Source organism: Mytilus galloprovincialis, chromosome 7 (assembly GCF_965363235.1).
Source record: "Mytilus galloprovincialis chromosome 7, xbMytGall1.hap1.1, whole genome shotgun sequence".
Classification (NCBI taxonomy): domain Eukaryota; kingdom Metazoa; phylum Mollusca; class Bivalvia; order Mytilida; family Mytilidae; genus Mytilus; species Mytilus galloprovincialis.
The window spans coordinates 87,691,468-87,931,811 of NC_134844.1; the positions used below are offsets into that span (position 1 = coordinate 87,691,468).

The 240,344-nt window shown below is 31.6% G+C and overlaps 8 protein-coding genes and 2 long non-coding RNA genes across 13 annotated transcripts; 6 read left to right on the forward strand and 4 right to left on the reverse strand.

The window, feature by feature from the left end:
• Positions 1-451: 451 nt before the first annotated feature.
• On the reverse strand, positions 452-19,387 carry LOC143083930 (uncharacterized). Of its 2 annotated transcripts, none has more exons than XM_076260335.1 (6): positions 19,216-19,387; positions 5,956-6,012; positions 5,364-5,660; positions 3,560-3,910; positions 2,452-2,532; positions 452-694 (listed from the first exon to the last, which is right to left on the reverse strand). In XM_076260335.1, exons 1-6 carry the CDS (start codon positions 19,253-19,255, stop codon positions 636-638), a joined length of 885 nt encoding a protein of 294 aa, XP_076116450.1. In that variant the 5' UTR covers positions 19,256-19,387; the 3' UTR covers positions 452-635. The 2 variants fall into 2 exon arrangements, with proteins under 2 accessions (XP_076116450.1, XP_076116451.1); XM_076260336.1 differs by having other exon boundaries at positions 5,952-6,012; positions 19,216-19,352.
• LOC143083932 (uncharacterized) lies at positions 14,597-17,116 on the reverse strand. Its single transcript, XR_012980948.1, has 4 exons — positions 17,055-17,116; positions 16,526-16,592; positions 16,097-16,168; positions 14,597-15,120 (listed from the first exon to the last, which is right to left on the reverse strand). It is a non-coding gene; the product is annotated as an uncharacterized LOC143083932 (long non-coding RNA).
• A 77-nt stretch (positions 19,388-19,464) lies between the features above and the next one.
• LOC143083931 (uncharacterized) lies at positions 19,465-65,511 on the forward strand. Of its 2 annotated transcripts, XR_012980946.1 has the most exons (5): positions 19,465-19,614; positions 57,658-57,726; positions 61,275-61,619; positions 62,707-62,733; positions 65,385-65,511. It is a non-coding gene; the product is annotated as an uncharacterized LOC143083931 (long non-coding RNA). The 2 variants fall into 2 exon arrangements; XR_012980947.1 differs by lacking the exon at positions 62,707-62,733.
• A 17,112-nt stretch (positions 65,512-82,623) lies between these two features.
• LOC143083933 (uncharacterized) lies at positions 82,624-98,331 on the forward strand. Its single transcript, XM_076260338.1, has 10 exons — positions 82,624-82,783; positions 83,249-83,401; positions 86,988-88,379; positions 89,046-89,240; positions 90,647-90,835; positions 91,209-91,364; positions 91,633-91,991; positions 94,763-94,853; positions 95,330-95,409; positions 96,590-98,331. The coding sequence occupies exons 2-10, from the start codon at positions 83,257-83,259 to the stop codon at positions 97,754-97,756; spliced, it is 3,774 nt and encodes a 1,257-aa protein (XP_076116453.1). The 5' UTR covers positions 82,624-82,783; positions 83,249-83,256; the 3' UTR covers positions 97,757-98,331.
• Positions 98,332-103,988: 5,657 nt separating this feature from the next.
• LOC143084301 (uncharacterized) lies at positions 103,989-121,913 on the forward strand. Its single transcript, XM_076260712.1, has 12 exons — positions 103,989-104,278; positions 105,894-106,124; positions 107,059-107,133; positions 108,122-108,226; positions 109,064-109,219; positions 110,792-110,949; positions 112,081-112,126; positions 113,140-113,370; positions 114,056-114,130; positions 115,562-115,636; positions 120,837-121,126; positions 121,883-121,913. The coding sequence occupies exons 1-12, from the start codon at positions 104,204-104,206 to the stop codon at positions 121,911-121,913; spliced, it is 1,548 nt and encodes a 515-aa protein (XP_076116827.1). The 5' UTR covers positions 103,989-104,203.
• A 1,563-nt stretch (positions 121,914-123,476) lies between these two features.
• LOC143083934 (uncharacterized) lies at positions 123,477-148,646 on the forward strand. The gene is made up of 25 exons (XM_076260339.1): positions 123,477-123,598; positions 124,034-124,079; positions 124,634-124,831; positions 128,897-128,971; positions 129,260-129,301; positions 130,231-130,305; positions 130,868-130,995; positions 132,052-132,124; positions 132,898-133,128; positions 133,608-133,682; positions 134,573-134,599; positions 135,639-135,710; positions 136,701-136,831; positions 137,201-137,270; positions 137,746-137,976; positions 138,375-138,449; positions 140,227-140,271; positions 140,740-140,808; positions 141,923-142,059; positions 142,935-143,007; positions 143,633-143,866; positions 144,600-144,674; positions 145,554-145,592; positions 146,760-146,828; positions 147,986-148,646. Exons 1-25 carry the CDS (start codon positions 123,549-123,551, stop codon positions 148,151-148,153), a joined length of 2,508 nt encoding a protein of 835 aa, XP_076116454.1. The 5' UTR covers positions 123,477-123,548; the 3' UTR covers positions 148,154-148,646.
• Positions 148,647-155,928: 7,282 nt separating this feature from the next.
• LOC143083935 (uncharacterized) lies at positions 155,929-184,447 on the forward strand. The gene is made up of 20 exons (XM_076260340.1): positions 155,929-156,075; positions 157,610-157,840; positions 158,762-158,836; positions 159,887-159,991; positions 160,743-160,853; positions 161,101-161,255; positions 162,117-162,162; positions 163,016-163,246; positions 164,676-164,750; positions 165,177-165,281; positions 166,273-166,443; positions 166,818-166,901; positions 167,762-167,904; positions 170,490-170,535; positions 173,759-174,001; positions 174,783-174,857; positions 176,068-176,178; positions 181,472-181,663; positions 182,671-182,754; positions 183,949-184,447. The coding sequence occupies exons 1-20, from the start codon at positions 155,995-155,997 to the stop codon at positions 184,219-184,221; spliced, it is 2,637 nt and encodes an 878-aa protein (XP_076116455.1). The 5' UTR covers positions 155,929-155,994; the 3' UTR covers positions 184,222-184,447.
• An 8,132-nt stretch (positions 184,448-192,579) lies between these two features.
• Positions 192,580-199,478, reverse strand: LOC143083937 (RING finger protein 145-like). Of its 2 annotated transcripts, none has more exons than XM_076260345.1 (3): positions 197,706-197,832; positions 196,817-196,942; positions 192,580-195,890 (listed from the first exon to the last, which is right to left on the reverse strand). In XM_076260345.1, the coding sequence occupies exons 1-3, from the start codon at positions 197,710-197,712 to the stop codon at positions 194,224-194,226; spliced, it is 1,800 nt and encodes a 599-aa protein (XP_076116460.1). In that variant the 5' UTR covers positions 197,713-197,832; the 3' UTR covers positions 192,580-194,223. The 2 variants fall into 2 exon arrangements, 1 of the variants encoding a protein (XP_076116460.1); XR_012980949.1 differs by lacking the exon at positions 197,706-197,832 and adding an exon at positions 199,341-199,478 and having other exon boundaries at positions 194,798-195,890.
• Positions 199,479-203,343: 3,865 nt separating this feature from the next.
• On the forward strand, positions 203,344-208,094 carry LOC143082032 (uncharacterized). The gene is made up of 4 exons (XM_076257613.1): positions 203,344-203,469; positions 205,465-205,788; positions 206,612-206,771; positions 207,806-208,094. Exons 1-4 carry the CDS (start codon positions 203,467-203,469, stop codon positions 207,889-207,891), a joined length of 573 nt encoding a protein of 190 aa, XP_076113728.1. The 5' UTR covers positions 203,344-203,466; the 3' UTR covers positions 207,892-208,094.
• A 12,940-nt stretch (positions 208,095-221,034) lies between these two features.
• On the reverse strand, positions 221,035-236,168 carry LOC143082033 (uncharacterized). The gene is made up of 5 exons (XM_076257614.1): positions 236,037-236,168; positions 233,770-233,967; positions 232,479-233,158; positions 222,872-223,227; positions 221,035-221,817 (listed from the first exon to the last, which is right to left on the reverse strand). Exons 1-5 carry the CDS (start codon positions 236,046-236,048, stop codon positions 221,594-221,596), a joined length of 1,470 nt encoding a protein of 489 aa, XP_076113729.1. The 5' UTR covers positions 236,049-236,168; the 3' UTR covers positions 221,035-221,593.
• Between the last annotated feature and the right edge of the window lie 4,176 nt (positions 236,169-240,344).

A 240,344-nucleotide genomic window follows, 5' to 3' on the forward strand; every position in this document is an offset into this window, starting at 1 on the left:
TTCATTAGAATTTTTGAGAAACCACATATTGTTAATAACACTACGCGAGTTAAATAGTTTTGTAGTTCAAAGTATTTTCAAAATTATAATAGAACAATAACATAACTGGATCTTTAAAAATATAGAGCCATCTGATATGTACAAAAGAAACACACAAAGTCACACGTACAGAACACACCAGTAAAAATGAGAGGTAATACAAACTCATTGACGGGATGTATAAATACCTAGTCACGTCAAATGGATATCACAAAAATCAAACCAAACACTAAAAGTTATAATAATAATAATAATAATAAAACAAGGACAAAAAAAAAAGAACAGTATGACATGTTATTAAGATAATTAACAACGTCAGTACGCAGAATTTATATATCAAAACCATCTATATTTGATATAGGAAAGTCAATTTGTTATATATACAACTATATTAGACGTGAAAAAATATGTCAGTATTAAAAACGTTGCACGTTATACTAATTTAAAATGTTCAACATGATATATAATAATGGAAATCTTTTGTTAAACTAAAAACAAAATGATTTAATGATCATGAATAACAAAAGATGACACAAAAATGTTCAGATATTATTATTTTTTTCATTTCTGCTTATTACGTTTTCTCTAACATATAGTTATAGTATCCCAGATATAATCAGACAAAAAATTCCAAGTATCCAATATCCAATGAGTCCTGAAACAAATTAAATTATTCAAAATTTTGTATATTCCATTGTTTATCGACTTACATAATATATTTCATTAAATATATGTGTGCAGTACCTTTAAATTGGTATCATGTTGCTATAAAATGCAATAATACAATCTTTGAAAAATACGTACACTTATATATTTTTTCTTATATTTTGAATACTGATATGATTATTTTAATTTCATTGACTGTGACATAAATTGTTCTGTGTTATACTTTTGGAATCGATCTAGACAAAAAGTTATCAATTATTATTTATTAGTATGTAAACAAATAAGGATCTCAACTGTAAGTTATGTGTTGTAAGATCAAATTAACTGAAGAAAATAAGTGTTTGCGTATGTTTTCGATGTTTTCTCTCACAAAAAAAGTGAAAAGACCTATTGTATTTGTTCTGATTACTATTTGGTCTTATCTGTAATTTGTGGTAAAACCTTTTCAATGTGTTCTGATTATTATTATTAAGTCTTTTCATTTTTTTTGGCCGCTAAAACCATTTTATGGCATAGAGCCATATGATCTTTTGCCAAATGTTGGTGACATATGACTTTGAAAATAACCAACCGGAGTCACCTTTAAGGAACCAGAAGTAGTAATGTTTGCACCTATTAAAAGGAAAAATACCTTGAAACTTATATGTTTTGAATTGCCATACATTAAGCTATAATATGTTTGTCTGAAAGTGACATTTTAAAAGTCTAAAGTAGCATTAAATAATATCTCATTTATTTCTGGACTTTGTATATACAAATTGTATATTTTGGGAATCAGTGTGTAAAAAGCTATTACATGAAACGGAAGTAGCCAAGCATGTCCCTTTTAATAAGCAAACGTCTATGTAAACCATTTTTTTAATCGCTGTAAATAACTATCAGATGAGACCGGAAGCAAATTTTCTTAACCGGTAACTGGTATGTATTTCCTTTCTTTCACGAAAATATATTCACAAAGTTATATAATATAAAAATACTAAACTCCGAAAAAAATTCAGAAAGGAAAGTCCCTAATAAAACAATTTATTAAATAAATTAGATCAAAGTTACTTTGAGTAAACCAGAAGTAGCTACTTTTCAATAAATAAGAAAATTAATGTTGAAAGTCCTTCAATGGTTCACTGAACAATCGGTTTTTATTTTATTTTAGGTGTTTGTTTAAAAATACGTGTACCCGTTTTTTTCAAACACTTGTTTGACTTAAATGTAAACATCAACGTTACCTTTTTATTTTCGAAATTAAATAATTGTATTGACTGAACTTCAAATCTTTTAAATTGTTTCATACCTTATGATGTTGCAGGTGAAATTGTTTTTAAACTATAAGGTGCATGTCGTGTCAATTGATTTCGTGTAAAATACATATGATTATGCCTTCCTACCAGGTAATCAAACTATGTTCGTGTCATGAGATTTTGACCTCAAATTTTCATAATATATACCAACAAGCTTTTTTCCGGCATGTTAAAGGGAGGAATATACGTAGACAAAAATAAGTACGATCATCTGAATATCTCGTTGTTTGTGAAGTTATCATAAAATATTTCCGCCCGATCCAATTTTGTTATGGATTGCTCTGTGCATAGTTATACTGCATTATTATATTTCACAACAATAATGTGTATTAGAGCCGATAAAGGTTATCAAGTATTTATCACATGCTAAATTAGGTACTAATACTTCTAGTATTGATTGCTGTCTGCATTCATTTAGAGCTATCACTTTCTTTACACTATACTTTCATACCTGAATAAGTTCCACCTTTGCCCGAGTTGATATTATCATCATCTGACTCTTTGTCTGAGGTAGAACTGTGCTTTATGAATACTAGAATTACAAAATTCAAGATGGAATAAGTATATTAATATTGATAACTTTGTTTTCCATCTAGAGGTTCGTAACTGCATATTAAGCGAAAATATGTCAAAAGGAAAAGTCCCAAAAAGTGTTGATAACTTGAACATGTTGAACATTTGGCTTTACAAAAGTACCTAAAGTATATATACACCTTCTTGTGTTATCTTTTTAAATTCAGACTTAGCTTATCAATTATATGACAATCATTTAGCAAACATCCTTTGAACTTACGTTCATTTAACTCATTTTGAATATTGAAATTATATTAGAGACAAAAGCATCAAATGTTGAAGAACAGTGGAACTAGAATATTAAAGAAACCAAAAAAAAAAAGCACAAAGAATGTCACCAATTTGATGGTCTTGTAGCTATCCAAATTATAATGGTATGAAAGCTTTACCACTCGACACATATTATTATCTAATTTATAACAAATTTTGTCTTTTAAACATCTATAATTTTTGTGATGGATTATTTAGATATTATTGTGTTCTTAACAAAGTAGATAAAAGTAAAAACAAAAATCTTGTTTATAAAGTACTACAAGCTACACGAATCATGTCCTCTTTTTAAAGAATTGCTAACGCATTTATTTCACTGTGCATTAAATGACAGATACGTTTTAAATAAGTTCTGTAAACCAACTAATTTTTGCGAGCGATTTATTTTCGCGACATTAATTCGCGAGTAGAAAAATAAGGCGAATTTAAATCGTCGCGAATATGTATAACGTGGATCTTTCCTTATTAACCTACATTAAATTAACAAGAAAATCGCGAAATTAAATCGCCGCGAATAGGTCTTGAAAGGGCTAAACGCGAAATAAAGTATCCACGAAAATAAGTTGGTTTACAGTATGTGTAACTGTTTACAACATGATAATCCAAAAACAAATATGTATTTTTTTTACTTGATTGTTTTAATACGTTTGCGTTTTTTATTCTATTTCATATAGTCTATGATATTGACAGAAGAGGAAAATATATATAGAAATTACCTGTTCCGTTAAACGTTAAGTCTGCTTTTTGATGGACAAACATAGCTTTTACTTCGTCCTTGAATCTCATTGCACATGTAAACGTAATATTTGACAAATCACTTATGTAAGCCCAAGTAAAATTTCGTCCTCCGGCTGAGCATGTGCAGATTTTTGGTGAACATTCATTAAGTTTGTGATAGCATTGACCATCGACGTAGCGAATGCTGTCTTCTAAGACATTATTCACAAAAATATCAACACCTTTCGTATGAGGTACCCAACAGGAAAAGCATGCTAGTATGAACCTGTTTCCTTCATCTATTTTCATATTCTCAGCAGATATGTCAATATCAATCAACGGACCAATACCTAAATTAAGATCAATACCATTGAACAGCTAGAAATGCATAACATTTTATGATTAACCAACCCCCATCCCCCTGTCCAAAAAAAAATTGTTGTCGATAGACGCTTGTATCGTTTCTTTCATATATATATAAAAAAAACATCGTCAATCCTATGTTTCACCATCTTAATTAGTATTTGGTAAAAACTTACGGATATTATAACAGCAATAAAAGTGTTGTTCATTTTTTAAAGGTTATGTCAAGGTCATGTATCGATTCCAAAACAAAATGTATCAATACAGCAACTTATATAAACGATGAAATGAAATTTGTTAAAAATTAAATGTAAAAAAAAAAATCAAAAACAAAAAACAATAAGAATGTATCCCAAGTATCCGGTTGCCCGATCCGCACTATCAATTTCCATGTTCAGTGGACCGTGAAAATTGTTTAAAAACTCTAATTTGGATTTGCAATTAGAAAGAAACTAACATAGGGAACATGTGTACTAAGTTTCAAGTTAATTGGACTTCAACTTCATCAAAATCTACTTCGACCAAAAACTTTAACTGCCCTCGACCAAAAACTTTTACCTGAAGCAGGACAGACGGACGTACGATCAAACAGACGAACGAACGAACGAAAAGACGGACGCACAGACCAGAAAACATAATTCCCATTAATGGGGCATAAAATCAAAAACAAACAATTCAGTTGATACACTTGTTTCTGTACCTATTTTTGGCCATACGATTCGTTCAATTTTTGATTTATTAAACTGTATATCCCTCTTATATAAATCGATACTGGTTTATCAAACGTAATAATCTTATAAATATTACTCACATACACAGAAGTCTTAGTCTTTCACATATAACATTTTTAAAACACAACATCACCTAATTGTCCGAATATAAAAGTTTTGAATCTATTTATAAATTCTATGCTCTAGGAGTATTTTTTTCCTGCACTTTTGTAAGCGCGAATTTTATTTTCTTGCATATTATTCAGAAATCTTACAGATAAATCATAATTCAAAATCAAGCATTTGTTTAGAACAGTTATCATGGTTACTAATAATTTAACAAACAAAGTTTATTGAAATAACTAAATGTTACAACAACAAAAAACAGGCTGGAAACAACCTGCCGTAGATGTTTTTTGCATTAGTTGTAGGGGCACGAATCCCGGCTATGGCATCCGACATTTACCTGACTACTCGTGCAGAAAAACTATCCGGCAACGATTGTTTCCGGCCTATTTCTTTGTTACCTTTGTATTGTTTTTAATACTAATTACAGATTTAAGAAATACGACCTATATCAGTTCCGTAATTCATGGTCAATTTAGACAAAGAACGACATTTCGGTAAAAAAAAAACATATGAACTATGGAAGAATCATTCTATTGTTATTAGTCGGAATATAAATTCTGAATTTGGAATCAGTGTTTCAAATCAACTTATAAAAAATAACCTTTTGTAAAAGAGACCTGCGATGCTTTTTCCTCGTTCCTGTGTCGACATTTCCACTCCCCTTCAGCCATGTCCTTGACGGTGGTAAACGGATGGGTTGTTGAATTTTCGAGTTTATCTACATCGTATATGAAACGCTGCTGCTCTTGCAAAACAGATTGTGTATGAACTTTACCAGCAGGATCAACAATTAAAATATCATGAGACGCAGACGGTACTGAACATTTAACGGTAAGATGTGTGTTCGAAGTGTTCCATGTCAAGCAAATGGGCATTGCTGTACCTATGAATAGTACATCTGAAATTTAAGCCTTACAATTAAAACATTTTACAGTTTACTTGCATGACTAGATAAATATTGTGAAAATATAGCATGATACTTTGTTAACATATTACACTTTCCTTGTTTAACACTTTCATTTTACATCAATTGATACAAAGTTGACTTTGATTTATTTACAGATAATTATTCGACACACAATGCCTTCTTGTGATGGAATGTCAAGGATATTTGAACTCTACTCTAATAAGCAAATCAAAATAATAAGTAAACCATACCTTTTCTTAGTATGGCGTAAAGAGTACTTACTTACTAGGTAGCAGGATACTAATACTGAATGATGTGGTTTCATCACAAACTTTTATTAGAGCTATTCAAAAGAAAATGATGCAAGAATTACTTGAACATCATGTAACTGCGAACCAAACTTTACGAATTCAACCACAGAATGTAATATAAAAAAGTGTTTAAAATGATGCATGCCATGCAAAAAATACATTGGTTTTGTTCAATCATCCAAAATCATCCAAAATAAAATATATTTGACAGTTCTATTACGCTTAGAATTCTTAAAATATATACTCTATTTATTGAATTAAAAATGATTGAGAATATCACTCTTCTCTGTAAAACATCCTAGTAGTTTTATAAGAATACAGTTTATTTGTTCAATTTTCAACTTATATTTATTTCTTTTGTTTTTGCGAATACATTATCATAAGTATAAAAACTATTAAATTTGACACACTAATAATTTCATGCACATAATTAAAAAAAAACATTTGTATTGTAAAAATCTTTCTAATACGTAAAACACTTGTCATTCAAAAAAATGTAATATTTGTTTCGTGAATTCATTCTCACTGATTAAGGAGTTGATTAAAAACATTTTGAATCCACTTTTCCTTTCATTCTACAAGCATGACTAGACGTCAAGTCTGGCAAAACAGGGGACATACGACAACAATCTACACATTTTTAGATCATACATATAGCCTTAGCTGATTTGTTTGTCAGCTGATGACCTCTTTTAAAATTTGTATTCATATTCGTTCTTCTTTTTATCATCTCAAAATAAATTTAGATTTTTTGTGGCTGGGTTCATGCATATCTTAAATATAAGTTAGACCATATACAAATAAGGAGATGTGGTGAGATTGCCAATGATACAACTATCCATTAAACTCATCTGTATGATAGCTATTATAGGCAACCTTATGACATTCAAAAACAACAAATACATACCGCACAGTCGGATGTTGAAGGCATACAAAATCTAAAACAATTCAATTAAGAAAAACTAAGGGCCTCATTAAGAATACAAAAAATTAAGAATAAAAAAATATGATAGTCATGAACCAGCTTAAAAGTATAATCACAAAAATACTGAACTCCGAGGAACATTTAATCGTAAAGTTCCTAATCAAATGACAAAATCAAATGATAAAATTCATCAAACGAATGGACAACAATTGTCATATTCCTGACTTGGTATAGGCATTTTCATTTGTAGAAAATGGTGGATCGAAACTGGTTTAATAGTGATAAATATCTCACTTATACGACAGTTGCATCAAATTTAATAATAACATTTATAATAATGCGAGAATCAAACAAACAGACACAATAGGTAAACATGTCACAAATAGGGGTAAAAAGTCTAATTCGGTAGGTCACATTCGTGAAATGGGAACGGGATTGTAGTTACGACATAAGGAACATATCAGATATCATCTAAATAACAGCTATTTTATTACGGTCAACCAACTCGTGATGGCGTCCGTAACATTTCCGAAGTAATGATTTCAACTTTACCATTTGTAGCTGAAATCAAAACTTTTGTCGTAAATTTTGTTTTCAACCGACCCTCATGGTCAATTTCTAAATATAAGTCATTATCAAGTGACAAAATCAAGAGCTCAAAAATCAAACGAAGGGATAACAACTGTCATATTCCTGCCTTGGTACAGGCATTTCCTATATAGAAAATGGTGGATTGAACCTGGTGTTATAGCGCTAAACTTCTTAATTATATGAAAGTTGCATCAAATTCAGTTATATTTACAACGATGCGTGCACAAAACAGACATAATAAATGAAAGTCAAAATATAGTACAGCAATCATCACAGTGTTACAATCTCAAAACAAACAATCGTCTATAAAAAAGCACAACATCTGTCAAATTAAAAAAACACATTCAATCCTTCGAGTGCTTGCCGTCAGAAAATGTAAACGTCACATTAGAAGAAATTTTGTCGTTCAATGTTTATTTAAAACAATTATAATTTCACATTAGAAATGGTGGTATACAGGATTAAAACATCAAAAGTTACATGTATGTTATATTAATTTCAGAAATAGACCGGTACTTAAAATTGTTCAGAAGATATTTGGAATTTTTAAGAGTCCACATATGGTTAATACCATTACGCGAGTAAAATAATTTTGTCGTGGAAGGTATTTTCAAACTAATGATAAAACTACAACATAATGACACATAATGGAACAATAACATAATGACGGGATCTTTTAAGGTCACGTTATAAGAACAAAAAAAAAACAAGACAAAAAGTCACATATACAAAACACACCAACCAAAATGAAAGATAATACAAACACATTTACGGGATGTACAATGTATAAACCAAGCCACGTCAAATGGATATCACAAAAAAACTGACCAGACAGTACAAGTAATATTAATAATAGAACAAAGACAAACGAAAGAAAAATATAACTCTTGGTAAGATGATAAACAACGTCAGTACGCAGACTATATAGACCGACACCATCATGTATTATTTGTGAAGTTGATACATAATATTTATAAACAAGGTCTTGGTACCTTGAAACCACTGAACTACAGGCTAATGACTTGGGACTGGCACATACAACTGCTGAGGTTAAACACATGTTTTAGTGTTCAACTATATCGTAACCTATTACAGTAGTGTAATAGCACAACTAATCAGTAAAATATTGAAGTTCATGTTTGTATCAATCCCTATAATTCCTTATAATAGAAAGACACTAAGTATAGATCTCATAGTACCCACAGTTACTTGCAGCTAGTTCAAAGTTTATAATAACTCATGGCGCAGGATCTGATTACCCTTACGGAGTACCTGATATCACCCAAAGTTGGGTTCGTGTTCCTTAGTTTTTAGTTTTCTATATTGTGTCATCTATACTATTTTTTGTCTGTTTATCTTTATGTTGTAGCAATGGCGTTTTCAGTTTATTTTCTATCTATGAGTTTGACTATTGTAAATTTCGTCTTTTTTCATGAACAAATCAAGTAATAAAGCATAATATAATTAAATCAGTGCACGTCTCATATTTAAAGGCTGTGTATCAAATCAGTAATTGAATGAATTTAGGGCTTCAACGGAAGCACGACAATAACATTGCAAGTGATATTTACAGATTATGATTATTTTAGATTCTAAGTAAAAAGATTAGTTTTTTAATCTGTTACACAAACATGACATTTTTAAAGATCTATACAGTTTGAAATCTTAAAACATAAAAAAACATGAAGACGATGAGCTGCTTAAAACCTTTAACTTTTTTTTCTAAATACATTTTGTTTTATCATGTATATTGCAGAGTAGCAAACACCATGATTACTCTAGAATCTCAATCTGAGCAACACTTGAACAGAATAGTTTTCAGTTGTTACATTGTTTTGTTTGTTTTCGTGCGTTGTTTATGTTTCGTGTTTAACCTTTTGACAATTTGCTATACTATACAGTATGGGTTTGCTAATGTCATCTGTGTAGGCTGTACACTGACTATTAGTTGCAACAAGTAACATATATTTAACGTGGTCGTTGGTTAAAAGTCATCTAACTGGCAAACATACATCATTTATTTACAAAAAGAAATGATACCCAGTTTTTATAAAAACAAAATAGTATTTTATGTTTTAACAATGATATTTTAGTTTTTTATTTTATGGAAAAATAACATAAAAAAGTACAAAATAATAGATAAAAATGATAAAAGCGGTGACTAACTACAAAATAAAAACGATTAGATAACCGAAACCAGCATATAAAAATGCACAGCCGCGTAAGCCAAATCGATAAACGCACCAATTAAAGTGACGTCACATTTGAATTTCTAAAAATGTCCCAAAAAAATAGGATAGAATAAGGATAGAATTCAAGGTTAGGTTGGTAATTACAATGAAAATTACAATACTATTTGATATCGAATTTTGGTAGTAATTAGATAATTAATTTATTATCTAGCTATGTCGGTATTTTTTTTTTTATTCTAACTGTAAACCAAATATATCGTATGAATTTAGTTGGACCAAAAAAATCTAATAAATGAATTTGATGAGTAATTATCTCTACCATAACACACGAATACAACAAGAACAAATAAGATTTACAACTACAAACGATAAGACATTTGACAAAATCCAATGAAAATAACAAATATTACTTAAAAAAACTAAATACATGAATGTCGGATAGACAAATTCCGTTAACCGTCTAATAGCAATGCAAATTCACACTCAGCAAAACAGTCACATCGGAAAAAAGTCACGTTCGGTAATTAAAAGATCAGACGATGTAATGGCAAACCACAATCTAACACGCTGTAAAAATGTCCTTAGTTAGTTTGGACAAATACTCATCGTATGGATCAACCAATTCGATATGGTATGCGCGAAATTTACGGAGTTTCATTTTTAATCTGTCCTCCTAATAACTTTGTTGTAGCAGTTTGTGCGTTAGAAGGTCACTCCTGCATATGAAGTCCTTATAGTGTGAACATGGACGAGCATAAGGTATCAATTGAGATATGTAGACACCATACGAAGGGGCATTGGGTATGTTACTGATGAGAAATGGGAAATTGATAATTGGGAAGTTGAAATCGTCTCGTTTATCATATATTTTCTTGAGAAGTCGTCCATATGTGTCAATATTGAGGAAGAGATCAAGGTATGAAGCAAATTTAACAAATCACAATTGATTTCTCTTATTGAATAGACTGTGTCGAAACCAAAAGTAGAAGAGTTAATATCATGTATGACCATCTCTTGCGTTGCGAACATCAATCAATCTCCGACGCATTGGTCCTATTGATCGCTTAATAAATGCTTGAAGGATGTTACCCTACTATTCCAGCCAGATGGCTCGTAGCTGGTTGACTGACTCTGGTTGCTGATGACGTCTTTGTACACGTTGTTCTAGTTCATCCCATTAATGTTAAATGGGTGATATATTTGGCGATAAAGCTGGCCATGGAAGATTGTCTATATTTTATATGCCAAAGATATTGTGTGCATACACGTGCCACATAGCATTTTCTTGTTGGGAAGTATGCCGATGCTCGTGCTTTCCAATGAATCGTTATTCAATTGGAGAGAGAATTTCGTGACGATAACGAATTCCATAGATTTCTCGTTTAATTGTTTTACATTGTCATTTTGAGGCCATTTATAGCTGACTATGCGGTACGGTCTTTGCTCATTGTTGAAGGCCGTACGGTGGCCTATAGTTGCTTATTTCAGTGTCATTTTGCTCTTTTGTGGAAATTTGTTTCATTGGTATTCATTCCACATCTTCCTTTTCTATATCCGGTAAGACTTCCATTTATGAACTTCAAGTCAGTGCGTTCACAATTCGTGATTCCTGCCCAAAACATCACACCACTACCATCAAAATGATCACATTCATGCATAAATACATCTGAATAACGTTCATTTTGGCGTCTGTATACTCTCATACTGCCATCACACCTACGTAACTAAAATCGTAACTCATCACTTAAATACATTTTGCCGCCTAAAACGGTTTTAATACAAACGTGCATTTGCCAAACGTATAAAAAATATAATTATTTATCAATATGTCTGAGAGGTTTACAATGCCAGACTGGTATCCGATACATGTAGTATATGTGAAACGGATATTCCATAAATGTCCAAAATCTTGCGACAGCGTCCGTTACACAATTTCAAAACACAGCAATTGAAATACGGATCATAAACTCAATTTTGTTCAGTGGTCTCTAAAATGCAGGTGACACACATGTAGACGTTGCAAAGAACCCATACATAAGAAACCCATAAAAAGTCACTATAAACCATGTAAGTGAGGTCAAGAAAAATGAGTATAAGACTTCATGGAACATAGTATCATAATGATTCTATGTACAAAATATAAAAGTGTGTATACGTTGTAGTTTTCAACTTCCATTTAAAGAACAGCTGAATTTGGATCTTTAAATTAAGCTTGTCAGAGGGCTTTTAACTTACCTAAAGACAATAAATATGATGTTTCGATCTGATTAAAGATCTAATTTCTTTTAAATTGTATAATATAAGCTCATGTGAAAATGACGAAATCAGATATCTACATAAGATTGATGTTGTTACAATTATTTGTGTTTATCGAAGAGTGAGTGATTAACCTGTATATACTGTTGCTTTGATTTCTCAACTCTAACATAGACCTTACCTTCTTCATAGTGTTCTTATTTCTATAGTGCAAAGATGAACCAAGACAAGCTAACTCAATCCATTCTGCGTTAGCATTACATAATTTTTAATGATCAATAAATGTGTATGTGCTTTTATATACACCTTAAAAAGAGGTACAATTACCCAGAAAGTCATGACGAACACCTTCTATCAAAAGACGAGAAAATAGCATCTTGAGTGGGCAATTTATAAATGTTAATTTGCATGAAAAAAACCACCAGCAAGCATTTATATCGAATCTTATGGAAAAAGTACGAATTAGAAAGGATTGATAGGTAAAGGTACAGTTGTAACTGTTAAAGTTAAGGTCTGTTAAGGGTATGTGTTTGCCTAAAAGTTGAAATAGATTTGATGTAAGTGTTTTCTGTAGTTGATTTAGTTTGAGTGTTCAAAGGATTTAAAATTATATGGTCATAAAAGACCCCTTTTATCTGTGGGAAAGTATATGTTACTTTCGAATGACAATAGTATTGTGTTTTGAAATGTTAAAATATTGACATGAAATAGATCTATCTGAAACCGTTGGTATTGTTCTCAATGGATATTGCAAATTCTCAAATTCATAATATTAAATTGAAAGATTCGGATGAAAAAAGTAAACATAACAATAATTTCTGAATCAGAACAAAATTTGGTATATATATTTTAGAGAAAATACATATATCATTTTTGTGAAAGAAAAACCAAAATTTACGACACTATTTATAATTAATTTGCTGACATCAAATGTTTTATATGAAAGAATTTTGGTCTTAGATAAGTGTGTATGTCTACACTGTATCGATTACATAATCAAGTCACGAAATTGAATTAAGAGAGTCACGAGAAAAAGTTTATATTAAGGTGGATCCCTACAGATATAGCAATTTTTTTTCCACCATTGAATTTTTCTTAAAATTTGCATACATATACTATGCAATGGCCTCTATAAAAATTTGGGTTGAAAATAGTATGTCACCAGACTCGTTTCCATGGTAACGGTCACCAAAATTGGTACATCACGTATATGCATAAATACATACCTGATGTAGAAACTCATTTTATTTTCATTTTCATTTTATTTTCATTTTATTTTCATTTTATTTTCATTTTATTTTCATTTTCATTTTATTTTCATTTTATTTTCATTTTATTTTCATTTTCATTTTCATTTTCATTTTCATTTTATTTTCATTTTATTTTCATTTTATTTCCATTTTTATTTTCATTTTATTTTCATTTTATTTTCATTTTATTTTCATTTTATTTTCATTTTATTTTCATTTTCATTTTCATTTTATTTTCATTTCATTTCATTTTTTTTGAAGCCTTTGAAAGTATTTTGAAAGGTTTGTTCTTCATTTATTACAAAATTATTATTTAAAATGTAAATAAAACACAAATAATGGCAGTTTTCTTCATATTCATTGATTTAGGCTCCAATTTCATCAACACTGCTACACACAAAAAACACAGATTTTGTTAAAAATTTCTATTTTTCTTAAATTTCCAAAAAAATGGTCCAATGAATATTTTTTTTTAATTTGACATAAGATGGTCAAAACAATGAGCTTTAAAAGAAATTAAAAAATAATATGGGTCACCAGACTTTTTTTTGCCCGAAAAACGTTTTTGTGACCCCTAAAGAAACAGTGATCAACAGCAGTTTTTTGTATATCTTTCATCATCGGTGAACAAAGTGTGACATATGTTGTCATATCCTTTCTTTAACTAACACAGAATAATACAGTTTCACAAGGCAATCAAATGAAAGCAATTTTTTGGTTTCTACGAACAACGGTTACCATGGCAACAGGACATGAAGTTGGAAAATCCAAGTTTTTGCATTGTTCTGATGTGCAAGAGTTACAACCTAACAGACAATAAGAGATCAAATACCATGATTTCAGAGCAACAATACATGGCTTCTATGTCAATGTAAACAAATATTATGATACATTGTAATGCAGTTTATATTTGCATTACTGTGGTCTTAAATGAGCTAAATAAATTACTCAGAAGTTAGCGAAAATCACCATTTTTTTTTAAATTATCGATTCATACATAACAGTCATGCAAGTAAATGGATTAAAAAAATGTCAAGACTTTGTCACCCTTTCCTCAATTAATGATTTAAGTTTGATGAAGCATAATGATAATACATTATATATTTCAGTTGTCATAGTTACATAACCAAAAAATGATGAAATAATAACTTTTTCAAAGGTTTTCAACTTTCTTTATTTTGAATGCCTCAATAATCAAGCAAACATATAACTGTTATATTTACAAATATGTAAATAGTTTACTCCTCTGATTCAGTCAAGTACTGATTGATAGTCATAGCATTATTCGAGTTCACTTTGTTCTCAGTCAAAATTGTCAATCCTTCCATATTGAATAGTACATGTTGCTCCCAGTCAGATATATCATATTACTATTAGTGGCATTACGGAAAGAAAATACCAGTTATTTTACTTGCTTTATTTAAAATGTCACGTCTTTACATATTACATCCCTGGAATAGGTTTGATCCACTGACAGATGCTACCTGAGTGATGTTACAAAATTTTGAAGGACGTCTTGTTTGAAAATCAAAATCGTAAGCATTGATCTATTTATATATATATATATATATATATAGAGAGTCTATAAGAATCTACCAACCAGTAAACTTGATAGATATTGGATCATCAAAATTGTTACACAATCTTTCAGACTCATATATATATATATTATAAAGAATATGAGAAGGAATTTGCTAAATGTCACAAGCACTAAAGCATTGTCATTTACTTCAATTTCTATTACATATGTTGTTCCTTCTTTAACATTTGAACTACGTGGGGCCTCTTTCTATTCTTTTTATTTCAATTCTTTACTTTTAAAATCTTTGTTTTCTGGTTATCTGTTTGCCTCTCCAATTTCTTATTCATACTTTCCCAAACTTTCGGCGTAAATTTTCCTGGGGAACGTTCTGATGCTGCATTTACCTGAAAGTTTAATTTATTTATTTGTAATGAAAAGGTGTAATATATACTAATAAACTACTAAATCTATATAATATTTCAGTGAGTGCAAAATTAATCTAATCATGCATTATAACTTCAATTTAAAAAGATTATATTATACCTGACTAACAAAGGCACTCATTAAGCATTTTATAATATGATATATGGCCAGGTTTTTGAAGTGATTGCAATAATTAGGTCACCTGATGGGTATGCATTTTATATTGCTTCTGCATATGATGGACATCCTTTTTAGTGGTTTTTGTTTTGTGTACAATGGCAATTTTGAATGCAATAATTGACAATATATATGATATAGGGAGCATTATAGTGTCCAATGCAAATTCAAGGTATACATGTATATTTAATAGGTGTGACCTTTACCATTTACCTTAAATCAATACAGTTGAACTGTTCTTTTTGGTATAAATTTACATATACAGCATGTGACCAAGTTTGTGATAAACATAAGTAATCTTCATCACATAGTTAGCTTCATTGTCATAATTGTGGCACATAAGAACCAGTGGCAGTCTTGATAATATACTGTATATGTAAATTATAAAATAAAGTACAAATCAATAGTGTAAAATGTGGATCACTGTGACCTTCTTTTGCCTGGAAGCTGAGTTACTAACTGAGACTCTGAGAGTGTATATATATAAGTTTGCATGATCTGACACCGTATAGTTGCTGAGATATACATTTGTTGTATATGAAATTGGATGTTTAATGTAACCAAAGTCAGTGAAGTGCAAAATGTAGGTCAGTGACATCTGTGTACAAGTTCACATGATCCTACATTTTATAGTTGAGTCTACTAAATATATTGTCCAAAAAGAAATCATGGTTATGCCTGCAACACACCATTATCAGATTAAAAAGTCTCAAAAAAAAAACCTCAAGTTTTTTTCTCAAAGGTAACTACATGTAATTATCCTAAAATGTATGTATTTACCATTGACAGCCATCCTTCATTTTTCTGTAAAACTGCTGCTAGTAACCTACTGTTAAATGATGACCATGAGACCTACAATTGATGAGAAATATAACAAAAATTAAATAAGTAAATTTATATAATATAGGATCTAATAAGTGAAACTTTTATATTACATGTTATCAATTTTGGTTGCTCAAGATCAAAATAATGATAAAAAAATCCATTTCTTTTAATAAAATAACTATAAATCCACTCACATTGAAACTGAGAAAAAAATCATATTCCATATAATAACAAGAGCATTGCTATTATAAATTATGGCATCCTCTCACCATAGAAGACTGTTGCTTTCACATAGGTGTTTAGAATCTACAATGTCCACTTTCCTTGACATTTGGGAATATCTTTTCTATTAATAAAGTTAAAGCCTAAATTCTTCAAATTTACCTGTATTACTTTCCTAGTTTCAACCAGTACCAAACATTTGCCAATCTGCAACAAAACTAGCTTCAACCTAATGAAAAAAAGTAGTAACAAATATATATAAATGAAAGTGCATGCAGTGTTCAAATACTATAGCTAAAACATATTACATTTAAAATTATCTGGAAACTCAGTCTGTTAACAATGAAATTTGTAATAATAATGTATAAAAGCTTTCAAAACCAAATAGGTTTTATTAAATTTGTTGAAATTATCCATTAATATAGATTTCATTTAATAAACACAAATGTAACTAATTCTAGTTCAATATTTTTGTTGAAACAAATTCTGTCATGTTCTATACATGAAAGTCTTCAAGTATATATAACAATGCTTTACCACAAAATTGATTTGAAATATTGACCCTAAACTTGAAATTATTACCAATATCTGTTAATTCATTTTTATGACTGCTTAAGGGCAAATATGAATATAACTATGGTCCACATTATAATTTATATCTTTGAAATTATATAACTAAAGGTTTAATTACCTTCCAATTACTCATTAAATTAACCATGTTTAAAACTGTTTCTTCTTTTAAATTTATTTACATACTTTGAAATTATATAACTAAAGGTTTAATTACCTTCCAATTACTCATTAAATTAACCATGTTTAAAACTGTTTCTTCTTTTAAATTTATTTACAGGATTCTTTGCAACTGCAAATATTTTCTTCCCAGTTTCATTCTTCTTTTACTTTAAGTATGGTTGATGAATTCACAGAAAGTACATTCAATCCATTAAGGAAATTGTTGAAATTTGTGGCACAAATTCCTGCATGTATCATTCCTAAAAAATATGATATGAAATGTCAGTCTGCACATGTATTGGTTAATTAGATAAACTATAAACTATTTAGACTTGAGTTCATAATTTTATTTGGAATATACAATTGATTTTTTCAATTTATATTTATACAATATGATTGTGAATTCATGTTTACCTTTATTCTTATAGATCACAGACTCATATTAATTTTCTATAATGTGGAATGAGGGTGGGTGCCCCTTCTTAATTTTCTTTTTTTGCCTGCATGCATTATCCTGCATTCTACACATCATTTTATGTGTTTTTAAATGACTAAATATGTAAGGTATCACACCGCTTGGTCTCTGATCACATACAAAAGACGACTTAATATGGAAATTCTGATTATAAAATAAAGAAAACTAACAACGCCATGGCTAAAAATGAAAAAGACAAACAGAAAAACAATAATACACATAACACATCATAGAAAACTAAAGAATAAACAACACGAACTCCACCAAAAAAACTAGGGGTGATCTCAGGTTCTCCGGAAGGGTAAGCAGATCCTGCTCCATGTGTGGCACCCGTCGTGTTGCTTATGTGATTACAAAACTGGTAAATAGTCTAATTCGGTAGGTCACATTCATGAAAGGGAAGGGGATTGTAGTTACGACGTGAGGAACATATCCGATATCATTTGTGAAATGGTTATTCCATAACGGTCAACCAACTCGTGATGGCATCCGCAAAATTTACGAAGGGATGTATCATGTATTTGTTTACTTTTTCAATTCTAATTTCATTTATGGTTAATTGCTACCAAATAAGTATTTACAAAATAATCCTCCCTTTTTGGATGCAAAACCAAAAAGCCCCTTATGTATAAAAATGATAAATTAACTTCCAGGGGCAAATTTCCAGAAAAATTACTTAGTCCAGCTTCATAAAAAATTTGGGCAGCACTTCCCCTCAAAATAAAGCTTTTTACCCTCAAACCACATAAACCCCAGACCATAATAGAGGGGATTTAAGAAAGAAAAAGAGAGGTGTGGGGCAGGTTCATTTATACAAGACATGAAACCATACACCTTCTCCACCCAGTAAAATGTGTAAAGAGAATATATAATAAAGAGAAAATTGAACCCTCTTACCATTTGCAGCTTTTGAATTGATAACACATTCACCAGTCCCATTTCTTTTCCTCGTTTCTACACTGTTACACATTTATGATATGCAGGTTACATGCACTGCAGCTACTACGATATGGTATGGACAAAATGCTCCGCGGCCTCAACCTCCTGGTCCAAGCCTTGAAGGTCGTATTTCCGTTCACAGACAGTATCCGCAGTGGACAGTCATACATCTAAACGAAAATAGTATGCGCTAGGTGATCGGCCAGAGCTAGCCGTCGACCTTCTTTCCAGGTTTCGTCAAACGAAAGGTCACTGTCTGCGATCGGACGCCGAATTTCTCCAACTAATATATCTCATTTAAGACTGTGAGAACTTTCATGCTGAAGCTATTCATATTCTTTATTTTAAAATAACGCATGTATTTATCCTTTATGGTAAACCTTTCTTTCTTCTGAGCGATGAGCTGTAACATAGAAGTTGTTTACACACGTTGTCAACAGACGACATCGGAACTGTTACCGTGACCTAGATATACAGGCGATATATCCTAATTTTTTTAAAAGGGAACCAGTTTTATATCAGTAATATGTTGTTATCTCCCTTAGTATCGGAAGTCACCTTAAGAAACAGGCTTATATTTGTAATATTTTCAAATTTTTTTTCATTTGCAAACTTATGAAATTATATGCAAGTATAATTTTAGCATTACAATTTTAAATATGAAAAAAAAAACATCAAAATTATGTAATGAAAACTGTATACTCACTCGACAAATTACAAAAAATAGCATTCACTCTCTGTTGCATGTAATGATTGAATGTGTAATTACAAGACTGGTATTGTGCATGTATATATCATTCACTAGTCTAAGATTGAGTGTCGTGATGTGTTTAAGCATGAATACAAACTGTTTAAATGCAGTGTATGTACAGTATAAGAAAGTTTTGTATTACTCGGTCACCTTGTAAAGTGTTATTGAAATTGCTCAGGTGTAACACAGTTTAAAAATCGCAATTCCAAAGAATATGTGTCAGTTTGTCTTTAAGTAACTATACGTGTGTGGGAAAGTATATGTTTTTGTGAATGACAAGCGTATTGTGTATTTTAAATGTTCGAATATTGACATGAAGTAGAACTTGAAGAAATATTTCAACAGCATTATCCGGTAAGTAAACTAAACAGTATTTAACTTCTGTCAGTGTTATTTCTTTTACAATTTTAACATACATACCATTGTACATGTAACGGGCTGTTCAATGAGATTTAGATAATTGGGCTAATGGTGGGGAAGAAAACAATAGAACTAGAAAGATAAATGATATCACAGGATTATTTGTACTGATATAATGTCATTGCCAAAATTTAAAAGGATTGAAAAACAATCAATGGTACACAATACACAATATAAAATCACCGCGATCCCTTAAAAAAGTAAACCGCATGTGATCTGCCAGGATTAGCACATGCTACTCCATATAAAAGATGGACGAAAGATACCAAAGGGACAGTCAAACTTATAAATCTAAAACAAACTGACAACATATGTATGTGACACTCGTGTTTATTTCTAATTATCTTTTTATCATATAGCTCTGTACATGATTCAACGTATACACCAATTGTCTTTGAAATATCAAGTGAGCACATACTTGCTATTTTGACGAATGTAATCTATTGTGTGTTTGATCAATCAGTTTTACATATAATGATATTAATTAAACATCTAATTCATATGTTGTATGGCGCAAACACATAGCGCGTACGTAACGTTCGTCATGTATTATATCGTAAAGACTTTGTCACGTTTAATGGTAAATTTGAGCATTCGAGATAGATTATTTATATTTATATACTCTCGGCAGCACACATAAGAGTACAATGAATGTTTTGTAGATAATAACTATTTTAAACTTGTACACTACCAACAATTTGACTAGCAATTACATGTACATTAAATGCCGCTATATAAACAGTACTTTTAGGAAACATCACTAATCAGTACATTAAATGCCACTATATAAACAGTACTTTTAGAAAACATCACTAATCAGTACATTAAATGCCGCTATATAAACAGTACTTTTAGAAAACATCACTATTCAGTACATTAATTTTTATATCATTTTCAGTAATGTTGGGAAAAAGTTGTTTACAATACTGAAAATTTCAGTCTTTTTTCAGTACTGAAAATTTCAGTCATTTTTCAGTACTGAAAATTTCAGTCATTTTTCAGTACTGAAAATTTCAGTCATTTTTCAGTACTGAAAATTTCAGTCATTTTTCAGTACTAAAAGTTTTAGTACTTTTTCAGTACTGTATATTTCAGTCATTTTACAGTACTGAAAATTTCAGTCATTTTACAGTATTGAAAATTTCAGTCATTTCACAGTATTGAAAATTCAATCATTTTTAAGTACAGAAAGTTGTAATCAAGTTCAAGACCTGAGAATAAAAACTCGGTTATGCTTTCACAAACATCATAAGCCCCAAGGGGGAGTTGGGAATAGAAATATGGTCATTTGGTCCTGTTCCGACCAGCAGTAAAAAGCTTCTCAAAGTGGAGCGTCCGTCTGGCTGTGCAAGATGTATCAAGTTTGCAGCTACGTCCTGTCAGAATGCATATGGGGAGGTTAAATCCAATGCCTCGTGTAAGGAGAGTGACAAGATCTCTGCATGCTAAGAACCCTTGCAACAACTCTTCCTGTTGCATGGCAAAATTTCTGTCCCTATCTAATATACCTTTATTTTCCAGTGGAAGTCGAAATTCCTCCCGATCATCATCCCGGTGGGCCTCTATTATTACAAGACCTACTAGTACCTGTTGTATTTATTGTTAACTTGTTCTCGTCCTGAACCTTCGTGAAATGTTTGCCACTGGACATAAAGCCATCAACAATCAATCAATCATCAACAAATATCATAAGTTGGTTTGGGATAAAAACAAGTATTTTATTTTAAAACTCCATGGCTATATGTATTCTTTCATATCAACACATTAATACATTGAAGAGGATTCTTTTGATGAACTTTATGACAACATTCTTTATGTGCCTGTTTCAAGCCACGACTTCTCATTTTTGATTGTCGTTATGTGTTGTATGTCATAATTTGTGTTATTCAATGTTTTTGGCGTAGATCAGTGCGTTTTTTTTTTCTTACGATTAGTTTCACTAGTTATCAAGTAGACTTTTACAGCTTTCCATGAGCAATGATGTTTTTTTTTGTTGATTCATGTGAAAGACGGAAAAGGAGCTGTCATATAGACAGTAAAATTCAATCACATAAGCAACAAATACAAAACCATCAGACAGAGGTCACCAATACAGCTCTTCAATATTAAGCAGTCAACACCATACAAGAAGTTCTGAATAGCTCCGACAAAAAAAATAGATGTCATCTAGATGTACAGCACAATGTCAGAATATCGTTCATCAAACTAAATGTATAACTGCACAAAGACATATCTATAACATGACTTTGTCCGTCTTGGGGCAGAGGTGCATATAAATGTGGCGGGTTGAACCGATTTTGTCGACGGCTGACGTTGAACATTATGGTTATATATATATGGTATCCTTGTTATGTTGTTGTTAGTTGGGAGGCATACCACATCTCCTTGTTTTATTAATAGAACTAAATATGTAGATTAGATATATAGATTATATATGCAGTCGTCTATATTAAAACTGTTGCTCTTTCACACTTTCTTGTAGCACTTGAATTGCAATGAAGTCTTTAATATAGTTCACGTTTCTCCTATAGAAAGAAAAGATCCTTCTGATACCATGACAGTTTATTATCAGTAATAATTTAAAAGTAATTTAAAAGAATAAGCACACGTTTCAAGATATTTTTATAACATGAACCTTGGACCAAGTCAGGAACCTGTGGTCTAGTGGTTGTGGTTGGTTCATTTCGGTCATATTTGTTGTTTGTAAATTGTTTTGTTTAACATTAGGCAGTTAAAATTCTCATATGAATTGTTTCATATTCATATTTCACATGTTTAAACCTTTTATTGCGACTTTTACTCACTTTATCAAGGCCGTACAATTGACTACAATTGCGTATATCTAACTAAAACTTTGGTGAATTAAAGTTGCGTTGAAAATTATAACCACATTTCTTATTTTGACCAACATTGATATTTTCTATTCAACGGTTAGAAAATAGAACTTTGCTTCTTATTGTTCTTTGTGTGGTTTTAATATATATAGCATAAAAATTTTGAAAGCAGTAGATTTTGAATGAAAAGCTGGACTAATTTTTAGGGTAGTATGGCAGAATCCAATTAAAATACATATTCTAAATATAAAAAGAAATATTAGTTAAATTCTCACGAAACAGTAACCCTTCTACCAAAGATATTTCAGTCTATTACTATATGGAGTCTAATTCGGTTTTCTTCATCTTTTACATTACAAGTAAAAGAGTGTTCAATTGCAAAAAACTGCATTTTTTTGTCCTTGACCTAAAGCACTTTCAAAATCACGGTTAGTGTAAAAGAATTATCTAAACTACAGACAAATTGTCTACCTATGAAATTAAAGTGAATCGAGCTATCACATGATTATTTTTTTTTTATGGGAAATGAACACGAATCGAGCCTTCACATGAATTTAACAGTAACATATTTTAGATAATATTATAGAAAGTAAATATGTTTTCTTTTTGGTAGTGAGCATGTTTTATACAACCTTTCTTTATTTCTTTCTTGTTGTTCAAATTTCTTGGTCCTCAACAATCAGTCAGTCTTGTAAGCTCTAACCAATAATGTCTCACTTATAACTTATAACATAAGATGTAACAAGAATGCTCAAGCTGAATCGTCTCGCCTGCTTTTCTATTCACGAGTTATTTTATGCTGATAGTCCATTGATAGAGTTTTAGTACAAGTGTCACATACACCACACATTGTCAAAGATCCATGAAAATGAAGTCAATGTGAGATAAACCACAGTCGTTTGAATTTTAGTGATAAATAAACCAAAAAAATAGAAAAACGTCGCCCATATCTTAAACAAGAAACAGACAAAACCATGAAAATTACATATTGACCAATGAACCATAAATTTAACATTGACCAATGACCTGTGCAAATTAAACAAATAATAGTACACAAGACACATAAAAAACTAATGACGAAGCAACACGAACCCCACCATGGGTTTGATCTCGGGTGCTCCTGAAGGGTATGCAGATCCTGCTCCACATATAAATGTAGTACCCATCCTGTTACCCGTGTTATTACAAACCCGGTGAATAGTCCAATTCGGTAGTTCACTAATAGGTAAGTGAGAAATTAACATAACAAAAATAGAAATTTGTTTTCAAGCAGTTGCTTGACAATGAAAATGAGGTCAAGGCCAACAGACACAATACAGACTTTCGTTATACATGCCATCTGTACACAAGGTATGAAGCCTCCAGTTCAAGTCAATTACCATATAAAATATCAGGCTCAATACAAATAGCTAACACCGTAGAATAGTTAGCTGGATCTTTCGCATGTCACAGGCGCGACAATACAGCAAGAAGACAAGCAATGTCATGTACATCGATGACTCGCATCCTGGATTTTAGTTATATTTGTTGATCAACTTTGAAACAAATTACTCAGGGAAAAGAGTCTAACTTGCAAAAGACAGAACGAAAGATGTTCATTCTTTCATGATTTTTTTTCTAATCCATTTATCAACTTAATATTCTAAAAATAATTTATTCAAACGCCTGCACCAAGGTAGGAACCTTATCATGTTAAAAAAAACATAAAAAAAATCTGTGTTGATTTAGCTTTGATTCACAATGGAGAGCATGCTATATGTATCAAGTGTACGAATGGCATGTTTCCCTTTAGATTTTTGTTTGGTGTTTTTTTATCGATTGATTGCTGTCGGATTCGAAGGCGTTTTCTTTTAGGGGGCAGGGATCCAGTCCCCTATATGGAGCTACATAAATGGTTAAAGCATAAACTTTCTACATGTCCGACAACATGGAAAGGACTAAAAGTTTGTAAAAGTTATTTTTATTTCAATGTTTTGTACTTTAACGTTTCATTTAAAACTAAATTAAATTTTGCTCTTTTGAGACTTTATCTGTAATGTTCATACAATAATTTTAATTTAAATTGTATATTATTATCAACGAGCTTCTGGTTGGGAAAATATACTCATGGCAAGTTATTACAGGTTCTTTCGGTCTCTTTAAAAATACACCACTGTATGTCTCTTACATTAAAGTATTGTTTAAATGTTCTCCCCTGCACAAAATTACTATTAGTACCCATGGATTCTTTCATTTATTTGTATATTATATTCTTGTAGGATGTTGATTCAATGATAAAATCCTGTTAAATTAACCGTATTAGACTCTAGGAATTCTTCATTCTGTTGCTGCAATCTAAAAATAAAATTCAGGGTACAATTTTTTCGTAAAATAATCAAATACTACGGTAACCTTACCAATCAATCAGGGTTATTACTAAGGAATTTTAAAGATGAGTCCACATATTTCGCATTTCTGACATGTGCAATGGTGAGATTAAGGATTTTTTGTAATTTATAATTAGGGAGCTACCATTTGATTTTTATTGGGGGGGGGGGGGGGGGGGGGAGAGGGGAGCTAGGATGGAAAATTTTGTCCTGCCTTTTTTTTAGCTGTAATCTCTGTCCAGCCTTTTTATTTTTTTCACTCTGTTCGGTCCTGCCTTTTTTTTTTTAGTTTATTCTGACTTTTTTTTTCCTAAATTGTCGTCCTGACTTTTTTTTGCAAGTGTCTCATCCTGCCTTTTTTTTTTACTCAAAACTCCTGTCCTGCCTATTTTTTTCAAATTTCATCCTAGCCCCTTTTTTGGACACCTACCTTCTTGCAACAGGTCATACAGGTTTATCTTATAAAATGTACTAGTGTAATGTTTTAAATTAAAAAAAAGTATACTTCAACCTAACATTTAGTGCTATTCTCATTGTCTTCAAACAGGAAATGAGGATACCAGAATGGTTTAAATTCTAATTTTATTTTTGTCCTTATACAATATTCATATCCATACAAAATCTTTGTGTGGTCTTATAATGTTATTGCATCAATGCTCAGTATTAGACTGTATCATGAAGTTGCGAAAATATGACAGAAATATCGAAAGCAAAAGATTGTGTGCTCGCATCATCCATTTTTGTTCAGCAGGTCATTGAACACTGATAACTTGTACAAAAATTCTGTACAAATTATAATTTGTACAACATTACAACTTGTACACAACATATATTTTTGTTATTGGTATAACATTGATTTTATTATCAGTATATAAAAACCGTAGTTTATATACGAGTATTTTATACACATATATATATTCTTTTAATTCTGTATTTTACTGATAAATATACTCACTTTTTAAGTCAACATCACACTTTTACATTACACTAACAGCAGCAACTGCAGATGAGACACAGAGTTCTGTGGATCCCCTTAGAAAATGTCCAATCTAGATATCCCTTTGAAGATTTCTTGTGCCCTAGTTTGGTAAAATAATTAAGCTCATAAGAATATTAAAGGAGAAACAGTTTTTACAATTTTAGATATTAAGTTAACAGATAATGATTACGTGGATAAGTGGGGGTCCACTGACTGCCTAAGACGGGGCCCGTTCCAGTCGAGCTTCAGTGATTCCCTATTTAAGCAACCAATTTTTTTCCCAAAAAGGGGGGTCCCTCAACAACAACCAAGTGCTCCGCGGGTGTGCAACTTTATACGACCGCAGTGGTTAGGGCAAATTTGGTCACAATATTCAAGCTTGATACTGTCTGAATTTGGATTGTGATCGAATTTTTGACAAAATAAAGGTTTTTGTCACAAAATAAATGTGGTCAAAGATCCAACAAATCTACTGCACAATACTGTGCAATTGAAGATTTCTTCTGAAACTTTTCAAAATTCGAAAGTTGAAAAATTTTGAAAAAAAAAGAATCCCTTAAAAAAAAACCCTTCCCCAACTTGTTGCCCCCCCCCCCTTTAAGCAATAACCCTTCAATTCAATCTCATCTTTTCCTTTGTAATATGGAACCTTGTAGTACAATTTCAGAGATATCCATTCACTTAAACACAAGTTATTGTTTGGAAACTAGAAACATGCTTCTTTTTGGTCCTTTTTTGTTCCCTAATTCCTACATATTTTGGGCAATTAATCCAAAACCTAATACCAGCCTCCCCCATGTTATATGGAACATTGTGGTACAATTTTAGAGAGTTCCATACAATTACACACTTGTAAGTTATTGTCTTGATTGTTTTTACCCCTTTTTGGCCCTTAATTCCTAAACTTTGGACCCATTACCCCACAAATGAATCTAAACCTTCTACTTGTGGTTTTGAACATTGTGATACAATTTCAGAGCAATTGAAATACTTATACACAAGTTATTATCCTTAAACTAGAAAAATGCTTGCTTTGGGCACCTTTTCAGGCTGGTACAGGATTGGGGAAATGTTCGTAAATGTCGCCAACGTCGCCAACATTCTGAACAGTACCCGGTTCGCCAACGTCGCCAACGTCGCCAACATTTTGAACAGTACCCCTGTTCGCCAACGTCGCCAACGTCGCCAACATTCTAACCTGTTCACCAATTCGTCGCCAACATTCTAACCAGTACCCCTGTTCGCCAACGTCGCCAACATTCTAACCAGAACCCCTGTTCGCCAACGTCGCCAACATTCTAACCAGTACCCCTGTTCGCTAACGTCGCCAACGTCGCCAACATTCTAACCAGTACCCCTGTTCGCCAACGTCGCCAACATTCTAACCAGAACCGATGTTCGCCAACGTCGCCAACATTTTAACCAGTACCCCTGTTCGCCAACGTCGCCAACATTCTTACCAGTATCCCTGTTCGCCAACGTCGCCAACGTCGCCAACATTCTAACCAGTACCCCTGTTCGCCAACATCGCCAACGTCGCCAACATTCTAACCAGTACCCCTGTTCGCCAACGTCGCTAACGTCGCCAACATTCTAACCAGAACCCCTGTTCGCCAACGTCGCCAACGTCGCCAACATTTTAACCAGTACCCCTGTTCGCCAACATTCTTACCAGTATCCCTGTTCGCCAACGTCGCCAACGTCGCCAACATTCTAACCAGTACCCCTGTTCGCCAACGTCGCCAACGTCGCCAACATTCTAACCAGTACCCCTGTTTGGCAACGTCGCTAACATTCTGAACAGTACCCCTGTTTGCCAACATTCTAACCCATACCCCTGTCGCCAACATTCTTAACAGTACCCCTGTAACAGGGGTATTGGTATTAAAACCTTTAATCAAGTTGAACAATTGCAACCTATCCAGAAACTAAATAGTGCTACATTTTTTATAATTAAATAGCTATAGCCCATAAATAGTTTCCAAAAAGGAATACAAAAATCTTCAAAAAAGACTTACCAGCCTGCTAACAGCCATTTAAACATCATTATAAAATGTAACAAGTGCTTTTAAAATAAAAAGCAGTAACTCAACAGTGAAAATCAGGTCAATGACATGTACATATGACAGACATTTAAAACTTCGTAACATTATATATCTGCATAAATTTTTTTTTAAAAAGCATTCAATTCTTTAACTTTAAAATAACTATAGGCTCTAAAGAGCCTGTGTTGTTGACCTTAGTCTAAGTGCATATTCTACAGAGGACACATACTCTCCAAAATTGCTCTTGTCAGATTATCTCAATTCATTACAGTTAATAACTAAATAATAGACAAAATTGCATTTTACACTGTGTTATTTTTTTTACCATGTCTGCCATCTTCATTGGCGGGCGGACAGGGTCAGAGTACATATTTTACAAAAAAAATACATACTCCAATTATTATTGTAGCCATGTCTGGTAAAATTTTACCTACAAGTTTCAGATTATATTTTTGTTAAAGTAAACCATGTAAATAGACAATTTTAAATGAACATTGTATAAATTCAATTTATATTCAACTAAAGATTTCTTGCTGTTGTGCAATACACTGTGCTGTTGCGCAATACTAAGTATGCTGTTGGGCAATACTTAGTATGCTGTTGGGCAATTAGTGACTTAGTAAATCTTTTGTCAGTTTGACACATTCCCCATTTCCTTTCTCAATTTTATTCAATAACTTCTCAATGTTTCATCAAAAATTTATAAAAAAAACTAAAGGGAGGTTATCTTAATAAATAAAAATAAGTCATCAAATCTTAATAAAAACTGCTTTAAGCACTTTAAGGATATTGTCCAAACTCGGAAACGTAAAATCTTCAATTTATAAAAACCAAAAGAAAGCTTACAACAATATAGATATAAACAATTTAAATTGACATTTTTAAGTTACTGTCCGAAAACTGGAAAATCCCCCTTTTTGTATAGAATTAAACCCCATAAATCAAAAAAGGTATAGTATAAAATTTATAAAAATCAAAAGGAAGCTCATGAAAATAGAATTTAACAATTCACCACAGTTTCTTGCAAGTTGGTGAAATTATTTTTAAGGTTATTGTCTGTAAACTGGAGAATCTCCCCTTTTTTAATAAATAAAAGTAGGAAACGGTAAATCCAGTATATCATTATAAAAAAGAAAAGCAACTCACGTCAATAGATATAAACAATTTACCAAAGTTTTATGCATATTAGTTAAAGCGTTTTTCAGTTAATGTCCAACATGTTAAAAACGAACGAACACACAGACGGACAAACTTTCAATGATAAACCATAATACGTCAGTCAGGAGTATTACTTGTACAAGTTATTTTTAATTACTTGCAGAAGTAATATTAATTTAAATATATTTTTAAAATAATATTGGCTGAGTTATGTCCCTTAAACATTCAGATTTTTTTACTTTTGAAAGTAAAAAAGTCATCCTATCTTCTTTTATTAAATTTTTATAATTTCTTTGCTGTAATAGAATTTTAAATTATCTGCCCTTTGCAGATGTCTTTACTAATCATTTAAGTGTAATTTAATAGACAATGAAAATCTCATTTGTCTGTTATCTTCAGAACACTGCTCATTTACATGCTCCCAAGGAGCAATTTTTGAAGGCCTTGCGCAATTACTTAATTACTCTAATAAAAAAAAATCAGTAAACCAGGGAAAAATCATGAAAGGCATAAATTTACATCTCAAAACTTAATGACTTTTGTGGGATTGTAAGAAAAATTTACTTATACAAGTAAATTTTAAAGAAAATTAAGGGGAGATTATTCAAAAATTATTTATTTACTTATTTTTTTTACTTCAAGTAAATAAAAATAAATTGTACAAGTAGTACCTCTGACTGTAAACGGGCGTACAACAAACATTCTGTGAGTATTGCATGGCAATGCAAAATCCCCTACAAATTAAAAAAATTCATTGTATTGGAACAAAATTGTAACTTGATTTATAACTTGTCATTGTAAACATTAAAACAAATATCAAGTCAATGTATTTAAGCATGACAAAAAAAGTGTTTAAAACTGATTATTTCAGATAATTTTCTAATCCCAACAACCATTACTCTGCACAAAATTATCAGACCAAATAAAAAATTTAAACTTGAACTGTTACTTGTTATGATAAATTTATATACTAATTATCAAATCCATATATTCAAAAATGACAAAAAAGGTGAGGAAAACCTGGGAACAGTATATCTAATGTTAATATATATGTTCCTGGGAAAACTGATTATTTTAGTGAATTTTCAAAAGTAAAGGGACCATAACTCTGCCCAAAATCATTACACTGCAACAAAATTCAAACTTCTTTGTAACTTGCAATGATAAAATAAAAAACCAAACATCAAATTAATATCTTCAAAAAAAATGCTTATTTGGACCCCTTTTTAGGACCTTAATTCCTAAACTGTTTGGAACATAACCCCCAAAATCAATCCCAACTTTACTTTTCAAGTTTCCATCCTTGAGTTTAAATTTCATACAGATCCATTCACTTAAACTAAAGTTATGTACGGAAATTAACTATTCCTACTCATAATTTTTCTTTATTAAAGTTTTTATCTATGTACATGTTGTACATTTATGACAAATGTTAAGGTACATTGTAATACATTAAAAGGTAACAAGAATTAAGTTGTAAAATTTAATTAACATCAAATTGGGTTTCGCGTTTTCAGGCATTTATAACCATCAACATTCTATGCCTACTTTCATATTTATAAAGTACCATAATTCTTAAACAGAAAAATAAATATATTACAAATATTTAAATTGATCACTATTTTGTAATGCAGTAACAATGGTTAAAGCATATCAATAAACATAATAAAGCATTGGCTTATAAGTTCATTAGTAAATTGCATAAAAACAACATAAAGTGCAAATTTCCAATCTATAGAGAACTATAAGTCAAAAATAAAAATTGTCAAAATTTCAATGCATATATTTAACTTTACCATGTTTACTATTGTATTATTATTGAATTAATACCACCATTGTTTTCCTATATATTTATGATATCAGTCTTTGTAAAAAAAAAAATTTTTAAAGTGTGCATAATTTATTTGTGTCAACATATTCAAATAAAAAAATACTTGATATGAATAAAGTTTTATCCTGTCCAGTAAATCAGCAAAATTTCACATAAGATTTCATTGTATTTAACAAAAAATAACCATCACTGCACAAAGCTGGAAGAGTGGAGGTAAACAAATTTTCTCCTGTTTACAAGCTTTTAAAATTAATTTAACCATGTATCCACAAATTTCAAAAACATTTTATAATTTTATAAAAAAACTTAATAAAAATAAAATAGTGCTATAAAACTCCCAAGATATATGTTAAAAAAAAATCTTAAATGAAAAGCAGGTTTATCTTGACATCATATGCATATATAACTGTCAAATTCAAGAAAACATAAATTTCTATCCTTTTTTTTAACTTTATATCAAACAGGATGTCATAGACATGATAGATAGAAGATGTGGTATCAGTTACAATGACACAACTTTCCATCCAAGTCACAATTCATAAAAGTAAACCATTATAGGTAAAAGTACGGTTGTCAACACGGAGCCTTGGCTCACACTAAACAGCAAGCTATAAAGGGCCCCAAGAATTACTAGTGAAAAAAACAATCAAACAGGAAAACTAATGGTCTAATCTACATAAAAAACGAGAAACACTTATGAACCACATAAACAAACGACAATTACTAAACATCAGATTAAAAGAAAAATCAAAATCATGCGGATAATGATAAAAATTAAAATATAGTGTAGACCAATGAATACACATGTAATCAAATATTTGTTTTATAATTTCATCTCCATTAAAACACCATAACATGATACAATTAAAAACCAATTGTTCAGAGAACAATTGAAGGTCTTTCCACCAGTAAGAATCTATTTAAAAATGAAAATATTAAAATTTGATTTTAAATGTCAGTTTCAGTATCAAATGACAGCTTATTCTACGCTGACTCCAAAAATATATGGTTTCTATATAGAAAAATATATAAACTAGAGGCTCTCAAGAGCCTGTGTCGCTCACCTGTTAATGTGTTTACTGATGTCGGCCATCTTTGTTGGTAGACGGGGTCATTAGACACTCTTTTTAAAAATAGATACCCTAGTATTATGATTGTGGCCAAGTTTGGTTAAATTGGCCAAGTAGTTTTAGAAAAGATTTTTATACAAGTTACAAAAATGAGGAAAAGTTGTTTAATATTGACTCTAAAGGGCAATAACTCCTTAGGGGGTTCTCTAACAATTTTGATCATGCTGACTTATTTGTAGATCTTACTTTGCTGAACATTATTGCTGTTTACAGTTTATCTCTATCTATAATAGTATTCAAGATAATAGGTTGTCCGATTCAACTGAAAATTTGTGAGGGGATATATCTTATTCTGATGGACATTAAAATCTTGAAAGATTTGCCCTAAATGTCTTGGTTTCAAAGATATAAAGCAAAAACTGCATTTTACCACTATGTTCTAATTTTAGCCATGTCGGCCATTTTGTTTGGTAGGCTGGGTCATCGGACACATTTTTTAAACTATAAACCACAATGATAATTGTCGCCTAGTTTGATTAAATTTGGCAAAGTAGTTTTAGAGAAGAAGATTTTTAGAAAAGTTACAAAAAATTATGAAAAGTTGTTAAAAATTGACTATAAAGGGCAATAACTCCTTAAGGGGTCGACTGGCAATTTTGGTCATGTTGAATTATTTGTAGGTCTTACTCTGCTGAACATTATTGCTGTTTACAGTTTATCTCTATCTATAATAGTATTCAAGATAATAACCAAAAACTGCAAAATTTCCTTAAAATAACCATTTCAGGGGCAGCAACCCAACAACAGGTTATCCGATTCGTCTGAAAATTTCAGGGCAGATAGATCTTCACCTGATAAACAATTTAACCCCCATGTCAGATTTGCTCTAAATGCTTTGGTTTTTTGAGTTATAAGCCAAAAACTGCATTTTACCCCTATGTTCTATTTTTAGCCATGGCGGCCATCTTGGTTGGTTTGACGGGTCACGCCACACATTTTTTAAACTAGATATCCCAAGGATGATTGTGGCCAAGTTTGGTAGAATTTGGCCCAGTAGTTTCAGAGGAGAAGATTTTTGTAAAAGTTTACGGACGACGGACGACGGACGCCAAGTGATGAGAAAAACTCACTTGACCTTCCAGGTCAGGTGAGCTAAAAAGGGAGATAATCTTTTACTTCCGGTTTAAAAAGTTTTCTTCTGGTATTGTTTGATAGTTTACTTGATACTGATTCCAAAAATATATGGTTCTATATACTTTTACATTGATTTAGTACAAAAAATAGCTACTTCCGGTTGACAAAATGTCACTTCCGGTTGTTTTTTTAAAGGTCACATTGCTTACAACCTAATGCAAAAAGTCCCATGGCTTTATCATGCGTACATATGAGGTAAAAGCAAAGGTCAAAATCTAGAGCGTTAAATAAGCATATGACCTTGAGCTCAATTTTAAGGTCATAAACCAAGGACCTCAAATAAAAAGACTCTAGTCCTCTACTTTATATTGTTAATGAGTTATATTGCCATACATATGATATTAGATATAACTAGAGGCTCTAAAGAGCCTGTGTTGCTCACCTTGGTCTATGTGCATATTAAACAAAGGGCACAAATGGATTCATGACAAAATTGTATTTTGGTGATGGTGATGTGTTTGAAGTTCTTACTTTACTGAACATTCTTGCTTCTTACAATTATATCTATAATGAACTTTGCCCATTAGTAACAGAGAAAAATATTTGGTAAAAATTTACATAAATTTACCAAATTAATGAAAATTGTTAAAAATTGACTATAAAGGGCAATAACTCCTTAAGGGGTCAATTGACCATTTAGGTCATGTGGACTTATTTGTAGATCTTACTTTGATGAACATTATCGCTGTTTACAGTTTATCGCTATCTATAATAGTATTCAAGATAATAACCAAAAACAGCAAAATTTCTTTAAAAATTACCAATTGGAGGGCAGCAACCCAACAACCGGTTGTCCAATTCATTTGAATATTTAAGGGCAGATATATATTGACTTGATTAACAATTTAACTCCTTGTCAGATTTCCTCTAAATGATTTGGTTTCAGAGTTATAAGCAAAAAACTACATTTTATCCCTGTTCTATTTTTAGCCATGGTGGCCATCTTGGTTGGATGGCCAGGTCATCGGACACATTTTACAAACAAGGTACCTCAAAGATGATTGTGGTTAAGTTTGAATTAATTTGGCCCAGTAGTTTCAGAGAAGATTTTTGTAAAAGATAACTAAGATTTACGAAAAATGGTTAAAAATTGACTATAAAGGGCAATAACTCCTAAAGGGGTCAACTGAACATTTCGGTCATGTTGACTTATTTGTAAATCTTACTTTGATGAACATTATTGCTGTTTACAGTTTATCTCTATCTATAATAATATTCAAGATAATAACCAAAAACAGCAAAATTTCCTCAAAATGAACAATTCAGGGGCAGCAACCCAACAACGGGTTGACCGATTCATCTGAAAATTTCAGGGCAGATAGATCTTGACCTGATAAACATATTCACCCCATGTCAGATTTCCTCTAAATGCTTTGGTTTTTGAGTTATAAGCCAAAAACTGCATTTTACCACTATGTTCTATTTTTAGCTGTGGCGGCCATCTTGGTTGGTTGACCGGGTCACGCCACACATTTTTTAAACTAGATACCCCAAAGATGATTGTGGCCAACTTTGGATTAATTTGGCCCAGTAGTTTCAGAGGAGAAGATTTTTGTAAAAGATTACTTAGATTTATGAAAAATGGTTAAAAATTGACTATAAAGGGCAATAACTCCTTAAGGGGTCAACTGACCATTTCGGTCATGTTGACTTATTTGTAAATCTAACTTTGCTGAACATTATTGCTGTTTACAGTTTATCTCTATCTATAATAATATTCAAGATAATAACCAAAAACGGCAAAATTTCCTCAAAATTACCAATTCAGGGTCAGCAACCCAACAACAGGTTGACTGATTCATCTGAAAATTTCAGGGCAGATAGATCTTGACCTGATAAACATTTTTACCCCACGTCAGATTTCCTCTAAATGCTTTGGTTTTTGAGTTATAAGCCAAAAACTGCATTTTACCCCTATGTTCTATTTTTAGCCGTGGCCGCCATCTTGGTTGGTTGACCGGGTCACGCCACACATTTTTTAAACTAGATACCCCAAAAATGATTGTGGCCAAGTTTGGATTAATTTGGCCCAGTAGTTTCAGAGGAGAAGATTTTTGTAAAAGATTACTTAGATTTATGAAAAATGGTTAAAAATTGACTATAAAGGGCAATAACTCCTAAAGGGGTCAACTGACCATTTCGGTCATGTTGCCTTATTTGTAAATCTAACTTTGCCGAACATTATTGCTGTTTACAGTTTATCTCTATCTATAATAATATTCAAGATAATAACCAAAAACAGCAAAATTTCCTCAAAATGACCAATTCAGGGGCAGCAACCCAACAACGGGTTGACTGATTCATCTGAAAATTTCAGGGCAGATAGATCTTGACCTGATAAACATATTTACCCTTTGTCAGATTTCCCTTAAATGCTTTGGTTTTTGAGTTATAAGCCAAAAACTGCATTTTACCCCTATGTTCTATTTTTAGCCGTGGCGGCCATCTTGGTTGGTTGATCGGGTCACGCCACACATTTTTTAAACTAGATACCCCAATGATGATTGTGGCCAAGTTTGGTTCAATTTGGCCCAGTAGTTTCAGAGGAGAAGATTTTTGTAAAAGTTAACGACGACGGACGACGACGACGACGGACGCCGGACGCAAAGTGATGGGAAAAGCTCACTTGGCCCTTCGGGCCAGGTGAGCTAAAAAGGAGGAAAACTCGCGCCAAATGTCTACGTACCCTTTCGACTAAGATTTATGTGTTAGGACATGTCGTAACTAACAATTTTGTGAAAATATTTTGTCGATATCCATATGATTTCTGAAAATAAGAGATAACAAGCCAAAATCAAAATTTTAATCATGACCTTGACCTTTGACCTTTACCTCATTTTCATTTTTTGGGACCAAGGACCTCAAATCAAAAGACCCTAGGCCTTTAACACTTATGGTTTTCCAGTTAAAAATGCATATCACTAATATCAAATATAAAAGGGGAAATAACTCTCATATGGAGTCTCCGGATAGCTTCGGTCAAAATTAATCAAATCATCCTGAGGATATAACGAACAATTTGGTAAAATAAATATGGTTGCGAATATTAAGCGATAACAAGAAAAACAGTGTTTGGGGAGATAACTCTTATATGAGAAAGTGTTCGGTTAAGCAGGGTCAGTTTCAAAAGCGTATAAACTGTTCGATATGATATTCCAAAAATCTAAGCGACATCTTGCGAAACAAAAAAACAGCAAGGAAAAAAATTAGCCAGAAAAAAATAATAATAATCAGAAGAAAACCAATAGGTCTTTCCACGGAAAAGTGGAAAGACCTAATAAATGTGTTTAAAATTATAAACACCATTTATGTTTCTATATATGCCTTCATTTTAACTTATAAGTTCTCTAAGTTTCAATCCTTCAAAACTATAACTTTTACCCTATAAATCATGCTAAAAAATATAAGTTTTAGTGTAAATGTAACGGTTTATTTCTTCCTCTGTGATATTTTATCCTTAGGATAATTTGTCCGGGTAATTTTTTTCCAGGCATAGTATTTCACTGGTTGATTTTTTCCAGAGGAGTGAAAATCTATCTGTGTTATGCGGATAGTATGTACCGGTATATATTTGCCTTACTATATTTCACAGAACCGTGTAAAATAGAGTTCCATTAACTACTATGTAAGTTATTCACAATCAATATATACCCGACTATAATTATAAAATGTTTCACAAAGGTAGACCAAATTTGCATAATTTATCAAAGGGAGGTAATTGTGAGCTATTTAAATTTTAAAGATATTAATATAATATATTTCTAAATCTATTTTATAGTGAAATTTTTCATTGAATCTTATTTTTTATATATTCATTTATATAAAAAGATAACTTAAAACTTGATTTAATAAGACAGATAACATTTCACAGGTAAAAACTATCCAGCTGTTAAACATGCTTTTGTTCCAATATATTGTTCTGCTATGATTTATCTGATTTCCATATAATCAACAACTACATCTCTGTCCCCAGACAAAACTATTTATATAGTTAAAAATATCATCATAAGCAAATTCTCCTATTACTGTTTACAGTAGTAATGCAACTATATTTCTACCTTACTTTTAAATTTATATTTGTACTAAGATCTGAAAACAACTCACTTTTACATGTATTTCACTAACCTTATTTAATCATGATATTATTTTCACAATTACGATCTTTGAAATAACTTCTGGTTTTCTTCCTTATGTTCATGAAATTTTTTCAAGGATAATTTGTGAAATTATTTCCCATTATAACACATTTTTTTTTAACAATTTCGCTTTATTTCAAATACACTATTATTATTTCATAGTATTTTTAAAGGAAAAGTTTTTTCTAATAACTATTCTATAAGTTAACTACCCAGATAGAATTAAAAAGGAAAAAATATCCCAGGAAAATATTTTCCTCCGGATAAAAAAATAAGAACAACTACTGTGACATTTTTTTCCACCGGATCAAATTTCACCCGAATATAATTTTGCTTTACATAAATATCATTTACCCTTAAAAAGAGTAATATATCACAATTCTTTAACTGTTTCCCCCATTTTACTAAACTTAGTCTTAATCCTAATGTATATTGAGTTGTTATACTTAGTAGCTCTGACACTATCAGTAACTACACCTGTCCACTGTGAATCATTCCCTTTTGTGGGAAAAATTAGGTTGATTATATAGGGAATCATTGAAGCATGACTGGAGCAGGCCCCCCCCCCCCCCCCCTTTAGGAAAAGTTCTGGATCCGCCACTGAAGATTAAAGATTAAACCTCATGTTTCTAGGCTAGTTTAAAAGCCAAAAAATACTAGCAAAATAAGAAAAGGAATAAATAATAATTTTAAAACAAAAACATTAATTTATTTTATATTAACCAGTTTACTGGCGTCAAGGGGGGTGGGGGTTTTAAATTTACAAACTATGCATTAAAATGGGAACATTTAGTTGGACCCTCCCCCTTTTATCCTAGGTTGGCATCCCCAGTCTTCAAGCTTAACCACAAGTCCTACGGCATTGGTTGTAAAATTGCTCTCGGGCTTGTAAAATTCTCTCTACAAGCCAACAGAATCCAACTAAAATTTTCAAAAAATTGAGTGTCTGGCTTGTGGACTCAAAAGTTAAGCGTGAACAGGTGAAGGCTGGAACTCCTCTTTTAAAAATGTCTCATTTGTTCCTGAGTGGTCTGACAGTAATAGAAGTAAAAAGGAATATTCTTATAAGTTAAAACATGCTAAAAACACTAACTTCATGTTTTTGACCATACAGTTAAATCAGTCTTATTGTATGGCAGTGAAATATGGGGTGACATTAACTTTCACAAACTAAACACTCAAGGGGATAACTATTTCAAAAAACTATGTGGAGACCTGGCAGTAGAGAACGCTCATTTAAGCTTTTGTAAATTTATACTTGGAGTAAGTAAAAAAGCAACAATATTGCAGTTATGGGTGAACTGGGCAGATATATACTCTATTTTTGAAGGTTTTATTAAATATGTTTAAATACTATATACGCTTAAAAAAATCCGATGATTTATTATTAAAAGAGGGTTTCAACCTCTCAATATCTCTACATAATGAGCAGAAAAAGAGCTGGTATACCAGTATTCAAACTTTTTTTAAATACTTTAGATTAGCATCAATGAAAATAATACACTTCATTTAAAGACGAAGTTAAAAAAACTATTTATGCAAAAAGATGCAATCAAAATATGATATAATATGGCAAACTGAGCTTAATAATGATTTCAGAGGCAATAAATTATATGGTAACAAGCTTAGAACTTATAGACTTTTTAAAAGCAGATTTTGCTTAGAAAATTATACCTTTTGCAGGAAAATTTTAGATATAGACATTATTTAACGAAATTCCGTATCAGTGCTCACGATTTAGAAATTGAGAGGGGAAGGTACAAAAATCTAACAGTGTCAGAACGTATCTGTAAATTGTGTGGTACTGAGGTTGAGGATGAAATTCATTTTCTTCTTCAGTGCCAAAAACATTCAAATATTCGTTTCAACTTTTAAATAAAATAAAACTACGGTTTAAAAATTTTATTGGTTTTAATAGATATTAAATCACAATTTATTTTGCTAATGTCCTCTGAAGATATTTTCATACTCCAGAAACTCAGAGAATTATTGGAAAATTTATCCTCATATAGGAAAGTTTCCTTAAATGATATATATATATAGTAATGTCCAGTGACCCCCCTTTTTTAACCTAATTATATTATTAAACACTGTGCTTGTTGTATTCTTCTACTTGTCTTAATAATTTTTTTTTTTATTTTTTTTTATAACATTGTGTCTTAATCATATTGAATCACTTGTAATCATTTGTATGTAATTAATGTTGATTGTTCTGCTCCTTGTGGGCGCTTTGATTAGCAATAAAATATATTTGAATTTGAATTTGCTGGTCATGGATATTCGCAAATAATTTAAATTAAAAATACAGTATGTGTCAATGTGATCACCTTTGTACTAAAATTTAATTCAATTTTTTAGTAGGTATTTAATGTTTGAAACTTACAAAAATAACTTAAGGGACATACTGTATACCAATTCACAGCATTATAATGTTCTATAGCACCAACATGACCAAGTAATACTCATTAAAAAGTTAGCGGTCAATTTCCAGGGAAAGTTAGAGAAAACGGATGTTGACAACTTGTGTATTTCCAGAGACAAGGACGGATACATAAGGCCAAAATCCGAATTTAATTTTTCGCCATAAAGTTATAATAATATATTTATATCTACAGTAAATTTAATGTTTTCAAACATGCTAAACAAAACATAAAAAATATTTTTTGCAAACTGTGCAAACAGTAAATAAAGAATAATGTTGGAAATGTTGGTGAATATAAAAAGATACAAAAATAAATGTTGGCGAACTTGGCTAAGTTGGCAAACTTCAGTAAGTTGGCCAACATTACATTTAAAACAATGTTGGCGAACTTGGTAAACAATAATTATTATGTTAAGGTTGGCGAACAATGAAGTTGACGCACACTTGGCGAACAGTAAATGTTAGTGAACAGTACACTCAGCTCCCGTATGAGACTATTAGGAGGATTCCGCTTAAAAATAGCAGGAACCCAGGCGGAATCCACCTAAAAATTAAGACTTATAGACGGAATTAAGGCGGACATGGAATATTGAAAAAAATCCGCCTGAAGTATCAAAGACCTTAGGCGAAATATTTACTACTTTCCTGTTGAGTTAACAGGATTTCTTTAGTAAAAGAAATATCATAGACGGAATGCTGGACTTAGTATATTTGTTCAAGTTTGTTAGGAGGAAATTGGACTTAAAAGATTTTGTTCAAATTTATCAGGCGGGAATTGTACTTAGAAATTTTTTCTAACTTTTGAGGCAGAATTGTTCTTTTAATTTTTTTTTCAAATGAAAATGTATTATTACTGATGAGAGAGTGCATGCATGGTGATTATTTGGGCCATAAAGCCAGTATTTGTACCCCCCTGAAATCCAACATATTTAATATTTTTATATTTAAAGAGTCTTAAAGATGGCATATTAAATTCAATTAAATTCAAATTGTGATAGCATTGTTAGGTAATTTATAACTTTATGTTATGTGTTGCTATTTATATACATTTAAACATATAAAAAGTGACTAGAATATATATACTTATTTCACTAACAGTGATAACAATATTAAACTTGTTTTTGAATTTTCCAACATAGGAATTGCAGGTTAAATTAATTTATTTTCAAGTACAATTAATTATTAAGTGTATCTCTATTTAATTAAGTAATAATCATGATAATACACAAATAGTATTTCCATGCAGTCTCTTTCTTATCAGTTAGTGATAGAAATGTTATGTAGGTCCCCCATGTGTTTTCCATTTGCCTCTGTGAAATGGACAGGAAATGATATGTACACACTCAAGAGTTGGGGCCTTATGAAGGAGACCACATTGCTTTGTACATTTCTCTTAAATTGCTACAGTCCAAAATATAAAAATAATAGATAAAAATTGGTGAATATTATTTATTTATTATTATAAATCAAATATTTAAGATTTAGGTAATTAATAGTATAATGATTAGGGAAACATTTCAAGGAATCAAACAACTCCCAAAATAACCCCAACACTCAGGTCAAATTCAAAATTTGAACTTGCAGACATTACAAGAAAAGATGTCTTAAATATTTATCTTGACCAAAATATGAATTTTACCATGGATGTAGAGTTGTGGACTAAAAAGAGCCAAAGTATTCTATTAACATTAAAAAGTGCAGATGTATATATTCTTCTGATGACATGACTATTGGATTTGTGAAGATTGATGTTTTCATATATTTTGGATTGAATCTTCTGGTAAGTTGAAATTATGAATATAAGTATTTCAACCTTTTTGAATATTATGAAACTGCTATTTCCTTCAAATAACTTGTGACATATATATATATATATAAGTACCATGTAGGATCAAGAAAATAACTATATAAGACCATTCAATTTTTGCATAATTACATCATGTTCATAATTACTGTGGTATTTGTGTATGACACAAGACTTATATCTTTAAGACAATCTCTTTCATATGATATTATTTGATAGTTAAGTTTTGGCAAAATTGGAGATCTGTTGTATGACTGTAATAATTAAATATATATAATAGACATCTATTCCGAAAAATCATAAAGTGTTATCTTTTAAAATTTAGTACATATGTACTCAATTATCATGATTATGGATCAAATTTAAGATTTTTAAAATGGCAAGACAAACATTTTGTACATGTAAATGCGGGCCTATGATGTTAAAGTAAAATAAAAGACCAATACTACATGTACTAATCAAAGTAAAGAATAACCTATACACTTCATGCACAGTATATAATAATTATTTTGTTTAATTGTAATAAGACAATTTTTTTTTATATTTCAGAACTGATGAAACAAAAGAAAATTGTTTTCTGATAGGACTGAAGAATGGACACATTCAATCAGACTTGGAGTAAGTAGTTTTATATGAAAGAAATCCTTATGAATGCTTTTTAAGTAACTTTTGCACATATTGGACTTTTAACAAATTTGAAAAAAATCAAAAGTTGTAAAACCATCTGTAATATTTTTTCGATATAAACATGATATATATCTTTAAAATTAGCAAATTGAAAACAGGGGTTACAGCCCACAGGTCTTATTTTATTGAGAAAATCCCCAAAACAGGTCATAGTAAATTCATTATAATTATCTGCCCTTGATTTTACAAGGATTTTTTTTCTTAAAATATAATTACTCTTTAAAACATGCTTAACATCTTATTTTTCATAGTTTAATCTTATAATTTCAAGTTTTAGATGTTTCTGTTGTAATATGTATATTGAATGATATATGGTAAAAATAGTAAAAAGTAAAAACACAAAAATACTGAACTCCGAGGAAAATTCAAAAAGGAAAATCAAAAATCAAAAGGCAAAATCAAAAGTCCAAGCACATCAAACGAATGGATAACAACTGTCATATTCCTGACTTGGTACAGGCATTTTCTAATGTAGAAAATGGTGGATTGAACCTGGTTTTATAGCTAGCTAAACCTCTCACTTGTATGACAGTCGCATCAAATTCCATTACATTGTCAACGATGCATGAACAAAACAAACATACTCAAAGAGTAAAAATGTCAAAAATAGGGGTACAACAGTCAATATTGTGTTATCATCTTAATATCACTACATAAACAACAAATGTAACAAAGTAGCACAAAAAGGCATACATCAAATTCAACATTCTCAATTTGCTTTTCCTATACGGCTGAATTTATCTATGTAAAGTCTACCCATAAATGAAAGAAGGTTTTCATTACTGGTGTAAAATTGCGCGTTTGAAATTCGCACAGGTAGACATAAAAATAATTTTGTCGTATGACGGCATACATAAATGCAGACTCACGTAAAGTAGATATAACAAAAAACAGACTTACAGTAAAAATAATAAATAAAATAATGGTGTGGTTCAAAGTATGACGGGATACATAAGTACAGTTTCACGTCAAATACGGCTGAATTTATAAATTCAGGTCAATATGTCAAAATGAAGGAAAACCCCACCTACTTAGGCAGCTCACAATTTACCTGTATAACATAGAGAAATTTGTCAAATTCCTTTTAGTTAAACCAATAATGCATGGTAATTTTAATTTATGTCCTCTTTTTTTTCAGGTTATGTTACTGCTTGGTGCACAAAACACAACAGATCCATGCAAGATGGTCATATCAATGATGCTGTTACAGAGCAAATCAGTTATGCACGAAATAAATTCAGGAACTTGTGATAATAATTTATATTCAAAGAACACTGAAAAACCCTTAAAAATATGACTAATAACTGAAAATGAAGAAATTGTGAAGAACTAAAAATGTCAAAATTATACATACACGTATAGTAATTTGTAGTTGCTTAAATAAATTCGATCAAGTTTGATAACATTTTTTGCATTTTATTGTATGAAGGCCTAGTTTTTCTTCGCAAGAAGGCATGGCAGTGGTAAAAACCTGAATCTTTGGAATGAAAAAATTCTTTCATTGAAGACAGAATTTTTTCATATTCTTAAGGCGGATTTTTTTTCATATTCTAAGGCAGATTTTTTTTCGAAGGCGGATATATTTTCCGTTTCATTAGGCGGATATATTTTCCGTCTCTTTAGGCGGATATATTTTTGAGAAAAACATTTTTCCTTTTAATTAGACGGAAATTTTTCCTCCTAAGACAGGCGGATAAATTTGCATATTTCGGCTCTATTCCGCCCGTAACCCGCCTGGAATCCATGTAAGAAAGATTCTTCGTGTAAAAGTGGACTTTAAACGGATTCCCTCTAAAATATCCACCTGGAATCCATGTAAAAGACGCCTGGATTTTTTCGTACAGGTGGTTTCGTAAAGGTTGGCAATGATAGCGACACTGGTGAACAGTAATGTTTTCCTGAATGTTGGCGACATTGGCGAACAGTCATTAGTAATGATTTCGTAAATGTTAACGACGTTTGCGACAATAACGAACAGTAATGAGTTTGTAAATGTTGGCGACGTTGGCGATGTTGGCGAACAGTGTTGATTTCATAAATGTTGGTAACGTTGGCGACATTGACGAACAGTAATGAGTTTGTAAATGTTGGCGACATTGGCGACCTTGGCGAACAGTATTGATTTCATAAATGTTGGCGACGTTGGAGACGTTGGCGAACAGTAATGAGTTCGTAAATGTTGTCGACGTCGGCGAACAGTAATGAGTTTGTAAATGTTGGCGACGTTGGCGAACAGTAATGAGTTTGTAAATGTTGGCGACGTTGGCGACGTTGGGGAACAGTATTGATTTCATAAATGTTGGCGACGTTGGCGAACAGTAATGAGCTTGTAAATGTTGGCGACGTTGGCGACGTTGGCGAACAGTATTGATTTCATAAATGTTGGCGACGTTGGCGACGTTGGCGAACAGTAATGAGTTTGTAAATGTTGGCGACGTTGGCGACGTTGGCGAACAGTATTGATTTCATAAATGTTGGCGACGTTGGCGAACAGTAATGATTTCGTAAATGTTGGCGACGTTGGCGACGTTAGCGAACATTTACACAATGCTGTACCAGAATGCACCTTTTGGGCCTCTAATTCCTAAACGGTTGGGACCACAATCCCCAAAGTCGAACCCAACCTTCCTTTTGTGGTATTGAACCTTCTAAAAAATTTTTTATAAAGATCTATTTTCCTTTACATACCTGAACAACGTGAATGGAAACGCCATTTTACAATCTTTCAAGAACCAACCATAACTCCTGAACGGTAAAAGTCAAAATCGTCATTATTGAACTTGACCTCTATTTTGTCATCAGTAACAACATATAAAAATTTTAAAAGCTTTGGTTGAATAGTTCATGAGAAAATGCACGGACACGACTGGAAACACCATTTTTCAATCTTTCAAGAACCATAACTCCTGAACGGTAAAAGTCAAATTCGTCATTATTGAACTTGACCTCTATTTTGTCATCAGTAACAACATATTAAAATTAGGGAAGCTTTGGTAGAACAGTTCATGCGTAAATGCACGGACACGACTGGAAACTCCATTTTTCAATCTTTCAAGAACCATAACTCCTGAACGGTAAAAGTCAAAATCGTCATTATTGAACTTGACCTCCATTTTGTCATCAGTAACAACATATTAAAATTAGGGAAGCTTTGGTAGAACAGTTCATGCGTAAATGCACGGACACGACTGGGAACTCCATTTTTCAATCTTTCAAGAACCATAACTCCTGAACGGTAAAAGTCAAAATCGACATTATTGAACTTGACCTTCATTTAGTTGTCAGTAACAACATATTAAAATTTTAAAAGCTTTGGTTGAACGGTTCATGAGTTATTGCACGGACAACATTTGATTGCCGCCCGCCCGCCCGCCCGCCCGCCCGCCGTACATCCCCAATTCAATAACCGACATTTTTGTCACAAAAATCCGGTTAAAAATGATAGAATCTGAAGCGAGATGATACATAGTACTGCAACTGACATCGAAAAAGACGCTTAGTTAACGAGTTTAATGGTCCGGAATAACACACGGCTGCTAATTGTTTTAAATGATAGAATAATATCTACATTTTAATTTCCGTCGGGTCGTAAAAAGTTTCTATGGTCAGATTTTTGTATTTTATCCCTTTAATGGGGGTACCCCTCAATTTACGGTTTTGGGTAGTTACCTTAAAATCCAAAAATATATTTTTTGGTTAAATTTCCCGCTATTTTCGTAAATATTTTCTATGCACATATCATCAAGGATCATCGGAATGATGAAGACATAAATATAATACCATCTTCAAGTAAAACTTTCAAACTTAAAGTTAGCTGTTTTTTAGGTAGAAATTTAACGCGTTTTTCTTTGAAAACGAGAAAACATATGATTCAAAAATAGTATTTGACATTTGAGGACAAAACATATTATTGCGATACTGCATGCAAATTTTGTTGAGCAAATTCCAAACAATTTTGTCAAAAACTCAAAAATAAAAACATCATTTGTACCTTTTTTAATTACGAAAATTTCCTATCCGTCAATCAGCTCCACCATTTATTTTTTCCTTCACCATCAATTTGATAGTTTCGATGTGATTATGTAGATTTTGTAGGAGAAGTTAATTTATTTTTGAGTGATTTGAATATATATAGTAGTTCTTTCGTGTATTTTCTGTAAATAAGTTATATTTTTGTTAATAAAATTTTGACTTTATATAAAAGTTAACCAAATCCTTCGGATAAGAGGTTTTTCCGGATAGTGACTATAGTTGACATTGTGTGAAAATACATTGTATGTCAATGTTTAACCTCAGTCAGAGCAATTAATATGCATGCAAGTGGTCGGGGGGAAAGTACTATTGAAGATTCGCAGAGATTTGGTGTGTGACAAGGTGATGCTAAAACCAACTTCTCTTAATATTCTGCTTTCCGTGGGCGAATCATCAGTGATGTTATGAGACTTGCACCAGAAGGCAAAATTGGTGCGTCTTTAAATTAGATTGATTGATTGATTGTTATTTGCTTAACGTCCAGTGACAAATATTTCATGCATGTTCATGACGAGAACAAGTTAACAATAAAAACAATAGGTAGGTTTTGTCATAATAGAGGCCATTCGGGATGATGATCGGGAAAATTTCTGACCAGACGTGACTGCGAACTTGATACATCCAGCACAGCCAAACGGACGCCCCACTTCGTTATACTGCCGGTCGGGAGAAGACCAAGTGACCATATTTCGTTTCCCCAGTCACCCTTGGGGAACTGTAAATTAGAAACAACAGAAATCCATACATGTGATCAAACTGATCGACATGTATCCAAACAACCTGACACTTTTATACGATCTCGCGCTCAGTTTCTTCCTTGTAGTTTGGATATGAAAACAGGGTTTTTGTGTAAAAGACAAACCTTTAAAAAAAAAACAGAAAACTACGCAAAACTGAGTCCTCTAAACGTGTTGATAGTCTTTTAAGTTAGCTTATTAATGTGAGTAATCATTTATCCATGCATAACCAAGTACTTATTGAAGTCAACACCTGTGCAATTAAGTAAAACAGTTACTGAAAAAATAGAATTTGAACTTGCTGTCAGTTCATTAATAACGATTGTTAGTGATGCGATTTGTTCTTCCATAAAAAAAAGCCTTTCTCATGTAGCACATCCTCTATATATACCGATCAATTTTACCCAAGATTGTCTCTGATGCTTACCAAACTGCCAAACTCCAGAACTAACTAGATGTTGTGGCACCTTGCAATTCAGACACAGTGGGGCCAAGGGATATGAAATAAAGAGTTTAGCTCTGAACTCAATGTGGGGATGCCATATCTTCTGCAGGAAAATTGAAGTCTATGTTAAGACTTTCAGAATTACACCAAGGTGTGTCTGGAAATATTAAGGATACATAAAAAGAAGAACAATTACTTCACCCTGCCACCAGTGCTCTTACGAGCTATGTCCTCGTTTTGGTATTTCTATGGAAATGCATAGCTTGTTAATAGATTTAGGAAGATGTGGTATGAGTGCCAACGATACAACACACCATCCAAGTCACAATTTATTAAAGTAAACCATTATAGGTCACGGTCCGGTCTTCAACACGGAGCCTAGGCTCAAAAGTTCATTTGTTAGTTAATTGATAAAAATAACACAAAGGCGCTTCTGAATCGTATATTGTCCCTAAAGATTACGAAAATTCGCAAATGGATGGCTATTACAAAATCAATCGTTTCTGTAGCAACATTCGCCCCATTACATTTTGGATTGGCAGTGCAGATACATCATGCATATGCATATGGGAATATGGGTCACTAACATTGATCGAAACTTTGTACTCGCAATTCTTTTGTGTTTCCTATGCAAAGGTAAGACTATATCTGACGAGTTTGACCGAATCATGACGGTATTTACGCTCCAGATAGCATTTGTACTCAAAAACTGTGTTTGCTTTGAACAAACTCTGTCCTACGCCGAACTTGTTCTTATGAAAAAGGGAAGTGTCTTGTAATGCTAATACGCGTACTGAATCCGCATATGATGACTAAGAGATTGATTCATGTCCCTATTTTATGAGTACTTGAGCTATTGTGTGTCACTTTTAAAAGTTATATAAGGATCATGACTGATTTTGAATTACAACATTAGAAAATTGGCATTGTATTGTATAATTTTTCATCCTTCCCTTAAAAAATTAATGAGTTAACTTTTTTACCAGGATTATCCCACTAAAAAAATGTTCATGCACCAAACTGACTTTGTTTTACACTCATTTTTTTTAAACCTCGCATTCGCCTCGTGTGACTATAGAATATTTTGTGTTATAACTGCTCTGTCTAGACTTTGCAAATACACAATATGTATTTATCTATAACTAGATACTAATTTTCACAAAATACACAACCTTTAAGATGCAAAATTAAAAACACTGTTTCAGCGCTTGAATTTTGTTTTTTTCAAAGATAGAAAACATATTGAAATAATTTGATAAACTGGTGTTTTATACTTTAGAAAATAATTCTGTAATATACTATAGTGAAATACTATACACAATATGAAAGTTTATGGATGTGAAAAGGTCAAGGCCACTTCTTCTTTTGCTATGTCTTAAATGGAAAAAAATCAGAAGGTTCCAAATCAACGCCATTTTTTAATGGCAGCTTTTCATTTAAGTAGTCAAATTTGTCGTTTTAACATCGTTTATACCATATGCTTATGATTGAATCGTTTTTGTAGCATTCTATTGAATAAATATCAGAATATGTCTCCTTTTTGTCCTTGTGGTTGAAATGTTGATATTTTTAGGTCTGACCTTTGACCTCAATTTCACAAAATTGTGACCACTCTGGATTTTTACGACCCAACTTTTCTTATAATACACGTTTTCCTCTTTCCATCGATATATAATATAGGTGTGTGTTCTTCCGGACCATTAAAGTTTTAAAAAATGAACTCTGGTTGCAGTACTAATATCAAATACTCTTGCTTTGTGCGTTTCAAAGACAAAATATACTCCTAAAACACGACTTAACATAAAAAGGTGCACTCGATTTTCTCTTTTCAATACATTTGTTAACCATTTTTTTTATTTTTTTCTTGAGCCACATAATGGAAGGGCAGGCATGAAAATTACTGAACTAATAGATTGATACATATGTTCTCCGTGCGTGGTAAAATTAAAAAAAAAATCTGAGGTTATGCATTTTCTACATCCAATGGATACATTGATGGATACCCATGACGTCGACTTGATATTAATAGATAAATTGAAAACTTATGCAAATGGTGTTTTTAAAATAAAACACTCCGTATTCGGAGAAAAATGTCGTTTTATTCATTTCTATTTACATTTTAAAATGTTGTTACTATAGTAATTACAGTAAGCACTTATCGCCTTCTCTAACAAAGAGCTTCGATTCTTTTGTTCTATTTCAACTGGCTTTCCGACTGGTAGGAGTATTTGAAAGCAGATAAACTTTTTTACTTTTTTTTTTCACTGGATAATGAATTCCACACTTGGACCAGTAAAAGAAAAACTTGATTTGTATAATTCTGTATTTGATTTAGTGACAATACAATTACAATGTATCCGATGATGAAAGTCGAGTATTGTGCGATTGTTTACTATTTGTAGGCACAATAAGAGTTAAGAAAGTTGAGTTGCGAGTTAAGAACGAGTTAAGAAAGTCGATTTGCGAATTACTAAAGTCGAGTTGCGAGTTACAAAATTCGAGTTGCGAGTTACAAAAGTCGAGTTGCGAGTTAAGAATGCCGAGTTGCGAGTTGCGAGTTAAGAAAGTCGAGTTGCGAGTTAAGAAAGTCCAGTTCCGACTTGAGAAAGTCGAGTTGCGAGTTACAAAAGTCGAATTGCGTAAAACTGTGGAAACGAAACTATTTTTTTTTGGTGTAACTGTTTAACATTTTGGAATGATGATTGCTTATAGAATTGTATACAGTATTGTTGATTATTTTTGTTGTTTATATCTCTTCGTAAAAATAAAATGGATTGATAATCACTACTATCGGATTTTCTGAAGAAGCAGCTAGCCTTTTGAGATACAGCGGATAGCTTGCAGTTTAATCATAATTAAATTTCATAGCTAGAACCGTCATATTAAACGTAAAGGAAGATATAGCAACCAAGCTATGGTACATATGTAAAAGACCCCTTCTGCAAGTTTCGTTTAGAGTGGGCAATTTAGGGAAGCTGTAGAGCCGGGTAATATTCGTTAGGGACCTCAAAATTTATTCTTTGACAATGACACTCACAATTGTGGACGTTAAAATTATATATGTCTACATAGGCTAGAGTTGAAGGGGAAATGATGGGCATGTATAAAACCAGTTTAAACCAGCCGCCTTTTTGTGTCTGACCGCAGTCGGGACCTTTAGCCTGTGTTAATGGTCTTGTATATCTTTTACAATTGGAAAACTTATAAACAATGCTAAATACAACAAATCAAAGAGCAGATTGCTCTGAGGGATACGATTGCCGTTGTTTCATTGAACCATGTATACATGTAGCTGGATAATATTATTTTCAAAACTAATTCACCTGCACATTTAAAGTAGTTACAAAATAGCCAATCACGGATAAAAGTGTATGAACAATGTAATCAGGCCTATGTTCTATTTTTGTACTATCAATTCCAAGTTTACTTTCCACAGCAGTCACTGAGACTCAGACTGAGAGAAGGTATTTCACTTCGTATCTAATCACATATTTTCCTACGTTAATTCTAGGAGGAACCCCATTCCTAACTCTTTAAATATTTAATTTCCTTTGGGTCAGTGATCATGACTCCTTTTCGTACACATTTATCGGTTTAAAATGCAATCGTTTTTAATATAATACGACGTTTATTGACAGAACGAGCTAATACTCGACGTGTTGTTATTCAGAATTCACGGAAGGAGTCAAGACTCTATTTCGCCTGAAGGGGTGATGTACGATAAGGATTCCTTTTTTTTAATTTAAATGATGCATGATTTAAAATTATGCAACAACAACCTTCAATAGCAGACATACATAGAAAAAATCCCATGAGTTATAAATTAATTAACTGAGTGGAGAATCCAGAGCAACCATTCAATCTAAAACCCCTTGAAGTCAAGAAAACTATACGCATGCGCATAATTTCCAAAACAAACCCTGGAGCAAGAACGTATATTAAATGTTTATTAAACGACCTACATGGTTCTCTATTTCTTTATGGAAGTACAATCTCAAATATCAGTTTCATAACGGTAACATATAAGAAAAACTCCACTTCAGTTCTTAAATGACAGAAATAGATTTATCGGAATTCAGAGAACTCTCGCATTTTATCAAAACTGGGAATTCCCTCTGACGTGTTTCTAAATTTATAAAAATACTAAATATAAATACTGCTTAATTCTGATTTTCCGTGTTGTTTAAAACACAAGGGAATTATCAAACATGAAGATTATGAAAAGAACATTATAGGAAAGTTGTTTAAGTTCAATCCCTTTGTTTGTTTTTACCTTTTAAAGCAAGACAATCATAAGAATCTGAGATGTTCCTTAATGTTTAGAATAAAACGATTGACGTGAGGGCAATGCTCTGAGCCACTGGTATAAGTCTACAGATTGCTTGAAAGCAATCGTATCCCAAAAACGGATCAAGTTTGAATTTTAGTGTCGTCATTCTACCCATTTTAGAGTTATGCCCCTATACAAATGAAAAAATGATAATTTTTTTGTTTCTATTTTTAACTTTAGTCTAAATTGCCTAAACCAAATGTTGTGTAACTTATAAACAATACTTATTACGACAAAACTCGGTTCACGTACAAATTGAATTTAGGTAGTATCACTTTTATTGTTCCTCAGTGATGTCCTTTTATAACTTTATATGATATGCAAGCGGGGCTGTGTCCAATGGACTCATTACCTATTTATCTAAATTCTTTAAAGTAACAGATATAATTTATAGAACAGACAAGGGGTAGTTGCAAATATTTCATGTATATTTTGAACATATGCAGAGAAGATTACTTAGGAACCCTTTGCCAAAAAATAAAACCTTCTTTTCTTCTATGTGCCCGCCTTCAGATGTTATGTTTTGAATTTTAGTTTCACTTTCCATATTCAGTATTTATCCTTAGGTAAGCTCCTTGTGGCAAAAATCACGTGATGCAAGAATTTATTATCCTGGAGTTAGGCTATTTATTTCTTTTTGTGGCGGGTATCCAAGCAGACAACGTGCATGTGTTTAACGGCAATGCAGATTTTCTCTTATGAAATAAAATTAAAAAGTTGCCGATCCGGCACATAATAAAGATCGGTTAGAAAGCAAGGTTTTCATTTTAATTTAGATCGAAAATCTTAATTCGAGGGTTGAAAAATTAGAGCACAAAAAAGGAGGTGTTCCTCAGGGAATCTTTTTATCTTATGCACTCTCATTCAGGGCCGTAACTAGCTTCTTTTAAAAGTGAGGCAAAATATATTCGCCGAGCGAAGCGAGGCGGAGGGTCTGGAGGCCGCTCAAGGCCCCCAGAAGCTCTGAAAAAATGACGCAAAATCGTGCATTCTGACCGTTTCCCGGACTCTTTCTTACTCTGAAACGCAATTAATTTTTAGCTATTTTTTCGACAATATTCTGGTCTCAAGCAAAATATATAGATTCATTGTAAATAAAAACTTTTAGGTTTAAGGGACAACATCAAAAGACCGATATGTAGGATAAAGCAAAAATCGTAATTCTCATAATCATTTTAATACCAGATCTGTCTGTTCTTGTCTTGTATTGTGTTTAGACTTTGGAGAATTTTTTTTATGACTGAATTTATATATAGTGATAGTGCAGTATTATACTTTAAGTACCGCTTAAGTCAACATTAGGGACCATCTTGACTTTGTTTTATGGTATTAATGATTCTTTCATTGCTGAAGACTCTCAGGCCAGCGACTATATCAAGATGAAGAACAGGGATAAAAACCCGGATCATAGATAATTTGTATTTTTTTCTATGTATTGACTTTGTGTGCGATTAAGTCCCGTGCACGTTTACTCCATATTCCTTTATTTTGTATTAAAGGGTCTGAACACGACTTAATTGCAAGCGCTTCAATGTAAAAGGTCATATATGGCAATACATTGTTTTTTTTTCAAATGATTTGATACCGCGAGATTGGTGGTCTCACTTTAATTTAACCCATGTCAGCTATCTAGTTTTATCTACAAAAAAGAGAGCCAGTTTTGTATTCTTTAATATTAAATCAATTCTCCATGAAGAAACGACCAGTAACGTGTCCAGTAGCATCGTATCTTCTTAAAATATTTTCTCGCACAATGTCTGGACATCGGTGGACATGCAACATTGCCAAAAACCACACAACCGTTCACCCGTCATCGTAGATCTAATTTCAAATATTCTTACAATTGAATGTAGTTTTTTCAATTAGACAAAAGGTCCTTCAGTATAAGAAAACTCAAGTTTTAAACAAAATTACTAGATTTACAAAAAAAAAATCAACACTGAGACTATAGTCATAAAGTAGGACAATAAATGAACAAAAGACAAACCCGGGTACAGATAAGACACATAACTACAAACAATAGACCATCAACACTGAAAACTAAAAGTAAATTAGAAACATAGATCACGAAAAACATGCAGGGGCGACATCAGAGAGTGAAGAGAACTTGCTTCTTGCAAGACACTCGCCGTGAAAACAATTTGATATGAAGACAAGCTTTTGTTTCAATTTTTTTTTTCTTCAAATTTCCAACATGAGGCATTTTGCCTCCATGTAGTTACGGCCCTGCCCTTATGAACATTTCTTGATCCGCCAGTGGTTGATACTTTAGTCTGGAAGAGCATGATTTATATGCTGGTTTTAATTGGCTTTAAATAGACAAGTGTGCTAGTACTAGTAGTTTCAGTTACTACAAATACTCTTATTTTCGTGCTTCGCGTTTATAATCTTTAGTAAATGTTAGTTGTTTTTGTGTCTCGTATCGATCTTTTGGGTCAATCCAATTGCAACGGACTTTTAAACGTTGTTTTTATGTTATACTATTACAACACTGACTGTTTAAGTTTAGGGGTTGAACGCTCACACACATGTTGAATCCTACCACATTATCATGAGCATGTATAGTTGAGTGGTTATTGTTTGTTCATATCTGTCGACTCATATTTGAAGTTTTTAGAATGGGTTTGTTATATATCGATAGGCCGTTACTTTATTTCGTCTTAATTGTTTCACATTTTTGTCGTTGCCTTTTATAACTGATATACAGTATGGATATTTGTACTTTTTTAAGGCCGCACGGTTGGTTATAATTGATAATACTACTTCATTGAACTTCAGTTGATAGTTGCCAAATTAGCAATCATACCACATCTTCTTACTTGTTATGATATTGTATACATGACTTTTAGTTTCGGGTCTTGTCTAAACATTTATGAAATATTAGTCGCTTGACGTTAAAAACAAACAACTAACAATCAATCAATTTAAAATCGTGTTCAATAAGGAGAAAATCATTTGATTTGTTGGGTTAAAAGGGGGAGGTGGCAGGAGTATTTTGAATATGAATATGGTGGGCTGGTAAGAGCTGGGAAAAAAAGGCATGATTAGCGACAAGTTAAATCTTTAACATGAATAAAAAATTTCGCAAAAGATCCTCCTGCCGGCCCCATTCCCATCCTTAGAATAACAAAAGGTCGTACCCTTACTGTAATTGTCCGTGTGTGTTAATTTTTTATCCAGCTAGTTGTCCTTATAGTGTCCTACTAAGGGGACGACTATTTGATATTCTGGGGGAGGAGGATTTTGAAAATAAATAACTAAGCCTTGATAATCACAAAAATCAAAGGTTTGTTCTGTGGTAGTTTGAAAATAAATAACCTGACACACAATTTATTGAAAAAATAGGTCTATTCGAAAGTATTAGATGGCACCAGATATTCATAAAAATCGGGAAACACTTCCGTAAACTTTACATAATGAATTATAAATATTATTTAAATATACTTGAAATGTGTGAAAATGGGTTTCATTTTTAAAAGTTGAGATATATTGTGGTAGAAATACGCGTTGGTAAATATTGGGTACGAGTTTGCGAAGGTACGAGTTGACATGGCTCCACAGCTATTTTATTCTAGATTTTGTAAAACTTTTGACCTGTCAAACTTCTTGATTTGTAACTTGTAAAATTTTTTCTTTAGAAACGCAACTTCTCTTTGGCTTGCAACGGTAACTATTACACAGACGCGATCTCACAAAACGTGACTAAAACAAAGTGACTACATTTAAAAAATAAAAAAACGTAGAAATTCATGAAACTAATGGAGAAAATACGTTTACAATTTAAGAAATTGTGTTTACACATACATGTATCAAGAAATTACATTTCACAAATCAAAAAATGTAGAAATTCGTGTAACGGATGGAAAAAATACATGTTACAAATTAAGAAATTGCATATGTTATACGAATAAGAAATTGCATGCCATTTCACAAATTAAGAATTGTATAATTTAGGCGGATATTCCCTTCCATAGTTTTGCACCCACCTAAATTCCCCAAGTTTCAGAGTTTGAACACCTTATTTGATTTCAGGACCACCATACTCAAATGTGAAATACTTTTATGTATTTCGTAACTTTTTACCTTAAAGAATCCTGGTCTTGAGTAGATTTAGAAGTTGTCGTCAGCAAAAGATTAAAACACCGTTCATTGCGGGCTTCCATTGTCGTTGATTTCTATATTTTGTGCAATGTCAATTTCATCATGGAAAACTTTCTCGACCATCAGAGGTTCATCAAGGGATAATACTAAATTTGATATTTATGCTATTAATATATGATAGTTACGATTTAAAAATCAATGTTTTAATTTAAGTTGCAGTATAAAAACAATATTAGGTCAATGTCATAAAGATATAAACTTTTTGGTATTCCGAATAAAACTGGGGAAGGGAAGGGCGCAGTAAAATCTCGTCCTTCCCCAGTTTCTCAGTCTCAGTAATATTTTTTGTATGAGGCTGAGAAACTGGGGGAGGACGAAGTTCTACTGAGCCCTTCCCCATTTTTGCGCCGACTACAAACAAAAATATTTTTTCTGACATTGACTTAATATTGTTTTTAAACCAACTTAAATTAATAAATTGATAGCTATTCAAATCGTAACACAAATGTCAAACTTATTTTCATCCCTTAATGGACCCCTGATTGTGGAGAAAGTGTTCCATGATGAAATTGACATCGTACACAATATAGCTGTGTTACTATATTTTATATGAAATAAACAGAACTATTTGCAGTATAAAAAAACATTATATATTTTTCTGACATTTGACCTGATATTGTATGTTTAGAAGTACTTAAAGATGACAAAAATTTTAGTATTGAAAATGACTAAAATTTTCAGTACTGAAAAATGACTGAAATTTTCAGTACTGAAAAATGACTGAAATTTTCAGTACTGTAAAATGACTGAGATTTTCAGTACTGAAAAATGACTGAAATTTTCAGTACTGAAAAATGACTGAAATTTTTAGTACTGAAAAATGACTGAAATTTTTAGTACTGTAAAATGACTGAAATTTTCAGTACTGTAAAATGACTGAAATTTTCAGTAATGTAAACAACGTTTTCCCAACATTACTGAAAATGATATAAAAATTAATGTACTGAATAGTGATGTTTCCTAAAAGTACTGTTTATATAGCGGCATTTAATGTACTGTTTAGTGATGTTTCCTCAAAGTACTGTTTATATAGCGGCATTTAATGTACTGATTAGTGATGTTTTCTAAAAGTACTGTTTATATAGTGGCATTTAATGTACTGATTAGTGATGTTTCCTAAAAGTGCTGTTTATATAGCGGCATTTAATGTACATGTAAATGCTAGTCAAATTGTTGGTAGTGTATCTGCTAAACTGATACAGCCGACAAAAATACCAAAAAGTCAATCATTTAGGATTAAGAACAGTAAAAATGTAGTTATGAAATTAAATGCGGAATGAACTCCAAATAAACAATTTAAACGACTGCATATATGTTAAAACTAAACACCCCTGCTATAGAAACATGTTAAACATTAAATATGTAGAACTAGTACTATGTTCAAATCATAAGGCGTGTTCCACGCGATGTTAATTATACAAACAATTTCTATAGCAGGGGTGTATAGTTTTAACATATATGCAGTCGTTTAAATTGTTTATTTGGAGTTCATTCCGCATTGAATTTCATAACTACCTTTTTCCTGTTCTTAATCCTAAATGATTGACTTTTTGGTATTTTTGTTAGTTAAAGTCTGATTTGCTTTTTGTTGTTGTTAAAGGAAATGTGTAATCAATGCAACATTTTCAAGTGAACATATGTAAAAACTTATTTATTCAAATACCCTCAATGAATTTATTACCCCCCCCCTCCCCCATTTTCATATCAGGATTAACCTAACGCTGTTTTTAATATTTCTTTTAAAAGAACAAATGAAGACATCAACTAAACAAGAAAAAGGATTGTTTGTATTGCTGCTTATTTTCATAATACAAGGTAATTATGTCAATATCGTTTCTAGACAATTATAATATAAAACCCTACTACGAAAGGGAAAGTATATTAGTTTATGTCTGCAGTCTTTCTGTCGGTATTACAGCCAGTTAGTTCGTCAGTCTGTTCCTGCAACAAGAAGCGGGATTAGAATGTTCCATTCCACATATGGAACCTGTCGTGTTGTTCATTGTGTTCGCGTGAAAACTAATTCAGTAATTGGTATAGTACTGCAGGTCACTTTTTCGAAAATAGGACAGAAATATTGTTCCTACAATTTAAGTATATTCAACTCGTGCTTAGTCCGTAAAAAATATAAGTTATACAAAAAGTAATATTACAAAAGTACTGAACTCCGAGGAAAATTTAAAACGGAAAATCTCAAATCAAATGGCAAAATTAAATTATAAAACATATCAATCGAAAGGACAAAAATGTCTTATTACTGACTTGATACAGGCATTTTTAATGTAGAAAATAATGGATTGAACCTGGTTTTATAAATGTTGACGATTCAATAAACTGTTATATTTAGAAGAAACATAGACAAGAATCGTGCAAATTTATGTTGTCGTCTTAGTTGTATTATTAATGCTATCTATGGGAAAGTGAAACAGTGAAACCAGGTTAAACCAGACTATATGTTCTTAACATCGGCCAGGTTTGAAAGATGGCAGTTGTTATACAAATGTTCATTTATATGTACTTGTGTGTTGCTTTGGGGTTTGTTTTTGTTGCATTTTAGTGTTGATGTTTCTCCGTTGTTTTCCTGTTTGTAGTTTGTGGGCTTCCTTCGGTTTTGGTTTGTAACCCGTATTTATTTTCTCTCAATTGATTTATGTCTTTTGAATAGCGGTATACTATTAGTTATCATCGCCATTACTCAAGCAAATTTTGAAATAGAAATGCATTATGGAATTAAGTTAGATTCAAACTTATATGTTTTAAATATCCAAATTAGGAGTGTCGTTAATGTCCGCAGAAAATCAACAATCAACAACATTAAGAATAAAGTGAATGTGAATAAGTGTATGCAACTGAGTAGCCTTCATAAGTGAGACAAAACAGATATCGTAAAATCGTCAACAAAGGCTCCTTTGATAAATATTTATTCCACTGCTGGTGGACTTTTCGTTGCAACATTTATCACCAGCTAAATAGTCAGCACTTCTGTGCTGACACGCATATCAATTAAATTGTCATTTTAATAAATTTACTATTTGCAAAAAATATGATTTTTTACGAAAAACTAACGATTGTCTTATCCCAGGCATAGGTAAATTTAGTCTTTAGCATATCTTGAGATAATTGACCCTAAAATATAGTTATTAAGTCATTCGTAAGTGGACTTAATTATTTCAAACTGTATAAAAACAGTTTTTACTCACAATTCACGTCTATTAAATATATGACAGTATTAAAAAATATATTTAATAAAACAGAAAACACATTTAGAATTATCTCTATTTTAGGCATTATTTCGTGTTATCTCTTTTGTGGGAATTATTTCATGTTGTTTATATAGTGGGAATAATTTAATATTGTCTCTATTGTGGGAATTTTTGCTTGTTGTCTCTATTGTGGGAATTTGTGCATAGTGTCTCAATTGTAGAAATTATCTCAAGTTGTCCCTATTGTTGGAATCATTTCATGCTGTCTCTATTGTTGGAATTATTTCATGCTGTCTCTATTATGGGAATTATTTCATGTTGTCTCTATTGTTGGAATTATTTCATGTTGTCTCTATTGTGGGAATTATTTCATGTTGTCTCTATTGTTGAAATTATTTCATGTTGTCTCTATTGTGGCAATTATTTTATGGTGTATCTATTGTGGGAATTATTTTATGCTGTATCTATTGTGGGAATTATTTCATGGTGTATCTATTGTGGTATTTTTTTATACTGTATCTATAATGGTAATTATTTCATGCTGTATCTATTGTGGGAATTATTTCATGTTGTATATATATTGTGGGAATTATTTCATATAAAAAAGAAGATGTGGTATGATTGCCAATGAGACAACTATCCACAAAAGACCAAACTGACACAGAAATTAACAACTATAGGTCACCGTACGGCCTTCAACACTGAGCAAATCCCATACCGCATAGTCAGCTATCAGTCTCTATTGTTGGAATTATTTCATGTTGTCTCTATTTTGGGAACTATTTTATGCTGCTGTATCTATTGTTGGAATTATTTCATGTGGTCTCTATTGCGGGAACTTTTTTATGCTGTATCTATTGTTGGAATTATTTCATGTTGTCTCTATTGTGGGAATTATTTTTTGATGTCTCTGTTGTGGGAATTATATTATGCTGTATTTATTGTTAGAATTATTTATGCTGTATCTTTTGTGGAAATTATGTTATGCTGTATCTATTGTGGAAATTATGTTATGCCGTATCTATTGGGAAAATAATTTTATGCTATATATATTGTAGAAATTAATTTCATGTTGTCTCTATTGTGGGAATTATTTCATGCTGTGTCTATTGTGGGAATTATTTCATGTTGTCTCTATTGTGGTATTTTTTTATGCTGTATCTATTGTTGGAATTATTTCATGCTGTATCTATTTTTCGAATTATTTTTTGATGTCTCTGTTGTGGGAATTATATTAAGCTGTATTTATTGTTAGAATTATTTTATGCTGTATCTTTTGTGGGAATTATGTTATGCTGTATCTATTGTGGAAATTATGTTATGCCGATCTATTGGGGAAATTATTTTATGCTGTATATATTGTAGAAATTAATTTCATGTTGTCTCTATTGTGGGAATTATTTCATGCTGTGTCTATTGTGGGAATTATTTCATGCTGTATCTATTGTTGGAATTATTTTATGGTGTATCTATTGTGGGAATTATTTTATGCTGTATCTATTGTGGGAATTATTTCATGTTGTATATATTGTGGGAATTATTTCATATTAAAAAGAAGATGTGGTATGATTGCCAATGAGACAACTATCCACAAAAGACCAAAACGACACAGAAATTAACAATTATAGGTCACCGTACGGCTTTCAACACTGAGCAAATCCCATACCGCATAGTCAGCTATCAGTCTCTATTGTTGGAATTATTTCATGTTGTCTCTATTGTGGGAACTATTTTATGCTGTATCTATTGTGGGAATTATTTTATGCTGTATCTATTGTGGGAATCATTTCATGCTGTTTCTATTGTAGGAATCATTTTATGCTGTCTCTATTGTGGGAATTATTTTATTCTGTATCTATTGTGGGAATTATTTTATGCAGTATCTATTGTGAGAATTATTTCATGCTGTATCAATTGTGGGAATTATTTCATGCTGTATCTATTGTGGGAATTATTTTATGCTGTATTTATTGTAAGAATTATTTTATGCTGTCTCTATTGTAGAAATTATGTCATGCTGTAACTTATGTGGGAATTATTTCATGTTGTTTCTATTGTTGGAATTATTTTATGCTGTATTTATTGTTGGAATTAGTTCATGCTGTGTCTATTATGGGAATTATTTCTATATTGTGGGAATTATTCTGTTTTCTATTGTAGAAAATATTTCGTCACCATCCTGCTCAATAAAAATGTGCCTGAATTGTACATTAGGACCAGGCATTTTAAAACTAACTTGTAAGATTGATAAACTCCATCTGCCAGTTTCTTTCCACAACAATTTCGGAAAGGAAATTGCATTCTGTAGTCTTCCTTTCCCGTCTCCGTTATGCATATCAGGTTATAAAAATACAACTGTACGACAAAACATTCACACAAATGAAACTGTGGTTACAATCAGAGAAATAATAGATCAAAGAATAAATGGTAACTGGTCATGTTTGCATGGATATGGAAGAGATATGTATGAAGCAGATCTTGAAATCAACATTCCAATATTAGAAGGTATTTTTTAATTCATTTTTCATATATACTTTGAACAAACGGCTTCATTGTAATATGTTTGTTAAAGTTGTCTACATAAAAAACAATGCATACATGTATTGATCAAGCTTGTTACGAGTATACAATGTATGATGAATACTATACAAACAGGTTTGATATATCTTTATTCTCATGGAACCAATCCATGACATCGGTACATAGATAACAAGTACTGTACAACAATACATATTTACAATATGCACTCAACAAATGAAAGTAGTAACATTAGTTACAAGCCAGGATACAAACATGTTTTTATATTTTTCATACTTAAGCAAAGCTTATTCAGATATGGTTGTCTTGTACTTGACATACCTGTATGATATTGGCCCTGAAACATCCATTAACCTGAATACAATGTGAACCCTATTGATAATAAGTTCCATTCTTAATTTTACTACATGCGCTAGCACACATACTACTAGATATTCTTATTGGAGGTGTGATATGATTGAAGCTGTAAGGGTTGTCCTTGATAATTGTTTTTTTCGTTTCGACAACATAGTTTATCGAGGTTGTATGTTTTCCTATGATCACATGATGCACCCCTTTATTAGAAGGTTTGTTTTTGTACTGAAATGCATCACAGTTTTTGACCAAACTCCGTGAAAACCCGTTTAAGTTGCATTTACTTTGGATTCGTTTATTTTCGTGGGAACCAATTTTCGTGCAGTGAGAAAAACTTAAATGTTCGTGGATATTTGAATTTGTGCTTTTGGCAAATTTCTGCATACATTCCTTTAGAAAATTTGTTATTCGTAAGGTGGTTTCGAAAAGACCGAAAAAATATTATAGTCCTACTTATGATATAATGTCGACCTGATTGTGACAAAACTTAATATTATTGACGTATTACATTATACAGAATGTTTTAGGTAACGTTAGAGCATTTTTATCGTAAATGAAACTAAGAAGAACATTTCTGAACATATTTATTAAAATACATAAAGTTCTAGTTGTTCTGATAATTATCGTTGGTAGGAATATATGATTTTAGTACTTTTTTGTTCTATTTGTGTAAATCCATAACTACCATGGTATTTTTCAGGACAACACAACAGAGAACAAACTGATGGTAAGATAATAGTAAAACATTCCGTATCAAATTTAATTCTGTATTGGTTTTTTTTGTTCACAAATTGTTCTGAACTTCAAATTTTTGGGTCATACAAAGTCGAAATGGGAAATTAATAATGATATATGACTACACATGCATGGTAGTCATTAACATTGATCTGAAACTAGTATCAATAATGAACTTTATAATCCAGAATGTAAAGTATATCCCCACATATAATATTCCAAAGTGATCACTCGATCTCATTTGTTGGCCCCATATATTTGAATTACATGTAGAAGATAACGTCAGGATCGATGCACAAAGTGTGTGTGCCAAGGATCTTTGACCTATAACGATTTTTCTATTGCAAGTTGTGACTTTGATTGAGAGTTATTTCTCTGTCATTCATGACACACAATCTTATAATATTGTATTCGTTCCTTGTAAACGTTAAATGGTAACATACGATGTATATTTTACCTGTTGACATCTCAGACCTTGTTTGTGAATAGGTACAATGTATTCCATTGTTGTTTGAATAGTTCAAATGGAAATTTTAAAATGTCAATTAACACTATATTAGGAAGGTCTTTCTCTTCAAATTTAAATTGAACACCAACTAATTGTAAGGTATATTATAGGTTGCACTTCTTTAAATATTGACAATGCAATTTCCCATAGGAACTCCTTTTATGGCTAAAACTGTATCAATTTTTCTATGAAGTTTTGAAAAAAATCTTATCCTAGGATTGAAAGTTCACATGCACTACAATTTTTTTTTTTCAAAGGTCAAAATGTAGGGTTGTGCGGCATATATTCAACCTTTATATACCCTGAACTTGTCAGAGTTTAAACTAACACTAATTTTCTTAACTACCCTACCTCGATTGAAAGGTTACCACAGATTTCAATGAAAACAATATGCATATGTTTATTTACTGGTAACATTCCCAAGTTATGTCTCTGTGAGATGGAACACAGAGAGCATAACTGGGAACCAGTATGTAAACAAAATTAATTTCCTATGAATATTCTAGATCTCCCCAAAAGAGGCGTGGTTTGAGAAACAGCTGTATTTACAAAGTGCAACCTATACAAACATTTATTCAAATAGACAACTCTCTAAGATCAGTTTTTAGCCTTATAGAAATCACTATGTGTACTCTGAGTTTTTCTTAACTGAACATTTTAAACCCCCTCCCCTGTTTCAATTTTTTTAAGAATTTGAAAAGAAGACTTTAATTATTAGCCTATTTGAATATTTTCTGATATAAAATGCCTAGAATCTGTGTAAAACTGTTTTGATAACATATTGAAAGCATATCAGAATACTATAAATGTAATGTTTAGCAGTCAATCATTATAACACACAAGATTATATAAAGTATCCAATCCTGTCTCTGTCTCCAGCCCACATCTTACAGTATGCCTATTTGTCAATTAAATACATATTTTCTGCAACTATATATCTGACACAGTTTAGCTAATATATATACTAGAAGTGTTCAAACAAATCCATATTTGCAATAGTTGTATGTATGTAGATACCAGTCTGAGGTATAAATTCACTTAAAAATGTTATAGAGATGACTGTTAACATCTGATTTTTGCATATCTCCCAAGCATAGTTATTGTTTTCTATATTAAGAACTTGAAAATCATAAAATCATAGCATTTACAAGTGAAATTATTGTTTTACGACCCAGGGGGTTGGCAATGTTCTATGTTTTTTTTCCCTGAGGCCTTAAATTTCCTAAATCATTCTGCTGTTTCTAGCAATTTGGAATATTTAGTACATATTCAGGATAGAACACACTATTGTTAGTTTTGTTGAGATATTTTTGCATTTCTAGCTTGTATTTAATATGCTGTGGTGAAAAAAAAGCAGATTTAGGTGTTACGGCTAACTTTTGAGTTCTCGACAGCACACAAACACCCCATAAATAATATTCAGGAAGGATCTATGAGTTTCAATGACTGCCAAAATGATAAGCACTTTTTAAAAATTTTACTTACAAATATGCAAATATTATGAATAAATTTTGTATTCAGGACTTTATGCAAGTAAACTATGCATACTGTAAACTGTGCATTTATGCTGAGTCATCATAGTGAAGGCCCAGGATTCTATTAATCTTCATAAAATATTTATAAAACTTCATATTTGAGTTAGTTTCTTTGAAATCTTTGAAATAAAGCAAATTTGATATTATACTGAATGTTCTTTTTTTCACCCAATATAGGTTGCATTTCGGTAAATATTGACAATGCAATTTCCCATAGGAACTCCTTTTACGGCTAAAACTGTACCACTTTTACTATGAAGTTTTGAAAAAAATCTTATCCTAGGATCGAAAGTTCATATGCACTACAATTTTTTTCAAAGGTCAAAATGTAGGGCTCCGCGGCATATTTTCAACGTGTATATGCCCTGAACTTGTCAGAGTTTAAACTAACTCTAATTTTCTTAACTACCCCTACCTCGAATGAAAGGTTACCACAGATTTTAATGTAAACAGTATGCACATGTTTATTTACTTGTAGCATTCCCAATAAAAGAGGCGTGGTTTGAGAAACAGCTGTATTTACAAAGTGCAACCTATAATGGCCTTTTATTTACCAGACAATGTGCAATCTTAAATCATATTTGAATCTATTTATTACAGACTTACTTTCCCCGAAGGAAATATCGTGGTATACCATAGCAGGAATCAGTATTTCAGTTATAACTTTGACCATTGTGAGTGGTGTGTTAGGAATATGGATATATAGAAAATGTTCTTCTAGATCAGGTATGTTTTTAGTGTCAAGGTTGATGTAGATATTGGTAGTTTAAATGTTTCGACGTAGACTTCATCCCGATATCACTCCCGTTTTATACCAGCTTTATTTAAACTTCTGTAGCAGTCATACACACAATCAAAGGACTAGCGTCATTGTTTACTCATGATTATTTTTTTATACATTTTTATTTGTTCTATTTGCCGGTTCCAGGTTCTATAATGCTCCTACAAGTGACATATGTGCATTGCGTTGAGACACATGATTTAAAAAGAGGCTAAAGATACTCAAATTAAATATAAACTCATAAGTCTTGAACAAAGTGACAATGGCACTGCAAATTACAAAAAAAAACGTGAACAGTGGGTATGTCCGGAAAGGTATGAAAGAGGGGCGAAATATGCCAGAGGGACAGTCAAACTCATAGATAAAAAATAAACTGACAACGCCATTTTATTAAATCTTAAAAGATCAGCTGTACGTTGATAGTGTTTATTTCTAATTTGTTGATAACATTTCAGTTTAAATATATTTTTGTCACCACTTTTTTTAAATTAATATTTCAAAAGAGATGGCCGATATGCTGTGTGAATTTTTTTCTTATATATTTTTGTTTTATCTATTTTTTATTTGATGGCTATCTTTATAACTATTACAATTTATAATATAGTTTCAAATCTTCCTTGTAATTTTTATAGGAAAAAAGAAGGGAGGTAAGTAGATTTGACAGCATTGTGATTTCGTAAGATTAGATACGAAATAGTATGCTAATCCACATTGAAGCCCACCTGTAACCAAAAGTTCTACTTTAGAACCTAAAGAAAGTTATTCACCAAGCAAGTAGTTTGTAAAAAATGCCGCAAACATCACACTTTTTGTATTTTTTGCATGTTGTCAAAGTATAAGTTATATCCAGCAATATTTAATTCTACTTTCATGAGAAAGTTTAGTGTGAATGCAACAGACAAATAAAAACAAATCTTATAGCCTATTTTTGGTGTTCTGTTTGATTTTCATTTATTGTAATTGTATTGCTAGTTTGTATTCTACTAAGCATGGGTTATAATCATCTTCTTCTCTCAAAGATCAGTTTTGTGAATTTAACAAAGTTAATAATCTCTATGCATCATTAACTGTAAGGAATGTTAACGACAAAAAAGATTTAAAAAAACGACTAGAAATTACTCATCATTGGAATATTCGTAAATAACAAAAAGAAAACAATGACACATACAAAGCTAACCCTAAGCCATTTATGACAGATATAAAGTACCTCAAATGAGTGGATAACAATTTTATTACTGTATTTGGATGATTTTTTTTTATCAAAAGCTTGTTGTGGCGTATAGGCATTATAAAATCGACAATCTCGGAATTCGTATTTCACATTATTTGAAAATTTTATGAAATCGACAGATGACATTTAAATCATTTTCCATACCTAGACTTAATAAATAACCCAATGAAACACAAAATGTAGAAACTGTTCCCTTCCCCGGTATGCATTCATTCGTATTAATTGTTTATACTGCAAACGAAGGTATAACAAATGTTATAAAATAAATGAAATAATTATGTGTTCCTTCTTCTCGATCCTATATGTTGTTCTTACAAGTCACGTGTTGACGTTGCAATAAGATACATAATTTAAAAGGAAGCGAAAGATACCAAAAGGATATCCAAACTTAGAAGTCGAACACAAAGTGACAATTGCATAGCCGAATAAAGACTGATCAACATGAATCTCACTAATAACTAGGGGTGTGGCATGTGCTCTTCAATGGTATAGTTATTGTACTCCCCACATGAGACATCCGTTGTGTAGCTAAATTAAGTAACAAAACTGGTCAATTTGTTTACAAAAAGGTAACAATCGAGTAAAATAGGAATGGTTACCACAATTGGAACACATTTGATGTCATCTCTGAAACAGACATTCTACAACGGTAAACCAACTTGTGATGGCGTACGTGACAACGTAAATATATAATCTAGATAAAGGACGGAGAGTTTTTCAAGTGAAGTTTTTTTATTCTGTAAAAAGTTATATTTCAAAAATTACCAGTACATTAATATTTTATTAATCAAGTTGACAACTTTTCAGTTTGAAAATATTTATGTCATTACTGTTTTTTAAATTGATTTTTCAAAATTGATGGTAGATATGATGTGCGGTTAATACCTAATTAGCAGTTTTTCTTTGTTATTTTTTTCTTTTATGGTTATCATTATTACTTTTACAATTTATAATGTAGTTTTCATATCTTTTTAGAACGCTTGCTAAAAAATAAGGAACCGGGTGATAATGGTAAGTTAATTTGACAGCATTTTGATTTTAATAGAAAATAGTTATCGCAATAATTAAGACATATCATGCTTGAAAGGGCATTAGCTGTCAAATTCATGTTCACCAATTTTAATCAAATTCTCATATTTGATTTATAACAATATAAAACATGTATTCAAACTATTAAAGGTATAAAATAAAAAAAATAACCAGGCACGGCCATGAAAAAAACGTAGCTTCGTTTCGTGTGTAATTTAGTCAAGACGCCATCTAATCATTTATCGAGTTGACCTCTAATTTTATCCGATGACCATATAAGCGATGTTAACATCAATAAAGATATAATAGATTAAGCAAACTCGTGCTGTTGGATTATTTTAGGTCTATTAATTTCATATTATAGATGAAAAATAAATGTTTATCATCGTTTTCACTTGTATAAGAATGATATTTTGTACATCGAATCAGTCAATTAAATGATGTTGACATTCATTTGCTTTAGATAACTTTACACATACAACGCTCGTGTTATTCATCTCAAGTAAAGGGGTTATATTGAAGTTCACATGAATACGGATCTAATGAAGTCGAATTATTCACTTGTAAGTGAATAATTTATAATCAATGTTTTAGCATATTTTGACGAAATTGAACCATACTGGCTGCTAAATGCGAATTATTATTTCACTATTTGCATTTAATTAATGATTGAGCAAAACAAATAACAGATTTGTTATCATATATATATCGTAGCTAGTGCCCCTTTAACAAGTCATATTCCATTTTTATATGCCACGTAATATTCATAACATTGGAAACAATGACATACGAAACTGTGGACGATTTTTTGGGGCTTTGATGCGTCTATATGCGAATGATACAGTAAATGAAAACAGCAATCACATGACAAAAATTGTCAAGAATATCCTTTTTAAATACTTATACAAAGGCCAATAGTATTAATCTTTCTTTGTTCATACAAAGTCAGATTAATTTAGCAGTAACCAAACAAATATATTTGACCAATGTAAACTAAGGAGGCTCAAATTTTTCAATTTATATTGATCTATTGATGAGCAAAACATGCAAAACATGCGTCTTAGGTGTTTGTTTATCCTTCCATTTAAATGATATGCACATGCACATGTATAATCGTCATGACTTCTTTATGTCATTGTTAGTTCTTTTTTAAACAAAACAGGAAGTACTACCCAATAAGGACACACTAAATTATTTTGACTATTTGATCCATAATTTACTCCGTATATTTTTACCCACTTCGTCTCTCATTCGACAGTTGTTATACAATGTACATTCGTGTGATGTGTTTGATCTTTTGATATTGCTATTTGATTTGATACTTTTTTTTTTTTGAATTTTCAAGTTAAAATGGAAACCCCACAGCATAATTGTTTATATCTGACACTGATTTCAATGTTATGCAAGAGGAAGCATCAACAGAAGACAAATACAGAAGAAGAAATATCTACTTAATTTGGTTTTTCCGATTTATAAATTTTCAATATGAAAACAAATATCTTACATGGTATTCTCTTTCTTTGTTCTAAATTTATGTTGACACTTATGATTGTAATCTTGTACACTCATATGTATATATCATGTATTTTTTATTCAATTTAACATGATTATATTCATTTTTTTTTTAATGCCATGTAATGTTTTCAACAGATACACATGTAAGTGCTGAGAGAAACCATTACCGCATTTCATTAGGTGCAAAAAGTCAATTGCATTTTTTGAATTGAGATACCAAAAATGTAACAAAAAGAAGGAACAGAAAACTCAAGTTGCATATAAATTTCATTTGAAGAAACGGTAATATAACCCTCAAAACATGTGTTATTAGATAAACGGTACCAATCACTTCTGCACTAAAAACTAACTGTCATACCTGGTAGTAATTGTCAGAATTGTAACAGTTGTTACATTTCACTGTGGAAGTAATTTTGTAACTGTTTATACTTTTAAAGAGGGATGTAGTTACCAAATCGACTGAAACAACGCTAAAATTGGTTGTCAAAGTAAAAAAAGTGTACAAATTAGAAACAAAAACCCTTAATAGTCTCTGTTAGACTAGCATTTAAAAAAATTGTAGAATTTATCTTTGTTTCAAATAAAGACATACTTGGCGTGACTAAAGTTGTATCCTGTCCAGTAGTATAGAAAAACATTCTTATGAAATTTTATTCCATCTCTAGACGTTAACCTATCAAATGTTCACCTCTTTTTTTATTTGTGTACAAGCTTTAGTAACCATGTAAATAAACTTATCATAGACACCAGGATTATTATTTTTTTCCGCCAGACGCGCGGTTCGTATACTAAAGACTCATCAACGTATGTTAAAGTCCAATGAAAGTACTATATTTTGTATATACACCAGACGCGCGTTTCGTCTACAAAAGACTCATCAGTGACGCTCGAATCCAAAAAAGTTAAAAAGGCCAAATAAAGTATGAAGTTAAAGAGCATTGAGGACCAAAATTCCTAAAAGTTTTGCCAAATACAGCTAAGGTAATCTATGCCTGAGGTAGAAAAGCCTTATTATTTCAAAAATTCTAAAATTTGTAAGCAGTTAATTTATACATATAACCATATCAATGATAATTCACATCAGCACAAAAGTGCTGACTACTAGGCTGGTGATACCCTCGGAAAAATAAATCTCCACCAGCAATGGCATCGACCCAGTGGTTGTAAATAAACTCATCATAGATACCAGGACTAAATTTTGTATATACGCCAGACGTGCGTGTCGTCTCCAAAAGACTCGTATCAAATATAAGAGAACTACGACACAACAGAGACACAACAGCGAAATGTAACACACCCAAAAACAAACCTCCCGCATTTATGGCAGTGTTAATTATAACATTAAAATGACAGCATGACACGACAGTGTTACAATAAATAATCATATACATAGGAGTAAATATAGGACAGTGAAACAAACGAATAATAGCCATCAAACGGTAACAGGTTAAAAAACAATATTTGTATACCCCAGACGCGCGGTTCGTCCACAGAAAACTTTGTTCAGATGTAAAAAAGTGACGTCACATTTAAATTTCTAAAACGTGTACCGAAAATTAAGAAAGAATTTGGATGAAATTAAATATTAGATGTGTATGACTTAACTAACTATTATTGATAACAGTAAAAAATATAAAAGTATATAATATTTAATTGTAGTAGTAATTAGATAATTAATTGTATTATATAGCTTTGTGTGGGCTTCTTCTGATCAAACTGCAAACCAAATATATAGTGTCAATTTCGTTGATCCAAAATTAAATCTACCAAATGAACTGGATGAGTACTTATTCCCAAAACAACACGAAAACAACAGAAAAAAATACGATTTACAACTAAAAACGTTAAGACATTTGACAAAATCCGATGACAACAACAAACACAACATCAAAACCCAATAAATTAATTAATGATGGAAAAATAACGTGCCACGTCTTAAAGCAATACGAATTCACACTCAGCAAAACAGTCACATTCGGAGTAATTCACGTTCTGTAATAAAAATATCAGACGACGTAATGGCAAACCACAGTCTAACACGTGGTAAAAATGTCCATAGTTAGTTTGGACAAAGATACATCGTATGGATCAACCAATTCGTGAAGGTGTCCGTAAAATTTACGGAGTTTTATTTTTAATCTGTCCTCCTCATAACTTTGTTGGAGCAGTTTCTGCGTTAGGAGCACACTCCTGTATATGAAGTCCGAAAAGTGTGAACATGCACGAGAATAACGTATTAATTGAGATATGTAAACACCACACGAAGGGACAGAGTGTATGTTACTGCTGAGAAATGAGAAATTGATAATTGGGAAGTTGAAATCGTCCCGTTTATCATAGATTTTCGTGTGAAGTCATCCATCTGTGTCAATATTTAGGAAAAGATCAAGGTATGAAGCAGTCCTTCTAGTATCAATACTATCCTTATTAAAAGTTCACTGGAATGTATGAGATGCAAGTATTGGCTGAAATATGGGTTATTCAGTGATAGGACATCATCAATATATCGGAAAGTGAAATTAAAGAATTTCGCAGGGTGCTTTTTCTGTTTGTCTTTTGGAGGGTTTGCATGCATTCTGCTTCATGCTAATACAAAAACAAATCGGTTAGTAGGCCATTGTAGGCGTACACAATAAAAACCCATTGAAATACCGATTGTCTGTTAAAATATGAATCCTCCAAACTCAACAAATATATTGTCGATGAAAAAGTCCAGCATGTTTTTAATATTATCTTCAGTAAATTTTCTTGAAGATTCAGTGTGGTTCTTAAAAAATATGAATTATTTAATAATAATAATTACAGATGTTTAAATTCATAAAAACGATTTGACGACACCTCAAGATAGCTGTCAACAATTGAGGGAATCGCATGGAATCCTAACGAAGCGAGACCCGGTGTTTCAACATGGTAAGTGTCTCCTGCTATAAATGTGTTACCCGCCATCAAATGTATCTGATCAAATGTCCCACGTAGAAATAGGACACGACCGTAACATAGCAACTTAAATTCCACTCTTGTATTTGAAGATATAAGATTCTGCATACATGCACTACAAAAGTCAAAAAGTCTGAAAAGACTACTTTTTGTCTGAATTTGCTTGAATTTTTACTCGACATTCTTAATTTATATGAATATTTTTTTTAAATTCTTGTCATAGTATTAATTTGTCTAATAAGGTTCTTGATTTTTCTTGACATGTTTCTTGACAGCATGAACACTGTCTTAAAATTTCCTCGAAACTTCCTGTATTATCTGATAAGAGTATGGATTCGTCTCGATCTGTCTTGACATATTCTTGACATTCTTTATAATGTCTGAATGTGTTTTGACATATTCTTGACATTCTAAATAATGTCTGAATATGTCTCAACACGTACATTATTGACAGTCTTAAATATGTCTTGAAACTATTTCAACAGTATAAATTTCGCCTGAAATATGTACAGACGTGTTCTGCACTGTTTATGACATTCTATTGCTGTTATATACTCCTTTTTAGCTCACCTGGCCCGAAGGGCCAAGTGAGCTTTTCTCACCACTTGGCGTCCGTCGTCCGTCGTCGTCGTCCGTCGTCCGTCGTCGTCGTCGTTAACAATTTACATTTTGAACTTCTTCTAGAGAACCACTGAATGGAATGGAACCAAACATGGCATGAATGTTCCTTATGAGGTGCTGACCAAGTGTTGTTACTTTGTAGCCGATCCATCATCCAAGATGGCCGCCAGCAGGGGACTTAGTTTAACATAGGACCCTATGGGAAATGCATACAAATGACTTCTTTTAGAGAACCACTGAATGGAATGAAACCAAACATGGCATGAATGTTCCTTATGAGGTACTGACCAAGTGTTGTTACTTTGTTGCCGATCCATCATCCAAGATGGCTGCTAGCCGGGGACTTAGTTTAACATAGGACCCTATGGGAAATGCATACAAATGACTTCTTTTAGAGAACCACTGAATTGAATGAAACCAAACATGGCATGAATGTTCCTTATGAGGTGCTGACCAAGTGTTGTTACTTTGTTGCCGATCCATCATCCAAGATGGCCGCCAGCCGGGAACTTAGTTTAACATAGGACCCTATGGGAAATGCATACAAATGACTTCTTTTAGAGAACCACTGAATGGAATAAAACCAAACATAGCATGAATGTTCCTTATGGGGTGCTGACCAAGTGTTGTTACTTTGTAGCCGATCCATCATCCAAGATGGCCGCCAGCGGGGGACTTAGTTTAACATAGGACCCTATGGGAAATGCATACAAATGACTTCTTCTAGAGAACCACTAAATGGAATGAAACCAAACATAGCATGAATGTTCCTTATGGAGTGCTGACCAAGCGTTGTTACTTTGTAGCCGATCCATCATCCAAGATGGCCGCCAGCGGGGGACTTAGTTTAACATAGGACCCTATGGGAAATGCATACAAATGACTTCTTCCAGAGAACCACTAAATGGAATGAAACCAAACATAGCATGAATGTTCCTTATGGAGTGCTGACCAAGTGTTGTTACTTTGTAGCCAATCCATCATCCAAGATGGCCGCCAGTGGGGGACTTAGTTTAACATAGGACCCTATGGGAAATGCATACAAATGACTTCTTTTAGAGAACCACTGAATGGAATGAAATCAAACATGGCATGAATGTTCCTAATGTGGTGCTGACCAAGTGTTGTTACTTTGTAGCCGATCCATTATCCAAGATGGACGCCAGCGGGGGACTTAGTTTAACATAGGACCCTATGGGAAATGCATACAAATGACTTCTTTTAGAGAACAACTGAATGGAATGAAACCAAACATTGCATGAATGTTCCTTATGCCGTGCTGACCATGTGTTGTTACTTTGTAGCCCATCCATCATCCAAGATGGCCGCCAGCATGGGACTTAGTTTAACATAGGACCCTATGGGAAATGCATACAAATGACTTCTTTTAGAGAACCACTGAATGGAATGAAATCAAACATGGCATGAATGTTCCTAATGTGGTGCTGACCAAGTGTTGTTACTTTGTAGCCGATCCATTATCCAAGATGGCCGCCAGCAGGGACTTAGTTTAACATAGGACCCTATTGGAAATGCATACAAATGACTTCTTTTAGAGAACTACTGAATGGAATAAAACTAAACATTGCATGAATGTTCCTTATGAGGTGCTGACCAAGTGTTGTTACTTTGTAGCTGATCCATCATCCAAGATGGCCGCCAGCAGGGGACTTAGTTTAACATAGGACCCTATGGGAAATGCATACAAATGACTTCTTTTAGAGAACCACTGAATGGAATAAAACCAAACATGGCATGATTGCTCCTTATGAGGTGCTGACCAAGTTTTGTTACTTTGTAGCCGATCCGCCATCCAAGATGGCCGCCAGTGGGGGACTTTTGAATGAAATTAAACATGTTCCTTTCCTTATCAATGAGGTTGTGTTGTCACTTTTAGCCAAATTTTATATTTTTTCATATGATTTCAAAAACCCAAGTAGAATCAGGTGAGCGATACAGGCTCTTGAGAGCCTCTAGTTATTATAGCTAAACTAAACTTTGTAGGATTAATTTGGTAAAGTAAGATACCTTGTTTGTGCACCTAAGTTGGAATACCGTGAATAATCCCCCCCCCCCCCCCATGTAGTTTAATTTTGATATTTTTTTATTAAACGTTTAATCAATTGTTTTCACTTGGAATATTAGTCGAGGTAACTGACAAACAGCATTTAGATTTTTGCCATTCGCAAAACTGCCAGTTAAATTTGCTTTACTTCAGGTGTCTTGAAGGCAGTTTTAAATTGTGACCATGTGTCTCTTTTTGACCCCACAATTCGTCTTTTGGGTTTGTGTGGCTACAAAAAAGAGGAGGAGGGTGCTTTGGTGTAGGTCAAAGAATTCATTCTCATATTGATTCAAAAACCTTATTCATTTTTTTTAGAACAACCCAAAAACATTTTTTATTCAAATTTGTGTGTTGAATTTTATAAATTTTATAATTTTTTTTTGTGATAACTCCTTTCTGAGAAGCATGTCTGTTTGACATCCATTCCATAAGACCGATGATTTCTATAGAAATCATTGGTCTTATAGAAATCATTGGTCCTATAGAAATCGTTGATCATTATGAATACATTTTTTTATTATTCCTGGAGTAGATAATAATTTTCTTTTAATCTTTAAAATGGTCAATTGATAAGTTGTATGGCTGCTTACAGGTAAATCAGTAATTTCTATTTGACAGTTGCGTGTATTCTGGGGTGTGGAATACCTTAATTTTATGAGAAACATCCTGTCCATGTGATTCCAACAGATGACATTACACAAATTGTTCTTCTGTTAAATGAATGATTTGTATATCATCATAATTTGCTATTTAAATAAACCACATTTTTGTACAATAATAATTTTACCATATTAACATTGAATATTATGAATGTAGAATGTCTACAGTATGATTGGTTTTAATCATTTAATTAATAAGATTTACAGATCAAAATTTGTTATCTTTTAAAAACCCACATTTTAATTGTTGTATATCAATACACCCACATTTAAATTAGTTTATACATTAGATTTCATAGCCATATTTGCATTTGAAAAAATATTTAGATACCCAAATTTTCAATTATTTTACATGCCTAAGTTTCATATTTGTTGTAAACAGTATTTTATCATGTAGAGAGAAATAAAGATAAAAGTTATATCATGAATTAATATTGGTCATGATTTGTAAAACTCAGAACTTTCAAGTAAGTTTAAGACACAATTCAAAATGTTCAGAATATGTCAAGCCATAATTAAAAAAATAAGAATGTCGAAAATATGTCGAAAAATTTCAAGACAGTATTCAAATGTCAAGAGTTTGTCAGGAAATTTTAAGACCATATTCAGAATGTCGAGAATACATGTATGTCTAGTAAATTTCATACAAATTTGATATAAATGAGAATGTGTCAAGAAAAATTAAGACACAAGTCATACTTTTGGAGAATGACAAGTAAAATTTCATTCAAATCAAGACAAAAACTCGTCTTTTCAGGCTTTTTGACTTTTGCAGTGATGTCGCTTGTGAGTTGAGAAATATTGTTTATTTTATGGATAAGAAGTGTTTCGTTAATAATGTCTTTTAAACGATCCAACGTTTATCCATTGTGTCTATTTCTTCAACTATTGTTTGGTTCTTTGAATAATTAGAACTAATTAGAAGTTACTTCCGATAACCGCCTAAGTATCCTGGATGATTTTCAAGACAACAACAAAAGTTAGAAGTATACAGGTCTTGGATTTGAATAATGAAATAATATTTGTTTCAAAATCGCATGTACTTTCAGTATCCTCTGCTGAAAAGTGAATTGAGGTATTAAGAACAAATCAGCCGTAATATATCAAATCAGCATGTGCAATACTGATGACGTTGTCCTGCCGATATAAAATTAGGAGTTAATATTGCTTTTTAAACAATGTCAAAAAAATTGTGCAGAATTTATCTTTGTTTCAAGTAAAGTAATATCTGACATGCGTGAAGTTTAAACATCGGTTTTCAACAGCTAGTCTTGTATTATTTTAATTTTAGTTTCTTGTGTACAATTTAGAAATTAATATGGCGTTCATTATCACTGGACTAGTATATATCTGTTTAGGGGCCAGCTGAAGGACGCCTCCGGGTGCGGGAATTTCTCGCTACATTGAAGACCTGTTTGTGACCCTCTGCTGTTGTTTTTTATTTGGTCGGGTTGTTGTCTCTTTGACACATTCCCCATTTCCATTCTCAATTTTATCTTCGAGAATTGGGAGCATTCATGCCATTCAATTAGGTTTAATTTGATTTATGTATGAATTTTGTTGCATGTTTATACCTAAATGATCATTATTTGTTTCGGTTAATAATGACAAATGGGTAACCATAAAAAAAGTTTATTTTGATTTTTTGATAAATGAGAATATCCACTTTATAAATTTAAATGACATAGATAAAATAGCATAATATACTAAACCCAATTTCACACATTCAGGTAAATAAGCTAGGATTATTTTTTAAACAGTCTATTGAAAATATTTACTTTTATTGTGTATATTAATGATCTTGTAGTTATTTTTTATTTTCATTTTGTTATGTTGTGTCACAACTATAAATATGTAGTTTTATGACAATAAAGGTTTTTTTATTGATTTGATTTGGTAACAAATGGTTTGAAGGGTCTTGTTAAACATCTACATGTTCTTAATATTTGCTGCAAGACTATTACCATGTTTATAAATTTATATGCTAGACGAACATTTTGTCAGCATTAGTTGAGAAGGAATCACAGCATGTTCGATTTGAAGGCCGAATAAATTTTGAAGTTGGAGAGCATTATTAATGTGTCACAGTTTTTCAAAAGGTTTGGCAGACTTATCAGTTCAAGGGGATAGCAAAAAAATCAATGCTTTGATTAACTGTTAATAAAAATGGAACATGTTTTTGAATCTGTTACATTGTCAAAATTGGTTGGCTTCAACTAGCTGATATGTTACAATCATATTGCAATTAGGAGCTTCTGATATCAAAACAAAACATCCTCAGGGGATCAGATGTTATAGATGTACTATTCTTCTTATGAAGTACTTCGAGTATATTTATTTTTGTAGATTGAGCTCACTGTAAACCTTGTGTTAAGATTGCACTTAATGCTTAAGAAATTGAAAAATTATTCCATTATTGCAAAACTATTGTCCGCCATTCACAGTTCTCCTGCAATAGGTGAAAAATAGAAAATACAAAAGAGAACCATTTCAACAATTAATTTTATAATACAAGAAAGATAACTCATACTCTAATGTAAACTAAATGTGAACCACAATTGAATGAACATTTCAATTGAACAGTGGTCAGTGTATCATATAGATATAATATATACGCATGTAAGACACAAATATGTGTTACTACGTTATTATATTTGGAGTTAAGATATTTTTTTCTATGATTTCCTGTTTTTGATAGAAATATAAACTTATGTAAAAATAATGTATTTTACTTCTACATTGGTAGAGAGAATAACAACTAAATATGTTAATATATATATATATATATATTGTATGAGAATCAGATGACGAAATTCAAAATAAAGAATTGTATAAAACTTGCATGAACAACACGAGGGATGCCATAAGTGGTGAAGGATCTGCACATCCTTTTAGAGAACCTGAGACCATGTCAAGACTCAGTGGGGTTAGTTTTATTCGGGCTTGAGTTACCTATGTTGTGTGTTGCGTACTGTAACAGAAGTTTATAATGACATTGCGTGTGAAAAGAGTCAGCAATATTTCGCCATTAGCTCTGATGTTCTTATATATATTAATGGTGTACGGAATAATATAACTTTGCACTTCTGACTGTTTGATGATGACACTTCAATTCGATGTGCTAGCAGAAATCCACGGTTAAATTTTATTTGCATCCAATAAAGACATAGATTAGATATCTGAAACACTGTCAACGCTCAGAAAACGTTTTATTTGGACTTACTACTCAAAACTTTCGATAATACCTAGCCTTGAAGTCATACAACTTTCGAGTTTATTGTTTGTACGCATACTCCAAAATTTACAAATCAAAATGCTTTATAATTTTATGACTTTAACACCTCATCGTTAATGTTTTGAGATTATATTTAGAAATGTGTTTATAAATGGAACTATCTTGTTAAAACAATGAGAAGGTCTTGATTTTTGTTAAGATTAGAGAATAATATACTAAAATTTTGCAAAATAAATGGCTGAAATTAAGATGACTAAAACATGGTAAATAAAATGCTTCGCTGATACGACCGCAGAAGTGGAACCCTGAACAGTTGGGACAAGTTTTGACACAATATTCAAGCTTCATATTGTCTGAATCAGGGTTGTGATAAAAAAAAAAACATGATATGGTTTCTGACACATAATAATTTTATGGTCAAAGATCTATAAAAACTCGTTTACGCATAACTGTGGAATTGAGGATTTCTTCTTGAAACTTAAAAAAAAAATGAAATTTCAAAAAAATTTGAAGAATAAAAAATGAATAACCCTTTGAAATAATTATCCCCAAACTCAAATCCAGCATTCCTTTTGTGGTATGGAACCTTTTACTACAATTATAGTTTATAGAGAGATCCATACACTTAAACACGTCAAGTCTGGAATCTAGAAAAATGCTTCTTTTTGGCCCCTAATTCTTAAACTGTTAATACAAATTGAATCCCGGGCCTTACATTAAAGAACAAATTAAAGAAATGAACTATTACCTTACCGACAGCTTTATTTCATTCTCATATAAATTTAAGTTAATCTAGCGTGTGTAAGCTTTGTGGTGATATAATTGATTATCTCTCGATTGGACAATGTAAGTTTTGAGTTATTAATATAGCTACATCGATTTCATGCCATTGCCTTAATGTATTCCAAATTTCAAATATCACGTCTAACGCCCTTTTCCAGATTAACCTTCTCCAGTAACATTTGGAACCAAGGGATGTATAAATACGTGAAAACATGGAGGCATAAAATAAATGGCAAAACTTCTCTAAATTAATAATAATATGCATCGCCGTATTGTTGGTGATTTTTCAGGACCATGGTGGTACGTATATAACCGAATCTCTTTGGAAGCATTTAAGAAAAAAAAATGTATGGAGGTACCATTAAACATGGCTGTTGTATGCAGAAGTTTGGACAACTACTAACGTATAAAAAGTTTTTGTTCATTATATTGAAAAAAAAGTACTGCTTTGGTCTCCTGTGGAGAGTTATTTCATTGGCAAACACGCTACATTTTATTTGTATACCCATTTAGTAGGTACACAAATGTATTCGGTATGGGCTTTGTTCATTGTTGAAGGCCGTACAGTGACCTATAGTTTCTGTGTCATCTTGGTCTCTTGTGGACAGTTGCCTCATTGGCAATCATATCACATCTTCTTTTTATATGTATTTATTATATCTGAAAAATATTTAATCAAACTTGTATCGTATCAACTGTTTACTGACTGCAAGATTAGGATTCTGGTAGCAGATTAAACAGTTTTTAATCACAGTTTTTCAAATATTTTTTTTTATAATTATTATTTTCTTTTTAACTGTATTTCGTTGTTTTCTAGCAATGTGCAGTTTAATCTCCATATCCCAAATCCGTAACATATAATGGAAACCTCATAATGGGATCTAATACACTTTAGAATTGAAATGGGGAATGTGTCAAAGTGATAACAACGTACCCGCCCAAAGAGCGGAAAACAGCCGAAGGCCTCCAATGGGTCTTCAATACAGCGAGAAAATCCCGCACCTGGAGGAGTGCTTCAGCTGATTCAAAGTCGCCACTTCATATTTTTATTGTACTTTTCTTTAATGAAAAACTGTAAACACAATATTTCTTTGCGACTGTACAGTCCTAACACATAACCAAATGAGATAAGCATCAACACTGGACAATATGACCTAAATCTTCACATATACATATACATGTACACTGTGTCAGTTAATAATGATGTACGTTTAACTTAACATTACACAAATACACTAGTTAGAATGCAATAAAAATACATTTTTTTTGTACGTCAGTTTAAGTGACTAATTAGCATGTATAAGTGTCAACAACATAATTAGAATACTTTCACAAATTTTAGGAAGTTGCATGTTTACATAATTAATAATCGGCAAACTTCGTCATTATACGAAATTAACCGAATCGTAAACTTGTACCGGAGTTTCAACAAAATATGTATGACAATCATACTTAAATATTTGATTTGACTACGCATATGCATGATAAGTTACGAAGCGTAGGTTGGCACTTCCAAAATAGATGAACCCACTACATCAAATTAAGAACATTTATTTGATAATATTCTTTAGCCTCTGGTAATAGAGAGCTCAGAGATAACTGTTAGAACACACAGGGTACTCCGTTGGTTTTCCCGTTTGAATGGTTTTGCACAAGTAATTTGTGGGGCCTTCTATAATAGCTTGCTGTTCGTGGTGAGCCAAAGCTCCGTGTTGAAGGCCGTTCCGTAACCTATAAAGGTTTACTTTTATAAATTGTTACTTGGATTGAGAGCTGTCTCATTGGCACTCATATCACATCTTTCTATATCTATTAATAATAAAAACATAAGTAGAATTGTTAACCTTAATTCAAAGATGTCAAGATTAATCTCTCCCTTTTCACCAGAGTTTAATTCTTAATTTACCGGCTTATTAGCTGGACCCTGCTCTTTTTTCCAGATTTCTACCACTGGAATCCCATTAAGGTCATATCATAAGCTGCACTTGAAATTATGTTCTTGTACTTCAGCCTCTTTGGTGAAATATATCTATATATAATTAAACACTTCAATTTTGGTAAATTATGAGTGATTAAAAAGGCATTCTTAGCCAAACAAAACAGTAACAGTGAAATTATTTGTGTAAATCGTCTATCGGTTAAAAATAATTCATTTATGGTAATGATGTCTTTTGATAGCAAATTTTACAAAAAAGAGTCAAATGCACAACAAATATAAAGATGTTATGTGATTGCCAAGGAGACCACTCTACAACAAAAACCAAGATAACACAGAATTTTAAAACAAGTGTAGGTCACAGTAAATTTTTAATAAGTTTTCCAAACTAAATATTCAAACGAAACCCTGGTTGACTAGCGTATAACATGTTTCCATTAGCTTGTATACATACATGTGCTAGTTAAGTTGAGACATCTAATCGTAGTTCTGATTAATCGTAGAACATGTAGAAAAGTCAGTGCTTTCGGAATAAACCTCAAATTAAGTAGCTTTATGACTGATCAATTGGTTGTTGGTGCTTTAACACCACTTTCAAGCGCACTTTTTGTGGCTATTTCGTGGCGGTCTGTTTTTATGCGTGGAGGAAGCCGGAGTTCCCGGAGAAATCCACGGACCTTCGATAGGAAAACATAGCTTTATTTAATGCAGGCCCTGAACGCGTAATGTAATTTCAACATGTTCGCTTATCATAATCGAAATATTAGCAATTATTATAATTGTTGTTATTACATTTTTCATAAATAATCAAACTGTTATCATTACAGGCTCAGTAGGGATCGTTGATAATTGTCTGTTACATTTTTTCTGTAAAAATTGAAATAAAACTGACCATAATCATTGGATAGAAGTAGGACAACAATGCAAGTAGGGAACAAATATATACTTTATTTCTTTTTTATCAGCTGATTTGTCAAAAACATGCGGTTTGCCTCGTAAAACTAACATCTTTTACCTGTGTGTATTGGAGCACACCTGCGGTTTTATTAAAAGGGTGATAGAGTAAACGATGTCGAGATTTATTAATTCCTTTTTTAGACAGCAGGTAAACTAAAGAAAAGACGTCAAACATGTGGATAAGGGATCGGAGATCATTTTATATAAATTAAAATGCATGTTTACAAATTAAAAATTTAAAACATAACAGGTAAGTGTGCATCTAATTATCATATTTTATTAAAATGAATTTTTGATTCACAATAGAATACCATAATTTGTTGTTTTCGCTAATACTAGAAAAGAAGACGAAGAAAATTTGATAATTTCAGAATTGAATTGTACAGTACTTAGAAAAAAACAACTAATTTTAATTGGAAATATTTGAAAATAGATATTTAATAGTCAACCTAGTTTATATTTGAAAACAAGTTCATAATTGAAAATACTCTTTCTTATGTTTTTTTATGTTTTACTACACCAAACTTAAAAATGTAATTCTAAATAAACTATTTTTTGTTCAAATTCTTCCAATTTAGTAGCATGTTGACAAAAGCATTTCTATAAAACGATTTATGTTGAAACCATTTCTGTTTTTCTTTTTAACAAGTCATTAAGAAAGTACTTTAGATAAACAATATATTATTTCACTTAGCTTTTCATTTTTTATTCGTAGACATTACAATGAATCCAGTCCTGAGTCTTATCATCATTATAGTAAACATCAACATGATTTATGGAATTCCGGATTTTAATCTTTTCCCTTTCGAAATAGACGAGGATTTACTTTTCGCTCTTAGATTCCAAAGATGGCATCGAAACAATCATGGTAAGAATTTACATAGTGATCTAGAGGAAGTGGGTCCTTAATTTCTGTATTCTCTAGAATTATTTTTTTTTTTAATTTTTTGTCATCATTAAAAATAACGCTTATTCTGTAAAATTCTTACGAAATTATTTGATTTTTAATTCTTTAATTGCATGATTTCTTTATTTTTACCTCTACAGAATACATGTTTTTTTATTACAAATAATAACTTTTTTCCTACAGTTATTCTCCACTATTCTCTATTCCGTTAGTTTTATTCATGTTTCTCAAATATTCATTTTTTGCCGTTATTAAATTTTCTATTCTGTAAGTCGCAACCGGATCCTCTTACATAACAATAGTTTGATTGGGGTTTGTTCATATCATCCATTTACACGGATAAGGGATGTGGAGCAATCTTTTGAAGCATTCTCGTTACCTACAAGATACTGAATGTACTGCTATTGGCATGATATTTCTTTTCTCCGAACACTCTCATGAAGAAAACATAAGAAAGTAACAAGGTTTTGTTTACAATAGTTTTTGCTATCGTCAACTTAATTCACACTTGCGGTTAATGGATACCATCGTAAATCAAAACAATTCATTGGTGTAGGTTTTCCTTACTTTTTCTTTTAAGACATTTCGTTTCTGCTAATGGTTATGAATGTTTTGTAACTTGTCTATTTGTCTGTTTGTCACTTCTTATTCTCATGATGTTATCTTCGTCTTATTTCAAAGTTGTGTTATTTTATTTTATTTTTTTTAAATTTCTGTGGTACCTTCTCATTTTAATGCCAAAATATATATTCTGTGCTAAACAAACATATGACTTTGGAATGAAATTAATTGTAAATTTTTGATGCGTAAAGTGGCACATCGAGATTCCTTATCATGCTTATGGATAAGAGATGAAAATTAATAGAATAATCGAGAGTAAAGAATACGCAATGTAAGAATTGAAATATTTTCTTGAACATTAAGATTACTAGTAGTTATAATATACCATTGATTACAGCGACTTCGTAAATCGGTACCATAGGGGTACAGTGTACGCATATAGCAGAGTAAACATAACATAATATAAAAGTAGGACATGAATTAATTGAGATGTGGTTTAAATGTCAGTTTATTGGTAACACGATAACACGTTTGTATAGCTCTAATTCCTTTCCGAGTCATACGAATGGGATTTATTAGACTGAGATTTAAACATTTACCATCAGCACTTGATATCAATATGTTTACCCCCCCCCCCCCCCCCCGGAACTCTTAGTTCTATCAAAAGTAACAAAAATGTTTATTCTTCCGGCATTTTAAGCACATTTTTGCTCTATCCTTTATATTTTTGCCTATTATTTCTTTTCTTTATGTTTTAGTATCCTATTTTTATCTAATCTTTACTTTTAGACCCTTGATTCTGCACTTTCCCCCTTAAACATCAGGGGCGGATGCAGGAATTTTCGAAAGGGGGGTGCTAACCCAGGGCAAAGGGGGGTGCAGGGGGGGTGCAAAACATATGTCCCGATACAAATGCATTGGTCGGCAAAAATAAAGGGGGGGTGCGCACCCCCGGAACCCCCCCCCCCCCCCTGGATCCGCCACTGAACATTCTCAATTCTTGAAACAACCCTCTCTAATGTTGAAAGATACTCTTTAGTTCGGACAAATTACAAAGCAAAAAATCACATGCACTTAAAATCTTTTTTTCTCCCAAATTGAATGTAGTTAAACTCTTGCTCCTTTACGATGATTGACATATGTAATTACTCCTTTTTAAATTATGCTGATGATGCATTAGTGACAAATTTCGTTTTATCATTTTTCGTTGTAATTTTGGATAAAATATGAAGTTAACAGAAATGCTAGTTTTTGACAGATCATGATATGGCCTGGTGACCAGAGGTCAAACCAAATATTAATTTCAAATGGCAAGCAAACCTTTAAACTCGTAGTAATTTATACCAATGTCGAATTTCAACACGAAATCGACACTTTGTCTTCATCATCGTAAACTACAGACAGGTGTACAGAATTAATAACAAGAGTTTCGTGTTGTGAAATGGTCGCATTTTTTGTTTGTTTTAAAATATGTAATTGTTAAAAAGCGCATTCATCCAGAATTAATGTAAATCGTGAAATTTTTTAACATAGACCAATGGAAGATGTCATAATGAGAACATTTACTTGAAAAACTAAATTTTAAAGTATGTCTCATATAATTTAAACTATTTTTGTCTATGTATACTATAAATAAATGTGTATCTGTCTCCTTAAGTCGTCGTAAGTTTGTGTTTTGGCCCATCGAAAATCCTACAATATCGCCTAGCTTATATTTATGTAAATCTTAATACGGAAAAGATTGTAAACAAATAAAATTAACATTTATTATAAGGTTTATGCTAGGATCCTAAGTCCTGTCGATTGAAACTAAATATCATTATTTTTTTACAAATAGTTGCATAGTTGGAGGCCACTCGGCTTCATTTTTTTACATACATAAGGCCGTTAGTTTTCTCGTTTGTATTGTTTTACATTGTCTTATTGGGGCCTTTTATAGCTGACTATGTGGTATGAGCTTTGCTCATTGTTGAAGGCCGTACGGTGACCTATAATTGTTAATGTCTGTGTCATTTTGGTCTTTTGTGGATAGTTGTCTCTTGACAACCATACCACATCTTCTTTTTTATATTTAGAGGCAAGGTCGGGTGTTCAGGGAGTGGGGGTGATAAATCACAGTGAACTACACAACCCTCTTTCTTAAACTTTGTATTTTAATCATTTTCGAATAAATCATCCATTTCCTAGGACTCCTGATCCGCCTAATGAAACGGATGATTTTATTTGGATTTTTATCCATAGTAAGAGTCATAGCAATATTATGCTAGTAGGTCGAACCTTTGTAGGTATTTTGTTTAGACCATGTACTTGTAGTTTTTGGCCACAAATATGTAGGACACAAAGTCAAAGATATTTTACGAGCGTGTTATTAATTCAAACAAACATGGTCTGCTAGTTCAACTGTCCCTCGCTCTAATCATTAAGAAATCATTTATGTTGAAAGACATATTTATAATGAATTTATCGTTCATGTCAAATTAACCAAAATATGGTAATACACCACTCTTACATTGTAGCGTTGACTTTTATCTATACATAGGGATACAATAGACAAACAATATATTATTAGCATAATTTGTTTATACATTTCTATAGCTATTATAATATCTTGTTAGCAATCGTTTAAGAGGGTACCCAACACTTTGACCAAAATACATTTGCCTCGTTTAAATTCATAATTTTTTTACAAAATGTTTGCTTGGACCTGTTTACAAAAACGTAAAAATTTCTTAGAAATTTGAACCACACAATTTACAGGAATAAATTGGTTGTCTTTTAAGCAGTTTGACAGACACTAATTTTAATCGCTGAAAAGCTTGATTTCTCCTCTCTTATGTGAGTAAAACGTTCAGCTGATTTTAAAGAGTTAACTCCCTTAGGTGTTCTGTACCCCCTGAAATAGATTTTGAAATTGTAGTTTAAAAGATTCGAGTTTATTGACCAACCTAGGTTTCTTCGATTTTAAAATAGTTTAAATTTTTTGTAGGCCTAAATAATAACTGGTTTCAGAGAAATACTTTTCCAAATCACAACGTTGCAAACATATTAAAACCAAGACAATCCTTAAAAGGTTGGCTTCTGCAGCAGATTGATAAGTCGAAGATTCAAACATTTAGGACGTCATCTGCCTCGACATCAACGCGGCAGAATGAAGTCTCAACACCATCGCTTCTGAAATTACTTTCTACGCAGACGCAACAGGAAGTGGAAAATATAAACTATTCAAATGACGATGATTCGCATAAAAACGTTTACAATAAAAATTCAGATTTAAGCTTTGAAAAATCAAAGGACAATTTGAATGCTGAAATAATAGATCTTCCGGTGAATAAGTTCGATCCTATTCCACAATTCGACTCACATCAAAGTGCTTTAAAGGAACAGTTCGACTCACATCATAGTGCTTTAAAGGAACAGGACAGCTATCCTTCAATAGACAAGAGTAACACTGTTTCACCTTATATTACTACTAGAACACATGCAAGTACCATTTCGGAAACTACTGTTTCAGAATCACCAACTACTAGAAAAACATCTGTTGAATCCAATCTGGATAAAAAAAGACATAAAACAAAAAATGTTGAGAGAAATGTTGCTATGGTGATATCTACGACAACGGCGGTGCCTAGTACTATAACCGTTGTAAAAATGTCACCAGAGCCATCAACGATTGCGCTTCTGAAAGATGTTCGTAAAACCCTTAGCAATGGGAAAACGCTAGAATCTGGTGGCTTGACTATTTTTGGTGAAGAGAAAAATAAAGATACTGTACAATATTTACAACCGATGAAAAACACCGAGGAGATATTTCGTAACGACTTGAAAAAAATCTTTAAACACTTGACAACAACTCCTGGCTCAAGTATGCTTGACCCACAATACACAATCACCAAAGAATACAAGCCTGCAACTGTCGAATTCAGACCTTTATCTGAAATCTATAAAATTGTTACACCTGCATATAGAGACATTATAAGTAGAAATAGTTCTAAGAATACAATTTCTGTCCGATCAAGACAAAATGGAGAGATCTTTTTAAAAGTGCAAAATGATTCTCCATTCAGTAAACAATCTATAGATAGAACACACGAGGAAAGCAGAATATTGCATGTGCCTTCTGCAACCGCAACAACACAATGGCCTTTTCTAAATGGATTAACAGTGAACTCATTTGATTCTACTTTCAAATCACCCGTTGAAAGTCATGAACCTTTGGTGGCAGCTCCGACAAAATCTACCCCAACTAAAAGATCTTCTGCAGTTGGGGTACCAGTACAGCTACCTGTCATTTCATCAGATATGGTACAAGAAAATTATCTTGCTAATATAGCCATGAATAATGGGAACATTATGGCTTTAGAAAGGATTGCTGCTCAAGGTATGAATTTGTTTATTCTTATTTCGTTTTCTTCTTCCTTGTTGTTTTATTATTTAATCGTGTGTGCCTTAAACTGCATGCCCACGTTATCAAGCTCTAAAATGTAGGAAATGTTCACAATTTTACAACAAAGCATTACGAAAAAAAATACGTTAAGAAGGTCCAAAAACAAAGCTACTAATTTGAAATTTAAAATCATGTCCAGTAGCCAATATATCAGAAATAGCGAGTTCAGTATTGGCAAAATGAAACAATGCTTTACAATGTATCAATCTATCGAAGGATAAGACACAGCCGTTACGTCCAACCGTACAGTTCGTGTAAAATATTAACTTTAAGCATCCGGACGTACAATGCATATTAAATTCAAGGGTAAAGGAAACAAATACATAATGATTGACCTTCTATATGAATTCCGACAAAGAAAATAATTATATTTTATAAACTAATTATAGAAGTTTAACAAGACTTTTATAGATTACTTTATGGTATGGTTTTTCTCATTTAAAAGACCGAACGGTTGCCTATATACATGAAATTACTTACAATTAACCATATAATTTCAACTTTGTAGAATATATCTGTCTCATTGGCAATCGTACCACATCTTCTTATCTTTATATATCTGTGTTATATAATGCATGGTATTCAATTTGTTCATTTAAGGAGCATGTACTGGTTGTAAAATGGAGAATGGAGCCGGATATAACAGCCACCCGACAGAATGTGATAAATATACTCAGTGTTTGTTCGATAAAGAAGGTTTGGTGACAGCATTCTACAGAGACTGTCCGTGGGGACAATATTGGAACCAGGAAATTCTCTCCTGTCAACCTCCAAAACATGCAATGTGTAAAAATGGTATGTATCTTAAAAACCGTCCTCAAAATATAGCAGAGTTTTAAAAGCTATACTATTTTATACTATTTTAGGGGCCTCGAGGAATAAAAATTTGCATAAATTAAAAAATAATTCCTTATTATTTATTTTGTTTTGTAAAAAAATGAATTACAAAAGATAAAATTTTATTAAAACAAATTTGGTGTGTTAGAACCGTTTTTATAGATTAACCTTAAGCAGAAAGGTACAACCAAAAATAATATTAGTCAGGGATGTATATGTATTTATCTTACCTCCTATACATGTCTAGGAATTTGATTGGTTAAAAGCGTCCGCATGAAGACCGTGTATATTTAATATTAGGTCAGTAGGGAGGCGGGGCTTATTTCATAAACGATTAGTAGTGGAGTAACATCCCTTTATATTCCATATTAGGTAGTAAGGAGGCGGGGCTTATTTCATAAACGATTAGTAGTGGAGTAACATCCCTTTATATTCTATATTAGGTAGTGAGGAGGCGGGGCTTATTTCATACACGGTTAGTAGCAACTGTTAGTAGTGGTGTTACGTCCCTTTATAAAAACAAAACGTCACTGAGAAAAAAATCGTAAAGGTTTCGCCGAACGAAGAAATTGATGATTAAGATTGAAATAAATTTATAAAACACATTTAAATTAACAAGTTGTTTTTGTTGGCATCTGTTTTTGTAAGATCAATGGAAGTAGTTTCTTAATACAAAGAGTATTGAAGACTTGCTCATTTTGATAAATCACTATAGTCTAGATTTCACACGCTGAGATAGTCGGTAAGATAAATTCGTTACATAGTGTGCTAGTGACGTAATACGGTATAAATATGGGTCAGTAAATTCCATATGGGGTGAGAGCGTCTTTACTGACCCAATATATACCGTATTAGGTCACTAGCACACTATGAAACTAATAGTATCGTAACACATTGAAGGTGTACGTATTAATGAAATATGAAGAACGAGAATAGGGTGTAATCATATGCAATAACCCAACGTCACATACAATCAAGATACGACTTAAAGGTCTCCAATGATAGACACATGTTTATGCAATAGTTCAAACTAACATTAATCACTTACTCCTACTATATAATATTTCCATATTTTAACATTTACATGATTTAAAATAGTTTGAAAGTCATAAATCTTTTTTATTTCTTTTTCATTTAAAACTATTATTCAAATTGTTTGAAAATACAAGTACTAGGATGTAGACATTGTTTACTAAGAAAATAAACTTTCCGAAACGTGCATATCCGGGTTTAACTTACTTGGAATTGTGCGTTTTAGCTAAGAAGAAAAACAAAGTTTACGCTGATAAATTAACCAAATCATCATATATATCAAATACTTTCCCATGGAATATTTTTAATATTTAGAACTTTTCTGTTTGCAGATCCATGCTTGAATGTCCGGTTTGAAACCTACGCAACTAAATCATCTTGTAGAGCTTATTGGGAATGTCAAGGTCATTCTGTACCGATGTGTTGTCCTCAAGGTCAAGCTTATCTGTCCAATGTCGGATGTGTTCCAGATACCAGTTGTCATGATGAATGCCAGTCAGATAATGTTTCAACATATTCAGGTAAACCCCCAATGTACATTTGTACATGTTTTTACCTCCTCGCATGCCAGGGTGAAAGCCAATTAGACAATGTTCCGAAATATTCAGGTACATAAAATCAACCTTGACCTTACAATACATATGTACTTTAAAACTTTATTGGTAATGGTAAACATAAATTATCACTCTCATCCGATATTAACTGAACCTGAACAGAAATACAATCAGATTGAATGCTCAGCAATATATAACCTAGTTTCTATTATTGTGATGAAAATATTGCATACACAAACCTTTGGAATTATTTGGAGAAGTGGAACCGCTACCGTTGATCTGAAATCTAACGATTACTTTTAACAGTTTATTTAAACGCAATGTATATTTGTATTTGTAGGTTGCGATAAGCGTATCCACTCGCGTGATCCCGCCATGTTTGAACAACTGGTACCTGGTCACGGCTGGGTCAAGATGCATTGTGCCGCTGGAACACAGTTCAGTCCTGCAGAATGTTCCTGCTCGTTGACTACGTCCAGTAAATATCTCCCACAAGGTAAATGGATAGTGATTTATTGTTTGTTGTTGTTTTACGTCTCATAAATGATTAGCAGAAAAGTACATTTTAGTTTTAAAGCTCACGCAAAATAATTGTACACATGTAAACTTTTACAGGATACAAAAGATGAACAAAGAATAGTTAATTGCTTCCACAAAACTGAAATTTATTGAGGAACAACGTCTTTCTTCTTTAACAAATAACCGCAGACTTGCATTACTATAAAAGTATTCTTTGTGATGTATGTTTTCTTGTATCTTTACAGAATGCAAGTCCCTGATGTTTTTAGAGTTTACAAATCACATCAGTGACAGTTCCGGAAATGACGTATTTGTCAACAATGAAAATGTTCAAGTCAGAGACGGAGTAGCTTATTTCAACGGAAGTGCTCGACTGGTAATTCCCCAATTTACAAACGCTGAACTTGGAAATAATTTTGGATTTCGGATTAGATTTAAAGAGACCAAGGCATTTCTTAGCAGTGGTTTGAGGCAGAGTTTAATTAACAATGGCGACTGTGGTGATCTTGGATCTGTTCGATTGACTATAAACGACAACAATGTGGAGTTTGGTCTCGAGACTGATGGTGAAGAAAGACCTAAGGAACTGAGTATACAAAAACCAGTAAGTTTATACAACACATTATGTAGTTGTGTCGTAAAGAACACACCTTGCCGACCCAAACGCGTCCATGCAAGTTTGGTATCTTCAAGATTACACATGACGTTCTAAGTCACTTTGGAAAGGTCTTGATAAGAGTCACGAGCGCGACGCATTTAAAATCTGTACATATCCCAGTAACAACTTTTTTTTTAATTCTAAAGAGCAATTTTATGTTCAATGATAATACCATATGAAAAAAAATCATGTTTTAAATTTTACAAAAAAAAAACATTCATTAGTAAATTCCAATGTACAGGATAATTTAGTAACCACAACACAGGGCATATCAAATACGTCACATTGACTGACGTAAGGTTAATTCCATTTAAGTAAGTGTCAAAAAGGAGGACGTGAACTTATGTCATTTTATTTTTCTCCGAAGATGACACTAATTAATGAATCCTGAGTGTGTTTGGGTACTATACTAGAGAGAATTTACAACTTAGAAAATGTCAGATATTTCTATTGGAACACGTTTCATAATTGAATAGTTTAATATGCAGATTAGGGTCAGTAAGTAGGCTAATGAGTAATTAATTTACACTAAAAAATGGCATTCTACTGACACATTTTTGTAATTTGAATGCCACATTTATTTCTTTCATTGCGAACTCAATTTTGGTCAAGTCATTGAGTCCCGAGAACCTCGGACGAAACTGCAAACATCAGTTTTATAAACGCATACGCCCGCTTCCAAATTCCCTTTTGCTAAATTAAATACAATGAAAAGGCAGAGTCAAAGAATGTCAATGCTATGCGTGTACATTTGCCCAAACATCATGCGGATTAAAACATGGATTATTATAAGATCTACACAATAGATTTTGATGTTAAGGATTTTGTAACTCTGCTTAGATAAGTTGCTGCTCAGATACAGAATGCCTCCTCTTAATTTCCATTAATGTGCATAGGATTGAAAACTTTATTTTTTGGGTGTGTGTGGGGGTGGATATGTGCATGACTTGTGTGATGCTACAGTACGGGTAACAAAAAACAATACAAACAAGTGGTACACAAAGCCTATAGATACTATGAAGCTTCTTTTGACATGTCAATATAATATAAGAGGGGACCACCTAAAACTAAATGAAAAAAATAAATCTTTCAATTTCTTTAAGCAATACACAAGACAATATTTAATAACGGTTAATTAATAATAACTAATTCTGATTAATATTTTTTTAAGTGTTAGTATATAATAACAAAAATTCTTAGTCCTTAATCCCAGGTATATAACATTCACAAGCTAGATAAACTACAGTAAGTCTGTGTCAAAATGCCAAGAAGTCAATTAAAAACAATCATACATTTATAAATCACATTTTAGTTACGTCGATATTTAGTACACAAATTCGTAAAATTGCAGAAAAAATCAGCCAGTTATAAGAACTTTGTTAAATCAAGCTATCTTCAAGATCCATTTTAACTATAATACGAAAACAATGTCATGTTCGCGCTACAATTGTCAAGATAGTAGACATTTATGGTAAAATTTATTGGTTACATGTCGTCCCAACTGTGAAAAATGACAATTAAAGAATACAACGTTTTATTTGTGTTAATGTCAAATAAAGCAAAATCTATTACGCGGTCAGTCATCATGGACCTTAACAGCTATGATAAATTTTAAATTCAAAGCAAAATAATATTGTTTATTTTTTTGCATCAGTTTGAATTGCTGTTACACTTCGTTCCTTTGGTTGATAAAGTCTAATTACGTTGAAATTTGAAAGTTTTTTTTAATATATCCCGTTTTTTTTTATTTTACCTATTTGTTTACATATTTTTTTTACAATGAACATTCTAAATTCAATGTTTGTAAAAAAAACTCTTAATTTGTAATATAATTAAAACATGAGTGTACAAAGCAGGATTTGTTGTTAATATCCAGTCACAAATATTACAAAATTTGAATGCGATGATATTATCTAGACAATTGATATCACATTATGAAAACTTGAATAGCTATTTGATATGCATTTTGTTAAATATATTTCCCGTTTGAATGGTTCTACACTAGTAATTTTTTGGGGCCCTTTATACCTTGTTGTTTGGTGTGAGCCAAGGCTCCATACATTGACCTTTAATGGTTTACTTTAATTTATAAATTCTGACTTGCAGAGTTGTTTCATTAGTACTCATACCACATCTTCTTATATCTATAAATATAATATTTCCATTGTTTTTGTCTTATTTTAATGATTGTTTAATGAATAGATGATATCAACCCTTAGGGAATAAAAGTACATAGCCAATAAAAGTACACACTACAATGTTTGTAAGTTCGACCGTACGTATTTGAATATGTTTCGTATACATGTACGTGTATGTCATTGTTTTCCTTGTCTTATGTGTAGGAAATAAATTACAAAGCATATGTTTTCCATTACTGTTGATTCATTATCATTTGTTGAAAAATAAGTACAAGTAAAAAACGAATTCAAATATTCAACTGACGAATTACACATTTCATAGGTTTTGTATACAGAGATTGGCATAACTACATGTAATAAATCAAATTCGCAAACATTGATTTACCCAAAAATCTTATAATCACAGAAAATATGTGTCCTGGTTATATTTTAGAGATACGAAATGATGGAATTCAATCGCCTATGGGACAAGCACATGTCTATTTTAAGTCTTGTTTAAAAATATAAAGATTGGTATATTACAGTGAGTTGACGCTAATGTGTTTTATTCCTGTTAAAACTTTAATTTTTAATTTGTAGTCCGTTGAATGGACAGAAGTGGTGTACTACGTGACTGACAATAAATTGAATGGATGGGTCAATGGAGAGGCAGGCTCAGTTACAGCTTCAGGTAAAATACTTTATTTTAAATGTTGGTACTGGATACCGAAGGAGGGTAATCACCTACAAGTCGAGGACAAACCGAAAACATCAAAAAAAATAACGGCAAAGCATTACACAATGCCCAATATAAGAGATACCGAAGGGTACCGAATGGAGTTAAATTAAGTCGAGAAAAAAAAACCCCAGAGAAAACCACTAGTGATAAGGAGAATTATAACACAATGATTTAATACTAACCAAAAAAAACCAAAAAAACAACAAGAACAACAAACAACAACAAAAAATAAAAAAAAATAAATATTATAATCGATTTACAGAAGCACATCAAATGAATTAGATATAGGTTGACATTCATTTTAGAGGCAAGAAAAAATGAACTTCAACAAACTAATTGATTGGTAAGAAAGTTTTGATAGTGAGCTAACGAGTGAGCTTATATTTTTGTTAACAAAAGTATATAATAATTCATTTTAATATTTCTAGGTCAGATTGAGAAGAGAAAATGCGCACTTCAAATAGGTCATGGTGAAGGATTCAGTAACTTTGTCGGTTATATAGATGAGGTATTTATTTGTCAATAATTACATTACAAAAAAGACCTAAATGACACAGCTATTAACAACTATATGTCACCGTACGGCTTTCAACAATGAGCAAAGCCCATACCGCATAGTAAGCTTTGAAATGCCCCGAAACGACAAATGAAAAACAAGCCAAACGAGGAAAATAACGGCCTAAATTATATACAAAAACTTGAGCGAAACACATCAACAAACGACACCTACTGAATTACAGGCTCTTTACTAAGGACAGGCACATACATATATAATCTGGTGGAGTTAAACGTGCTGGCGGGATCGCAACCCTCCCCCTAACCGGAGACAGTGATGTAACAGTAAAACATAATAGCGAAACTATAATTCCAAATCAGTCAAAAAAGACTTTACTCATCAGATGGAAACAAATCCATCTAAGGAATAGAGTGGACGTGACCTAGTACTTGTTTATCCCAACAACAAAAAGACTCTAAGTACTGTTTTGAAAGTACTCGCAGTTAATGACATCTAGTTTAAAGTTTTTCACCAAGAGTTAAACAGGGTTAGACACTGGTTAAGACACAAATGTGACATTGTATCGTTTTTAAACAAATGGCTTTGCTTATAATGTAAAATCAATTTAAAAGATATAGATTAGAATGAAAAACAACAATTGACATAAATGTCTGGATTTTTTTTCTTCGAATCTTTAACTTTGTAGCTTTTTAAATCTTTTATGTAAACTAGTATACATATTATACAAATGTAGCACGTAGTCATGTTATTGTTGTCGTCCTTTTTTTTCTCTATTTAGTATATGTTGGCTCATATTTCGTAAGTAGTTGACCATTCTTTTCAATTCTGTAACCCCACCCAGACTTTATTATTTCTGACAACAGTCCTCATAGAATCACACTGTGTGTGTGTGTGTACATGTGTGTGTGTGGAGCTATTATACATAGCCAAGAACCTGAAATTATGTGAATGAATAAAACATTTACATTTCTACCAAAGATGTGTAATACACAACTTCAACGTTGTTCGGTCCTTATATATATCCTCTGATTTTAAATATTCGGCTTTGGGCGTTACTGGTGAAGGTAAATTTAGAAAATCGCTTCGAACACATGAATGGTGTGTGTCATTTATTTTCATTTTTTTAAGCTTGTCAATTCCCTTTATGTTAATCTCGATTTTTATATTTCAGGTGGAATTTTTTAGATGTGATTCGGGTGACTGGAAACGTTATTCATCCGTGAATCCTATATTACCGATCTTCACACCAACTAAATCGATTACAAAATCTACAACAAAAAGCCCCATAACCTCGACGAAAAGTTCAACCGAACAAAGTACCATGTCAAACAATGGAATTGTTGTTACCATACCAACAGAACCAGCTACCATTCCACAGACAACAAGACATTGGATTGACAAAACACTTCCGCCGATTGATTTTCAAACGCTTCCTACATTCACAACACCTCCAACAACAGAACAACCTACTGTATGGTTGCCTCACATAACAACAACACCGTTCAACCAAGCAACTACAACACACTACAAGGACCTAACTACCACAAAGGTTCGTTCTACGACACCATCACCGTGGGAATGGAGAACAATGCCACCTATAATACCAGTTACTTGGCAATATCCAGTTACCTCCACAACACCAACAACGCCATATGTAAGCTCTACGGCAACACTAACTATTCCGTCAACCACCGTTGTTGAAACTACACCAGCCACAACAAGTCTGAGCAAGCCATCAACTACGACATACACTAGCAAGACTACTACACAAACGACTCCATCAACACCAACTAGTAAAACGACTTCGATTACAACTCGGTATCCATCATCAACTGAGGTACATGCTTGTACAACTACAGCACAAACTGTTCCGTCAACTGCTACCACCCAAACAACTACTGAATCTACATCTACGAGCACACCAACGACTACCTCATATGTTGACACTTCGACAACGCAAAATACTCAATCAACAACTTCATCTACAACAACTATACGCACACCTTCAACTACCTCATATGTTGACACGACAACAACACCTACTACTCCTTCAACTACCACAAGTGAAATAACTACAGTGACAACGGCATCGAGTACACCTTCAACTACCTCATATGTTGACACGACAACAACATCTACTACTCCGTCAACTACCACGTCATCACGTAAGACAACAGAAACAACACCATCTAGTACGACAACAGAAACAACATCTGCTCCAATCAAAACTACAACATTATTAACAACAACTGTTGAATCAACAACTGTGCCGACCACGACATTAAGAAAAACAACTTTGACATTACCCACAAGAGGGGCCGCCCCTGATCCAGCATGATGAAAATGATATCATTTGTTTCATTGTTTAAGTCTCATTCACGATGAATTCCTAAGGGATGCATTTTAAAGCTAGAGAAATGCATTTCACCGTTCACCGTATACAGTGACAAACTTGTAACTATATTATCCATGTGTTAGTGAGATAATGAAAGGCACATATCCAAAAACTACGGAGTAGTGAAATTAGAAATCCATCAAAATATTTTGTGTACAGATTATTTACCTTATAAATGATTTGTTAATACGAAGTGCGATTCTTGAAATTGTTCAGCTTTTAAACAATACACCTTTTGTTTTCGTACTAACATGTTATCAAAGATAGACTGGATTCCGGTTGCAAAGACAACTGGCTGCCCTTACTCTTGAAAAAAAAGGGGTACCAGTTTATTGAAAAATAATGTTGACATCCTTGTGAAAGGTGGCATTGCTGCCAAGACTGCTATATAGTGCTGACATATTGATATTCGACTCGAGTTGTAAATATGTGTTTTATTTATTCTGTATTTTGTGGTTACTATGTATCAAAGTTCCTTTTTATAATTGCAACATAAAACAGAATGTTATTAGACTATTTATATAATTGTCATTTTTTTTTCGAAGAACACAAAGGAAAATATATTTACTAAAAACATAAAATTATGCGTATGCGGTATGTAGGAAACGTCAAATCGAAAAAATAATGAAAACTTGTGAGGTTTTTAATTGGCCACATATGGAGCAGGATCTGCTTACCCTTCCGGTGCACCAGATATCATCCCCAGTTTTTTTTATGAGTTTCGTATTGCTCAGTCTTCGGTTTTCTGTGTTGTGTTTTGTATACTGCTGTTAAAAAGACAGTTTATAAAAAAAAAAAATGACATGATTACCAATCATTCAACTCTCCAAAAGAGACCACCAAATTAGACCGTAACAAACAGCTATAATAGATCATCGTACAGCCTTCAACAATGAGTAAGGCCTAGTCAGCTACAAAAGGCCCTGAAAGCACATAATGTAAAACAATTCAAACGAGAAAATGAACGGCCCAATTAATGTACAAAAATGAACTATTGGCTATTTTTAAGCCATTACGTTGTCCGTCTATTTTCGATTGAATAGTTTGAATGTTCGTTTAGTATTTTTCGCCTTTCTTATTGTAATTGTACCGTGAGTCCAAGAAAATTGTAAACAAATTCTTATTGCTGTGCTGGTGACCAATTGGTGACTTTTGGCTTTTTTTCTGTCCATGACCGGATTGTTGTCTCTTTGGCAAATTCTCTATTTCCATTCTAAATTTTATCAAGTTGAACATGAAAACCAAAGCTGTTAGTAGAATTTATTTGATGTAAATGAAGAACATGTATACTGTGAAAATAAACCGATACATGTGTCAAATGAAGCACCCCTACAGTGACAATAACAGAACTGATCAGTATTCGACAGTAAGCACGTACTGCATAAAGAAAGATCAAGTTGAACATGAAAACCAAAGCTGTTAGTAGGAGTTAATACTAATTTTTCTATTCAATGTCGAACATAATTATATTGAAAATGAAAAATGAAATTTGTGTAAAAATATGAATGCTCTTTATCATTCTTACTGCACCAAATGCGCATTTCGACGATTACGTGTGTGTCAAGTCCAAAATATTTTCAAAGTTAAAATCATATTAAGTGCCAATCTGTCTCAAACTCAGGCAGTGGTGAAAACATGGCTATAAAAAAACACTCAAATTTATATTAACATAATTACAATGTATGTTCAAAATTTATAATGATGTACGGATGTAGCATTAGTTTCCCTTTCCTGTTCTGGCAACTCAAGTTATAATTAATTTTGTTTGAAATGCACCAAAAAAAATGAAAATGAAGGGTAGCTAACTCCGTAATTCCCTATAATCATTCTAATCAAAAGTTATCTCCGGAATTACCAGACAGTGTCACGTACAATAGAAAGAACTACCATTTCTAACTGAGGGGAAAAAATACCATGATCATGTGTATTGCGCTTTCATGTTGATCCGGTCCCAAGTCAATACGACCCAAGTCGATCCGGTCCAACGTTAATCCAGCCCCACGTCGACCAGGCCCCATATTTACAGTCGATATGGTCCAAATAAAAAAATATATTCCGGATGGATCGACTTTGGGCCAGATCGGTTTGGGGCTTGAACGACCGGATACCTGTACTGTTATAAATCAGTATTGCGTAGAACAAAGATGAAATTGTGCAATCATTAGAAAGAAAAAAAATATAAAAACTGAAACAAACTTAAACATTCTTTCCGATATACAATTATTTATCAAAATGTTCCCGTTCTTGTTAAGTCATTAGAACAAAGACCGGGGCCACGAGGCCCCGATGTAAGCTAGTTTTGTCCTTTCATTATTACTAGAACACACCCGCGAAATCGCGGGCATTCAGAGCGGAGTTAAAAGTATGTAAAGTGTTGTTAGAAATTTTATACCTCCTCCTTCATTTCCAAAATTCCCAATTTTTGGTTTTCTATCAATTTCAATATGAACATACATTTAGTATGTTATGAACATTTAAGTAAGAATCCTGTAGTTCAGTGGTTGTCGTTTGTTTGTGTGTTACATATTTGTTTTTCGTTCCTTTTTTGTACATAAATAAGGCCGCTAGTTTTCTCGTTTGAATTTTTTTAAATCGTCATTGCGGGGCATTTTAAAGCTGAGTATGCAGTATGGGCTTTGCTCGTTTTTGAAGGCCGTACGGTGACCTATAGTCGTAAATTTCTGTGTCATTGTGGTCTCTTGTGGAGAGTTGTCTCAACATGACAATCATACCACATCTTTTTTTTTGTAATCAATGAATTTTGTAAAATATTTAATGAATGGAGAATTTCAGAAAAGGTATCAAAAGTTCACATGAATAATTTTAGCGCTTATCTGTATATTACTATATAAATCAAGTGTATTTACTTTCAATTCTTAGTTTAGTAATCGATCCATGGTGGTCAATTGACATAGTATACAGACCCTCTCCATTTAATAAACTCTGAACAGAATTAAAATACACGTTATTCGTACTATTTGTTTGTTCAAAGTATACAGAAAAACGCAAACCGGAAGTATAATCTGACTTAAAATTTCGTCCAATGACGGGACAATATCTGGATGCCTTTTTTCTCGTTTTTCTTCCAAAATAACTCAATCTGAATAATCATATGAATGGATGACAAATGCGACTATGCACTGTACATATAGGACACAGAGTCGTGTTGATTAATTTATTGTGGAAAGAAGAGAAGCGACACCAAAAATTAGGTCTTCTCGTTTAATAGTATAGATTCTTATAACATTGTTAACATGTGCTATTATATCTTAACTGACATTTAGTGTTACTTGTAGGGAGATGATAGGTACATGTATGAGTATGAGTTTATACCTGAAAAACAGTAATTAAATTTTGAGAATAAAACATTTTTAACAATTGACTTTGTTCACTCCGTCGTTAGTTCTTTTCTCGTGTAGTCAGTGTTTATTACAGATGACCACTTGTGCCATACGAGTATGAATTCTATTTTTTTATAATACCAAATGTGACCGAACAGTTGTGTGTTAAGAACGATCATTTCTCTCTTTCAAAATAACACATTTTTAAAAGTCTGTTTTAAACAAAAGTGATAGCATATTGAAAAAAAAAGGAACTAGACAAATTGAAGGTTAAAAAAAATAAGGGTCCGTGTGCTTGTTTTTCAGATATAAGCGACTGAGAAAAAAAAAATAGAAACAGGAGTAGCGAACATCCGTAAGAAAAAATGTTGATTGTAATATAAAAAAAAGTAAGACCATAGAGAGATGATAATAGGCGTTTTTTTGGGGAGTTTATATAAAAGCGTAGTCTACTTTAAAAAAATGTTAAAAGTTTCAAAAATCATTTATTTATTTATTTGTCTATTTAAATACATGTATATGTTTAGATTTGTTTAGACCAAAAGAAGTCATTGTATACTTTTGTATACAATCAAAGTAATGTAAACTACTTATTAATACAACTACCTTTATGTGTGCTCGAAGATAAATATACTTAGATTGAACAATATTTAAATAGCAAAGACAATACAAAATTGTATGCATGCAAAATAGCAGAAATAGTGATGTTATCTTGAAATATGCATATTGAACTATAATAGAACTAGTTTAAATACACCAGGTCCACTTATAAATCGACTTCTGAAATTGTCAACTGTTATAATACAACTCATAGGGAACGACTTGTGAATGTTAAAAGACATGCAATGAAATATACAATAACAAACAGTTTAAATTCAGAAATCGGCCACGAATATTTAAGAATTGTCCCAATGGAACTGAGAAAGAACGACACGTGTTAATGTAAAATTTGTTGCTCTATAATATTCATTTTTAAGAATACTTGTGTGACAGACAGTGATGTTGTTACATGTATCCGTAGTGAAAGGTTGTTTTAAAATGTTGTAACGTTCAGTGGCAAATATGTGATGTATAAAAAAAAAAGGCGAACAGTTTAGTAAATGAGAAAAACGAACACTTTACAATCAGTAAGAATACACTCAAAATGCACCATCTGCTCAGAGTTCATCGGATATGTATTATTACTACAATGAACCACACACAACATCGCCTCGTGCAAATATGTAAAGCTCATTTTGCATTCACAGAAATAGGTCTTTATAGAAGGCTCTACACAGTTGGTCAACAGGAATGAAGGACGAAAACTTACGGCAGCCACTGGAAGATGATGGTAAAATACTAAAAGAAAAGCAAGATTACCAAAAAAAACTAAACATAAAATCACAGCATTCACAAACATCCGACTCTCACGAGAAGATAAACTTTCAAAGATAAACTACAACAAACGACACGCAGTGAACCTAAAACCTGACGTATATAGTACCAGCACAGAAAGGAACGAGGTTGAAACAATTCGACGTGCACTCCTACATGTAGCCCCTAATAACATATCTAATTGTCGTTGATTAATATGAAACATATAGAACACACCATAAAAAAACTGCACAGCCCTGTTTCAATCGTATGACCACTCACTTGATTTTTGGAATTTGAAAACAGAACAAAAGAAGTTCTAAGTCAGGACTCTGTTCTTTAGTGGTTGTCGTTTGTTGATGTGGTTCATACGTGTATCTCGTTTCTAGTTTTTTATACGATATAGTTCAGAACGTTGGTTTTCCTGTTTGAATGGTTTTACACGAAACCTTTATAGCTTGCTTGCCGGTGTGGCCCTTTGTTCCGTGTTGACAGCCGTACTTTGACCTATATTTGTAAACTTTTTACAAACTAAGACTTGGATGAGACTTTACACTAGTAAATATTGATTGGGTATTAATTGAGAAATAAAAAAGCAAAAAAAATATAGGGGTCAATGTGCTTTTTTTTAAAGATATTAGCTATTGGAATTTTGGCGGGAAAATGTTCTCTCTTGATTTTTCATAGCTTTATCATTAACCAGTTAAAGTTCTCAAAAACTAGTAAAAAATGAATAAAATGCTATAAAGATTTTTCAAATGATTTATAATTATACAAAAAGATATTATATAAAAGAAAAATGGAGGTCCATGGGCAAATTTGTTAAGACATTCAAATGGATAAAATAAGAGGATTTCGAAAATCTGATAAGAATTCCAAAACATGATAAGCAAACATCCTTAAGAACATGTACAGACTGAAAGTGTCCAGTTATCTTTTTATTACTTCACTATTGTTCTTATTTAAAATAGAGAATACGGTATTGTTTTTTTTCTCTTTCTCATTGTTGAAGGCCGTACAGTTCTCTTAAATAGCTTCAGACACTTCATTTGAAATTTGTTGATAGTTGTCTTATTCGTAATCATGCCACATCTTCTTATTTTCATATATCAAGACTTTATTAAATATAATATGATAAAGTTATAAACGCTTGTTTTTTTTTTTGTTCCTATTTTTACATGTAAATTGAGTGTAATATAGTCCTCTGTCAGGTAACATTGCATTCCCCGGTTATATTTTCTTTATATAAAACTCAGTAATGAATAAAACGTAAATTATCAGATGTTTGTAGTTTAAATTGTTTGTATAAAAATTGCATTCCCCGGTTATATTTTCTTTATATAAAACTCAGGAATGAATAAAACGTAAATTATCAGATGTTTGTAGTTTAAATTGTTTGTATAAAAGTTGCATCTATATAAAATTTATTTTAATTTAAAATGCAGTTTGACAACGTGACACGTGCCAATATGGTATCAGTTTTATACAAACAGTTTTGAATCAAGATTTAAAAGGTCCATTGATTCAAATGTAGTTTAGTTACTTGTTTGAGATAAGAATTAGTTTTAAATTCAATGTAGGAAGTATAGTACCATATCTAAATACATTTGAACGATATAAATGTGATGTGTATGTGCATGTAAAGTGCACACATATTTAGGTATGTGCATATTTGGATAAACATTGCAACACGAGAATGCTGGAGAAGGTGTTTAATGGGAGGTTATCGGTGTCTGTTACTGTTTTTATGCTGTCCTCTGTAATTGTTAGGGTAAGTTAACTTCATTGCATTATTTTCGTATTTTCAATTAAAAAAAAAATGGGGGGGGGGGGGGGGGTGTAAAAAAATACAATAGTTGTCGGAAAACGGGCTGTTCTTTTGTAAAGAATTAATATGCATTGTTCAGTTTTGCCTACGATTCGTGTTGAAATTCACGTGTCAAATAATCACAGGTACGATAATTTATCATAAATGTTTTTGGTAAACATTCTGTAGATTGTTCATTAGGCGGAAAACCACCCGACTGGTATTCGTTCTCCCCATTAGTTCGTCCCATGTACATATTGGGACGTATTTATAACAGTCGTCTAGTGTAAACCTCCGACTAAGATTAAGAGAAGATTTTCATTATTCCATTTAAAAGGTCCTTGAACATGTTGAAGAGAAAATTAATGTATTGCAATGATTCATTTAAAATTATGAGACACCTAAACATTTTAGAAAAACTTAATTAATTGCTTAGTAATAACACAAAAAGAGTATTGGAATTTAGTCTCATCATTGCGAGAACATAATAATGATTATGATAACCTTCAGAATTTCATAGAAAGGAACTTGGCATTTCAACTTTATCTAAAACCCTATAAAGGAAGAATACAGGAAATAGAAAGTAAAATTAAACAAATAGTTAATAATTGAGAATATACTAGTTTTACCAATCTAGATTTTAAAATATCACAGTCAGAATTGCAGAAAGCAATAGCTAGTTTAAAATCGGATAAAAGTCCTGGGTTAGATAAAATAAATAATGAAATGCTTAAAGCTGCACAGTTATATATATATATAAACCAATGCTTGTTAAAGCTATTTAACTCGGTTTTTACATCAGATCTTATTATTTGTAATGAAATGTTTAATAGATAAATATGTTAACACAGGAAACAAACGATATAATTATGCATGTTTTGTTTTTGTCATAAAGCATTTGACACAGTGATCCACGAAGGGATAACATTGACATTATTGCAATGTAATATAAATGGTTTGTTTTATAATATATTATGTAGTACGTATAGACATAGTAAAATAGTAGTAAAAATTGGAAATAAGCCACGAGATTCAGGGGTAGATCCAGCCATCTCAAAGGGGGTCCCAACCCATAGTAAAAGGGGAGGGGTGTTTCAACCATATGTCCATATTCAAATGCACTTTGATCCGCTACTGGGATTATATCACATACTATTGTTGGTTACACATAAAAGAATCTCAACCCTTAATTTTTGAGGGGTTTGTATGATGTGAGTTGTTTTTATCATAATCACCAAGCCTTCATAATCAATTCGCATTTGAAATTTGCAAAATATTTATAATGTAAATATACTGTTCTCCTGAATATACATCAACTATTAGCCACTGGACATGTATATTAGGGAGAGAGCGATGCAGATGGGTATTTATAAGATGGTCATCGGACAGTTTCACTATACCGCGGTCAACTATACGATTTGAAAATGATATGTTCAAAGTAAGGTTTTGGTTGTCTTCGAAAAGGGTTAGGTAAGGTATTTGTAGGGTAATTAAGGCTTAAGGTAAAGGAAAGTTTATAATAGCTCTAATGATGGTGGTTTCCCTACAGTAAAATAATCAAAGTGTCAATCTTTTTCAGTTCTTTGGATTAGGATGCATAGGTCTTGCGTTTTACATGAAGTATGGTGACCGCCTCATAGACGATGACGTACTTCCTGCCCTCAACAGTTTAGAGATCTATGGCATGGAGCTGGGGACATTTATCCAGGGAGTAGTTTTTTCTACTGTTGTTTTTTTCGGATTTGAATTTGTTAATGGTATATTTGGTATATATGCTGGTTTAAATAAAAGAAAGAACTTTTTGATCGCTGTAAGTATATGTAATATTTCTTTTGTTCTCTGAATTCCGGAATCGACGATTAAAGAAAAGAGAAGAAACAGATTTTTGTAAACATACATGTAGTAACATAGACGTGCACTTTAAACAACAGTCCAATTGTCACATATTTATTTATATTTACCATGAAAGAACTGCGTTGCAGGGAATATTTTAGACAAGAAGGGAAGTCATCCTTTAAAAATTAGTTAGTTCACCAATACCAAATAAAATGCTATATTAAAAAAAATTAGAGAACTTGGGTACGTACATTGCATTTTTTTGAGAACATATTATCCAAAGAATCGATATACTGCATGTGTTTGCGTGTTTATCAAGAAAAACAGACATGTGTATCCGAGTCTAGTGGTAACAAGAATTTGAAGGATTGATTGAAAAGGAAACCTACAAAAATAAACATTACAAATGATAAACAATATAAACACAAAAATTAACAATTAGCTTTAAGCAACAAATTAGTAGTTGTGGAATATACAATATCAATATAAAAAAAGAAGATGTGGTATGATTGCCAATGAGTCAACTATCCATAAAAGACCAAAATGACACAGGCATTAACAACTATAGGTCACCGTACGGCCTTCAACATTGAGCAAAGCCCATACCGCATAGTCAGCTACAAAAGGCCCGATAAGACAATGTAAAACAATTCAAACGAGAAAACTAACGGCCCTATTTTATGTAAAAACCAATGAACGAAAAACAATTATGTAACACATAAACAAACGACAACCACTGAATTACAGGCTCCTCAAGTATGGCTTATTTTATTTGTTAATCATTGCATCCAACAACAGTCTGAAATTTGCTCAATTGAAAAACATAAAATGCAATAACAATAAATACATTGGGATATGTTTTGAATCAAGACTGACATAAGGTTTATTGTATCAATATGTATTTGTAGTACATCTGTATATGCCTGTGTTTCATATTAGTGTGTATAGTGGAAATAGTTCTCTGGTCACTAATGTACTATTGGGTAGGTATTGTATTATTTGACAACATATCTAATTGTGCAAGTATCGTATTTTTTTTATTTGATTAGTATTTCTATTCCATCATACATGATTTGGGAGAAAATTAAAGCAAACATATAAAACACTTAATATGCAGGGAAAAAATGCGCTATCAAAACAAAAACATTGATTCACGATACGACATTTTTCATACCGGGGTATTTTTGTTTCCTTGTATGTTTGATTATTATGTTTACTCTGATATAGGATATATCATAACACAGATTTTAAGCCGAAGCTACGTACACATTGTGGTCACATAGTATACCTACATGTAGCTTATTGCACGCCTTTAATTGTTGCATGTGATCATCGCTGTGTTCTCTTAAAGGACAAACTGATTTACTGAGACTCAGACAACCAGCTTATGGGCATACATTTACGAGAAATATCAGAAACTCGATTACCGTATGTTTGCAATGCCCTTCAATTTTGTACTTGTTTGGTTTCATAACTGTTTTGATCTAAGTGTCACTGGTGAGTCTTATGTAGACGAAACGCGCGCCTGACGTATTATAAGTCTGGTATTTTTGATAACTATTTGCAATCATTGTAAATATTTTACGTATTTCTGGTCTTTTAAATTATCAACACTGTAATTAACGTACCAACCGAGAAGTTTCAGAATTACATGTTAATTTCCCATAAAATCTATGTTGTTGAAAAAAGACAAGTGTGTCAGTCACGCTGCTTTTGCTGTGAAAAAAGCTAGTTTAATAGCTCAAGATCCAAACACTGGGTCGTACGAGCTGACCGAAGGACTTTTGACAGTACACGTGCAAACAAGCCGGGTAGCAATCTTGTATATGAATTTGAATTTCTTACGTAGGAGAATTACTACACGAAAAAACATCGTCGTTATACATACGTCAGTATTAGGTCCTTACCATGCATCATGTTTTGAAGGAATAAAATATATGAAAATGTGACCAATGATTGTATACATTGTAGATAAACAATGCATTGGAAGAAAATATTGACACGTTTCATAAAAGATATTCCGGGAGCTATCTGAAGAACGGTTATCATGAAAAATGGAAAGCATTGTATGATTGTGTAAGTTGGTTTTAGAGAACCGTCTAATATTTAAGTGAAAATATACATATGGAGAAGTTGTATGAGGGCTAATGAGACAACTCTCTATCCAATCACAATAAATGAAAATTAAAGATCATAGTACGGTTTTCAACAAACAGCCTTCAATATAGGGGCCCTTTATAGTTTGTTGTTCGGTGTGAGCCAACGAAGGCTCCGTGTTGATGGCCGTACATTGACCTGTAATGGTTTACTTTTTCAAATTGTTATTTGGATGGAGAGTTGTCTCATTGGCACTCACACCACATCTTCCTATATCTATTTAAGTGGCTCACACGAATCATCATGCTACAAAGGATACAAAAAGTGTAAAAACATTCAAACAGAAAAAAACAACAGTATAATCTCTTTAAATAAACGGGATACGAGAAACACCCATATGTACATGTATGAATCACAACAACTTGAAAAGTCAACATCCGAACAACAGTTTTGAATAAGATATAACGGAAAAGTTCAAATGTATTACAACAATATAATAAAAGAAACCAAACTATACTGTTTGACGAGCGAAATATACCAGAGGGACATTCAAACTCATAGATAAAAATTAAACCGACATCGCCATGGCTAAAAAAAAAAAAAAAAAAAAAAAAAAAAAAAAGAATTAGAGTACACAAAACACAACATAGAAAAATAAAGACTAAGCAACTCCAACCTCACCAAAACTGGGGGTGATCTCAGGTGCTCAGGAAGGCTAACTAGAGATAATTACCTTTTAATCAGATTTGGTACTCTTACTTCGACAATTTATGCCTGAACATTCAATAGCGATGTTGTTTTTGTTTTGTATTTTAGTTGGAATGTTGTGGCACCAACGGAACTGGTAATACATGCTCTGGAGTTAATGGCAATGGTGTGAACTTTCCTGGATGTTTTGACCTCTATTCAGAGAAAATGAATTTGTATATTCAGGTTTATCTTGGAATAATAATAGTGTGTTTTCTTTGTCAGGTATGTTAATGAAATACTCAAAGGTGGCAAAGGTTTCATGTGTAACATAATTAAATAATAAATACCCTTTCAAAGGGGACGTAATTCCTGTCAGTATTCACCTTTTTTGTTTGTTGGCCATTGAATTTGTTCTCTATTATCTACACTATTAAATGAGAATGCATGTACCTGATTTTGTGTGTCGCTTCTCTTCCTTCCACAATACCTTAATCAACAAACCTTTGTGTCCTAAAGGTACCATGCATAGTCCTGGCACATGGCTTGTTTCCGTTTGGGTCATTTTTGGAGGAGAACGAAAACAAAGGCGTCCGTATACTGTTTCCGTCATCGGACGGTTTTTTAAGTTATAGATAAAACCTCAGTTAAGAACTGTTTGAAAATACACATAAGTGTCATAGGTACTTGGGGACAGAATTATTATTTCGCTTATTCTGTAAACTATGAACATACATACATGTATACTATAAATAAAATGAATTTGCTATATATTTTCAATTCCAAGTTCACTATCAACGGCGGTCATATATTATATTGAGATAATATAGTATTGTAGATGTCCATAGTATACAAAAAAAAAAAACGCAATAAATAAATGAAATTAATAGAAAAAAATAAATAAAAAAAGATTTTGAAAAAAAGGGGGAGGCCTTAAAAAATTGTTCTGCCCCCAAGTACTAACTAAAAGACTTTTGATACCTTTCCTGAAATTACCCAGTCATAAAATATTTTACAAAAAATCATCCTTCACTGATGAGTCTTATGTAGACGAAACGCGCGTCTGGCGTATAAAATTATAATCCTGGTACTTTTGATAACTATTTACAAAAAACCATCCTACAACAGTTTACACATTCAACCACGCTCTAAATGGACGCGACTTCGCGGGTGTATTTTTGTTATATTTAAGTACCTCAGTATTCTCTAATGTGTATATTAACCCCAAGGGTGACTGGGCTATAGAAATATGGTCACTTGGTCTTCTCCCGACCGGCAGTAAAACGCTTGCCGAAGTGGGGTGTCCGTTTGGCTTTGCGGGATGTATCAAGTTCGAAGTCACGTCCTGTCAGAAGGGGGACGTTAAATCCGATGCCTCGTGTAAAGTGAGTGCCACGCTCTTTGCACGTTACCCTTACAACAACTCTTTGAGGGATCCGTAGGTGGCCTGTTGCAAGGCAAAATTTCAGTTTCTATCCAATATACCCTCATTTTCCAGTGGCAGTCCAAATTTCCCCGACCATCATCCTCTATTATAAAAACCTACCTATTGTATTTATTGCTTACTTGTTTTCGCCCTGAATATGCATGCAATATTTGCCACTGGACGTTAAGCAACCAACAATCAATCAATCAACCAATCTTATGTTTATTGAATTGTTTCATTTTTTAATATCCTTTGTATTTGTAATACGCTTGTTTGTGGCGCTTTTTAAGTGATGTTGAAACAATTGTTTTTAATACGAATATAGCTTTGTTTTTCTCATCGGTTAACACTTCTTGGTAATAAAACAACCTATTGCTGCATACTTTAGTAATACAACAAACAAAAGAGTATCATTTTTGATTTTATTGTAGATAATTGGTATTGGCGCTGCAGATTATACAGTAATAAAGCAACAAATGAAAAATGAAGGTGTCAAAAAGCTGTCTTCAGAACGGAGATATCTTCTCTGTATGAAGGAATATGGAGTTTTTCGTACGCTCTTAAAATTCCTGAAAGAAACTTGGAACAGGTAACTTTATTGTACATTGTTTGAATCCCATAATTGCTGTCCATATAATATGGGTAATTTTCGGTTAATAAGCTTTTCAACGTTTAACTTTGTATAGTTTTTCTTTTTAAATAAAATGGCATAGATCATCACAAAAGAATGTTGTTTTTTTTTTTGGTTTTTGGTTTGTTACCCCGATTTTGTTTTTTTTTGTCCATAGATTTACGAGTTTTGAACAGCGGTATACTACTGTTGCCTTTATTTTTCCTTATCAAAATGCGCATCTAGTTGAGTTAAATTGGTGTCGTTATTCATGTTATTGTTATTAGAGATAAATGAATTGAAATAGTTATCTCTTGACATTTTTGGTCATAAGTGTTGTATGTTAATTTGATTATATAACATCTCAAATAACAAAGAATATTTATATGTTTTGGGCCTTCTTGAGGAATGTAAATGTAAATGCTGGAAAGTGCCTTGGACGCAGAACATTTATAACGTTATTATTTACAGCACTTGGTCATTACCTCTGCTGCATGGTAACTTAGTCCATGGTGATATCTACAGCTCAATAGTCAGTACTTTGGTATTGGTGTGATTTATAAGAATTATTTCTTATATTGTCCGTGGATAAGTTTTGAAATCATAAAGAAACTAAGATTTAAACTCCATCAGGCAATGTTAACCTTAGATTGAATTGACATTGTTTTAGGTCCTTTTTCTTCAAATGTTTCGATTCTTATACAATCTTGACTTTTAAGGAGGTAGACCTAGGTTAAGGGAAATAACTCTTAAAATCATCCATACGTTTGTGTCAACCATTTTCAAAAATATATTCTAAGCTTCTAGGTTACATAGACTAGTTTTAATCTGTTTCAGGTAAATGCTTAAAATACATTGACGAACTTGACTTTTACAAACGCTCAACTGATTTAAAGAGTTATTACCCTGAACCAAGGTCTACCCCCTTAAATATTCGGCGTTTAGAGTTCTTGTTGCAAGTTAGTCCAGAAAAGCGCGTCGAACGCGGTTGAAATTTATAACGTGCTGATTTCATTTAGTGTTGCTGTCAATATCTTAAGCGTGAGCGTTCCTAATATATATTAAATGAAAACAATTTAAACAATGCTATTTTTGTTGTCTTTTTTTCAGAACACCCCTACGCATTATATCAGTAATAGTGAAATCGATAAACATGGTAGGTGGTAATTTTATAGGTTACTAAAACAAAACATTCCTATTCGATTATTTTATGTTTTTTAATCAGTTTTTTAGTAAAATTATTTCATTGACAAATGGTTGCATATATTAGATACGAAACAGTTTTATAGCCATATACAACTGTTGCCTATTTTTATTATACATAATGTGTTTTTCTTCATTTCTCCGAACAGAAATTTACTTTGTGGTTAATAATACTTTTACCGTTATACATCTTGTTTAAAAAGAGCTAGCTATTTACAGTTTGTTACGGGTTATTACGATTAATTTTCTTTAATTTTCTGCAAAATTTGTCGATACTTATGCTTTGTCACGGATACCGAAGAGCACTTGATGGGCAATTTATGAGTTTTTTTCACGATATGATACCATTATCTAAGGGATTATACATAAATCATCAAATAAGATATGGTTTGAAGTTTTATGTATAACGCATAATGGTAATTCTGTTTTTAGTAGATATCGGCCCTACATGTAACTACAATTAACTACCGTCGCACTATCTTCGTGCCCTGCTCTATCATGGTGTTCGGATCAAATTCTCACTTGAATCAACCACAGACATAATAAATAAATGTGATTTATTATACTTTACGTTAAAGTGCCAGATTTTGATTGGTTCATAGGAAGGAAACAATTTACACTATCACATAGCTCAGCGGGAGATATATCTTTTTAATGTAATCTTCTCGTGGGGACCAATCATCAATCGATAATTCAAAATCGATGCATTTACATCAATGACACTAAAGACATAGCTAAAGTTATAGTTCTTTCATTGAGAGTCACTTTAAGAATAGAATACTTTTGTTATTTTGATTCAACATTAGTTTGTAAACGACTTCATGGGGTAATGATAACTCTCTCAGCTATGTGTTATTTATATATTGTTCCCTCACTTAACACTCGATTGTCTCAAAATATGCACTTTTTTATCAATAACACTTCAACTTAGATAATATTATCTTCATATGTTTTTTTGGTTAATAGGTATCCAGTATAGCACTCATAATAACCAGTCTATGGTTTATAAGAAGTGATTTAATAACCAATCAAGAGTTTATATACTACTTCCGGCGAATGGATGTATACGGTTACAGTTATCACAACGTGTTTACAGGTTTTGCTTGTTGTACACTTGCAATAGGAACGTTTGGTATCGTGATTGGAGTTATAGGCTTAGTTGGTTCAACAAAACAATCGACAGCACTGCACACAGTTGTAAGTATTACACCAGCATAACAAGGGTGGGGTTGTACACACCAGTTAAGGACGTACATCGTTACGTTCGGTCTGTTTTCCCCGATAACATAATGAACTGAAAGTAAATATCGTTGAATAATCATGCAGTAACAGTTAAGATATTGTACATATTCCCTTTGCAATGTGGCGATCTACATATTTGAGAAACGATTTAAAACAAACTTCTAGTTTATTCTCAAAATATGGAACATTTTATGTTTGGGGAGGTGAAAGGTCTTGAAATTTGGTAAATAGCTTAGGAAGCTTTAGGAGTACCCATGTCTGACTTTACAAAAAAAAATCTCATCCCCTTCTTTTTATTTTATGAAGAAACCTACGCGAAATAAATTGGGAAGGCATCTTAAAACATTTGCAAGTAATAGTTTGTTTTCTTGTTTTGTGTCATTTAATTTAAAAAGGATTTGTGAGTTTTGAACATCGGTACAGAGTACTTTCGACACTGAAGAAAAATAAACACGTGATAAAATAATATAGAAGTCTTGTCAATAACACACAATTAGACTTATCGAAAGTTAAAAACGTAAACATACTTTGCATAAAACCGTTGTTCTTGATAGCTAATAAAACTATAGAATTTTCTTGATGATGTAATGTTTAGTTGCATATGGTATATAGAAACACCGAATTTAATTCATTATTTCAGACATTTGTTTCATCAATTGCATTTGGAGGATTGAAAATAATGGCATCAATATTCTGGGTTATTATGCTAAACGAGGTTTGTCTAATAATCAGTGAAGAATAGTCACGAGCTTGGAAATTTTTACCTTATATTATTTAAAGTTTAAATGCGATATTGAGTAAGGGAAAACATAATTATCTATAATACCAAAATTACGAGGTCCAATTTGTAAGACTTTCTAAGATAACAATACGAATACTAAAAATCTGGACTAAAAATAAGGCCATAGGTACAGTTTTCAATATATTAGTTGTCATTTAATTATTTTGTTTGTTTGTTTGACATCTTAGGTATTTGAAGACTTTTTTCGTCAAATAATCGATCACAGATATCATTTGTTTCAAAACGTTTAACGATATCATGAAATTCATTACATGACGTCACAAAGTAAATCGGTTTTTAGATATTCTAAAAATAACCGTGCAATATGCTCTGTGCAATATGCTTTTTGCTATCCGCCGTTTTCTCTCTACCTTCGAAAATATAGTTTGACATGTGACTATCCCTAAACGAATCAAATTTGTTAAAATATACGAATTAATGATATACTTTAATTCAGTCACGGACTCGCGATATCACGGGTGTGTTCTAGTATGATTGAATTTTAGAGAACTTAACATATTTTGTGTACGTGTACGCCTGAGGCCTTACAAAATACAAACAAACAAGAAGAAGAAACGAATTAACAATCATAGCAAATGAACAAAGCAGAACCTCAGAATACTTTAAGACGTATTAACTTTTCCGTTCTCTAGACATAATTGCGGGAACATACCATCGTGACATTAAAACACCATAAGTAAGAAACGTTGCTATATATAATTATCATTTCAAAACAAATAAAAGATATTTAGAGATTAATATGACAATCTCTCAATCATTATGAGTTTCGAAAAGTAGTGGAAGAATTCAACAAAAAATAACTAAAATTTTGCATTCAACATATATTTTGTTAAAGACACTTTCGTGGTCCTTGGCTCATGGTGTGGTTGTTGTCTCTTTTACATATTTCCAGTTTCCATTCTCTTATTTATCGACAAAATACAAAATACAATAAGAACACAAATAAACCACATTCAGATATGTCAAAAGACATAAAAGCTATAATCATATTGCGTGTTTAAACATATTCGTAACTAGCATCCATCAGTAAATTAAATAAACAAATACAATGGTTTAGCGATAGCACAAGGCATACTACTATTGAATTGCATGCTTAAAAAAACTAGTAAAGAATATTGCATTCGTTTGTAGTGTTTGAGCTTTTGATTTTGCGATTTGATTATGAACTTTCCTTTTTTAAATTTTCTTTGGATTCAGTTTTTTTCAATTTTTTACTTTTTGCAGGTACATGTACATGTACATATATAAATTCAAATTCTCAATATTAAAGTATATATTATTCTGATAATATTTCGTAACACATTGTATGTTTTCATTTAATCATAAAACTCATCTTCTTACAAGATAACAAGACATGTCGATGCTGAGCTGACTGAGTTAAGTGGAACTGATATATTTTACACGACACTTATGTTGAAGGTAAGTAAATATTAGGTTCACAAAAGAAGAAGTGTCGATTTTGGTGTGTTTGTAACACAAAAGATTTCAACAACATTACGGTAATATAACTTTTCATGCCTTATGATTTTAGGTTGGAAATGATTACAATTGATATTTGTAATGCATGTAGTTCGTTCTTAAATCAAATATAGCAAACTTTATATCTGAATAGTGTATATGGTGTTTTGGATTGTGAAAATGTATTTGACGCAGGAGGTGAGAACTTTACGTAAAACATTAAAGGCACAATCATTATAACAAAAACGAAAAGAAACCGATAATACACTGGCCAAAAAAAACTTAGAGGAAAACTAAACTTTTAGCAGCAGGAAGCCAACAAACAAAACAAGAGTGCTTTTAGTGCTGCAAAAGGCTACACAGATACTTCCATTTATTTGACCACTACCTTACTGATACAGTTGAATTTTAGGGAATAATCAATTAGTTTTATATTTTGTCACATGGTTTCGTTGTGCTAGATTGTAAGGTGGTGACTCATATGGGCGTTTTTCAATAAAAACGTATTTTCTTGTCCCAGCCACTTTAAAAAAATATGCTTGATCTTTTTGCAAGTAATTTTTTGTGCAGTAATTACATTGAATTAGATTTAACATTTTTAAGCAAAGAAACAGTTTATTTTTTAGAGGGATTGATAAGATATTGACTCCTGAATGGTCCAGAACAACCAAAATGGCATGTCCCTAGACCACCTGTTCAACATTCATACTCTGAAATATCGTAAAAAAATGAAGAAATAAATGTTATTTTTACTTTACATAAGTTCATTAATAATTCAAAAGTATGGTCAGAGCCAACATATTTTAATAAACAGCTTTCAATATAGGATTTTTAATTTCAGAAGGTGTGTCCATCACAAAATGTCCACTACGAAACGAAGTCATTAAAATTTGCCAATAAACAGTTTTATAAAATCAATGTAATTTTTGTTTGCAAGAGATATAAACATTAGGGTCTTATAAAAGAAGTGATGCTTTTATAATGGCAATTAAATTGTTGGTAAGAAAAATTGAGCACATCAAATGGACCAGAGTGATACCGTATTTTTGTTAATTACCACTACGAAACGGGTCAAATCTCCTTCATTATCTGGTTTTAAAATTATGAAAAAAATATCAGTGTACAGCTTAATAAATGCTTTGATGAATACAATCAGTCTTGTTACTATTGCAATATAGGGATTGTGGGGGGGGGGAATAAAACATGCGAATATGTCCCCTACGAAACGGTCCCCTACGAAACAAGTATGGGAGAAAAACGTTTCGTAGTGGACACTACCACTACCATGCAGTCTTTTTTTAATCTTTTGTCAATTATATTCGTGCAAAACTAATAACAAGGGTTAGTTTCATGTTATTTTCATTATGTTTTTATTAACATAAAATATGGTCGATGTCAACTACGAAACTTTTTGTCCACTACGAAACGGTTTTGTCCACTTCGTAACGCATCAAAATGTCCACTACGTAACATGAGTTTTACCTTCATATGTGAAGTACTGTCTAATCTTTAACGATAAAAATGGTTTTCCAATTCAGAAAAAAATGAGATTTTTCTAGTATTTATGGTAAACAAACTTGAATGTCTATAGGAAACATTTAAAATTGCAAAAAATATGTGTGTTTAGAAGAAGTTTCGTAGGGGACAAAAGTCCCCTACGAAACAGTACACAAATTATGAAAATAATATCATTTAAGGAGGGTCGAGGGTATAAAAATTTCAGAAAAAAATCAAACATTTGTTTTTCATTACAAATTTTATTTACTTCCTTTTGTAGTTGTTACTTTATCATATGGTACAAAAATCATTCAAAACAATCAATTCGTGTTGGCCCCAGATGACTTTCAAAATGTATACATCATTGAAAAAGTTCCAAATTATCTCCCTTTGGTGGAAAAATGCCATTTTTTGCTCTAAAATTGAAATATCTTTTTCAACTCATCGGTGACCTATCTTTTTTAATATAATTTCCATATAAGCTGTACTTAAACTAAATCATTGTAAAATTTTAGCGATTTCTGTAATAAATTTCTTTTTTTTATTTTGATATTACCTTTATTTCTCCTATTACTTCAACAGAAAAAAACCGCCTTTACAAAAATGCATGCTTCTTTCGAAGGCAGATTGTGAGCGCAAATGAACGGTGACCCCACTTTTTTATTTTATTTTTCTATTAGCTATAAGATAAAGTTCATTTATAGAAAAATATAGGGAAATCCTATATAAATGATTTATACCCGCGAACCCCCTTAAAAGAATATTTAAGATTGCACTTTTTGTTTATAAAATTGCACTTTTTGTTTACAAACAGGTCTATAATAGAGGTATTCAAAGTAACTCTTGAAATGATATTTTAAACAAGTTGATTTTCATTTTTTTTTTAGGTCTGAAAGTTACGCTTTTACTGAAAAACGCCCATATAGAAGAATACATGTCACATTTGTTTCCCACAAGTTCCCCATTGAATTTTATCTTGGTATATAAATAATTGCAACAGTAGTATACCGATGTTCGAAAGTCATAAATCGATAGAGAAAAAAAAACAAAATCCGAGTTACAAACTTAAATCGAGGAAAACACATCAACTATATATAAGAGTTAAACAACGATACAACAGAAACACTAAAATGCAACAAAAAGCAAAACGAAAATGTAACACACACAGAGTTATCTGATATAAAATGATCAGGAGGGGAAGCACTCAAAGGACCTGAAAACATGTGTTTTAAGCTCACCTGGCCCGAAGGGCCAAGTGAGCATTTCTCATCACTTGGCGTTCGTCGTCTGTCGTCCGTCGTCGTTAACTTTTACAAAAATCTTCTACTCTGAAACGATTGGGCCGAATTAAACCAAACTTGGCCACAATCATCATTGGGGTATCTAGTTTAAAAAATGTGTGGCGTGACCCGGCCAACTAACCAAGATGGCCGCCATGGCTAAAAATAGAACATAGGGGTAAAATGCAGTTTTTGGCTTATAACTCAAAAACCAAATCATTTAGAGCAAATCTGACATGGTTAAAATTGTTCATCAGGTCAAGATCTATCTGCCCTGAAATTTTCAGATGAATCGGACATTCCGTTGTTGGGTTGCTGCCCCTGAAATGGTAATTTTAAGGAAATTTTGCTGTTTTTGGTTATTATCTTGAATATTATTATAGATAGATAAACTGTAAACAGCAATAATGTTCAGCAAAGTAAGATCTACAAATAAGTCAACATGACCAAAATGGTCAGTTGACCACTTTAGGAGTTATTGCCCGTTATAGTCAATTTTTAACCATTTTTCGTAAATCTTAGTAATCTTTTAGAAAAATCTTCTCCTCTGAAACTACTGGGGCTAAATTTAACCAAACTTAGCCATAATCATCATTGGGGTATTTATTTAAAACAATGTGTCCGGTAACTCGGCCAACAAACCAAGATGGCCGCCATGGCTAAAAATAGAACATGGGGGTAAAATGCAGTTTTTGGCTTATAATTCAAAAACCAAAGCATTAAGAGCAAATCTGACAAGAAGTAAAATTGTTGATCAGGTCACGATCTATCTGCCCTGGAATTTTAAGATGAATCGGATAATCGGTTGTTAGGTTGCTGTCCCTGAATTGGTAATTTTGAGGAAATTTTGCTGTTTTTTTGTTATTATCTTGAATATTATTATAGATAGAGATAAACTGTAAGCAGCAATAATGTACAGCAAAGTAAGAACTAAAAATAAGTCAGTATGACCAAAATAGTCAATTGACCCCCTAAGGAGTTATTGCCCTTCATAGTCAATTTTTAACAATTTTCTTAAAATTTGAAGATTTTCAATAACATTTTCCACAGAAAGCAATGTTATAGATAGAGATAATTGTAAGCAGCAAGAATGTTTAGTAAGGTAAGATCTACAAACACATCACCATCATCAAAACACAATTTTGTCATGAATCCATTTGTGTCCATTGTTTAATATTCACATAGACAAAGATGAGCGACACAGGCTCTTTAGAGCCTCTAGTTTATATATATACAGACTCCACCTGGATAACTGATATCTTTTATACTAAAATAACGAAGTCTAATTTGTTCGCTGATATGACGTAAAAATGACGAATCAAACAAGTCAACTATACATTTAACTTAGACAAGAGCAAAGTGCTGATAAACAGTTACACCATTCCAGGACCTTTTGTTTTTGCAGATAATCAATATAACCAATAACTAAAACACATGTAAAAAGTCCTGGGTTAAATCCGATACCGGTTCCAAATTTGTATAAAGCCAGATGTCAAGTGCATAAATCAATTTTGTTTTCTTTAAACTATCAAGTGAAAATCAGAGAACATGAATACAGCTTCCTTACCGATGTTAGGAACCTTTAAATCAGTGGTTTTTCGTTCATTGTTTTGTACATAAATCTGACCTTTTTTTTAGTGATTTTTTCTGAATTGTTCATTTCGGGGACTTTTATAGCTGTCTATATGGAATGGGTTTGGCTAATTGTTGTGGCCGTACCAAATGACATAGTAATTAACCTCTATGTCATTTGGTACATGTATGTGGTCTACCACATCTTTTTATTTTTATATTACAGAAAAAAAACAGTATACCTTGTCACGTGTTTTGGTACTTATTTGTCCCTGGCTTTCAAATATTTGACTTAATTTGTGTAGAAAAATAAACTCATCATAGATACTAGGATTGAAATCCTATATTTACATCAGACGCGCGTTTCGTCTACAAAAGACCCATCAGTGACGCTCGAATCAAAACATGTTAAAAGGCAAAATAAAGTACTAAGTTGAAGAGCATTGAGGACCAAACATTCCTAAAAGTTTGGCCAAACGCAGCCAAGGCAATCCCTTCCCGAGGTAGAAAAGCCTTAGTATTTCGAAAATTCAAAATATTGTTTACAGTTAATTTATAGTTATTAGAAAAGCACTCAAACGCAAATTCAATTTTTGAAGTGCAGTTTTCATTTGTTTAAGCAAATCTCATAATAACCATAGCTATAGTGCAATAGTTACTTATAATTAAAAAAAACGTAGAATTTATCATTGAAATATTAGATTGCTTTTGTTCAGAAAGAAAGTTGACGGTGCTAATAAATGAAATTGATATCCGTTCCAGTGAAAATATAAATTGATATGTATTAATTGCAGGAATTTTCTTTTTTTCAGTTTCAATGCTGTGTAATAAAGACACAGTCGCAAGCCTTTTTCTGTTATTCCAATATGCATGAAAGCATAGTTAATTACGGTAGTGGATGGAATAGTCATGGTTTGTATATAGGAAGTGGTCTATATGGAACCAACGAAGGAGAAAAGGTCAGTGTATTTTTTATTTCAACTTCTTCTTTATGTCTGTCATCTAAGCTAGTCAATGTCTCATCTTCGTTAGCCAGGGATTATGATTGTAGTCCCCTCCTCTCCGACCTTTGCCTATTACGACAGAATTCAAGGTCCAGGAGGTAATAATTTCAGTTGGTTGCAGTTGTAAATGATTGCGTCCAATCAAAAATGATATAGAGATGATCTCGTATAAATATATAATATGTAAATAAACAATTGCAACGTGCTGATAGTAAACTAAGTCTTTATCCCCATAGCCAAGGACGATATTAAAGGATATTAAAATAATTGATCAACTAATTGAGGTTCCTGGGTATGTTTCTCGTAAACACGTTTGAATGTAAAAGTATATTTACGTCTCTTTCTTCACGAAATTCGTAAACACTAGCCACTACCATTTTACACCTCCACAAGAAAGAAAGTATAAGTGCAGCCATTGGTCAAAATTGACGTGACTTTTTTCCGGTAAATGGCTCAGCGTTGTAATCACAAATGTTGGCTTAGACTTCCAAGGGTTGAGAAAAAGGGGCTGGATCATTAACTTTGCTTACGAAGATAGTCAATGTCTATGCTGTAACCAAAAGCGTTAATTCTACAGCAATAAGTACCGATTTGCTTATTTTAATTGTTCAATCACATCTATATACATAAATGCATTGATATCCTAATTATATACATATATGCATTGATATCCTGATTATATACATCTTGCATTGATTTCCTTATTATATACATATATGCATTGATATCCTGATTATATACATCTTGCATTGATTTCCTTATTATATACATATATGCATTGATATCCTGATATCTACACAATAATGACGACATTGTTAATCATTTGTATATAACGTTTGTTTGTTTTTTTTCAGTATTGTTCTGAAGCAATTTCAGGACGCTTAGTAGTTATATCAGGATATTATTTCGCCTTTTTAATACTAGGAATAATTTGCGATGTAAGTTTATTCAAAGTGCCTTCAATAGACCTATTGCAAACAAAAGAACATTTATTCGATTGAGACTTACGTACTTTGAACCATTAATATTACGATATAATAATACAACATGTACCTACGATCCGTGATATATTAGGAATTGAGCTAGTGTCATTTACAGAGTTTCGATATTCGTTAAGTTCTAGCGATCGGGAAAAGGTTGTAATTAATAATATATGAACAATCTTAAAAAAATAATGATACGTATGTTTTTTGCATGGCAAATACGAGTACTCGCCGTATGTTGTGTTGTGTATATTTTAATCTTTTTTTTTTTAATTTTTCCTCGACATGCGGACAACAGCTTTAGCCCAAAAGATCATGTCTTTTTTATGTTATGGTTTCTGGTTATGTCTACGTGGTTTTCATTCTGAAATTGAAATACCATCATTTGATAAAATTAAGACTGGAAATGAGGAATATGTCAAAGAGACAACAACCCGACCAAAGAGTAAATTACAGCCGAAGGCCACTAATTAGTCTTCAATGCAGCGACAAAATCGAGCACCCGTTAGTGGTCATCAGCTTACATGTACCCTTAAATAAAATATGTACTAGTTCAGGGATAACTGACGTTACCCGTAACTCCAAACATATAAATGAACTGAAAAATATACATAACTCACTAAAGCCAGAGGCTCCTAGATTTGAACAGGCTGCAATTTAAGTCTTTTAATCGAAAAGACGTTCATTTCCCCAAAAGAGTTCTTCAAACCTACCCTCATGAAAATAGTAAAACAAATCGTCACATGTACCAGGTTTGAATTGTGTACGTCGTAAACAAAAGAATCAACAATGACTCTGGAAGTACTACATTTTAAAACATTAAGGACATGACATGCATAATTCTAAAAAGGTTTTACCAAATAATTATAAGGAAACTAATTCATGGGACAGATACATTTTTATGAATTACCTACACGGCAAACAGTATAAACTAACAGGACGGTTCACTATTGATTTTTTTAAATTATTGAAATACGCCTCCATTATGAACAAGCACAAAACAATTAACTAAGATTCTCTGGTGAGTGTACATTGTAATTTTTTTTAAATCCTACAAATCTGATGAATAGCTATAAACCATAACATACAAAAAAGATTTTAAAATGCGTATTACACTCAAACATCTCACTTTAGTGAGACAAAAGGGGTTACACATTAAACAAGATAGCGGCCATTCTAATTTTACTTACAAAATACCTCAAAGTTCAAAGGTCTATCAGTATGTTTTTTCTAAATAAAAACGTTTTTCAATATCAAAATTGTCAATTTCATAAAAATGGTACTTCATTAAGCTTGAAAATATAGTTATGAAGAACACTTCGAAAATGTCTTGTGACATTAGCGATTGCACAGTTCTCTTTGCACATTTTTATAGACATTATCATAAGTGACCAGTATAATGGAACTGCCTATGCAATATATCAATTTAAAAGTCAACTCAACCATGTCTAAATTGCAGATCGTAGCACCTATTTTTATCAGCAAAGAATTTAAGGAAAGTCAACGAGTAAACGTCGAGAGAGAGACAAAGGAAACGATGCATTTGGTTCCTTGGTTAAATCATTTAGTTAGACGTGATAAGCCAAGGTATATTGTACATATACATATGAATATCGTAATCATGATTGAATGGCTTTGAAATTTATTATTTCCCGAATCTATGTGTTTAATAGTATTAGTTTTATTAAAAGAGCTTACCAACTGTAGGCCAATCGACTGCAATGATTCCAGTTAACATTTACTTTCCGGATACGAGTGTTCGCAAGATATGCTAACGGTTACTGACATATTTCAATAACAAAGTTACATCTTGACACGAAATGGAATATTCTTTTTAAAAAGATGTTCATTATTAAAAAAAATAGGCTCATTGAAGGATCTGCAACAAACAAACACCAATCGAAATTTAACTATCTTCATTAACATGATTAAGTTTATAAAATTTTATTGTTTGAATATATATATGTAGATTTATTCAAATAGGACTTTTCTTTTTAAACACGACAATTAATCTATTTTTAGGAGTGTCTTATTATCGTTATACATCTGTTTGGCAGTTTTTATGATGGTTTGTATGATTATTTATCTCTATCATAATTTTCAATATTTCATTGTATTTGTGTGATTCTTGTTTGTTTTCCCATTTACTTCCGTTAATATACCTATATTTACTACACATTTTTGAACATTTTCAATGCTATTTAGCTGTTTTGATTTGAGCGCCATTGGTAAATATAATGCAGACGACCCATGTGTCTAGCGCACTAAACAACACATTTGGTATATTTGATTTCATCTAGGGAGTAAAACTAAATTGCAATTGGTTTTTTTTCACCTAGTTTTATCCGTTTGCTTTTTTTATATGTACCAAACACCGAAAACGTCTTATGCAAAGTATATGTTTTTTAAGTTTCATAACCAATATTCTCTAACCCCCCACCCCCCAAAAAATGATTAAAAAACGGAATGAGCAAATGAATGACTACATTGATAAATTCTGATAATGCATTTATCAAATCAGAAAGCAATATATTTTCAACTTAGATATTGGTTTTGCTTAACTTTATGCTTTAACAAAAATATGTATTTCCAATTCTTTGGTTTTGATAAATTCGTTTTCAGTTACTTGAGATGGCATACATAGTGTTAGCGGCCGTATTTAGTATTTCAAACCACGTCAACAGAGATTATATAGATCATATAGGGGATTTGTATGTATTCTTGGCTATAGGAAGCATTGTCCTGGTGTCATGCTTCATGATCGTTAGATTTGCTGGTTTGATTGTTGTTCTTAAAAAATGGAAGAGGAGCCTGTATGTGGTAAGCTATTTAAACTTGAGAACTGAAAAATTGAAAAACAGCGGCTTCATTTCATATAAAATATTGTTATACTGTATTCGTATTTTATTTGCAAATTCTCTTTGAATCGTTAGGTTATATAAAAGAGATACGAAAGATACCAGATGGACAGTCAAACTCATAAATCGAAAACAAACTGACAACGCCATGGCTAAAAATGAAAAAGACGAACAGACAAACAATAGCACCTGGGATCACCCCTAGTTTTTGGAGGGGTTCGTGTTGCTTATTCTTTAGTTTTCTATGTAGTGTCATGTGTTCTATTGTTTGTCTGTTTCTCTTCTTTCATTTTTTGTCAGACGTTGTCAGTCTATTTTCGATATATGAGTTTGACTGTCCCTCTGGTATCTTTCGCCCCTCTTTTAAGATTATACAGAGGTTACTTATGGTTTTTACCCGTTTAGTGGAACAATTATATGAAGAAGGCTTAAAACTCTTAGTACTGTAACTAATATGGATAAGTGCTTTACAGTGCTTTGACGCCAATTGGGACACATTTAGTGTTTATTCTAATCTTATTGTCTGAAGACATGTTGAAACGATTGAGAACAGATTTTTGTCTACACCCTTACGAAAATTTCAACAGGAGTTCAACTGGACTTCAGCTGGACTTGAGACGTATTCCAGTCTGACTAAGTAAAGTCCAGTCTGACATGAGCCGTACACTTACTTTTTTTTATACTTCGGTTATTTGCCAGCCGGTATTTTTTTAAAAGTCCAACTGTACTTTTTGTAATTCTGACAAGAAAATAAACCTGGCTGGACTTTTGGGGGAAATTATTCTTTCTGTAGAATGATCAACAGGATTTTTGTCTTAGAACATTTTACAGTGATTTATGAGCAGGAATTAGGAAATTTTCATCAGCCAAATCTGCCCTTACAGAAATAAAAAGTTTGTCACTAGGATTCTGTTTTTGAAAGGAACAATTTCTTTCAAAATGGAAAAGAGTTATAAATGAAAATTTGCAAGTTATAATAATGATGTATTTTTTTACAATTTACTTTAAGATCAAACTATAAGATGTGATCTTTTCCCCTAATTTTTTTATTTCCATTATAAAATATTTAGAATAGACTGTAAATGGAAAGTTGAAATTTAATATAGATGATATAATTTTGATTGAATTATATCCCAGTTAATATGTTTTCAACAATTATTTTAATTTAACATTTTTACTTTTTCATGAAATAAAACCCCTAGCAAAATTACATCTATTAATAGGTTAAATTTACACATTTTCCAGTATATTTATATTTAATAAGATGAATGCATAAAATAAATAATTATCATCATTCTTTAACATCAATTAGAAACTTGAGCTATAACAGGGATTTAATAGCAGTAGTCTTGTAGAGAGTGCCATCTGAGGTTGATCATGAGACCATTTGAAGGATAACACATTTCTAAATACATATATCTGCAATAACTATCACTTTTATTAAACATTTAATAATTGAACAAATTAATAATTGATTTCCTTTTTTTTAATATATCACATATTCAAAATTAAGACATATGCAAGAAGTCATAAGAAGAAAAAAATTCACAGCTCTTCAAACAACCTCATGTATTGCAATACAACACAATTTGAATTTGGAATAAACAGGAAGATGTGTCTTCTTTCTTAAACAAAATGAGAAATTTACATTGGATGTAAAGCAAGTGTTTGGAAGTAGGTCTTTTCACATCATATAAGAGAAGATGGATCTTTCTGACTAGCATCAATTTCAAGTTAGGAAGATTGTTGTTTGCATGTATTTTGGATTGCATATTCTGGTAAGTACAATCTGATTTGCTCTTTTTTCTTCACCATATTGATAAAATGATTACAACATTATAAATAGCTTAATTTTTATTTTTGAAGAGTAAAAAGAATTAAAAAAAACTACATAAAATACTTTATTATGCAAAATATTTCAGTTTGAGTGATTTTCAAAGCTTTACTTTATTTTATGCACTTTAAATTTATTTAGTCTTAATATATAATCATGATAATTATAACCACACATTTTTAGGAGTATAGGCATTTAGCTTCACAATTCCCATTTTCTTGATTTTGCCAGTAAAACAGTAGAAAAAAGAAAAAAGAAATAAGCAGTATATGCATAATGCCATCTGTTTTTTTTTTCTTTTTCAGATTATAACAAGGGATGCATATCAAATCAGAAGAATCCACCATAAGCAGTAGTAATCAAGAGGGAGGGTTCTGCGAGGGTGGAACCCCCCTCATTTTTTGTGGATCAGCCCCTGCTGAGATCATCTTTGAAGGTCAAACAGAACTTTTTGAAGTCCAGCTGAACTTTTATGAGTTCAGCTGGACTTCTTCAAGTTCAGCCAGACTTTGTAAAATCCAGCTGAACTTTATAGAGGCCATATTGTTGCCAGAAATGCCGGCTGGAATTTTTTCAGACGTACTTTTATGAAAGTTAAGCTGGACTTTCTGAACCGGACACCTGCTAATTTAAATATTTCGAGCCGGTTTACGGCTAATTTCGCTGATAGTCCAGCCGGGTTATCAATTATAAGACATTCAGAGAAAAGTCCAAATGATTATTATAAGTACGGTTCTCAGTACGGCTACTGTCCAGCTGGAGTACGTGTCATGTTTTTCGTACGGGCATCATATTAGTGTGAAATTATTCCAACATGCCAAGGCAAAAAAATAAAACTTAACACAATTTGATTATGCAAAACATGAATTGCTCTTTAACAAGACATACTCATGTTATTCGCTCTCATTATTATTTATACATTTATATATTTATATTGATTGATATACCACTGTTTTTCCGTTAGTAAGTCCTATATTCATTTGACCAAATTTCCGTCATATTTTTCTTATTGCTTCATAAATTGATATCCGTCTTCATGTCAGCTAACGATACCGTGCCACGAGGGTTTGGTGCGAATTTAACTCGAAAATTCAAGGCGTTTTGCCCATGTTTGGCTCTTCATTGCTTTTTCCTAGGGAACCTCGCTAAATAGCTTTCAGAAGTTTCATGTCATTTTAATCAAAGTAAATTGTTATGTTATCCTGGTAAAATATATATTTCATTTTATTGTAATTATGGTCACATATATTTCTTGTATTGTAATCAGGTCCGAGACCACAATTGTCGTCCCTTGATTTTCGTTGTTCACAAATTTAGTCCCAAGTGTTTTGCCATTAATTGTTATACCCCGTCCAAATTGTTTTTTGCAAAATTTATTAAATGGTTTTTTTTTTAAATTGCAAGAACGGGGGTGAAATTACACTAAAAAAAATTGGGTCCCGAATTGTGTAGGAAAGTAGTGATTTGGTCCAGCTGAAAAAGGTGAAAAAATTAGCACTTCGGGAGCTGTCAAAAGATTTCAAGACGCCCTTAACATAAAATTGTCCATATTTTGAGTTAGAGCCGATGAAGTTTTCTATAATTTTGATTTAATTTGTCCCAAAAAGTAGTACAACACACTGTAAAATTTCATTGAGAAATCGCAGGTGGGATTTTTTTTTATTTTCATTTATGTTCTAAAAGAAATGCACTACGAAACAATTGTGGTATCGGACCATCATGGTAAAATAAATGAATCAACTATGAGGAGTTTATTTGCAATCACTGGGTCGATGCCACTGCTGGTGGAGATTTATTTCCCCGAGGGTATTACAAGCCCAGTAGTCAGCACTTCGGTGTTGACGTGAGTTGTCATTGATATGTTCATAATTATAAATTAGCTGTTCACAAAACTTTGAATTTTTGAAAAACTAAGGCTTTTCTACCTCAGGAATAGATTACCTTAGCGGTATTTATTAATTTTTGGTGCCCAATGCTCTTCAACCTTGTACTTTATTTGGCATATTAAACATTTTTTGATTCGAGCGTCACTGATGAGTCTTTTGTAGACGAAACGAGCGTCTGGCGTAAATAAGAAATTTTATCCTGATATCTATTAGGAGTTTATATACATATTAGTTTATACGCGCGTCTGGTTTACTAAATTATAATCCTGGTACCTTTGATAACTATTATGATTCTATCAAATTTCAGATTACAACCATTGTAACACTAAATACCTTGCTGACACTGACATTCGTAATAATGGGATCTGTTATGAGAAATGATGTAAGTAACAGTGTATAAATTAGATTTTGCCAAAAAATAGTCTTCTTCGACGTAGCAAATAGGTGTTTAAAATAATTTAGAGGAGTGTCGTTTAAACACAGGCGCGAGCTTCGGCATTTTTTTTAAGAGTTTCTACATATTGATTCTTAAAGTAAACATATGTTTTTTTGTCAAATATGTTTTAGGATAGGGATTTCCTGTTATGTTTGTAGTGTATATTTTTTTAATTTTGATTATATTTGATATTATGATTATTTTTTTTTTCGATTCTTAATCTATCTATTTCAGGAATATCCATGTAGCTATTACGATTGGACAGTTCACCGTTTTGTAAGAAATTAAAGTTACACATTTTTATATCTGTTATATCTATTTAAGTATAAAAAAAAGATTCAGTATAATTGCCAAAAAACTCTCCTTAAGAGACCAAAAGGACACAGAAATTAACATCTCTAGGTCACCATACGGCATTCAACAATTAAAAAAAATCCCAAACCGCAGCCATCTATAAAAGGTCTCCGAGTGTTTATATAAGTTATTAACCTTTCAAAAAAACATCGAAGTATTAATTTGGGAAGACATATTAATTTAATATGATAACAAAGTGACTATCGAACATGTAAGTCACACAAATCTGGCGATACAAAAATAAGAAGAAAAAAAACGACGAATATGAAGACCGAAGAATATGTTCTTATGGGGCACTACATAAGAAATGTCTCTGAAAGAAGCAATGTGAGGCTGTGATGCAACGGTGATATATGTACAAATTGTATTTCTAATTAAAAAAATACGTTATGTATTCTCAATAGAAAAAAGGTTAACCATCAAAAAGACGAGGTATATTGCTAATGAATGAATTAACAGTTTGGTTTGTATACGATTTCCTCTGAGTACGATGCGTTTGTAATAAAAATATTTAAGTATAATAAGGAAAATCATGCAAAATTAGAAGCTATTTATAGAGAAAATTGAATGTAAGGTATTATTTCGAATTATTGTTTAATCTTCTGTTTGTCAAAAAAAACCCAACGAAAGGCGATAACTCAGGGATAAAATTACTTGAAAATTTATAGGCATTAGTGGGACTGGATTTTTTGATGGGGCAACCGATATTTCTTGACTTCACGCGTGAATTATTAAATAACTATTTCATGTTGACATACTACATTACTGTTTGTGGTTTTCTGTCTCAATTGAACATTCAATTTTCTTCTAATTTGTATCAATCACTGTATCTTGTTAATTTTCTTTTGAAGATCAACTGCTCGTCAAATTTAGAATCAACATCAGGAGTTGCCATTGGAATGTTTGTTATCGAACTGATTTCGCAGGTAAACGCGTTGTATCTTTAGTCATCACTGGTTTCATTTCTCAAGCATCTATTTAAATTTATTTATGCATGTAATAAACAAGGGATTATGTACCAAAATAAGTTTAGTTCCTTTTTGATGCGTATTTTTCTATTTATAACCAACTGTAATGATTTTCCTTTTTAAGTGTCCTTTTCTCTTCATAACCATATGCACTTATGCTACTTTCTTTCAATTGATCATCACATGATCTTTTCTGTATGCATAATTTGCTTGATACATATACGTATATTTTCTAGGAAACTTTGCACATGTTACATGACTTTAATCATTTTTGGATATTGTTGTAGGCATCTATATCTACTTAACATGCTTAATAATATTTATTTTTCTACATACAAACAAAATAATTATTTACACAACTACACCAAATATGCCAAAGGCAATGCTGCAGAACAAGAATGCCTATAGTATATACAATTGGTTAAAAAAAACTACATACAGCAATGAGAAAAAATGCATTGACTGAAACAGGTCATTTAAGTTGAACTACTTCATCTTTGTCTTTCTTTTTCCTTTGAAGATATGTGCGTTGATCATACATGATAGGATTCATCAGTATACAGACATAACAGACGAGCTATCTCAATCAGATGAGAAGAAACAACCAGGACTCCTCAGAACAGTTTACGCATTTTTGTTTGTTGAAAGGTAAATAAAATAAAGTTAATCTAGCCTATAACTATCACAATATTGTTATTTGAGTCGATAAGTTTTCTTGGACACCATGTTGTTATGATTATTAGTTGACGTTTCCATAAGACTTACAAAGTCCAGACATGCCGAACAAACATGTCGGATAAAAGATCCTTACTAGATCATAATGATGGCTCAATGAATGCTCATTATAACATGTTGACCTTGTCTGATTAATAAGGAATTCGTGTTCTGGAATTTCTATTGCTCAAATGCTGTCAATTGAACCTAGCTATTGTAGAGACTTTTTCAAAATGATAAACCCTCATATGAAACACTCAAAAATAAACACAATTAAGGATGTTCGCTTGTCATGTTTTGAAATTTTTGTAAGATTATCGAAATCCTCTGGTTTTATCCATGTGAATGCCTTAAAAAGTTTTGCCAGTTGACCAATATTTTTCTTTTTATAAATCTTTTACATGTATAATTATTAGCCATTGGTTAAAGTCTTATAAAACTTATTAACTTTTTGACAGTTTTTAAGAACTTTAACTTGTCAATGATAAAGCTATGAAAAATCAAGAAAGAACATGTTCCCGCCTCAATTTCAATGGCTTATATCTCGAAAACAAGTACATTGACCTCTATATTTTTTTGCTTTTTTCAATTAATCCCCTATCAATATATACTAGTGTTATTAAAAGCTATTTATCTTGAAAATGAGAATACTAACTTCCTTAAAGACAAAGACCATCATTTGATTTCACACATATTTCACTGTTATTTATTGTGATATATGTACATGACATAACTTAATCAATATGACCTTTTGATCCAAATCCTTAACTTCTTACTTTTCATGTTCTTTTTTTTAATTGTTTTTACCTTCGAAACGCCAGTTTGACGTACAAAATAATATACAAATTATCATTCATAAGAAGTATTTGAAAGAAATATTTATAAAACAACAAGAAACAATTCAAAACACAAAACCAACACCATGGCTTCAACGTAAGGTACGACATAAGTATTTACATTTGAAAAGAAGGCGGTGTTTGTACATTTCAGACAGTTATTTAAGAATAACCGGAAACTTGAGATCCCTGTCGCAGTGTATGTCGGGGCTAGCATAGTGATGACGGTAGGTAAACGTTATAAAATAACGATCTAAATATTGACCACGAAATGTATATGTTATATCTTATATCTTAATGTTACATTTTAAAACCTGTTCAATTGAGTAACTGGATAATAAATATAATCGAAAATGAAAATTGCAAATTGCAAATTAATAAGGAATTTGGATTTTTAGAAGGAATTAGTTTTAAAATAATGTTTGACATTTAGATAAACCTTATAAAAATGTAAACTACGAATTCAAAACAGGTACACGAGGTAGTGAGACGTATACGTTTCAATGTCGCAATGGTATATTTCACCTCTATTTCACCCCTAACGTTGTAGGTACGTTTGATTTGAACTAACACGAAATACCAGTTTCCACGTCAGTTGTTTCTGTACGGACATTCCGTGTACCTTTACAAAATATAGCTTGCCGTCGTAAATACAAGTGGGGCCTCGGTGGCCGAGTGGTTTGAACAGTAACTACTGTTATCAATAGCCAGTCAACCCTGAATTTGTGGATTCGAACCCCACTCGTGTGGGTGCACTCGACTTCAATCTAAATTGACTAGGATTGTCAGTTTTCCTATCGAAGTTCGGTGGTTTTCTACGGGCACTCCGGCTTCCTTCACCGATAAAAACTTGCCGCCACGAAATAGCCTAAATGCGGTGCTTAAAAATGGCGTTAAAACACCAAAAATCAAAAATCATTTATACATGCAACAATGATAACAGGAGTTTTAAGCACTTTTTAACGCACTAACAACACTCATCGTAATAATTATTTTCCAGTTACTCGAAACAACGTTCATTGTTTTAGTATGCTTTTATGGATTTTCATGGTTACTGGACCGGAGATGGATAACAACAGGTTTATACATACTCGATGAAGAAACTGTGAATATTGGAGTTTTGTTCGATTTTCTCAAGATTTCACTTTTAGCTCTGATTCCTATAATAAGTATAAATAGAATATGTGGAGTGGTTTCTGTATTGACAAGACGTAAAATCTTTCTTTATGTGGTAAGTGAAAAAAATACAAAAAATCTACATCATATATAATGTAATGTTTATTCAAATTTAAAGAAAAATACATTAAGACAACATTACAAAAGTAAAACATATACAGGATCGATTTCAGGGGCAAAATACTTCGTTAGAATATTTTTCTTCGTAATAAACACTTACAATGGAGTCGGTTGAGCTACACAATACTATTGCTAAATATATAAGAACAGTAAAAGACCGGAAAGGAGATTCATGAATGTTAAAATTTTACAGTTGGAAATTAGAAAGCAGAAATTTTTATGTTTTCGCATTAAGTTTGTTAGAAGTTGTGCATATATTTCAATATCGATGAAGATATCAATGATGTGATAGTTGTACAATGTAATTTATAAATGTTGTTGAATACAAATATCATATGATACATTTTACTCTTTTAACTGGTGAGCGCTATGAGTTTAACTATTTCAAAATGCATTGATATTATATTTTTGTAGGTGTCGGGTGTACATGCATTCACATTACTGATTTCAATAATATTTCTGATACTTTCATCAATAGTATTGCGTGCGGTAAGTATACATTGTTTTGAAAACAAACAAATAAAACAAACACACAAAAGGTTGACAGCGATATGCAAATCTAGAGACATTTTTTTACTTGCCCTTACAACGTTTAAATTCAACAATTAAAATTCTTTTTATGGCGTTCATTATCACTGAACAAGTATATATTTGTTTAGGGGCCAGTTGAAGGACGCCTCCGGGTGCGGGAATTTCTCGCTACATTGAAGACCTGTTGGTGACCTTCTGCTGTTGTTTTTTTCTATGGTCGGGTTGTTGTCTCTTTGGCACATTCCCCATTTCCATTCTCAATTTTATTTTTGTATACATTTAAATCAATGCCCCTGTTTCCAATCTGAATGTTATAACTAATACTAGGTACACCTTATTACATCACTTGTGTTAAATTTGTGACATTTAAATCAGGTATTTACTGGAATTATATGTCGATTAAAATCATGGAAATAAAAAGGTTTTTTTCGAAAAAAAATGTGGTGGTATATGGCTAAACGGTGTATATATGTTTGTTGGATTCGTTCTGAAACTGCATATATTTTTTCAAGACATAAATTTTAATAAATAATCACAAAAAAAGAGATATGACATGATTATCAAATGTAAAATTGATGCAACAGGAATCTAATTCATGTAATTGTTGACTAGGATATCAACTAAAAGAATGGTCAGCATATATCTGGCATATAAACATTACATATGAAATTTGATTTTTGGTGCTGGTTCTATAAATTAATATACTTTGACGGTGATCCGATATTTTCATCAGTTGTTTTGTTAGCTTCTTATCTTAAGGACAATATGTAATTGATTCGTGTGTAATAAACAGTCTCAATTATTCATGTTTGAATTCCATTGTCTGTATTTGGGTTTCTGTTTCACAGGTGAGCAGGTGTACCTTAGACAGCGAGGTAACTATACATATGAAACGTCGCTGTGGTAGAAGTTTTGATACTTCTGTGTACCTATTTGTTCTGTTTGACTATAAATATCGCAACATGTAACACATCACAACAAGAAATGGAAGTGTTTAACGACCTTGACTGGCTATACAGCCCTCGCACGGTCGGCTTCGTAACACATCTACAGTACTGTAGTAATACATTATTAACGATAAATATGTTTTAAAAAAAGATGTTATGATGATTTGTGCTGTTTATCTAGACCAGACATTTGTATAATGCAGATTATTGTCATGCTTCCATATCACGTCAGGATAACATAGGTTGAAATAATTGCCATATCGACGCATAGCAAGCGACGCAACTGACATTGTGTCTCTAGGAGATCGTGCTATAAATTTAGTGTGTCACATTGATAAAGCGTCGAATGGAATTATCATATTTAAACAACGGCAAATACTAATGCCTTAATTTGACACTCAAGACCCTTATTATTAACAACATCCAACTTATCTGTCAACTGATCATTATACAAATCTAATTTATAACGGCAAAAAGAGGACAAGAAACGTCGGGTTTTTATTCTGCGTTTGATAAATTGATATAAAATTAATCATGTACGTTATAAAAAGATTTTTTGAATGAATACAATTGCATTTTTACGATCATTTTTAAAACATCTTTGATAGTGTGTTGCATTTATTGATAGCTCTTGAACATTACCTCTGCCAATATACTTGAAATGACATGATGTAAAATAAACCTTTACAAACTTATTTATTCATAGAATTTGAAATTCCATCAGTCAAAATTGACATAAGATTAATTTTGGCCTTTCGTTTGTGTCTTTTGTTAGTCAGATAGATATGCCACTTATCCGGTTCTTTAACTTATTGTCTTTAAAGTACTTCGCTTTGAAAGATTCAGCCCGTCAATCGCCGGAAATTTATAAAATGTTATTTTTTTTTAAAATAAGAAATACTTCAATTGCACATACTACATGTACTAGTACATGTAGTATACATATTGATATTGTGTTTGCTTTTAGTCTTGTCCTTCACGACGATATGTTATAGTTGGTGTAGCAGTTGCCATGCTTATTCTTGAAATCTTAATACAGGTAATTACAAGCTTATAAGTAATGCGATTGTTTCATATCTTTACTATTATCTTAACTCTTGTACAGTCAAATTATATTTACATTCAGGTTAGCTCTGTATTGTTTTCTGGATATCATTATCACGGTTGACCTCAATTAATTATCTCCAAATTAATCAACATCATCCCGATAAATAGAAAAAAGGGTTTCCATATCACATCTCTTTGATTCAAAATTCATGACTAATTTCTATCATTTTAAAACCTTTCTTAATTGATTTGTTTTAATTTTAATTTAGAAATATTTATTTTTCGTGGATTGAGAAACAAGTTTTGCTTCTTATAGTAATTCCTATCCTCTTTGCGGTTGCGAGTTCTGCCTTGTCTTGGCATTATCCTGTTTTTTTTTCGAAACCTATGAGGTGTTTTTCACGTGCAAGAGATGTATAATTGATGGATTATTAGGAAAATCACGCTCTTTTTATCTCAATTAAACCCTGACCTTAGATGAACTCTTTTCAATAAATCTTTGCCTTCAACTGGTTTCGTTTGGATGTACCTGCTAAAGCATTTCAGACCTTTTCGTTTATAAAGTGTCATTGTTGGCCATTAGAAAAAATCATATCTATTTTTGTTGGTGATATTTTTAAACTACCCACGCAGTGACGGGACAGACACAGCATTTTTAATACTGTCTCCTGCTTGAAATAATTGTTTTTGACTGAGAGTCCAGATTAAAAATGAAAAGATATTTGGTAGTTATTCCGTCGTCAATTCATAAGTTGTAATAATTGTGGAATTATGTCAATCATATTAATAATTTTCATATAACTTAAATGTTTGATATGTTTAAACATGATATGTTCTAAAAACTCAGTTGTTTTTAGCTTAATTCTATTGATTTGATCTTATCTGGTCGAAGACAACTAACATGTTGATTATTTAGGAAATGGTTTCAAGAAAATTGCGTTTGATAAATTTTGTGTGAATGTAAGGCTTATTTTTATTTTAGGTGATTTCACTCCTTGTTCACGACAGATGCTATAAATATTTTCTTCCTGATGAGGTTACGGAATCCTTGGTTGGTCCAGATCAACAAAAAGGAATGTTTTTAATGATGTATGACAAATTCTTTCGACGAAGGTATTTACTTTACTTTACATTCTTCACGTTATATTGATTCATATTTGGGATGTTTGTCTATATGTTCGTGTTTTCGTCGTCTTTGAAATGTATAAGATACATAAAGTATTAAATTACTTATGTTCTTATTTATTTTATGCACTAGACGTATACAAACAATAACAAGAATTACATAATAATTAATTGCTGTTTTAAAGTAAAAGCATTGAACGCCTCACATAAACTATACATACCATTAGATATTGAACAACAAAACAAAAAGGCTGGCCAAATACTTGAAATTTCGGAAAAAAACGCAGGTCGTATTTAAAAACAAATTTGTGATATATATGCTACAAGATATATTTACTATTTATTTTTACTTTGCAGGAAAAAATTCAGCAGTGGAAAGATAGAAGTGTTAATTGCCGTTCATTTCGTTTTAGCTGTATTTTTTCTTGTATGTTGGCTTTTGTATTTTGTTATTTTTAAACTAAATTTTAAGCTCTGTTTTATAATTTTCCAATGCCTAATACATGTTACAGATGTATCTGTATTTCGTAAAAAATCCGGTATTATATTATTTCTGTACTCCCAAAATGTTTGATGCTCTAAAATCCTGATATTATGATTTTCATTTACACGTTTCTATAAATTGTTGATCTACGATAGCTAGCACTGCTTCTATTATTATGAGGGACTTTTTAAGCCATGATATTATTTTTTTACTACAAAAGGTATATTATCTATAGACAATTGCTTTTTCCTGTGTCGAGCTACTTTTTATTACAAGAATTGTCAATTGCGTTGACATTTTTTGCCATATACACTGATGCTGCTAGGTTTCTATTTATTTGACAGTGTCGTTATTATCAATCAGAACAACACAAAACGACTCTTTTTCAATAATTGCTACTTTTTTTTTATTTCTTTAGATAATTGAATTAATCTTTATTGCATTGGTCTCTGTGTATGGATTATCATCGGTTCTGGACAGGCAATGGATAACATCCGGACTCAGTAGCATGTATAAGATTTCAATGAATCTTGAAGTTGTCTTCAAATTCTTGTCAATTGGATGCCTAGTGTTGCTTCCATTAATCAGTATAAATAGAATCATCGGCATAATAGCAGTATCGAACACCTGGATCAAAGTCGTATATGTTGTAAGCAAAGCATTTTGTAATTTATTGAGGTTAAATTTTACACTAGATCTTAATTTTTCATATAGAAAATACCGATTCAGATGTTCAGATATTATCAACTTTATTTATTATATCTTTGTACACACTAGCAGTGAAATAGAAAACAAAATTAAAACACAAAGCTATATGGTATAACCTATAACCCGACTGTTATATGCATTTATTTAACATGTAACAGTGGATAAGAAAAGTACTAATAAAAAAACTCCGCGATATGAATTTGAAAACCTAGAACTTGTCAAACCATTGATGTAAAATACGTTTCCCTTATAAACTTTTGGTTTACGTAACTATGTTTGATATCTAGACATTTATTCTTAGTACAGTTTTAATGTAAAAGTAAGTATTTTGTTTTACAGAATTCTGTTATCATGGCGTTTACACTATCAATCAATATAGTCTTCATTTGTCTTGGTGCAATCTTATTACACGAAGTGAGTACCTTAAATAATCTTGAAATCTTTATGCTTACTGTTGAAGTGAACACCTTAAATAACCTTGAAATCTATATGCTTACTGTTAAAGATACATCAACACAGCTTTAGTAACACTGTCCTTTGGACAAAATCTCTTGATCTTTACAGAGTTTAACACCCTGGTTTTAGGTGGGTTTGTATTTGTCAATTTCTTATATCCGCCTTAAAACTAATACTGTACTTTATTATATAGATTTAAACATGTCCAAACTGCCTAAACTTATAATCTGTTCTGTTGTCAGACATTTGCATTGCTGAAATTGTTCTGGTCTGCCAAAGGTAATTATGAAGGAACACCTAAAAAGTTACCAAAGCAAAATTCAAACTCATTACTCGATAACATATCGACAATCCCGTAGAATAACGAATAACAATCAAAAAACAAATAACATTATCCAAATCACAACATAAAAAACTGAATATAATGGCTCAGTTTAGCGTAATTTGAATCCCCGTATTATGTTTTATAACAACTCCTGATTTTCAACTACTGTGGATTCATTTATTTTCGTGGGTACCAATTTTCGTGGTTTGAGGAAAACTTGCATATTTATGGATATTTAGTTTCGTGGTTTTGGCAAAGTATACATACATTCCTTGAAGAAACTTGTAATTCGTTGAATATTGAAATTCGTGGTTCCCCTGTGCCACGAAAGCCACGAAAATTGGTATCCAACGAATATTAATGAATCCACAGTATGAGTTTGACGGAATGAGGATTGTCATGGCAGGTGATGATGCCTGCATAGTAGGTGACGGTTAAAATGTTTTAAAATTGGGAAAAATCCCTTAGATTGTACTTTATTATTCTACTTCTTAATTAACTTATGAGATTTGAACTTGAGTCAAATTCATACTGTTGCCTTAATTTTCATGCAAAAGGTATATTTGAATGACATAATCCGCTTACGAAAAATGGCAGAAGATTTGCAGTTTTACTTTAAAACATTGCAGTTCACTACTCATCGTTTATCAAAATGGTAATATGGACTAGTGCAGTAAAATTGGTATCGTTTATATTATTTTTATAACAACTGTTGTTGAATTGATATGCGAGACCTAAAAATAAGAAATGTTAAGCATATATTTCCAATTGTGAACTTTCCATTTCTAAGTAGCAACATTCAAGCAGCACCTGCATACGGGGTATGTATCTCTCAATTGATACGATATTCCCGGGCCCGTGCTTGCATTTCCTATCATGATTTTTTTTATAGAGGGTTGCTGCTTACAAGGAAGCTATTAAACCAAGAGTTCCAAATGGTGAAGTTGAAATCATCCCTTCGTAAATTTTACGGACGCCATCACGAGTTGGTTGACCGTTATGGAATAACCGTTTCACAAATGATATCGGATATGTTCCTACAATCCCCTTCCCTTTCATGAATGTGACCTACCGAATTAGATTATTTACCGGATTTAATATCACATAAGAAACAAGACGGGTGCCACATGTGGAGCAGGATCTGCTTACCCTTCCGGAGCACCTGAGATCACCCCTTATTTTTGGTGGGGTTCGTGTTGTTTATTCTTTAGTTTTCTATGTTGTGTCACGTGTACTATTGTTTTTCTGTTTGTCTTTTTCATTTTTAGCCATGGCGTTGTCAGTTTGTTTAAGATTTATGAGTTTGACTGTCCCTTTGGTATCTTTCGTCCCTCTTTTAGATAATATTTCAATGAATATGTTTCCTAAGCAGTACACATAAATGTTTTCTGCACTGTGTAATTATTTCAGGAATCTGAATGTCAGTACATTGACGCATTAAACTCTAGTACAAAGGTAGGTGTAACTCAATGTTTAAGAATCTGATTCATTCTTGGTTAATTTTTGAAACATACATCAACACGTTGTGATCAGCTGACAACTTTATAAATATTTGCATGTCAACAAACGACGTAACGTTTTTGTCATCTTAACATAAAACGATATAATTACAAATCGTTCGTTTGATTCTAATGCGGCGAATAACTTATAGATTTGTTTCATAATACTGAAATTTAAGTGCAAAGTTTTTTTAAAGCATGTTTAAATGTGACATGTGTTTAACGTGTATTGTGCATCACATATTTTTGTCACGCCACTCATTAATAAGTGGTCAATAATCTAAAAAGAAAATAGTTAAAAAAACAAATTGAACATTAAGGAACTTCACTATAATCAAATTATGCACACACCCGTTGGAAGTTGCTACTCATAAACGGAAAACATATGAGTTTATATGTATGTCTTACAAAACTATTTTTGCAGACGTGTCCAAAAATGAAGGCAACAGTTGGAATAGGACTTGCTATATTTTGTTCTGAATTCGTAATGCAGGTATCTTTATTTTTGCACTGTTACATTATATACTTATATAGCTATATAGGTCGTATTCAAAAGATTTGTTTTTATTACAACACAACAAGCACGTTACTTCTTTAGTGTTCCCAGTTAGAGGAAAACATTACATAATCTAAATTATTATTGTGTTTGCTCGGTGATACCTATGGTAAGGAAAAGTGAAATAAACCAATTTCTGTATAAGAAAATGCCGGTACCCAGTCAGGAATGTGATAGTTGTTGTCCATTCGTTTGGTTTATTTTCCTTTTGAATTTTCTTCGGAATTATTGACGGAATTAAACGCTTTGCATATGCAGACTGGTAAACTGAACTGGTTTTCAATGCATTTAGTCCTGTCAAAAAGCTACACCGGTAAAAGTCTTCTTAGGTACCGACATTCTACTTATAAAATTAGGAGATGGGATATGAATGCTCAGTGATCATAGTTAAATCGTTAAACTACCTATCGTTAGTAACTCATAATTTGTTTTTTTCTGCTTAAAATATATATGCCTGGTTCTGTAAATAAAGGCAACCGTAGTATTGTTACTGTACAGGACCAAACTTTACTCAGTTCAAGAGTTACTTTATATGAAATAAAAATACATTCTGCACATGTTCTTGAAAAGTGAAAAAATAACAAAGTCTAATAGGTACAAATAATGGTGGTTTTACACATTTAGATGATGAATTACATCATGCCGTTGGACCAAAAACCCTGCATACAACAGGTTACACGTAACAACATAAATATATAGATATCTATTTTCATTTTGAATAAGTAAGCTTGGTATGTACCGAACTAAACGAAAGACAAGCATTTGAACAACAATATTACACACATGCTTTGTTTTATTTTCTATTTGGTTATGTATCAGCGCCAGTTAAAGAGAATCAAATCTTATTTATCTTTTGTGTGATATTTTTTTTTTAGTCTAAGGAAAACATATTACTTCTTTGAATTATTGTAATGATCCTTCTTATTTTCTCTTTGCTAAACCATCTACGGGATAATGGTTGAGCTATTTTAACCTTCTATAAACACCTTTCTTTTTTACGCAACGTGACATTAATAAAAAGTAGAGTATAACACGTAGTCACTTTTTTCAGGTTTTATCTATAGCTGTTAATGATAGAAGTTATAAGTACATTGAAAATATAAAGCCGAATGAACAGGACGACTCGGCGACTACGGATACAGGACAAGGACTATTTCTCATGATTTATGATAAAACATTCAGAAGAAGGTAACCATTGATTTTGTGGCCATAATTCTCCTTATGTCGTAAAAAGTGTCCTGTTTACAAAACTATGAATTGTCGAAAATTAAGGATTTTCTTATCCCAGGCATAGATTAAATAAGCCGTATTTGGCACATTTTTTTGGAATTTTAGGTGGTGAATGCTCTTCAACTTTTTTTTTTATCTGACCGTCACTAATGAGTCTAATGTAGCATTGTAGATGAAACGCCCGTCTAGCTTATTAAATTATAATACTGGTACCTTTGTACCCAATTGGTAAAAATTCACAGAATAACGACACACATAAATAATGTCTTTTTTTGTTAAAAGTTGTCTTTTTGTCAATCATAAACAAAAATGCTTGTTCTTATTCCCTACACTTTGGGTTTGTATCTTGCGTTTGTCCTTGCATATCTCTTATAGAATATCAATAAACTTCTGAGTATTACAATGATTCATCATTTAATCTGTTTAAATGAAATGTATAAGCAATGTTCCAACTTAGCAATCAGTAAATACCTAGTTCAGGTTATTTAAGGATTTTTCAATTCAACAGGGATCTGTTTGATTACACATTTCTCAGATTTTGTGTACAGGTGATATACTAGTTGTCTTCTGGAACTTTATCATGTTTAAAATAATGTGTTTTTTTTAAATGCTTCGATATTTGATGTAGTACTTTATACTAATTAGATGTAGGTCGAAATATATGTCATCAAGGCCATTATTTGTAGAGGAAACATTTATTTCTATTTTGTTGTTGTGGATTTTAGCATGTCCTTTGACTTTCAATCGAATATTGACTGGGTTGTATATTTCATGTTCTTAAAAACACGTTATTGAAAATGTTTTACGCTAAAAATCAATTTTGTTTTCTTCAGAAAACCTTTTCTAAATGCAGTAAAGATAGAAGTTATGAGTGCTGTTTATTCTGTGATAGCAGTCATTGTACTTGTAAGTATACAATAACTCAAGTAATGTAAATTTTGAACGAGAAGTATTACAAATCACTTGGTCTCTTGTGGACAGTTGTCTCATTGGCAATCATACCACATCTTCTTTTTTATATGGCATATTCCTATTAATAAGAATAATATAACTTTTTCAGATATATGTCATCGTTTGTTTTTGACCAATACAAAAAAAACTTCACTCTTTCTTTAAAAATAACGCTTATATAAAAAAAAACAATTGTATTTACTGATTGCTAAGTTGGAACATTGCTTATACATTTCATTTAAACAGATTAATTTTGTAAAACTGAGAACATACAGTACGAGTTGTATAATACAAACAAAAACATAAATTGGAACATACTTCATTGTCCAGAAGAGAAAATTACACAAAAGGGATTGAAAAATGTTAACTAAAGTTGTATCCAAAACTACTGAAATCTGAGGAAAATTCAAAACGGAAAATCAGGGTACAATAACCACTAACCACATTTTGCTCTGACAATTCTGCGGTAATTCCATACGCAAAATCCAATGTTTTCTTAACAAATATGGGAGAATTAAGGCCATGGATAGTCTAACTGTTTTCAAATGAAAGATTACAAGTATTCTCTTATGCTTTTTAGATGATTGAAATAACATTTATTGTACTGAACGCAGTGTATGGGCTTTCACACGTGATAGACAGAAAATGGATAACAGAAGGTCTAAGTAACCAGTACATAACGTCTTCAATAGACTTTGAAGAGTTCTATAAATTCCTGTCTATAGGTTCAATTGTGATCATACCTATTATTTCTATAAACAGATTCGTTGGACTAATGGCAATCTCAACAAAAAAGACGAAAATACTTTATATCGTAAGTTATAGACAGGAAATACGTTTTGAACATACTTAGACTCATGCAATATGGCTTCTAATTCAAACAAGTACACTGTTAATCATCAAAACAATTGTTTTATTTTTTATATTAGCGTTATTCTTAAAGAAAGGAGGATTTTTTTTCTACTGGTAAAAAACAAACGATGACATATATCGGACAAAGATATATTATTCTTATTAATTGGAATATGCTATATAAAAAGAAGATGTGGTATGATTGCCAATGATTCAACTGTCCACAAGAGACCAAATTGACAAAAAAATAAACAACTATAGGTCACTTCAACAATGAGCAAATCCCTTACCGCATAGTCAGTTATAAAAGACCCCGATATGAGAATGTAAAACAATTCAAACGAGAAAACTAACGGCCTTATTTAAATAAAACAATGAACGAAAAACGAATATGGAACACATAAACAAACGACAACCACTAAATAACAGGCTCTTGAATTGGGACGGGCAAATGTTTATTCCATCAATTTTTTTAATTTTTTTTGGTATGTTTCTTATTTCTTTTCTGATAGAAGTATGGTGTTAAAAAAGCAACAACAAAAAACAAAATATTGGATTTAAAAAATGACGACTACACTTTCTTAGTTTTGTTGTTAAACTTTACTTTATCAACGAAAAGAAATCGATATACTATTTTCCTTAAATGTATAAGATTAAAGTCATAGATGAACGTTAATAAGTTAGTCATTTTTCAGACTTTTATACTGACGATAGTAGCTTCAGTTGTGACCTTCATATTTGTAATACTGACCTCGATCCTCCTCGCTGTTGTAAGTAATAAATTAAAAGCTTTGCTTCATTTTAATTCACCGTTTCAGAATGTAATACATTCGAGACAAAATTATAAAAAAACCAAAACGTTTTGACTGGTTGAAAAAGTTTAATACAATTCCAATTCAGCCAATTACGAAACGTTACATTTATGTATATGAACATTGATCCTGTATATCTGAGAACGTGCATTTCACTATCAACATTAAGTTTCGAGGCAAACAAATGAACATAACTGGTTTGCAAAACAAGAATTATTTTAATATTCTTAAACATGTTTTAATTGCATTGAAAGTATAGTCACTGTGGTTTAAATCGAATTTAAAATTGTGTTGGAAAATTGTCTGATCAAGATGGAAATAATGAAAATAGAATAATGTATATCATCAATTATGGAAATGAATCACACTCAACTTAGTTTAAAAAAAATCCTACGAATACATAGGGCACAACTTTTTATTTTTTTTATAAACAGTGAAAAAACAAAATACAAATAAACATTTTAGTTTCTTGTGTACAATTTGGAGTTTTTGTATGGCGTTCATTATCAATGAACTTGTGTATATATTTGTTGAGGGGGCAGCTGAAGGACACCTCTGGGTGCGGCAACTTCTCGCTGCATTGAACACCTGTTGGTGACCTTCTGTTGTTTTCTGCTCTATGGTCGGGTAGTTCTCTCTTTGACACATTACCAATTTCTATTCTCAATTTAAATCTAAATTTGTAAACAAAGATATTAACAAATACAGTACAAATATATTGCAATATCATTTTGATGATTATACATTAAATTAATAGACAAATGATCACATTCAGTGGTGTGATTGCACCAGCACAAAACTTTCAATTGAATTTTATCATATTTTTTTGTATTTTAGGAAAACAGTTGTACCTATACTATCAATAGTAGTATTCATGTATGTATCATATTTTTTTGTTTAAATCCAGTCACAAAATCAAATCATGGCGAATAAAGACTTGTTTTTCATTGATATTCTGTGTTAACCAAATGGCTAAAAATTCGAAAATGAAATAGTTTGTTCAATATTGTTGCAATGGATAATGTAAAAAAGAAGATGTAGTATGATTGCCAATGAGACAACTGTCCATAAGAGACCAAAATGACACATTAACAAATATAGGTCACCGTACAGCCTTCAACAATGAGCAAAGCCCATACCCGCATAGTCAGCTTATATTTTTAAATGGTTTACGTCATATATTTCGTCTTCAAAATATTTGAGCTTTCCTGATGAAGGTAAATTCACAAAATCTCAAGTGACTCAGTGTTGTTTTCTTATTTTTGAATAACTTTCAAGATGTTGGTAAAAGGAATGTTGAAATGGACATCTTTAATAGATTTCAGGAACTTTTAGAAACTATTCTAAAATAAATTTAATGTGAACGCAAAAGAATAAAAACACGCGAAAGAAAGAAAACACAAAGTATGTCAATCAAAGTAACAACACAAACTATATATACTTAATGCATCGAATATTTTCAAAGCGATAGTGCGGCCTCCAAATTATGACATCACGTAATATTTCCGCGTAGAAAACACTCATACCTTGAACACTTATTGCGTGCTGATGCTTTAAAACATTTAAATATAGTATGGGTTCATTTCTTCAAATGTATGTAAACTATTTAAAAGTTAAAACTCTTCTCAGGGCAAATAACGCATGGTTGGTCAAAACAAAAGCCACATGTGTTTTCATGAATCATAGAAAACTATATGGAAACACCTATTTATATAACAATAATAAAATGTGGTAAATGATTCTTACCCTAAATCAAGGATCAAATTACGTTGAAGTTTACAACTGTATTTTATCGTAGAACCTTAACAAAAAACAAAAACATCAACTCATAGAAAAATATGGACGTTTTTCCATATATTTTTTATTTTCTATTTGTCCAATTTCATAAATATCATGTTAATAAAATGAGTTCTATCCTATGATATGAAAAAAAAAGAAACAAGGAAATCTATGTTCTGTTTGATTGTTTTAACTCAAAACAACTTATACCTAAATTAAACGTTTGTGTCTTTTTTGTAATTTATTTTTCGATAATCATTTCAGTCGTGCCCTGAAATGAATTACATAGTAGGAGTACTACTCTGTGTACTGATTGTTGAACTGTTAATGCAGGTAGGTGCTTACTCAATATATACGTACATGTTGTACAACCTTAATTTGAATAACAATTTGTTTTTGAATACAGATTTAACAAAACTTCGGTGTTGACATGAATATCAATAATGTGGTCATTTTTATAAATTTCCTGTTAACAAAATTTGGAATTTTTCGAAGAACTAAGGAATTTCTTATCCCAGGCATAGATTACCTTAGCCGTATTTTACACAAATTTTTTGAATTTTGGATCCTCAATGCTCTTCAACTTTGTTTATGTTTGGCTTTATAAATATTTTGATATGAGCGTCACTGATGAGTCTTATGTAGACGAAACGCGCGTCTGGCGTACTAAATTATAATCATGGTACCTTTGATAACTATTTATGATGATGTTTTCTACTCACCCTTTGAAAAATATGCAAATAGACTTTTATTTCCTTAATAGTCCATACTTTGCAATTAAGATAAATCACTTTGATGATGAAGATAATTACAACCGGAACTACGTCATTTAGGTGCTTTACTTCATCTGTACCCACAGTATTCTTCAATTTCTTTTTTGTAAAATTATTTTCGCTATAGAAATTCTATTGTGGGGAGGCAGGGCTGAGAAACATCTGAGACTAAAAAGAAATTTTGAAGTTCATATTGTTAATTTTCTAGAAATTGTATGTTTCTATGGCTCTGCAACTTTTAAACTTTACTTCATATCACTTGTTCATCATAAAAACAATCCATATTTTTTTAACAATGGCTTTTTTTCATTTGAACTGCATATCACAGCCAAAAAGATTTGTTTAAGGTATACTTGAATAACACTGTAACATCCATCTTTTGACAAACAAATCTTGATAAAAGTTGTATCTGTATACCAGACAGCTGGCTCTAAAATATTAATTTTGGCACCCTTATGTAGAGCCCGTGTAGGTTCAATCGGTCTTGTTTTGTGATCTTGATATTTCATATCGGTATTTTCATAATATGCTCTTTCGATTACATTAACTTACAGCTTAAAACTATTTGTGGAGTTATTGTATCTAAATTTTCATGCTTCAACTTTGGCATAAAATTGCATCAGGGTTTGAAAATGGACAGATATTTGTTTTTTAAACATGGGTTTAAGTAATATTATTGTTCTTATTTTCTATGCGACTATTTGTCTTATCTTATAGATAACTCATGCAGTATTGTCAGCAAAAGTCAAAGATCAACTTAAAGCAAGAATAATGGATAGTTCAAACCCTTTACCTGAATCAAGAAAAGTATTCCATCGGCCAAGCCATGTCCCGGACTCAGACACTAACATTGTTCAAGATGACACAGAAACGATAAAAAGTTAAGAGACATACTAGGCTGAGTTTTATTGTTTTATTATTCGTTTGTGCAGATTTTTGATTATAGATTTTGTATATTATAAAAAATGCTGGTATGTTGTCGATCTTTTATTGGTCTGAATTCAGCTTACTCGTTTTCAGTAATATATATGTATTTCAGCGTTTTGATTTTCAGTACTGTTGATATCAGAGAGAAATAGGGATTTGTTCTTCGACTTCTTCTTAACTTTGTGTTGCATTTAAATTGTTTGTAGCTATTCAATATGATTCAACATGACAAATTGAATTTGAGAAATAATTTTTCGTGAGTACATTTTCCAAATGATGTTAATCAACTGCTTATAAGAAGTCTGTAATTCTTGAATCCATTTCTTTCGAATCTACATGACTACTAGTACCTGAAATTTTATTGTTTGTACCCCAAAAAGGAATATGATTTTAATAAATTGGTTGTAAATATATTGTTTAAGAAGCATTAAACAAATAAAAAAGTGTTAAATTGTACTTTATTGAAAATAGCACCAAGAATGCAGTAAATTCTAAAACGGCTTATTCTTTTGATGTTTGGTATCTCTATCTTTAATAGATATTGCAATAACTTAAGTTTTGTTCTTGGCTAGCACAATGTATCACTTGATCCCTTAACAGAAGGGGTCGATTACTTCTACTCCCTTGGTTAAAAAGGAAAATATTTCAAAACACTTTCATAAACGGATGAATCTTCAAGAGTGGATTTGAATAAGCGTATAGCGGGTTATGTTCGCGGGTATTAAATTTCGCGATTTTCATAGAATGAAGTATACGAAATATTTTGGCGGTTATAATTTTGGCGGATTCTAAACTCTTCACAACAGCCCAAAACGACGTTGGAGTTAACAACCATAAGTCAACACAGAGCCTGCAACAATGAGCAAAACACTAATCGCATAGTCAGCTATAACAGTTTCAGAAATGACAAATGTTAAAAATTAACAACAATCCAATAAACTAAAGGCCTAATTTATGTAAAAAAAATTAACAAACATCAACTACAATACATAGAAAATATACAACAGAAATGATTCGTAGACTCGGAGTTCAGTATTTTTGAAATGTTTCTTTATACAACCATAACTTAAGAAAATCAGGAACTTATTAAAGGCTTGACGAACAAGTAAATGAAACTTCTGCAAAACCAAAATAGGAAATATAATATAAATAATACCACATCTTCTATTTTATATGTATGCCAAAACTACACTAGGCACAATCATGTTTGCTAGTGATAGAACAGACGAATGCGAAACATACAAATGTATTTGTATAGTTTTTGTTACAACGGGATGTGCTTTACATCTGGTTTAGTCGAAAGTCAATGTGTTGCATTAGATTTGTAACTGGATTATTGCGATTAAAAGAAAGCAACTTTCGACGATCAGTAATACAAAAGGCATTTGAAATTCCAGAGTGATTAATTATTTAACCAAGCAAAACACAACTCGTAAATGCTGTTCTAATTAGGAACCTTCATGTGCTTCATGAAACCTTTTTCTAAATCATTAACATCTATTTGATCAGCAATCGAAGACGGGCTCCAACTTTATTATGATATTATGAGACTGCCTATTCAAGAGATGGCGTGAACCAGGTGTGGATACCTCAAAATTCCAAAGATCTTTGAGAGTACATACAATCTAACTATCTTTAATCTTGCAATAGTATTAAAACATTTGACTTTTCTACACTTTACACAAGTATTCCACATTCGAAACTAAAAGACAAATTGAAAGAGTTGGTACTACTTGGTTTCATAAAAATGAAATGGCAAACGAAGGTACAGTATCTTGTCTACGGGAGTGATAAATCCTACTTTGTAAAGGATCACTCTGATTCTAACAAAACATTCTCTGAAACTAAATTGATCAAGATGCTTGGTTAATTGATTGACAACATATTTGTTACGTTCGGAGGACGTGTTTTCAACAGTCTGTCGACATTCAAATGGGAACCAATTATGCCCTCTTCTTGTCGACTTGTTTCTTTAGTATTATGAGGCTGACTTCATAAAGAAACTTTTAAGGAAGAAAGATAAGAAGTTTACAATATCCTTTAGCTCTACTTTCTGCTATATAGATGATGTTCTTTCACTAACTAATTAAAATGTTGGTGACTATGTTGAACGCATCTATCCCATTGAAATAGAGCTAATTGATACAACGGATACAGTTAAGTCGGTCTCATATCTTGACTTACATCTAGAAATTGACAATGATGGTCAGTTGAAAACAGAACTTTACGACAAAAGAGATGATTTCAGTTTTCAAATTGTGAACTTTCCATTTCTAAGTATCAACATTCAAGCAGCACCTGCAGACTGGATATATAGGTCCCAATTGATACGATACTTCCGTGCTTGCATTTCTTACCATGATTTTCTTGATAGAGGGTTGCTGCTCACAAGGACGCTATTAAACCAAGAGTTCCAAATGGTGAAGTTGAAATCATTCCTTCGTACATTTTACAGACGCCATCACGAGTTGGTTGACCGTTATGGTATAACCGTTTCACAAATGATATCGGATATGTTCCTTACGTCGTAACTACAATCCCCTTCCCTTTCAATAATGTTTCCTACCGATTAAGACTATTTGCCGGATTTGTTATGATATGAGCAACACCACGGGTGTAAGATGTGGAGCAGGATCTGCTCACCCTTCCGGAGTACCTGAGATCACCCCTAGATTTTTGTAGGGTTCGTGTTAAACGTTGCTTATCCTTTAGTTTTCTATGTTGTGTCATGTGTACTATTGTTTGTCTGTTTGTCTTTTTTGCATTTTTAACCATGGTGTTGTCAATTTATTTTCGATTTATGAGTTTGACTGTCCATTTGGTATCTTTCGTAACTCTTTCACACATAAACGAACAATTCTATTCTGATACAAAAAGTTGTGGATGTATTGCTTGCTCCCGTTTGTATGGTAATATTAAGTAATTTTTGTTTTTGTTTATGTACACCAACAGGTTTTTGAATATCTAGTCTTTATATGGCACCTGTCTTTTTGTAGAGATTCACTGGTTGTATTGGTCTTGCGTATATCACTTCTGTGAACATTATTCCTAGATCTTCTTCTTTGTTTCGACCTGCCAATGGAGTCAACTACTATATGTGGGTCAATTGATAGTTTTTATAATCTTTTTGATTATTTTTCTTGCTACATTTTAGTTTTTTTTAAAGAATGACTGTAATATTTTTTCTGTCCATGAAGAAATAACATAAAAAAATGCGGTGCACACTGAATAACGCGAGTAGCGGGTTATTTCACAGTGTGTACCACATTTGTATGTTATTTCGAATAGAGAGAAAGCGTATTACAGTCATTTCATATAATTTAATTCTAAATTCCATTTTAAACCGTAGAAAACCATGAAAAAGACGTTTGTGACCTCACAGTCAATTGACTAAATTATGTCTATGGGCTGATAACAAAATAACGTCAGCCATTCAGAAGACGTGTTACATCCAAAATTAAATTATGGTAAAATGTAAAGAATCTGTCCTTTACAATTTTGTGATCTAATATGACTGTATTTGTATAATGTTATTCGCTATTCATTTGGAAGCCTAATAATGCGATGTGTAGGTGATCAATTTATCATTAACAGTAACATTTTTTCCAACTTTTTTTTTCTCGACAGGACTCAAAATTAAGCTTATTTATCGTCGCGCATATATATAGTACTATTTTTTTTTTTAAATTGAAAATACTCTATTTGATATAAACTTAACTGTCAATAATTGAATTTTAAAGACCAAATAGAATGATCCCGTATACTTTTTTCTTTTATCATTTCATAAACTTTCAAATGGATGAAGGGTGTAACTTACTTTGGATAAATAGTAGAAAAGTAGAACATCAATTCCAAACAATAGCGCCAATCGTTGTAACGTTCCAGCAATGGCACTTCTGTGATCTTTCATAATATTTTTCGAAAAATTGATTGAAATAAAGGTAAGAAGATGTAGTGTGATTAGCAAAAGAACAACAAATCATTAAAGACATGAGAGGGGCAAACACAGGTTCACGTTATAATGATCAAATCCAACACTGTATAGCTACATATGTATTACCGGAATACCAGAACCAAAAATAACAAAAAACTAATCAGATAACCCCGTAACAATAGAATTATAGACTGGCACACTTAAAACAAGGTTTTGAGTTTTTATTCCTCTCCTTAACTGAAACAGTTCAACAATAGAATAAATTATAAAAAAAAATTATGTTAAGCACAGTAAAGCAATTCCAAATAACAAAATGACAAAAAAATCACAGTACCGCTCTACCCGGAGTACTGGAAGTAACTGAATGCTAGTTCAAAAGTTCAAATTTGAACTAACAAGTTGTTCATGTGCTGTTAGACTGAAATGTATATATTAAACAATAAAAACATCTTTCGAATGGTATGTGCATAAAATTGAGAATGGAAATGGGGGAATGTCAAAAGGACAACAACCCGAACAAAGAGCAGATAACAACTAAAGGCCACCATTGGGTCTTCAACGCAACGAGAATATCCCGTTGCATACTTATTTATCATTTTGAGAGACCATTATTCTACAAAAATCAAAATTAAGTGTGGCAATCTTTTAACTTTTGATCTTTCGATGAAAGCATGATAATGGAAATTTCTATACTGCGCATTTTCTTATTAAAAAAAACGTGTCCAAAATAAGGACAATGATAACGTTATGGTCTATACAACTAGGTGTAGTTAAGGTTGTGCACTGTGAATAGCATGTAAAAATGAAATCCTTATGTAAATGTACTTAAAAGAGGGACGAAAGATACCAAAGGGACAGTTTTTAAGTATCCACATCTGATTCACGCCACCTTTAGAATAGGCAATCTCACAATTACGTTGGAGCCCGTCTTCGATTGCTGATCAAATAGATGTTAATGATTTAGAAAGAGGTTTCGTGAAGCACTTGGAAGACCCAGCATTATATATGGTTCTTAGTTAGAACAGCATTTACAAGTTGTGTTTTGCTGGATTAAATAATTAATCACTCTGGAATTTTACTTAAACTACGCCCGGTGAATGTAACTTATTTATCGTAAAGATTTAAACAATATAACAAAGTTGCAGGATTAGATTTGTTTGAGTTTTTATGCGTGATTAATTATAATGAGTCTATGAGACTTAAACACAATAATGATATAGAATTTTTCGATATTTTAACACCGTTACAACAGCAAACCTGTCATATTGGATGCATGTATTAAGTTATTACCATAATAATATGGTGTTCCAAATCGTCAACATCTGCAGAATTAAAAACAAAATGTCTAAATACAGGTTTTAAGTTCGGAATATTGATGTTTTTCTTTGGTATTTGATTTATGTTCAGGTGGATTTTTTTATTATTATTTTTTATTATTATCAAGAACTTTTGTTTTAAAGTGTTAGCCATTCGTGTGTTTAATCTACAGTTCTATTTAGACTTAATATTATGATATAAACACAAATAATTTAACATAAATACATATCGGATAATTTCCCAAAGATTTAAAGAAAATTATTAACTTCTCCGGGCATAACGGAAAACTGTATTTATAAAGGGCCCCTTCAATGATTTCTATAGAAATCATTGGTCTTATGAAATGGATCTCACACAGACATGCATAATTAAGATCTAAACACTTTTTTTGTTCCATGATTTCTTGACAAAAAAAAAAAAAAAAACAGGAGGGAAATATAACAACTATTTAGTTTTGATATAAAATTATGAAATACAACACTTAATTTTTAATAAAAAAGTGTCTGGATGTTCTAAAAAAAATTAATTAGTATTTGAATCAAGATGGCAACAAATTCTGTGTCCCAAACAAAAAAAAATCAAGGTCTCCCCCTCTTTAGCCACACACACAAACAAGAGAAATTATGGGATTCAGAAAAGACACACATTCACAATTTAAAACTGCCTCAGGTCACCCATTTTAGTAAAGCAAATTTGACTGGCAGTTGTTCGACTGGCAAAAATCTGAAATGCTGTTCGTCAGTAAACATATACTCCAAATGAAAACAATTTAATTAAACATTTAATAAAACATAGACCCAAATAAAATTATAATAGGGGTCATACGGAGTACTCCCACCCAGGGGCACCCAAAGGGTATCTTACTATACAAATCTTTGATTCTTTTAAGTTTAGTTTAGCGATAATTAGTATATGAGTATATAAAAGCAAAAGAAAGTGTTTAAACAGTACAGAATGTGTCTGTCCACAATTCAGGGGAATTTTATACTGTTGAGATAGTGTCAAGACATCTTTAAAACCGTCAATAATGTGTCGAGATATATTCAGACAGCTCCAAGACTGTCAAAAACGTGTCCAGACTTATCGAAACAAATTTAAGACAGTACAGAATTGGTCGAGACTTACCAAGACTCTTATCATATGATACAGAAAGGGGCGAGACATTTTTAGACAATGTATATACTGTCAAGACACTTGTCAAAAAAATCAAGAAACTTATTAGACAAATTCATACTATGTTAAGCATTTTTAAAAATAATTCAGACAAAGAAAGAATGTCGAGTTAAAATTCATACAAATTAAGATTGTCACAAAAATTTATCTTTTCAGACTTTTCGACTTTTCAAAATTTCTAATTTGCCAGAAATGTTTAGCATTATATATAGACTAAAAGTAGTTTTGAATATAATTTACGACCCCCAGGGTATCACCAGCCCAGTAGTCAGCACTTCGGTGTTGACATGAATATCAATTATATGGTCATTTGAATAAATTTCCTGTTGTCAAAATTTAGAATGTTTCGAAAAACTAAGGATTTTCTTATCACATGAATAGATTACCTTGGCCGTATTTGGCACAACATTTTGGAATTTCGGGTCTTCAATACTCTTCAACTTTGTACTAGTTTGGCTTCATCGATGAGACAACTCTCCATCCAAATAACAATTTAAAATGTACGGCCTTCAACACGGAGCGTTGGCTCACACTGAACAACAAGCTATAAAGGGCCCCAAAATTACTAGTGTAAAACCATTCAAACGGGAAAACTAACAGTCTAATCTATATAAGAAAACGAGAAACGAGAAACACGTATAAATTACATAAACACACGACAACTACTGTATATCAGATTCCTGACTAAGGACAGGTGCAAACATTTGCAGCGAGATTAAACGTTTTTATGGTACCAAACCTTCTCCCGTTTTCTGAAACAATAGCATATTGTCACAACATAGAAAAACACCGGATAAAATATCAATTGGCAGGCTTACTCAATAAAAAAACGTAAATTAATATATATTTGATCTGAGAGTCATTGATGAGTCTTATGTAGACGAAACGCGCGTCAGTGTCATTGATGAGTCTTCTGTAGACGAAACGCGCGTCTGGCGTATTAAGTTATAATCCTGGTACCTTTGATAACTATTTACAGGTATTTCAAATTGGCACTAATAATCAAATAAAATCTCTTAAAAAATCTGACTAATTGGTACCAAACCTTCTCCCGTTTGATAGTTTGTCAAAGGAATGACATTGTGATTTCTCCAAAAGATTTTGTTTTTAATCATCGATATGTAATACGTATTATTAAATACCGAGCGTACGTTTATAGTATGTGAACAATAATCAACTATTATGTCATCTTTAAAATACCTATGTAGTGCACATAATTCATGTTTGAGCGAATAACATACATAAAGACATTTAATATTCATTATTCAAATCAACAGCAATCGTGTTTACTAAATTCAAATCAAATACGCTAGTATTAATCATTTTTCAGTTCAGTTTCAAGTGTTCATAGGGACAATTTAAAAGATAGTTGAATATGCTTAAATCACAAGGAATTAGAAGGGGACGCATAACTATATCGGCTAATATTATCTTGACAGCTTCCTTAATTGCAAGAGTAAGTATAAGTTAAAAATGTATAAAGAACATTGCACTTTTTTTTTAAAGGTAAACATAACTAATCAGAAATATATAAGAAACCACGAACATAACTTAAGAAATAAATATAAATACAGTGATTAACGCTAATAACACAACAATAATAAAATTGAGAATGGAAACGGGGAATGTGTCAAAGAGACAACAACCCGACCATAGAGCAGACAACAACAGAAGGTCACCAACAGGTCTTCAATGTAACGAGAAATTCTCGCACCCGGAGGCGCCCTTCAGCTGGCCCCTAAACAAATATATACTGGTTCAGTGATAATGATCACCATACTAAAATCTAAATTGTACACAAAAAACTAAAAGTTAAAATAAGACTACTTTAAACAGAGAGAAAAAAACCTCGTCAACAGGAAAAAAGACTCTCCAACAAGATAAGAGTATTGATGCTTTAATTTATGTGGCCTTAATTTAGATACCTCATTCAAAATCCTGTACTTTATTAATTGCCATACGTCTTCATATAACCTTTGGCGTTTTATATAGTAAATATTCCATTGCATTTGTACAAGGAGAACAGATAATCGGCATTCCAATAGACGTACAGTGTGGCCCTCTTCTTGCGAACTGTTATTATATTTATTATTATTATAATGTGAATTCATACATGAAGTTAAATTTGCCTCAACTATTTTAAGATCGGTACTAAAATAAACTTAACAAAAACAGAGATTATTTTTTTTTCGCTGAGATCTTTCCGTTCCAGCAGCGCACGCATATAGACTATATATCAATTTATTATACGATATTGAAGGACTAGCAATTATGATTTCTTTAGAAAGAGGTTACTGTTTGTCTGAAGTAATTGCATTAATGGCTTCAAGGTGTAAAGTTGAAGTCCTATCAAATAGTTTAGGCACGCAATTATGATTTGGTTGACCACTTTGAAAGATACGAGGTATACGATAATTTCTGTTTGTGAAGCTCGTCGATATAAGAAGATGTGGTATGAGTGCCAATTAGACAACTCTCCATCTTAGTCATAATGTGTAAAAGTTAACCATTATTGTTCAAAGTACGGCCATTTACATGGACCCTTGGGACACACAGACCAGCCCCCGAAAATACCAGTGTAAAACTATTCAAACGGGAAAACCAACGGTCTAATCTAAAAAAAAAAAAAAAAAAAACAAAAAAACGAAAAACGAGAAACACACCGACAAACGACAACCACTAAACATCAGGGTCCTGACTTAGGACAGGTACAAACCAATGCAGCAGGTTTAAATGTTTTAAAAGGCGTCAACCTTCACTCTCAAATGAAACAATAGTGTAACACCACAACATAGAAAGACACGCTATAAAATATCAATTGAAATGCTTAACTCAATCAAAAGACATATTAGAAAAACAAGTGAACATACACTGAACGAATAAATGTTTAATAAATCGGCAACGGCAAAAAATTACATTGGTCATGTGTAGTTCTCATTTTTTTCTAAATGTATTTTTAACCTCAAACATAACAATTTCTTTGTTTACAGACGTTTGGCCTTGGTTTTGTAGCTATTTCAATTTACATTAAGATAGCAAAAAGTGTTCTAGATGAAAATGTCATAAAAATCGTGAATATTTATGATATTTATGGAATGCCCATTGGGACAATTACGAAATGGATAGTATTTTCCTTGATAGGTGCGTTTGTTCTGGATACAATATCTGGCGTGTTTGGTTTTTGTGGAGCTTTTTACAAGAAGCCCCACTTCCTTGTTGTGGTAAGATGTTTACTTATATATTTTGTTTAATTTCAATTATAGTATTGTAAGTTGCCGATATCATTTAAATTCTTCTGTTAATATTGATTTTTGTTAAAGACATACCTGAGTTGGCATACAGATTTATAATCATTGATCATATTAAATAAACCAAATATTTAATTTTGTAATTTAGTTTTATAAAGCATATTGTATTTGTGTACTTCAACACCTTTTTACTATTCACTGACGAAGGTAATTTTTTTGCACGATTTACATAGTCTTTTCTTACGATATATTTCTTTATAATTGCCTATAAGACATTTTAAACACCGGACCGTATTGACTGTGATAAGTTAATATGAATACAACCTAGTATATTCGAATGAAAAATAACATTGTTCTCTTTAATGTTTTCACAATAGTTTGAAATTTTTCACGAATGTTCATTATGAAGTAAGTTTTAAAATGTATATCAAATTAGATTTTGACTTCTATTTGGTGGTTCAATTAAATTAGAAACCTGATATTGTTAGAGGGACTTGACGTCCTACGAGGTAGAACTGCATACCCTCAAGTTGTGTTATTTTCCATCTTAAAAAAGATGACTTGTCTAACAATCCTGTGTGGTACATGTATGTAAGCCTGTCGTATGACTTCTGTTAAATCATGTCCTAGTAATTATAATCACATAATACAATTTGAACATCATTATATTGCCATGATAAATTGGCTGACTTTTTTCTGTTTTTCAAAAGACTGGCAAAAGATACCGAAATGACACTAAAAATATAATAAATATATTCAAAATTGTGATATTTAAACTGAAATCGATTTCGCATAGTGATATATATTTTTTTCTCCCCACCCGTTTACACATTTTCTACTGAAAGATAGATATATAGTTGCATTATACATGTTATATAATACTTTCTATTTCAGAATATTGTATTGAGTTCTCTCATGATAGTCATATATGCTGGATACATCACGCTAATTTCAATTGTATACTATAAGGTAACGATTTAAATCAATCTTCATGGGTATTAAACCATATCACAAGAAACAAGCCAATGCAAAAAAAAGTAAAATCACAAATATACTGAACTTAGATAAAAATCAATTTAGAAAGTCCATAATCAGATGGCAATTTCAAATAACAAAACGCATCAAAAACGAATGGACAAGAACTGTCATATTCCTGACTTGGTACAGGCATTTTCAAATGTAGAAAATGGTGGATTACACCTGGTTTTATAGCGCTAACCCTCTCACTTTGATGACAGTCTCATCAAATTCCGTTATATATACATTGATGCGTTAACTAAACAGACACAATAAATAAAGAGTCAAAATATTGGTATATCAGTCATCATCGTATAACAATTTTAAAAGGGACAATTTAACAGAATACAAAAAACATCTATCTACAAACACATTCATTGATTAGAAATATAAGTTTTACATCATATGGGTTACAACTGGCATACTATGGTATATTTTTCATTAGGAATGATGTACATATACAACTATAAGTTTAGACCGATCCATGTTGCTTCTTTTCTTCAAACACATCAGTCGATATTGCTTGAATACGAATTTTAAAGTACATTAGAATATATAGCATCGGTGTTCTTAAATGAGCAAGAATAAGTCAACATGTATGTTTTACATTTAAAAACGACACCGACCGTTTATCTTAAAATCATATATGCAAAGTTGAGAATAAAATAGAAAATAATCGAAAATATAATTTCCGCAGTATTCTTTTTCTCTTTCTAATCGAAAACAGAATTTGCATTTTCAGAACCACTGATTTAAAGGAGGGAGGAATGATCCAATATCAAAAATCCAATTGTTGTTTTAAACATTGTTTTGTTTATTTTTTACTTTCCCTTTTTATATTGAAAACATTGCAAATATCTCTTAAACAGACGTCTTTAAAGGTATCTGTTTTAATGATTTAAACATTCTTTTTATCAAATATAACCTCAACAGTATGAATCAATATCAAATTCTGAAGACTTAATCTTTGTTTTAAACGCTTAAGTGATTTTTTTGTTACAGAAGTCAACATTAAGTGAAGTACTTTATTCTTATGGTGAAACATACACCCATATTCTTCTTCAGAGTAATTACCAATATGATTACTTTCCGAGTTTTATGTGGAAGGTATGTTTTTTTCATACATTTCTTGTATACATGTTAACCTTCTTTATCAATGCTTCTTTTTGTAGTTCGATTGAAAGAATTAATGTTACAATACGATAACAAAATACCAAAAAGAAAAAGAAAAAGAAATATTTAATATTTTTTATTGCATGCTCATGTTTTCCATTTGTTTTTTTTTTCATTGCATATGATGGTGAAATGTTCATGTAGATGACATCAGTCATACATTTTTTTGGACTAGAAAATTATTTTTGAAAAAGCCCGTTCATTATGTTCATAACTAATATAATACTGGGGAAACACGTATGTTATGGTCCTCATAAATGAACATTTTCGCGTTGTATCTTTTGAGATTTGATGACTTGATTTGCGCCGTTTTGAATTCGTACTTTCAGATGTGTACTTGCATTTAAACATCAATATATAAGCAAACACAGTTTCCTGACTCGTATGCTTTCGAAGTTGCCAAAATATATTATTGAAACTTGACTACATGATTTTGTTGTTGTAAATGGTCTTATCAGTCTTTCCTTGCAGGTATTTAATGTCCCTCTCTTCGTTAGTGATTACAAAATGTATATAAGAAATGTAACGTAACTGTGTTACGCGTTACGAATTTATATTTCCTGACCTCAACTTTGAGTTTACATCCGCACAGGCTGTCGTAATCCCAATATATTGAAAGTAGTATAAATCATTTTGATATTTTACCTGAAGTTTGTACCATTATTTTTACCTGTTTTACCTGTAGCTGGGATGTACAATAAATCATGGAACAAGCTGTTACGAGCAATATAACGAACAGTTATCAACATTTCTAGAGGCCTACTTAGGAATCATTTCAAGCTGTCTTATGTGTCAGGTATACAACAATTTATTTATGAGTCTCGATAATAGTGAGATATATTTTATAAAGGTTTTCCATCTCTAGGTGTTACAAATTTGAATGATAATTTACGATAAAGACCACGAATTAAATGCATATTGTCTAGGTAATTATAACACAACATGCATTCTAGAAATGAAATGCGACTTCGCAATGTAAGCTCAGCACAGTTTTTTCTTTTTAAATTATTAACCTAACTTACCAATATTAAAATATATTTTAGATTATAGTAGTTGTCGCATCAGAATACACATACAGGAAATTTGAAGTAAAGGCCTCAAAAGAAAAGATTTCACAAAAACCTTATTATTTGCTACTGACAACTCAACATGGTATATGTCGGTCTTTGTGTATCTTTGCAAGGAGAAGTTTTCAAAAGTAAGAACACGATTATCTAACCATCAGACTTTGCAGACAGATTATTGAACATTTATTCATATTATTATGCCAAACAATTTGGACAGAAAGCTAATAAAATGAAAGCACTCTATTATGCTAATATTTCGGAAATTTTTAAGAGATTAAATCTATAATTGCTAAAAAAAATGAAAATGTTTCTGATGACAATGCAGCACTTTTTAGATTATATGCGCATTTAATTTTAGATCCATCATTCTAAAGTAAAGATAGTTTTGATTTTAAAGAATTTCAAAATAATAGGGAGTGTCTACCACAGAAGTAGATTAGTATAAATGTATTTAGCAAAACCTTCCGAAAATTTTGGTTTTCAGTGCTCTTGAACGTCGTATTTTAATTGGCTCTTTCACATTTCATAACAAATGATTTTTTTAGACGAAAATCGCGACTGGCGTATACAGTTTTAATACTGGTTTCTGTGATCAGAAAATTAAAAAAATACCGAACTACAAGGAAAATTCAAAACGGAAAGTCCCTAATCAAATGGCAAAATCAGAAGCTCAAACACATTAAACGAATGGAAAACAACTGTCATATTCCTGATTTGGTACAGGCATTTCCTGTTGTAAAAAACATGAAAAATGGTGGATTAAACCTGGTTATATGTCTTATCAGATAATGTTTCTGTACGGTACCAAAATATATCGATTTTTCCCCATTTTATTTTTGTAAATACAAAACCAAATAAATGTTTTCTTCTAATGTCAAAGGTATTAAGAATTAGATGTATTGTTGTCCCTGCTGTTTGGATTGATACCTTTTAAAATAAACAACTAAACATCTTGATCATTATCAAATAACAGTATTTTACATTCAATTTAGGTCAGTTGCTACGTCAGTTGCCGTTGTTATCAAGATCTGTCTTTTGGTAGGTAGATATATCTTATTTCGGTATAACTGATAAATGTTAGCTGTAATCACAATTTTGAAATCAAACTGAGCCCTGGAAAACATAGGCCTATATTAATTAACCTCTTATGAACCATTATTTATGTCCCGATTTGAATTAACAAAAAAACGCGTAATAAACATAATAAATGAAACAGCAAAGCTATACCAGATGAACAGAAAACACATTTAACAGTCAACAGATTAACAAGTATATACACCATATATCAACGTATCCTCTCGACACAATAATTAATTGCTGCAATAAATAGCGCTTTATATTAAAAGGTATACTGACAATAATATACATAACTCATTCATATTTCTGACAAGTTCCTTAGACATGCACATATACATTTTGCACCCTTAAAATATTCAGAGTTTTTTTTATCGTTTTTGTCATTAAAAATACAAAAATTAAAAACAAAATGTATGAAAATAAATAAGAACAAAGAAGCAGTGGAGTAAATTCCTTTAAGAAATTAACCAAATGACACGAAAAGATAACCAAATATCTATAAGAATATATATTGACCGTTGAAAAAGTAAATCATACACATGCACTAATGAAAATGGTTAAAATATATGTTGTCAAATTCAGATAATGTTTTGTTTTAATTATTTGATAAAGTTTAATCTCAACCATATCTACCTTGTATTTGTATTTGCGCTTACCGTTCTAATTTTGTGAAATACATATTTGTAATTGTGTACAGCAATTGCAAATAGAAAGATTTAACTGGATATCTTTTTGTTGATTTCGTTTCAAACGTTTTGAAATTATGATCAGTAATAAACATTAATTGTATTATGACAATGTGTTCTTTTCACAGTTATCTGGAGCTGTAATGTTAATTTTGGGAGTATACATTGTTCAGAATGATTTTATAACTAACAGCAAACTAAAAAATATCTTCTACAAATTGCAATTCTACAATTATTATTTCTATGATATAATAATTGGTCTGACGACTGCCTGCATTGTCATAGGAACGTGTTCAATCTTGATTGGGGTCACTGGATTGGTTTCATCATGGAAAAAGTCGAGGACATTGTTAATTACTGTAAGTTAATTGTCTGTATAGCTTATAAATAACTCTGTGTTGCTTTCTTTTTCTATATATGTCTACAAAAAATTAAAACATATCATTAACATGTGGACAAAGAGGTTTGAAATTGAATTGTTTTCATGAATCTAAATTCATCAAAAGTACTAGGCTTATAATGTAATTCGACAGACGTACGTTATATATGTTGTGTCGACTATTACATAATGTGTTTGTGCGTTTCTCTGTAATTAATGTTCTTGCGTGTGTTTGTGCTGCATTTCCGTCACGTAGTGTTGTCATTTTGGCGATATTTTTTAACATTGCCATAAAAGCGGGAGGTTTGGCTAGCAATAAAACAAGGTTCAACCCACCATTTGTTTCTTAAAATGTTCTGTACCAAGTCAGGAATATGGTAGTTGTTATTAAATAGTTCGTTTCTGTGTATGTTGGCGTTTGATTTTGTTGCACTTCAGTTTTCCTCTTATAGTTGATTTGTTTCCCTCGGTTTAAGTTGTAAACCGGATTTGTTTTCTCTCAATCCATTTATGACTTTTGAACACCGGTATACTACTGTTGCCTTTATTTATCCACATACGACTCATTAGTGGCGTTCACATCATAGCAAAATGGTAGCCAATTCAATAAGAGAATGTCGGTAAACATTCAAAACATTTAATATCTAAAACGGGTTTGTTGTATTCAATTTGTTTTTATCTTTGGGAATGAACATTGGTAATCATATTAAATTATCTAACATGGATTGATCTTTGTGTCTATAGTCTTTTTGTAAGTTGAATTTTTTCTGTGTATCAATCTGATGAGTCAAGTCCTTTTGAACTGATTTTTATAGTTTGAAATTTTTTTGCGTGTTACACCACTCTCCTAGGTTAGGGAAGAATTCACTAATATGTTTAACTCCCGCCATATTATGCATGTGCCTGTCCCAAATATTTTACAGTTGTTTGTTGCTGTATATGATATTTGTTTGTCGTTTATATTTTATTGCATGAATGCAGTCGTTGATTTTCTTGTTCGGATTGTTTTAAATCTTGTAATGTCGGGACCCTTTCTAGCTTGCGCTGCTGTATACGTTGTGCTTATTATTGAAGATTCTGTGGTGACCTACAGTGGCTAACATTATTTTCGTCTTGGTGTTGGATAGTTGTCACCTTTGAAATCATGTCACATCATTTTTTTTTATTATATTTACCAGATACTATGTTGGTCCTTAAAATGAGAGGGTTAGCGCTATAGAACCAGGTTTAATCCACCATTTTCTACATTTGAAAATGCCTGTACCAAATCAGGAATATGACAGTTTGTGTCCATTTGTTTTTGATGCGTTTTGTTATTTGATTTTGCCATGTGATTATAGACTTTCCCAATTGATTTTCCTCTAAGTTCAGTATTTTTGTGATTTTACTTTTTAATCTATTTTTTTCAGAATGTTGTCATGTCAGCAGTATTGCAAGTTGCCAGAGTTTTGACATTCGTTTTAGGACTGGTTATCTTTTTAAAGGTGAAAATATTTCCAAATCATTTTAGTTTAAGCGTTCAATTATAATTATCAATATTATTCAGGTTAGAGAATGATGGCTTTGAAATGCGAAAAAAAAGTTGTCGAAAATAAATTTTAAATTACTTTTTAGTATCTGACATTTTCAATCAAAAGAAGACATAAATGAATAACCAAACAGATGATGACTCTCTTAAAAATGTAACAAAGGGAAATAAGACAAAAAAGCAGACGACTATTAACGGTATTTCAGTACTAAAATATAGCGATTACACCAATTTATTTTATGCTTGTTTTCGGACACCATTGGTAAGTAACGTATATAGTTATTCCCAATCAACAATTTTTACAATAGGATTTGCTTCCTCGGTATTTTGATGGATATTAAGTTTGTCGTAGTGTTGAAAGGTATTTTTCTTTAAATCTTAGATAATGAGTAGCTTGGAGTATGAGTTGTCTATCCAGCAAGCTGGATACTATTACTCACTCAGCGTAAACGAAATAACAGAAGCATGGAATACGATGTTGCTTACGGTATGTGTTTAGTACCCATACTACAAAATAACAAGTCAATACGTCATAATTATATGAAACCCTTTCTTTCATATATTTATTGGGAAAAGTAGAAACATTTTATTATGATTTGTTAACCAATATTGGAGAATTTCTATGTATGTATGTACGCATCACTTTCTTCGGAATGAATTGCTTTATCAAGACTTGAAGCTGTCGGTTGATATTAATTCTTACACTAAATGCATATTAATTTAGTTGCAAATGGCGGTGTGGGTAATCAATGGATACCAAACGAAAATTATTCATTAGTCGGCGATAGAAAACAAAGAATGAATCCAAAGAAACACAAAAAAAAAGAGAAACTTTTACAGTAGTTTGATAATATCATATAAGGTATAAAGTCGAAATGCAAAGCCAAAAACGAAAAAAAGACCAAAAGATACACAACAGCTAACAAAACACACCATAAAAAAAACTAAAAACTGAGCAACACGAACATTAACCAAAAATCAGGGATGATCCCAGGTGCTCCAGAAGAGTACGCAGATCCTGATCCACACGGGGCACCCATCGTATTGTCGTGCAAGTACAAACCCGGTTATACGTCTACATTGTAGTTAAGAGGGTCTTAAAAAGTTCATACGTGTTCCACGCAGTAATTATTCTGTATAGCCGTATTTTTTAACTTATGCAGAACTACGAAATCAAGTATACCTAAATACAAATTTTTGCTGATCTACGAAAAATTCTTACAAACAAACAAATAAATGAAATCTTAGATAATAGCTAAACGTTAAGTTAAAAGATGTGTATTGCTACTTTTCATTTTTGTAGAAGTCTATACTATCAGAACGAGAAGATTTGTAAAGTTGGCTTCCGTCATAAATTTTTTTTTTATCAAAACAAAACACTAATCGAATATGTCGAGCATACATTTAAGCATATTGATAATGTCAGTTTTCACTGGCTCTTTGTTTGGTTTAGAATGTTTTTTTGTAATTATTTCCAGTTGGAGTGTTGTGGTGTCAAAAGCTTTGCAGACACATACGGAAACAGTTATGGAAAACCTTTCTGTTGCAAAAATGCGAACGAACAAATTCTTTATCCTGGAGGACTGTATTCGAGTATAAATTTCAACAATTTTGCGTACATTGGTGGATGTACTGGTTTTAAGACAACTGTATGTATTCGCTCCATTAATACATTAGAGGTTTCAGCTAAGTTTTTTTTCTTGGATTTAATCATTAATTTTTAGCTCAAATCTGCATTTGATTTCATATCGCTTTTGTAAAGACTGTATTATGAAACATAAAAAGAGAGAAGATTGATTAAAGACAAAAAACATGCCAAAATGATTTTACCAGCTAAACATGATTGAAATGGAATCTGGGGGAGAAAAGTTCGTAAGTAGTCTTGTCAATTTGTAACAAAAATCGTTATGTATTAAGATTATGTTGTTTATCAAGGTAATACAAAAAACATGGACGCGAGGTAGCGTGTTCACAAATTTGAAATATAAGAAATATTTTGTTATTTTTGATTTTCTTCTTGCAGACTTGCAGTTTTGTCATTGAATATCGTATAAAAGTATTTATGGTAATGTTTCTGACAACGGTCATGACACAGATAGTACTTGAGGTATGAGAAACAACATTTTTTTCAGCGTAAAACATGCATTATTCATTCAGAAATTGAATTTTTAAATTATTAATGTAGAATAACGGCAAATAGTATTATCTTAAATATAACAAAATTGTTATAACATCGACGGTTAGTGCCTTTTTATTTTCATTGGTATACTTTATATCTTTTCATAATAATTCCTATATCAATTACAAAAGTAAGGCGACTGTTGGTTATCGATTTTTAAATATCACACAATCGATTAAAGAGAGACAATCACCGTTACAAACAAAGCGCGAGGCAGTTGCGTGGACTCCAAAAGGAACACCAACGTGTACTTCTAGAGCATAATTATCCCCTGTTTGCATGAGTCAAAGGTCATACGAATCCTGTCAGTAAACAAAAACTCAATCGGGAAAAGAACAAAATCGCCAAAATTCAGATCAGACAGCCATACCATAGAAAGGTTGTAGTAGGAACAGCTTTTAACATCCCTAGTATACCATAATTGCAATAACATTAACGGTCCCATTTTTTCTGCACCAGATGCGCATTTCGACAAATAATGTCTCTTCAGTGATGCTCGAAGCCAAAATATGTAAAATCCAAAGCTTATATAAAAGATGTAGAGCTAAGATCCAAACGTTCCAAAAAGTATAGCCAAATCTGTGAAAGGAATCAGAGCTTTGCATGAGGGAGATACATTATGTTTGTTTACTTATGTTTCATACTGCTGATACTGAGCTACTAGCGTTTGGTGTTGTTTCATACTGCATTGTCTGAAAAGCTATTGCACATTATTAACAAGGCTGCTAGCGAGTTTGAGTAGATATTTTTATTAGTCTGTACAATCCTTTTACTCTATACATTTTCAGTGTTTGGGGTTTGCTTTTGTAAACAAGGAATTCCAAAAGTTTCTACCTTCAGAGACAACATTAGAGAACAGGGTAACTGATAATAACATATTCAAAGTAATTTTCTGCAGCTCAGGATCAGCTATTAAGAATAACTGGAGAAGGTAATAAACAATGTATCAAAAGGACACTATATAATACCATACCAGCTTCCAACACCTAACCGTTCATGAGAATCATGCGTACAGCCAAAGACGAACAACACATGGTCCATATAATTGAGTTGACCTTTGCCTAATAAAGCAAAACAAATATGTTTTGTTAAACTTGTTTTATGTAATGAAATTCCTAACCCACTGCCTCACCCGGAGACTACCTATATTGTATGTCGTTAAAATAGAATGACAGCTAACTTGACCTTGGAAATAAAAGGCGGTATAAACTTCGAAAAGAATGTTCACACGTGTTACACCTTGATTAAAAAACAAAACAACAGAGTATATCATATGATCTTTTGTTTATACCAAACCAGAATCAATCCGAAACATTTATACAGGCTAGGTATAAAACCAGGTTTAATCCACCATTTGCTACATAAGGACCCAGTCAGGAATATGACAGTTGTTTTCCATTCGTCTGGTCTGTTTTTGATAAGGGAATTTCTGTTTTTAATTTTCCTTGGAGTTCGTTATTTTTTGTTGTTTAATTTTTTTAACAAAACATATCATAAACATTTTATTTGTCAAAGCTTGGCAACAATAACTGATGTCGATGACATAAACTATTCAAGATAAAGAGTCTGATCAAGCCTTTCAACAGTAACTGGTATCGATATCATTAAGGATGGCTGATACAGCACGATGAGATTTAATTGTTATTCACATACTATTAAGCATGTAATAAAATAAAATTTTAGAATCCTTCAAAACTCCTCATAATTGAAATAACATGAATAAGAAAAAAAAGAAAGAAACAAAGAATATTGGGATTCATCCATGACACATACCCATTAAATGCACAGCAAAACTTAAAAACAAAGACAGCGCTTTTATTGCTGTTCGCAATTTAAAAGTCATAGTCTGTAAGTGGGCGTGGCTCAGTATTTATACATCCCGCCATTGTGTTATTTTGTTAATGTCATTTATTGTATTCTTGTCTTTTATTTTTACCTATGTACTTTGTCTAAAGAATGTCTATAAGCCAATTTGTTTTTCTTTGTTGAAATGGATATTTGTTTTATAGTGAATAATATTAGATCACAATGTTGACCGTTGTACCCTTTTTTTTGACAATTTCACCTATCATATCTTTTTGTGTTGCTCCCAAATTGTTGTCAATAAAATGGAACTATCAGCGGCGGTCATACAAGTGATATGCTTAGCTAGCTTTAAAACCAGGTTTAGTCCACCAGGTTCTACAAATGAAATGTCTGTACCAAGTCAGGAATAAAACAAGTTTTTTTTTTCCATTCGTTTGATGTGTTTGAGTTTTTGATTTTGTCATTCGATAAAGGATTTCCCGTTTTGAATTTTCTTCGGAACTTAGTATTTTTACTTTTTCACTGTTTGTTTCTAAAAGATATCAATATCCTTTTAAAGAATCTTACACATGCGACGACATAAGGACATAATAAAAACAATGTAGTTTAAATATCCATAGTGTTGTTCCTTAAATTTCTTTAATTCAGAATAATTTTGAAAACTTTGAAAATTTTTACTCAAAAGAGACTTTGTAAAATACATTTTGTAGCAAAATTTCTTTTTGGGGTAAATCCTAGACACATATTAAAACATCACAAAATGCAAAAAGTACCAATCTGATTAAGAGTATTCAATGAACTGAAGGCTAGTTCAATATTGAATTTGAACTAATCATTACCAAGTTTTCACATACATGCCCATAAAAGACGTTCTGGAAAAAAAAAGTTTCGTGTATGGCAATAAATTAATGTATACTGTTTACAATTGAGATAAAAGAAAACAAGTGTTAAACTTTGATATTAAATCAGTTAAAACAAAATGATGTATATTGTAATAAATATAACACCACTTACCAAAATACTGAGATCATAGAAACGAATAAATTAAGAGCCTTTATTTTGCCACTGAAAATGAAGAAAAAGTTAACTAACTCAAACCTTGCATATCTGTTAATTGTATTGATAAATAATCAGGAAAATATTATCTTGACACTTTTACAAATTCATATCTTGGTACAAAAAAAAAATGATAGCATCTTATCTTAGTGTGTAAAGCTGTTGCTCATATCTAAGTATAAATGATAGATTTCAAAAGGAATATGGGAGTTTTTCAATGAAATTAAGAAGCTTCGATGCCAATATGCTAGACAAATATGAATACCGATATTCAATAGACTAGATAAAAGGCCTGGTGGTAGAGTAAGCATACCTCCTCCTTTAAAAATAAAAAAAATATATATTTAAAAATCGTAGAATCCATGAAATATAAAAATAGTTTAAAAGCAATGTAATTGATATAGTTCTATATATGCATGCGTTATATTTTTAAAATTTTATCGTCAGTAGTAATTGAAATATATTTGCATATTAAAAGTTAGAGCACTAATTTCATGCTAATGAATATGCTTAAACCATCAAGGAAATCATCAAATGAATTTAACTGATTTAACATCTATTTATATAGTTAATATTTGTGATAAAAGAAAAACAAAACACAACACAAAGTCTAGTTTTTGCATAGCAACCTCCGTGCTTTAATTTACTTTTCAGATCAAAGAGTAGCCGTGTGGTATTTATTTCTGGTGTGATCTGTTTTGTAAGTATACAACAAAATATACAAAAATGATTACAAATTACTACATTAGTAAATTTCCATTAGCACCATTGATAAAAAGCGCGCAAAGATAAACAAGAAATCGTGCAAACACATAAAACACATGGTACCCGTCATTACAGTACACTTAATATGAATAATTGATTGTTGATGAATGAACGTTGATGTTTATCGCCGCTTTCATAATTATTGATAATTGATGAATGGACGTTGATGTTTATTGCCGCTTTCATTATAATTGATGATTGATAAATGAATGTTGATGATGTATATCGCCACTTTCATGATAATTGGCTATATCGTAACGGTAAATTTGTATACGCATAGGTACCCGGAGTACATGTTACGTGTGTAGTTTCTAAATTACAACCTTGGTGTTGACTGGGTAGTAGATGAACTGCTCAGAGAACTCGAACAACGCGGCTCCTTTAAATATAGAAATACAAAAAATAAACAAGAACGCACGTTGTACTAATCAGGTTTAATATTGCCAATTTTAGAAACACATTTCTCTAACAAGATTTTCAATTGAAATGCAAAGTCAATAAAATTGAAACACTATTTTCTTCATGAGATTTTACAGTGTTACAATTTAATTTCTACATGATCATATTTTACAATATTACAAAACGCTGTAGCTGATGTCTGATGCCCGTTTATGAGACGTATTATAGCATATCGTTATCTGTCTGACCGTCCGTCCGTCGTCAACAAGTCGGACAATAACTTAAAAACGCTTTAACCAATTTTGAAGTAAGCTCCCTTTCGATTTTTATAAATTCAAATTTTACGTTTCCGAGTTTTGGGATTCTATTCATAAAATGAGGGAAAGAGGTGCTACAGTTTTTGGATATCAACTAAAAAATGCATTTAGCAGTTTTTATAAAACTTTGATGAATGATTTGTATCTATTGAAATATCCTCTCTTTGTTATTTAAAAAAAAAAACAATTCCGATATGACCTTACGAAGAAATGAAACTTTTTTGGTTGGAAAAGCGACGGGCGTATCATGTGCTAAAGGCGCAGCTCCCTATTGTATTGCTGTCTTTCAATTTTGCGTTTGTCTGTTTGTTCTGCTAACACATTATAGACAATATAGTGGTGTTTTATTCGACTGTCATACAAGTGAGAAATTTAGCTACCGATAAACCCAGTTTAAGGTAGCACAATACAAAGATTTTTTTACTTCCAATCACTAACCTTTAAAATGCTGCAACTTTCTTATGAATGCATAGAAAATAATAAAAAAACGTATATATAGATAGATAAAAGATTAATCTTTTAAATGGTTGCAATATTTTTATTATGCAATCATTATGTAATCAATTGTTATGCGATTAGTGGCAAAATCTGGGTCAGTTTACTTGAATGAATTACGCTCTATCATCTCTTTAACTATACAGAAAAGGAGTAGGTCCGGTAAGAGCCGATTTCGGCCTCAATTTCCAAATTCATCAAACAAAAAAGTTTAGACACTTTTTAAACACTTAAGTGTCTATTTCAATTGATTCAATTAGTTTATGTGAAAGATTTTAACTGATTAAGTCATTGAAAACGTTCCAACTCAAGCTTAAATATGAAAAATCTATCAAATATGCCAAAAATCGTCACTTTTCAGATGTGTTTTGTCAAAAATGAAAGTGGCCGCATCCGTGTTCATCCTAAACCTGTATAGATATTATGTATTACCATTAAATACAACTACTATTTCAATATTATGGATGAATTCGAATGCGGCCACTTTCATTAAAGACGTAAACCGTCTGAAATTTAACTAAAATGCTAAAATTGTGAAGATTTCAGTAATTTAGCACGACTTAATGATGCTAGTACCCGATATATGTGCATTGTATTGTAAAAAACAGCCCATATTTATGTAGCAGAAGCATTCTACTTTTGCATAAATATCTTAACGATTACATTTTCACAATTTTCTAAAACTGCTATATTTTGGGGCCAAAAAGGGGTCTTACTGAACCTACTCCTTTTAACGAAATCTTAATCAACACATCACGGGCTTCAGAAGGGTGTCTCAAATTGTCCTTATGTTATTCCATTCTCTCATCAATCTCTAATATACTAATTAGTGTAAACATCCTAATCACAAAAAAGAAAATAATGTTAGATAAGTTATAAAATTTGTTCTATACATTCTATCTGAAATCTGAGACACCCTTTTGTAAATAATTGCCATAGAAACAACATGTAATAAAATTCAACCCTCTAAGGATACCTCTGCAGAAGCTAATTTCATTTAAAAGTGGAAATTTGGTGAAAATATTTTAGACACAGTTAACATTATAATTGGTTACATAATTGTTGCATAATACTAACATTGCTTTACTTTGAAGGAGTAATCTGTTAGGTATACAAAACTACCACTTTTATAAATTTTCAAGCATTATTAAGAAAGTTGCAACATTTTAAAACTTGGGACTTAAAGTTATAAAATCTTTGTATTGTTTGTGCTACCTTAATCCTCAATTCTCTACGTAAATAAATGCCTGTTCCGAGTCAGGAATATGAGAGTTATTTTTCATTCGTATGATGTTTTTGAGCTTTTGACTCTTGCCGTTCACAATGTTTGATAAGGAATTTTCCGTTTTCTACATAAGGAAATGCCTGTACCGAGTCAGAAATATGAGAGTTATTTTCCATTATAATTTCGCAAATGTAAGTAACGGACATTTGGATAAATTTTGAATCGTTGTTGTTGTGTTGCTGCCTTATTAATGAACACAAAATAATTCATGTTATTCATACTTGATTCTTTGTTTAAAGGATTAGGCGATACATATAAAAAAGAAGATGTGGTATGATTGCCAATGAGACAACTGTCCACAAGAGACCAAAATGACACAGACATTAACAACTATAAGTCACCGACGGCCTTCATCAATTAGCAAAGCCCATACCGCATAGTCAGCTATAAAAGGCCCCGATAAGACAATGTAAAACAATTCAAACGAGAAAACTAACGGCCTTATTTAAATAAAAATAAAATTAAAGAAAAACAAATATATAACACATAAACAAACGAGAACCATTGAATTACAGGCTCCTGACTTGGGACATGCACACACATAAATAATTTGGCGGGATTAAACATGTTAGCGGGATATACGGTTGATTAATACACTTGTAGTTCTTTCTCTTTCTCTTTCATAGTTAAGCTTATATAACAATATGTAGTCTATTTTACAGGTTAGTAGCTTATTGATGCTGATACTGATAGTATGCCTTCGATACGATGCTGTGTTCGGTAACAAAGACATAAATGATCATCTTTTTGAAGATGTTTATTTTGGGAATATGTCTTTAAAGGATATTTTGTATTACTTTATTATAATAACCACCACGTATTCAGTCGCATTGGGGTGTATGTCGACTTTTGGACTGGTAATTATATTGACAGAGAATAAACGACGTTTTAAGCTTTTGATATCGGTAAGATCATTGTGTGATATAAGAAAAACAAACACATACATACAACTAAAAGTATCAGTTCAACGAATGCATTTTATTGATACATATTATGAAAGGTTATAGGAAAAGGCTGCTGACGCTGATCTAAAACACTGAACATGTGTAAGAGTATATCCAACTATAAATAACTGCATTAATTCAAGATTTATACAACAATATACATATTGTACTGTGTTACAAATTCTACAGATATTCAAATCTGAACGTTTCATCAAAAGCAATGTCAGATAAAGCTGCAATACACAATAGGATATGGTTGTCTAGATAGGCATTTAAACCCGCTGCATTTGTTTGCACCTGTCCTAAGTCAGGAATCTGATGTTCAGTGGTTGTCGTTTGTTGATGTGGTTCATAAGTGTTTCTTGTTTCTCTTTTATATATATATATATTATACCGTTTGTTTTCCCGTTTGAATGGTTTTACACTTGTCATTTTTGGGACCCTTTATAGCTTGCTTTCGATTTGAGCCAAGGCTCCATGTTGCATACCGTACTTTGACCTATAATGGTTTACTTTTACAAGTTGTGACTTGGATTGAGAGTTGTCTCATTGGCACTCATACCACATCTTCTTATATATATATAAAATGACAAACAATATGCATCAAATTTTTACTATGATACAATAACGTTGATTTTTCTTTTTCTTTTATAACATTTTAGGATATATTTTTAGCATCAATTCTGATATATTTTCTTTTACTAAAAATATTTATCATTTTTTTGTATAATCTACTTTTCAGTTTGTAGTATCCATAATACTTCTTACCTTATGCAGTATTGCCATATTAGTCGTCAGTGGACTTTGGACATCATGGGTAATGATCATATTTTGAACTTTAATTTAAATGCTGATGTGGTTTGCACAATTTTAGTTGATATTTCAATACGTTACACTGCGGTTCAATGGCCCTCAAGCAAATGTGACTGTAGATGGAGTAAGCGTTTTCGTATATACAGTTCATAAAATCAACATTTTCAGATACTTATACAACCTTGTCTTTCGATATTTTCGAGTTTGAGTGTTTCTGATGAAAGTAAACCCAGAACAATTATTACAAGACTGACACTCGATTGAGTATATGTACACTTTCTTCAGAAGCACTTACACTTTGATATATTGTTATTTTCATTTAAAAGCAGTCGATTAATATCACTCTGGACGATTGTGAGTCTTGGATGGTATCATCATCTTTGTGGTGGATTTTCGATACTGACATGATTAATATGTTATTTTTCTTAAATTCTCCGTTTAATAATTAAGAAAAGATCAATTAAATATGGTTGGAACTCCTTCATGCAAAGTTGACCTTAGATTGATTTGGTTAATGCTTTTGGTTTTGGTCGAGGCGCGTTACGTAATCAAGCGCTGAAGTTAACATTGAAATTGGCATTGATTTTCGTTTAAATGCATTAAAGGTGTTTGGACCGATCACGTGTATATATTGTTGTTTCAGATAAAAGTAGAAAAAGTTTCCCTCACTCCATAAAGAAAATATCCATCAACTTACGACGCATTAAATTAATTTATATAGTGTTATTTTCATTTGATAGCACTTGGTGAATATTTAGTGTATTTGTTGTATTTTGTATATCATATTTTTGCAATATATTTAAGAAATATACAAAATGTGCTCGGGTTGTTGTATCTTTGACAAATTCACCATTTCCATTCTCAATTTTATTTGGTCAACACTTTTGTAATTTTATTTGGGTGTAAAAGTGTTGACCAAAGCAATTTTGTATTCTAAAAATGTGTGCATGATCAACACTTTTACATCAAATAAAATTACGAAAATTTATTATAATTGCATGTTTAGGCTGATAAGAACATGAACAAATTGTTGTATTAAGTTTTTATTTTACTTTTTTGTAAAAGCACGTGTCATCACGAATGTAACATTTCATTTTGATATAAAGGTTAATTTTTGCATGATGCGCGATTATTGTTAGCCAATGAAACTAACGAATACTCGTGAAGCCTACATGTCATGTAATTATTAATTACAAATATTCTTTCTGTTTTAGATAATATCATCAGCATCAGAAAAACTATCTAATGACATGGTATACTATTATAAATCAGATACTTCTTGGGATGATGGTAAATCTCTGGCGTGGAACACACTTTATGTTAAGGTATGTACTAACATTAAAAGTTCCAGTCGTACTGGACCAGATGCTTATTTAGACAATTAGTGTCCATTGACTGATGCCGAGATCAAAATATTTGTAAATCAAAGCCTAAAGAAACAAAAAGGTTTTACTTTTTGTCCAATCCATATCAATATTATCTAAGTACTTAATACTGGGTTGGTAATACCTTTTGTGTTTTATATTTAACACACACAAAATAACATAATCTGTATCAGTTTTACTGCATCAAGTGCGCACGTAGAAGCATTTCATGTAATATAAAAGAAACGTAACTTATTTATAAGATATAAAAGCATTACGTAGTGGTAAATTATTTATTATATTGCATGTTACACTACAAACTGCCCAGTGTCTGAAAAGACCATATTATGTGCTGGACACATAAGCTCGAGCACAAATTTTATTTGACCAGATTCGACATAATCTTGACAGTACTTAACTGTACTAAACTGTACTCGACTTTGCTCTCGACTTTACTTAATAAATTCGGTTTGAGTACTTGATAATCTTGGTATATAGATATAGGAAGGGGTGGTGTGAATGCCAATGAGACAACTCTCCATCCAAATAACAATTTTAAAAAAGTAAACCATTATAGGTCAATGTACGGCCTTCAATACGGAGCCTTGGCTCATACCGAGCAACAAGCTATCAAGGGCCCCAAAATTACTAGCCGTGTAAAACCATTCAAACGGGAAAACCAACGGTATTATCTATATAAAAAAAATTGAGAAAAGAGAAACACGTATTAACTACATAAACAAATGACAACTACTGTATATCAGATTCATGACTTAGGACAGGTGCAAACATTTGCAGCGGGATTAAACGTTTTAATGGATCCAAACCTTCTCCCTTTTTCTAAAACAATAGCATAACATCAAAACACAGAAAAACACACGATAAAATATCAATTGGCAGGCTAAACTCAATCAAAGAACGTAAATTTATACACTATGAACGAATAAATTTGATCTGCAATATCTGAATGGAAATGCACAGTTAATAAAATATAAGGGACACACATTCAAGGCCAAAAAGCAAACAAACAAGTCCAAACAAAGCCATAGTCTGAATATGGTATCGACCAGTCTCATTACAGTCTCTACCAGTCTCGACCAGTCTCGACCTGTCTAAACTCGTTCTTAACCTTTCAATTTACATGATTTAGTCTACACTGGCCTGAATCAGCCCATCTAACTCATTTATATATTGATCTTACAAAATTCTAGGTTATTTTGTAGTTGGTTCGTTGCTGTCAAATTAAGGGATTTAATTAATACGTCAAAAAATGTAGAACTTTCAGTTCTGATTTAATTCAGATAGTCACCTTTAATGACTTCTATAACTTTTTTCAAATCAACTTAGATTTTAATTAAAGTTTGCAGATATCTCAATTATATATAGACCTTAAATAATGTCAGTTGTTTGGTAGTTTGTAATTATATTGCTGTCAAATTTAAGGATTTAGTTAATAGGTCAAAAAGGATGAATTTTCAGTTTGGACTAAATTCAGATAGTAACCTTTAAATATTTTTTATAATTTTTCCGAATCGACTTTGATTTTCATAAAACTATACAGCTATCTCAATTATATATTGATCTTACAGAATGCCACGTTGTTTGGTAGGTGGGTGTATTGCTGTCAAATTTAAAAATTTAATTAATAGTTAAAAAAATAAAAGAATTTTCAGTTTGGACTGTAGGATACGACTGTACGTATAAGAACAGACAACAAATTAATAGATTTATTTTCAAATCATTCTCATACTCTTTTATTTTTAAATCTTAAATCTACAACCAATATAATTAATCATTCATTTAAAAGTACGATTGTTATCGGAATCAAAAATGAACCGATTTGCACAACTAATTATTATTAAAATGATTCAGCTATTCTGACATGCGTGCTTCTAAATGGTCTTGTATAAATAAAACGTACGCATTTCCTACTTTTTTTAAAGTCTGGTATGTTTGATTTGTATTAACTACAACTGGGACAATGTCAATGCTAGTAAAAGTTACAATCCCATCTGCCTAATGGCCGAGTTGTCAGCACTTTTCTGGTTTAGTTATATATATGTAGAACATACTACATCCTCTCAATTTCAAATCTCTTGTCATAAGATAAGACCCCTTGCTGAATATTTATAAGTTAATAAACTGTTGTTTTCTTTAAAATAGAATAAAGAAAAAAAAAGAATAATAAATATATATATATAGGGATTCTAATGCTTTTACCTACAAAACTGAATTGACAGCGAGGTATAGTCAAGTAATAGTTATTTTTTTTTTTTATTTTTGTTGTCGATGATTTATTGATGATACGTGAAATTATACAACTCAGTCTAGGGCTTGCTGAATGCTGTAATCATCATCCAATCCTTTATCAAGCTTCAAATTTAGCAATGTAATGTTTATCAAATTAAATTTCTTGTTTTTACTTTCAATCTTGATTTAGGAATACTTTTTTGTCATATTTGGCAAAAAGGCGGAAAATAACAACAGGCTATTAAAACTCAAAAGGCAAAACAAACTGACACAACGCCATGGCAAAAAACGAGAAAAGCCCAAAAGACTAACAAAAGTCATATTTTATTTATAGTTAAAACCTAACCATGAATTTATGAAAAAAGGGCATCAGAAAGCTTGATTTGATATACAAGAATTTCCCCTCAAGTCAATTATAATTACTGTTTGTGAAATGTCTTTCTGAAGTTTTCAACTATAGACATGTTACGTATTATGTGTGTATTTTTATATAAATATATATACATATTTAGAGTATTAGGATGCAATGGTAATTATGGCACCCTCAACGGAGTTGGGGTGACATATTGTTATTGTTCGTTTCTTTTTTTCTTCTTATTACTATTTTTATTCTTCCAAACTTTTTTGTCCATACTATTTCTCAGAATTGGCTTGAACAATATTGATGGAACTATACCATAATGTTGACCACCACATTAAATAGTGCAGTGGGGTATGGCCAGGGGCGGATCCAGGATTTTAGAAAGGTTGGGCGAAGTTTTTAAAGTTCGGCGAGCGGAGCGAGGCGAAAAATTTTTGGGACCTTTTTTGGGGTAAAAACATAAAATATAAAGTGTAATATGCACTTTTTAAACGGGTCCTGGTGTGGGGCATGTATATTTTGTAGTTGCTGTAAAGTGTAAGGGTTGGATATTTTCGATGCTGTATTCTCCCTATTATTGTCTATCATTAAATGATACCAGTAGTATGGATCCAAAGTCTATGTTCTGATAAATTTGATGTGCATGGGACTTATCAGTAAAAAATAGACATGGAAAATTCTCGCCGGTTTGTTGCAAGTAATAAGTTTATCATAACCTCACAAATTTCGTGTTGTAAACAAGATGTACGCCGGGCTATATGATTAAATTTAAAATACGACAGTCACGAGTTAAAAAAGACAAACAAGCAATTGGTATCCAAATGTTTGGTTGATATATTTCACCCAACAAAAATAAAGGAAATGAGGGTTTTCAAATCAACCAATCGCTAATAATGAGTCTGAAATGACAACGAAGTTATGATTGACGGCCGACAAATTGAAACATAAAGGCCACACCCAGCAGGCAGGTTGCAGTCTGGTCTTGAAAAAAAAAATCAATATATCAGTTCGGCGAAACAGATATGTCGGCCAGACATGCAAACTCTTGCCACAAAATAAAATATGCCCGTTTTTATTCATCATGTTCATTGAATGTTTAATAATTCTGTTGGAAATTTTCGTTTCTAATAGCAAAAATGTGGACAAGATTATTGTTTTCAATCCAGATACGATTAGAATTTTTGTTTAAGGCAAAAATCAGAGTCAATTTTTTTCTCTCAAATATCCAAGACTGTCTCCTCAAATGAAATTGTTCGTACATTAGACTTTAAATGTATATAGAGCTCATACTGGACTGGGGATCATTATTCAGCTATGTAATTTTAAAATAGGCTGGGGCGTTTGGGGTTAAACATGTTTTCGTATGTGTTTAATATTGATGCGGAACTTTTTTGTCATGAGAGTGTAATAGTCTATATCTATAGAGTATTACTTTCTGTTTGGTGGAATAATGAAATAGAAGTCAATACGTTCTTGCTCAATCCTGTGTTGCTTTGAAAGTGTCATTATTGTCATCCTCAGCAAAAGCAATGTGTTATTGTAATTTAAATATTAAAATGACTGAGCGACAGTTGTTTCGATACACTGGTCAACTCCACCATAGCGAATCACAGACACACGACTTTGATTACAGCTAAAACTATTATAATTAAAGAATTTTCGCATAAAAATAAAATAAAGAGTACACGGGAAATGGCAAAGTTCACGAAGTGTAGTCTGATTAATCATTTTACAAAAAAAAAAAAAAAAGTCCGAGCAAAGGGGGAACGTACGCCCTCTACGCCCCCCTCTGAATCCGCCACTGATGGCATCATCAAGATGGCTGTCGTTGCCATGGAAACGAAACAATTGTGAAAAAATCCAGTTTTTTGTTTTGGTGAACTGTTTGGATATGCTTGAACTCAGAACCATTATATTTTAATACAATGTAGGTGCCCACTATATACAGGTGTTGGATGATTTTGGCACTCATTGGAACTACTATGTTGCCATGGAAACTACACCAAAAATTTCAAAAATATCAAAATGCTCCAAACTTCATGAAACTTCACAGTAACGATGAGCAACATTGGAAGATGTGGAATTTGGAGTTGGAATTTCCAAAATATCTGTTGTTACCATGGAAACAATGCAAAAAGGTCAAAATTTTCATAAAAACATAAAAATGCTGCAAACTGGATGAAACTTTACAGGGATGGTCACTAGCATAAGCAGAGTTGACTTTTGAAGTTGGAATTTTCAAAATGGCCGCCGTAACCATGGAAACAGCAAAAATGTAAAAAAAATTGCAAAATGCTCCAAACTTAATAAAACTTAACAAAAATGAGAATTTGAATCTGTAGATGCACACTTTGACTTTGGAATCTTCTAGATTGCTGCCGCTTGCCTGGCAATAGGGGAAGGGTGCCATCCGCTATTGCTTGCAATGGCAAATCTAGTTTTTTTTACTTATGTAAAAAAAAACCTGAACATTCTTGTAAATTGTGTGTTCCTAATATATTGAGTAAAATGTATAAATCAAAATTACGGTATTTCCCCCTCTGAGCTTGAACCTATGGTTTACAATATCCTTAAACTATGTTATTGATTGTTAATTTTTTTTAGCATTTTTTGTTTCTATCAGAGCTAAACATTATGTTCTAGAATAAATGTTGTGGAGTTGGAGCTGCTGGTTGGAGTTCCTTTCAGTCGACCACATGGTGGTCTTCGCCTAACCGGAATGGCAAATCAATTCCAGATTACTGTTGTATAAGCGAAACAAGAGTGCATCCATACGAATCAAAGACTACCAACGCTTGTACAACTTTATTAACAAATAATTTGCACCACTCCGAAGTAAGTGTGTTTAATGTTTATATGTAAGAATAAGACAGCAATACATTAAACAGGAATAATCATCTCATCATGAGTATCTGTGTTTTTGTAGGGACATGGTGTAAAAACTAATATTGTTACGGTAACTTTATTCACGTGTCATTATTGTTCTGTTTGCTGAAGGGGATAACCGTCCTTCTTGTCCTATTACTTTTAATTGGCCGGACTGCTCCTTCTAAATGTAACGATTGAACACTCTTTCATAATTATTAAACTAGTAACTTAATAAATATCAGAACAGATCCCTTTATTTAATCAAAATTGTAGCTTTCGGTGTTTTGAATAGAATACTTCTTATCGGAAACAACTTTATTGGGTTTGCCAAGAGAATCGTACTTAGTGTCATTACTAATTTGATTCAGAAGATGAAGCCGTGAGGTAATAAAATTATGAACAAAGTTCCCAAATCAATGGTGTTATATTATTACAACAACAAAAAATAGAGCTGGAAATGATGAATCGATACTATGACACTGAACATCCGTCATTCGTATTTTAGTGATTAGTATTATATGAAAATAACATTGGCCATATGCTAGTAATCAAAGACAGTAAATGGTTAAGTGTTGCACCAAATTGCTGTAAAATCTAACGGAACATTTTAGAAATTTAAACCGTAATAACTAAAAGAGTCTTTCTTAGATAAACTGTGGACTCATTTTTTTCCCGAAGATACCAATGTTCGTGGATTTGGTGGGTCAGGAATATGAATATTCAATATTTATTAGTACAATGAATCCACAGTAACTGTGCGATAGTTTTGTGAATCTTAAGTGCGAGACATGCAATCACATTTGCATTATGAAATTTTAAACATAGAGTCAGTTAATTATATTTTCTTCAAGATTTTTCTTGGTCTAGTTTATACATTAGTTCAAGATATAAATCTGTAAATACCTAAGAACTATACAGCTATTTATCTTCGGGAGGTTTAGTTCTATAAATTTTACACTTTTTTATTTGTTTAGGGTTGTGACACAGCCTTGAAAACTCGACTGAGCGCGTACATGATTGTATTCTTTGTGGCCATTTCAACTGTTATCATTATGCAGGTAAGTATAATGCATGTTCAAATGCGTGTTTATGTATTTGCTTCTGGTACTACAACCATTTGATATTAACACTTATATGACATTTGTTTATAAATTGTCAATTCTGCTAGTTCATAGATGAACATATGTGAAAGGGATCATGGTAAGATATATTGCAAAATTTCAAAACTGAAATACATTTAATAAGGGATTACAGTTCTAGTCACTGCTTTACAAATGTGTGCAAATAATACCATCAAATTCTTTGGCATATTTTATTCGAACAAAAGAACAAGAGGGAATTGACTTTGATGTATTGCATTGAATGGTTACTCTAAAGTTATACATTTGAAGGTTTGTCAATGTCAGAAAGACATGGAAACTGCAAAGTCTGTTGAATGAAATCAGACTAGGGCAATATGTCTCTGAAACAACTACAAAAACAGCCAGATGTACTAACATCACTTTCAGCAAAAGACAAATTTCTAAACGGTAAACCAAGCATACAATGAACAATTGAACATATGCAACAAACAAATTTAACATCAGCACAAAGTTCTTCAAGCCACAAGAAAAATTATTATAAACGACAACCAATGTTGAAATTACTAATTTTGAACAGGCGTATTGATGTGTTGCCGAAACATATTTTGTATGATTTTAACCCTACACTTATTCTCACTATTTGTTGACAAACAAAAGTTTGCATGCATTTGTAGGTCACATGAATTACAAAATGAGCGTTACTGGTTGGGTCGATAAATTAAGCGTCTTCTGCTTTACAACTGAGGCGTGGTTTGATTGCTAATTATACTAGTGGGAAAGACAATAACAAGAGAGTAAAGAAGACCTATTTGTCACTAAGCATGTTGTGTATTTCTTCAGAAAATTTTTACATATGTAAATTATGTCTATGTATGATCTTTTTGATCGGAAATGACAAAATACTGATAAAAATATACCAAGGTCTTGAAAGAAATTATGTTTTATTTTGAACCAGTTAAACACAATTATATTAAAGTGTATCAAACCAACAGAAGTTGGCTATCAATTGTTAGAAATATATCATCATATTATCAAATACATGTACGCCATTTTGATGATTAAGCAAGACTACTGTTGCTTCCATATCCAGTATGTTTAGAATCGTTAGAATTAGCTTTGTTCAAAATTCCATGCTTTAAATACAAAATGCACAAATAATATTTTTTTCAGCTTTTGAGCATTACCTCTACTTTACTGGAATTAGTTAGAGAATACCGACTAATAGATGCATTACACGAAACAACAGGGAACCAGCTCTTTGAAACTGTACATCGTGAAACACGTCACCCTAAACAACGTAAAAATCTGAGTGATTTGGAAATGCGTAAGAACAGACTGAAGTTTGCAATGCGTCGTATGACAAATCAATCTGACAGACTCAATCTTGTGACGGAACACGACGATATTCTAGATGTTGAAAGCGTTGCAGATTATGAAATCTAATCATAACGGAATTGTTTGAGATTTAAATAATTGACATTTGCTCTGTTTTATTTTTCTGACATTGTTGAAATAATTGTAGCAGAAATTTATTTTATCAAATTAGATTATACTTTTAAAGACTTATCTGGATGCATATTTTCTTATTTCGTTTCGTTTTGAAAGATTGAAATATTTAACTCGTAACAAAGATATGAAAAACAGTAAAATAATAAAAATACCGAACTCATAAGAACTCAAAAACAGAATGTTTTTTTTATAGAATGGCAAAATCAATAGCTCAAACACATCAAACGAATGGAAATCAACTGTCATATTGCTGAAGTGGTAAACGCATTTACTAATGTAGAGAATGGTTGATTAAACCTGGTTTTATAACTAACTAAATTTCTCACTGGTATGACAGTCATAAACAAATATTTTATATTGACAACAATGCGTGAGCAAAACAAACAGACATAATAGGTAAAACTAGCATTGCTGTTCTTAAACCGTCAAAATCGTAATGGCTGTATTTCAACGGACAACTTTATTCAGGTGTATTTATAAATTTCGCACTTTAATGTTGCGTTAGTTTTGCTGAACTAGTTTTCAATATTTTAGGACCCCGCCACCATGTGTGCGATTGTCTCGCTACGTTAAGGAGCCATTGGTTGCCTTGTGTTTTTCGTTGTTTTTTTTTTTTACCTCTTGGTTGGATTGCTGTTTCATTGACATTTTCCCCGTTCCCATTCTAAATTCTATTATGTTTATGACTTTTTCAACAATTAAATAATAACTAAATCGAGAATTAAAATGATGAAAAAATTAAACCAACTACAATTTCAGTTTACTAGCACATTCACCATCTAAACAACAAATTTCACCGACTACAACTCAATTTACGTAGCACATTGTTGAAATAAGCACCAACTGAACAACAAAGAATAGCACATTTGTGAACCAACTGAACAACACAGTTAACCTTAAGTTCACAATGAATAAGTCTTGTTTGATTGGGTGATACTGTCGATAATTTAAAGGCATGTCGATTTTGATCACCACAATCATTTTGTCCAACACATACGTATTGAATAGCATGGCGTGAAAAATGATTATGGAAACTTGTATATTAACAAAACTGACACCTTTGAAAACTGATATGCAGTTTGTCATACGCCAATCAAACCTGCAACTCATTTCACAAAAAAATCTTTCCGGGAAAATTGTCTTAAATTGCAAATATTTTAGTATAACTGACGATCAATTTTTGACGTAGGATTTGTCTATGAAAAGTACCCGGGCTACAAATATTTTTTCAATCCTTTCACTATATAAAAAGAAAGATTCGATTTAAATAATATACTAAATTAATTTTAATTTTTTTAATAATTTATATGCTTCTCAGTAATTAACTACACAGTTAAATGGTTGTTGATCACTTGTCTATTAATCGAGACCTATTATGACCTTATGATTTACAAACCGAGATTGTGGATAAATTTGTATACGAATAGCGACGTAATTTGGTTGATTACATGACAACAAGACATCCCTGATATCAATTTAAACAGACATACTATTTTATTTAATTGCAGCTGTTAATGACATATTGAAGTAATGATAAGAGTGTTGGTTTCTAGTCAGTCAAACAATGTATATCAATATTTATCTTTTTATGACATTACACTGAGTTGCTCCCTTGTATTATCAGCTTTCTGTATTTTTGCCAAAAATGAGGAAACCACCTTAACTGGAAGTTTGACGGCATATTTTTCTATCTATTCGATCATATCAATACAGAGTAGGTAAAATGATATTAGTATCCCAGCATGAACCATCTCAAATTAAATGAATAATGATGTAGTACTGTATTGTTCACAATCAAGTTGACAATTCAAGATCAATGTCAGATCATCAAACCCGACTACTTCTTGAACCTATCGTTATTTAAGGAACATTCTAGCACTATAAACTTAAATGTATTCAATACAACATATCTTTAAACAACTGGGTTGCAGATAGGAGATTTAGTTAGCTTCAATACCAGTATAAACCAACTATTCATAAGAGAATAAAAAAAAAATGTGCCAAGTAAGGAATATGTACCGTCGATTGATTACTTTTGATTTTGTTAGATTTTTTAGGCTTATTTATTTTGGTCAATTTGTTGTTTCTACATTTCATTATCCCTGCACAGAAAGGTTACAGAGAGCATTGCAACGAGTTTGTTCGTCCGTCGGTAACATACTAACGTACGTGCAATCAATGCATAATGTGTTTTGTTTTCCAACTTATCAAACAACAATTGGCGTATGTTCTAAGTTTAGTGAGCCCTTATTGATTTTAAAGGTGAAATATTAAGATTACATTACAATTATTACTTAAAAGGAATATTCTGCTTTCTGGAAGTATTCTCTTACTGTTGAGATTATTCCTTACTGGATTGATAACAACTGATAATTAACTTCACGTGGATATGTAGATATAGCAGTATTTTAACAGGACCAACTGAGTTTCGAGTTAAAATTTTTCAACTCAAACTTTGCAACAGACGATGCGCCATTTCAAAATGCTAAAATCTTAAAAGATTTTAATTGATTCATAAAAACAATGTGTTACAAGAAATTATTTCTAATAACATAACAAAATGAATATCTAATTTGCAACAAATCGGTATGACGCTATAAATGTATACTTTTGTGTGACAAACACCAACAGGTAATTCGATTTTGTTTTATATGATAGATTCTTACATAGTTAAGAATTTCAAATTGATAATTATGTCTTTTAATTATTGTTTTTATACTTGTTTCTTACTTCTAATTTATTAAATCCACTGTTTCGTGTTGAATTTTTTTTAATACCTATCACTACAAACTCCTCAGAGTCTGAATTGACCAGTTTTTGTGCTCGACCAGTAAAATCGAGCACATATTTTACTCGACTAGTCTCGACATTGTCTCGACTGTACTTAACTGTACTTGAGTGTACTCGACTAGGTCTCGACTAGGTCTCGACTTTACTTAATTAGTCTGATTCAGTACTTGATGATCTTTGTGTAGTCTGAAATGGTCTTGACCAAGGCTCGACCTGTCTCGACCTGTCTTGACTAGTCTCGACCTGTCTCGACTAGTCTCGACTCAGTCTCAACCAGTCTCGACCTGTCTCGACTAGTCTTGACCTTCAAATTTAGTTTTGACTGGTGTAAATCAGCCCATCTAACTAAATTAAATATTGATCTTAAAAAATTCAAGCTTATTAGGTAGTTTGATTTATTACTGTGAAATGAAAGAATTCAATTTTACAATATGTAAAAAAAAAATTATTATATAAAAATTCAGATAGGCATCTTTAATTTTTTTTATAACTTTTTCAAATCAACTTGGATTTTCATCAAACTATGCAGATATCTTACATATATATCAAGCTTACTGAATCCCATTTCATTTAGTTTTTTGTTGTATTGCTGTAAAATTTAAGAATTAAAGTAATCTTGGTATACATGGTATAAAAAACTAGGATTTGCAATTCGGACAAAATAGAGATAGCACACTTTAATTTTTTTAATAACTTTTTCAAATCAACTTGGATTTGCATCAAACTATGCAGCTATCTTACATATATATCAAGTTTACTGAATCCCATTTCATTTAGTTTTTTGTTGTATTGCTGTAAAATTTAAGAATTAAAGTAATCTTGGTATAAAAAGCTAGGATTTGCAATTTGGACAAAATAGAGATAGTACACTTTAATTTTTTTTAAAACTTTTTCAAATCAACTTGGATTTGCATCAAACTATGCAGCTATCTTACATATATATCAAGCTTACTGAATCCCATTTCATTTAATTTTTTGTTGCATTGCTGTAAAATTTAAGAATTAAAGTAATCTTGGTAAAAAAAGCTAGGATTTGCAATTCGGACAAAATAGAGATAGTACACTTTAATTTTTTTAATAACTTTTTCAAATCAACTTGGATTTTCATCAAACTATGCAGCTATCTTAAATGTATACTAAGCTTACTAAATCCCAGGTCATTTTGTTTTTTGTTGTAATGCTGTCAAATTTAAGAATTAAATTAATCTAGGTCAAAAAAGCTAGAATTTGCAGTTCGAACAAAATAGAGATAGTACACTTTAATTTGTTTTATAACTTTTTAAATTCAACTTGGATTTTATTGAAACTATATAGCTACCTTGGTGATGTATTCTTCTTACTGAATCCCAGGTTGTTATAAAGTTTGTTGTATTGCTGTCAAATTTAAGAATAATTTAATCTAGGTAAAAAAAGCTAGGATTTGCAGTTTTCACAAAATAAAGATGGTACACTTTAATTTTTTTCATAACTTTTTCAAATCAACTTAGATTTTCATCAAACTCTACAAATATCTTAGCAATATATTGATCTTACTGAATCATAGGTTGTTATTTTGTTTGGTGTATTTCTGTCAAATTTAAGAATTTAATTAATTTACCTAGGTCAAAAAGCTACGATATTAGAAATATATCTTTTCTCATAATTTGGGAAAAAGTATACATAAAATATTAATATAATTCCTTTAATGTTTTATTCCTTTTGATATACACTATATAAATATATCAAAAAGGGATGAAACATTAGAAATTATTAAAATAGTTCTTCTGATTTGTGGTGATTTATAAAGCAATACCTTCTGCTTGGGGCAAACTTATTAAAAAGATCACATCTACCAGAGTTTTAAATTCTAAATAACATTTATTCAAAGTTGCAACATCCTGTTAAATCTAAATCGCAGGGCTTTAATTCACTAGATAAGTAATACACGAGTTTAAGAAAAGTAGGGCTTTTTTTTACCTGTAAAACTCACGTGTACTGATGTAATTAAATCATGTATAGTGTCATATCATTAAATTTGAAAAAAATATATTTTAAAACTTCATAACAACCTGGGATTTAGTAAGATCACCAAGGTAGCTATATAGTTTTAATAAAATCCAAGTTGATTTGAAAAAGTTATTAAAAAGCTTAAAGTGTACTATCTCTATTTTGTTCGAACTGCAAATTCTAGCTATTTTGACCTAGATTAATTTAATTCTTAAATTTTACAGCAATACAACAAAAAACTAAATGAAATGAGATTCAGTAAGCTTGATATATATGTAAGATAGCTGCATAGTTTGATGCTAATCCAAGTTGATTTGAAAAAGTTATTAAAAAAATTAAAGTGTGCTATCTCTATTTTGTCCGAATTGCAAATCCTAGCTTTTAATACCAAGATTACTTTAATTCTTAAATTTTACAGCAATACAACAAAAAACTAAATGAAATGGGATTCAGTAAGCTTGATATATATGTAAGATAGCTGCATAGTTTGATGCAAATCCAAGTTGATTTGAAAAAGTTATTAAAAAAATTAAAGTGTGCTATCTCTATTTTGTCCGAATTGCAAATCCTAGCTTTTAATACCAAGATTACTTTAATTCTTAAATTTTACAGCAATACAACAAAAAACTAAATGAAATGGGATTCAGTAAGCTCGATATATATGTAAGATAGCTGCATAGTTTGATGCAAATCCAAGTTGATTTGAAAAAGTTATTAAAAAAATTAAAGTGTACTATCTCTATTTTGTCCGAATTGCAAATCCTAGCTTTTTATACCAAGATTACTTTAATTCTTAAATTTTACAGCAATACAACAGAAAACTAAATGAAATGGGATTCAGTAAGCTTGATATATATGTAAGATAGCTGCATAGTTTGATGCTAATCCAAGTTGATTTGAAAAAGTTATTAAAAAAATTAAAGTGTACTATCTCTATTTTGTCCGAATTGCAAATCCTAGCTTTTTATACCAAGATTACTTTAATTCTTAAATTTTACAGCAATACAACAAAAAACTAAATGAAATGGGATTCAGTAAGCTTGATATATATGTAAGATAGCTGCATAGTTTGATGAAAATCCAAGTTGATTTGAAAAAGTTATAAAAAAAATTAAACATGCCTATCTGAATTTTTATATAATAATTTTTTTTTTACATATTGTAAAATTAAATTCTTTCATTTCACAGCAATAAATCAAACTACCTAATAAGCTTGAATTTTTCAAGATCAATATTTAATTTAGTTAGATGGGCTGATTTACACCAGTCAAAACTAAATTTGAAGGTCAAGACTAGTCGAGACAGGTCGAGACTGGTTGAAACTGAGTCGAGACTAGTCGAGACAGGTCGAGACTAGTCGAGACTAGTCAAGACAGGTCGAGACAGGTCGAGCCTTGGTCAAGACCATTTCAGACTACACAAAGATCATCAAGTACTGAATCAGACTAATTAAGTAAAGTCGAGACCTAGTCGAGACCTAGTCGAGACCTAGTCGAGTACACTTAAGTACAGTTAAGTACAGTCGAGACAATGTCGAGACTAGTCGAGTAAAATGTGTGCTCGATTTTACTGGTCGAGCACAAAAACTGGTCAATTCAGACTCTGAGGAGTTTGTAGTGTATTCTTATAAAACGTAAATAATTACAGCCCTAAAGGTTAAAGTAAGATTTTGTAAAATTGAAAATATAAAATTCAACTAAATTTAGACTAAGAAAACACATATCGCAGGCCTCGACAAAACAAATATCTAAAACAGATAGGTAAAACGTCATAACACACATTTGATTACAAAACATTTATATACGTACGTGAAATATGTTTCCAGCCTAAAAAGCAAAAGAAATATACCGGTTTTTATATATATATTCGCGAACATTCAAAAGAAAAAAGAAAACATATATATGTGAAGTTATGAAAAGTGTCGTAGTGTGTACGTTTTCTACAAAAAGAAATCTATCTTATATAGTCATTGTCAAGCTATAAATCATTGTGTATTTGTAAAACTAATGTATTTTGGATTTATGAGTTTGATAGTTCTTCTGGTATCTTTCGTTACTCTTATATCTTTACAATTGTATCGATGACAAACATACTATTGATAATTGTTTAAACATTTCAGAGTATGAAATTGTCAATGAAATGTTCGGAAGCAAGTGATATCCACGGAGAAAGTGTCATGCATCAGTTCGACCCATCTAAGATGACCTAACACGACAATTTTTTGATCAAAACAATCGTTCGTGTTTATTTCAAATATTTGTTTTTACGATATTCGATGCTGAATTGTATAAACATTGAAATATAAATAGCCTGTTAACTATTCAGCAAGATTCTGTTACTGCTATTATTTGATTTCAAATATTTAGATTTGTTAGTCTTTTACTAAACATGTTAAATACCTCATCACCTGCTAACAGCTTTTACCTCGTTTTTCTAATATCATTTATTTTTCAATATTTCCCTATCTCCTCCCATAGAGGTTGCAAAGATGATATTGCGACGGGTTCGTTCGTCCGTTGCTAACAAAATTGTAGAAAATACACAGTATGTATGTACTTTTCATCTCATTTCCCCACCTTTATATACAAATCAAATTTATTGAACCCATATTATTTTTTTTAAATCAAAGAACGGGATTGTTAAGATTATTCTTTACTGGTTTGGCAACGATTGAGATTCAACCCACCTTCTGAATGTACATGTAGTAATATTCCCACTGTACCTTTGTTTTGAGTTTATATTTCTCAACTCGAACTTTACTAGAGACGTTGCTGCTCTTTGAACATGTACTTAAGATATTTATTAGACGATGTTGTAAGAGTGCCAATGAGACAATTCTCCATCGAAGTCATAATAAGTTAAAGTCAACAATTATAGTACGGTTTTCAAAACGAAGCCTTGTTTTCAAAGATTTATTTAATATGACATACAATGCAAAACAAGAGTTTAAAAAAACCATACGTATACACTTAATAATACATAAAAATGAACATCATGAACGGTGATTTGTAACAAATATAAATTTACTCATTTATGGAGGCTCGCGGGTATAAGATTTTCAGAAAAAAAATATACATTAATTCTTCATTACACATTTTATTTATTACCATTAGTAGTTGTTATTTTATCACATGGTACAAAAATCATTCCAAAAAATCAATTTGTATTGGCCCCAAGTGACCTTAAAAATGTAGATATCATTGAAAATGCTCCAAATTATCTTCCTTTGGTGCAAAAATGCCATTTTTTGGCATTGAATTTGAACTATCTTTTTTAACTCATCGGTGACATATATTTTGTATTGTTGTTTTCGAAAAAGCTGTACATACACTAAATAATTGTAAAATTTAAGCGATTTCTGTAATTTAGTTCTCCTTTTATTTAGATATTACCGCTATTTCTTCTATAACATCAACAGAAAAAAAAGGACATTAAATTCTCCCTCGCCCTGCTCGTCCGAATTTAAAGCATTTAATCTCTAAATTCAATAGGCTGTAAACAAGACAAACACAGATATAGGATTAGTTGCTCGCAGTAACATTATTTTCTCTTGCGATACAATATTTTATTTTACTTCATTGTACATATTTCTTCGATTGAAACAATATATAACCAAATGACATATAACATTGTTCCTCTTTTGCATCGTTTCTTTCCCCCCGGCTAATACCTCCAACGCCTGTACGTACAATAAACATAGCAGCAACTGCACATACACCTATGTGACCAACTTCAATTCGACGTAACTGCGAGCACCTTCGATACTAATACATTTAAATCCCAAACTTTATATAGTACCTTTAAACCCCACCCATAAAAACCGCCAAAACTTTCCTCGTGCCTCCTGCACCTAACATCAAACTTATAATTAGTACATACTGTTACAAAAGCAGTATCCGAACTAGTTATACTAGTTCCCATCTATAAATAATACTACAAATAGCAAACGGGAAAAACCCTATTTCAAACGAAATAAAATACATTTAACAAAAATGTATGCTTCTTTCGAAGGCAGATTGTGAGCGTAAATGAACGGTGACCCCATTGTTATTTCATTTTTCTATTAAAAAGAAAGTTCATTTATAGAAAAATATAGAGAAATCCTATATTAAATTAAAAAAATGATTTAGACCCGCGATCCCCCTTAAGGTAAAAAGGAAAAGAGAAAGAAGCATTTTTTTCTAATAGATATTGACAAATTCTTACATAATTGGGCATGTCAAATTGACAAAGATATTGTATTTTGGCATGCGTGGGGATTAATTCGGTGAAATACTGTGTAAATATTCGTTTCTAAATGTAATGCTATGTGTATTTTTGTCAACTGGATGTGACAAACACCTTCAAATATTTTTTTTTCTAAATTTACATGCATTACGTACAAGTGTTTGATTGTTATCTTACTGACATTTTTTTATTTTTTACTTTTGCGTTTTAACCATAAAATGGCCAATAGTCAATTAGATCCTGAAACCAAGTTAATAAATGATTTCAATGTTTTCCATTGAAACCTGGAAAAGTAAATAATATAAGATTCGTAGTAATCTAATCCAGACAATTGAATTCAACACTAAGACAGTATCAAGTTTGAAAACAAAACTTTATTTTGTACACCATTTCTTATAAAGCGTAAACAAATACCATCTTAAAAGGTTTAGTAAAATTTTGTAAAACTGAATTGACTTTCACCAAATTAAGACCTAGGAAAACTTTGAGCACAGGCTACATCAAAAAAAAAAAATAATAATATAACACATAAAGTTGAAATGTCATAAAACATATTACATTCAAAAAATTTAATGTCGACGCAAGTTATCGATGTCTTTAGGATGAAAAGCAACAGCAATGTATCTATCTTCATTAATCAGCGAAATTAAAAAAAAAGAAGAAAGAAAATTAATATTTTTTCGAAGTCAAGAAAAGAGCATCAAGACGGACTTTTCCATCAATAGACATATTTCCTGAATAGTCTTTATCAATCATTTTGTATTGATCAAGATAAATGTAATATAATCTTAATTTGTTTCACACATTGAAATAATATAAAAAGAAAAACAGTTTTCAAAAATCAATCTCATTGGTTCTTCATCAAGTGTTGACAGGCATACGAACGTTATGCCGTTGTACATTCAACAAAGTTCTTAACAACCTTTGAACAAACTAATCAGTATTAATGATGGCATTGCACATTGGACACGTTTCTTTAATGTACGACCACTTTTTCAAACATGATTCGTGAAAGAAATGATTACAGGGAGTAATCTTGGCTGATGTCATATCACGAAGGCAGATGGCACAGACATCGTTGAAAACAAGTAGCTGTTCTTGTGTTGCATTTGGTAGAAATGACAGTCTATGAACTGCAGTTCGACGCCTTTGAAATTCGTTCCATCCGTTGGTTACTCGCTCATAAGTAGTGTAAACAAGAATGGCTAGTATAATACAACTAAACCAGCTCCATTGAATCGTGGTTATATTCCACGTGAGAAAGCATATTTGAAGAAGTCCAAACCCTATATGCACTATTCCGATGGCAGCACGAATGCCATACATTATTTCATCTAAATGTTCAATTGGTTCCGATTTAAAGCTATCTAAAACCAACAAGAGGTAAACTGACAGAGACCCTACTGAATCAATGCACACAGATATCCAGGATGAAGTAGCTACAAGAAACCATATTATCCCTAAATCAAATCCAATTTCATAAAATTTCATAACCACCCAAATTGGACATATTATCAATGCAATGATAATTGTTACCGCTTTGCATGTCTTTGTAATTCCACCTCCCGATGCTCCAAGTTCCAGCAAAAACGAATCAACAATCTTGTGTACTTCTTCTAGAACAGTACTAGCAACAAGAAAAATGCCAAAACACATCATCATACCATGAGATTTTACATCACTGTGAAATGACTGGATTGCTAAGATACCCAAGACAAAGGCAGGTGTTAAGAGCTCCGAGGTATTAATTCCGTACTTACGCCCACGTAGAAACCAAATAGTTATTTTCGGAAAAATAAAACAGAAGTGAGTAATTATTGTTATAAAGGCAACCGTTCCTATATTGGTCGTACACATTATGGTGATTGTTGTCATAAAAATAGTCCCAGCTTGGATAATGTTATTGCTGTATAACAATATTGGGATAGAAATTGTCAACACAATTGCATAAGGAAGGAGAACGTAAACAATTCTGTTTTTCATTATGCTCACATAATCTTGTTGGATTTCAGTTATTCTATTTTTTAGCAAACACAGTACTCGTTCTTTATCAATTTTACCCATAACAGAAAAAATAATAAGGTTAATAACAAAATACTGTGTGTTCGGCCAGTAAATCCTGTAGTATATTTGCAGTAAAATTAGATAAATACTCATGTTTATGTTAAATAAGTGATACGTCAAAATGATTAAAGCAACATGATACAAACTGACCCAAACATGATTAAGAAATTCCGGTGCGAATACGCCAGTCATTGTATCACCTAAGATATACACTACTTTTAAACAAATTCCAATTATCGCTAGTCTTCTGGGAAAATACACGCACAATTTTGATATCAAACTCATCATTTTTAAGCAAGTAGCAATGGACAAAAACGCCATTCCAAGGAGGTAATACAACAGTATTTGCGGTGATTCCTTCGTCATTGTCAAAAACGTTTGATATTTTGCTGTCAATCTAGTAAGGGTGTTCCATATGTGGTTTTCCGAAGAAGCAGGCCACATCGATATTATGAAAAGAAAGCAAACCAAACTCTTGTATATTTTTCCGAGTTGTTCTTTGGTCAGCAGAAGTAAAAAGACAGCAATTGCCAAATCTACAAAAGTGAAATATACTAAAGCTATAAAACCAGTTTCAATCCACCATTTTCTACATAAGAAAATGCCTGTACCAAGACAGGAACATAACAGTTGTTATCCATTCGTTTGATGTGTTTGAACTATTGATTTTGCCATTTTATTTGGGACTTTCCTTTTTGAATTTTCCTCGGAGTTCAGAATTTTTGTGTTTTTACTTTATACTATAGATGTATTCTACGTTTTATGAACAGTTAGTACTTTACTTTAACCAAGCACAATTGCTGTCTAGCTAGCATTTCGTAACAGATGTTTATTAAATGTGAATGCAAATGGCAGTTTTTATTTATTTTCGCATTGTTTAGGAATAGCTATATTGTTAGTGTAGCAGTATTTATGTAGGTTTAACTATTTGCAGGTCATACACGTCTATCAACGGTGAATAAGGTGTATTGTATCATCAGCTATAGAAGGCACATTATGACAAAATGTTAAATTATTAAAACATGGGCATATATACCATCAATACGTTGTTGACCAATTGGTTTCTGTATCTGAAGACCTGTTGGTGACCTTCTGCTATTGTCGGTTCTATGATTGGGTTGTCGTCTGTTTGACACATTCCCCATTTCCATTCTCAATAGTTTGTTGACAAGTTGGTATCAAACAACACTTCCAAAATGAGAACGTTTTCATTTTCTCTTTTGTCAGTTTTTAATCTTAGATTAAAAAAGTGTGTGCGTTATTCATACATTAGTATGATTTTCATTGTATGTGAGTAGTATACAGTCGTACATTCCTTTTTTTCATTAAACTAGTATTTAAGTATTTGGTTGTATTAGTCTTTTTGACACATTTTACATTCCTTAATACTTATTGCATTTGTGTATTTGTGTATGTGTTTATTGAAATAACAAAAAGTACCGTCATTTATAATTTTACGTACACATGTATAAAACGGATGTTGATATCATTTGAGTTGCATACATGCTTAGTAGAGCATCCATCAAGAACAGTAACGGCAATCGTTGTAACGTTCCAACAATGGTACTTCCGTGATCTCTCATTTTACCTAGATTTACAAAAAAAGAAATAAGTATTTAAATACGCGTTTGATAATGACATTTTAATAATTTGAGAACTTTAAATAGGGAACGAAAACCCGAGGGTAACGTGCAGCTTTCAACCTCAATAAGTAGACTACATGTGCCTTACTAGGACGGCGTCAAAGGAAAAGACACTTTTAATGATACAAATAAATCAAAACATGACAGAAAGCAATGAAAGACAATACCGTAACACAAGAAACCTAGTTTTGTACTTCCACACATAGGTCGTGTTTTTTTTACGTTTAATTTTCCCCTAAAGTCGAAATAAGAAAAGAAAAAAATATAAAAATCAGATGTAAGGCGCAAACAGAAAAAAAGAAATCCAAATAACAAAATTACTAATGGCCTATCGATCTACTCGGAGTACTCGGAGTGACTGACATTAAAGTCCAATTTTAACTAAACACTTGACTATTTACTCTTAGACTGAACGGTATACATTTATCACCAGCTCAGTAGTCAGCACTTTTTGTGCTGACATGAATTATCATTATGGTTATATTTATAAATTAACTGTTAACAAAATTTAGAATTTTTGAAATACTAAGGCTTTTCTACCTCAAGCATAGTTTACCTTAGCTGGATTCGAGTGTCGCTGATGAGTCTTTTGTAGACGAAACGCGCGTCTGGCGTATATACAAAATTTTGTCCTGATACCTATGATGAGTGTATTTAGCAATAATCAAAATACGAAAACATTTGTTTGAACAGCAGGTGCAATCTTACCTATCATTTTGAGCGACTTCTGCTAATCAACAATAACCAAACATAAATGTGGCAATCTTTCAATATTTTTACTTTCGGTTTAAACATGAAAATTGGAATTTCTACCCTTCGCCATTAATGATTTTTTTAAAACTGTCCAACATTTTAATTTTAGGTTTAACGTAATGGTCTATACATCTATGTTTAGAATAGTGTGTTTACTGTGAATACAATCTAAAAATAAACTATCTTTTTAAATGTACTTAAATTACGTCTGTAAATATAACTGATTAACCGTAAGATATAAACAATATAACAGAGTTGAAGGGGTATATTTATTTAAGCTTATCGTGTTGTTGATTTTGTTACTTGATTATATATATATAAAGTCAACGAGATTAAAACACATTAATGATATAGAGTTGTCGTGGTTTTAAATACTAGTATTAACTGTATTGAGGTTATTTGTATTGTAGTCCTGTCATGTAATGCTGTCATTTTAATGTTATAATTAACATTGCCATTTAAGTGGGAGTTTTGGCATGCCACAAAACCAGGTTCAACCCACCATTTTTTTCTTAAAATGCCCTGTACCAAGTCAGGAAAATGGCCATTAATATATTATAGTTCGTTTATTTGTGTGTAACATTTTAATGGTGTGTTTCTGTTGTGTCGTAGTTCTCTTATTTTTGATGCGTTTCCCTCAGTTTTAGTTTGTTACCCGGATTTGTTTTTTCTCTATCGATTTATGAATTTCAAACAGCGATATACAAATGTTGTCTTTATTTACGAAAAAAGAAAGATTTTTACTCTGTTCATTTGCAGTCGATTATACAGCATTTACAGTGGGATGCATAACATTCGAAATCTTATGTTGTGTTGTCACTTCAGGTTGATGTTGTCATGGGAGATTAACAAAAACAACAAAATTCCTCTATCTGTACCGTTTGATTAGGGATGTAAGACAATATTCTGCTGTGAATTTGTCTGGCAATAGAACGCTGATGTACAAAGGCAACAGTAGTATAACCGCTTTTCGCAAATCATAAATCGATGATAAAAACAAATCTGGGTATGAATGTTGAAAAAAATGTATGACCTTAATTAGATGTGTATGGATAATTCCGTTTGTATAAAAAAAAACGTTTGCTTAAATAAAACTAATTTGAGCTACCAATGCATTTTCTCCACTGATCCTAAAAATTGGTTTCGTTTAAAAAAAACTATTTCGAAAATCAGTAGCTAGGTTAAGTATATTTTATTTCTTTTTTACATACTTTTCAAGATGCTGTTTATAAATTAAGTCAGAGGACACCAGTCAATCAAAGTGATTGATTAAAAAATGATATTTACTGTTTACTAAATAATAACAATTGCCAATGATACAAATATCGATCAAAGGACGTGAAAGTTATCCAATATAGGTACACTATAACATTTGACTGTCACCAAAGGCACAAAAGACAACTATATTTAACAAAATCACAAATGACATATACCACCGATCTACTCAGAATACTCGAAATTTCAATTTAAACTAAATCGTGACTATGAACTCTATGATTCAGAGGTATACATTAAAGAATAATCTCAGTGTAAACATTACGGAATAATCTTATTATAAAAACATGTTCTGAACAGTATGTGCTATCTTACCTATAATTTTGAACGACCTTCACTCGACAAAAGCTAAATTCAATTTTGTCAATTGTTTTTAACATTTGATGTTTCGATTAAGGTGTAAAAACGGAAATTTCCATACTGTGCTGTTGCCAAATTACAAACAACGTTGTGAAAAATGTTAAATTTAGACTTAGTGTAATGGTTTGTATATTTGTGTATGGAAAACTTAAAGTAATGTGAATAAGATATTAAAATAAGTGTGATTTAATTTAAATGTCTTCATACCACGTATGATAGATATAAGTATATCGTATGAAGTTAACCGTAAAGATTGAAACGAGATGAAATTAAAGGGATATCCTTGTATTTGTTGAGTATGTGTTTCGATAAAATATTTTACACGGTAATACATTCTGTCTGGAGATTTGAATACCACCAGGACTCCTTCCCCATCTGAGGTATTACGTTATCACTTTAATAATACAATGTACGATGTTTCCAAATACGCAAAAAATCAGTATAGATCGACATGTTTAAAGTTGCGAGTTATACAGAATATGTATGCCATTCCTTCACATTTGATTCATCGTCAAAAGGGTTTTCTTAACAAATAGTAACGTCCATGATGAGTGTTTTGGGTATGTTTTTTTCATTTGTCTCCAAATTTCTCGAACTTTTTTTCCTGATTCTATATTGGTTTCTATTCCTCTGTTTATTTCCCCTTTTAATAAAAAAAATAGTATTAAGTGTTTAGTATAAGATGTTAAAGATAATTAAATAATTGTGATTTCCTTCTAAGAATATGTTTTTAAAATATGTCTGATATATATTGCTGTCGTCTGATCTTTTTATTACCGAAACTGACTTATCCTCGATTTTGACTGTTTTCCTGAGTGAGAATTCGCATTGCTATAAGAAGTGCCACGGTACTTTTTTTTTTTTTTTTTTTTATCAAAAATGCATGTATTTAGTTTTGATGTCATATTGTTTATTCCCATCGGATTTTGTCAAAAGTCTTATCGTTTGTTGTTGTAAATCTGATGTTTTTCTTTTGTATTCGTGTTTTATGGTAAAGATAATTAATCATCAAGTTCATTTATTAGACTTAAATTTGGGTCAACTAAATTTATACGATATATTTGTTTTAAAGTTTGGTTAAGAACAAACACCGACATAGCTAGATAATGCAATTAATTATCCACAATCTGATATTTATTAGTATTGAAATTTCATTGTTTTTAATAAATGTTATATAAATATAACGAACCTAATCTTGAAATCCATCTTAAATTCTATCCTATTTTTGGGATAGTTTAAGAAATTCTAATATGACGTTACTTTGTGTGATTGCCGCTTTTGTTGACTCGGCTATGAACTTTTGTGTGCTTTTTGGGGTTGTTTAATTTGTCTGTTTTTATTCTATAGTTAGTCACCGCTTCGATTTTATCATGCATATCTATTACATAGTCTTTTTATAAAAAAAAAAACACCAAACGCAAAAGTATGAATTATTCTAAATTATAAGGATATGTCCTTATCCCCGGCAAAAAACCCAAGCCGTATTAGGAACAACTTTTTGAACTTTTGTTCATTAATGCTTTTCAGTTTTGTACTTGTTTTGGCTTTCCAACTTTTTCCATCTGAGCGTCACTGGTTAGTCTTGTGTGGACGAAACACGCGTCTGTATATTATATTTTAAACATGGTACCTTTTGTTAGCTATTATTCGTTTGTTTCTCTGTACTATATGTTCTCTCATTTATTTGTATTGTGTGCCAGTCATGTTATAGTTGTCATTTAAATGTTATATTTATCATTTCCATAAAAGCAGGAAGTTGCGTTAAACCAGGTTCAACAGACCATTTTTTTTAATTGTCCTTTTACCAAGTTAGGAAAATGGTCATTGTTATAATATTGTTCGTTTCTGTGTGTGTTACATTTTAATGTTGTCTTTCTAATGTTTCGGAGTTCTTCTCTTTTATTTGATTTATGAATTTCGAACAACGGGATACTACTGTTGCCTTTATTTAGGTCTTTATACATATGTTTGGTTGTTTTCCTCTTATATTTGATATGTTTTCCTCAGTTAAATTTTGTATGCCGGATTTTTTTTTCTCAATCGATTAATGACTTTTAAACAGCAGTATACCTCTGTTGCTTTTATTCACATACGTACTACATGCATATGTTTACACTTCAACTGTTCTGTTTTTCATGTATCCTTGCTTTTCATATATTCAACTTTCGTCGATTCTGATGGAGGTAAATCAAGAAAAGCGTCCGAACATTAGCAAACTATGAATATCATAAAGTATTTTCTGACATTTTGAAAGACATTGACGATATATTTAAAATAACGGAAACAATATTTTATTATTTTATAGCGTAAAGACGTTTCAAGTTGCAAACAACTATTACTCTGTTTTAAATTTGAAGAAAGTCGAATTTAATCATAATAAAGTGTAAAGTAATGAATGGGCCATTCCAGTTAATTTAAATGTATCTAAGTTGGTTTCATCTATACTAACACGATGATCTTACATTTGTTTCAGTCTTTGTCGTTTGGTTTCTATCTCTCATATTGTTTTAGGTAAATTTCCTGTTTGAATTGTTTCTATCTTCTAATGTTGGTTCCTGTTATAGATGAATATTAGTCAATGTCTTCTCCGAGGGTATCACCAGCCCAGTAGTCAACTCTTTGTTGTTGACATGAATATCAATAATGTGGTCATTTTTATAAATTTCTTGTTTACAAAACCTTGAATTTTTCGAAATACTAAGGAATTTCTTATTTGGAATTTTGGATTATCAATGCTCTTCAACTTTGTACTAGTTTGGCTTTATAAATTTTTGATATGATCGTCACTGATGAGTCTTATGTAGACGAAACGTACTGGCGTACTAAATTATAATCCTGGTATATTTGATAACAATTAACACCACTGGGTCGATGCCACTGCTGGTGGACGTTTCGTCCACGAGGGTATCACCAGCCCAGTAGTCAACACTTCGGTGTTGACATGAATATCAATAATGTAGTCATTTTTATAAATTTCCTGTTTACAAAAATTAGAATTTTTCTAAAAACTAAGGATTTCCTTACCCCCGAAATAGATTACCTCAGCTGTATGAAGCACAATATCTTGAAATTTTGGTCCTCAATGATCTTCAACTTTGTAATTGTTTGGCTTTATAACTATATTGATCCAAGCGTCACTGATGAATCCAATGTAGACGTAACGCGCGTCTGACATATTAAATTATAATTCTGGTACCTTTAATAAGCAACGCTCAGAATAAAAAAAAATATATTGACATACAACTGCTGAGATATCTAATGGAAAGTATAATATAGATTTCAGCCAAGAAAAAATATAAAAACAAGTTGTAACGCAAGGTAGGACTTTAGACTTGATCACAAAACAAATTCAATTTCCTTTTTCTTTTCCGTCGTAGCCGTTGTCATGCTCTTCGCGGCACAAGCCATGACCAATATAAGTATCAGGTAAAAACCGCAGTGTAACAAAATATATATATTCATTCCTCATCCTATGAAGTTTTTAAAACATCTAATTTTACCACATACAAAAAAGAGATACATGTGGCAAAGTCAATAAAATGCTGTTTCTTAGAACAATATTTTTCAGACATGTCGGATCTCATGTTTACATGTTGTTATCTTTTTGAAGACATAATAAAACTAGAAGATCCGGTTTGAGGACAATGTCATAAATTTACATAATTAGATTATTGTACGACATTACATTGATATTATAAGCACGTAATTTGCTACACATTTTTTTGATACACAACATGTTTTTGTATGCATTTGTGATACATAATACATTGAACATTGATATGTTTGTACTGAAAGACTTGTTTGTACTAGTATGACATTTTTTAACATTGACATTGTGAAATTTCTCTTCTTAGTATGTGGTCGAATTTTTTTTTGTATTATATAATCTTTAAATTAACGGATTTGGTTTTGTTTTTGTTATCTAGGTATGACGTTCATGAACCAAATGGAGACATTGACCGCAATAGTTTGTATGCAGAGCTGCAGAATAAGATCGGATTTCCCAATTATTACACTATATAATAAAATAGATTCGAATTAAATTATCAGTTTAACTTTCTAGCGAAAACTACACAGTAATATGGTAGGTATTTTTTACATGATGAAGTTATACATTGTTACACATTGCCATCGCGTTGTCAGTTAATTTTTCAGATTAATTTTGACTGACGAGACTGAATGTCTTTTTTGGTATCTTTTGTCTTTTTTGTACATTGTCGATTGTTTTTTGGTTATTCTATGTAAGTTAATGTTGATAAAATAAATAGTTTGACACATTTATGATGAAGTAAAATCCAGAAAAGAGGCTACAAATGGACAGATGAAACGGCTGATAAAAACATAGAATTTTCCAGAGTACAACATGTCTAATACAGGTATTTGTGTGTTAGTTTTGTCTCGTGTTCTAATTTAACAGCATCAATTTTGGGAAAATTTATCATACATGTAAAGAGCATGAACTGAAAACAAAAACACATCATTTTGCAACAATTTTATACACATCTAAACATCAACTTAAAACCTATTTAAAAATACATTGATTATTTCCTACTTTTCAAAAATCTGTTAGTAAAGTATCTGTGTTGGGTAAAACGAGGCAGTTTACTAATTTACTAATACCTGTTGTCAATTATGTCAAATTGATTATTTAGTAAAAGAGTTCTAAAGAATGAAAAATGTATCATAAGTTACAAAGTGTACTATTAACCTAAAACGATATATATGGGGTCAATAAATTCCATATAAGGCGAGATCGATTGCGATGGATCAAAGAGGCCTTATCTAACGTAATAAACTCAACTGCAAACAAAGCGGTAGAAAAAAATTACCATATCACAATTAGTGGGTAATTAATTTTGTATTATTTAAATGTTCAACTTGTTGCCTTTTGTTGGCTGTTGTTCGTGTTTTTCTTTGTCAATTGTATTCTCCAATTTATTTATATTGTAGTCCTGTAGTGTTGAGTTGTCATCTTAATGTTATATTTCACATGACTAAAAAATGGGAGGTTTGGCATGCCACAAAACCAGGTTCAACCCGCCATTTTTTTCTTTAAAAATGTCCTGTACCAAGTCAGTAATATGGACATTGTTATATTATAGTTCGTTTCTGTATGTGTTACATTTTAACGTTGCGTCGTTTGTTTTCTCTTATTTTTGAGTGTAAATTCAAATTGCGATAATGAGTGTCACGGTACTTGTCTATCCCAAATTCATGTATTTGGGTTTGATGTTATATTTGTTATTCTCGTGGAATTTTGTCTGATGCTTGGTCCGTTTCTGTGTGTGTTACATTGTAGTTTTGTGTCGTTGTTCTCCTCTGATATTTAATGCGTTTCCCTCAGTTTTAGTTTGTTACCCCGATTTTGTTTTTTGTCCATAGATTTATGAGTTTGAACATCGGTATACTACTGTTGCCGTTATTGTATTTGTATTTTATTTGTATTTTGTTTTGTTTTTTTTATGGCTGCTTTCTATTCGTTGTGATATTATTTGTTTTCTAGTTATGATAAAAATGATTTTTTTTAGTGGGTATATATTTAGCTGGTATATAATTTGTCTGAAGCAGTACGATCTTTATGAACGTATTGTAGCAGCTACATGCATTTTAGTTCAAAATGATAACCTTTTAACGACAATACACTCTGTATGATTTAAGTTTATAGAACATTTTTTTGATATGTTTAAGCACTTATCTAGCATTAATGCGAGAGAAAGGAAACAATAATTTAACAATTATTTCGGTATAATTCAGGTTTGCCTACTGCAAGCATATATAGGATTTTTAGGATCAGCAATTCATATTATGAATGATATAAAGTTGGGTGATTGTCTATTATACTACACCTATGTTGATCTTATATCAACAAAAAAGATGTTTGGTAAAAGTCGATAAGAAACGCCATCGGATCTTTCATGTTATGCCTATAATGATTGAATGAGTGAATTGATATTGTCATATCATTTGAAATATTTATATGATTGCAATTAAAATGTTTCACTGAGTGTATTATTAAAAAATGGAGAAAACACAACTAATCTTGCTTTTGTCAAACAATGATCATAGATATTTTTTTTAGGACTTGAAACTGAGTTGCGTCCTGGTAGTATTAGCTTTTTGTTCAAGTCTTACTATAGCTCAAAGAAAGACCACAATTACTGGGGATTTGACTAAGGACAAAGATTTAACAAGAGTAGATCTAGGAATTTCCCATCAACGGGGAAAATGGGGTTTTAACGGATCAGGCTTCGGTACCTCTAGAGGACACAGAGGAGGAAGTTTGGGGATATCGCACAAACGTAAAAACTTTGAATTCGGAGGATCAGTTTTCGGGGATAATCAGGGAAATCGAGGTGCAAAATTAGGCTTCAAATGGAAGTTTGGAAAAAGATCTACAGCATGGGTTTGTATATTTTCTTTTTACTTATGTTATTAGTTACATGTACACGGTGTTATAGTTACCTAATACGAGATATATGGGGTCAGTAAATTCCATATGGGGTGAGAGCGAAATATTACCCCTAATATCTCGTATATCCCGACTATCTACACATGTGGTATTTTTACTAGAACCCTGTCAAAGTGATCAAGTCTTCAATATTTTGTATTAAGATCCTATACTTCCATTTGGCTATACAAAAAAAAATGCCACCTATTACAACTGTTTAGCTTTAAATTTATTATATAAATTTATTTCAATCGTGTATTACATGTATTTATTTCTTCGTCTGTTGAATCTTTTCAGATTTCTTTTTGTTTTGTTTTGAAAGGGAAGCTAGTATCTCCGTTATGCCAACAGTATTTCCAAAACTTCTACTGTTTATAACCTTTTATTCTGCAGTTTATATATATATTTTGCCGTTGTTACAGTTTCGTGAAAATAGATACGCTATGGTATAAATGCAAGTCATTGGTAAACACTTTTAATTCACATATATCATGTTAATGAATGATTTACCTACATGTATGATTACCTGAGATATGTTCAAATACATCTGTAAGACGCCATATTTGTATTCTGTGTCATGTAATACCAAGTAAACCTACCAATAACTTCCTTTATAATTAATACACATTATAATTTATTATTACATTCATTGTAACATGTGTAATGTTGATGTTAAACACAAACATCAGATTGCAATTTAAACAGATATATATCGTAGTCTTATATTGCTATACTTATAAGAATACTTGTCTAGCTATTGTTTTTATATTTTTCTTAGAACGGTGAACATTTTGAAGTTCGAGTTATCGTAAACCATTGTGACTTCAATGTTTATGATATAAATGAAGACAGTGTTATCACAGTTGAAGAGATTTATGAATTATTTCCTCAAAGAACTGATGCACATAGGTTATTCAAGGCGCTGGATTCCACATCAGGTTAGTTTAGCTCTTTTATGATTTTGCAGGGGAGGGGGAGGTAAGTTACTATTGTTTATAAATGTCAACATCTTTATCAAATTATGTATATGTTATACCATTAATCTATAGTTTTGAAACCATTCAATTTTTTCAATCCGCATTTTTGCGCCTGTCCCAAGTCAGGAGCCTCTGGCCTTTGTTAGTCTTGTATTTTTTTATTTTAGTTTCTTGTGTACAATTTGGAAATTAGTATGGCGTTCATTATCACTGGACTAGTATATATTTGTTTAGGGGCCAGCTGAGGGACGCCTCCGGGTGCGGGATTTTCTCGCTACATTGAAGACCTGTTGGTGACCCTCTGCTGTTGTTTTTTATTTGGTCGGGGTGTTGTCTCTTTGACACATTCCCCATTTCCATTCTCAATTTTAATTCCCCTCATCATAATAAAAGAATTACATTCAACAACTGCATATATATTCAAGGACAGAGAGCACATTAGTATCATAATGATATTGTTTTCACTAGTCTAATATATTTTTGTAGTGTGTATTTCATGTATTGGCTTGTAAGATATTAGTCTTCCACTAAACATCTTAAATATTTTCAATACACGTAAGGACATTCCGAGGACAATTTTTATTTTCTTTAACATTAGAATGTAGTATGTGTACCTATGATATTGAACACTAACAGTCTTTACAGATTATTACCAGTCTATTTTAACATGACTATTATAACTGGGTTTGTTATCTATGCTTTTCTTTTAATAGTCTCATAATAATAGATGTGTTGATACGTTTAATGAAATCTTGTTTACGTTAAAAAGGTATGAATGGATTTTATAATTATAAATATTATGATTGTCAATGATTCAAATATCCAGTGAAAATTGCCACGTATGAGACTATCCCCCATACATTAAAGTAGCCTGTAAAAAGTCCCGATGTGTCAATATGACATAACTGAGATAACTAATGACCTTAATTATAAAAGAAATTACAAAAAAAAAAAAAACAGTTATTTTGATTTTAAGAATGTTTCTAAATTTTCAGTTGATGGTAAAGTGACCATTGACGAATTCAAGATGATGGCTCCACAAGTTATAAAGAAATGTGGATATATCAAGTATACGTATTAATGATGGTTCTTGTTAAATAGATATCAATAAAGCGATAGTCATAGTCATACATGTAAATAAAAGATTCCTTTTTTATAATTTATTATAAAGCCAATGACATATGTCGTACAGGCATTGTATTTTTGTATACATTTACAAAGAAAATTTTATTTGTGTACACTTGTATTGGGATGGATAATTTTTAATAAAGTTTTACTACATGATACTACCAGTTATTTATTATACATGTTATAAGCGGTATGTATTTTGCTCGTTCTTAATCTTTACAGTATGTCAAATACAAATAAGGAGATGTGGTATGATTGCCAATGATACAAATATACAGTGAATAACGACATGAATAAGACTAACTAATACATTATAGAGTGCTGTAAAAGGTCTCGACATGAAAATATATATAACAGCTGATATAACTAACGGCCTCAATAATAACAAAACAATTTACGAATAACAAACATGACAGACATAAAACGAATGCAACGACTGCAGGCTTCTTACTTGGAACAGGCACATAGGGAATATTGCATTGAAACTGCTTTAACTTTGAACTGTGGAAATACAGCACAACATAAAACAGAACCTTTGAAAATTAGTTCAAAAGTACTTAAGTCATTAGATCGATACAAAACATCTAACAAAATTACAGACCGGACTTGTCTTGAAAGTGAACTGAGATTTGACTACAATTTTGATGCGAACATCTGGAAAATTTCACCGCTGAATATTTTTGGTACTTTGTCTTTACATTACTCAGCTAAGTATAACGTGGTCATCACGAGGAATGAAGTTTACACGCAATAACCCTTTCTGATTTCTAAGGGATTTTTTTGAAGAACCTTCATCTGGAAAACCATACATCAACAATTGTACAAGTCTAAGATCTGAATTTTATTTTCTCATAACAAACTCTGCTGACAGTGTCTCATTACTTTTGATGAGGAAAAGTTTGGCTGTTAGGCCCTAAACAATGCTGAGTGGCAATATCTTTGATTTATGTTTGATATAAAAAAATCAAGTGATGATACGATCAAATGTGAAAATTGTCTTTGAAAATCATAGATACAAAGCACACGAACAGTTATACTTTCATAAAACGTACTAAGTACCTGACAGTGGAATATAGACATTAAGTAGAATCAAACTAAATATTTTAACATCATCGTAAAATTAACAAAAATAGTTGTTTAACTGCAAAATTGTTGTCAGTTCCTTTTTAGCAAAGCGTGGAGACATGATACATATTCTTATCAGATTATGTATCTTATCCTAGAACGTTTACATCCATAGAAGTTTACAATATTAAAAAAGTACATTATTGTTTAATTAGGTGCCAGCTGAACCCCACATCCGAAATTTTCTTTCTGTGTTGTAGACCCGGCTGTTATCTGTCATTTTTTGCTGTTGTGATTTGTAAATGCGACTTTTTGTATTTTTTTTTTTCTTATAACGTGACTCTGTACTTTAAAAGATACCTTCAATATGATATTCTTCTTTTATATGTCATTATGATATATTTCTATTATGAATTAGAAAATACGTTGAACCACAAACGTCAAAATTATTCGCGTAGTGGAATGAACTATTTGTGGATTCTTATAAATTCTATATAACTTTGAACTATTTTCAGTTTCGGTCTATTTTTGAAATTAATTCTTACATACTTTGAATTTCTAACCCTGTATGCTAACATTGCGCATGTGAAATTTTTAAATTGTTAGTATATTAATTGAACGACAAAAGTATGTGACATTTAAAAGTTTCTGACGTCAAACACACGAATCAATGAATGTGTTTGTAAATAGATGTGTTTTGTGTTCTGTTGAATTGTTCCTTTTAAAATTGTTACACGATGATGACTGCTGTACCCATATTTTGACTATTTTATTTATTATGTCTGTTTAGTTCACGTATCATTGTAAATATAACAGAATTTGATGAGACTGTCATCAAAGTTAGAAGTTTAGCGCTTTAAACCCAGGTTTAATCCACCATTTTCTACATTTGAAAATTCCTGTACCAAGTCAGGAATATGACAGTTCTTGTCCATTCGTTTTTGATGTGTTTTGTCATTTGATTTTGCCATGTGATTATGGACTTTCCGATCTTCTTCTCCTATGAGTTTCGTATTTTTGTGATTTTTACTATCCGCTCTATGCATGGTCTGATTGTTGTCTCTTTGACACATTCCCGATTTCTATTCCATATGGTATCGTTATTTTTTTATGTGTACAAAAGGAAAAGCAGTACGGTTGTGTCTGAGTTACAGCAAACATGCGTGGTTTAAAACATAAAATCAGAGGAGTTGTTTTTGATCATTAAGTAAAAGATTTATTATAACATTTAATTCTTGGTTTGTATGTGGTCATCCACGATTAACATCATGCACAAATGTACAGAAAAAACTTGTAGAATAGGGTTGCAACGGGTTCAACATCCTATTGGTAGTCCCAAAAAAATGTATACAATTTTAAACCTTAGTCTTAGTGTCTTTTTATGAATGTCGTGAAGCGTTTCACAAATAAAAGAAATCCACGTGGCAGAAATCTTTTTAATGCATTTTTTATGTGTATTTCGATGACAGAGTTGCATTTATAGAGTACATTTCGGATGATCCTTTTCTTTAAAAGTTAAATTCTAAAAATGGAGGTGAAGAAACCAAAGATATATTAAAACATTTTGGTTCAAGGAAAAAAGTCGTTCTATTTAATATTGACAACTACAAAATGACATAAATACTTTGGTTTTTGTTCAATACTAATTACATATTTCATGCACGTACATGATATTATACATGTACATTAATGATAATTAACATATTTTTTGCTATGCATTTGATGTATGAAGTTCCATGAAATTTTGTATCGAATAAAACAATTATTTTTTATGATTAGGTTATATTACACATTGACATCATAAACAATCTTAATGCGGTAAGAAGTATTATGGAAAGTACCACAATTGCAGTTTAAATTATAGTTTGTATTGTTTACACTGATTTAGTCGTTTCTATAAACCAGAATTTTGACCGCAAGTGTTTAATATTAGGCCACACACGGAAGATTTTTTTAATGTCAACATTATATAAATAGACCTATTAGAGGAAACATAATACAGACAAATTGAGAAAGCATACGAACATGGTAGGCATTCTAATCATAATTGTATATGTTTTATGGAAGACGATTCAGCAAACTAGTATCACAATATACTTGTTAAATGTCTAAAATATTGCATTGAAAAATACATTTCTTTGGTACATCAAAAGTACATCGAGGTGGAAGTCTTGGGGTGTCAAACACACGTACAAATGATCTGAAATTAGGTTTGTCAGTTTTTGGTGAACGAGGTGCCCTTGTGGGTTTTAAGTGGAACTCTAGAAGAAAGAAAACACTCCCTGCTCCGTTATTTTAATGTTATTTTTCTTGTGATTTACCTGACTTTTAAAATGTTTAAAAGACACACATTAAAGATGTTCTAACTGTCAATATATAAGTTTCATTCTGAGATGTGTGTTCATAAGTCAATCAATTCGCTACATTTTTAATATGATTATTATGAAGAGGCACAATTCTGTTTTTAATGAATGTTTTTTTTATCATGTATTGTGCCTTAAAATATCGGAGTTAAAATGAGTACAAACATATTCAAATGAATTTTCGTTTGCAATACTATGATGACAAAGACAATTGCCAAATTTATCACATTTTTCCTTTCATTTTACCACAATTGTGTGCATGCGAGTGTACGATACAATACAATACAATACAGTATGCTTTATTTTAAAAACACTCCGTCATATTGACATATGAAACAAGAGGTAAATTACAAAATACGATCACACACAATTAAAGAGATAAATAAAACAACTTAAAAATGTAAATATATGCTATGAACAAAGAGCTACCAAAAATACAGTAAATATAAAATCGATAAAAGACAAAATAACAGTCATCAGAACACATTCGCAACTTGCAAACATGCCTGATAAATAGCAGAGCGCGTACGACGTACACAGTTGTAATCCTGGTCTCTAGGATAGATTTTGGACAACCATCATTGTTGATGCTACTGCTGGTGTTGGTTTTCCTCTTTAACGATACACACGCCCCGTAGTCACCACTTATGTGCTAACATGACATCATTGTTATGGTTATTGTAATAAATAAAATGTTTGAAAACTTACAAATTCCCTACAAATTAGTAGAATATCAGAGCCGCATTTGGCGAAATCTTAAGGAATTTTGCTCCTCGATGCATTCGACTTTGTAATCTTTTGTGCCTTCTCAACTTTTTCTATTTTAACGTCACTGATGAGTTTTTCGTTTTTATTATTGATAAATATGGCGGTTGAGTTTCTTGTTTGAATTATTTCATATTCGGTCACATTGAACCAGTAATGGAAAACTAAATAGTACGAGCTTGCTTACTGTTGAAAACTGTACAATGTTCACTCTGTTCACACTTCATTGACAGGGTTTTCTCTGTCACATAAACTGCTGAACAATTTATAAAAGAAAAGGAATATAATCAACGCTCAATACGTCTTACGAGCAACCTTAAGATTGATGATTGATATTTGTTTCCGTAACATTGAGAGGTAAATATTTCTTAAATGTTCGGAACGAGAACAAATAAACAAAACATATGTGATACATGTTTAGGTATTGTAATAGAGCACGTCTGAGTGGAAAGTGATGAACATTTAGACTGGTACTTAAAAATAAAAGTATATTGGAAACAAAACCTTTACGAGTTGATTCAAGGCTTTTTGTCGTGTAATATTTTAAGAAGAATTGGGCTTGTGTCCTAATGCAAAACTTCAAATATTAACACAAAAAACATCAATTTTTGATCGTATTACTATGATGACAGCAATAAAAAGTTAGTTTTATTAGCACTAAATGATGATATGTAAAATAAATATCCTATCAACAAAAAAATTATCTTAAAGACTTATGATGTCTTATTAAAACTAAAGGGATCATTATAAGACTATAATATATATTTTTTTCGAATTAAAGGTGCGACACATTGACTTACAACTCAAAATGGAAATAGATAACAACATTAATTCAGCTCATAACATTAAACAAAACAACTTTTATAGCAACTTGCAACCAACCACAACCAATGGACAACCGGTTCCGAGTTTAGCTGAATACAGATGTTTGAAACACATCTTCCTATCCATTAAACGATGGTGTAACAAAATACTGTCATAATCATTTATAATCCAATCAACACACACACACACACACACATATTACAACATCACAAAATGCAAAAAGTACCAATCTAATCTAAGAGTATTCGATGAACTGAAGGCTAGTTTAATATTGAGTGTGAACTGATCATGCTGATCATTACCAAGTTTTGATATATCTGTCTATAATATTTATCAAAGGTACCAGGATTATAATTTAGACGCGCGTTTCGTCTACATAAGACTCATCAGTGACACATCAACATATTTATAAAGCCAAACAAGTACAAAGGTGACGAACAAAGGTTAAGGTTATCTATGCCTGGGATAAGAAAATCCTTAGTTTTTCGTAAAATTCAAAGTTTTGTAAACAGGAAATATATAAAAATGACCACATTAAAAAAGACGTTCTGGAAGAAAAGTTTCGTGTATCGCAATAAATTAATGTATATTGTATATTGTGTACAACTTAATCAAAGAAAACAAGTGTTAAACTTTGGTATTAAGTCAATTAAAACAAAATCATGTATACTGTAAAAAATATAACATCACTAACCAAAATAGTGTGATCACAGAAAAGAATAAAATAAGAGCCTTTATTTTGCCACTGAAAATGAAAAAAAGTTAATTAATTCAAACCTTTCATGTTAATTGTATTGGTAAATAATCAGGAAAATATTATCTTGACACTTTAACACATTCAAATCTTCGTAAAAATGTTGGTAGCATCTTATCATATTGTGTAAAGCAGTTGCTCAAAACTAAATATGAAAGAGATATTTCAAAAGAGGATAGTATGGGAGTTTTTAAATGGAATTAAGACGTTGAAAGCTTCGATGACAGTATGCAAGACACAATTCGAAAATATGAATACCGATGTTCAATAGACTTATTCAAAGGTTAGCATACCTCCTCCTTTAAAAATGTAAAAAAACAAATATTAAGAAATCGTAGAATCCATGTAGTATAAAGAAAGTTAACAATGTAATTGAAATAGCTCAAAACATGCATGCGTTATATTTTGAAACGCATGAAATATTTATCGTCAGTAGTAATCGAAATAAAAATATTTGCATATTAAAAGTAAGAGAATTAATTTCATACTAATAAAGATGCTCAAACCATCAAGGAAATCTACTGCATTTGGAAACCAGCAAATGTATTTAACTGATTTAACATCTATTTATATAGTTAGTATTTTTGATAAAAGAAAAAACACAACACAAAGTCTATTTGTTTTTTGCATACCAACCTCCATGACTTTATTTCCTTTTCAGATCAAAGAGTAGATGTGTGGTATTTATTTCTGTTGTAGTCTGTTTTGCAAGTATACCATATACAAAAATGATTACAAATTATTACATAAGTAAATTTCAATAAGCACCATTAATACAAAGCGCACAAAGATAAACCAGAAATCGTGAAAACAAAGATAACAAAGAAAGCACATGTTGTGTACCCGTCATCACCATACATTATGAATAATTGATGATTGATGAATGGATGTTTATCGCCACTTTCATGATAATTGGCTATATCGTAGCGGTAAATTTTTATTGGCAGAGGTACCCGGAGGACCCTGAGAGAACCATTTAACTTCGGCAGGAAAACTGACATTCCAAGTCAACTGAAATTAGAGTCGAACGTACCTGTTACGTGTGTAGTTTCTAACTTACAACCTCCGACTGGGTAGAAGATGAACTTTTCAGACCACTCGGCCAACGCGGCTCCTTCAAATATAGAAATACAAAAAATAAAAAAGAACGCACATAGTACCAATCAGATTTATTATTGCCGATTGCAGAAACATATTTCTCTAACAAGAATTTCAATTATATTGAAACACTATTTTCTTCACGATATTTTACAATGTTAAAATTTATTTCTTCATAATATTTTACAATATTAAAATCTATTTCTTCATGAGATTTTACAAAGTTGCAATGCATTTCTTCAAGATATTTTTGAAATTTTACAAAACGCTTTATCTGATGTCTGATGCTCGTTGACGGGACGTATTAAAGCATATCGTTGTCCGTCTATCCATCCGTCTGTCGTCAACATGTCGGACAATAACTAAAAAATGTTTTAACCATTGTTCATGAAACTTTGGTGAATTGTTTATATCTATTGACGTAAGCTCCCTTTCGATTTTTATAAAGTTTGATTTAACGTTTCGGAGTTTTGGGATTCTATTCATAAAATGAGGGGGGGGGGGAGTTTACAGTTTTCGGATATTAACTCAAAAATGCATTAAGCAGTTTTCGTAAAACATTGATGACTGATTTGTATCAATTAGAATAACCTCTCTCAATTTTTTATTTAATAAATTTCTGTTATGACATTGCGGAGTAATACAACTTAATTCGTTGAAAAAGCGACGGGCGTATCATGCGGTCATGGCGCAGCTGTCTGTCGTATTCCTGTCCTTCAATTTTGCATGTGTGCTTTGTCTATAAAGTGTATGCAATTTTGTGTTCTATGTTGGCTTAGTTGTTTGTTTTTTTATAATAATTAAAATTATAGCACACTGTTGATTGCAGTACCCAAATTTTGACATGTTTACCTATTATGTCTGTTTGTTTTCCTTACACATTATGGACAATATAATGGCATTTTATTCGACTGTCATGCAAGAGAGAGGTTTAGCTACCTATAAACCCAGTTTAATTCTTCATTTTCTACACAAGGAAATGCCTGTACCAAGTCAGGAATATGAGAGTTATTTTCCATTCGTTTGATGTTTTTGAGCTTTTGACTCTTGCCATTTGACAATGTTTGATAAGGCATTTTCCGTTTTCAATTTTCCGTGGAGTTCGGTATTTTTGTTATTTTACTTTTTACTTTACTCGATGTAGGTGTCGATTTGAAAATCCCGACACTTTTTGGAGAGATTTTAAATTGAAAAATTCAACCACTTGTAATGTCTTAAATTCCGAAAATGTAAGTAACAAACATTTAGATAAATTTTGAATCGATTGTCGTTGTGTTGCTGTCTTATTGAGGAACACAAGATAATTCATTTTATTCATACTTGATACTTTGTTTTAAGGATTATGTGATACATATACGGTTGATTCATACACTTGTAGCTCTTTCTCTTTCATGAATCAGCTTATATAACAATATTTAGTCTATTTTACATGTTAGCAGCTTATTGATGCTGATACTGATAGTATGCCTTCGATACGATGCTTTGTTCAGTAACAAAGACATAAATGATCATCTTTTTAAAGATGTTTGTTTTGAGAATTGTCTTTAACAGTCAGGGTCGTTACTTAAAAACAAGTAACTTTTAAAATTACCTATATAAGTAATGTTGAAAACGAGGCTATTTTAAAAAATTACTTATATAAGTAACTTTTCTAAATATTATTTTTATAGTTGACCAATTATACAAATTTTACTAGTTTTAACAAATTTTTACAGTCATCTGGTTATTTTTCCCATGAAATATAAAATCTAATCCTTCTGAATCACTTATTGCTTTTCTGACTCACTTATCTTTGATATCGACGTTTCTTGGTCAAAGCTTGGACTCTTGGGACTATTAAAATATCGTGTTCCTTCAAAATTTTGAAGGTAGACAGATATAAATAGATAGAAACTGATTAATTAATTAAGACTTGAAGTTATTTATAATTTGTAACCCAAAACAATTACATATGTTCCTTAAATATGTATTTATACTAATTCTTTCACATATGTACAAAATAACTTATTCAGGTAACATATTTGTCATTATCTTAAAATAACCCTTTATGTCTATTCTCCTCTCAAATCGTACAAATTCTTAAATTTATGATATAAAATGATGTAAAATTTCATGAAAACTACATTTTCATGAATTGTTACATTTAGTCCCTAATTCTATTGAAATTAAAAATAACTCTATTGAGTAATTTTATATTTTTTAAAAACAAAAATTACCTATATAAGTAACTAAAAAAGTTACTTGTTTAAGTAACGCCCCTGACTGTTTAAAGGACGTTTTGTATTACTTTATTATAATAACCACCACGTATTCAGTCGCATTGGGGTGTATGTTCACTTTTGGACTGGCAGATATGTTTACATCGAATAAACGACGTTTTAGCTTTTGATATCGGTAAGATCATTGTGTGATATAATAAAAACAAACACATACATACAACTAAAAGTATCAGTTCAACGAATGCATTTTATTGATACATATGATAAAAGGTTACAGGAAAGGGCTACTGACACTGATCTAAAACACTGAACATGTGTAACAGTATATCAACCTATAAAACAACTGTATTAATTCATGATTTATACACCAATATACATATTGTACTGTGTTACAAATTCTACAGATATTCAAAGCTAAACGTTTCATCAAAAACAATGTTACATAAAGCTGCATTACATAATACGACATTGTTGATAATGACATACAATATGCATCAAATGGTTCACAAGACAAACTCATACATTTCAGATGATTTAAAGGTACGAATGCAACAGTTATTTTCAAGTGGAATTGATAAAATCGAATAAATTATATAAACAGAAATGGGGGTTTACGTCATGGATGATTCAAACCTAGACCAAACAACATCTATAATTCAATATAGAGCCTAAAACAATGCATAAACTTCGCCGAAAACTGTTTTGTCCAGAGGTATACAAGCATTATGAAGTTTACAAAGAGAATTTGTACTATGATACAACACCGTTTATAACGTTCATTTTTTTATATAACATTTTAGGATATATTTTTAGCATCAATTCTGATTCATTTTGTTCTTCACAAAAAAAATTGAGTAAGTCGTCAGTGGACTTTGGACATCATGGGTAATGATAAGAGTTTGTAATTTAATTTAAATGCTGATGTGGTTGATATTGCAATACGTTGTTAAAAAAACACTGAGGTTCAATCACCCTCAAACAAAGTTGCTTGTAGATCGAGTAAGCTTTTCAAATAAGGCTCATTTTCGTATATACAGTTCTTCATAAATTCGTACTGTGACCTTTACTTGTTCACATCCTTGTCCTTTGGTCTTTGGTTGATAGTTGTTTTATTGGAGGTCATACAACACCTATCTATTTTTAAATGCTTAAATAAATTTAAACAAAAAAAGATGTACATGGCTACATTTGTAATAACATGAACTTTATAAGGGATATATTTAATAGCAATCAGTTATAGGCTGTCATGAACATTATGCGGGATGTATTTAATAACTATCAGTAACTTTTCTTGGCTGTCATGAACACTATGCGGAATCTATTCAATAGCAATCAGTTCTAGGATGGACTGTCATTATCATTTCTATTTATTAAAGTTATCATCTTATTTGGTTTTTTTTAAATTTCAGGAAATTTAGGTGGCAGATGGGACTGTTTCTATGAGCCAGTATACTGACTGTCACGGAACAGGGAATATTCCTCATATTAGTAATAATGTCCATTTTGAGGAAAAAACAACGACAGGAACAGTTCAAACCAATTAGAACAAAAGAATGTAAATGAAACTCGACCGGCTGTTTCGGACTAACAATATTTATAAAATGTTAATTATGTTTAATTTATTAATTCATATTCAAGTGGTATGTATCCATTTTCCTAACTACCACGTGTTTCTTAGTCGCCTTAGTTTATCAGGATGTCATCTTGCCAGTATATGTAATCTTATGATCAAAATTAAAAGCAACTAATAACGCATCCTGTCCGGGCTATTATCTAAATCTTATTGAATTCAGCAGCATTCAGGACATCATACATTTGACGTAAAGCAAAGGATTGTTCAATATTTTCTGAACATTACAGTGAGGAAAAACCTAACTTTCAATGGGAATTTGTTTTCCATTAAATTTTCTAAATTATTTGAAACATACAGTTGCAGAATGGCTCATATATTGCCACTTTATTTGTAATAATCTGAATCTATATTGGTCTTTTGATTTAGGAAAATTATATTGTTAATGACACGTTTTTTCAAAAACTATTTACATGAACACAAACCTATGATATGTGCATGAATAGCATAATTTTACTCATTTACGAGAGATTAAAAGAAGATAAATGTAAACAAAATAAGTAACTAGCTGTAGTGAGGCCTAATACAAATTCGATGAAAAAATCATTCACATATAGCTCCTCAATACTTTAGAATTAACTACCAAACGAAATAAATCTATATGAACATTTTTGTACTTTTAAAAGAAAATGTTTAGATTTTTTAAACTGTAAGTGATATATAACAACTCTCTCATGTCTTTTAAATGTTTGTATATTATGTATAAATTTGTTGATTTACAGAAAATAATTTATCGTGAAAGTTAAATTATTAGTTAAAAAAATTGTAATGTTTGTAATACTTGTTCTGTATGTTTTTTTGTGAGGGCTTCAAGGTAGATTAGTGAATGCTAATTGAGTCACTCTCTTTAAATAAAGTCATTATTATTATTATTAAAAACAAATTGCTTGAAAAATAAAAAAGCAATGCGTAAACCCCATATCGCTGACCAAAACATTGTTGCTGAACTTTTTTGATTTTGATATTACATAATGTATCTTGATGCATTTATTTTATCTTTCATACCTTCAAATTTTGTTTCCTGTTTGCCTTCAACATTTTGCCCCTTCAGTGTTGGACTTATACTCATTATTGAAGATGTCTGTGATTAACATACCTAATTTATTTGTAAACGTAAGTCCTGTTAAATATGGGATATAAGGACAGTGTTAGTGTTAAAGTCTGTACAAGTCACATTGGACACTAAAATGTGAATTTTCGAATTACCTAATAAATTGAGGACAAGTAAGAGCTTGACATGTGAAGATGGTCACCATTAAAATATATTAACCTCTAGTTGTTTCTTTTTTTTTTTTTTTTGTTACTGTCCTTTTGACTTTTACCCAACATATCCTTTTATATAAATTGTTCATTTGAGAGTATGTTCAGGTTTCATAAAACGTTTGAAACCAAGATATTCTTCAAAACCAATTTCTTCCTGTAGAGTATTTGGATTGATTTAAGGTTGTACCCAACACTTTCACTAAAATTAATTTGGCTCGTTTAATTTTCATAAAATTTTGTCAAAGTATTTACTTTGACACTTTAACAAAAATATAAAAAATTAAATATTTTTTTTAACCAACCGTTTTGTCAGAAAAGTTACACTGGTTATATAGCAATTTGACAACCACCAATTTTGATCATTGAGAAGCTTAATATTCCTTTTACAACACAACGTTATTAAAACGTTTAGCTGACTTTACAGAGTTATCTCCCTTTAGTGTTAGGTACCACCTTAAGTAACTTCAGGAAATCCTTAAATTTGAGATGTGTTATGAAACCAAAATAATTTTCAAAATAATGAAGCTTGTGTGTTACTTACTCTCAAGAACAACAAACGAAACCTTCTTACAAGTTACATCCTACAGAGTAACACGTAACAAGGAAGTTCAGTGGACTTTTAATTTATCTATACCTCTTCTACGATGACCAGTAGGTCATTATAGATAAGCCTTCCAAACCTTATGAATTTTATTCCTTAAGGGATGTACAGTTTCCAACTGTTTAAGAAACTAGAACTATTGAAATAAGTTTCAAAGCATATCAATTTATCAAATCATGGAAATGGGAGCAATAAGATGTCATAGCAGAAACAACTTAAAATCCATGTTTCAAGATACCGTGCAACTATTTTTTGTCTTCATTACAGTTTAGATTTTAAATACTAATTTATTTATGTACATGCCTGATGACATAATATAACATTATTTATGATATATTTAGCCTCAGTTAAAACCTAATATTTTAATGGATATTTCCTTAGTTTTTACTGTCAAATGACAGTAATGAAATTAAATGTTTTTGTCAGATATATCGTTTTGTTTAATTATATGTTTGCTTTCCGATTTAAGAGTATAATAGAAACACACAATAACATGGTAAAAGAATAACAATATTATAATTGATTAAAACTAGTGAATGTTATATTTATTGTTTTGTATTACGTGTGTATTCATAGTTGTATTTCCTATTTCGTAAACATTTCATAAACATGATGTTTCAAAATATTTCTAGTAGCTACAGATAAACTCATCATAGATACCAGGACTAAATTTTGTATATACGCCAGACGCGCGTTTCGTCTACAAAAGACTCATCAGTGACGCTCGAATCAAAAAAAGTTTAAAAGGCCAAATAAAGTACGAAGTTGAAGAGCATTGAGGACCAAAATTCCTAAAAGTTTTGACAAATACAGCTAAGGTAATATGTCCTTAAATTTTTAATTTACTTAATATTTCTATAACATCAGCATTAAATTGATTCGTGTGTGGCATGGCTTTCTACAGTAAATTCATTGGCTAAACAAATATATTGTTATCGAACTCGTAGTCATGACATAACATTTTTCTTTAAAATAAACCGAATCCCATCAAAAAATAAAAAAACCTTTAAAACTGAACAAAAATTATTACTGTAAAAGTAGTTTTCAAATAACTCGAAGTTTTATCAGCAACTCATTCCATGGTTTCTGTATGACTTCGGGGCAGTTGGGGAGTCCCGTCGGATGGTAATAACGTCTGAAGTGCTGTCCAGAATCGTTTGAAATATTCCAAAAAATTATGAGATGACCCCGGGTATATGTTAATCCAAACATTACGATTCATGGTAAAACCAGGGATCTTTGATATCTGAATTGCAGCTTCAACAGTGGACTGTGTAAGTTTGTTTTCTTCACTCCCTACAATAGACCTTTTATTATTGTTGAGGTTGAAGCTTTTTATATTTTTGTTTACATGTATGTCCTGAAAATTTAACTATTCCGTTGGCTATATCTTAATGGATACTAGTAGTCTTTTCTATTTTAAGCATATAACTAGTTTTGTAAAGTGTAATATTTCATGTGTTGTTTTTGAACATTTTTTACATTAATTTCATTTAATTTATTAGTCACCTTATGTAAATTTAGATGTGGGAATAATAGTTTGCCAATTGAGACGGGAAGGTGGCACAATATACAAAGAGCTGATAGATTGTGTCACCTTTGCGACTCAGCTGACATCGGTGACAAATACCATTATATCATTTATATATTTTTTTAAAGATGAAAGAAACAAATACTTACCACAATATTGTAATTATAATGTAAATAGTATTGAATTCAATCAAGTAATCAAGTATATTCAACACGAAATTGTGTTGAACTGGAGAAACTCTGTAGACTTTGAACGTCTATCCTCTTGGTTAAAAAACAACTGTATGTGTATATATATATACATTCTTAGACACTTATATATATATATAAATATATGTCTTTTGTCCAATATTAACTATATATTATTTGTTAGTCATGTATATCACACATGCTATATTCAATATATATTTGTTATCATTGTCTTATTATCTTCTCTGTAACTATGTATATGGTTTATGAGAAAAAGATAATTGATTTCATTCATTCATTGTTGACCGTATGGTGACATATAGTTGCTAAAATCTACGTCATTCGTTCCCTGGTTGATAGTTGTTTCACTTGCAATCATACCACATCTCTTTATTTTGTATTGTGTATTTAACATGTTTAAGTATACATTTATTTTAAGTTTAGTTCATATGTTAGGATTCCCAATTGTTATTATGTAGCTTCTCATATATTTAATTAACTTGAATGTTCATACGTTTGTTTGGGGCATCTGCGTGATAGTTAATCAAGAAGTATATGTATGCATCAAACGTGGCCTTTAATATTTGTTAATACTTTGATAGAAAAACAAATTTCTGGTAGTTTCAGTTACCTGCATCTAATAATATCTTCTGTGAGAACCTGCTTTGTTGAAGAGATTGGTTTCTGAGTGTGTGATTTATGAAATGAAAATCGCCATCTGTTAAAGTTGTATTATTTAGCGGCCACCATAATGACGGGCTTTGGCAAGCGGCTAATCCAAAAATTGATGATCGTGTCCATGCAGCATAACATGACATCAAGCCACCAAGAGAATACCCCATCACTCCTGTATTGGGTTGATCTATCAAGATACGGTCATTCGTAAGTTCTCGTACTTTAGGGTAAACCCTGTTTATGAGGAAGTTAAGTAAACGGTCACCAGATCCTTCGATGTTTTCACGTTTTCCGCATTTTTCTTTCATCAGCCTGTACATTAATAAGAACATTATTACATTAAAACTTCAATCGAATGAATCAAATACATCATGTGACAAAAACTTTGCAATAGAAAATAAAATTAAGGAATATTATACAAATACGACTGAATCTGCAAACATTAGATCACGGACGAAATGGGCTGAAGACGGTGAAAAGTCAACTAAATACTTTTCAATTTGGAAAAGAAAAATGGGCAAATTAGGGCAACGTGTAAAACAGAAAACGGTGAGTATAAATGTGACATTGATTCTATCATTAATGAACAAGTAAAATGTTATACTAAATATTTGCCACAGAAGCTGGGATAAAACATCGGGGAGGGAGGGGACATAATAAATAAGGTAAGCATAGAAGACAAAGAAATTTTAGATAGAGATAGATATAAATATTTGCAAAGTAGAAAGAAATACTTAAATTACTTAAACAGAAGACAGAACAAATCATTTGGCGAAGATGGTATAGTTTCATAATTTTATATTTTATACGTAATAAAAGACGATTTCTTTACTTTACTACAAGAAATCTTTAATGATACGTTATTGAGTATTCTCAACATAAGGGGGTCTTAACCTTATTACATAAAGGAAGAGAAAGGGGGAAAAAATCGGAGACCACTTTCTTTACTAAATTGTGGTTATAGAATTATTGCAAAGATTTTATCTGAAAGGCTAAAAATAGTATTACCCAAATTATTCATACAGATCAGAAAGGGTTTGTTAAAGAAAGAAATATAAGCGAGGTTAACCGAATGTTTCAGGACATTATAGAATATATTGACAATGAAGATGAAGAAGGATTTATTTTATTTCTGGATCAACAAAAAGCATTTGATAGGGTTGCATGGGATTGAATTGATTTTGTACTGGAGAATTCTGAATTGGGGGGGGGGGGGGAATATAGAGCGAGGATCAAAATGCTATTATTTTATGCTTCGTGTATTTAAACCAATGGATTTGTATCAAGATACTTTTCGATTACTCGCTCAGCTAGGCAAGGATGTCCAATAGCGCCTCTTTTGTATAAAGGCAACAGTAGTATACCGCTGTTCAATAGTCATAAATCGATTAAGCGAAAACAAATCTGGGTTACAAACTTAAACCGAGGGCTATCAACTATCAGAGGAAAACAACGGAATAACAAAAATAATGAACAGCAACAAAAACAAACGCCAACATACATAGAAACCGACTATTAGATAGCAACTGCCATATTCCTGACTTGGTACAGGACATTTTAAGAAAAAAAAATGGTGGGTTGAACCTGGTTTTATGGCTAGCCAAACCTCCCGCTTTTATTGGAATGTTAAAAATAACGCTGAAATGACAACACTACGTGACAAGAATACAGTACAAACAAACGCAAGAACACTCAGAACAGAGAAATACATAATATAATAGTACATTACAACAGGTAAACCGCAGGATAACAACGGATACCTATATCATACAGGCTGAACCCATAGCATGTCCGATTAGGCGTAATATTGAAATAGAGGTTTAAAAATACCAGGAGAAAGGGGGAGTTTATAGAAACTAAAGTATGTATGTTTGCAGTTGACACCCAGGTATCTAATTAGAACGAACAATCTATAGAAAATTCATTTGATATTTTGTCTTTATATTTAAAAGCTTCGGGCTCTAGAATAAATTATGACAAAACAAAAGGCTAACTTTTAGGGCTTCTTAAACATGTGAAAGAAACAGACCTAAATTTGATAAAATCAAATGGATCACAAGTAATGTTAAAACTTTAGGTGTGTACCATGGTTATGAAATAGAAGACGATGATATATGGAGAACAATAATTGATAAAGTTAAAAATTGTGTACACGTATGGAAAAGTAGGAAAGTTACATTTACAGGTAAAACACTTATAGTTAAAATATGATACTTTCTCTCTGTTCTTACGAGATTGAAATACGAGGAATTCCGGATAAATATAATAAAGAGCAAAATGATATAATTTTAAATTTTAAATGGGACGGAAAAGTTAAACAGGTAAACATGCTGCTTGCATGAAATAAAAGAAGTGATGGGCATAGATATGTTCATTAAAAGTAAACAAATAAAGCTTTTATATCGCTGGCACCATTGGAAAGCTGGAATGCCATTGATAAGTATTGGCTACGAAATTTTGAGGAAAAATATAATGATACCTTTTTTGTATGTGAATGTTTAAATTTGAATGGTTTAGATATGAACCCATTACCACATTTTTATTAGAAAAATATAAATACATGATCCGGTCGTCTCATAAAAAATATTGATTTTGTAGAATTAAACAGGCAACTCCTAAAGATTTCATGCAAATTTTGAAATCTTGCGGAAACAAGAATTTGCATAATGAAAAGAAATTAAAGTTATCAAATGACCATGAGATTATGAACTTAAAACCACCAACTTATTACATTATCAAAGTTAAAACTTAAATATATTCGTACGTTATTAAAGAAAGACGTATCTTCAAAATGTCAAATTAAATAGGTTGAAATATTTGGAAACAATTTACATTGGGGAAATTTGTGGTCGGGATTAAAATAAATGAGCATTGCAAGTAAAGGAATTTCAATGGAGATCCGTGCACAATATTTTATATACAGGAGGTAGACTGAACAAATGAAACTATCAAAATTGGAAAATGCTATATTTGTCAAAATGACAACAACAAAGAAACTCCGCAACACTTATTTTAAAGTAGTAGTACATCAAAGTTAATTGTAAACAAGCTGCAAAAGCTACTTACCAAATCAAACATAGGAATAAATAATCCGATTGTTGAAAAGGACATGCTGTTTGGAATAAAGTTTAACACAGGAATATTCAAATATCAAAATGTTCTATAAACAATTATAATATATTCTAAATGGACTCTATGGAAAATTAGGAATTCAATAAAATACAACAAAACGCCTCTAGCACCACAAGCTATTATAGTATGTGGAAATATAACCTTAAAATTAATCAAAAATGTTCTTCAATTAAAAGGCATTGATGTATCGATAAGACAAAATTGAAGTCAGTGATAATGAAAATTTAGAATAAAAATATAACTTTAACTTTAAATGAAGTTTTAAGTATAATAGCATTATTATTAACTTACATTGTTGAAGTTCATGTATAGAGTTAGATGCTTCTAACATCATGTGGTTATATTTTTAAAACTAATTGTAAATCCAAGGTAAAAAGTGGACTTCATTTTAGCCCTCTATTACCCCTGGATAGATGGCTCATTTTTGCAAACAGGGACCCTTAGTCTGTTGACAAAGGTAATTATATACAGGAAATAATTAGGAATAAAACGTTTATAAATGTTAAAAAAAATAATAAAAAATTAAAATGTCAATTGTTCGTGTTCGTGAACATTTGATAGGTCTTTCCTTTTCATAATGTAAAATGTATGTTAAAATAGACATAGAACGCATTGAAAAGCTTTAAAACACACAAAAAACCCTTAAAGTAGTGTCAAAACACAAAATTCGCTATCTAGCACATGACCTTGACCTTTGACTCTATGACCTGTTTCAAGGTCATTGGTCCGCAATGTCATTGCAAAAGACCCTGTTGGTCTAGGACCTTTGGTTAAGGAGTTTAAGCTAATTTTGTCTTTTCAGAAACCGTTAATGGGGGTTATGTCCCTTACGGAAAGGTCAGATCTCTTCGGTCAACTGTAACAAAAAGTAAAATCACAAAAATACTGAACTTAGAGGAAAATCAATTCGGAAAGTCCATAATCACATGGCAAAAACAAGTAAAAAAACGCATCAAAAACGAATGGACAAGAACTGTCATATTCCTGACTTGGTACAGGCATTTTCAAATGTAGAAAATGGTGGATTAAACCTGGTTTTATAGCGCTAACCCTCTCACTTTGATGACAGTTCCATCAAATTCCGTTATATTTACATTGACGCGTTAACTAAACAGACACAATAAATAAAATAGTTAGAATATGGGTACCTCAGTCATCATCGTATAACAATTGTAAAAGGAATAATTTAACAGAACACAAAAACATCTATCTACAAAGACATTCATTGATTTGTGTGTCTGACGATAGAAAATTGTATACGTCACATAGATTTGTCGTTCAATGTGCATACAAACAATGTTAAAATTAACCTAGGCAATGTTAGCATACAGGGTTAAAAAATCAAAAGTATGTCAGAATAAATTTCAGAAATAGAAAAGTTATATATAGAATTTATAAGAATCCACAACTAGTTAATTCCACTACGCGATTGAATGATTTTGACGTTTGTGGTTCAAGGTATATTGTAATTCATAATAGAAATGTATCATAATGACATAAATAGAACAATATCATACTGAAGGGATCTTTTAAAGTACAGAGTGACGTTATAAGAACCAAAGAAATACAAAAAGTCGCATATACAAAACACACCACCAAAAAATGAAAGACAATACAAACACATTGACGAGATGTTTAAGTACCGAGTCACGTCAAACGGATATCACATAAAACCATTCAACAGTCAAAGTAATATTAATAATAGAACAAAGACAAATGAAAGAACTATAAAACACGTTGTTAAGATGCTAAACAACATCAGTACGCAGAATCTATACATCAAGACCAGCGTGTATTATTTGTGAAGTTGATACGGAATATTTATCAACAAGGTCTTGGTACCTTCCGATGAACTTTTTTTAGAAAAAGGACGAGACGTTCTTTAACATACCCCTGGTTCATCAACTTTCTACTCAGACACTGATGACGTTTTATAAAGTCTGAGTAGTTGGTATACTGCTACTAAGGTGGGAGAAATTTATAATTTCAAAATCAAAATCGTCTCATTTGTCATAGATTCTAGTACTGAGCAGACTGTGTAAGTCAAATTCGAGATATAAGTCTAAAAATGAAGCGGAGGAAACCGTGTCTGAGGTTTCTTTTATCTCTAGTTCTGGGGGATATATTAATAGAACCCAATCAGAAAAGTTGCGCATTAATGACCCAAACATTTTTCACTATTGAAGACTTCTGTAAGTATAATGGTTTCTGATATATCCCGTAATAAGGTGTAAGGTCAAAGTTCAAGGTCAACGTTAACATTTGACCTTGAGGCATTTTCAAGGTCACACGAATTGATGATCATTGCTGTATATCCAAGCTGTCTACTTCTGACGGTTTCTGAGTTGAAGTGGCCAACCGACATCCGTTAACTTTCAAAGGGGCATAACACTACCGATGAGTCGTTGAATCTTTTCGATCCAAATATAACGAAGAACCAGGGTCCGGTCTTGAACACATCACACCCTTTGGTTTTTTTCTACCTATTACGGTTACGGTGTTTGAATGATAACAAGTTTTTTGGTTTCAGGCAGATAACTCTGGACCGACAAAATTTTACGACCCACCCGGATAGGTATTTATGACATCGATACAAAATGTGAATCTGAAAGGGACATGTCTTTTGAAAAAGGAAAGACCTTAATAATAATTAAAATGTCAATTGTTCGTGAACAATTGAGAGGTGTTTCCTTTTCATAGTTTAAAGTATATTAAAAGCTTTAAAACACACATAAAACCCTTAAAATAGTGTCAAACACACATAATTCGCTATCTAGAGCATGACCTTGACCTTTGACCCTATAACCTTTGTCAACGTCATTGGTCTTCAATGCCATTGAAAAAGACCCCTTGGAACTATGACCTTTGGTTTAAGAGTTGAAGATTTATGTAAGTTAATTGTTTCTGAGATACCCTGAGATAGACTGAAATTCTAATAAGTTGCAAGGTCAAAGGTCAAGGTCAACCTAAAAAAGCTTAACACAGACACATAAAGCCCTAAATATGTGGTCAAAAACACAAAATTAGCTATCTAGGACATTACCTTGACCTTTGATCTTGTGACCTTTTCTACCTATTACGGTTACGTTGTTTGAATGATAACAAAGTTTTTAGGTTCCGAGCAGATAACTCCGGACCGACAAATTTTTACGACTCACAGGGTGAGTTCCGGATAGGTATTTGTGACACCGATACAAAGTGTGAACCTGAAAGCGACATGGCTTACGGTTACGGAGGGAAATTTTGTCAAAGTTTGGCGGAACAAAAAAAATAATAATAATTATAATAACTAGTATCTCAATTGTTTGTAAAATAATTGAAAGGTTTCCCTATAAAATCTGATATATGTAATGCACTCTTTACGACCTTTCATTTGATATGCGACAAGCATACCCTCTAAAACCTTTCACTTTTCGCACTTAATGACCCTATCCACCTAAATTTTCCAGATCGGAAGTATGATGTTTGTAATGTAGACTTGATGACCTTTCATTTGCTATGCGACAACACCATCTTCTAAAAGTTTTTATTTTTGCACTTAATAACCCAATCCAACTTATTTTTGGAGGACAGGAATTTGATATTTGAAATGTAAACATTATGACCTTTCAATTGATATACGATAACCTTAGAAGACAGTTTACTTTTTGCACTCAATGACCCCACCCAACCCATTTTTGGGGGACGTAAATTTGATATTTGAAATGAACGCTTTATGGACTTTCATTTGATATGCGACAACCTAACCATCTGAGAAGTTTGAATTTTTTGTACGAAATGACCCCATCCTTCCCACTGGGATGAAAAAGGGGTTTAAAATTTTCATTTTTGAGTAGAGCTCATTAAGACGTTCAATTTGATATACCAAATGACCCCATTTGGCATTTGGCAAAGTGCCAAAAATGATGCAATATCAATTGTATAAATAGAATTTATGAAACATACAAAGTCAATGCAAAACATGAAAATTTCAAATTGATTTTTGGTTTTTAATTGATTTTTTTTGGTAATTTGTCAAACATATAATTGTGTTAAACTCTTCAATTTCTGAAAATTTCAGGTTGATTCAGAAATACATGCCTCCGCTCGAAAACTTTCAAACTGCATTATCTCTTAAACGACAACAGATATCTCAAATCTGCTAGTTGAAGTACAACATTGTAAAAAAAAAATTGGACAACTCCAAAGTTCATCAAGGTCACAATGAATAATCAAATATATGATGCAATACCAAACTTGAGAACCGGAAGTCGTAGAAACATGGGACTACCACCAATTCAACTCAGGACCACTTGACCTTTTAAATTTCACAAGGTCAAGGGCATAGTACACTTTGAAGGTCAAGGTAAAATTTCTTCATAACCTTGACATTGACCTCAAATTGAAGGTATTGAAATACTGATTAAGAATGCAATTCATAGTATTTGAATATCTGTTAACCTTTCAGAGATATACACAAAATACTTTACTTTTAAGAATTAGATCGTAGTTTCTTTTGAACGGATTGTCGGACAGTTTTTTAATGTATAAAATGTAGAGCTCGTTGAGAGGAACATTTTATACACTAAATGTATGCAGCAATCTTTTTTTGTTTTCTTAATATGTAAGCTTGAAATTGCAGCGTAAATTTTGTGGCACTCGGTGACCTTTGACTTTGGGTGCAAATAAAAGGTCACATGAACTTAAGATTATTGATGAAGGTCCCATGTCTCCAAGACTTCCGATTCTCGAAATGAATATTTTTCAAAAATTATGTATAATTTTTCAAGGGAAATAACTCTTATAAGGGTTGATAACAAATAATTGTTTATGTTTATTAACATTATCATCTGTTCCTCGATATAGGAAGATGTGTTGTGAGTGCCAATGAGACAACTCTCCATCCAAATAACAATTTTAAAAAAGTAAACCAATATATGTCAATGTACGGCCTTCAACACGGAGCCTTGGCTCACATTGAACAACAAGCTATAAAGGGTCCCAAAATTACTAGTGTAAAACCATTCAAACGGGAAAACCAACGGTCTAATCTATATAAAATTTAAAAAAACGAGAAACAAGAAACACGTATAAATTACATAAACAAACGACAACGACTGTACATCAGATTCCTGACTTAGGACAGGCGCAAACATTTGCAGCGGGATAAAACGTTTTAATGGATCCAAACAATTTCGCGCTTTTTCTGAAACAATGGCATAACATCACAACATAGAAAAACACACGATAAAATATCAATTGGCAGGCTTAACTCAATCAAAAAACGTACATTAATACAATATGAACGAATAAATTTGATCTGCGATATCTGAATGCAAATGCACAGTTAATAAAATATTAGGAACAACTATTCAAGGCAAAAAAGCAAACAAACAAGTCCAAACAAAGCCATGTCAAGACACCACTGCGAAATATTTAACCCTTCGAAAATATTTACTTTAGAAAAAAAAACGGTTTTAAAAAAATACAGGTAAATCTTGAAGTTGATGAGATTTACCTTTTGTCCAAATAAGGTCAGGATAACTTCAAAAACAACGAGGGGAGGGAGCCATGTCGAAAAAAACATTAAAAGGGACATAACTGCTGACGGGGATGATGAAATCTTTCACAGCCTCATCTGGTAATACTTCATGATGAGGTTTATACATTTTAGATGGTCCATATTTGGTCCTGATAACTTCAATAGAAACGAGAGGAGGGCATGTCAAAAAAATGTTGGAAGAAAAACAGAAAAAAACAGACGAAAGCCAATAAGGTCTTTCCAGACCTTAATACTAATAATACTAATAATCAGAAAAAATACAGTAAGGTCTTTCCCTTTTTGAAAAGGAAAAACCTTAATAATTAATAATCAGAAGAAATACAGTAAGGTCTTTCCCTTTGGGAAAAGGAAAGACCTTAATAAGAACATTATTACAGATAACCTTTACCCAGGAATACTTTTAATATATTTGGTAATCAAATCTAACCAGCATGTAATATTCTTAAGCCGATTGTTATGTCAAACATAGTACTCCAATATGACAAATTTTCTTTTTTAAAGATTCGAAAGTGTTCACAATTCACATTAAAATAACATAATAGTAGCCGTTGTTAAATACAATGAATTTTAATCTAAGTCAATAAACGGAGAACGATTACACTGTTTGATAATGTATATATGCTAACATTGCTTAGTGCATTTTAAATCTAATTTATGATGTGCTTACTTCTTTCTAAATGCTATTTAGTGGTCGACTGCTTTGTAGTGCTGGTTTTTTCTTAGTGTGCGTTTAACTTTACCTCGTTTGGTTATCAATATGTGTGCAGAAGTTAAGGTACCAGAAAAATCGTTGAATCTTAACAGATTATGTGCCTATATCAAGTCAGGTGACTGATCGTATTTCCTTGGATTAACTATTTTTCATTGAACAAGACACTATAATAAATACCTTCGATGTTCATCATCAGTCAAATTACTTGTCAAACAGTTGTCGCATGAATTGGTAAAGTTTCCCTTTATACATGTCATGACGGTTCCTGGAGTAGGTGTTAGTAAATCAACGCGTTCATGTTCTGGTTGATAATCTCCGTACCCAATGATAATAAACTCTTTAATTGTTCCAGATTCAGCTAATATTTTATCAACAAAAGAGGTGAGTAACTCAGAATAACTACCCGGATATAAATCAAAAACAAGCAAATTAGGATACTTCTTAAAGGTGTTTTCGTTAAAACTTGGTGGCAAATACAGATAAATCTGGCGTTCCTTCCCGATTTCTGGAGAATTAATAGTGAAATTGGATGTACGTCCCGCGTTTGAGTAGAACCACGGAAATACCTCAAACAAAGGCTTTTCGTCGAAATATGAAGAAGACATTGATACGGGTAAATCAACAATGAAATTGCCACCAATCATATTAGTTCTGTCTGCAATCCAAATTCGATATTCAAGTTTCTTTGTTATGTTTATATCATTTGAACAGTCTTTGCATCGGAAGCCGTCATCTGATGATGTGAATTTCAAGTTTACTTCCCATGTATCAGTCAAAATTTTTCTCATTTTCATTCCTGTCGTCCAGTTTAAACATAAGCCACTTCCTCTTATGTATAAAACTTTGTTTTCAATTTCCTGAATTAAAAAATGTATATGACTACATTTTATAAATAAGTTTCATCAAATATATCTTTGAAATTTCATATCTTTATACTTACATTGTAAGATGTGCGAAAGAGTAAAATCAAAGCATCAAACCATAGCCTATAATTTAACAGCAAAATTATGAGAAGATATTTGTTTTGAAAAATGGACAAATTATCACTGCAGTTCATAATGTTGTCACTGTATCACAATCGTCACTAATTACAGTTCTCGTGAGCTACAGCTAATTTGGATGGTATGTTGCAAAATGAGAATTTATAAACAATTTTTTGCAAATGTGCGATTCTGTAAGAATGGTAAGGAATACTAAACTTTGTGCGAAGAACCAATTAAGTATTAAAAGTGTTTCCATAATTGGGACGTTCAAAACGCGGTTTTTATTACAATAAACAGAAATTAAAAACAAGGGATTTTTTACCCGAAAATATGCTATCTATTTGCCCCTTTGTCTCATATGTGAGAATGATAAATATAAAACCTACTAGAATGTACTATTCAATGGCATTTGTATTCGCCGTTTCTTTAGATGGAAAAAATATGAATTAATTAATTGTAGTGATATCATTATTATCATTCTATACCTTCATATTTATCTCTGGGTATTTAGCCACTATCCGAATTTCTAGGTCAAATCTTGGCGCAGATTGGATTTCTGTTAAGCATTGTCCTCCCATGCAATACCCATACTTGCCTTCTTGTGTTACACATGAAAGAGTCCCCATGCACACACTGCCGACATTCCAAATCGAAAATGTAACTAAACAACATATCTGTAAAACCTGAAAGTGATGATTTATAATTCGACAGTTAATTAAAAAACGCTTTTATCTTGTGAAAATATACATCTTTTATGTAACATGTCCGTACAAATATAAACACACATCTTTTTGAACATTGTTCATTTTTCGTGCGTATTTTTTATGTATTTTAGGGTTTTTTTTACATATATTTTATTGCTTTAATTGTAATAGCTCTACAAATAACACGAAATGATACAATAGTTAGTAGTAAGACTAGTATAAGTTTCCCTGTTCGCAACTTTTTGTATTTATTATATATGGTTAGTCTTCAGCATCATTATTTCTTCACCTCTTACAAATATTTCTTACCATTTATATCACTGCTGTAAAAAATGTATACCCAAACTAATATTATCCTGTGAAATATGTGTTGTGGAGAAGTGGCTACGGTCTACGAAAAAGGGAGAAGATACCATGGCGCCAGATGTTGCTGCTGGATTGTTACAACATGGATATGAAAAGTTCCAAGTATGTAAGACCAATGTCTTAATGCTATGGTTTTTGTTTAGATGTTCTTACCTAATAAGAGATAAATGCTTATTGGAATAATACAGAAACTACTGATAGGATTAAATGTTTATTACATTCGTTAAATGTCCCAATGAATAACATCAAACATCCCGTAACAAATATCATACAAGTTTTCATTACATCTTTTTGTATGTCATTCAGACATTCGAAAAAGAAGAATGTCGTTCGAAATCCAAAATTTAAATTTGAGATTCAATATATGAAGTTAAGGAATTTTATAATACTTAATCAGAAGAAAAGTGTTTTGCTATAAACCACATGTTATACACGACACTTCCTTATACTTTAAATTTTGAACCGAGGAAATCGTAAAATATCCGCTGCGGTCGGCCTTTCTCCGTTGACGATCCGTCGCCTGAAAATTTTCTAAGGTTACTGGCCTACTAACTGATACGCTTTATGAATAACAAGTTTTCGACTGCTGTCATGACGACCACTTCTTTCTTTTAACATGCAATTAATCAGTTTTGGAAAAAGGAATGTAAATATTATTTTTTATCTTATTGTACAACGGAAATGTTTGGTATGAAAAAAGGGAGATGGAAGAAAAATCTTTTACTCCTTGCAAATCATGAACGATCAAACATGTTAAACGTTAAAAGAGCTTACGTAGCAAAAAGGAGCCAACGTAGACATATTAAAATGGTGGCATAAATAAATTATTGTTTTACAAAAAAAAAATAAAGGTCACCCACTTATTGACATCAGTTTAATGCAATTAAGACTATCAAGAGTTATACATGGCGAAGTATTGTGGTCAAACCTTTTGCGCATGTGCCAATTTTGCAATTAGTTACCGGAACTTATTACAAGAGAAAGTTACCGGAAAGCCGGTTTTATACTTCAATAAAACTGATATTGCTAAATTTGACTGTTTGGACGTTCATATCACCGTTTATTTCCATTCTTTATCTTTCATTTGGTACTATTCACATTAAGATATGTTTCGGTTTAGATACTTCCATTTTTGTTCAAAATTCTGTCTTTATTCCTCAAAGTGTTCCTTTAAATGAATTGAAATATTGCATGATCTCCCTTTTTTTTATGTAAAATAACTTTTTTGTCATAAATTATTAAAAATGAACGTTCATATCCTTGTATTCTCTAGAATATGTGGTTTTAATTGATATCATTTATGATTCATATAAGTAATGTTTGAATATTTTCATTTTTGTTCAAATATGCACAGGTAAACAAGGAACTGTTGTACCTACATGTAATGGGGGTTTGAAGTGGGGTTTTCAATTTATTTGTATTTATTTCTTTTAAATAAAAGGAAATTAAAAATTCGAGGTTGCTATTAATGTTATTTTACCATTGATGTGAATGTTTAAAGGCTAAAAATAAATTACTAAAATGGAATTAAATAAAAATTCAGAACATAAACAAGTACATTGTGTAAATGTTATTAATTGAACAAGTTCTTGTTTATAAATTAAAATTAAATGATTATAATAATAATAATAATTAAAATGAAAAAATAAAATAGAAAACGATTTTGCATAACTCATAATTACCTTTGAAAGCATTATCCCTCTGCGCACATAACTTCTCAAGTATACTGTTCACTGCGTTTTAGATTGTTAGTGTACAACGTATTTTGTTTGTTCAAGACGTGGGTTTTTCCATTAGAGGTATAATGTGTGTTGAATAGAATTTCCGATGTGGTTTAGGGTCAATTTATGTCATAGAGTTTTATGAAAGTTTGCCTACAACTTCCACATGTTAAACTTGGACTTAAAGTCGGGAAAAAAACAAAGCATTAATTTTATCTCTTTTATTTTTCTGATTGAAAATCTATTTTTATAATAGGTGTAAATTCGTAAAGAATTCACGTAAAATCGGTGAATAAAGTTCTTAAAATTGTTTTGAAATCATCAAATCGATTAAACCAATCCACCAATTTTTTTCTTCACCAAACTAAAGATTAAGTGAAATCCTCCCCCCCCCCCTTTCCCCCCCCCCCAAAAAAAACGGGGATAAACACGGATGCTCCGGAAGGGAATGCATTGATGAGTCATATAAAGCGACAATTTATCTTACAGTGCGGATTGCCAAATGTCTCTTGTTAACCCTTAGACATTACTAAATTCAGAAACTATCGGTACATGACCAAATGTGAAAAAATGATTTCAAAGGAAAAAGGACAAACAAGATTTTAACCGGTAGAAACAAAATAGACATTAAAAAACGAAATAGCACAAAATACAACACTGAACACAAAAGCAAAGGCTGAACGTATCCCTTTAAACTAAACTAATGGTTAACCAGTTGCTCCGGAAGGGTAAGCAGTTCCTGTTCCACTAGTGGCACCCACTGACTCATTACAACTAAAGATTCACTGAAGTCACAATCGAGGAAAAAGGGACAGGTTGTGGCTACACAAAGTGCAACATATCCGAGTTGAACATGCATCTTTAGGAGGTTCTATGCAAAATCCTACAAAAGTCTATGACATAGCACATTAACTGTTTCTTAATCCCTATTTACGTTCATGCATCATTAACGAAATAGTATTTCATCATGGAACAGACATTGTAACAGTTGTAAATATTCGCGACTTGACTAAACCTCATTTATACCTCTAAATGGTGTACACAAAAAGTGTGAGCTTGCGACAGTTTTTAGATTTTCTTTGATATGTCTCCCGATTAAAGTATGGCCACTTTGCCAATATAGAGCGTCGAGCAAAGACAAGTTGGTTTTGTTAGACGTAATTACAAGAAAAGATCTGGTCTAAGTACAAATATTTGTGTATACTTAGTTGCAAGAAAAGATCCGGGCTAAATACAAATATTTTGTATACATTTGTACTTAATTGCAAAAAAAGATCCGGTTTAAAGACAAATATTTAACAACAAGTTGGTTCTAACGGCATTTTGTTAACAACCTAATGTCATATACACGCACGCAAATTACTACACAATACAATATGTTTTTATGTATATGTTATATGCGATACATTGATACTGTGTACTTAATGATTCTTTCAGATTTCATATGCATACGTAACATGTTAACATTATAAAAGTTTCCCTTTATATTATGAGGTCAAATTGTCTTATCGAGCAACCTTCAAAATGCGGATTTGATTTTTTTGAACCACAGGAATGACATTAATTTAACATAAGGGAATTTGGCCGCAAATTTGGTTTTTGTAAATGTTGCAGAATCCGGTAGGATATTTTAAATCCTTTCACTATATAGAAAGAAAGATTCGATTTAAATTAAATGTTAAATTTATATGAATTTTTTTAATAAATTATATGCTTCTCAGTGATTAACTACACAGTAAAATGGTAGGTATTTGAGTTCATAGTTTTGATTTCTGTTTGAAGTTTTATTTTGGTCATACAAATTGTTCAGAATCGATACATGATCGGCTGTTACATTTTTGATTTTGACCGTTTCTGATTAAGTTTAATCCAGAAAATTGATGCATGTACTTCATTCGTAATAGTAGAAGAGAGGTTTGAAATATACCAGGGGGACATTAAAACTCATAAGTCGAAAATAAACTGACAACGCCATGGCTAAAAAAGGAAAAGACAAACAGACAAACAATAGTACACAAAACACAACACAGAAAACTCAAGACTAAGCGACACGATCCCTACCAAAAACTGGGTGTGATCTAAGGTACTCCGGAAGGGTAGCTATTGAACGACGACAATAAAAATCGGTACACAAATTCATTAGCTTTTCGTTTGAAGTTTTGTTGGGTGAAAGCTAATTATAGATACCAAGCTCAAACATGTGTATGCCAGCCGCATAAGACACATCAGTGATGCTCGATTTAAAAAAACAAAAGTTTAAAATCACGAATACAACACGAAGTGGAAGAGCATTGAGGACTCAAACTTCCGAGAGGTTTTGCCAAACAGCTTAGATGTTCTATTGCAGGGGTAGAAAATAGTTAGTTAAATGAGAAATAATGTTAGAATATTTGAACATTGCATATTTTTGACACACTTCGATTTATTGAGTTTAAACTTTTATGAGTGAAATATGAGTGTAAAAAACAGCGATACATAGTAAACGAACAAATTTATATTTTGAACCATGTGAAGTTGTGATCACTTGTCTATTAATCGAGACCTATTATGACCTTTTGATTTGCAAACCGAGATTGTGGATAAATTTGTATACGAATAGTGACGTAATTTGGTTGATTACGTGACACCAATACATCGATCTCTGAAATAAATTTAAACAAACATACTATTTTATTTAAATGCAGTAATGATAAGAGTGTTGGTTTCTAGTCAGTCAAACAATGTATATCAATATTTATCTTTTTAGGACATTACACTGAGTTGCTTCTTTGTATTATCAGCATTCTGTACTTTTGCAAAAAATGAGAAAACCACCTTAACTGGAAGTTTGACGACAAATGAAGATAGTGGACTAAGAGTAGATCTTGGAATTACCCATACACAAAAAAGAGTTAGGCGGATCGGTTTATGGCAATAGTTGGGGAAATGCAGGTGTAAAACTAGGCCTCAAAGGGAAGTTTCGAAAGAGATCTGCAAGATGGGTTGTATTTGTATTTTTAACTTATCTTTCATTTAAATCCACTTTTCTCATTCATTTGGTTTTTTAAAAGATTTTTTTTTAAATCTTAAAAATGTTGATTATTTCCCTTTATATCTTACAATAACTTTAGTTTGATACTTGATTCGACAATACATATCTATTAATGACATCTATATTGTTTATGCTGTTTTTTTGTGGTTGGTTTGCCAGGCATACATACAAGAATTGATATCCAGGTTTAACATGTTTAAAGAATGATTATTAAAGCGCCACAAAAATATAAAATAAATGTGTTACAGTTCCAGTCATAAAGCTTCGTGAGCTTATAGCTTTGCTTTAATTTTACTATTTCAATGATTAACTACTTCTTCACTAGTTGACGTTAATATGAAATTTAATTCAGTGTATTTGATGTGTTATGAAAACAATTGTTATTATCTGGTTAAATTTTTTTTTCCTATCGTTCAGTTGATGGTAAAGTGACCATTGAATAATTCAAATTGATGGCTCCCCAAGTTATAAAAACATGTGGATATTACAATTTAACTATGCATTTAGTAATGGTTCTTACAAAATCAAGAGTGGTACAAGAAGATACCATATGAATTATTTTATACATAATTCTTAAATAAATAGCATACGTCGAAGAATCAAGTTTTTTTCTTTATATTTCTATTCGATTATATTTATACAAAGTAGGTAAAATGATATTTGCATCCCAGCATTAAACATCTTAAATTAAATGAATAATGATGTAGTACTGTATTGTTCACAATCAAGTGCAAGTCACGTGGCAATTGTCATGCCTTCTCAAGATCCATGTCAGATCATCCAACCCCGACTACTTCCTATCATTATTTAAGGAACATTCGAGCACTATGAACTTAAATGCATTCAACATGGTTTTCGTGATTTAACTTAACCCGGAACGATCGTAATAGCAGAATTAAAAAAGCCAAGGATTATAATATTCTGAATTAAGGAGGCTCGAGGGAATATAAATTTCAGAAAAAAATTAAACTTTTGGTTTTCATTACAAATTTTATTTGTTACCTTTTGTAGTTGTTACTTTATTATATGGTACAAAAATCATTCAAAACAATCAATTCGTGTTGGCCCTAGATGACTTTTAAAATTTATACATCATCGAAAAAGTTCCAAATTATCTACCTTTCAAGGAAAAATGCGATTTTTTTGGCTTTAAAATTGAAATGTCTTTTTCAACTCATCGGTGACCTATATTTTTTAATATAATTTCCATTTAGCTTTACTTAAACTAAATAATTGTA

Bases quoted from the DNA above. Each gene is read 5' to 3' on its own strand.
- LOC143083933 (XM_076260338.1), top strand. From the start codon at position 83,257: ATGAATCCAGTCCTGAGTCTTATCATCATTATAGTAAACATCAACATG. The intron at 88,380-89,045 runs GTATGAATTTGT...TGTTCATTTAAG, and splicing joins AGAAAGGATTGCTGCTCAAG to GAGCATGTACTGGTTGTAAA. The intron at 90,836-91,208 runs GTAAACCCCCAA...TTGTATTTGTAG, and splicing joins TAATGTTTCAACATATTCAG to GTTGCGATAAGCGTATCCAC.
- LOC143082033 (XM_076257614.1), bottom strand. The intron at 233,159-233,769 runs GTATAGAATGAT...TTTTTAATTCAG, and splicing joins ACCCAGAGATAAATATGAAG to GAAATTGAAAACAAAGTTTT. The intron at 223,228-232,478 runs GTATTTATTATA...ATTAATGTACAG, and splicing joins ACTGATGATGAACATCGAAG to GCTGATGAAAGAAAAATGCG.
- LOC143083930 (XM_076260335.1), bottom strand. From the start codon at position 19,255: ATGCAACAGAGAGTGAATGCTATTTTTTGTAATTTGTCGA. The intron at 6,013-19,215 runs GTGAGTATACAG...TCTTTTGAATAG, and splicing joins TATTTTTTGTAATTTGTCGA to CTCTAATAAAAGTTTGTGAT. The intron at 695-2,451 runs GTATGAAAGTAT...AATTTGTTTCAG, and splicing joins CAAAGGTGGAACTTATTCAG to GACTCATTGGATATTGGATA.
- LOC143082032 (XM_076257613.1), top strand. The intron at 205,789-206,611 runs GTTTGTATATTT...TATTTTTCTTAG, and splicing joins GAAAAAGATCTACAGCATGG to AACGGTGAACATTTTGAAGT. The intron at 206,772-207,805 runs GTTAGTTTAGCT...CTAAATTTTCAG, and splicing joins GGCGCTGGATTCCACATCAG to TTGATGGTAAAGTGACCATT.
- LOC143083935 (XM_076260340.1), top strand. From the start codon at position 155,995: ATGCTTAAATCACAAGGAATTAGAAGGGGACGCATAACTATATCGGCT. The intron at 161,256-162,116 runs GTAAGAACACGA...CATTCAATTTAG, and splicing joins GCAAGGAGAAGTTTTCAAAA to GTCAGTTGCTACGTCAGTTG. The intron at 170,536-173,758 runs GTAAGTATACAA...TCTATTTTACAG, and splicing joins TTTCTGGTGTGATCTGTTTT to GTTAGTAGCTTATTGATGCT.
- LOC143083934 (XM_076260339.1), top strand. From the start codon at position 123,549: ATGCATTTGGTTCCTTGGTTAAATCATTTAGTTAGACGTGATAAGCCA. The intron at 134,600-135,638 runs GTAACTATACAT...GTTTGCTTTTAG, and splicing joins GGTGTACCTTAGACAGCGAG to TCTTGTCCTTCACGACGATA. The intron at 146,829-147,985 runs GTAGGTGCTTAC...CTTATCTTATAG, and splicing joins TTGTTGAACTGTTAATGCAG to ATAACTCATGCAGTATTGTC.
- LOC143083937 (XM_076260345.1), bottom strand. The intron at 195,891-196,816 runs GTACGTAAAATT...TCACTTTTGTAG, and splicing joins AACATCCGTTTTATACATGT to ATTTGGCAATTGCTGTCTTT.
- LOC143084301 (XM_076260712.1), top strand. From the start codon at position 104,204: ATGCTGGAGAAGGTGTTTAATGGGAGGTTATCGGTGTCTGTTACTGTT. The intron at 110,950-112,080 runs GTAACTTTATTG...TCTTTTTTTCAG, and splicing joins CTGAAAGAAACTTGGAACAG to AACACCCCTACGCATTATAT. The intron at 114,131-115,561 runs GTTTGTCTAATA...TCTTCTTACAAG, and splicing joins GGGTTATTATGCTAAACGAG to ATAACAAGACATGTCGATGC.